At 33.3% G+C, this 288358-nt stretch overlaps 22 protein-coding genes and 2 long non-coding RNA genes across 65 annotated transcripts in view; 10 read left to right on the top strand and 14 right to left on the bottom strand.

The window, feature by feature from the left end:
• LOC105334937 (uncharacterized) overlaps nt 1–1600 on the bottom strand; it is an 11469-nt gene extending 9869 nt beyond the window's left edge. Inside the window, exon 1 of the mRNA XM_011438567.4 lies at nt 1096–1600. The gene's annotated coding sequence lies outside the window, so the exon portion shown is untranslated. The remainder of the gene's footprint in view (nt 1–1095) is intronic.
• Nucleotides 1601–36379: 34779 nt separating this feature from the next.
• LOC105334955 (peptidyl-prolyl cis-trans isomerase FKBP4) lies at nt 36380–44674 on the bottom strand. Of its 2 annotated transcripts, XM_011438599.4 has the most exons (9): nt 44343–44674; nt 42676–42840; nt 42044–42142; nt 41344–41591; nt 41161–41244; nt 40720–40956; nt 39491–39682; nt 39031–39192; nt 36380–36764 (listed from the first exon to the last, which is right to left on the bottom strand). In XM_011438599.4, the coding sequence occupies exons 1-8, from the start codon at nt 44548–44550 to the stop codon at nt 39040–39042; spliced, it is 1386 nt and encodes a 461-aa protein (XP_011436901.3). In that variant the 5' UTR covers nt 44551–44674; the 3' UTR covers nt 36380–36764; nt 39031–39039. The 2 variants fall into 2 exon arrangements, with proteins under 2 accessions (XP_011436901.3, XP_011436909.3); XM_011438607.4 differs by lacking the exon at nt 39031–39192 and having other exon boundaries at nt 44343–44673.
• A 149-nt stretch (nt 44675–44823) lies between these two features.
• On the top strand, nt 44824–47661 carry LOC105334966 (sodium channel modifier 1). Its single transcript, XM_011438621.4, has 6 exons — nt 44824–44954; nt 45048–45118; nt 46298–46386; nt 46492–46592; nt 46691–47361; nt 47506–47661. Exons 1-6 carry the CDS (start codon nt 44904–44906, stop codon nt 47594–47596), a joined length of 1074 nt encoding a protein of 357 aa, XP_011436923.3. The 5' UTR covers nt 44824–44903; the 3' UTR covers nt 47597–47661.
• Nucleotides 47662–48523: 862 nt separating this feature from the next.
• LOC105335377 (uncharacterized) lies at nt 48524–54618 on the bottom strand. Of its 4 annotated transcripts, none has more exons than XM_034450181.2 (15): nt 54435–54618; nt 53817–53905; nt 53408–53676; nt 53219–53272; nt 53026–53103; nt 52432–52483; nt 52084–52204; nt 51814–51945; nt 51321–51369; nt 51050–51122; nt 50840–50891; nt 50632–50723; nt 49800–50485; nt 49572–49673; nt 48524–49171 (listed from the first exon to the last, which is right to left on the bottom strand). In XM_034450181.2, exons 2-15 carry the CDS (start codon nt 53899–53901, stop codon nt 48869–48871), a joined length of 2148 nt encoding a protein of 715 aa, XP_034306072.2. In that variant the 5' UTR covers nt 53902–53905; nt 54435–54618; the 3' UTR covers nt 48524–48868. The 4 variants fall into 4 exon arrangements, with proteins under 4 accessions (XP_034306072.2, XP_034306066.2, XP_034306054.2 ...); XM_034450175.2 differs by having other exon boundaries at nt 48525–49171; nt 51814–51954; nt 52084–52201; nt 54435–54616; XM_034450163.2 differs by having other exon boundaries at nt 48525–49171; nt 51814–51954; nt 54435–54615.
• A 68-nt stretch (nt 54619–54686) lies between these two features.
• Nucleotides 54687–58028, top strand: LOC105334984 (radial spoke head 14 homolog). Its single transcript, XM_011438639.4, has 9 exons — nt 54687–54872; nt 55124–55229; nt 55671–55757; nt 55874–56085; nt 56299–56447; nt 56678–56794; nt 56973–57087; nt 57426–57488; nt 57884–58028. Exons 1-9 carry the CDS (start codon nt 54780–54782, stop codon nt 57965–57967), a joined length of 1026 nt encoding a protein of 341 aa, XP_011436941.2. The 5' UTR covers nt 54687–54779; the 3' UTR covers nt 57968–58028.
• Nucleotides 58029–59591: 1563 nt separating this feature from the next.
• On the bottom strand, nt 59592–74035 carry LOC105334993 (phosphonopyruvate decarboxylase). Of its 4 annotated transcripts, XM_011438652.4 has the most exons (12): nt 73877–74035; nt 71287–71391; nt 70569–70586; nt 68144–68158; nt 64236–64383; nt 63814–63944; nt 63272–63431; nt 63049–63104; nt 62800–62912; nt 62358–62468; nt 61534–61840; nt 59592–61039 (listed from the first exon to the last, which is right to left on the bottom strand). In XM_011438652.4, the coding sequence occupies exons 1-12, from the start codon at nt 73910–73912 to the stop codon at nt 60860–60862; spliced, it is 1380 nt and encodes a 459-aa protein (XP_011436954.3). In that variant the 5' UTR covers nt 73913–74035; the 3' UTR covers nt 59592–60859. The 4 variants fall into 4 exon arrangements, with proteins under 4 accessions (XP_011436954.3, XP_011436970.3, XP_011436961.3 ...); XM_011438668.4 differs by lacking the exon at nt 70569–70586 and having other exon boundaries at nt 73877–74034; XM_011438659.4 differs by lacking the exon at nt 68144–68158 and having other exon boundaries at nt 73877–74034.
• A 3039-nt stretch (nt 74036–77074) lies between these two features.
• Nucleotides 77075–79345, top strand: LOC105335019 (uncharacterized). 2 transcript variants are annotated; one of them, XM_011438692.4, is made up of 3 exons: nt 77075–77233; nt 77819–78067; nt 78607–79345. In XM_011438692.4, exons 2-3 carry the CDS (start codon nt 77842–77844, stop codon nt 78771–78773), a joined length of 393 nt encoding a protein of 130 aa, XP_011436994.1. In that variant the 5' UTR covers nt 77075–77233; nt 77819–77841; the 3' UTR covers nt 78774–79345. The 2 variants fall into 2 exon arrangements, with proteins under 2 accessions (XP_011436994.1, XP_011436987.1); XM_011438685.4 differs by lacking the exon at nt 77075–77233 and adding an exon at nt 77469–77584.
• Nucleotides 78612–111964, bottom strand: LOC105335035 (nck-associated protein 1). Of its 28 annotated transcripts, none has more exons than XM_066084528.1 (38): nt 111761–111964; nt 110199–110222; nt 109035–109145; nt 107816–107902; nt 107662–107718; nt 107378–107520; nt 106096–106186; nt 105815–105952; nt 105536–105584; nt 102360–102513; nt 101983–102045; nt 101366–101462; nt 101059–101224; nt 100772–100863; nt 100517–100534; nt 99602–99683; nt 99189–99393; nt 98898–99030; nt 98617–98736; nt 97657–97799; nt 96620–96751; nt 96270–96385; nt 95987–96092; nt 95560–95708; nt 95324–95421; nt 94996–95089; nt 94006–94026; nt 93204–93224; nt 91560–91642; nt 91115–91195; nt 87314–87334; nt 86259–86343; nt 83843–83860; nt 83429–83470; nt 82366–82476; nt 81967–82079; nt 81643–81738; nt 78612–81488 (listed from the first exon to the last, which is right to left on the bottom strand). In XM_066084528.1, the coding sequence occupies exons 1-38, from the start codon at nt 111863–111865 to the stop codon at nt 81375–81377; spliced, it is 3579 nt and encodes a 1192-aa protein (XP_065940600.1). In that variant the 5' UTR covers nt 111866–111964; the 3' UTR covers nt 78612–81374. The 28 variants fall into 28 exon arrangements, with proteins under 28 accessions (XP_065940600.1, XP_065940601.1, XP_065940608.1 ...); XM_066084529.1 differs by lacking the exon at nt 109035–109145 and adding an exon at nt 109206–109316; XM_066084536.1 differs by lacking the exon at nt 110199–110222.
• A 729-nt stretch (nt 111965–112693) lies between these two features.
• On the bottom strand, nt 112694–120686 carry LOC105335162 (dnaJ homolog subfamily C member 25 homolog). 2 transcript variants are annotated; one of them, XM_011438941.4, is made up of 12 exons: nt 120532–120686; nt 119440–119468; nt 119228–119296; nt 118913–118963; nt 118732–118786; nt 118411–118514; nt 118059–118199; nt 117695–117759; nt 117419–117614; nt 116594–116614; nt 115668–115733; nt 112694–115506 (listed from the first exon to the last, which is right to left on the bottom strand). In XM_011438941.4, the coding sequence occupies exons 1-12, from the start codon at nt 120638–120640 to the stop codon at nt 115384–115386; spliced, it is 1029 nt and encodes a 342-aa protein (XP_011437243.1). In that variant the 5' UTR covers nt 120641–120686; the 3' UTR covers nt 112694–115383. The 2 variants fall into 2 exon arrangements, with proteins under 2 accessions (XP_011437243.1, XP_011437249.1); XM_011438947.4 differs by lacking the exon at nt 116594–116614 and having other exon boundaries at nt 120532–120685.
• A 464-nt stretch (nt 120687–121150) lies between these two features.
• Nucleotides 121151–124821, top strand: LOC105335176 (uncharacterized). Its single transcript, XM_066085820.1, has 7 exons — nt 121151–121430; nt 121548–121610; nt 121704–121745; nt 121879–121917; nt 122025–122084; nt 122438–122515; nt 122639–124821. Exons 1-7 carry the CDS (start codon nt 121395–121397, stop codon nt 122705–122707), a joined length of 387 nt encoding a protein of 128 aa, XP_065941892.1. The 5' UTR covers nt 121151–121394; the 3' UTR covers nt 122708–124821.
• Nucleotides 124822–126403: 1582 nt separating this feature from the next.
• On the top strand, nt 126404–127766 carry LOC136275902 (uncharacterized). Its single transcript, XR_010714412.1, has 3 exons — nt 126404–126597; nt 127053–127417; nt 127728–127766. It is a non-coding gene; the product is annotated as an uncharacterized lncRNA (long non-coding RNA).
• A 364-nt stretch (nt 127767–128130) lies between these two features.
• LOC136275901 (uncharacterized) lies at nt 128131–129081 on the top strand. The gene is made up of 2 exons (XR_010714411.1): nt 128131–128321; nt 128720–129081. It is a non-coding gene; the product is annotated as an uncharacterized lncRNA (long non-coding RNA).
• A 1544-nt stretch (nt 129082–130625) lies between these two features.
• Nucleotides 130626–144463, top strand: LOC105335192 (3'-5' exoribonuclease HELZ2). The gene is made up of 10 exons (XM_011438986.4): nt 130626–130822; nt 134521–138154; nt 138585–138673; nt 138780–138917; nt 139132–139269; nt 139583–140193; nt 140300–140524; nt 142380–142542; nt 142687–142854; nt 143035–144463. Exons 1-10 carry the CDS (start codon nt 130777–130779, stop codon nt 143142–143144), a joined length of 5322 nt encoding a protein of 1773 aa, XP_011437288.3. The 5' UTR covers nt 130626–130776; the 3' UTR covers nt 143145–144463.
• A 1291-nt stretch (nt 144464–145754) lies between these two features.
• LOC105335200 (uncharacterized) lies at nt 145755–181101 on the bottom strand. Its single transcript, XM_066086134.1, has 55 exons — nt 180946–181101; nt 176407–176495; nt 174878–175033; nt 173884–174012; nt 173457–173576; nt 173106–173207; nt 171842–171964; nt 171389–171492; nt 170847–171013; nt 170534–170639; nt 170222–170423; nt 169737–169908; nt 169206–169332; nt 167682–167828; nt 167302–167461; nt 166747–166940; nt 166324–166462; nt 165803–165959; nt 165584–165690; nt 165301–165474; nt 164844–164941; nt 164621–164732; nt 164173–164424; nt 163730–163875; nt 163382–163592; nt 161491–161655; nt 161016–161173; nt 160739–160885; nt 160438–160612; nt 159651–159800; nt 159406–159531; nt 158928–159091; nt 158584–158726; nt 158144–158310; nt 157710–157859; nt 157420–157539; nt 156984–157109; nt 156510–156727; nt 155495–155602; nt 153533–153703; nt 153096–153272; nt 152533–152704; nt 151907–152115; nt 151454–151631; nt 151131–151244; nt 150659–150781; nt 150358–150453; nt 150162–150220; nt 149834–149951; nt 149415–149525; nt 149107–149232; nt 148730–148894; nt 147944–148165; nt 147192–147391; nt 145755–146503 (listed from the first exon to the last, which is right to left on the bottom strand). The coding sequence occupies exons 2-55, from the start codon at nt 176465–176467 to the stop codon at nt 146450–146452; spliced, it is 7878 nt and encodes a 2625-aa protein (XP_065942206.1). The 5' UTR covers nt 176468–176495; nt 180946–181101; the 3' UTR covers nt 145755–146449.
• A 6632-nt stretch (nt 181102–187733) lies between these two features.
• LOC105335206 (uncharacterized) lies at nt 187734–190546 on the bottom strand. Its single transcript, XM_011439008.4, has 3 exons — nt 190417–190546; nt 188687–188805; nt 187734–188568 (listed from the first exon to the last, which is right to left on the bottom strand). The coding sequence occupies exons 1-3, from the start codon at nt 190440–190442 to the stop codon at nt 187781–187783; spliced, it is 933 nt and encodes a 310-aa protein (XP_011437310.3). The 5' UTR covers nt 190443–190546; the 3' UTR covers nt 187734–187780.
• A 5816-nt stretch (nt 190547–196362) lies between these two features.
• LOC117682581 (uncharacterized) lies at nt 196363–201804 on the bottom strand. Its single transcript, XM_034450510.2, has 3 exons — nt 201629–201804; nt 197482–197600; nt 196363–197324 (listed from the first exon to the last, which is right to left on the bottom strand). The coding sequence occupies exons 1-3, from the start codon at nt 201655–201657 to the stop codon at nt 196537–196539; spliced, it is 936 nt and encodes a 311-aa protein (XP_034306401.2). The 5' UTR covers nt 201658–201804; the 3' UTR covers nt 196363–196536.
• Nucleotides 201805–210146: 8342 nt separating this feature from the next.
• On the bottom strand, nt 210147–212800 carry LOC105335219 (uncharacterized). 2 transcript variants are annotated; one of them, XM_034450524.2, is made up of 3 exons: nt 212597–212800; nt 211576–211682; nt 210147–210939 (listed from the first exon to the last, which is right to left on the bottom strand). In XM_034450524.2, exons 1-3 carry the CDS (start codon nt 212617–212619, stop codon nt 210152–210154), a joined length of 918 nt encoding a protein of 305 aa, XP_034306415.1. In that variant the 5' UTR covers nt 212620–212800; the 3' UTR covers nt 210147–210151. The 2 variants fall into 2 exon arrangements, with proteins under 2 accessions (XP_034306415.1, XP_034306408.1); XM_034450517.2 differs by lacking the exon at nt 212597–212800 and adding an exon at nt 212045–212195.
• A 6152-nt stretch (nt 212801–218952) lies between these two features.
• LOC105335229 (uncharacterized) lies at nt 218953–224878 on the bottom strand. The gene is made up of 3 exons (XM_011439027.4): nt 224741–224878; nt 220570–220676; nt 218953–219929 (listed from the first exon to the last, which is right to left on the bottom strand). Exons 1-3 carry the CDS (start codon nt 224761–224763, stop codon nt 219142–219144), a joined length of 918 nt encoding a protein of 305 aa, XP_011437329.3. The 5' UTR covers nt 224764–224878; the 3' UTR covers nt 218953–219141.
• A 4497-nt stretch (nt 224879–229375) lies between these two features.
• On the bottom strand, nt 229376–238746 carry LOC105335382 (pancreatic lipase-related protein 2). Of its 2 annotated transcripts, none has more exons than XM_034450547.2 (6): nt 238584–238746; nt 237806–238110; nt 237424–237646; nt 233583–233699; nt 230642–230764; nt 229376–230102 (listed from the first exon to the last, which is right to left on the bottom strand). In XM_034450547.2, the coding sequence occupies exons 1-6, from the start codon at nt 238597–238599 to the stop codon at nt 229711–229713; spliced, it is 1176 nt and encodes a 391-aa protein (XP_034306438.2). In that variant the 5' UTR covers nt 238600–238746; the 3' UTR covers nt 229376–229710. The 2 variants fall into 2 exon arrangements, with proteins under 2 accessions (XP_034306438.2, XP_034306430.2); XM_034450539.2 differs by having other exon boundaries at nt 238441–238714.
• A 1336-nt stretch (nt 238747–240082) lies between these two features.
• Nucleotides 240083–251987, bottom strand: LOC105335250 (neuropeptide S receptor). Of its 2 annotated transcripts, none has more exons than XM_020070082.3 (2): nt 251801–251987; nt 240083–242022 (listed from the first exon to the last, which is right to left on the bottom strand). In XM_020070082.3, the coding sequence occupies exon 2, from the start codon at nt 241985–241987 to the stop codon at nt 240629–240631; it is 1359 nt and encodes a 452-aa protein (XP_019925641.3). In that variant the 5' UTR covers nt 241988–242022; nt 251801–251987; the 3' UTR covers nt 240083–240628. The 2 variants fall into 2 exon arrangements, with proteins under 2 accessions (XP_019925641.3, XP_065942244.1); XM_066086172.1 differs by lacking the exon at nt 251801–251987 and adding an exon at nt 247570–248018.
• Nucleotides 251988–253927: 1940 nt separating this feature from the next.
• Nucleotides 253928–257956, top strand: LOC105335259 (galactose-3-O-sulfotransferase 2). The gene is made up of 2 exons (XM_011439071.4): nt 253928–254020; nt 254570–257956. The coding sequence occupies exons 1-2, from the start codon at nt 253974–253976 to the stop codon at nt 255750–255752; spliced, it is 1230 nt and encodes a 409-aa protein (XP_011437373.3). The 5' UTR covers nt 253928–253973; the 3' UTR covers nt 255753–257956.
• A 1012-nt stretch (nt 257957–258968) lies between these two features.
• On the bottom strand, nt 258969–283386 carry LOC105335295 (gigasin-2). Of its 3 annotated transcripts, none has more exons than XM_066086175.1 (11): nt 283282–283386; nt 264801–264847; nt 264515–264640; nt 264288–264407; nt 263827–264035; nt 263209–263312; nt 262902–263041; nt 261551–261641; nt 260345–260522; nt 260035–260111; nt 258969–259411 (listed from the first exon to the last, which is right to left on the bottom strand). In XM_066086175.1, exons 1-10 carry the CDS (start codon nt 283287–283289, stop codon nt 260049–260051), a joined length of 1086 nt encoding a protein of 361 aa, XP_065942247.1. In that variant the 5' UTR covers nt 283290–283386; the 3' UTR covers nt 258969–259411; nt 260035–260048. The 3 variants fall into 3 exon arrangements, with proteins under 3 accessions (XP_065942247.1, XP_065942246.1, XP_065942248.1); XM_066086174.1 differs by lacking the exon at nt 283282–283386 and adding an exon at nt 268189–268302; XM_066086176.1 differs by lacking the exons at nt 260035–260111; nt 283282–283386 and adding an exon at nt 268189–268301.
• On the top strand, nt 268362–274183 carry LOC105335286 (EGF-like domain-containing protein 2). Its single transcript, XM_011439112.4, has 10 exons — nt 268362–268431; nt 269892–269940; nt 270481–270600; nt 270764–270883; nt 272300–272505; nt 272737–272840; nt 272993–273138; nt 273377–273467; nt 273549–273720; nt 273903–274183. Exons 2-10 carry the CDS (start codon nt 269895–269897, stop codon nt 273984–273986), a joined length of 1089 nt encoding a protein of 362 aa, XP_011437414.1. The 5' UTR covers nt 268362–268431; nt 269892–269894; the 3' UTR covers nt 273987–274183.
• LOC105335268 (EGF-like domain-containing protein 2) overlaps nt 282254–288358 on the top strand; it is an 11376-nt gene continuing 5271 nt past the window's right edge. The window contains exons 1-2 of the mRNA XM_011439101.4: nt 282254–282277; nt 287542–287590. Of these exons, the coding sequence (XP_011437403.3) occupies nt 287545–287590 (46 nt within the window). The 5' untranslated portion in view covers nt 282254–282277; nt 287542–287544. The remainder of the gene's footprint in view (nt 282278–287541; nt 287591–288358) is intronic.

Genomic DNA, 288358 nt, shown 5'->3' on the forward strand with positions numbered 1-288358 from the left:
AACTTTATTCTCAGTTTTGTGATTATTTCAGTCAATTATTTAGTATCATTCAATAAGCTTCTGATTCATCAAAACATTAAATCAAATCTCGAAATTTTTACGTCTCTTGTAAATACATTAAAACCCCTTTGTTTCTTATAAAGTGTAGGTAATTATAGTAAAACTAGTAGATAATAAAAACTTAGCGCTGAACATATATTAATCTTAGTCTAATCAAAACTGAATGGGAAATTAGAATTTATTGGTAATTTTCTCGACAAACCTACAATATATTCTATTAAATATGAACTATCGTCTACGTTATACGTAGAATTCTTTCAGACTTTTTCCAGGAATTTCCGCTCTACACAGAGACTATCGAAGTGTCTTTCCCATTTGTTTTCCCTTGGGAACACGTCCTGAACTTACGGTTCTACGAAACTCTCAATGAAAGGAGACAACATGCCTTGCACGCGATTAAGAAAGCATTTCACGGACAGTCAAAGACATCGACTGGAATCGTCAATTTGGTGATTCTCCGGGGAAAACAAAAACGTTTTTTTAACGTGAAAACATTTAAACTATATGTTATTAATTAATTCTTTTTTTATAATATCAGTTAACTGTATACATAATTCATATACTGAAAACTGGAAAAATTTCGAAATTCAATCTCGTTAATTGGTGAAATATAGAGCCGGGTTTAATTATGAAAATTGATTTCGATTTCATCCGCTTCCAGGTAGTGTAAAATTAACTTTGTTCATTCATTTCCATTAAAGGTGTAGTTGTCTGTAAAGTTTCAGCAAAGACATTTGATCCTTTCGGTTTTTAACATGATGAAGATAAATTTAATTTGATGCTGTTTAATAAAATTTCAGTAATGACTAATAACCCTATATAGTGTCAATATCAAAACATTTTTTCAAAATTTTCTGAGAGCATCGCTCTACAAATATACGAGTACATTTAATTAATTATTGTATTATGAAGCATATCATAACCATAAGTCATAATTTATCAAAAGTGTTGGGGTGTTATTGACAAAACTATAAAGTATTTGGTTTGAATTACCAACCAAAAGCACATGATGTCGAATACTCAAATTCTACATACCTGAAGACGGACTCACACAGATGAATAAAATTCTCCCTGACACGCCAAACTTGTCCTAAACATAAAACACTTCTCAAATTAAGTCCTCGACTGAAAGTTTCTATTTATTTTCTGTCTTTTATTTTCTGTTCAACTTGACGTCGCCCACTTGACACCCGTTTGTCAATCCTGATTAAATTACATGCGTCAACTTCTCACTACGGTACAGCTCCCATTAGATCTCTTAATACATTTATACTCTGGTAGTCTTATAGCAGGCTCCAAAGTTCCATCTAACAGTCAACCGCAGATATCAAGAAGAACTGGCTTCTCTTGCTCGAAATTCACCTTTTTTGTTACGACCAATATCTATTGTTTCTCTGGAGGACGTTTAGTTTCGGTATACTTGGAGACAGAAGACCGTTTCTGATTGAGTGAGCTCTCGAGGATGTGCGATACTGAAAAGTGAATATCAAAATAATCGGTAATTAAGTCGCTGTTGCTCCCCTCTCGGTAGGGTGTTTCACAAACAGCCACGGCTTTAATTTATCAACAATGTCAGGTTTTATCGAATCAGTTTCCGCAATTATTTATGTCCATCTTGCATAAGATACAGACGAATACGAATTTTGATTAAGGTTGATTTCGTTACACGGTTCTCTCACTTTAAGAATGCCACGAAGATTGGAGGACATGCTTGGCAAAAAGCAAGACGAGTGCCCTTGATTAATTTTGCCTTCTATTTGTATGTCTGGTGTAGATATGAATGCAGAGATGTTCACAATGGTTTAGAAGTTTCGATGTTTCACACGCAAAGCAGTTGAAATGCAGTAGATTATTTGATTCATGGAAAACCCTTATCTAAGCTCTATCAATTGTTAAATTCATGTATCGTATATAATAGAAATAATAGCCCTGGTCATATGTGTCTGCACTGTGACCAAACCGGTCAAATATTCTCAATAATAAGTTGGTGAATTACAGTATATATTTATTCTAATGTCGATATCGTTGTGCCATTATCCCCGGTTCATTTTGAACCTCGCAAAAAGTTATGCAAATTTCTCTTCTCAATACATATATAGGCTATGGATTATTGCAAACACATCGTGTGCAGTTTATGTGCATATGCGTAGATTAAGTCTTATCCACATTCTATACATATTTATTGTCAAATACAAATGTTAATCCCATGATTTTACTATAAAGACCGTAGCACCAACATGTCAGCAACATATCGAGGTCATAATGATATGGACAGTATTGTAAATTCCTAATTAAACGCGAGAAATTTTAAAATTTCGCTTTTTATTTTCGGCCATATGTAAACTACGTGAAACTGTGATAAAATTTCGGCATTCGCGATTTTATGTTCTCGCGATTTGTTGGAAAACCGTTGAAACGCGGAATTCTCGCGTAAAATAAGGAATCTACAGTCCCCTTCATTATCAGAGGTTCTAAGTTTTGCTATCGATGATTGAAATTTTGTTTTTTTTAAATTGGTCAGTTAACGTCTGAACGGGACGTAAAGCAACAACTAAAACGATCTGTGATTGATTGATTGATTGATTGATTGATTGATTGATTGATTGATTGATTGGTCGTGTCAGTATTGATTGAACTTTATAATGATATGGAAACACTAAATGACTAAATCGAAGTTTTCACATATTTAATTAAACATGTAAAATGTCCATTGAATCAAAGACCTTCACTTGATAACTAATCAAAAATGTTGTCATTCGCAACTATAACAAAATGTAATCTTATTAAATTATGAAGTTTATATATATATATATATATATATATATATATATATATATATATATATATAGTTAAATCCAAAAAATATCGCAGTGTCCGGTTTTATATATAGAAAATTTGAAAAACGAAAGACAACACAGAGTAAAACGTTAGCGCTTTCATTCAATCTTCAGACGTTTTTAAAATAACAATTACGTTACTTGGTGACGTCTACAATACAATGACGTCATAGTTAAAGTTAACGTAGTAGAGGGATATTGCCGCGTAATCTATAAGGTAATTCAATGAAAATATATACACAATACATAAAAAAGTTAAGTTATAGCAGTCTGTTGAGGCAAGGTTTTAAAGTTTGAATAAAATGTTTTTCTTTTTCTCTTCTTTCCGTTGCACTCTCTGTAAAAAGTTTATAAAATGGAAACACTTTAAATTGCCCGCCTCCGCATACATCGATGTGCTCGCTTAGTTTTATTTTCCGGTACTCTGGGTCTTTAATTTGCTGTTTATGCACCCGGATTCTTGTTCTTAATGTTGTCCCTGTTTCGCCGATATAAAATTTGTTGCAACCATCACATATAATGGTATATATTAAATTTTTGGAATGACATGACATGTCCGAGTTTATGCGGAATTGTTTTCCTCTGAAGTCAACCGAGCTGCCTTGTTTTAAAAACGGACACGTGCCGCATCGTATGTCTCCACATTTAGATACCGTTTTTATTGACGTATTAATTGTAGATGGACAGAGTATTCTCTTAAGGTTCTTTGGTTGCCTTTTACTGTTAATAAACTTGAGTTTGGTTAAAACGCGAGCCATATCTTCATCAATTTTTAACTGACCAGCATTACCCTATCAACCTTATAAACGACGGAATAATGAAGGCCAAAGGAATAGATAGACAGGATCTTATTAATCCAATTTTACAGAACAACAAGGAAACCAAAATATTACCGCTTGTTACTACCCATAACCCTAGGAACCCGAATATAGCTCCAGTGGTCAATCATCTCAACGGAGTTCTCAAAACAGATGAAGATATGGCTCGCGTTTTAACCAAACTCAAGTTTATTAACAGTAAAAGGCAACCAAAGAACCTTAAGAGAATACTCTGTCCATCTACAATTAATACGTCAATAAAAACGGTATCTAAATGTGGAGACATACGATGCGGCACGTGTCCGTTTTTAAAACAAGGCAGCTCGGTTGACTTCAGAGGAAAACAATTCCGCATAAACTCGGACATGTCATGTCATTCCAAAAATTTAATATATACCATTATATGTGATGGTTGCAACAAATTTTATATCGGCGAAACAGGGACAACATTAAGAACAAGAATCCGGGTGCATAAACAGCAAATTAAAGACCCAGAGTACCGGAAAATAAAACTAAGCGAGCACATCGATGTATGCGGAGGCGGGCAATTTAAAGTGTTTCCATTTTATAAACTTTTTACAGAGAGTGCAACGGAAAGAAGAGAAAAAGAAAAACATTTTATTCAAACTTTAAAACCTTGCCTCAACAGACTGCTATAACTTAACTTTTTTATGTATTGTGTATATATTTTCATTGAATTACCTTATAGATTACGCGGCAATATCCCTCTACTACGTTAACTTTAACTATGACGTCATTGTATTGTAGACGTCACCAAGTAACGTAATTGTTATTTTAAAAACGTCTGAAGATTGAATGAAAGCGCTAACGTTTTACTCTGTGTTGTCTTTCGTTTTTCAAATTTTCTATATATATATATATATATATATATATATATATATATATATATATATATATATATATATATATTATTTTTAGACTGTCTCAAAGGGGGGGGGGGGCATTTGGCTTAAAAGAATATTTGTTCATTCACAGAAAATGGTCCATCACCAAAAATTTAATAGGTTTCATCAGTTTCCGTCTCCACCCCCTCCCCTTGCTATTTGTGACCTGATGTGACAACTAATAAGTAATTAGACCAGTGTAACTGAGCTATTAATCAAGTATTTCCGGATATCGATTTTGTAATGGCTACATTTAACAAGGAGCGAGTATGTGTATGAAATACATGTATACAAATATACTCAACGACTGAAAATGGAAAAACCCACTCCTTATACTCCCAATACTAGCTGTCAATCGAGTTTATTTCAAACAAGCGAAGTAATTTTGTTCGATGCCGTTAGTCGAGGTCATTTTAACATGACAAAAAAGAAATTACTGTCAGTGATGACGTTGAACGTTGACATGAATCATTTTGATTAATTTGTAAAAATCGACCTCTCCATTGTCGTATCGTGTTCATGGCATATCAAAGTAACGAAACTACATGTACTTAAAGGAGTTGGTTCTTTTTGATTACTGTTTGAACAACGTCTGAGCATTGCTGATTCAGTGTTAATTGATACAGTTAATCTGATAGGAAAGTCTTAGGGGAAAATCTGATAACATTTTACTCTCTACTTTAATCATAGTTCAACACGTAAGAATCTCATAAGAGGTTTTATTAAAATGAATAAAAACTTAAGTTTTCAAAATTGAAGTTAAAAATTATTCGCAAGATTTTTCGTACAAAGGCCTTAAAGGGCTTCTGTAAGCATATATAAAAGCGTAATACAACAAAATTCAAGAAAAAGGAATTGACCGAAAGATTCAATTCTAGAGAAATAATATGACTGAATTGTTGTCATCCACACAGAATAAAGAAAACAATATGATTTTAAAAATATATTTTTAAATCTGTATTTGCAATATACATCGAACATTCAATGCTTATATACGTTGGATTGTGTCTTCTTAGATTGTTTTATCATATGAATGACGTCATTCAGCAAATTCTACAAAAGTGATCTTGAAATGATTTATACTGTATTGACATTTCGAAGGCACTCTCTTTTGCATTTTAGAGTTGTGTTTTATCTGTGAGGATGTAAATGTAACCTGTATGATGATTTGATGAATGGTAGTGTCTCAATCTTGAAACTTTTATATTACAGACTTGGCATCACTGCCTGTCACAGGAAGATGAAGTATTCACTTTGTTACTATATCATCATGGAGTAATTGAATATCGTTTAATCTTGAATCTTGATAAAAATATGTTGTGCACTGTTGTTTAATAAAAGCTACATGTAATACTAGCATTTACATATTGTTTACAAAATGAAAAAAAAAATATAGGTTCGGATGATTTTTAAAAATATATTTTTAGAATATTTCTTGAATCTTCTGTCGAAGTGTTTGACAGCTTTTGCAAGTGTTTATTATTTTTCAAAAGACTCGCGAATACTAGCTATAGTATATCATTTCGCTTCTTAGATAGTAAAATTCTCTTATCGTATTACGAACGATTTCAGCACATATTTGAGATATACAAGGTTTGGTCGTCATTATTTAGAACAGTAATTATGATTGCAGATTGCAATTTATTCCAGTTTGTGGCAGGTTTACTTGAGCATGTATCATTCTCATCTGAAAGCCAACCGTTTACCCATAAAAAATATTGAACACAGTTTGTAAGTTAGGAAATTAAACAATAAATCTTATAATTTTTCAAACAGCGGCCAAAAGCAAGGAAAAGATGTATTTTCCATGTTCTGTAAAATATAGAGACTTGCGTTCAAGGGAAATGACAAAACGATAGATAGTGGATTACATGGAATTATTCAAAAGAATATCTGAATTACATAATCAAGAAATTTTCAAGAATTTAAAAAAAATCCAGTTTCCGCTCTTTTGCTGTCCATTTATGCTAGTGCAGTGGACAATGCACTCGAATCTCACCGTCTGATCCCCGTAATCGATAGCTGTTGCATGTGAAAGGGTATGGGGGTCGCCCGCTTGGGCACGTGGGTGTTCTCCGGGCACTCCGGCTTCCTCCCACATCAATGATTCCCTTGACCTAACATCCGTGCCAACGAAAGATATTAAAATAAGTTGTAGAACTTGTTTATCAATTGTAAAATAGGTAAAGTTCGTTTTTATTTCAATTTTTTTTCCATTTAATATGACATTTCTAAGAATAGTTGCTAATTTCTAGCGGCAGTTTAAATATTTAGAGGGTTTTTTCACACTAACCATGCCAAATCAATTGGAATATTAATTAGACAGTTCGGTTATTAATTCATCGAGTAATCAGTTAAATGAAATGATCCCCGGGGTAATGAACATTAAAAGGGCAGACCTTTCTGTTTGAAAAACAATTCCGTTTGTTTTTTAAGATTAGAAAACTTTCAAATTATACAACAGAAAACCGATTGCTCCTCGTTTTGATATCCACTCGATGATATCAGTTTTTGGTAACAGACTGGTATTAGACTTTAACCTCAACGAACAATTGGTTGTAATTATATCTGGATTCATACCCGAGAGGGGGGAAAGAACGAAATCTTGTTAAATGTTTTTTACCGTTACGGAATTTTCCTTATTCAATAAGGAATATATAAAAACATCAATTTTCTGAAGAAAAGCTAGTGTTTCTGTGTTTCTGCTGAAACGGTTGAGTTCAATAATCCTAAAAATTAAAAGAGGAAATTGCTTTGCAATTCAGGATTTACCTCTTTTTGCAAAACTTGGATGGAAGTCATGCAAAATGCATGTTATGTTATAAGCCAGGCAATAATTGTGTATAACAGTCGGAATATATAATTATCAAAAAACTAAATCTGAACGTATTTATCATTAAAAAGCTTAGCAAGGTCACGATGTAAAGATAACTAAAATGAAATTTAATTTAGTTTAAGCGTTCAACGTTTGAAGAAGTATTTCGCTTTTCAAGTGACTCAAGCTTAAAATTCTATTTGAAAATGATCACGCTTCTTCCAATTGTTTTAAAGAGAAAAATCGGGACTTCATAAATCGTTAACATTTGAATGGCATTAACTTCAACGATCTCTTGAGAAAACCAAAGTGTCAATCTAGCAATGTTTCAAATTAGTGAAGAGATATTCTCTCAATGGGAAAGACAATGAAAATATTATATAATTTTTTACTTAAGAGTGCGAATTATTAAAGCCCCTTTCACAATTGGCGCACGAGCACTTTACAACACTTTGCGACCGGAATTTTTTAGATTCGCACGAGCTCTCTCATACGTTGCACGAGCTCTCGCATTCGTTGCATGCGTTTTAGTGCTCGCATCAAGTATCCTCAAAATAATGGACATGCACACTATTCAGACGCGACCGAATGCGATCCAAAGCATTGCAGTGCAACGCATGAATATTAGTACGAACGTTTTACAACGTTTTGTGTACTCGCAAGAGTGATGCACGATTTTTAAAGGTTGTAAGATGAATCGCAATTGTTAATGCGCGTATTGTGAGACCATGAGACTGTTGCTCAACATGTCTCATGTTATCTTGCAACGTTTTACTATCATTGCACGACTTATCAGTAATATGTCATACTTTGCCACTGTACATGTACAAGCATCTCTGTTTCAGACCACAATTCAACAAGATACATTGATTGCATGATGGTGAGGGAAATATGAAGATTTATTTCTCCAAGAAAACTCATATTCCCCCAGTGCATCGCCCGAGGGAAATTGGTTTTTACTGGGGGAATAAATCTTTATATTCCCTGAACATTAATGCAATAAACGAACAACATATGATTATGATCAAAATACGTTGATTTCTAAAAATTGTTTGATTGTTTGATTTCCTCTATTACTGTCCCTTTTTTCTTTCATTATTTCCAATCATAGATAGTTAAGTTGGTTTTGTGATATATAGAAAATCACAATGATTAAATATTTTTGATTTAATCATAATTGTCTACATCATATGCTCATATCAGCTTTTTCATTCCTATGAAATCGCCCTGTCACGTGACTTTCTTGACTAATCAAATATAATAGAATAATCATATTGAGGTGTAATAATAAATGCTGCTGCATTTCTGTTTCTTCTTGGGCGGCATGTTCTCTCGCTTTCAACTATGTCTACTGAAGAGCGTCGGAAATGGTCGGTATATATACCCCCTCTGACTCGCACGAGCATTCGTACCATGGAACGCATGATCGCACGTCCAATCGCATTGGCGCACATTCAACAGTCCGATCACCTGGTCTCTCGCGCGATCCTATCGCATTATCTTTCAACAGTCGCTTTCATTGTACAACAGTCGCATATAGACGCAAGATAAATCGCAATATTTAATGCGTTTACATCGCACAACGCTCGCTTAGATCGTGCGAATTTCGTACGAATACTTTTTTCAAGTGCGATTATTTTGGCAACAATTAACGATTCATATCGAATTTTTTCGGTCGTACGAATATCCAGTCGCTTCTGCTCGTGCGCCAATTGTGAAAGGGGCTTAAAGAGCTCATATTTTTACCCTTTCTTTTTCGGTTGATCGTTCAAGTTATAGTAATCACCAACAAATATTATAGTTGTTATGGTTGTGAATTTTCATCGCACAAGACATTGATATTTTAAGATACAACGAATTGAATCAATTATATGGTGTAATACGACTAGATGATTAGAATGATACATTTCTTCCGTTTTATTAACTTTGCGTCAAAATTTTACGATAAGATATCGAGATATTTAATCAAGATATCGCTCATAGATAATTCCTTTCATGTTAATGTATATATGAATGGACTGATGGATTCTGACGCGTATAGTTAAATATATCATTCATATAGCTTCTTTTATTTTGTTTCTTAGCTAGTATAATCTTTGAGAAATCGACTTTGACATATATCTTGAAAACTTTTAATTTTTTTTATATCTCCAGTTTACTTATGCATTAAAGGTAGTTGATGATAAATTATTGCAGTGATAAGTACCTACTCGAAAGCTGAATGCAAGAAATTAATGCAAGCATTTAATCTTTCTCTTAATAAATCAGACTCTTATATCTTACAAAACGAAAGACCACCGGTGGATTTATCTTTAATCAATGAAGCTAATTCTATCTTAATATACATCAATTAACAATTTACTATCTATCAGATAGATAGCGTTCCCTTTGAAATCGTTGTTTCATTTCATGTAATCTCTCGACCCATAGACTTCTACTGTCTATCTCATAACCCTAACACCAACCTTATATCAAAGTTGTCGGCGCCTTTTCTCTTTATAATCAAATCGAAGCGTATTCCAAGGGAGGTTTCACTCTTAACGCCGAGTCTTATACGTAATAAAACCTATGTGTTCCTCGAAACTTTATGATTTTTGTGGATATAAACACATTGTGTTCCTCTGACATCGGGACAGTTTTTAAATTAATTATCTTAAAGTCTCTTATTTAAAATCATTTCAACGCTCGCTCCATTACGTTTAATATTTTACTTAGGGGGTTTGAACATTTTTCACTTCTAGAGATGTTTTTTTTTTCTATCAAAAAACGTCGAAAAACTTACACGTTTTGTCCATTACACCGTAAGTTCCTGGTAAAAAATTGTCTCTATGGTCAATATTGAGTTAAAAGAGGTGACATATCTAAGGAGGCTAAGTTGTCAGCAAATTAACCATCAGATCTACCTTCAAAATTTCAGATAGGGTTTATTAAGCTATAAAATATTATTTATCACAGAAAAATTTCATAAACTTTAGCTTTTAATTTCATTATTTTTCAATATCATTATACAGAGCTCTTCTTATAAAGGAGGTTGGTACAGTCTAAAAATGGTCCCAACTATCGAGCCCTCGTAATTTTAAACCTTGAACTTCTTGGACTATTGATGTGAACTGTTCTTTACTGATAAGTACAGTATGCTAAATTTTTTTTGATTTCTTGAAAAATTAACTGAAACAGAACCAGACTAGTCTGATCATTGATGAAGAGTTTGAGAAATGTTCTGTGCATTGAATTAGATATGTGAGATTTCTAAGTTATTTTTTACGGAGCTCTGACGCAGTGTCGAGTTGCCGTTTTTTTAAATGCCTTGAAAAAATGCCTATAATTTTTCTTGGAAAATATTTTAAGGACGAAAATATATCATAATGCATGTAATTAATTTGACAGAAAGGTGGATTTTTTTTTTAGAAAACCTAAAATGCAACCCTGTGGTTTTCAAACTTTAAACTTTAAAAATTCAACATAGAAGTTTTTCTCAATGACATGATTACGTGTTTAATGCATGGTAGGATGATTACGAGGACCAAGTTTCGGCTTTATTAATAATTAATATGACGCAATGTTAAAAGCGTTGCTCCCTCCTCTTTGATTAAACGGATTTTTATACGTGTTTAAAGTGCTTTAGAATTGAAAAGTCCTAGATTTGGCATCAAAGGGTCTACATATTTACTAAACGCAATAAGAATTTCCCTAAGGACAGCAGGTCATTGATAATTCATTTGTTTGTGATGTACGTTGTTACGCTTGTAACAAGAACAGGGATTGACAAAATGGCTTGATTTATATTAATTATCAAGGTTTTGTAAATCAAAGAATTTAAAACTATCTGTGGTTTTGAATTTTTAAAATCCCTAAACTTACAACTAAACAATTCACTTTGTCTCTATAAAGTTTATTTCAAGACGAATAATGCTCTATTTTATGTGTTCTTTTTTAAAATGAACAAAGTGTTAACTGCTTACCTTAAGATTTATATATCCATGTATGAACTTTTCATTTTAAACCAAATGCCCTCGATTTCGAAACATGACATTTGATATACAGTCATATCCCCCATTTTTTTTTTATCTATTTATTTATCGTATAAAACAGGTTATTTTGAGGCGTTTTTCTATCAAAAGACGTTTAATAAAAGCTTGGACAAATGAAATATTTACATGGAAGACAAATAATAGACAAAGTATTTGTGCTCGTTTAAAGATTTTTATGAAACAATTTTAAAAACGTTCAATCATGGAGACCAAGTTTTGACTCTCATTAAATATAGTCCTTTGAATGCAAATGGAAGCAAAGGTATAGATAATCAACATCCAATTTGCTCCTGGTCCGCTGCATTCACTTTCCCAGAATTCAAGAAGCTCAGAAAGCGTATTTCTGGCCAAAACAACTATAGCAAAATAGCAAAAAGCACAATAATCTCTCTCTCTCTCTCTCTCTCTCTCTCTCTCTCTCTCTCTCTCTCTCTCTCTCTCTCTCATGGAAGAAGACTGAAACAAAGCAGTAATCTTCCAAATAAAGTTTCCTCTCTGTAGATGCAGAGAAAACTATCAGGAAATAATTCACCCCTTTTACTCGTAACATACATTAGTTACAATTATCATTTCTTTCATTGTATTTGAATCGCTGTTGTGATTTGACTCCATTACTTTCTGTCCAATCATGTTGTACCTTGTTTGATTCCATTACTTTCTGTCCAATCATGTTGTACCTTGTTTGATTCCATTACTTTCTGTCCAATCATGTTGTACCTTGTTTGATTCCATTACTTTCTGTCCAATCATGTTGTACCTTGTTTGATTCCATTACTTTCTGTCCAATCATGTTGTACCTTGTTTGATTCCATTACTTTCTGTCCAATCATGTTGTACCTTGCAGTTTAGTTTAGACTAACTTAGAATACTTGGTACATGCAATGATACTATTTTTTTTTTATCAGGTCTTGTAAATTGAGAAAAATCTTACCGTTGGCTTGTTGAATTAGACTACTGATGATTTTCATTAAAAGCTTGCAGATTTCAATATTTTTGCCAAGAAGAATAGTTTTTGAATTCCAATTTTGAAAAAAAAAAATCTGTAATAAAAGGTCCAAACGCTAAAAAAATTGAAGAATTTGCAGACAGAACAAAAACATAATGTCATTAATACTCGGGGGCACAATAATTATAAAATTTGAGACGAAATGTAGAAGCCGACCTTTAGAGTAATTTTTTGTCTTGATAACTCCCTCGATAACCGGAACGTGATAATACAGTTGAATTAGTTCCAATATGTAATGAAAATTAGGTTATTACAGGGTTTCCAATGACGTCAGTAAATAATCTCTAAGTCTGCATAAGACACACTCCTAAGACAACCGAAACAAGCCCTGTATGTCACTCGCTTTTCGTGTAGGGTAATTTAAAAAAACTTTCGATTGCGTTCATACATATGTTAACGGCAGATATTGAGCAAAAGTTGCTTTGAAACTCTTTTTTAACATATCATTTGTCTGTGACTGTTCTGTACAATAATAAGATAAGGGATGAAGATGAAAGAATTTTATATAGTTCCATAAAACTGAAGACCGTTGTACAAGTTACAGCCAATGGACGTATTAAAGGGGACACGGATCCAAATTGTTATTTTTTTTCTAGGAAGTGGGGAGTTTTAGTTAACAGAATGGTTTTTTGTAACTTTATTAGAAAAAAAATTAATACCCAGTAAGTCCAAACGGTCTTCCCGGTCATTTCTCGTACGTACCGATTTAATCTACTTCATTTAATAGGAACAGTCATTTTTAACAAGACTCGAAATATTTCTCAAAGTGAAAAATTAAAATTTTTACACAGATTGTGCATCTTTATAAATATTTTTAACCCAATATCATTTTATCATTAAAATATCAAAATTATTAAAAAATGTTCCTTTTTTACAAACTACTGTGCAAAGTAATTAACATTTGAAATGGAGATATACTACGTTTTCCCTATGATTTTCAAGTATTAAGAGATTATGCATGGATTTCTTCTCTTCGTAAGGCAGCTGAAACACTTTAATCACAGTAATATACGCCACTCTTATCTTGCATGCACTTTAACCTGATATGTAAGTTAGGCATCCCGATTTATCATCTGACATTTAACATTTTGTTTTAACAACTCACAGCTATTAACGTGTCTGGTTGCTGTTACAGTTTCGGTGTTGCTCAGTCGCAATGCATCACAAAGATCGACGGCTTTTTAGCGACCACCGTCATTGATAAGGGATTGGGGGGGGGGGGGGGGATAGAGTACCTGTTTTCTCTCTAAGACCAAACATCATATGACTCAGTGTAGAAAAGCTTAAAAAACACTCCAGACATCGCATGAAATTGAGTCTTTAGGAAACCAGATCAATTTATATCCGATATCTAGTTTTGTAAATAGAATAGAACAGAAATTTCTTTTTTAATAAAACAGTTCTCAAAACAGACATATTTGATATTTCTTATATATCAGGGGAAAAACATATAGGATGAAGTTAATAGCAAAACATTTGAAGAGCAATGATCATATTACAAAGTTATTTCAGAAACGTGTACAAAAAACTAGCAATGAAAATTCAGGTTCCTAAGTCATTGTCTCAATTGAATCTGCGTACAAAGTTGGAAAAGTTGAACTTGTTCAGTGTCTAAATCTAACGAACAGCAATATTTTTTATTTTTTTTCAGATATGTAAAAAAAAAAATAGAACTACAATTGGGGTATACAGGATTCCTTTTGTGGATTGTCATGTTGTGAATTTTGAGTTTACTGGTTGGGTGTAAACACAACATTGACAACATGACAAAATATTTTCCACTTAATTTTCACCTGTAAATAAAACTTCTTATACATACAGGTCATATGAGATAAATAAATTGACTTTGAATAGATTTCTCTTTCAATATACATTCATTGACTAAGGATACAGATATCTCTTTCAATATACATTCATTGACTATGGAGATAGTTTTCTCTTAAAATCTGTTTTTGAGTTTTATTCATTCACTTAAAGTTTGCCATCAGTACAGTTTTCCTTTATCATTTTCTAACATTACACATGTATTCATTGAACATTGATTTAAATTTATGTTAATTTCCTGCAACAAACTATTTCGTCTGGAATGTTCAGATTAATATTTACATTTTGACGAAGTCACAAAGTCGAGGATTTAAACATGCAATTTTGGTTATAAATATATGAGTAAATCGTTTCTGCAACTATTTCTTCAAATATCGTACAAGATACAGAAAAGACAGAAATGAGAGAATTTGGGGAGCAATTTAAATTAGAACCATTTTAACAAGACCTTGGACTTTCAGTAGGATGTAACGATCTATTTCTTGTGTCAAAACAAGTTAAAATGACGCTGGTTTCAAGCGAAATATATACAGCGATTGCCATTTTGCCAGTTATTTCAAAGCTAAGGATGTAAAAAAACAGATTTAATTTTTTTATATCTATACCTTTAGTAGTTTTCGTTTGTCTTCAATGTTAAACATTACAAAAATAACCAATTACAATTTGTGTTTATATGTTTTTGTTTTAGAGCCCCGTCCGCATCGTAATCGATTTACAATCTTGAATTTTGAATTGAGAACCCTCAACAAAATATTTGAAAAACTGAATATTATTTAACTACTTGTAGAGCGAAGATTTTGCATATGAAAACAACAAAACACATCATTGACCTGACCGTTTGCGTCAGGAGATGCAAATGTTTTTAACCACATTGCTTAACACTTCAGACTCGGATAATTTCATGGCATTGAATTCATTCAAAGACCTTGTTAAAATGTTTGATTTCACTCGGATGTCAAAGTGCTTTGTTCAAAACAACTGGAGAAAAATCTAAATCTCTGGCGCACTTAAGTACTCTCTATCTGGAATGGATACAGATTGATGTCGTTCAAAACAAGATTATTTTGGCTAAAAGAACAGTTTATCAACGAAAATGCTTAAACTATGCAGAATTGCTCTAATTTTCATTCATTTCCAAGGCCGCTTTTTAGAAGGTCATGTTTACTTATATTTTCATCGAATGTTCCCCTATAAATATGTGTTGTTAAACAGTACACATAAAGTTTGAGAGGGGGGGGGGGGGTGTGAGAAACGGGAAAAGAGGCAAGTTGACCCTTAATTATTGTGTAATTCTTAATGAATATGTATATGGAGACAAATATTGCATAAATAAAGAAAAGTAGATAATGTATAAATTTTCATAATGATACATTGGTTATAATGTACAAAATTTGCATGTTCATAAGGAGAATATCTCATTAATAAAATCTACCAAAAGCCCAATTTTATTAGACTTTACTCTTGTTAAAAGAGAAAAATGGTACGTGGTATCATAGAAAAGCAAGATGGATCACGTGCTCCCCTCAATTATCTGTTGTTAATTGATTAGTCATACTACTGATTTTTACATTTTCTGAATCTTGCCAAAAGCTACAAAATGTGTAATGAACGGCATATGTGATTGCATGCAGCAAAACTTGAGGGAATGGGGGAAAAATGGAGGTCAGGGCACACCTCTAAATATGTGTGTCAAAATTCTGATAATATTGATTAAGCAATTCATTGATACATCCTAATAACTGTGTTTATGAAGTGTGGCTCGACACCGAGATAGAAATACTCTAAGTCACAACCCGTGATGACATTCAGACTACAAACGCCCAGTGCAATCTGAGAGAAGCTGTAATTTAAGCAGGTCAATGGAGATAGACGGAGAAATATATTTTCCCGCCAAGATCTATGTTATAGGTTTTTAATTGCGCACCGGAGATTACTCCGCGCAAATCGGAAGTGATGTCCCATTTAAGTGTTTCGTCTACGTGATGAGTAACAGCACATGAAGGAAAAAAATAACACAAAACATTAGGATGTGCGAGTATGGGTTAAAACTTTGCATCAGAGTTTATGAAAAAAATATTCGACAAAAAAGCCAACGTATGTTTGGTGGACAGTTTACCTACATTTAAAAGTGGTAATTCATTGTTCCTAAATACACTGTTCTAACATATTTCAACTATAATTTTGCAATAATTGTTTTAAAATACGAATAGTTCTATAATCTAACAAGTGAAAAGCATGGAAGATATTGCTAGTAAATATTTAGCTGTGTGTAATTATCAATTTGGTGACTTTATGCATGTTTAGAATATACCTCATTGTTTATTTATTGTTCCATACAAACTGAGGTCGAGCCTCAATCAAAAAAAATAAGAAGACAGTGTGCATTTTTATCTTATTTTTTAATACGAAGATCAAGATCAACACATTTTCATCTTAAAAAAACATTTTATGTTTTCTTTAAAAAACATTTTATAAGAGAAGTTTCAGTGCATTTGGTCGGAAGGTGTACTTGTACGTGTTAATTAAATTTCAAATTTGCATGTGCTATTATCACGGTGCACCCTCATCAACATTGTAACGTCAAAACACAACGTCACTGAAACTTTTTTTCAGGTTTTTTTTTTCAAATGTTCTCATTTTTTTTTATCATATAAAGGAGCTTATGGAGATTTCTGAATTCTAAACCAAGACTTTTGTAATGACATAGAATTTCTTTCTTACCAAATGCGATATGTATGACTTTTCCTTAAATCATTTCGGTTTTTAAGAAATAAAATTCGTCATTCCTAAGCACGCGACTGCCTTAGTAAGTAGGTTTTTGTACTTCAAGTCAACAGTTCAGGCGAGTATCTAGGCCATATACATGACGTTTTGTCTTGTTGTCCGAGCCTTGTTTGTTGTTTTTGTTGTTGTTGTTGCTGCTGATGAGATTTTGTTATTGTGAGTATTTATCTTTTTGTCAGACGAACTGAAACCGGGATTTAAGATTTCAGAAAGCAATCAGATTACAACTATAGCAATTAAAACAGGAGTGGTGGGTTTTTTTTCCAACTACATACATGTTGCTCGACATCAATTTGTTCTAATTTTATCATCTTAAAGTCAAATGAAACTTTAATAATATACATGAACATGTATATGTTTAGAGTTAAATAGCCGTGGTCGTTTTTACACTGTATTATATCACTCTGTAAGAAGATATTTTCAAAAGAAAATATTCGAAGTCTAAGCGTATCCTATTTGATTTTTTACAACTAAAACTAAATTCTAAAATTTCAAGGTATGTCTGAATGATAATTTGTTGAACATCAAGTCTCCTGAAATGACATTTAAGAATGTTTTAATTTCACGTATTAAACAACCTGTTTACGAATTCTGTTATGAATCAAATTTGTAAAATTAAAAAAAAACACCTCTTTTTAAAAAACTCATTTGTTCTAACAAATGATATTGTTGTTGCAGCAATAACAAATAGAATGGGTCTTATCCCCCGTAGACAATGACACATTGATAAAGATATAACAATACCATTTTCAATTCATAGAAAATGAATCATGCTCGTGCATTATTATTAAGGTCTTCCGTTTCCAACGGAAGACCTTATTGTTATTGCTTTGTTTCTTTTTCCCTATTATTATTCTTGGGTTTTTTTTCTTGCGCATTTTTGTGCAGGCGATTTCTCGGAGATGGCTCAATTAATTTTCATGAAACTTTCAGATCCGATAGATATTTATTAGAACTAAATACATATTTTTTTATTTTGATGACGTCACTTCCGTTCTTGAGATAATGACGTTTAAGCGATTTTCAGAGGGTCGGCTTGTCCAGGGATCTCCTCCTAAACGGTAAAAGATATTGAGTTCAAATTTTCAGGGATTGTAGACAAGAGATTGTAGATGTGCTATTTGGCATTCATATGTGTCATGCTCAAACGGCGTTAAAGCTCGCCTGGTCCCGAAAATTGAGACTAAAAAAACGTCGTAATTTTTCATCGTTTTCTTAGTTTATCTCTTTTCTAAAAAATATTTTCTTAACACATGTTATGCAAAAAAAGTTTATATTTACAAGACCTTTCATTTGATATCAAGACAAAGGGGCTGGTCCTTAAAATTAGGGGACGAAAGGGCTCTAAAGTTTTTCATCTGTAGCCCTTTACTGCATGAGGGATATTTTGTGAACAGTTATAGAAACATGTATGTTTATTTTACAGTTATGTATCCAAGCAATGTAATGATTTTATCATGTGTTAAGTAATAAGGGGTTTTTAGGGGCCAAAAGTCCAGAATTTTGATCACATATATCTCAGAATGGAAAAATATTTTGTAATGCATTACAGAAAAAAAGTTGTTCAAATTAATGTTTTTAACAATATGCAACCTTCAAAATTTCGTTAAACGGCCCCTATAAGGAGATAAGGGATCGGCCCCTAAAACCTTCTTTCTCATATATCTCCAGAACGGTAACGATTTTCTAAACTGTTGTTGAACAAAATTTGTTAAGAATTAAATGACCTTTCATTTAATATCAAGACAAAGGGGCTGGTCCTTAAAATTAGGGGACGAAAGGGCTCTAAAGTTTTTCATCTGTAGCCCTTTACTGCATGAGGGATATTTTGTGAACAGTTATAGAAACATATATGTTTATTTTACAGTTATGTATCCAAGCAATGTAATGATTTTATCATGTGTTAAGTAATTAGGGGTTTTTAGGGGCCAAAAGTCCAGAATTTTGATCACATATATCTCAGAATGGAAAAATATTTTGTAATGCAATACAGAAAAAAAGTTGTTCAAATTAATGTTTTTAACAATATGCAACCTTCAAAATTTCGTTAAACGGCCCCTATAAGGAGATAAGGGATCGGCCCCTAAAACCTTCTTTCTCATATATCTCCAGAACGGTAACGATTTTCTAAACTGTTGTTGAACAAAATTTGTTAAGAATTAAATGACCTTTCATTTAATATCAAGACAAAGGGGCTGGCCCCTCAAATAAAGGGACTAATTGGCTCTAAAGTCTTTAATCTGTAGCCGTTTACTAAGAGATATTTTGTGAAAGGTTGTAGAAGCAAATATGTTTATCTTACAGTTATGTATCCAAGCAATGTAATGATTTTATTATGTGTTACGTAATTAAGGGTTTTTAGGGGCCAAAATTCCAAAATTTGGATCACCCATATCTTAGATAGGACAAATATTTTGTAATGCAATGCAGAAGAAAATTTGTTTAAAATGATGTTCTTAACAATGTGCAACCTTCAAAATTACGTTAAACGGCCACTATAAGGAGATAAGGGATCGGCCCCTAAAACCTTCTTTCTCATATATCTCCAGAACGGTAACGAATTTTTAAACACTTGTTGACAAAATGTGTTCAGAAATAAATGTCCTTTCATTTGATTTCAAGAAAAAGGGACTGGCCCCTTAAATTAGGGGATCAAAGGGCTCTAAAAATGTTTATCTATAGCCCTTTAATGAGAGCCATCTTGTGAAAGGTTATTAAAGCTAGATTAGGTATAATACATTTATATATCCTAACAATATAATGATTTGCTCTTGTGTTACCCAATTAGGGTTTTAGGGACCAGATGTAAAGAAGTTTAATCTTTTCAATCTTAATTGGAAGAAATGCAAGTATTATAAAAAGCAATGTAATAGAACTTTCAAAAAAGCGATACATTAAAGCATTAGTACTTCACTCCTTTTTCCATATCATGTTCTGTTGTCGAAAATCAAAGTCGATGATGTCATATTTAGGTCTTTCCACCTTTCAGGTGAAAGACCTTTTGTTTTCTTTATGTTTTTTATTATTCTTATAATTTTTCTTTTCTATTTTCCTTGGGACAGCTTTTTTATTTCAAGAGATATTGAAACATTTTATTCTTTATGTTATTGGCCATTAAAAGTTATGGTACCAAATGACCCTTTGCTCGATAACTCCCAGAACTTACAAAGTTATTGCCCTTGTGTACGAAAAGCTTGTTATCGCTACTCCTCTGAAACCATAAGAGATAGAAACTTGGAACTTTTACCAATGTCTTCAGTACACTTAGAGGGTTCTTCAATCTTTTCATAACGAAAGGATCTGAGCCCCCCTTCTAGTAGTTATTGCCCCTGAAAGTATTTACATTTCTATAAAATCACTTCCAACTTTTTTATTACTTATCATAGAGACTTCGGACCACTTGGGATGGAAACGTCTACCTTGGCCAAACAAAATGATATAAAGGTCAAAGGTCAAGGTCATTTGGAAATCTCTTAATTAATGAGTTTTTGTATCTCCTTTGTTTAGGATGGTAGAGAAAAAGTTTTTCATGGATGCAGTAGGACATCTTAAGACATTTAAAAATATAACCCTTTAACCCTTCCCTTTTAACAATTATAGAGTTATTGCCCCTATTGTACAAAATGCTTGTTATCGCTACTCCTCATTAACCGTTAGAGATAAAGACTTGAAACATTTACTAATGTATTCAGTACACTTAGGCGCTTCTTCAATCTATTCATACCAACAGGGTCCAAAGTCCCTTTCTAGCAGTTATTGCCCCTGAAAGTTTCGAACATTCAATAAAAACACAAATAACTTTTGAATCAATAATCATAGATACATCGGACCACTTGGTATTGAAGCGTCTACCTTGTCAGATGAGAATTACATAAAGGTCAAAGGTCAAGGTCGTCAAGCAATAAAAAATTGCAAACTTAATCGTTTGACACTTTTTTTACTGGAGTAACGCAGAAAAATAGTTTATTCTATTGAAGCAATCTTATTTCAAACATAAAAAACAATGAGGTGGAAAGACCTCTAATTGTTCGAGAACAATTAGTCTACTAGTTTCTTCTAAAAATCGTACGGAAGACCTCCTCGTTGCTCGCAACGAGATCGTGTCTAGTTGTTAATACTATTTAAATTGAAGCATTTCTATTACGCAGGTGGAACAAAATGCTGAGTGGATGAGTAAAAGCACACGAAGGTATTAAACAAAAATCCAATGAAACACTCCTTTAAAATGCAACGCTTATTATAAACATTATATTGCATTGCAAATCCCAAAAGCTCTCTCTATCGAAAACAAAATATTAAATATTGCTCCCGATGTATTACATCAAAGTAAGAACGACAACTTGAAGTAGGTAAAAGTTTTCTGAGTCACGTCACCATGACAGAAATTAAATGGCCTCAAAATCAGCATTGAATCAAATATGCAAATTATTTATTGTTCCATTATCAGTCAGCACGAAAATGGGTTTTAAACAAATTGATCATAATAGCTGGGGGAGTGAACGCTATATATCAATAATTTAGCTACAAAGAAATGGCAAGAAATTCTGTGTTTCATTTGATGAAAAAATGTACGTGTTTTTTATAATGTTGTATGTAATACAAGACAGATAACAACAATGCACATTGTTTGGAATGAGAAGCTTTCCTCAAGAGAGGTAAATTTTCTTGGACTTTACCTTTTACTGTGAACCGATTTATTTTCAAATCTTGTGAGTTATTGACAATCTTTAAGCTGCAAAAAATCCTCCTTGAAAGTTAATATACATTATTTATGTGGTAACTGGAATGCGTTTTACAAAAGAACTTATTACAAAAGTCGTAAATATTTCCAGTCTCATAGAATGGTCTTCAATAAAAATTTATATAAGACCATTTGTTTTCTTTTTTTAATTTCCATGATTATATTTTACAGCCATTAGAATAAAACAATGATTAGTTAGTGATTAATTAGCATTCATTACTTTGTTCGTAAGTCATAAGTTCTTTTGTAAAATGTTTTGCAAGTTATAGTATGACTACCGGTATCTTACGTGTACCTCTAATAAATTCTCACTCATTGTGAACCTACGTTACATACGGCATGTATCATGTAATTGATGCTGTGAGTCTATAAATATCATTTCAACATCTACGGTGATAATTCGGTGATAATTTGCATGTATTCTTTCCTCTTATTAGATTACGGGCCACCCATACTTGTGTACCACATAATCAGCATTCTTTTCTAATGGGATAGAACGTTGGGTAAACTTCTCAATATGTGTGTGGGAAAACGAGCTGGAACAGAATTCGAATTTCTGACTGAAATTTACGTTTCGGCGAATTATGTTTCTTCCGATTTCCCCTTCGCCCAATATTCAGAGAGCTTGCATTTAGGCATCTTCGCTGGCCAAGGGTGACGATTCACGGTGTTGCTGTATTCCCCTTGGATGTTAATTATTATACATATTTACATTTGCAATTTATTAACCTTTTTATTCTGTTTGCACGGAAAACAAGAAAACCATTTCGAAAACACATATGACTCAATACCTTTCAAGACCATTTAAAGATATTGAATGTTCACATAAGTCGACATAATTACAATGCTGCACTTCTAAGGGAGATAAATATAACATTTACGTTCTACTGTGTTTTTCCATGAAATTCTTCGACTTCTTTACATAAGTAGTTCCGAAACAGTGGTTTCTATTGTTAAAAGCAAATTTTGGAGATTTATTTTTCATGGATTACATTTTCGAGGCTCATCATATGTACAGTCCAATGTGATATCCGGTTTTAGAGGGAGCTGTTCTTGCTGTTACTAATTTACTCCCTTCGTGATCTGCAATTTCATCCGATTTATTTAAAGAAAATAATTGATTTCATAAACTTGAGAATGTAGATACATGTATAAGCATTAAAGAATTTATTTTTTGGTGTCATCGTGTCTAACTGCCGTCAGTAGAGCAGACAAATAATCGTAACGCCTTAATAATCGTAGCGCGCTAACGCGCCTTTCTAGTATTCAAGTTTCTACTTATTGAAACGACGCCATTAAAAAAAAATCATTCAACATAAAACTATTTTAAATACTATATTCAAAATGGCCACGAACATCCAACCCTTTTAAAATAATCAGGAACAAGCTGAGAATGACAGAGCCTCCATGTGGTCTTGATGACGTCTGGACGGTTTCTATAACTAACCCCACAAGAAATCTTCCATTCAAACATTCAAAAGTTGTACATCCATTTTAAAAATGGACGATGGAAGAATTTGTGATATTTTGTAATAAAAGACCCACGACCAATTTTGTTAGGTATTGGATCGCCATGTCGAGTTTTAATTGACTATTGGTACTGCTATATGTGTTCTGAGGGGTTGAAGTGAGTAGTACAATGTATAAAAACAATCGGTACCGAATTTATACGAACATAAACTGGTTTGCAACAGTTTATAAAAAGTATGAGCGTTCCAACCGTTAGATTATGTACATGTTGCATAAAGCATAGTTTATTTTAAAAAATGAACTTGAAATTGAACTGATTACCATTTAATTATCTGTGCATAGGAGCTGATAAATAAAGAATAAGAAATATCTCCTGGTTAAAATACTTTAATATCGATAAGAAATCTCTATAACATTGACTGTCCTAAAGACGATCCACAGAGAAAAAAACCTGAAAAAAATTAATAGGAAATATGTATCACACAGTACGGGTATAAAAGAAGAATTTCTTTGTGTAACAAGACTTTAAAGAAGAAATAATGAATCATATATCGTAATGTTGGCTTCTCTATAATTCGTAATACAAGCTTATTACATAATGTACTGGTATAAATCATAGTGTATAGATATTGAACATGAATTCTACTTTTAAAATTGAATACATATTTGACTTGAGGATATAAATTAATACGTCGTATTTAAATTCATCAATTCAGTACGCTTAATAGATTAAGTGTTTTAAATTCGTTAAACAAACAGCGTATGGATATATAATTATCTTAAACTTATGTTTGAAATTTCCATTTTAATTTTATGTTCAGTATGTATACACAAGCACAGAGAAGACTTACACGGACCCCTTAATCTGTCTGGGAGCATGTCTCGCAGCAGTGGACTTTGTAGTAGTCTGAGCTACACATTTCCTGGAGGTTGTCACTAAACAGTTGTTTCAGGTAATCCTCACAGGTGATATCCATTACCCCAAAGTCCGAGTCCTTACAGGTGCCGCCGTGACTATCCCGGCCGTCTCTCTCGAGAAGCTGTCTGACCAAATCGTCCAGCTTTTCATACTCTCGGCGAGTCAGGGCTGTAAAAACAGATAAAAAACACGTAACTTTTAGAATTTTTGTGTTAAATATAATTTTGTATATAGATAGTCTTGGTAATCACAAAATGTAACCGTGTCTACCTGTGATTCTGTTCCATGAATGAGCTTACAGGTGTAAAACAGTACACTCGGACATTGCCGGAAACCTATACGTTGGTCATAGCTGCAGCTAGATATGTAGCTCTCTGGTTGAACAAATTCGGACAGAAAAACTGGTTCAACTACTAGTATCTCTGGTTGAAAAAATTCGGAAAAACAAACTGGTTTGTCTATCCGATTTTTTTTCAACCTGAGAGCTACAGATCTGCAGCTTCGTTGGTCAATGTTTCGTCTCTCGCTGCATATACAACATGTGTATCATTACAAATTATACATGTGTATCATTACAAATTATACAACATGTGTATTATTAAAAAATTAGGCAACATGTATATTCATTTTTCCCCTAAACTTGATAAAGAAGTAAATCCTAGGCCTGACAGTTATTGCTGATTCCTGGACGGGAATACATGTAAAAAGACTGGGATTCTAAAGGCGCCGACAATAACGAAAGTGACAATTAGAAGGTCGCTAAAATCTTGAAACTTTTAACACCCTTTCGCAAGGGAATTGAGCTTATATAACCTCTATTTTCCAGATTACGTTTTCTTTAATGTATATCAATCAGAATTAATTCGTCCAATATATTAAATGTCATTTGGATGATAATAGATGTGCCTGTTATTAAAAAAAAGGATATTAAAATTTTTGTAAATCTGTGAATTAGAATACATCTAGGCTGGCCAGAGAATTTTTGGTGTTAACACATGACAGCGTGTGACTTCAGAAGTGAACATCATCTTTAAAAAATCTTTATTTATATATTCATATCTCATCTACCGCCCCAGCATGCGCTTCGCAGTGGCAAAATCGTTTTCGCACAAGGCAAAAATCGAAGTGACGTCATATTTGTTAGGAAAATGTGGAAACATAGCCGTAAATTCGCATCACCAACAAAAAATGCCTCTTTATTGGAAACGTATGTACATATAATAAAGTACATGTAGGGACTAACATGTTATTGTTAATTTGATTTACAAAAAGCTGCACTTAGTGGTACGGGTCGTTTTCTGATTAAGAGTAAAAATGTAAAGAAATGGTATTCAATTTTTCTTTATCCTACTGTCTTTTACAAGAATTTAGATTATCGGGAATCAAAATTAGTACATGTACAAATTTTGATGCCCGATAATCTAAATTTTTGTAAAGGACTCTGCATTACACAATATTCATGTAACAAAAATGAAACTTTTTAACCGGAAATTGAGGAAAGTTTGAAAAAGATAAATTGGAATTCAAAAGAAAATGCAAAATTGCGCATTCAATTGTATGATCTACAAAACCACATCACTTCATATGTATACATTGAATACTGTTATGAAAGAAAAAGGAATCATTCTTTGAGCATTACGAGGTAATACTTTTGGTCGGGGCGTGATCAATTCCAATTAAATCCCTAAGGGCTTCATGATAGAAATCGCCAGTATTTTACAAGGTATATAAAAAAATAAATAAAATCGCAAAATTTTACATCCGCGAAAATAACATGCTATTATAAATAAGCGATGGAGGTATATTCAGTACATGCTTCCTGAAAGATATCACAGAGGGTGCAATCAAAAGGATTCTCAAAACTTACGTGTTGCAAAGACACCCACAACAAAAACCATCAGTAGAATTGCCGTCTTCATCTCTGTTACCTGTCCGTGTCGTTTCAGGGCTTACACTGGGGTGGCTTACTCACGACACCTGGTTTTCTATCGGTGTCACGCACGGCTTCCACGGAACAGACACGCCTTGTTGGTGTTTATCGTTGTCCAATCTCGATCGTAGAGTCTTCGGGGCTGCGTAGTACTAAATAACTTGGGATAAAGTCATCAATTTTCCCGAGTTTTATTTGATTATAAATCCACATTTTCACCAATTTTTTTTACTAACCATTTATTACCAACTATTTCAATCTATCGAAGTATTTGCCTTTTGAAAAAATTGATATTCTAATTATCAAACTTTACTCGAATTTTGATTTTTTTTTTTAATGGACAGTGTATGTATTGGTGTTTAGTATATCATCAGTATCGTTTGTTCTTGTGAAACACACTCCTGGAGTTGGTTTATCGGTGTTTTTATCAGGCTGGTCTATGTTATACTACAATGAAGCGCATTGAAGTGGTAACATTTTTTCGTTTGAATGGAATGTTCCAAACTTTGTATCGAACGTCAATTGTTATACATAAGTCACTCTCATTTCTATTGAAACGAGGAAAATGGCATTCGTCTCAATGTACATGTATTTTCTTGGACGTACCGTTTCCATATTTTTTAGACGGTTTTAACATGCACGCACTTTGAATTTCCTTGTGGGAAAATACTCCCTATTGCACTTTACCAGTCACTCTGTTTTTGCCATTCTCTATTGGTTATTGAATTAACTAGAATCTTAGAACATTTTGGCATGTGTAACTGGGTTATGTTTGATATTTAAAATGCAAATAAATCTAAGAACATTTTCATTTTGAAAGAAAAAAATGGGTATTAAAATCGACGTAAAACTGATCCGGTGCGTGAACAAATGGAGAGATATCATGTTTTACCCTAGGACCCTGGCAATGTTGACGAAAGCTGCATCCCGATTTTTAATCATATATAATTATGTTTTTTATGTTGTTTATGAAATCATCTTTATAGTTTTTAACGGTGCACACTTCAAAACATTGAATTGTACATTCCTCGTTTCAAAAGAAATGGGCGTGTCTAATGTAAAAATTGACGTTCGATAAAAAGTTTAAAACATTCCATTCAAACGCAAACTTTTACCACTTCAATGCGCTTCATGGTAGTATGATTCTTTTGTCAATTTTCATACAAAATATTGCAAATAAATATTAAACGTTTTGCGATTGAATTTCGCGCTTTAACTGCATGTCACTGCAATTCTTTAAAAGCAATATTGTGCCCCACAAAAATTCCAGCTTTACTGTACATATATTTATTAAGTTTTGAAATTAGCTGGCAGATGCAACAATTCAGACCGTTTTTATCAAATACATGTTAATACCAAACTGTCGAACTTTTCGTTTTGTTGTAGCGTGATTCATGTCTTAAGGCTTCTGAATCACCCTATGATTAACACATCAACCAAAAAGCAAATCTGAGGAAACTATCTTGGGACAGTATCACTTCACAACCGGTTGTTAATAATTTACAAATCAGGTCAGGTTTGACTTTATTATGATATTATATTTACTACATGATACCCCAAGCGCGGGAATTAACATGTTATACATTATAACCCCATAATGTTAATATGTTGAACCATATTTTTGTTCATTTTTTGTATATGCTTTGTCCGATTTTATTCTTTAGAATTGAAAAAAAACCAAACTGCATTGTTGGCTATTTAGAGAAGCGGGCAGGGATGACAAACTAAACTTAAAGCCCAGTGAGAAAAGAAATGGAATTTTGGGGGTAATTCGATGATTGCAATCAAAAGCTTTGCAAACATGCAAGTAAAGATGTCACGTAATCGCAACTGACTTTTTTAAATAAAAGAATCGGGCTAGCCCAGTGAGAAAAGAAATGGAATTTTGGGGGTAATTCGATGACAGCGATCTTATCAAAAGCTTTGCAGACATGCAAACTGTTGGGTTGTAGATGACAACCGGCTTCTATACCGACGGGCCGCTCCTTTGTGTTTTTTAGACGGGGTCACGTCTATCATGTCTATTGGTTTACTGTCAGCCGAAGTCTCAAAACCGGAAGGCACGCGTAGAACACATGAATTGAGTCTATGCGTAAGAAAATAGTGCAGAAAGTTTTCATGCATTTCAGTAGATATGTATAATAAAAACACGCATTGAATCTTTTTAAGTCGTCTTTGTATAAACAAAATTCTATTTAGAAAATAAACAAATAGTTTTATTGATCAAAATATTCTTGCTCGGGTTCAAATGTGGAATGAGTTACGTAACTGAATGCACAGCGCCGTTGACGATTCAGTTGGTGTACGAGCTCATTAATCAATAGAAGAGGTTGATGGCGGATCCCAAACGCAATGTACCATTTTTGAAATGTTGTGAATTTCATTTTGACAATCTTTCACCTGAATACTACCAAACTTCATGCGCAAGCCGAAGTTAAAATCGGGACGGGTGTTTTACAAATTAAATAGGTGTTTCATTGGCTTCCAGTCTACTTGCAGTATGACTGCTGTTCGTCTCTAAAGGAATTTGGTACAAAGAAAATAAAAACAAGTCTGAATTTGCCTTCTCGTTCGTTGGCTCTTTAGTTGATTAAACTAAATCTAAATTTTAAACAATGCATTGTAAGCAAAATCTATAATAGATTATACATTTTGGAAGACTTATACATCATATAATGTATACAATCATATCGATTGAAGAACCAGGTTAAATGTTAATGTTCATGTTTTCCGGCTTAGTTGGAATCAGGCTTGGGGTGAATTACATTGTAAAATAATGCATTACATTACCATTACTTCATGAATTAGGGCATTAAATTACCATTACCATTACTTAATTTTTTTGAAGTAATGCATTACATTACCATTGCATGAGTAAAGTAATGCATTACCATTACTTTGTGAAAAGTCAATTTTAAAAAAGTAATTTAAAAACTAAATAAAGAGTTTTTGTAAATATTTCATAAATAAAACATGCTTAAAATATTTACAGGTTCATGTTCACTATCAGGTTCATATTTAATGTCATATACAAGATTGCTGTTGTTCTTGTAGTTCTCAAAGTAAGGTTGGTCCCGTAACATTTACACGCTAATGGCGGAGTTGACAATCTCTGTAATTTATGTCTCTGATTTTCGGAGTATGATTTTTAATGAAAGGACCGGTTGTATCGTAATTCGTGTAGGTGATGCACGGGTTTACACAAAAAAGGAGTAAGTGGGGAACGGATTTATTTTTACCTATTAATTTTGCATGAATCGCAAATGAAGAGAATGGTGTCAGATAAGTTGGTCTTAAAAATCAAAATGGCGACCTTGACAAATCTTTTTATTGTCAAAGTTCTTGGAATCTTATTGTAAAAAAAATATTTCTAACGTCAGGTGCCTGTGTTTGTTATCGGTATACAAATGTTCACTTTGTTTGTTAATTCAGCAGTTTTAGAGTTTTCGGGGTTTCCATAAAACTTTTATTACGAATACCGTCCGACTTGTGGATTTTCCTTTGGATCACAAAATTAAATAAATCTAATTATTAAAATTATCTACTTTGATATAGTTGTTTGATTTTCCCGGTTAGTAGTAACTTTTTAAAATTTTTCCTTGAGGTCTTATTTTACATAATATACCGTTGTGTCAATTTTCTACAATTATAAAGGTATCAAATGAAAGATCTTGTAGATATAAACAATATGTCATATTTTGTCATTGTATGGATTGAGTAAAATTTAGACAAAGTATCAGACAATTACAAAAAGGCCGAATTAACATAGATTGTAACAACTAATTCAAACTCATAAATTTGGGAAGCATATTCGAGGAAATCCAGGACAATTACAAATTCAAACTTTCAAGACCCCGTCTTTCAGTACTCTCAGTACTTTGATTTTTTCATGTGTTTCGGGCATCTCCGACAGAGCTCTGGAAATCTGTTCTAAAATCCCCAAGAAGTTGCCATTGCTGTGACATGCTAAATTATTTACAGGTTCATGAATCCATTAGAAAGTTATTTTCATCTCAATAATGGAATTAAATATACTAACATGTGGTGAAGATTTTATTTTTTTTAAAAATAAGTGGTTTATGTGTCACCAAAATATTCGGAAATCTTTCTCAAAGAGATTATATGAACAATTTTGTGACATTGAATATAACTACCCTATATATAGAAACAATGAAATACAGATCTGTGTAAATTTTAAAGAAACAGAAAGTTTTTTTTTTCAAACTGGACAACTTGGGTAGTAAGTAATTTGCACCCACTGTTATAAACGGATTTAGGTGATAATAATAGTTAATGATGCCTCGCCACAGGTTGTGCGGAATGTGTTACCCTCGGCTGTATAGGAGCGATAAAGATACATCAAATTTTGTATCAAAAAGATGGTTGTAAATCTTTACCACACAGGTTGAAGGCTTTGTCCATTCTAAGTTTTCATGCCTAGCATTCAGAAATATGTACATGGGTTTGTTTCAAAATCTAAAGAAGAAAAATGCCATTCGTGTGTCTTTTGATTTTTGTTTTTGAAAATGAAAACATATAGAGATGAAACGATAGAAACAATGTCTTAAATGTATGAAATCAATAAATTGTAAATGTAGCGATAATATAAAAAACTTATATCAATGTCATTCAACTTTTGATTTTTTTAAGAGTTATCTGCTCTTTTTTTTTTAAGAATACGCTGTTGTGAAAAAAATCCATTTTCTGTCAAAATACTTGCAGTTTGTCATTTTAGATTAAGAAAAGCCAATGTAAATTTTATCAGAATATTTATTGGAGTTTACAAAATAGATTTTAAGGAAATATGCTTTTCCCCATTAACTTAAATGTAAAGATTAAAATTACTAGTTAATACAAATGAACATGTATCAACAAATCTTTAAAAATTAATACCATTTCAAAAATAATGCCAAGAGTCGATCAACAACTAGTTTTAAATAAAAGAGAAATAAGGTTGAGGTCGTTATACTTTGAATAGTCTATATCAGTACCATCCTCAGCCTGATTAATCTCCACCTGACAAATAATATTTAGATTGAATAGCAGTGACGAGACACGACTGGGCTTCAATTAAACAAACCTGTGTAGAAAAATAATAGTAAGGTGGCATTTCTGTTAACAAAATATTTTTGCCATAAAACTGATTCTGGCAAACGAATTAAGAAGTCATGCATTTATCGTTACATATACATGGTTATGTCCAAAAGGTGAGAATATAATAAAGCACACTGTAATATATGCCATTTCTGACGAATACATGTACATATGCATATCACAAAGGACAATAGCACAAAATTACACAGTTTATAAGTCGCACAGGTATTTATTATATAAATAAGGAACTTAATTAATAGTTTTTCAGTTAGAAAGATTTTTAAACAGTCTCTTATTATTATTTTTTTTACAAACGATTCAAAATAAAGTAACAAGATTTGAACAAGAGAAAATTGTGTTGTATAATTCAAAAAGAGAATACTGGGTACGATATATGAATGACCCTTAGATGCTAAGATCATCATTATCATTCCGAACAATGTTAAAGCATTGAAAATAGTATCACTATAGCTGGACATAATGTGGCAGTTCAATGAGCCTCAGGTCGATGATCGGCCGGTGTCGTATAATTAAAGGTCCGCCCCGTAAAAGGGTCCGAACGGACCTTTAATTTTAACATTTAAGGTCCGCCTTTGCTATAAAAGGGACCGGCCCGTATAAGAAGAGGTCCGCCTAACATAAAAGGTCCGGGGTATACATTTCATTTCTATCTTTTTTAATTTCGAGAGTTTTAATTTTAATTCAATTTTAAGTCCCAAAGTGAAGGATGCCAATTGATTTATCTTTTTAATTATCCATGTATACATGTATTTTTATAATTTCTGTTACTCTGATTAACATATTAACATATTATATAGAATCAGCACCTATAATCAACCCAACCACCCAGCCCAAACCATTACATGATATGCTCTCTCTCTCTCTCTCTCTCTCTCTCTCTCTCTCTCTCTCTCTCTTGAGAGTCTCTCAAAAGAATTGTAAGCTCAGTAAATCGCTGATAACTTAACGAATGGCACTCGAATTTTGGCTGCCTATCAAAATTGCCTTAATGAAGTATTGTATACATTAAAATCGGAAAAATAATTTTTGACCGAAATCGTGACCATTCCCCTTTAAAAAAAATAACATACGGAATTTGACATATGTACAGAAAAAAAATACTAGCAAGTTAATTTTTGTTTAAAATATTTGTACATGTAAATTGTACTAACTGTCTCGAATCACTCAGATATCCCCTAAACATTAGTTTTCATTTTAATATTGTCAAATAAAATTGAGAGAGAAGTTAAGATATACAAGTGGAGATTAAAAAAACCCATAAATAGATCTTATAAATTATTGTTGTTAAAATAAATATCTAAATGCATTTCTATCTCTTACATTAGAGATAAATATATGTAAATATAATACAGTTCGAAATTTTGTCATTACAGCGAGCTTTCATGGTTTTATTGCAACTGTGACACTACTTTTGGAGCAACCCTCGTATCAATCCTACAGTGCTTTGTATTTGGTGATCTGCAAAGTGTACATGTCTCCGAATGCTATTCATGTGAAAGTCTCATTTAACGTCAAGCTCGAATGAAGTAGAGATTATTTGACTGATAAAAATTTTTTTTTTCATTTATCACTAGCTCCGATTAAAGAATTTCATAATTTTTCTCCACTTTTCCCTTTAAACTAAATCATTCTTTAATTTTTTATGTAAAGAAATGCATCTAATTTCGTGAGGTTTTGAAATGTGAAGTAGTAAAACAAATTAGAATGATGCCTTAAAGGCGCTCAGACAGCAATCTGAAGATAATTGCTAGGCAGTTTACAAATATATTTCTGCATCAAAACACTTTGTATCAAAGCAATTTTATCACAAATTATATACCTTCTATCTTTTTTTTGAAACCTTAAGAGAGAGAGAGAGAGAGAGAGAGAGAGAGAGAGAGAGAGAGAGAGAGAGAGATTATAACTTAACAAATTATCAGACTTTTAATCCTTTTTTAAACGCCTTACCTTCAGTCAGTAAAAAGATGCATTTTAATTATAAGTACATTATACATGTATCATCTAATTAATTTCTTTTGTCTTTTCACGCCCTTATAGTTACCACAGTTACGTATACACTACTAAGTATATTATGAATGTATACCCTCTGTCCAGGTAATGCACATGTGCGACCTTTTAGTAATTATCTTAAAATAATGATGGACTCTACCTAAAGACCTATGAATTGTTAGTTTATTATCATACGTTCCTAATCTATTGAAAATTAAACAAAGCACGAGGAAAAAAGACAATATTGGTAGTGCAGAACACTACAGTGGAGCCTTTTATCTCGCTGTATTCTGATTAGGTAAGGTGTCGTGAAATCCTCCGCTAATCCGTATACACCGCAAGAGATTTAAAAACAAAGGGACTAAATAGTGTGTTCAAATTATTGTAAAAAAAACTGATGTTTTTATTTTTTTTTACTCAGATTCGTAAACAATTAGTGAAAATCTAATACGCTATCAATATTTAATATTCTACAAAATAATTCAGTGATACGGCTTTACTGTGATGTACCATACGCTAATGGCCGACTGGTAATATAAACAAATACATATTTTAGATACATGTAAATTCACATGAGCAAAAAGAATAATAACTCTGAGATATATTGCAATAAGTGACTACGGGTAGGACCTTTTCTTATAGGGGAAAGCCGGATCTTAAATGTTAACATTAAAGGTCCGGCCGGACCATTTTACGGACCGGGCCTTAAATTATACGACACCGGTCGCAATGAAAGATTATTACAGGTCAGCCCTTGTGTTTAGGAAAGCAACTTATTTTACTCGAAAAAAGATTTTTTTAACAACTAATGAAAACGAGCCGATGGGCCTTGGAAGGACATCTACAGGAGGTTACAGAGATGAAAATGTATTTTATGTTTATTGCTTAAAATTAAAAATAATCACACAAAGAATTTCATTTCATTGCTCTTAAACGCGGATAGTTTAAGATTTTGTTTGCGGAGAATAAATGTTTCGATAAGGATCTTTAAAGGTTTAAAAATAAACGAAAATAAACAATTGTTGTTTTATGTTTAGACATACACGTACAAGTACATACAATACATGTAATATACATAAGAGTTGCACGTTGTTTGGTAAACATTTTAAAAACGCATATTAAAAATGCCATTTCATCCAAAAATCTAGATTGATCAGTTTGATGCACATTTGAAGATTTTCAGATAAAAGCATGAATGTATCTTCTTAACGGTTGTTTTCTGGAGGGGGAGGGGGGGGGGTAGAGAAAGTTCAAAATTATATGACAATCTTTTTGAGCAGAATAGACACCCCAAGACCCCCAATAGTAGAATCGCATAATTTTCATCTCCGTGGTCGGTTTGTTCAGTTTCAAGCTTCATACCTGGTGAGGTGGTTACGGTATTCACGATACCTGGTATTTATAAAAAAATTATAGTTTAACACGGCGTTTTCACGGAACACAATTGTATCATTGCAGAATCTTATCCGTAAAATTACCTGGAGAAAGTATGCGTTTGTCCCTAAGGTTGCTCTCACTGATTTCATGAGCTGGGCATTCAGTTGAGAGATTGTTATCTATATCATAATATGTATCGATTTCTTGTTTTATATTTTTATAAGATTTGAAATCAGTTGATTATATATATAAACAACTATACAATCACCTTTTGTTAATTGAAAAAAATTAAAAATGTATACAAATTCTATAATTATAACAAAGATCAACCATCATCTTAAGGGGGTTTGACGGCATCGTTAGATCATCGCCAACTTGGGTCGGAATAACTCGTGTTTACAAACTACATGTATATCAAATCCAACAATAAGAGGATAAGGTGATCGATTGTGGCCAATTTTTGATTATAGGGCCAACATGTGAAAAGCTCTTATAAAGAAATATGAAAATGTAAAATTGTATGGATTTTCCCCCATTAAATTATAACATAGGACCGGACATACCATGTTTCAAATTTGGAGGTCGATCTGAGGGGTAAATTGTTGACCACCCAGCCCCCTTTACATTTGTGTCGCGTAACTGCGAAATGCGTTCATATTTAAACAAAGCGAAAACAAGGAAAACAGAATTTAAAATGATTTAAGGAAACATAAACACGAGCACAAAGAAAAAATCGGAATATATTTACAGATCTCTTGACCATTTGATGCCAGCCTGTATCACTAACAATTGTTAGCACACCCCCTCCCCTTTATATTTCCGTGTCAGATAAAATCAAACGGTATTTTGTATCCAAATTATGCGCGAACGTGTGTGATAGAGAACTAATCACTCGACACATTCAGCAGATTTGAGTCATTTCAGTCTAAATTAGGTATTAAAAGACAAAAATATTTGCCAAAAATAAATATATTATTTATGATATATCATATCGGCGACACGGGGCTGTATTTCCTCTCCAAATACTATTAGAACGGAAATAAAATCGTATCATAAATTCTCGGTTATTTTTTCGAAATCCCAAACCAATCATAATACACGAGCGTGACTTTCCATTTTCAAGACTCTAAAATGTATTTCACCTCAACAGAATTGTCGCTCGGCGATTTGAAATTTTATCGTCGGCAGAAGAAATGAAATCTCTTTTTGAAATAAATTTAACCAATCGCAATGCCCCAAGAATCTTTGCTCTTTTTTCTCTGTCTCAAGGGCACCATTGTCGAATACTAATCGACATTCCTTTGATAAATCATTGATCCCAGATAAATAAATTTTGATTTATATCTCCCTCTCTCTATTTAAAAGTTGCAGCGATAAAAGGTTTGATTAGTAATAAAATAATAGAACTATGGAGGTTAAAATTTCGTGCACATTTTCAATTTCAATTTCTTCAGTAGCATTCATAACATCTGCTCTAGACACACTTGATTTTTAAAATCACATGTAACACTTTTTCAATAATTTTACTTTTTATGCTGTTTCTTGGCATTTGAGGCAAGCAATTCAAAAGATTATCGTAGAAAAATAAAAGTGATGTCGTATTTACACAATCGTTATTGTTACATTTTATTTAGTTCATATTTTTTAAGAAGAGAGTAAATAATAATCGACAATTCCCGATTTACCATTGTGAGTAAAAGTATATATTTTCTTTATTCAATATCGAGTCGCCCTCAAACTAAGAAGACGACCAAAAAAATCACGTAAAACATTTTATTTATCAATTAAAAAATGATTTGTCTTACAGAAGCATTCTTAGGTGTAAGTAACATTGTAAATGAATAATTTTGTGTGCACATGAACACTATTTTGCTTTTAAAGTAAAACCAGTTCATTTGTATGTTCTGTAACAGTGGCACGATAATGATGTATCTACGTTATTCCTGAAAATATCTCTTGTTTACGATAGCATACATATAGTACAAATTGATGGCACTAACAAAGAAATAAGAAAAACAACAGATAAACCATCAGTCCCGCTTCTTATTGCTGTAGTCCTGTTCTCACATGGCACCCTCTAATAATTCTCACAGACTTGGCTCTTCTCCTTTTACTTGGAGTCATCTCCCTTCTCACCATCAGACTGAAAAGTAAAGAATTTGCTCATGATATTAAATGAGTTCCTTTGTTTTAGGCACACACCTAAACACCATTGTGGGGAGGAGAAGGGGAAATACACAAACCTGTGGAGTTGGATATGTCTAAATTGTACACTGTATTAGAGAAAAGGGTTCTTATTTGGCCCTTAAATTCAAATTATTTAGAAAGTGCAATTTTTACTGATATAAAAGTACATGCAGCTTCAAGATGGATTTCCTGATTTTCCTTTAATATCTATATGGAGCATTTTAACATATTACTGGTACGAGAAAAAATATTAACAACCACATGAATAATGATCATTTTGAGAAGTTACAACATTGGCCAACAAAGAACAAAGGTCAAACTTGCCTCCCACCAGATTGACCTCCCTCCTCTTTTATTAGCAAAAACTGAAGAAAAAAATTCTACACAGAGATTTTTATTTCCTTACCAATTTTTAATATGCTAAACTTCAAGTTGGAAAAATAGGGTCAAGAAACCTCCAGGCGGCAATTCCAAACAAACAATTTTTTTAAGGATGGCCTGATCTTTTTAGTGAAGTCACGGACTAAATTTGGCTTTCACAAAAATAAATAGTGAATGTCTTTTTTCTATGTAAGATTAATGTTCTAAAATAACAAAACATGTAATTATTTGTATGAAATTTTCAATAAAATTGAGGCCATTGTTCAATGATTCTTTAGCACAAAGCTAATGAATACATGAAATCAATATGGCTTAATTTGCTTAGTCTTGAAAAAAAACCCTACAATGTATATGGTAGTGGCAATATATAAAAATACGCTTTCCATTAATACTTGTTCATGAACAGTTCATTGAATGCATTGTAATGCTACACAAGTATCTCTTTTACCTTCTCCTGCATGTCATATTTTGGGGTTTAGATAAATCTTTTTGGCCAATGATAAAAGAAGGTGAATATACAAAACAAGTGCTGCAAATTTTATTTGACACTGCAATAGACAGAGGGTATCACGCACAAAAATGAAAATAAGTTGGTTATTTCTGAAGGTTGTTCTTGTCTTTATATTATGTTTAACAACAAAAGACTATATATTTATACATAATAAGAACCTAAAATGGCCCCCTAAAATGAATATCATTTTACTGAAATTCTTTGTTTTATTTGTACAGATAGAGTTGTAAAGTTTTTACACAATTTTCATTTTAATCCAAATGCTCTCAATTTTTAAAGTATGACATCATAAAGTTATCCCTTTTCCTCCATTTTCATAATGCTAGCATATTTCAAGCAGATCTCTTTCAGAAAACATGGAGCTCAGGCTTGAACAATCATAATATTTTTGTCAAAGATATTCATGTGTCTATCCAAGACTTATTACTGACAAAAAATGTATCTTATATATACATGTATATAAACAATAAAATATGCTAAAATCAAAAAATGTTTTGAAAGTTCAAAGCTGCGCTCTACCTATTCCACTCAATATGACAGATTTTTTTGACTGATTTTAATTAAATTACAAACGTAGCGTCACTTTTGACATCATATACTACAAGTGAGAGCAAATAGATCCAATAAATAGATATATATAGGATCTCTCATGATTTGCGATGGTATATGATTTTTATCCAACGAGTTGTGTGTTTTCTATCCCCGAGCCTTGGCGAGGGGATAGAAAACACACAACGAGTTGGATAAAAATCATATACCATTGCAAATCATGAGAGATTCTTTTTATCACATGTTTTACCAAGTATTTTGTTAATCCAAACTTTTCCTGTAAAAATTGTGATTGTGAGCCGCACAACACATTATTTACAACACGTCAACAACGTTACGCATTGAAAAAAAGTTCCTTGAAGTTTAACAAACAGACATTCATTTTCGAACATTTTTTTTATGAATTCCTGACAAATAACTGAAACAGCATAAAATGTTTCAAATTTATATCTCAACACCCCTCAACTGAATTAATTATTTACTTTTATCCCATGAGTGATATCCACCGTATATTGGGATAAACATGTGATAAAAAAAGATATCTTACATCAACCCTTCTACAAAAGAAAAAAATTGCCTAATAATTTCATGTACTTTAAAAATGGTGAATTAGGGGGGCCAAATTTGTTCCAGTTCCAGGTCCAATAATCACCCAACTGGAAATCCTCCCTCCCACCAACCTTTAGGCATGTACCGGTATAAATCACACCAGTTCATGAGGATCTATATAGCCTCCATTGAGGGCCAGGTTTGTGCAATTCTATAATAGAAACAGATTTACCATGGAGCCTCAGTCATCCCCAGGGGGTTGGGACACATTACATCGCTCGGGCATCTTTTCTCCGAAAGCCTCACATTCTTGATCAAGGGGCAGCATGCCATGAGCCATTTTATTATCCCATTCTCCAATTTCCTCAAAACCATCAACAAAGCGATTTTGAGGCTGAAAAATGGTTGGATTTGTGCATGTACAAAGGTCAATAAAAACTACTGAAATGGTCCACGTAACTTATATTTCTCTTGATAGGTGCTATTTGAAGTCCCCCAAGTAAGGTCTTGTGCTGAACTCCACAAGGAATATTCTGCTTAAATATGACCATAGCACAAAGGATACGCATTGAAATGATACAAAATAGTGTCAGATGAAGCAAAAAAAAAACATCTATACATTAAAGCTAAGGCTGAATGTTATAATTTCTGTATTAAAAGCTGAATGATCCTAACATTTGTTTTAGTTATACCTTTTTAGAATCTTCAGCAGCAAACTTTTCAAACATTCCCTGGTACTTGGCTTTTTCCTTCTTGTCAAACTGTTTTATCTTCTGTTCACAAATTTTGACTTGATTTTTAGCGGCTTTATTGTCCGGCTCTAACTCACACGCTTTTTCAAAGTCTTTTCTGGCAAGGTCAAAATCATTTCCAGCATAGTAGGCCTTAAAAATATATGCAAAAGAATTAATAATTAAGAATACATGTTTAAAAGTTACAATCATGTTTAACATAAAGTTGGGAATCAATGCAAAGATAATAAGGCAACTGTAAACTTGTTCATATGTATTTCTTCCAGAAAAGAATGAACTTCCAACTATCTCATTTCAAATGGCTTAGATACCGTATCACATACAATGCAATGTTAAAAAATCTCAATGTTAACTTTTCCACTACCTCATTTACTGTTTCATCATCTCAATAACTCACTATCCCACGAATGTTTTACTTCATGTTTCTCATTTAATTATTCATCATCTCATTAACATCTCATTTACTGTTTAAAAACATTTCATTCTGTTTATGCATTAATTTTTTTTCTTTATGTGACTGTCATAAAATGTTACACAATCTTGAAAACTGTTTGACTATCTTTTTTTTGACTGTTTCACTACTGCACTGACTGTTTCCCCATCTCATTCACTTACTGTCTCATGACTTGTTTTCTCATATCATTACCTATTCCACTATCCCATAAAATCTTTTGCAATCTCATTTTAAACTGTTTCACCATCTTATCAACTGTTTCACTACCTCATAACTTGTTTCTATATCTATCTTCCTACCAGTCTTACTGCGGTATTCATTCTTTAATAAGTTACATCAAGCAATAAGCTAAACTGCTTTAAATTGCACTTAATACCTCTATGCTCTTTGCTACTGTATTTATTTCTTTTAAAAGCTGACATGATAGTTGTCTTGCAATCATCTCATTATTAGTTATCTTCGCTTGTTTTCTATCTCATTAGATGCCTTGATGTGATATCTCTCTAGAACTATCCCACTTAGCAATCTTATATATCTTGAACAGCTTGTGTTTCTGCTAAATATTTTGAATTCATAATCTTGCTATAAACCTCTCTAAATTTCCTGCTATTATTCTAAGTCATGACTACTGCTATCGTTAATCAGTGTGCCTGTAGCTGTTTACATTTTCAATAGCTGGTATTATATATATATATAGTCCTATCTTTTGCCTTACCTGTCCCCTCCTGAAGTAAGCTTTAACACACTTGTCGTCCAGGTCCAGGGCTTTGTTACAGTGGTCGCGAACTTTGACATACTGCTCCATCTTCAGGTGACACATGGCCATGTTGAGGTGAGCTTGAACGATAACTTCCTTCCGCTTCTCTTCATCCTCACCCTTAAGGGTCGTCTCAAACTCCAAATTCTTCTGACATTTATCGTAGTACTTCAGGGCTACTTTGTAGTTACCCTCCTGTTTAACAATAAACAATATGAGAATTAACAGATTTTCTTTCGAATTTGGAAAAAATGATCCAATCTAATTAAATTAAACTTATAAATCCGTTCCTTTATGATATGCTATACAAGTAGCGATCATACATGAGTGAATCTAAGATATAATTTTAATAAGATTATGGATGATCAAATAAATATTTTTATTCATTATGTATGATACCTTGAAAAATTTTGTTCCCTTTGTTTTGGCTATAATGGATTGCTCCAGTTTTTCATGGGGCTCCATTTCCCAGCTTTCTTTTGCCTAGATAAAAAAGAATTAAACTTGAAAACTCCATTTAAAAAACTGAGAAAGTAATACATGTACTAATTTTGTAAGTTGTGAATTATCATGATTACTCACATTTTCAAAGCTGAGTAGTTCTACATCATAAACAAGTTCAGCATCCGGAGGCACCCCTAGATCTGGATTTCCTTTTGATCCGTATGCCATACTGGGCTTGATGTCCAGCCGACATTTCTCTCCTTCCTTCATTCTCTTAACCGCAATGTCTAAACCCTCAATGACATTTGAAATGACTGCATCTCCAACTGTAAACTCCACCTCCCGATCCTCAAAAACATTTTCTCCATGTCTCCCAACATAGTGCACTGTAAAAAGTTTTAAAAATTTTCAGGCCATCCTTAAAAAAATGTTTGTTTGGAATTGCCGCCTCAAGGATCTAGACCCAAGAGGGAGGGAGAGAATTTTTTTTTTTTTCAAACTTAAAGTTTAATTACTTAAAAATTGGTAAAAAAAAACACCAAAAAAATCTCCATAATTAACCAAAAAAAGTTCTTCATTTTTTGCTAATAAAATGTTATCAGCAGGGGTATTTCAATGAGGAGGAGGCAATTCCAAACAAACAATAATTTTATTTTGGCCTTAAAGGTTTATCAAATCTGTGTATCCTTAAAAATGCAAATCTCATCTCTTTCATTGAATATAAACTCTTTCACTTTCACAAAGAGTATTTTAACATCTGGAACAAGGCTTATATCGTGATTCTCAGATACATTAATCACACAACACTGAGATTGATCTGTACAGATCTGATATTTACCTTTGACCAAAGCGCCTTCGTTTGGATTTTTCCATCCTTTTCCTTTTGTTGTGATATGTCTGATGATGGATCCATCATTTTTCAATGACAAATCTTCACCTAAAATCCAAGGAATACATCTAAGTGAGTGTGTTAAGATTTTTTATGGTTTCAAATTTTCTGCACTTGTGGGATTAGCTAGGGAAACTAAGACTAAACTCTTTGATTTATGTTTATCATTTCAAAAAATCACATCAAAGTAATAAAATTTTTACAGTGAATTTTGGCCTTCAAACAAGTGCATTTCCTTTATCATGTTTATAGCAACATGCATTCCTAGAGAACAAAATGAGTGCACGAATACACCAAATGTAATTTTTAAAAATTCTTTTTGTTGAATAGCTATTATTATTGCTTCAATATAACTTGATATCATATTTCTCAATTTTCAAGGTTTCAGTAAGATATATTCATTCACATAACAAAATAAAACACCTTTGGCAACCAAGAGTGGTGATTTGCTGCTCATCTCTTTTTTAGATGAAGGGAGCAAGAAATCTTCACTGTTGTCTAGTAAAGATAAAAACAACCATGTACCAGTACATTTATTTATATAAACAAGAGTAGTCCTATCTATGAACCCTGTGCTATACCTTTCCAACTAACAAGCTCCACTTCAAAGATAAGGGTGGCATTGGATGGTATCTTGGGTGGTGACCCCACTTCTCCATAAGCATACTTAGGTTTGCAGGTGAACTTGGCCAGTTCTCCTTTCTTCATGGTCGCAATTCCCAAATCCCATGCTTTAATAACTGATCCTAAAAACACACATATATATTTATTTATCAAAAAATAATAATAATTCACAGTCTTCTGTCTGATTGTTGATAAAAATTAGTCTATAAAAAATCAATACAGACATATTAAAACAATAAAAATAATATTTAAGGATTCTATTAATCTTTCCAAACATATCTAAAGATGATTGTCTTTATACCAAAACTAATACTATTAAAGGTCCTTGACTTCTGGTATCTCTAAAGTGTTATTGGTATAGTTTTGGTCTACTAACCCTTATGTACCAAGTTCAAATATAGGAAGGACAATTGTTTTTATGAACAGCAATACATTTTTATAGCTTATTTCCCCAAAATTCACCTTTTTTTCTGACATTTTCAAGTCAAATGCATGCTTTAATTTCATATCTTGAAGATAAAAACTTAGAGAAGTTGGGCTTGTATGCAAAACATTTCCCAAAGGTGTAGAGGACCCTTATAAAGAGATTATCAAATCTCTACCAATATGTTTATTGACTTATACACCGCATAGACGTATTATCCCCAAAATACAGCAATTAAAAGAGGCAATAAAACTTTTTTGATTGTAATGCATTGATAATAATGAGAAAGGTCAACTTTTGTATTGTAATGTAAAGGTCAAATGTTTCGATGTTTTAGTTTATACTACCAATTTTGAGTCACAGAAAAGAAACCAATAATACGATACAAATATCAAATACACACAAATTTTTATATTCACAATGAATATTTTCCCCCTTTTGCTTTATTAAGAAACTTGATTGTGCTCTCATAAACCCGTGAGATGAGCGAATTTTAATCCTTCATTTTAATGCTACAAGTATAAATGCATATACCTCTTAGACATGGTACATGCTTTCAAATTTTTCTTTTTTAAGTGAAACAAATCCCAAATGTAAATGTTAAAAACTATGAATGTAAAGCAGATGTGTGCAAGAAGTTACATTTGAATATATTCTATAGAAAAATATGTATCATTCAAATCAACTGTAAGATGAAAAATACTAGATTCAACATGTTTTAACTTTACTACATATATTGAAATTCTAATGACAAATTGTATTATCAAGAGGAGAAAAGATAGTGTATGAATGTGTCTGATTTTCATTAACAATTACATATTTTGACTGATCTTGGTTGCAGCTACATTTGAAATATATAGCCAATATTATAATGTTACATGGGGGTGTTAAACAACGGATATTCAATCAAGTAAAGCAGGAAATTTTCTCTAGCGTTGAAAACTGTAGGAAATGTTCAATATAGAAACACTATTTTAAGACATAGAATTCAGTGTCTCTTGTGAACAGAAATACAGGGCGTTCACCTCCCATTTAGTGAGCAAAATAATGGTCCAATTTAGGCAACTGACCATCAAATTTTAATTTATCTACAAAAATGTAGCCTGTGTCTACCTGATATTAATTCAAACCACTTCAAAAACTGAAAACGAAACTAACTGAATAAAATGATTCACAGGTCGCAACCCGCATGTTTCTCACCTTTCCCAAGATCAAACTTGAAATGTTCGCCTTTATCACGACTCGAGTCGAACTGTGTTCCATCGTCCAGTGTCCCAACGTAGTGGACGGAGACATTGTCTCCAGGCACGGGGCTCTCGTTTCCTTCCCCGGCACGTAAAATCTGCTTTATCACACCTCCATCCTTGTCAGGGGTGATGTCGGTTGGTTCATGCACTTCTTGTGTCATTATTCACCACTGATTCACGCGTACAACTAGTAAATAACAGTAAATATCCTCTTTTTTGGACACGTGCACAACAATTTATTGTTCTACTTTCTTTTTTGTCGATTTCGCGAAAAGTCCATAATTTGTGGTTGTCGATCCCGATTTCAAGAAATAAGGATATAAATAAATGCTGTTTAAACAATATAAATGAATATATAATCTCAATGTTTATAAAAAAAAATACTATTTAGAAAAGTTTTAGTCAAAAATACTCACATTCTTAATTATTTTAAAAAGATTTATTTTAAATCGGGATAGGAATTCAAAATTCATGTCGAACTGTGAACCACTGTTTGGAATAAAAAAAATAAACAATGTCCTTTAAGAGGGATGGTGATGATGTTGACCAGCTTGGGGTCTTGAGGGTATATATTGTGTATTGTTTTAAATTTCAGTATATCGAATGACTGGTTTTAAGTGTCTGAAAATCAATTACGAATGATCATTGCACATTGTAGAGAAGGAGGGTTAAAGAATTATTCACAGAAGACATTCCAGAGGATGAGGCTTTGCTGACAAGCAATGGAAGGTAGGCAATATAGATACTGATAGTCTGATATTATAAGCAAAATATTTTACAATTATGGACTTCATTATAGGTCGATATATGGTAATATGGATATTGACTGAAGACACAGAAAGTGATATCAACTGAGCTTAATTGTTATCGCTTCTTGGGTGTATTCGTTTGGTCGATTTTAGAGATGCAAGAGTAATCCTAATTTGCTCGTTTGCATTATGGAGATCCCAGGTAGGTCTCCATTGTCTAGTTTTCAAAGGTGTATCGACGTTTGCTACCTCCAGAAATGGACCTGAATATCTCCATTGTCTACCTGCTTTTAGAAAGTAGACAATGGAGATCTACCGGAGATCTCCATACTGCAAACGAGCAAATCAGGATTACTCTAGCAGCTCTCCAATCGACCAACGAATACACCCCAATTTTAGGTAGAAGCCGGAGATATCCTGGACAATTAAGTTCTGCATGTTCAAGCTAGCAAACAAATACTTGTGTCTGAGGTTGATATAGACCCTTTCACGGTAACTGCAGTACTGCTCTTTTGCAGGGCAAATGACATAGTTTGGTGAAATATGATGTAACATCAATCGTTTCAATTAGGTCATTTAATTATCTACCTACTAAAACTTCGGCAAAGTATATCATTTTGTCCTGCAAGAGAGCAGTTCTTTAATTATTGTGAAAGGGTCTATTACTTGGGTTTCTAGACCCAGAAGGAAGAGAGGAATTCTTTTTTTCAAACTCCAAGTTTAACTGATTAAAAATTGAAAAAATATAAAAAAAAATCTCCATATGAAAAAAGTTTTATTTTTTGCTAATAAAATTTTTTATTAGAGAAGGGTATTTCAATGAGGCGGGAGGCAATTCCAAACAAACAATAATTTTATTATGGCCTTATTGTCATATATAATATTACTGCTTACATCATCTTAGTTAATGTATTTGTGTACTACCACACACAATAAATGTTATCAGCATCACAAGTCAGGAAATATGACAATATATTGACAAACATCGTCTCAAGCCACAGGTTTTGTGTCCATTCCATTTCCTTATTTTGTGGAAAAAAATGGACACAAAACCCATGGCTTGAGAAGATGAAATACCAAACTACATGTACAAATAAAAAATGTTTTCTCAATTACAGTCTGGCGCTAAGTTTTCTTAAACCCAACCCCTCTATTTCAGGTATGCATGCCTAGTGTGTGCCAACAGACCTGTGTTTGATACAGTCATTGTGTTGTCACAACACAGACAAGGAAAGAAACATCAGGCTTGTATGATTTTTTTATTTCTTGATTTTACTTAAAAGTGTGTCACATTTAACGACTTAAAAATTCATGATGTAATCTAGAGCTTTTCCAGATCTTATTTTCATCTAGACTTTGTGCAATTTCAAGAGAAGAAAGATGAGCTAGATATGCTGATAAAGCAAAGAAAACAAGACCAGTATTTGAAGGATGGAACTACTGATATAAAGCAGGTACAGAACTTTTACACAGATCAGTTGGTGAGAAATGATTACCGGTACTAAATATTTTCCCCATGAATAAAATATGCACATCTTTGTTGACATTTTAGGCCACAACATCACATAAAGGCCTGGGATGCGGACACAGGTATGACCCAAGGGTAAAGAAAAAGTTCCATTCTCAGAAAACACGTGTAAGCCTGTCTGGTCCCTCTGATGGCGAGACACCATGTCAGAGCGAGGCTCCAACTGCTACTGATATTGCATCACTTCCTGGAAACTCCCATGTCATAATACCATCACCAAAAGTTGCTGGGATTTTGAAAAAGGAATTCCCAATAAATGAGTCCAAAACTGAAAAATCTAAAGTTCCATCCTGTTCCTCTGGTGAATTCAATACCAATGAAAAATTCAGGCAACACATTATGGGCCAGAAGGGCCCTTTTCTTCATGATAAACAATTGAAAAATATTTTCTCAGGTCCAACATCAAATAGTTTTACTCCTATGCCATACAAGAGAAAAGCAGCATATGGGGATGGGGATGATATTCAGTGTAAATCTAAACAAACAAAGGAGAGTCATCATAATGCGATAGACAATAATTCTAAACCTGGTTGTGCTTCTAAAACCTATGAACAAAGTCACCATGTGAATGAAATCAATCCTACCTCAGTGTTCAAGTCAAAAATAAAAAAGCCAACCACCCAAAAAAGCCAGGAGGACAAGAAAAGACTTCAAGAAAAACAAGAACTGGCTGACAAATACCTGTACTACAGGGGGTATGTACTAGTTTGTTGTTCAAGAAATAAGGCTGGAAGTTATGGTGAATAGATATTATAGACAATGCTTTCATTGTGAGAGAATTTGCACTGAACTGAATTTTCTATTTAAATATAACTACACTCTTCTTTTTTCTTTGACAGTGGGGGATGGAAGAAAAACTGGAAGGGAGAGTGGATCAAGGATGAAGATGTGGAGTTTGACTCTGATGAAGAACCTCCAGATCTTCCATAGGCTTACATTTTGTATAGATGTTTTACTGGATCAAACCCAAAATAAAATGTTTTACAAAATTATAACCTTTATTTTTAGCAGATCTGACATTGTATTTATAGGTCTATGGAGTTCATATATAATCAACATTTAAGGGCACTGGTAAAGCAGTTATTCCGAGAAACTAATGCAGCAGCCAAGTTGAGTAATGAGTACCCCACCCGAGTTGAGCTTTAAAGGAGACATAGAGAATGTGGCATATTAAGCACTAACAGAGCACTAAAAGACATCCACTGGTGAACAAAATCTACAGAAATCAAAAATTCTATACGATGCAAATATTTGATTGGCAACTTTGCTTTCTAGATTTAGAAAGAGTTAAACTAATATGAACAGATTTTAAGGGAAGTAACTCTACCACATATTACAATGTATGTATATAAGGCTGGCTGTGTCATCTATCTTTAGTTGCATTTTCACCAATTTAAACATTTTAATGCCATATGCAGTGATATAAATACAATTACCGGGTATACATATATTAATTTATAAACTAAATGAAATATATGGAATTTTAGAAATTGTACGGCAAATCTATATATCATACAAAATGAAACGAGAATAGAAGTCAAAATATTTAAAGTAAAGGTTGCTTCGTGGTTTAAAAGTCCCTAGTATGTATGCAGTATTAAGGGAGCATAGTATTTTTCACATGACTATTGAATCTTTGGAAATAATAGCTTTTCCAAGGAAGATTAAGCAGCCATCCATGTAACTAAAAATTTTCCACCAGTATACATGCATTCCTTAATTGCTCTTGCATATTTTTTTCCTCATTATTTTGTGACATTCCTGAAAAGCAAATAAATAGACATCAGATAAAACAACATACCGGTATGCCTATAGTAACCACCAAAAAGTCAAAGACAAGGACTTTGATGAATGTTTTGAAATTTTTATTCACTAACAATCTTAATAACATTTTAAGTGCTGAGATGACTCATTTCATTGTGACAATAACTTCAAGCTAAAAAACAGACAACAAAAGAAATCAAAATTAAGGATATAGTTGATCTGTAAAAACATTGTTGTCTACATGTACATGTATTCAGCTCTGAGAATATACATGCATATAACAAGAGCAGGTGTTTGTGGGAAAGTTTCAGATTTTGTTACCCAGAAGGTTTACAGTCACAATCATATATGTGTAGTTAAACACTTGGTTACTCAACAAAGTAATTATGTTAGGGTGGACAAAACATTACAGAGAACTCTTTACGTGACATTACATCCCTAAGGAATGAGGCTGTGCTTTTTAAAAAGTTCATCAGGAGGACTGGGCGTGTCCAGGCTGGGTTTCTTCAGACAGAAGTGGTACTCCTCCTGTGAGGCCCTCTGAGGGGACCTTCTCTTCTGACTAGTGCCCTCTCCACACTGCATATTACTGATGTCGGGGTCTACTGTCAGGTTGTCAACAATGTCTCGGTGCGGTAATCTTTCTGAATAGGACGCCAAGTAATTTTCCTGCCTTAAAGAACCGTGTGAATGAGGTGCTTCTATGTCGTCTAGGATTTCTAGGATATCCAAGGATCTTATCTGAAAAGACCAACCTTTAATGTATTATATACATGTACATATATAATATATACCAGTAACTGCAGTATTTTTCAATGTTCAACACAGATAGTATATTCTATCCAAGTTCACCTAAAATGATTTCCTGCATAGTCACATTTTGTGTTTATCATACTCTTCTTAACGTTTATCAGTATTTTCAAATAAATAGTCTAAGTAAATATAACTAATATTCAATCATCCATTATGATATCCTTAGACCTGAAAGTTCACCACTAATTCATACCTCTTTAACTATTTTTTACAATCCATACTGATAGTATATACCTAGTAATAGTCAAGAGGAATTATAAGGTTAAATTTGAGTCAGGAATATAGACAATAAAGCCCCCAGCCCAGCTATTTAAATCTGAAATCTTACTTTACTAGACATTCCACTTGTGTGGTTTCCATTGTAATAGTCTTGATCATGGAACTGAGGCATGAATCCAGAGAACTGTGCTGGTCCAGAGTAAGTTGGTATCTTAAAGAATATTTATCATTTTAAAATACAAACTGCACATGAAGTAGTATGTAAACTGTTGAACAACAACAATATAAGTTTCAGCACAAAGAAGCAAGTCTCAAACTATATGTCTCATTGAATTACCATTTCAGTTTTGCAGTTTTTTGTGTCCCTCAGGATCTGACTGCCTTGGTATCCCGAGGACACTGAAGAACCCTGTGATGAAAACCTTGCCTCTGGCATCTCAGAGAATAAGTTTCCCCAGGAATTTTCCCCCTTGTCTCTTCTCCCATTGTTCCCGTCCCTGTCTCTACAATTGTTTCCCTCCTCACACCTCCAAAAATTCCCTTCCTTGCCTCTTTTCCAATCTTTACCTTCCTCTCTCCAACTGATCCTCTCCTCTCTCCTCCAATATCTCCCCTCAATATTTTCCTTATCCCCCCTCCAGCCCGGGTTCAGCAGCTTCTTTGTTTGTTCATCGTGTTTCTTAAGGATGTCAAGACCATCAGCATTATACAGGTCCTCTAGTGAGATTTCCTCCCTAGTTATGGTCGCTTGCTCCGTGTGACGCTTAGCCTGAGCAATTACCTGGTCATGGCACTGCAGCAGAGTCTGTGCATCGCTTTGAATATCTGTTAGGTCGTGAAAACAGGGCTGAAATTGCCTCTTTCCCAGATCAAAAGGACTACTTCTGAACACCATGGACTCACTGTTGCTAGGCTCCTTCTGTAATATAGCTTTCTGATCATTTACTTCCTCCCTAGGGTTGGAATTGCCAGCATTTGATAATGATAAGTGCTTTGGAACAGGCCTTTGTTCTGTGCTTTTATCTGTAATATAAATTTGTAGTAGCTTTAGTGAGTTGTTTGCCATGCTCAAAAAGTTCTTCCATAGCTTTAAAAATTAGTAGTTATTTTTATATCAAAAGTAAACAAGAAGAGAGAAAACTTTAAAATATCATATACATGTACTGTACCTTTTCTAGGGGTGGGATATCCGGTCAGTAGAGATCTTTTCACAGATGAGCATGTCCTTAGTAAAGGAGTTGGGGTGTAGGACCTTGGTGCACTTTTAACATAGTAAAAATCACAGTTCTAACTTTACTGAATAATAATTAGTTACACAGAGATATGAATGACAAGTATTGTTGATCACGTTTCCAAAGCAATGTGTAGTAAACTTACTTTATTCTCATTATTCTCCTCAACTCATCTGTAGTTTCTTGGACAAAATCTACTGTAAATTCATTAAAACAAGTAGCACAGTGATCAAGCTGTAATACACCTGACACTAATAGAATTGTTTGGAATGAAGAAAAGCTACTTCATGTTTTGAAATTTACATTTATTGTGAAATTGTGAAGAATCTTATTCAAAATCCTAAATCCAAAATACCTCTGTCAGGAAATATAATCTCTGGCTTTATTCGAGACAAAACTTTATCCACAGTTTCTTCCAATGAAGGCAGCTGTTAAACAAGATATTTTTCATTCAAGTATCATGTAAGCATCGTTTTATATTTGTGATTCATAAGCCATTGTTGAGAAATATTTCAGGATAATAATTATTTTTTAGGAAGAAGTCTTTATTTATTTCCTTTAACCAATAAAATTAAACAAAATTACAAAACATGAAATCAAAGTTGGAGAAATAAGAATTGGCTTACATGCTCTTCTTTCCCTCCTGAACTACAGCTGCTGACAAGGCTCCTAATGCTGAAGAAATACACATCATGATTACACTTCTTTCTTATAAATGAACTTAACCCCACCCAAATTTCTCATTAATTAAATGATTCGGAAAGTGTTTAATAAATCGCTGCTTATTTTGTGACTGAAATTTAGAATTACATGTATCTGATCTTCATTACCTATATATACAGTCAAACCTTGTAATCTCAAACTCAAGAGGACTGACCCAAAAAAAATATCTTAAGATATCTAAGAGTTAGTAATTGGTATCTGTTGATTACTTCAAATTATCAATATGATTCACAATCATATCAGAGTTTGAGATATGGAAGATCAAATGTATGTGGGTATAAAGATTTCTAAAAAATACATGTACCATCATCTAACTTATCAAATAGTCTATATTGTAAATATAAAGCATGAGTACAGCATCAAGTGCTGGTATCTATATGACAGAATGAGTGGTACCTTTGTGGAGCAGACACCCTTTGTATAGAGGCCGGGGTGATGGAGTGTACAGTACTAGGGGCACTCCTGTATCCCGTCTCTGGTCCACTCACATCTGCAGATCTCACTCTGACCACCTCATTTTCCTTTGACCTACCATTGCTAAAAAGAATTCGGTCATATAGTAAATCAAAATTTTGTGTGCTGTATATATCACTCTAAACTCTGTCAACATGAGTCCTTTGAATATAAGTCACGTGTATAGAAGTAATATCACTCTGCAGAAACCACCTTAACAGATGAGAGCTGAGTCTGTCTGCTTCATTGGATCGTGAGGCTGTTGGACTATTATTTAGAAATTCTTGTAGATCTTCCTCTGCTGTTCTCTGCCTTCCATTAGATGTATAAGCTGCTGTAAAACCAACACAATTTATAAATCAATTTTTCATTTTGTCAAAACATTTCAAAAAATAATTTGGAAAGTGATCATCCATTTCGGTTCTTTCTGCATGTATTATTATTAAACAATATGAATAATGCATGCATAGTAAATAACAATAGATTCATATTTAAATCATGATCTCCCTTATTTTGGAGATTTTAGTAACTTATGATATCTATAAACTTAAAAGTAAATACCTCTCAATATTGTTTCTGATTTTTTTCCTTGATTAAATAGTCCAAGTCGTTTCTTGAAAAGAAAGAAGGCAATCGATTACAATTGAATTTCAACCATACACACTGTATATTCCTAATTAAATGCAAGGAACTGATAATATAATTCAAGAAGCAGTAATATTACAAGAAGCACACTGTCACAGATTATAAAACCTTGGTTTTTTCGGACAATTGTAAAGTATATGGATTTACAACAAAATTAAGTTTGACACTTGCATTTCTATATTCTTGCTACATGATAGAAACTATTGGAATTGTAAAAAAAAAAAAAAAAAGGAAATCTACAGTATATACCCTTAGTGAAATTCCACACCTAAAAGCACTAGTTAGATTCATAAAATGAATAAGTAAGTTCATGGAATATTTAGAATACTAGTTCGTTAAAATTGGATATGCCAGCAATTATCAGGTTGAAAAGACATTTGCTTTATCATATAACATGCATGCAATCATGTTCTGTACTGCTGATCTAAATTTACATTTTTTAGTTCAAAAAATGATCATCTTCACAACTTCCAAAAACAAATTCATGAAAATAAGATAAATAATACTGACTGTCATTCGATTACTAGCAATTCTGGAAATTGCATTTCTTGCATGCTGTTCTTTTTGTTGTTGTGCTGATCTAAGAGCCTGTATAAAAATATATTCATTTCATTTATGTTTCAGTTTTAGAAAAATATAATGAAGAGATACAATATTTATATGTAAATGAACTCAATTATTCAAAAAATGGTCAAAAACTTACATATCTCAAATTTGAAGCTGAGTGGGCTTGTACTTGGCCAATTGTTTCCTCTGTCTGAAAAGATAATGCAAATTCACAAAGTGAGCAACTCAATTAGTCAGGGGTTTTCTTATAATAGCTCTGTATTTATTTGTTTATTTTTAATCACATGTTTCAGTAATGATGATCATGTTATTCAAAAGAAAGCACCTTATGAAGTTTTATCCTGGCTCCTTTGGTTTTGCTCATTTTACGTTTTCTGCTCCTTGTGTTTCGTTCAGCTGGACTCATGTTATCCTCCAAGTCTTTTCTATCAGCTGCAGAATACAATTCTCTTAAATGTTTCTGCCCAAATCCTGCACAGGCAGAATTTTTGTCAGGAGAAGCTGTATGTGTCTTTTTCCTGTCAGTTTCACTATGTGTTCCTGCAACAAGAAAGGCACCATTCCCTCCTGGAGATTTTGAGCGTGTCCTGAAAACTTAAACCATGCACATATTGTAAATATTAAATTTTAGAATTCAAGTAGGTCATCTTCAAATTTCAAAATTATTATTTTGCAATTGTCCAATACATGTACATATGCATCATAACTCAATATGTTGTGTATAATGTAAATACCTTCTAAAACAGATTCTTTTATTTTCTGTTTTTCTTTTGCTGCAGTTTGCCTTATATATTCTTCAATGTTTCTGTGTTTTCCCATTAGACTGAAATGAAGCATTTTTTCATAACCATTAATGTTACAAACAATCAATGAAAATTAAAGCATATCAACAAATATCATTCCCCTTTCATGCTGGTTAACATATGAAAGTCCAATGATTCAAGAAATGACAAACTATCAGCTAGATTTAACCTTAGAATAGTTGGTGATGGAGAAGTTTATACATTTTATACCACTAGGCAGTACCAGTACAATACCAGTAGTTAGGCCTATACATTAAAGCCAATACCAGCAAATGAAACCTATCTGAAAGTGTTATGTTAATTTTTTTCAATATGCATAGTCTCAATATAAGACTTATAAAGAAAAGAACCAACTTTTCATATGAAAAGTGCATTAAATTTAACATACTATTGATATAATTATATCCAGACGAGTTACAAATAAGGTATTTCGACAAAGGGGAATAACTTTGTAAGAAATGTTATTGTTCATGTTATGTAGAATTATAGATGCTGAATAAAACTTCAAGGCAACATAAATAAATAATGCATACGACTGTCTTCACATACATTCTTGCCTTGGGCCTTGTTGTATCATCGTATACCCTTCTCGATGATTGTCATGATTTTGACACTTGAAATCGCCGCCATTGAAGACTGCAACTGTTTCCGAAACTAATGACCATTTTTAGTGGTTTTGAATTTCAATCAATAGAAAACACGTAAAAACATACACTTATCATCAAATTTCAATCAAAAGAAACATAATTCTACTTTCTCCCTAGCAACTTCGAAAAAATACGAAACCATAGGCATAGCTTTGTTTCATTAACATCGTCACTGGTAACCAGCGTAAATCTTGTCGAGAAGTTTGTGTTTGTTGTCAGTGTTGGATATATAGCTATTAAGAACAAAATGGCTCAAACAGTAATATCCGCGAATTACCCACCTCATATCGATCCAACAAGGACGCCTTTGGCCTATGGAGATCGGGCTCTTCCACGTTTGGTAAGATTTTCAACAAATTCTCCTTATATGATGATAGAGGAAACGCGGGAGGCAACGTAGCGCACCTGCAAAGTTGTATTTTTCAGTTAATCTTTTCGTCTTAATAATATTATAGATGACACCAATAAAGCTTACACTAATTAACATAATGCAATAAGCAAAAGAGAGAATTGTGACAATTATATTTATACATAATTGCACTGTATTGATCAACTTAATTGATAATTAAACCATATTTTTATTAAAATTAGAACAGGGAATTGAAAGATTCAACACTATTAGTTCGTCAAAGAGCTGTTATGTCATTGTGTGACCATCTGCATGATCCTGAACACATAGCAGAGGCATTAAGAGTGGGTAAGTGAGCATAGAATTATTATATATGTGTTATCAATTCGATATAAATGATTCAGTGTGAAAATGTGGCTATAAAGTCAAATCATTTTTTTTAATGTCAATTCAAGTTATTTTCATAAACAATATAAAGTCTCCTTTTTCCTAAAGAGAGAATGTAATGATTGCCAATGCATTTGCAATTCTCTTTGCTTAGAGAAGTGGATACTGGACAGGTAGCCTTCATCCTCTGTGCCTGTTCAGTGTGTCCTCTCAAAAGAGTTTAATAAATAAGTAAAGTATATAGTGATCTGCATGAATATATGCATATCATGTTAGTTAAATAGATTTCAAATTAACTTTCATAAAGGAAACAAGTTCTATAAATTGTATTGCATGTGTTATGATTAAGGCATCACATAATTATATATATGAAAATAAAGATACCTTGATTTTGATTTAAAGGAATAGCAGAGAGTCTGAAGTCTTTACTCACTGATGGAGATCTGACTGTTAGACAAAAAGCTACGGAGTGCTTGTTTGTCATTGGAGGTAATAAATATTATAAACATTATTGCAAGTTATACATTGTCTTTTAATATGTTTAATACAGAACTATGTTTTCTGTTCAGTAGTTTACATCTATTTCATATTTTTAATTTTAACAGGTCATGCAATTGGGAGAGATGCCTTTTTAGACAATGGCATCATTCCGCCAGTGGCAAAATTGTTTGATGACAAAGAAGACATTGCTAGGAAAAATTCCCACCAAGCAATAGAAATGATTTCTGAAACACCCCCTGGAGCTGAGGGCATTGTGAATGCAAATTTAGTTCCCATTCTTGTTCAAAAATTATCAACAGAAAAAGATGAAATCAAGGTAGAGCACTTATTTACTTAGGAATATGAGCATCATGTACAACATAGTAGAATGTCTGAATGACTAAGGAATCCATTGATAAACTAAGTACTCATTATTTGGGTACACGCAAAATGCATCAGCTAACAATAACAAAAAGATGTTACCGTACATAAAAATTTCACCATTCTGAATAAATATTTATGATTGTGATATGATTTCTCTTTCATCTAGATACTGATCTTGGACACCCTTCACTATTGCATGAGAGTGAACACTCAGCAGGCATTGGCAGCTGGAGCTATGGAGACTTTTACTAAGCTCCTGGACCATGCTTCTGATGTGATCCGAGCGAAAGCTGCCAGGGACATTATGGATCTCAGGTATCCTGTTCACTTATACATGTATAATCAACACAGACTAATTTTGTTAATGACAAATAACTATAAACAAATTCTCATTTGTTGTATATGATAATTTTTACAAATATTTCATTTTTACAAGTTCAAATTAACAGAAAACTTTTGGAAAAAAGTGGTATCAATTGCAATATACTAGTACATATACCTGTGTGATAAGTTATCTTTATTAATGCATATATTTTCTACTTTAGTGTCCCATTAGATGGTAAGAACAAAGCTGTGGATGTGAAGTCTGTACCACCTTTGGTCCGACTTCTCAAGGACAAAGAGCCCGATGTACGTGCCAATGCAGCAGGTGCCCTTATGATGTGAGTTTTCACAATTTGTATTATATGTCATAAAATCTTGTTGGGTTTTTCTTGAGCTTGAATTGTAAATAATTGTAAATAGTCTCTACAATATCTAAATTTAAATTGCTATCATTTCTTTTCATTGAAATTGACCATTAATATGATTTTTTTTCATTATTTCTAATTCTACCATCAGGATAACCATAACAACAAAAGGCAAATACACAGCAATAAATGAAGGCAAAGCCATTCAGCCTCTGGTAGACTTAGTGGATGATCCCGTTAGTGAAGTCAGACTTAATGCCATCAAGGTAAAACTTAATCAGTGTTCTTATGGCAGAGAAAATGCAAATAAAATGTAATTCATAAACTGGAAACCAATTTAATAAGACTGCAAGAAAAAACAGCAAGGTTTTGGAGATGGTGGCATTTATTTCTTGCTGTAATCCAGTCTCCATTAATACAACATGTATTATCCAAATGATAAGGCATTCCAGACCATTTCGTTATTACTGACAAATCATAATCATAAAGTTACTGCCAATATAAGTTTAAATGCAATATACACTTGAGATTTAATTTGCTGATTTTGGCTCATAAAAACTGTAATCCACTGCAAATTTTGAATTTTTAAGCATTAACATTTTAGGCTCTTACCTGTCTGTCTGAGGCACCTGAGGGAAGAACAGTGTTACTGAAGCACGTTGAAAAGGTAAATATAGAATTCTTTTTTCCAGTGCTATGATCAAATAAATTACCAGGGTATGTTTACATGTAATCACCAGAAATTGATAATGCACAGTACACGAATAAAACGGTTATTAGAGAAGTTGAGGTATATATCTTTCATGAATAGGACAAAAAGTCGCCAGACAATTTTCTGGATTACTTTTGGATACCTTTTGTTAATTATATATTACATTGTACTTTCATTAAGAAAATTTTGTATTTGTATATTTTATACTGGTGTATTTACTATTGGCATTAATTAGGAGTCCTTCTTAAGCACAAAAAGTTAAAAAAGAATTCACTTTTAGTTTAACTATACTAGTCTCCAAATGTACATTATTTATAGAAAATTATACAAATTTATGTGAATTTTTACAGATTCGAGCTCATGAAACAGATTCAATCCCAGCTGTTGTAAAAGCTGCTGCCATAGCAGTTAAAGTGATAACCTGGAAGCCTTGAGCTCTGACTGTATATATGAACCAAGTGTGAATGTGTCTGAGGAAGTCGTATGGGGAGTAAATGTTCATCCAAAAACTGTGATATGTAAATAGACATCTCATCTTGTGTGTATAATCATGAATGAATAGAGCTCTTAAATTTATCTATCAATCCTTAATGATGAAGTAAAGAAATAAAATATTTGAAATTGCTTTCAGAAAGAAATTGTGTATTTTTACCTATTGGTTCATTATTTTCATTTCTTTATACTGAACTTTATACCTTCTTGTATAGTATGTACATGTACCTGAACCATGTGATGTTTATAAATACACAATTATTTACGGTATATATGACTTGTTTCTTTTTGTCAGTTTTTCATTTAATTTCCTTTATTGTACAATAAATGCAAATACAGTATTGTTTCATATATAACACAATAGTGTATCATATCATTCAGTACTATATCATCGAAATTATATATACCCCGGTATATGTTACATCTAACAACAAACAGGTCTATCAAGCAAGTTTGAGTGACGTAGGAGTTTTTTTTTAGGACAGCTTTTTTTCCTCCAACAGTCAAACTACTTAAAAAACTTACACCTGCTCCAGCATCAAGATTGTCATGGTCAAGCTATCTACATATTTACACATCCAGTAATATTAGCGTTTAATGCTGACTATGTATAAGGAGAATTTACTTCATTTTATCACTAGCTCCAAGAGCCTAACACAATTTGAGTTGTTCCAAAATCAAACACTTAAGCATCTAGATAATTAAGATCAATCTCTATATCTCAAGCTACCACTATGATTCAATTATATAAATTAAACAACCAGGCAACTTTATAACAGTACTTTTATCTTTATCATAAACATGTGACCTGTTTCAAAAAACTAAACCTCCTCCAGCATACAAAACGTATGGCTCAGATTCAGCATCCATGTCTGTGGACTGCATCAGAGTCACAAGATGCATCATCTATTCAAATTTGATTAAGATCGAACCAATAATAATTAAGATTTGTCTATCAAAGGGCACCTGCTCTTATAACGTTAACAAGCTCAAAAACCTCATCCAGCATCTTAAACCTATATATAATGGCTCAGATTCAGCATTCAAGCCTTTGATGTACATATTAAGATGCCATAGGACACGCCACCCGTGCAAGTTTGATGAAGACAGGACAAGTTATAAACTAAGACATAATCATCAGAGGGCACCTGCTCCAAAAACTTTAACCAGTTCCAAAAACCTTATTGTCAGTCAGCATCGGAAACCTCTGGCTCAGATTCAGTATTCAAGCCTCTCAAGTGAATACCGTAAGTATCATAAGACGCACTATCCATGCAAGTTTGGTGAAGATAGGACAAGCAATATACCGGTATAAGCAAGATACAGGACCTGCTTCAGAAATTTTACCCAGGTCTGGACACATAAGCTTCCTCGAATTCATTTCGGTGAGCTAAAGCTCACCCAGAGAATGCACTTTAGATTATTTCAAGTCTTTCAACTGTGATGTTCAATCATGTTTTCTGATTGTAAACAAAACTTGGGGTATGTTCCCTCTGATAATTTAATCTCTCCTCCTTCTTTCTCTCCTTTCCCCCTCTCTCAATCTTTATATATGATGAAAACAAATACAGATATTTGAGTCTTTATTTTCTTGTAAGCTAATTCAAAGATAGTAAAAACCTTACAAAGAAAAATGGTTTAAATGAAATACCGGGGTAAAATGAGCCCTCATAAAAAATCACATACTGTTATTCAACCTAATATCTAAACCCATGTGCAATGTACATGAATAATTAACTATCACTTGGATAGTTTATTTGGTACACAGATGAAAGTCAATTGATTGTAAAATGTCCACAGCCTTTGAAACCATGTTTAGCTGCCTTTTACCTGTATCTCTTCACACAAATTCACATCATTCATTTCAAATCAATTTTAACCTGATTTTACAGTTCATTAAAAACCCCACAACATACCACATTCTAAAGGGCCACATAAAAATCAAAACCTTAACAAATACTTCATTCCATTCCCCTAACCTCTAATACCAATAAGTCATGAAATAATTCTACATATTAAGTACCGGGTATTTACCTGGTAATGTGAAATGGGAGGTTCCCATTTCCATTTAAGAGACAAATTCCATACAGTCAATTTTTAATAGGTACACCTTGTATTTGTAATACATAGATATCTACCAGTACATGCAACTGAACAAAAAATAAATAAAAGAAAAATGATCTTTCACAAAAACATCAGACTCCCAGACATATTAAATAAAACATATTCATGTAAGAACTTACAAATGTCCATCTCTTGTGTACAATTATAAAATGATTCATTCACAGAAAGTTATAACTTTTCAAGTAGTACATGATGTATAAATACCAATACACAACTATATGATAGTGTAAATAAATAAAACAGCATCATCTGAAACCCAAAGCTAGTATTGCACGTTTACTGGCTGCAGGCCAACTCGCCCTACATCGTCAATAAGCACTGCCCTACACGGTCAATAAGCACAAGATCAAAAAAGTGTATTCATGCAATGTTAGCCTTGGGTTTAGGACAATGATAAAAATAGGTTCTAAAGGACAGTAACAAAGGAAAATGTATCTAACACAACAATGGATTCAACAAGTAAATGGTGCAAGGTAACAGATCTACTGGTAAACTTTATATTATACATGTATATACATACACAATTACACTACTTAAAGAATGAACTGGATTAGAAAACAAACATTTCTATGTCAGAAATACGGTAATACTTCAAATTTTTTGAAAGACTGATAAGGAGATTCCAGCAGTAAATCTAAATAATGTTTTAATAAAAACCCTGTAAGAGTTTATGCAATCATTAAAAATTTTCATGCTAGTAGTTGATGAAATTAATTGATGGCCAAGAAATGCATGAAGTCCTCCTTGTTTTCTACTGGGGTTCGTGTGGGCCTGCCCAGATTTTTGCGACTGCCCATTAGTGTTTTGATTTCTAGAAGAACTGGTCCTTCCATTCCCCGCATGTCTAGCACGCACTGGGCAACCTCCTCTGGCGTAACAGCTACCATTGTCTGCAAACAAGAGTACCCTGTTTATTCTAAAGTACATAAGCATTCATTGATGGATACCCATATCTTTCAGTCATTGCAGATGAATGAAAGGCATTACTGTAGATTCTTAATTAAACGTGAGGAATTAATATCTGCGTAAAATTGTGTGAAGTACCCCGCCATGGATTTTAAAATCTCACTTATATTTTCTGAGAATTGAGAACTATACGAGAATAGGATAAAAATTCTGCATTTGCGATTTAATATCCTCACGTTTAAAACAAAACAGCGGGATCGCAGAATTAAGTACTTGTGTAAAATAAGGAATCTACAGTATCACTCCTGGGAATCTAACATGACTTCAAATTTTCAACAACATACGATAGAATTGCAAACAAATATTATCATCCTCAACACACTTTTAATGTGATATACAGATCAGATGATCAGATTCAAAGTGGTGCTTGATGAAGTATACTATATGTACATATGTATTATGCTAAAATAATGCTTACCGTTTTGTATCCACAACCTTGAGCAATTTTGGAGAAAGAGAAATCTTCATGGTTTCCAGCATCTGTTGGCTGGCCTCCAACTGAATCATGGGCTCCGTTGTTGATGACTATATGTTTGAAATTGTCCAGATTGGACTGGCCCACAGTTGCCATGGCACCCATGTGCATAATAACCGAACCATCCCCATCCAGACAAAAGATCTGTCTCTTGGGCTTCTGCATGGCCACCCCAAGGGCTATTGAGGATGTGTGTCCCATTGAGCCCACGGTTAAAAAGTCCTTCTCATGGCCCATGTCTTTGGAAACTCTGTATGAATAATAATATGGTATCAGAGGGAAGAACTGCACAAGGACTGTTTGCCAACTTTTATTTTCATATGAGTAATTTTTGCAAGGTTCGTGAGCACCCTTGCTGCAAATATTTCTTTCCGCGATACTTCAAATGTCTCTAGTTATACAGTTTTCCAGATAATTTACATCATAATCACAAAAACTAATTGCCATTAACTACTAGTATTTCATCTCCCTTAAGTTGTGAAAGAAAGTTGTTGCAATAATTATTAAATATTGGTTTACACAATGTATATATATGTGTGATTGTTGTATTTAATGCAAAATGTTTCAGACTTTTTACTTTAGGAAAATCACACAAATTAGTATTGAAAATTCGTATGAATCATGTTTGTTATAAGTTGAAAGATTTTTCTGTGGATTTGCAATGCTGAATCACTGGATCATTGAATAACAGGCAGATTTTCAACATTTATTATCACAGTCAGAGAGGATACAACATTGGAGAAATGGAATTGATGTTGTTCATTTACCTATACTCAAACAGCTCTCTAGACAACATCCCAGTAGCACTGACCACAACATCTTTCTGGCTCAAATTGTCAATCACAACTTTCATGGCATCTTCTCTTGTCATTACAAATCTGAATAAAATAAAAATATCGATCAAGAAAATTTTCTTTTTTTTTCTTACATCAAAATGAACATTACTTATAATTTTTATTTAAATGACCCTTATTTCACTTCCATGCATTTAAAAAATATTATACTTTGTTTTGATGTATTTCGTAGTGACCTGCACTTCATTGTCTAAGAACATTTTACTTGAGTGAAATGTGGACTAGATTGACTTAAAGTGAACAACTTTATGCAGTGTATGATTTTCCGATTGGTCCTGATGTGGCCACTGGAAATTCTTTTGGTTTTAATTTGCACATAATTTTTCAAGAACACGGCTAAAATAAATAAACATACTCCTCTGGTGCGGGACCCTTCTTTAATTTGTATGGAGCAAATGTCTGTCTTTTTACAAGGAAAGCATAGGGAGCATTTGACTTTTCCATGTAATGTTTCGCAGTCAACAAAGCCTGAAATATAAAACAGGTATAAAAATAAAAAAGAAACATTGTGGATTGTTGTCCCAATATCTACATGTAAAGATCCTTCATATATTTGACACTAAAACTTTTCGGCCAAAATGAACATAAAAAATATAATACATACCTGATCAGCACCTTCTTCATAGTCAGGAAGTGGCTGAAAGGGAATTCCTAGGGCAGCTAAATATAAACAATGAACCAGTTTAATACCTAGTTGGAAAACTACCAGTAGTTTAAATAAATTACTCTTAAGTAAATTTTCAAGACTTGCATTGTTCTATTGATCAAAACTGCAGCAAAATACTTCAATTCCAAAAATAATTGATTGTTTTATTTCAACCTCTCACCAAGCAGTCCAGGAGTTGCCTGCCCTTGAACAAGATGCTGCGGTTCATCGCGCTTGCCTGGTTCCCCTCTCCAACCGATCAGCAGTATCATGGGTACACTGTACACAGATGGCGAGGTCAACGACATTATAGGGTTGATAATGTTGCCCAAGCCAGAGTTCTAAAATACAAAATCAATCAATTCAGAAAATTCAGCAATCTCCGATTTCATTACAAACCAGAAGAAACGTTCAGGTAGTCTTTCTTCATGAGCGATTGTTAAATAATCTAATTTTAATAACTAATAACTACAATTTAAACAAATTTGATAAGGCCTAAGTTATAATGTTATGGTTTACATATACGGTACATGACTGTACTTAATTGTAATTCTGTACTTATTACTTAGCCTATCATCATGTTATGATACATGTATAGTCACAAATATATATCTACTTCAGAAATCACACACAGTAAATGTTATTTGAAAATACTCCTAGATTAAAAATTACTAATTTAAAACTCAAAGTGCATGGACTGTAGATGATTTATGTTTAAAATACCTGCAGGTACACCATTGGATGTTTACCAGTTGCTAGGTGATAACCTGTTGCTATGGCTACTGCATTACCCTCGCTTGCAGCAATAACATGTTTTTCTTTGGGTGCATTTTGTGTTACATATGCACAAAAATCTTAAAACAAATAATTGTCACCAAATAATAAGTACTGCTGAATATAGGTATTAAAACAAGTCATAATTTTCATAGTTCATCTGGATTTCTCTTATCTTTCCCTTACACCAATAAAATCTTTCGTACAGAATATAAAATGACTATGAAATTTGTTATTTTAAAAAACAAAATATTTCTCACAAAAGGGAAAGGATTAAAAAATTCTAAACAGATTGAATATTTTACAATTGCTTTCAGATCATCAAAGTGCTTTTAATTATAGTATCAGTGGTCACTATGGGGATACATTACCTTTCAGGAGTGAGTCTGGCACACCACAGAAAAAGTCAACGCCAATGTTGAGGCATGACTTGTAGAACTCGTCAGGTTGTAAAAAGTCTCTCACCAATTCCGTCAATTCTCCAGCATCTGCATTCCTTTTCTGTTGTTCTTCATATTGCTGAGGGGAAAAAAGGAAGGAAAAAATATATATAAAGCCAATTTTATACATACATCTATCATAGTATCAAAAAGAAATTTGAGACATTTAAATTCAATAAATATGAATAAATTGGAATTTGTTCACTGTAAACCAAGTACATGTATTATATGCATGCTATTCATATCCACAATATTTGCAAGCATCCAATTTAAAATAGAAAGTCGAAGGGGATTTTGCATTGCAGAAGACATAAAAACACAGATGATAACTTTGAAAAATTGTGGGAGGTGTTACGAGTAATTCCGAATGGAAAAAAGTTGTAAATTTTTCCCATTCTACATCTCCATAAGAAAATTGTTTTTGATATGTTAATTTGGTAAAGATAAATGATTCAGAAATGTCAATGAAGTAATTTTGGATTTTTCCCTTTATATCAATTTCAATTGAACTTCCTTACCAGGTATGTGTTTTTTTGTTAAAATTCGTTAAAAGGTGGGGGAAGCAGTAACCTTGGACAGGCTATAGGTTTTAGCTGTATCAAATGAATAAAATGACTTCATGCTTATCAAAATTGATCAGTTCTTTGAACTTTTTACACATGCCATTTTTAAATAAGAATTAAATAACACATATAATGCTTGGTTTTCAGTATTTGATTAACCAGTTTTAATACATAAAGACAGAATTGCTAAATGTTAATTGAATCACCATGCTCCTTTACCTTTATTACTTGTGGGGTTTTTTTTTTTATTAATTAAGCTCTTCATTTCATAACATTTATTTTAAAGCTTGCTTGCATTCACATGTAATAATGCAATCATAAATTGAATTGGCTGTATTCATGCAATTTAAAGTAAAATTTAGCTGACCCTTGAATATGCTGAATATTTAGTAAAATCTTTCAATACAATGCTGGGAATGCTGCAAGCTTGCATATTATACTGTGTATGCAATGCTTCAGGGGGGACCACAACTATGAGGTACCAACTCATATACCAGTAGGCATTTACCAATAACAAAGATAGTTACATATTTCAGCCTAACTGACTAGGGAAAAGTACCATAGTACATGTTAATACATGTACTGTTCCCTTTTAATCATTATGTATAAAGGTACATGTACATGTAGTTTTGTAACATGCAGTGGGGTCACTGCCTGTGTTCCCCCGCTTACCCGAGATAGAATCAAATAACCCTGATTGCTGCCAATATTTACAAGTGCAGACTTCAATCACCACGCCTGCACATAAATTAGGACTCAAACGTTAAGCAGGCAGGGATGACCACACACCTACGCAACTCAACAGGTATCACTGTTAACACAAGCAGGGATGACTGCACACTTGCACTAACAATCAATTCATAATCACAGGACCTAGATTCAGACCTAATGTGACACCTGGCTAACCAAATTGTAAACCCTATTGAGCAGTCCAGCAAGCTATTGAAAACTCTAGCAGTATTCTGTAATTCGCTGTAATTACATATTCAATAAAAATCAATAAATCAAAGGGCAATAACTCTAACAAAAAAATAAAGTAATAATCTGCCCTCTTCAGTTCTTTATCATTCCATAAAATATTGTCATTATTACGGTACACTATTCAAGTGTTTAATAAGCCAGAATAAAACCAATAGAATTTTTAGTCTAAGAGCATAACACTTCATATCTGTTCATGTACCGTAATACTCTGAATGAGCAGTAGTGCTGTAATGAGAGTAATGCAAAGAAAAATCTAGAATATAATCCTCTCTATTTATGTTTGCTTGAAAAATGCCTGCTATAATTTATCTACCCATACTAAGCAATACATCATGTGTCATGTAATTCTGGCATACTGCAAAAGCTTGGTGCATTAATGATGATAAAAAAATTAACATTGGTTCACATTTTTGCGAGTTATCTAACTTGCATTTTAAGTCTGCCAAAGTAAAAGACATCAAATGTACCTGAATTTTCCACTCATTTTTATCTTAAAATTATAACATAACCTGATACACAGTATGATGATAAACAGGAAATATTTTCTGATAAATTCCTCAAAATATAGGTATACTGTGTTTGACCCAGTATTAATGTTCTTCTCAGGGACAATCTTAAGCACTTGTATAAAGAGGATGAACTTAACTCTATTAAAGTAAAATAAGTTGGCAAAAAATCAATGCTCACATTATTTGGACAGTTTTTAATTTTTGGTGTTAACATACATTAATTTTATAAAAGCTTATATAAATTACCAGGTATACTCTTTTTCCCCTCCAATTTATATGCAGATTATAATACATGTACCCAACATTTTTTCATAAATCAAAGCTGAACAAAAAATTTAATTTTTGCACTCAAACTTGGACAATTAATGCTTGAACAGTTTGTAAGGGTGTGATACAATTTCCTCTTTACATAAAAATAGCATATGATATAATTAAGAAATCGGGAAAGGAAGATAGTAACACAAAACAACAACACAAACTCTGATTGAACTAAATCACTCAAGGTCAAGTATCCATGAGATCCTGCTTAGATCTGCTACATCTGTAATAAAGACTTTCCTTACAATTTTGAGGACAAGACATGTCCTTGAAACTTTATTAGTGGTTAGAGCAGCGGGGAAAGCTAATGTAATTATTAGTAGAAGGATCTCTGCAGGGAGATCTATATGAGGGTTGTTAGAAAAGTTCACGGACACAGTGATTTACGGAAAAAATTACTGTGTACTTTAAAGAATGAAGTATGTTTTATTAAATGACTATCCAGTGAAAATAAGTTTGCAAAAAAAATCGCATGATTTTAATATTTTTTTCAAAATATACAGGGATTTTTACTTTGCATGACATAGATTTACGGAGCACTAATTCATGTTTCCACGAAGTCAGGTAACGTCAAACAACTGGAAGGCAAACCTGTCACTTTTTTCCCTAGTAAACACCTTTCAGTTCCATGCACTTTTCATGTCTTTTAACTTATTCATAAAATGTATCTTCATACCAAGGTTTGTCAAGTTTTTGTATGATGTCTTGTGGCATATCGTAGATCATATAGATCCAAAAATCTCTATCCATGCAGTTTCGACTTAGATAAGGAAATTACGCAAAATCTATAGGTGCAAGACCCAGGATGTAGTGAAGAAGGGGGGTTTGTTCATCATCAAATATATCAGTCCTTCCATCTTAAACCTTGATGCCATTTGTAAACCATTGTCCTTGGCACCTTTGGGCCATCTCCAACAACTAGCCTCTAAGAACCTTCTGGTCTCTATCAGAGATTATCCTGCATGTGCACAAAATTTCATAATAACCCAGTGCTCAAAGACATACATTGCCGTATTTTTGACACAATTTCAAAATGTTGATCGTCCATGTTCCACCGTGATAAAATGGCCAGAAATGCTTCAATTATTTGAATTGAAACTTTCACAAAATGACATTTTTTAGTTTTTGTAATGTGATAGAAATACTGTACATTTTTCTGCAATAAAACGGTACGTTTACTTAAGAAGGAAAAATGCGTACAAATAAACCAATAAAAATGTTACATGCTCTGTGAGACATAACTAATGTACATTTTTTTACTGAGCCTTAAAAAAAACCAAATTGTTACATATTTATTAGAAAATATGTCAAGTTTAAATCTGAGGAGTTTTGCTGGTATCATGCGAAAAAAAGAACGATCACAATCGAACTTTTCCACAAACTTTTCTAACAACCCTCGTAAATTAACAAAAGCCTTGGTTTTGAAAACATAGAAAGTACAACAAAATCTGAAGACAGCAGGTCTTACCTTTTCTTGCTTGCTCTATAGGGGATTATTAAAAAGCAGCACATGAAAAGAAATGATCATGATGTCATAAAAATAAACAAAACATAAAATACATGTACTCCATACACCGGTAACTTGGCTGCACAATCTGAAACGTAATTCTTATTATTTCAAGTAACTTCAAAATAGATTAATTAAGAGGGTTGGAGGGTGGGCCATCATTAGACTATAACGATCTCCTTTTGAAGAAAAGTTCTGTATAAAGATGGAGAAAATTAAAACTTGAAGCTAAAACCCACGGAAATTCAATTTTCTTTACTAAATAGTGGCTCATAGCTTTTGAAAAATCATACCTAAAAATTTAAAATAGATCTAATGGTTAATCTGTAGAACACCCAGCCTCCTTAAATTTCTAAGGTTAATAATTTTTGTCAAAACAACCAATAAAGCTGTTGTTTTAGAGCACTGTTAGCAATAGACAACAGTTTGTGTGTTCGTCCAATTAGCTAGGTGATACCTACAACTCCTGGCTATACAATTTACTGTTGTTGTACCTTTTACAAAAGAGAAAGTTTTCTTCACGTCAAGACCATCAATATCATTTTAACTTTTTATTTAATACAATACCATAAAAAGGTTTGAAGAGAAGGTTGAATAAATTGGAGATGACTGTCAAAATCTAACATGTTTACCATATAAAGTGAATACCAAATCAAATTTAAATTAGACCACTGGGTTGATATAACAAGGCTAAAAAAAGGGTGTGTTTCAATTTCAGAACAAAATTCAATGCAATCAGTAAATAACATACATGTCCACCTGTACTTTTTTTGAACAAAGGAATGTTTTAGTTGACCATACAAAGTGCAAGTCCAGCGTAATTTAAAATCAAAGAAAGTTTTTGACTGGCAAGCAACATCATAGAGGGGCAAATGTATGCATGAATACTGAAATTTTGGCAGACATGAATTAAAATTCACCCTCCCCATTTAACAATTCAGTGGTCCCATTTTACACATACCAATAAATATGGTAATTCATAAAATTTTTATACCCTCTCTATTCTGTCAAAAGAAAAAGCTCATCTAAAATTGAAATACACTGAAATAGGAAAATTACCGGTAATATCTACTGAAGTGTATGGATCCCTGATCCATGGTTTATTACATTTCTACGCTTAATAAATTTCTATGACATATAAAAATCAACCAGTTAAAAACTCACAAAACTTCACACTACCAGCCGTATAAAAATAGTTGGTCTAATGTAAAAGATGTTGGCAATTCATTCAGATGTATTGTCTTCTGTCGTGTCAGCAGTCTCCTTGTCAACTTGAATATCAACGATTATTTCAGCTAGGAAACATCCACCTCACAGCCACACAAAACAGGGGGAAGTCTGATCTTATTCATATTATATACAACTTTGAATACTTGGACATAAACAACTTTTGCTTCAATTTAATATCAAAGATTTTGTCTTGATTCTAGAATGTTGAAGACTCAATGTAAAGCAGTGAATGATTTATGATTTTGAAAAGATATTTGCAAAGAACATGTACATAGAAATATATATATATTTATTATAGATAATGATATGAATAAGGAGTAAAGAAGTATGATATCTTTTAATCAAATTCAACCCTCAAAATAATCTTCTAAATGAACATTTCAGCAAATCAAAATAGAATTCTTGGAGACTAAAAGCAGGAATTGTGTAATAAGATTATATACTGACATACCTATAATAATTTCAATGCATTTTTTTTTTTAATTTATCATTTTTAAAGAAGTAACATACTAATTAGTTACATTTGTATACACTTAATCTGAATTGATAGTTTTCATATTTTCAAATCAGTTATATCTTGGAGGTCAAGCGGGTAAATTTTCCTTTCTTAGCAACCAATTTTAGATGTATGACTTTAGCAGAAATATATACAGAAACATTAAGTCACAATTACAAATTGATTAAAGGAGGCTTGAAGTTAAGTGTATTTGACATATAAACAGTATTACATTAGCGATAATCAAAAAACCACGTCCAAACATGACAGCTCAAATTAGTTGATTAATAAAGGAATCGTAATATTTTGGTCTCCAAAATTGCAACTGACAGAAAATAACTCCTGCTAAAATCCCATCAATAACTATCAATTGGTAACTTATTACACATCAAATTAAAAAAAACAATAATTAAATCATTAAATTATGCGAACATCAGGTTGAATTTATAATAAAAATGTGCAAATATTATAAAAGCAAGACAATTAAGTTGCAATTTTATATGAATGATTCTTAGTTTCTGATATGAATATAATTATCAAATAAAATAAATACCCGGTATAAAGGTATTCAATAATATAAAGGTATCTAATTTTGAGGGCTACCATGGAGTCCATCACACCTTGTGTTTGGGGTTTTAGAGAGAGAGAATGATGACTTACATTGTTCTGACTGCCAAGCTTCAAATGAGAGAAACATATACACATATGAAGACAACTATTTATAATAAAACAAATACATTGTATACACATGGCTGTAACATTAACACAATCAGTACATTGTCCAAACAATACTGTACAGAAACAATGGAATCCTCGACAAAACAAAAACTCAGTGCAACCTTATCAACTGCCTTGTAAAATAAGGTTAATCCGCAACTCTGTTCAATTTCTTTTTGTGTTAATTAATTACAAAATCATTTACTGGGTATTACTAGTATCTTAAATATCAGTATATGGACTAACATATAAGGTCTTTAAGTTATAATTCTACGAGTGAATTTTGAAGATAAACAACGAACATGAAGATAATTAACTTTGAACTGAGATTTGTAATGTCTTATTTTTTAATCAGCTCTGGCACAAAAAATACAGCTGTAGAGAGATATGGCCGGGTGACAGCTGCAAAAAACGCAGGACTCCCTGATAATCAGCCTGGTATCTATTGTCCACATACAGTTGCATTATAATTCATATTTGTCGATAATTGATTTCTTTCAAAGGATCTTAATATTAATTTAATATTTTTTCAGCAATAGATGTCTTACTAGTTTTATCAAAACAACCTTTGTTTGTTAAGCAACAAGAGAGAGAATATTATATTTTTGGTTTATAATGTTACCATTGTTTAACTGTACGAGTGGGATGATCATTACGATACCTTTTGAATGGTCTGGCTCTTATGAAGAGCTGGTCCTGTATGAAAGTCTTGTGTCATCTTCACTGAGCTCAACCGTCCAAATGAAAGAAAGACATTTCTATTTCCCTATCAATATAAAAGAGAGAGTCAACAATGATGGTAGCAGTCATTATACATACAGTGATTATAACTTTGAATTATGGACAAATAAGCACTGAGAGTTGCATCTCTAGCTTATAAACTAAAATATTACCAGGAGTGGGGTGGGGGTCTTTCTAATGATTTAAAAAAAAAAACACTAATAAATTAAATGAAAAATTTGCCGTGTTAACAGAAAATGACATATGTTTTAGAGAATCCTTAATTCTGAACATTGCTATAATGATCATGCCTTTTCTGCTTTTTGATGAAAAAGTTTTATTAAAATTAATTTGTGTTTACAAACAATTTGTCTGAGTGGTCCCCTTTTAAGTATGTTACATTCAGTAAAAATCTGATTTTCCAACACCTATCGTTGTCTATGAACATGCCAATTTAATAGTGATTGGTTACTTATAAAATGATCTAGTTTAAAGCTGCTTGGTCTGATTTTATATTAAGTAATATTACATATGTATAGTATTATATACACTGTGCCAGTATCAACTTGAATATATAGAAACTCAGATGCCTGAAAACCAACTTTGTGAATATTTTTTCTTTGTTATTTCTGCATCAATTTCATTTCAAGAATAATTCTTACAATTAATTAATCAACAACCAAAAAAAAAATCAATGCTTCTATGATTGAACTTCAAAACAATTTTCCATAAACCCATATCTGAGATGTAATTATATCCAATCCAACAATTTTTTTTCCACAATTTCATCAATCTTACAATGAATACAGTAAAATCCTAGGATTGTTATACTTCATTTATGCCAGATTCATAAATTCCTGATGGGTTTATTTTATAAATTTAAAAATTGTGTCCACTTATATAAAAAAAGGTTAACGCAAGTTTATCAGAGTAAATTTATCAAAGCCCTTTAAAACTCAGACTTAAAACTACCGGTAATTTTTAGAGGGTCGTTTCCACAGAATCAACACAATGACTCGGGGAAATTACGTGAAAATTCTTATTAGTTTATCATATGTTTGACACCTCTGACCATAGCTGCAGATCTGTAGCTCTCTGGTTGAAAAAATTCGGATAGACAAACCAGAGAGCTACAGTTCCAAGCGTTGTAAAAACCTCCGATTTACGCCGACGTTTTTGTGTCGCTCGCTTCGAGAATTATATCCGACTTTAAAAGCATTCAACCGCCTAAAAAATTGGATTTATTAATCAAACATATAGTTTACCCTAACTCTGCTAACTTTGTTTTCCTTTCAATGGTTCACAACGGCCAGCCTTCGCCTTGGAATGTCATCGTTTTAAAAAACTCGCCTTATGACAACCATGTTTACCTAGTAGCGAGATCTCGGGTGCGTCGATTTACCCAAATGGACTCAAATGAACCCAAAGGGCGATAAAAGTGGAAAACAATTATAATAAAATCCTCATAATTTAGGGAAATTTGGAAAAATAAAAGCCGAAGGTCCAAAACAATAATTAAAATTATTTCAGTATATCTTTAAAAATTGTTTTTGAAAAATAAAGATGAGCATTTTATCTCAATTTGTAAAAGTATATAATGTATGTAATTATATTCAAATACCGTAATATAAATATATATATTATATAAAAATAAAACAACTTTTTAAAATAATTTTAATTATTGTTATGGACCTTCGGCTTTTATTTTTCCAAATTTCCCTAAATTATGAGGATTTTATTATAATTGTTTTCCACTTTAATCGCCATTTGGGTTCATTTGGGTCCATTTGGGTAAATCGACGCACCCGAGATCTCGCTACTAGGTAAACATGGTTGTCATAAGGCGAGTTTTTTAAAACGATGACATTCCAAGGCGAAGGATGGCCGTTGTGAACCATTGAAAGGAAAACAAAGTTAGCAGAGTTAGGGTAAACTATATGTTTAATTAATAAATCCAATTTTTTAGGCGGTTGAATGCTTTTAAAGTCGGATATAATTCCCGAAGCGAGCGACACAAAAACGGCGGCGTAAATCGGAGGTTTTTACAACGCTTGGAACTGTAGCTCTCTGGTTTGTCTATCCGAATTTTTTCAACCAGAGAGCTACAGATCTGCAGCTACTCTGACCAGTGATCAAAAGTATATTCAACTGTGATAATCATTCATTTATACTGTATACTACTGCAGTCTGAAAACTATGCATTACTTCAGCAGCTTTAGCGTGCATATATCAAGATTGGGGTTGGAGTCCAAAACCCATTCCCCTGAAAAATTTTCAATTAGTTTAAATTCACATATATATAGTAAAGCTACAGTTTGTAGTACAGAGAGCCACCCCCCACCCCCACCCACCTCCACCTAAAAAAAAAAAATCTGGAACCGCGCATGTTCACGCAGCTGGCGAACAAGACATGTCCTATTCATTGTAATCCTTATCATTGTGTCCCTAATCGACCGGTGGAACGTGTCAACAGATACACCAGGGAAACGCCTTTGTCTCGAAAACCTAATAATAAAAAAAATATATAGTACCAGCAAACGGAATAACATTGGCCCAGCTCTTGCCATTGTCAAAGTTAGGTCCTTCCTCCTCCGTTAAGTAGAGAAAAATGTCGTGAACGTCCCAGAAGAAGTTTACCTGTTTTGTCAATCACCAACCGTGACAACGTGAACTGAACCGGAAATGCCTTTCGCACGGTTAAATACGGAAACTTTTTGGTTGTCATGATATGCAAATTAAAATCCGGGGAAAATGTTTTAACTTTAATTCTTTAATTAATTACATTTTTCATCGACATTCATCAACAGTTTTTTTTTTAAAAAAAACAGAGTTTCAATTCACTTAAATAAATGAAGTTTCAAATTAGAGTCATCAGGCCCTCTGATTAATGCATCGATCCTTTGCATAATATACGTATACAATGTCGCATTTTTGTAAATACTTCTTTTTAATTCAATATTTTGGTCAGTCATTTAAAATGCACCAGAAAACTATTTTATACAGAAAAAATAAAAATAAATTGAAAAGACGCCAGTTGAAATAAGAAGTTATACGAGTCTCTTTTTTATCACAAAATTCTCAATTTTTTGTTAATTCCTCTTTACAATATTTTGAGACTTACTTTTATGGGTTTTTTTTTCTTTTTTATAAACACGCTTTCTATACTAGTATATTAATTAATTAAACTTTAACCCAATTGAGATAATATCAATTATTTATTGTCGAAGAAGTCCGATATCTAGAAAGCAATATGACCTTGTCTCTCTTGTAAACCGACGCAGTTACATAGAACTTGTATATTATATACAGAAAATAATGGTTTATTATCCAATGAAAGTTGGCTTGGTCAAACAATGGCAGAACATTGAACATACGTATGATGAAAGACAGTATATATCGTGAAGTGTAGTAATTCGGACCATAAAATACAGTTGGCTACGAAAACCAAACGCTCTAAATAAGGAGTACTGCCTTTTCCAATATATTTTATTTTATCAAATAAAATATGTAACATGACTACTTTGTTTAATCACTCTGGTAGTCACCAGCGTTAGTCAGGCTAGGGCACCCACATTTGCAATGCTTAATGCAGATAGTTTATAATTTTTATTGTGCCTGGTGACAAACATTGTGTTCATTCTGATCGTAGACCCACAACAATAAACTTATGATAATTTTTTGAAGGCTTTCCTGCTTCTACTTTCAGTACGATAGTCCTGGGCAAACCTTTTTCGGCCGGATATTTCTAAACGGGTTCACCAACTGCACGCAAGCGAGTAAATAATTCCCCGATTTAATCATGTTAATAGTCAACGACATGCATAGCCCGTCACGTTAGTAACCGTAAACAAACCCCCACCCCCTTGCACCCCAGCCCCCTAAAGAAACCCACAAAATATAAATAAAAATTCTATAAAGTTGCAAATTGCTTTAAAATAACAAATAATGAAAATTCCCTATAGACGTCCCCACTTGTATTTTGAATAAATGCATGTTGTGTCGGCGAAAAGAATTAATACATATTTTGGTAGAACAAATATGTAATTATAAAAATATATTGTCATCCGTTCACGTTTTCCGGAGCATGCCGACCCTTTCGCACATAAAACTTCTATTTCAATGTAATTACTTTACATGGGGGGGGGGGGGGAGACTCCTTCAGAATTTAATTTTTTTAATATTAGGTACATAATATATTTATGAAATTGCTTCGATCAGTAGTGTTGGGAAGGTGTGGCGGCAGCCCCTCTACCCCTCCATATGCCCCGTGCCTGTAACAAAAAATATATATATTTCTAAAATTAAACATTTGTGGAAAGATAATAAATTAAACATAAACCAAACATTTGTTTTTTTGTATCTTTTGAAATAGCTTATCGTATATTATTTTATCAGTTGCACAGCATGTTAAAATCAAATAAGAAATCTTCGATTTTCATGGAATCTACGAATATTTTTAAAAACGTTTGTAATGGATGTAATATTGTTGAAACAATTACAAACTACATTTTGCACACGACATTGCTCTTACGAATTAACTGTACATAGCGCATGATCAGAATTAATTAACTAATATCATGTACGATGCATCATTTCTGTAAGTGTAAAGAATTTTTCTTTCATTCATTTATATATATATATACATGTAGCTCTATTATATTATTTTCTCATTAATCATTTCAACTATCATTGGAAATTTAATTCTCTCCTAATTCACTGGCGTCGGAAGCAAATTGAAAGGGGGGGGGTAGACTAATCATCAGAAATCTTGACAAGAATTCCAAAAATCATGAAAAACCTAATCGGGGGGGGGGGGGGGGGGGGGGGGGGGAGTATACACATAACTCCAATCTTACCTGCCAAATTTTTTTTCTCAAAATCACGAATTTCCTAATCCGTGTGTGTGTGTGGGGGGGGGGGGGGGGGGGGGGGCTAGTTTACCTATTACTATAACTCCACTCTTACTCGCGAAAGAAGATTTCTCAAATCCAATACCTATGACCTCAATTTCAATATCACTATTAATATTTAGATCTTTTTCAGGTAAATTTTACAACTTCACTTGCAGCGAAAAAAAGTGTGTGTGGGGGGGGGGGGGGGGGGGGGGGGTTGCTGAACCCTCCAACTTTGCAACGCCCCCTCCCCCCCCCCCCCCCCCCCCCCCGTTCCGACACCTATGCTAATTCTAATTCATTACATGTCGTTTGGTAAGTACACTGATCTCGAATTATAAAAATAAACTAAACACATTCATTAAAATTATTTTAAACAGTTTTATCGTTATAGACTGACTTTTTCATCTTTTGTTAAACTACAATACGTGTAAACGAGGATACAAGACCCATGATGTAAAATTCAAGGGAAAGATGGGTCTCGTCTGTTGGGTCATGTAAACAGACCGCGGCGTCTTTGATCTTGCAATGTTAGGAAGTCTGCGGGTGTGTTAATTATGTAGCGGACATCATCTTTTTGTAGAGATTTTACAAGACATGAAACCATCATTGATAATGCGTGGATTGATAAAGAAACCAACGATATTTTTTTTTATTGAAGTCTCTGACTGTGAAAATCGTACATTAATTCATATGTTTAAATATCTTTATCAATTTTTTAAGCTATCAATTATTCACGTTGTATATGTAAAATTGTATGTTTATCCATGTTTCAATTAAAGAAATTGTAGTTTAATCTAGACTGAAAATATCCCTGTCGTTACACAGAAAAATTCTTGTCGTGTTTTAAAAATTGTTTATTTACACATTTGAGTTCCAGCGCATGCGCGAACACACCTGAGACAGGTAAAGCGGAAGCTTGTGACTCATATTTTTTTAACTGAGAGTGAGGAAATAGACGCAGATACTTTTTGAGAGAAATTCAGTGATGTAAAGGTAAATATTCTTATTGTATTATCATTTGGAGTAAGTATATGAGTTCATAAACCATAAGAGTCCAAAAGAGATAGCAAGGTGTGCGTTTTTTATCGATAGAAGCGGAGATCAAAACGTATACAGGTGATGAGATGATTGACAACCGAAAGGACAATATACATGTATATTGACAATAAACAGCATACACATTATTGCCTAGTAATAAAATAATTGCTTAATTAGCGGTGTTTCAAAGTCCCCCGTTCCATGTTGTCTGTGCTAGCTCCAGATACCTGCCTATAATTATCCCTCATTTCATTATCACACACCATACCATCACAATGTCTGTGTTACTGGAGCTAGACGCTTATGGTAAGCTGGATCAAAATGAATTCTTTTGGTGCTCTTCATTGAAAATTTTGATAGATCGATGCCTGGTAAATGATAAAATAATAAATGGTTATTCAATTAATATTTGAAATCCAAAATTGATTCCTGGTTTTTTTCCTAGAAAAGAACATTAATTGTTATTTTGTTTTAGATTTCAGTTGTTATAACATACATTAGCTAACGGAATCTTTATATGTCTGGCTTTATTTGTTCCAGGGCTGAGATTGCACAAAGAAAACATGAGTGCATTTCCTGGAGCCACCACCCCCAATGTTGGGCCGGATTACTACGAGAGCTCATCCACATGGTCCAAAGAAATCCTTGTGACTAAAGATCCAGTATTTGTGAACCGTACTGTCATAAATGGACACTACATTGGAAGGAAACCCCACAATTACCTCCCCTTGGCCATCGTAGCCACCATCTTAAACCCCCTCATTGGTCCCATTGCTATTGTTTTTGCCAGTAAGTATAATTAAGCACTATCATCTATTACATTTCCTGATTTGATTAACTCAAATTCTGTGAAAGCAATGCATGATGCTTGATCTTAAATGTCATTTGAATAGGAGCACCTTAGAAATGGGGAAAGTTTGACGCAACAGTGACCTTTCTTAATGCCAATTCATTTCTTGTTTACCATATATGACGTCAATCCCATAGTTCGCACTTTTGGAGCTATAACTCAAGAGAAAATTTAAAAAATCTTGATTAATTATAGTTCATTTGCATAAATAAACAAGATTTTAAAAGCTCATTCAAAATGCAAGATTTTTTTTTTATCTTTATCAAATATTAAAATTAAGTGTTGCCAGTAGATGATTTACATGTAATATAAATAACTTTGAATTAAAGAAAATATTATGCATAAATGACAATATTTAATCTTCTTTCCATGTAATATATCCAGATAATGATAATGAACAGCATTCTCAACCACCCAAATAAGATTTCTGTTTTTGTTGTTGTGGTTTACCTCTAACTCTTTTCTATGTCTTTTGCAGTAATGTCGACACGTTCCTACTACGACGGAGACATGAAATACGCTGAGAAATGGGCAGATCACGCGTTTATGATCGCAATGGCTACACTGGGCATTACAATTATTCTTGCCGTGGCTATCGGATTTACGCTCAGTAACGTGGGAACCAAGGGAGGTCATGCACCATAGCAACACAGTAGATCTGAAAAAGAGACAGCTTATGTATCCATGGACACCGTTTTTTAGTCAGGAATTCTTGTGATTATCAGTCTTTTAACTCTTCATGGATATATTAAAATTATATAATTAAAACAGTTTTATTGACTACTTCAGACAATTCATTTCTAGTGACACAATTTCTGACATTTTTTTAATCCATCAATCATCGATTATCACGGAATAGCATATATATCTGTATATAGTGTTTCAGACTTCTTTGAATTTAAGTTTTATGTGCAAGGCTTCATTTTCCATTTTTAAACATACTTGAAGCAGGGATATTCAAGGAACCAGTGCAAAGTGATTTCATCGTCATACAACATTGACCCCTTTAATTTTAAATTGAGAAAATATTTTAAGGGCCCAAATTACTTCGGGTTTATATTGAACATAAAATTCAGTACTTGTTTTTACCCCAAAACTTTTATAAATTCTTACACAAGTATAAATAATTATTGTATAATATCATGTATTTTGTATATCAACATGTTTTTATTACATATGATATATCATGGTTATAAATAAACCAATGTAAACACCTCTACTGATTCCTTCCTTGTTACAAGTCAATAAACAGTTTATTTAACTGGCAGTTTCTTTGTCAGCACATTTTGAAGTTTCCAGATTTTATACAAAGCAGTTAATTGCCATCAAAAACGTTAAACTCTATGTTATTACATCTACACAGTCATGTAGATGTATTGATTAACCGTACTTGTTAAAATAGCCATTATGATAATAATTTTTCCAAAGAATTTGATCAAGACTCTCTCCCTTAAAATTTCACCTTATTTGATAAAATCAACTGTTTGTTCATGTACATGTGTTGTGATGTACATTGTCATAATAATTTTTTCTGACCAGCTGATACTTAGTGAAAAGTCATGTTTATAATACAGTAGAGGGATTTTTAAATAGTTTATAAGCAGAATGTATTGTTATTCTCCTAGTGTCTCATTGAACAGTTGCCATACAAAACCAAAACAAACTTCCTACACAAGTACATGTTTAGAGTAAAAGTTCCCTTGGGCCATTATGACTACCCTGGATTTCAGTTGGACATTTCATGGCTCACTGAATTTGCACCCACTCCCAGCTGTTAGCTGGACAGGTACAGGACAGATTGATAAAAATAAGACGTGACTACCCAGGCATATGGTCAGACATTTCATGGTTCATTAATGCTGTACCCACTGTTATCAACAGACATGACTCATTGAACACTACTGTGTAGATTTCTTTCGTAATTCACAATCAAATAACCAGAGGCAGCATTGCAACCTGAACCATAGCCTTCATAGTGAAGTAAAAGGAAGTGTTATTGGCTATAAAATTTCTCATCAAACATTGATTATTTGTTTGCAGAGGAATGGGATACTTCGTGTAACAAGTACATGATTTCTTTGAAAGAAATTATAAAAGTAACCAGAACATTCCAAATCAACCTTAAACTAACAATTTTTTTGTTTACATTTCATAAAATGGTATATACAAAAAAATAACAAAGGACTGACAACTGCTATTTATGCCAATTAAGGTAAACAGCTAAAGACCATTATTGGCAAGTAGAAATTAGATTGCTTCATAAGGCCAGATTTAGTACCACTAATAACTCTAAATACACAATTCGCTTGAAATAGTGTGTATTGTTATGCAAATACCATTCAACATCATTTATGGGGGTTTCACTCTCAGCAGATGGAAATTAAAAGTACATGTATACAGTGAAATAACCTTAAAAATGATTTTAAAAAGCAGCTCTGAATACATTTGTATAACTTCATTTATTCAAGTTTACGTTAATTAATATTTCATGTAGAAAAACATTAAGTACATGCACATACTTTACTTAGACATAGTAAAAATTTACGCATTCAGATCTATATCACAAATACTGTAGCTTAAATGTTCTACGCATACATGTTACTTTATCCAGTACAACTTTACATCATGTCAATTACATATTATCTACATGTATATATTATGGGGAAATTTATATGAATCTATATACAATAATATGCAATGCCAAAACACATCATACATGTATATACATTATACATTTAGCTAGCATGTAATGGTAAAATTCAACTTACAATATATTGCACTTGTCTTGGGAACAAAATGATACACAAAGATTATGCACAGGTACATTTTCTGTGTCAAATGATACATTAATAAAAATACCCAGTGTTTACCTTGTTAGATCTGAATTACACAATGACGATTAACAACTTGCCTATTTGTTCGTTACAAATCATAATCATTCTATGTAAAATTAGCCATAACTAAAAAAATAACACTATTATTTCTGTGAAAAAGGAAAGAACCTTATAAAAGTGGCACAGTTGCTTTGGTTTCTATTGTTTCTGACAGAGAGTAACATTCTATACAAAACTGAGGACCTATACATATCGGTTTACACTTTGATCCATATGTTTGTCATTATTCACAAAGCTGGTAAAGACGAGAGTTAATGCTGTCCATCACTGAATCCCTGACCCCTTGGTTGGGCCTCCTGTTTTAGTGAGTCTGATTTCTACTTCCTGCCCCCTCCTGATCCCATGACGAGAGTTAGTTGTCCACTGCGGATGCTTTATACACCGTGTGGTAGGCATTTCTTAGAAGAGCGTACGGAAAACAGGACTCGAGGAGGTCCATGGTTAAATATGGTGATTCCTGCACAATCTGTGGAAAGAGGAAAACTCAAGTCTGAGTGCTGTAATACACTGGGATAATTCAATAAATAACAAGAGGTTCCATGATTTACATCAGTTATAATAAGGGGGGCTCCAGCAGCTCCTCAGTTCAATGAGTTAACATATTGTTCTGTGCTACTCACCAGATCCAAAAGTATGTACACTGATTCCCTGTTCTTGAAGGTTTCTTTTTCTTGTTCTTGGGACTGACCAAGTCGCAGCAGACTTGAAGAGGCAAGCTGCAATCAAACATAAATAAATGTCAATGTGAATACCAATATGTTTTATAAATTGATAATTGATTCCTTGCTCCTTGCTGCTACTAATTGTGTACAGCATACTTGTTTGAGTCATTATTTTTATTCATTTGGTTAAAAATTCAGCATTTTCTTTTTAATTAACCATTTATACGGAAGTTTAAGGCCACCTGTTATGTTTTATTTTTTTTTGCGGGGGGGTAGACTTACAGCCAGGAACTCTTGTAATCTGTCTGACACGTCGCCTGGTCCATGGATAGTAAACAGGGCACCTGCTATCTGGTTGACCGCTTTGGCCAAACAGTGACAATTACTCAGATTCCCTGTAATGCATGCATATATTAACATATATATTTTTACTGTACATATGTATGGCTGAATCAGTGAATCAGTTGAGGAATACTTGTGGTATGATGAATTGGAGTTTTTCATGAATTCAGTTTGTAATCGACTGTATATAAAGAAAATGAAAAAAAAAATCTATCATCTTTGACAAATGAGAAAGTAAAAAGAAATGATAGATCTGAAATTTATAGAACAATATACCAAACAGACGTGAACATTCAATCACTTTCCTGTAAATGATTTTAAAATTATAATTGTACTTACCCTCCAGTGAGGCCTTGAACACGGAGACATCTTTTTTGGCCAGTGTGGGTATGGATACAGCCACAAAGACCATCAGTAGACAGGCCAACTCATAGTCACTCTCATTGGCCACTGGTTAAAGAAACACAACTTATTATAACTACAGTACAAGTATCCTCTAATTTGGCTTAAGCTAGAGCTCATAATATTATTAGTCATTTTTAAAGCAGCAAAGCTAAAGAAATTAAAGCATTGGTTTTAAAAATGTACAAAAAAACACAAGAAGCTGACTTTGTGGAAATTTTGAAGACTGTAGGTAAACATGTACTTTAAAAGCTGATGACAATAGAAAATTTAATGGTATTCAAAAGATCAATTACTTACCAGTAGACATTACATTTATAATATAAGTTTAAATTTTCAGAATTTACAATGATATGAGTTACATGTTCTACTAAAAATCTGACGAATTTGTACCAATTTTGATGGAGATTTTGATTAACAAATACCAAACTCCAACAATTTGACATGTACTGGGTATGTCTATTTTGAGACCATTAATGCATATACAAGGCATAAAATGTCAAGGATATATCTGTGAAGTTAAGATATCATACAAATCTATTCTATATAGGGATGGATATTCTCAGTCAAGTCTTAAAGAGTTTACTGCTATATGCATTCCTTCATGCAAATTCTTGTCAAAGAGGAAAGATGTATAAAAATCTGTAAACATATAAAGGTCATCAGGACATACTTCCGAGGAGTATGGTGGAACAAACATGACCAGACTGTATATCAGTGTAATATAAAGGAACTAAACATATCTGCATACTAAATGATGCATTGGTGTGATATTACATTCATCCTAGAACATGTGCATCGTAACTAAGAAACTTTGCAGGATTCAATTCAGTTCATAGTCTAGAAAAACCTACCTTTCCTTAAAGAATACAATGTACAAAATGGTGGAATCGTATACAAAGCTAAAGTTGTAAAAGCTATAAAAGCTATGAGGAGAGTCATTTATCTATAAACCAAAAATAATATCGCAGCTAAAGCCTGCATGATCAGACTGGGATACCTTCCGTGTCACTAGAAGTGGACGCTTTCCTTTCGCCGTCCTCTAAAACAAGAGATAAATATACATAAAGAAATGGGGTACTCGGCCTCGCACAGCCCCAAACCTAATGTCTTCCAGGTCAAAATAAAACATCCTCTAGGGAAATATTTTTCATACCATTAGTCTAAATAAGATTAAATTTTGTTATAGTGTGAGTTTATTGAAATGTAAAACAAGCAGAATTCAATGCTTTTATTTGTGTTAAACTTGTTAGATTTTTTTTCTGATCATGCGTTATGAAGGACATGCTCCATACAGGCCTACCATTTCCAGCATCACAGTCGGTAGGTTTTTATATCTGTGTAGAATGCACCAGTTTTCACTACCTTTGTTTAACTTTATTGGACAGACATGAAACAGTGTGTGGGTACTTACTATACTCGGGTTCTCCGGCTATGTAAAGTTGTGAGATTGTTTCATAAACATTATTATAACATTTTGTAAGAAAATTGGGAGTGATTTTAATAACTTAAAGGCAAGTTATTTTTTTATTGATAAAACTACAAAATACCTGGTAATGCTTTGATTTATTAAAATTCTGAAATTATTCCATCTCTTGGCTATCACAGTCGTACATAGTTTACATTTACACTTAAAACGTTCACGATGAATCTGCTGCCTCAATTACATGTACTTTTGTTATATAGTTAAACCTCATTAAGGTCAGACGACACGTTCCTCAATTTTATATAACTTTTTCCAGGAATTTGTTGATGGTTTACTACTATTTTGACAAGCTTTCTTGCCAAAAATTAGGGTACCTTACCAGGTATTTCTGCAAAATACTAGAGTATGCAATTTCCTATATGATCTTCTTGAAAATACACTTGAATTGCTGATGTAAAAATAAATACATATACAGCACAGTAAAATTCACTATTTTGGAACTCTATCTCGGCCGGGGCGGGGCTTTGAACTGACGACCTCTAGAACCTATACGCTTCTAGCAGTGAGCGGCCACGGTCCTAACCACTCGGCCATCTAGACACATAACCACATCCAATTAAATTTTAATCATTTTTAAAATAATTATAAAATTAATATTTTTTATTGGAACTCTTTATTACAAGGAGATACAAAAAAGATTCTCGAGGAACGTGTCGTCTGACCTTAACTTAAACTAGATGAGACTGGTTATTATCTTGAGATATCTGGGTATTCAACATATCAGTGTTCGAGATATTGAAGTTCAAATGTATTTTATTTTGTACATTTGAACTCCCTATCCAAACCCCTGAACTATAGCTCACACTAACTATTTCCAAAACCAATTCTAATCAATAAAAGGCTACAACAAACACTGCAGCATCATATCAACATTCATGTACAGTAAAACTAGATAAAAGGATATTCCTAAAGATTTATATATTTACTTTACACTATATCTGTATTCCTTAAAGTTCGGTAAAAAGGATTTGTAATTAAAAATTAAGCTTATTTTTGAACTCCCTATAAATATCAGATGTGCTCATTGATGAATCATATACAAATCTTTCTATTAGATAGATTGTAAATTGAAGGATATAAGTTAATAGAAAACTTACAAAAATAATGTAACCAGTGTAAACTTTTGGATAATGTAACCAGTGTAAACTTTTGGATAATGTAACCAGTGTAATCTTTTGGATAATGTAACCAGTGTAAACTTTTGGATAATGTAACCAGTGTAATCTTTTGGAACTTTAACACAGTTTGTTACAAGGGATTCATTGTCTATATCAAATTCAAATGCTGTAAATTCTTAAAATCTGCAGCTGAGATTGTTTTAAGTGTGAAATTGTACAAAAAATCATTAAGTATTTTCTGAGACCCTTGGTTATAAAACTTCGCTACATGTATAATGATAGTGACTTCATTAATCTGTGTTTATACCAGTATTAAATGACTAAATTGTACATTTTTTTTAATTTGGGGTTGGGTAATTGCAAATCAATCCTATAATGAATAAATAAAAGCAGTGACAATGCCACTAATGTATTACACAGCACAACACTTTTACGTTCAAAGCTCATTTCCAGTCATTACCTAGCACAAATTAAGATGACATCATTCATTTTAGTCAAGATTGGCATAATCTTATGGTATTGACATTAATTCTTAAATTCAAGCCAAATGATGAAGCACAAATACTTTTAAGCACATGATTTCTGTACCACTGTTCCGTGAAGCACTATAAAAAACATCGTGCCATTATTTCTTCTCTTTTCCAAAAAAATTGAACTGAAGAATACGGATGACTAATACCGGTACATGTAATTTTGAATCAGTCTATTATTTGAGCAAACTCGCTGCAAAAAAATCATCCTAACTAAAGCTGTCTTTTTGAATTGAAATTTTTCTGACTATATGCATAAAGCTTGAGTTGATTTGCAGTGAAACATGCATCTGTTTAGTGACATCAAACACAGTTCCGCCTACAACCGTAACAAACATTCGAACCAGCCACCTCCAAATACAGGTCATCTGTAACATATTTACCTTTACCCTTCCCTTTATTATCTTTAGTTTGTGAAACTTTAAAATCAACACATCAAAAAAAAAGTTACTAGCAATGATGAAGCATTAAATTAGCAAATCAGTAAAATCACTCTTTGTCTTTTTACAGAATCAATGTAAAACTTATAAATAAAAATCCCACACAAACTAAAATCAAAGCAATGAAATTAAAACAGTGCTAGCAAGAATTTGAAAGTTTGCTGTGGGGTTTATACATATACTAGCCACTGCTAATTATATCAAATTGAGTGAGCCCTACTAAAGAAGCAATGGAGCAAGTGCGCCCTCTACCCACCATTTTTCTGGGATCTCAGTGCACTGATCAGCAGGGGGTCTATGTCACATGACAGTCCGGCTGCTGACGCCATCTCATTGACCACCTGAAAATTGGAACAAAAAACATACCAGTTACCATGGTTACATTTTTTCCCATTATTCTTTGAATCAAAATTAAAAGTAATGGAATTGAATTGTAAAAGAAACAATATGTTAAAAAGAGATAAAACTTTGATTATACAAGTAATGGTATAATGTGAGGTACATGTATGTAAATATCTTCAAAATCTTTGACAAGACATGTTAAAAGCAATCTATGTTACATCTACAGGACAGTCACTACTAGTGTCCAGAGGTTTAAACTACACAATACTACAGGTACTATGTACCTCCATATTCTACAATCTGTGTTACCAACACAACACACTCCTAAATCAAAGCTAGACAAACATACAATCTACAGGCACACAAAGCATCTTTCTGTGACAAATTCAAAAAAAAAGAACAAGCTTTAATCTTATATCTATTGGATAAAATTACAGATACAAAAGGTAGGGCACAAAAGGTATTGGAATACAGGGATAAGTCTTTAAATCTACAATTTATACACAATCATGAACAGAAGGTAAGTTAAGTTTTACTGAACACTATTGTCAATAAATGTATAAAAGTCACTGAATCAACATCATTCAAATCAGACTCAATATTGGGATTAGACTTGTGGCAATCTCTACAAACTATACACAACAGCACAGTGTGTATTAAACATCAAAAACAGAGTTTTTTCAAACAAAATAAAATAATATTTAAAAATCCAGAGAAAAATTACAAATATGAACATTCTAATTTTGAGATGTCAAAGAAGATTCAGTAATTTTGGACCATTTGAATTTCGTTTTGGAAAACCGAAGACATATCATCACTCTGAAAAGAATATTGAACAGAAAAAATTGGCTCTATTCCCCCCTCCCCATGCATTAACCACACTTTACTTTACTACATGATGCTCCTAGACACAGTTCATATTTGTAAACAGCTCACAGAACACAAAAGCCAAACAAGACATAGACAAACCTGCTGCTTCATGTGGGAGTACTGTCAGGTGAAAAATACGCTGCGTCAATCAGAGGCTAACGAGGATAACCAATTAACATCGATAGGGGATTTAATATGCGTACTGTATTTTATAGAATTTGTACTGAGATATGTATGGTACCAGATGGAACTTGGGTTACTAGTACAGATGTGCAAATAATCATTATTGGTATTTTGTAAAATTCAATTGGGTTTGAATTTTATGTTTTACAAATTTTTGTTCTTCGCAAATTCAATCTACTGCGATATGCTGCAAAATTTAAACATAGGTAATCATAGATTACTAAGCTCACCGAGACGGAGCATCACCCTTATGAGACATCACCTTCATAAGACCACCTTTATCATTTTATATGAAAATCATACTTTATGATCTTGGATATTCATGGATTCTGTTTTGACAAAATATCGTATATCATCTGATAAAATTTTTTATGATAATCATATGTTCATATGTTAATCAATACAATGATATAAAATTAAATATTGTATCATGTCATATTTATAATATATATCATATAATACAATAAAATACCGTAATAAACAATAATGAGATATGATATTGTAACGAATGATATGACATTGTATTGTGTTATACCTTATTGTATTTGATCACATAATACAATATCATAAAATATAATACAATAATAGTATTATAGTATTATATTACAATATCATATTACATAATACAACATAATACAACATAACATTGAAACATGATATTATATTGTATAATATAGTATGATATTGTATTGAATGACACTGAAACATATTTGATACATTATATGATATTATATCATATAATACAATATAATTTGATTCCAACATTGTATCTTATCAAATGATACAATATTATGTGATAAAGTAAAATATTATAAAATACATATTGTATCATATGACACAATAATATATATTACAATATCATATAATACAATTTCATGTGATATGATAATATATCATATAAACCAATATCATATCATACAATATCGTATGATACAATATTATATAATATTACAATATCATATTATACAATTTCATGTGAAATAATTCTATATTACTGAAACCAATATCATATTATACAATATTGTATGATACAATATTATAGAATATACAATATTGTATCATAGGATACAATATAATATTTTGCAATATCTTATGTAATTGTATCATGTGATAAAATAATAAATTAAAAATACAATATAATATTATACAATATTGTATCATAATATACAATACTATACATAACAATATCATGATACAATATCATATAAAATATCAAAAAAATTGATACAATATCATATCTTATCGTATAACTTTTTATAATATAACATAAGATGTCATATTGTATCATATAAAACAATATTGTTTCATATCAAACAATACTATATCATAGGAATCATGTTATATCATTTATCAACAAACACATCTATCTATCGAGCTGGTTTGAGTGAGGTAGGAGATTTCTTTAGCATCCTTGATAATGGAGATCAGGCTCTGCATCTGAAGCAACCTGTGCATTTAATTTATAATAAAGTTAAATCAACTATGCAAGCTATCATCTATAAAACATGTGACCTGTTCCAAAAAACTAAACCTCATCCAGCATCCGAAACCTATGGCTCAGATTCAGCATTCAAGCCCATCAGGTGCATTGGTATCATAAGACGCATCATCCATACAAGTTTGGTGAAGTTAGGACCAGTAGTAACTATTGAAGATATCATCATCAGAGGGCACTAGCAATTAAAACCTTAACTTCCTCCAGCATCCGCAACCTATGGCTCAGATTCAGCATCCATGCCTGTCAGGTGCATCTGTATCATAAGACACACCATCCATTAAAGTTTGGTGAAGTTAGGACCTGTAATAACTAAGATTTATTTTTTAGCATCCTTGATAATGGAGATCAAGCTCTGCATCTGAAGCTACCTCTGCGATTCATTCATATTACAGTTAAATCAACTATGCAAGTTTGAAATAGTACTATCATCTATTAAACATGTGACCTGTTCCTAAAAACTTAACTTTATCCAGCATCCGAAACCAGACTCAGCATTCAAGCCTGTCAGGTGCATCAGTATCATAAGACACACCATCCATGGAAGTCTGGTGAAGTAGGGACAAGTAATAACTAAGATATCATCATCAGAGGGCACCTGTTTCAAAAACTTTATTTAACCAGCTCTTAAAACCTTAACCTCCTCCAGCATCCGAAACCTATTGCTCAGATTCAGCATTCAAGCTTGTCAGGTGCATCAGTATCATAAGACGCACCATCCATACAAGTTTGGTGAAGTTAGGACCAGTAGTAACTAAGATATAATCATCAGAGGGCACCTGCAACAAAAACTTTAACCAGCTCTAAAAACCTTAACCTCTTCCAGCATCCGAAACCTATTGCTCAGATTCAGCATTCAAGCTTGTCAGGTGCATCAGTATCATAAGACGCATCATCCATACAAGTTTGGTGAAGTTAGGACCAGTAGTAACTTAGATATTGCTATCAATGGGCACCCGCAACAAAAACTTTAACCTGCTCCAAAAACCTTAACCTCCTCCAGCATCCGAAACCTATAGCTCAGATTCAGCACTCAAGCCTGTCTGGTGCATCAGTATCATAAGGCACACCATCCATGCAAGTTTGGTGAAGTACGGACCAGCAGTAACTAAGATATTGCTATCAAAGGGCACCTGCAACAAAAACTTTAACCTGGTCCAACAACCTTAACCTCCTCCAGCATCTGAAATTTAGGACCCAGATTCAGCATCCAAGTCTTTCAAGTCCATAAGTAGGTCCAGATGCATCATCCATGCAAGTTTGGTGAAGATAGGACAAATAATAGCTTAGATACAGGACCTGCAACAAAAACTTTAACCAGGTCCGGACGCCGACGCCACCGCCGACGCCGACGCCGAGGGTATAGCATAAGCTCTCCTTGACTTCGTCTCGGTGAGCTAAAAATTGCTATCTATTTCGCCCGTGATTTTAACCTGCTATACAGTATGATGTTCTGTAGACCAAGTATTTGCTGTGTGCCATAAATATCCACAAGATTCATGAGGCACTCTAAGCTCACAGATCTTTATCATGAGTGGATACAAAAACACCCTTCTGCATGGAATAAAGAACTTAAAAAATGCTTGCAGAAATTAAACATTGCTGAGTTGTTATCAAATAATTAATCATTTGCAAAGAAAAATTGACACATGTAATACTTGGTTTACAGTGCCCTGAATATACATGTAGATTCATAGAATTATTCTACTTTAACCTTAATTTGTTCCTAATTGGTTCGCATTTAATACCATCAGCCCCACATCCCTTCCTCCCCTTTACTGGGTAATAGAATATATATATACATGTATACCATACATGTATATCTGATTTGGAAAGTTAATATAAATCTATTATATATATATACATCAAGTGAGCCCATCAAAAGCATGAGAGAACCGATATAAATACATGAAATCAATAAAATAGAAGAACTACATCTAAGCAAAATGATAATGTTATAGAGAGCTGCATGTTTCCATTCAAACAAATGTGTGCCAATCGTCTTATCCGCTCAATTCATTGGAGCAATTCTGCAATATTGACCATTATGAAATTATTGTTACAAAATGCCTGTGGTTACACTAATTCTATTAATTTTCATGGGATAAAGCCTAGCTGTGTTCCCTCTACGTCTACGAGTGAAACATGGAGTACGTTACTTGTAAATGTTTGTGTAAGTACCGGTATACATCAGTAAGACAGAAGCGACAGCGGTCACTGACCTTGGTGTCCTTCATGTTAGGGACAAAATGCTGTAGATCCTGGACAGAGGCCATCAGGAACGGAATCCTGTCCTCCAGCACCTAAACACACACAACACAGCTCACTTAATTTTACAATCAACTTTTAAAATAAGCTATATAAAAGTTTTTATTTTTGATCTGGCCTAAGGCTAAAAAATCAATAATACTTGCTATGGCCAAAGACAACATTTAGTACTCTCATCGTCTCAAAATTTCCAACCAAAATTGTTTAATGACGTTGATCAACAGTTATACAGTCATGTACATGTAATTCATTTTTTTTTAATGGACCAAAAGAAAATGGAGTGTTTCCAACTATGCTCAAAATGTGTTCGAAATAGTTAACCAGTATGCCAAATAACATGGCCAGTTCTTTGAAAGTCTCCCTAACCTATTTCCTTTAATAAGTGAAGCATGTACTTACATCCAGCAGGGCATCCTGGGCCAGGGATCGGAAGGACAGAAGGATGCCTATGATGGTCATCCTCATCAGAACACTGTCCACATCTGTCACAGAAACAAGGGAGACCATCAGTTACAGCAATCAAAATTAATTCCCTTACATCCAACATTGATCTTACCTCATACTGATCAACTATAGCAACACAACTGTCTGCTTACACAGAAATTCAACACAAAAATATAGTATGAAGAAAATAAAACAATAAACAAAATAGTAGAGAAATCTGAGTTAATATGATACATAATTCTAAAGCTGAATTACACTATCTTGGTGAGGTACATTATAAACAATGATATACACTGATCACATTCTCTCTGGACCCTGAAATTTACATACAGAAGTGGGAGGTAAAAATTGAAATAATTCATAATCCATAAAATAACAATGAAACTCAACAAAAAATACCATTTTGATTAATATTAATTTTTATATCTGATTAATCATTATTAGTTTCCCTCACACTTTAATGATACTATAACATTCCGTATCTTTGATTCTAAATTAATGTTGGTATTTCTAAATGTACATATTAGTACAAATGATTATTACTCTATATCTTTTTTTTAAAAGTAGGATACAAATAATCAATCTCTATAAGCTAACACCTGCTGACAACTTGCAACACTGTCAGTGTGCTCAAGCAATATTTAAGCCAAACTTTTAGTGATTAAGCCATTCTATGCAAGCCATTTTGGTGTGCTAATCAACCACTCTTTACTGACATGCAACAGCAACATGTGAACTGCTGTACCCCTCTCATACATGATACAAACAGACCCATGTCTCCCAGAATGCAATGCAGCATGCAAACTATGTCTGAAGAATTTCAAGTCACATACAGTGACATAACATGGTAAGAAGTGTAAACCTTAGCTCCACATTCCAGGAGAGCTGAGGTGTTTAGGAAGTGTACTACAACAGTCAAGATCTTTAAAAAGGGGGAAGGGGTCAAAGATCTTTCTTGGTTCCATACAGTAATCATGGAATGCGGTTGAAGCTTAGCACTGAAATGTTGATCCTTATGCCGCTTGAATCCCATGTATTTCTTACACGTACATAATTCTTCCCATTGATAATGAATGCGTTATGTATTTGGGCCCTGCCGCTGTTAGTTAAAGTCATCTCAAATCAAACTCACTTGGCACATAAACTGTAACTCTTGTACATTGTAGAAAAAAATGAATCTATTGATATTCAGACGAAATATAATTAATGTGTATGGTTGCGTGGTCAAGTCACTAAAATTTACTGTAGAATTAATGCAGAATTTACTAGCATTTCTAATGCAAGCAGAGTTCAGTCAAAGCTCTTAAGAAGTGTTTTGATTGTTTGACTTTCTCTATCATAGACATATAAGCTGTTTGTAATGTTAGATTGGTGTCAACTTCTTTTTTAGCTAAATTTTTTTCTCTTTGATAGCATTGTTAAAAGGCAACTTCAAATTCAACCCCAATTAAACTGGAATTTCATTCAAACTAGCAATTCACTCCAGTTCTTTATTATTCAGTTAGAGAAATAGACACTTCTAGAAGAGTATAAAGATATACAATAGAGATACAAGGGGAATAACTGTATTACAAGGGAAGTTACTGTGTGAAGGCTTACCTGACACCTGGTTTTTTGTATCTAAAGATATACATGGTCACATTACAAATCTTATTATGTAATTGTCCTTACATACTGTGCTTTCATTTGTAACAACTTTATTAACAGTTTTATACCTCTGCCATGTTATTTTTCTATTTTACTGTTGTGCACTTTTTATTTTTTTTCCAATTAGATTTTCTTCCTTAAAAATTGTATAAGTTTTTTTCCCCAAAAAGCTAAACATAATTAAATAATAAATCTCGCATGAAATTTCTATCAAAAGTAAAAGATGATATAATAAATCTTAGAAGTAAAATTGAAAATAAAATACATTTAAAAAGATGTGAGAAAAAGAACATGCTTAAAATAATAACAAGACTAAGGTAAATAAAGAATACAAAAATAAAAATGAAATCATGCAAAATATGTCACCTATTATTTGAAATTAAATTGTACACCATGATCATATTAAAACAAAACTCAGGTAACCTGGTCCCTTTAGCCCTCAAAATTTCATTTCAGTTTTTACCTTTCTTCAACTCAACATAAGCTCCTGATTATGATGATTAAGAAAACAACAAAATCAAAACAACATAAATATTCTAATAATAATAAGCTCAGAGTAATGAAACAGATAAGACAGAAAAATCAATGACGAAATTAATTCTCCCCATTTTACGACAGGAAATGGCATGATTGTGAATCGATGAAGTCTGGTATAAAAGCTTTCCGGTGACCATAAATACTGCTATACACAAAGGATGATGTACAAATAAAATGCAGACAGAACATAAATACACAGACAGTCTGAGGATCTTACTTCCTTGCTGTTTAACAGGTCCTATATAACAGCAATAAGATTGAAAGCATTAAAGGATTATCTCTCTCACTCAATAATAAAATCTCTCTCTCTCTCTCTCTCTCTCTCTCTCTCTCTCTCTCTCTCTCATACACAATACTCTGAACTTCAGCTTTGCAATACAACAACTTCCTAGCTCTTATATACTGATGAATCTGTTAGTAAAAGAAGCGCAGACTTAGAATCGCAAGATTTTTTAGTTCACAAATCATATACTCCCAGTGAATGCACTGTAGACGTAAGCCTAAGTTTTGGAAAATAATCAAATCAATAACTCCACAGTATATCTAAACTTGAAATCAGCTCCTAAAAAATTGTCATGCTTTTACATGTTTCCATGATTTAACATGTACAGTATTCAAATAACAAAACCATTGCATAAAAACAATAACGAGAACTAGTTAAAGCTAGACTAAGTTTCTTGATATATAAATGAAAATGAGAAACTAGACTAGAGCAGCATGCAGCACCATTCAAGAACTGAACAGCACCCACCATGTGCATGACATTCTAAACCTTTACATTATGAATGCAAATATCCATATATTCTAAGTTTGGTTTTAAAAATTTATCTTCACAGGGAAATATTTTTTACCATTTACACATACCTACACCTACATGTACATCTTAGCTTGATATCAAGTTATCAGAACCTTGGAAAAGTCACAAATTCTATTGTGGTGTACTTTAATCTGAGATGAGTTTTCATTCCACAAACTTGTTTAAAAATAAATGAAAATTAAAAATTAAGTTATTGGAATCACTGAAATGTAGGACTAACTCACCTGCTTCATGGAAGTTACAAATAATACATGTACATTATAGTTACTTAAATATATATCATGAATCGGACTTTTTCTCTACATGTATTTCTATAATGTTAAAACTTTTCCTAGTCATTTATTTCCGGTACATGTATATGAGAAACGAGACTTTACTGGACTGACTTACTTCCTAATCGTCGGAAAAGGTCCCTCATGACCTCGGGTTTATCAAAACTGGTCCTCATGTTGAATAGCACCTCCTTGTTTTGGATGACCAGTTTCTGTAAAATTAAGTGTAATGTACTTAAGAATTGTACGAACACCTACATGTACAATGGACATTTTCTCCTAATGAAATATCACTTTTTCTTTATATCAATAATATTACCAATAGTAGATGACATCTAAGCATGCACAGATAGGTAATAAGCATGTCCCTATTGATTTGTAACTGCATTGACCTCTTACAATTGTAAACACAAGATTCAGTTCAACAGAGCATAATGTTGACTTACCTTTAGTTCATCCACTTGACTGGCCACATGACCCATAAGTCTTTCTCCTAGATATCTCATTCCATAGGGTCCAATCAATTCAGCCAAAGCTCTCAGTTCTTCAAAATATATATTTATGATAATGTCTATGTCATATTCTCAACTTGACACACCTAATATTTTTTCAACTTCAATTCTACAAAAATGATCACCCTGATCTGTTAGAGATTACAAAGTGACCTTGACATGACCCTGACCTGTGAGATCAGCATACTCCTCCGCCGCCAGATAGAGGTTCTCCTTGCTGTTGTTGTCTGTTGCCACGGTAACAAATGCTTTATGGTTGGGAGAGTACACAATCTGTCCAATATTCACAGTCACTCTTCTCAACAACACTTCTAAGTACCTGTGAGGAATTAGTGGTATGGTTCTAATGCTTCATCTTTTAAGGCAGATGCACAATACAATAATGCAGATAAAAATAAATCAGCAAGCAAACTCATTTTAGAGTCTTTAAGAAATATACTAATAAAATAAGGTGCAAATACATGAAGACTGAACAGTTATTTGCATACTGTATCTTTTTAATACAATTGCATCTGATTCAATGAGAATTGAGCAAAAGTGATAACCCTAACAATTCTCTGAAAAAAAAGTGTTTGTACAATCAGAGCAGAGTCCTACCAGTTGGTGTAGTTGGCCGTGATGGTCTTCTCTCCATTGAAGCTGTCAGTGGCCTGAGTCTGCTGGGGCAGTACACTGTTAAACACCCGGGCTATGTCAATCTGAACTGTAAGCAGAACAAAAGAAAATCCAAAATTGGGGCAGTTTCCTTACAAAAGACACTCATCTTAATACACACAACCTCATTGTTTTCCAAAACAAAACCATTCTGGATGCAATTGAATGAGAAAATTGGGCACTGATTCATAAGTTGATAATAATTTTTATGAATGTAGGGGCTTACCATAATTCTCCAGTCCTTGTAGCACACTCATGATGGCCTTGACACTGCTGAGGAGTTCTGAGGGTTTGGCGATCTCACTGGTGTCAGGGTTATACATCATCATCCCAACTAGGGCCCTGCAGCATCAAACAAACAATGTTACTGTCCAAAGATAATAATTAGTACATATTATCATATACATATTCAACATCATTCCAAAAATGTACCTCTCTATTAACAGAGGGGTTAACCAACATGTACTGTACATTGTTTTTTAATGTACATTGTTTTCAAATTTCTATGTACCCTGGTTATGAAAGTACAAAGGGATGTTTTCATAAATTTTATTGCATAAATAATCATAAACATACTTGTTAAATCTGGTTTCTAGATGCTGGATGAAAAATTCCCTTGGAACAAAGCCGTGCTCCCAAACTTGAATCACATTGCAGTGGTTGATGGCATAGCACAGCTCTGTCAGTGCCATGTGTAGCTTGTCCATTCTAAAAACAGACAAAAACAGTGATGTCTCCCTCAATTTCCACATTTTCCTTCTTTTCAATGACTTAAGCAATGAAGAATAATTTAAAACAATGTTTCTAAGAAAACTGTGGATTTTCATGAACTTACATGTAAGTCTAAAGCATTTTAATCTTTATTTTCTCTTATTCAATATATGGTATTAAAATTGTGGTGTAATTTAATTGAATGATATAAAATAGCTGTTATTAACAATTTAAAAAAAAGCTGCATAAATTATTGGTTGATCAGAAGCATTTTTTCTTCATTAGTCAATTGTAAAAAAAAAATTAACAAATAAAAAATGTCAAAAAAGGGGAAGGAAAGGATGTGAATCCAGTACTGCATATAGTACTGTATTATGACACCTCTTACATACGTTGTAACCCTACAATAAACATGCATAAATTGAAAATCAACAAATGAAAACAAAAATACATAATATAGAAGGAGGTCCGTGTACAGTAATACTTGCGTACAAGGAATTCAGATGTACGGAAGTATCCATTTTAAGGATGTTATTATCTTTCCTACATCCTCATACCTGGTCATATGTCACAAACACTTCCTAATATGCAAGTTTTCTTGTATACTTTTGTGACAGTCACAAAATTGTATGGTAAAAAACTTATCAATCAGACTCTCAATCTGTGACATTCACATAGATATTCATAATTCGACAGCCACAGTAAAAAGGCTAAAGAGATTTAAGTGCAATTTGTCAAATACCATATAAATGTTCTGCAGATCTTTAATTTTCATTTAATTTAAATTCTATCCGTTAAATTAACTATACAAAAAAATACAAAGGATTTTTAATCACCAACTCCTCCCTGGTATTATTGCTCACATACATGTAGTTAAATTCCAAGTCCCTACAAATGAATACCTTGTGAAGTTTTCCCGGTTTTTCCGAACGCTCTCAGTTCCAGGTTTCTCCTCCTCTGGGCCGACCTGCTTCTTTTTGTCCTTGTTTTTCTTGTGTTTGTTGGAACTCTGCAGAATACTGGCAGCACTGTGTTTTGGCAAAAGCTGTAAGAAAAAGAATAATGTAACAGTCAAATTTGGACATAAGTCTGTTGTTTAATTTTACTGAAACTCTGCCCTTCTAGAATTTCTTTAAAAAAATTGTTAAGTATTTTAATGCCTTGGTCATGTACATTTATTTATTGTAGAAAACTTCTTCAAATCAAACTTTTCACTACTATATGAACTATAAAGAACTATATATAATATGAGTTAAATTTGGCCCCCATAATTCACCATTTTTTAAGTGTTTCGGGTACAACAAAATGTTACGTTATATTTTAGAAGAGATGGTGTAAAATATATTTTTCACCTATTTATTTGATTTATTTGCACTCACTGGTAGTATATGACGTCAGAAGTGATGCTATTTCTATGATTCAATCAAAATCAGTCAAAAATTGACATTTTTCTTATCTTTTTATGAATGGGAAATATAGAGCGCATGCTTGAACAAGGAAAAATTTTTTGTCACTTATTAGCTTTGGCTGGATACATCTCTAAATAAAATTTATTTTGTTTGTTCAAGCATGCGCTCTATGTTTCCTGAAAGAAAAACTGCTTGAGAACAAGCTGTTTTATGCTAAAAATGCAAAAATGGCGGGAAAAGATTGTCTTTACGATGTCATATTTCTAAATTGTGGGCAGTTGAATCAAAATGAACAATATGTTAAAACATCACATATACATCTGTACAAGAAAACAAAGAATTACAGTAAAATTATGATGTTCATTTTAGGGGGCCAATTTAGGCCCATATCATATATAGTCCTTTACCAATTTATTTCCTGAATGATGGCTGAATCCCAAAGGGAAAAAATACCTTGTAGTTGAGCATGCACTGCTCCTCACATATAGCTGTGATGACCTGATTGACCTCGTCCGACATCTCCTTCAGGAACCAGTGAGCATACTGAACACTGGTGGTGCCAATCGAGTGGCGCTGTCAACAGAATGTCAATGCATCGATTATTCACCATGGTAAGTAGCCATTAATATTGACATGCTTGTAATCAACATGTAAATGTATGTGATGAAAGAATGTGCAGAAATTGATTCATTTTGGATGAATTTGTAGATGTGCATACTCAGTGCAATACTTACCTCTTCAGGACAGAGTTCATGTGTAGCATTCATGAAATGTCCACAAATAATTGGAAACACTATGCTAAATCTGTGCTGGGCCGGGAACTCCATGCACTGCTTAAACTGGTGCTCAAATATCTGGTGGTAGAAGCTACAATGCAAAAGACATATAAAAAAACTGACATCATTTTGGTTAATTACTTTGTTTATCTTTATTTTGTTTATTAATAACTCATCTGGTGGGTGTTTTTGTCCCCTCCCCCTATAAAAAAGAAAGAAACCATCAAAATTATTGATCTACACAATCACCAGTAGATGGACAGGTCTCCCGTTTCGTTTATGAGTTCGTCCAGGTAGTCCACCAGTTTAGTGTGGAAGACGATCATGTTGAGATGTTTGCCCAGGTCCTGATGGTCCCTCAGTACCAGGCCAGCTCGAGACACACTGGTGTAAGCCTGTAGTCTGAACCAATCCAGCCTGACCCCACGGAAATCAAACACCTCATTAGCCTCAACTGAAATAATACAACATATATAACATTAAATTCAATGATAAAGCATGAAGTTCATGACAGTATATTACACAAGAAATGCGACAAACACAAAATATCAGCAAAAGGAATTTATGTAAAGGCCTTAATACTGCATACATGCATTGCCCAAAAAGAGTTACTAAATTCATTGCTTAATTGGCATAAAGATGACTTTTTGTGCTTTACATACCTTGTTTGACAGACAATCCAGCAATGGTATTGTAAAGAGATGACAAAATCACAGACTCGTCTTCTGGACAGTGGGCCAGGTTCTGAAATAGGTTAAGTGTATACATGTATGTAGTCCTGAACTAAAAAATATTCAATTGACACACAGTTAACTGTAGTGTATGCTGGTAAAAGTTACTCTGAAATTCAACACACAAACTCTTCCAAATATCGGTAATCACCAAAGATACTCTGGTAAATGTATACAGTAAATGTAGAGAAAATACCTAACCAAAAGATTGATAAACCATGCAAGATAAACAAAAATAGTGGTCTATAAAATATGTCAAATCAAGAATATCATTTTGCAAGTCAAATATATAAATATTAAAAGTATGTACAAGAGTGTATGACTGTATTTGTAGTAAACGAAATAACAATCTCAGAAAACAAAACAAAGAGTCTGGATTACACCAGATTTGAGTTATGTATAAAATTGAAAATGGGAATACAAATGTACTGAGAAAATATCTTATAAATATAAATTTGTTTATTAACTTGATGGAAAACAGATCTCATTTTCAAAGAATTTATAATACAGCAGCAAAAGTAAATGTTTAAATATGTGTACATCGTACATAACATTTACACAGGTAATATATGTACAGACTAATGTACAGTTAAATAGCTGCATTTTGTCAATAAAAACAAAAAGATGTTAACTCAAGTCAAGATCTAGTGAATGATCATACACACACATGTACATGTATACGTATATGTAGTTTGAAGACTAAAAGGATATTTTCTGTGGATATCTGTGCTGTAAAAATCCTTAATTTCAACTTGTAACAACTTTCACTAGATCTTGTCTTATCTTATAGTAGTAGTGGTTAGTTAAAGAAACAATTTTTAATAAATACAGTGTTCAGAATCTTACTGAGTCGTTTGTTATTTCCTGTTTATAGAAATGCAGAGAATTAAAGAGTGAAAACAAAACCATGTCATAATACAACATTCTGTTAAACATGTGATCAACTTATTACTCATTGTTTAATTTGCTTTCACTCACAGTCATGTTAATACTAGTATAACATGTATTTGTATTCATAACACATTGATTTTTAAGCACTACCACGGTAGTTACAATTTGGTATATAGAGTTACAAAGTACAGTACATTCTGCAGATAGTACCTGTATAAGTTGGTTGAGCAGCACTGCATCATACCCCGCCAAATACTGGACAAAATAGCGCTGCACCACTTGGTTGTATTTCCGCAGCAGAGCTGTTAAAACAAAGAGAATCAACATAAAGTGTGATCTGTGTTTACTGAATCATTGTCATATGATAATTTAAATAAGTAGTTATCATGTTTCATGTTATCTTCCTTTCATAAATGTATATAGAATGTAGAGTACATGTATAAAGAAATCAATATTTAACATGAACATTTTATATCAACATAGAACACTGTACTAACACTTGAGTTCCTCCATGTTGAACAGTAGCTCGGGCAGCTGTCTGTCTACAAAGTCCTCCTGGGACAGTTTAACGGTGTGCTTCTTGGAGGGAGGGTTATCAAAGTGTCGCAGGAGCCAATGGATTTCATCTCGGGCCACTGCCAAAGCTTGGAAGACATACAGACCCTAGGAAACCCAAGATAAAAATCATAAAACTATGAAAAACATGAAATATTTAAAGAAATATAAATAATGGAAATAAGAGAAAGGCTCTGAAATCAAGATTTTCAGTGTTTTAGTATTAGTTTGGTTTTAACTTTCCCTTACCTTTGGTCCAAGAAGCCCTGGCTGGTCAGTGAAAATCAAGGCTAATTCTTTCAGGGCTGATCTCAGAAACTTTCTCCTCTCTCTGTGTATTGCTGGGCTGTAAACAAGATATCAGATCAATATTTTTTTCAAGTAATTAATTAATGGTCACAATTACAAGATTAGCTGGTTCCTTGTCAAGAAATAGCATTTACTCATTAACAAATGACTAACTGAACTTGTAAGACAGGTGTTCCAAGTGTCATGTAAGAAAGTATGCTTATGTAATTGTGAAGACAAAGAAACAAATAAATTGTACAATCTGTATCTTGTCTGTGGTGTAGGATATGATCCTGTATTTTGTCTGTGGTGTAGGATATGATCCTGTATTTGTCTGTGGTGTAGGATATGATCCTGTATTTTGTCTGTGGTGTAGGATATGATCCTGTATGTTGTATGTGGTGTAGGATATGATCCTGTATTTTGTATGTGGTGTAGGATATGATCCTGTATCTTGTCTGTGGTGTAGGGTATGATCCTGTATTTTGTCTGTGGTGTAGGATATGACCCTGTATTTTATATAAGGTGTATGATATGATCCTGTATTTAGCCTGTGGTGTAGGATATGATCTACTTACGAAGACTGTAGAGCTTGGTGCTGGAGATCCTTGACCTCTGTGATCCTTTTATGCAGGTTGTGTCTGAAAAAGTCCCATTATATAACCACTACAAGCAAGCCTAATTTACTTTATATATGTAAATATCAGAATTATACAAAAGATTTTAATATTTTGAGAAAAATTTAGCAGTAGTCAATAATTTCAGATTATCAGACATAAGTGAAGCAATAATAATTATGTAGTTTTCAGACATACCGGTAAATGTATGTGTATTAATGTATTTTATAATGATTGTGAAACATACACGAAACTGCTTGATGAAATGAACCCCAATCCTCTAAAAAAAACAAAACCCAATTCAACTGAAATTTAAGACAGTTATTGGTAATATTTACCCCTTCAGACTTTCAAAGAAGGTGTTGATGTAGCTGTGAATGTGTAGTACTTCATCACGACAAAGCTGTACGATGTAGCCAGACTGTAACGCCGTCTTCCAGAGGTCCCATAGCTGAGCCTCCTGGAGGTATGTGTGACACAGCATCATAGAGACTGAAGACAGACAGCAGTGATTAGATTGTAAACATTATGAATACAGCATCATAGAGACTGAAGACAGACAGCAGTGAGGAGATTGTAAACATTAGGAATACAGCATCATAGAGACTGAAGGCAGACAGCAGTGATTAGATTGTAAACATTATGAATACAGCATCATAGAGACTGAAGACAGACAGCAGTGAGGAGATTGTAAATATTAGGAATACAGCATCATAGAGACTGAAGACAGACAGCGGTGAGGAGATTGTAAACATTATGAATACAGCATCATAGAGACTGAAGACAGACAGCAGGGAGGAGATTGTTAACATTAGGAATACAGCATCATAGAGACTGAAGACAGACAGCAGTGAGGAGATTGTAAACATTATGAATACAGCATCATAGAGACTGAAGACAGACAGCAGTGAGGAGATTGTAAACATTATGAATACAGCATCATAGAGACTGAAGGCAGACAGCAGTGATTAGATTGTAAACATTATGAATACAGCATCATAGAGACTGAAGACAGACAGCAGTGAGGAGATTGTAAATATTAGGAATACAGCATCATAGAGACTGAAGACAGACAGCAGTCAGGAGATTGTAAACATTATGAAATACAGCATCATAGAGACTGAAGACAGACAGCAGTCAGGAGATTGTAAACATTATGAACACAGCATCATAGAGACTGAAGGCAGACAGCAGTGAGGAGATTGTAAACATTATGAATACAGCATCATAGAGACTGAAGGCAGACAGCAGGGAGGAGATTGTTAACATTAGGAATACAGCATCATAGAGACTGAAGACAGACAGCGGTGAGGAGATTGTTAACATTAGGAATACAGCATCATAGAGACTGAAGGCAGACAGCAGGGAGGAGATTGTTAACATTAGGAATACAGCATCATAGAGACTGAAGACAGACAGCGGTGAGGAGATTGTAAACATTAGGAATACAGCATCATAGAGACTGAAGACAGACAGCAGTCAGGAGATTGTTAACATTATGAATACAGCATCATAGAGACTGACTGACAGACAGCAGTCAGGAGATTGTAAACATTATGAATACAGCATCATAGAGACTGAAGACAGACAGCGGTGAGGAGATTGTTAACATTAGGAATACAGCATCATAGAGACTGAAGACAGACAGCGGTGAGGAGATTGTTAACATTAGGAATACAGCATCATAGAGACTGAAGACAGACAGCGGTGAGGAGATTGTAAACATTAGGAATACAGCATCATAGAGACTGAAGACAGACAGCAGTCAGGAGATTGTTAACATTATGAATACAGCATCATAGAGACTGACTGACAGACAGCAGTCAGGAGATTGTAAACATTATGAATACAGCATCATAGAGACTGAAGACAGACAGCGGTGAGGAGATTGTTAACATTAGGAATACAGCATCATAGAGACTGAAGACAGACAGCGGTGAGGAGATTGTTAACATTAGGAATACAGCATCATAGAGACTGACTGACAGACAGCAGTCAGGAGATTGTTAACATTAGGAATACAGCATCATAGAGACTGAAGACAGACAGCGGTGAGGAGATTGTTAACATTAGGAATACAGCATCATAGAGACTGAAGGCAGACAGCAGGGAGGAGATTGTTAACATTAGGAATACAGCATCATAGAGACTGAAGACAGACAGCGGTGAGGAGATTGTAAACATTAGGAATACAGCATCATAGAGACTGAAGACAGACAGCAGTCAGGAGATTGTAAACATTAGGAATACAGCATCATAGAGACTGAAGACAGACAGCAGGGAGGAGATTGTAAACATTAGGAATACAGCATCATAGAGACTGAAGACAGACAGCGGTGAGGAGATTGTAAATATTAGGAATACAGCATCATAGAGACTGAAGACAGACAGCAGTGATTAGATTGTAAACATTATGAATACAGCATCATAGAGACTGAAGACAGACAGCAATCAGGAGATTGTAAACATTAGGAATACAGCATCATAGAGACTGAAGACAGACAGCAGGGAGGAGATTGTTAACATTAGGAATACAGCATCATAGAGACTGAAGACAGACAGCAGTGAGGAGATTGTAAACATTAGGAATACAGCATCATAGAGACTGAAGACAGACAGCAGTCAGGAGATTGTAAACATTAGGAATACAGCATCATAGAGACTGAAGACAGACAGCAGTGAGGAGATTGTAAACATTAGGAATACAGCATCATAGAGATGGAAGACAGACAGCAGTGAGGAGATTGTAAACATTAGGAATACAGCATCATAGAGACTGAAGACAGACAGCAGTGAGGAGATTGTAAACATTAGGAATACAGCATCATAGAGACTGAAGACAGACAGCGGTGAGGAGATTGTAAACATTAGGAATACAGCATCATAGAGACTGAAGACAGACAGCAGTGATTAGATTGTAAACATTATGAATACAGCATCATAGAGACTGAAGACAGACAGCAGTCAGGAGATTGTAAACATTAGGAATACAGCATCATAGAGACTGAAGACAGACAGCAGGGAGGAGATTGTTAACATTAGGAATACAGCATCATAGAGACTGAAGACAGACAGCAGGGAGGAGATTGTTAACATTAGGAATACAGCATCATAGAGACTGAAGACAGACAGCGGTGAGGAGATTGTAAACATTTTGAATACAGCATCATAGAGACTGACTGACAGACAGCAGTCAGGAGATTGTTAACATTATGAATACAGCATCATAGAGACTGACTGACAGACAGCAGTCAGGAGATTGTAAACATTATGAATACAGCATCATAGAGACTGAAGACAGACAGCAGTCAGGAGATTGTAAACATTATGAAATACATGTACTCGAAACTGTATACATAAAATTAAAGATATAAGGAAGTTGTTGTAAACATAAGCTAAAAGAGACAGTAGACATAGAATGAAGAAACTGTTAACAGATGAAATATCTTAACTCACTGCAAGAAAATTTCTCATTTTCAATAGATCAGGAATTATGAATGATCATTGTACTTACAAATGATCCACTTTTCCATAGAATCGAGGGAAAGATATTCACATTGCACCTGAAATGACAAACCAATATTTCTAGTTTTAATGCATAGTCTACATGTAACTGTATAACTTGTATACACATTTACTAAACACAAAACTTTAACTGAAGAACTGTAAGCAACATGCTTTAGGTAGCAGTTTACAAGATTTCCAATAAGATTATACAAAACCAGTTTTCTGACATTCACAAATCATTATAATATCCTTATATAAAGCTTGCATTTGCCAGTGATAGACCTACCATATCTGTATTTGGAACATTCATAATTTTGAGGGGTTCTGCCAACAGACTCAGCATGCCCGTGGCCCTCATCTGGTCAGCGGGCAGGTTTCTCTTGGGGTAAATCTTGTGTAGAGACAACAAAGCGGGAACTACCACCTACGAAAATACAGAAAAATCAGTTTATAGATGTTTTCATTTAATTTGAGGCTTTATCTATTTTTTTTGGTTGAGATAATGTACATGCAATCTGTAGTGACTTCGAAGCATATAATGTTAAACTTTCAGTAAACTTTGCGTACCCTGGAATGAGGGACAAACTCCTCCGAGAGCTTCCTGAGAGGAATGTCATAATCAATCACCATCTGCCCGAGGCGAGGAAAGGAGGGGTCGCTAAAAAATAATGTCCAAAAGATTCATTAAAATGTCATTGCATTTTACATGATAAAAATTCAGAATCTGCACTGCATGCAAATTTAAGCATGATTCATAATCATGATGAACTAGTGTTTTTGTACAATTTTCTAATACTAATATAAAAAAATCTACATGTAGATATGCTTTTATATAATCTTCAGACAAAAATGCTTTTACCCCAAAATATAAATGTCCCTAAAAAGCCCTATAATGTATATCTCAGTGAATACCAACAAACTGTGATATCTCAATAACTACCACAAATTATACAGTAAGGCCTAAAAAAAAAAATAGGTTTGTTTCCGCTTTCCCGACCGACCCTAACTTAAACCCGCCGACCCAAAATTTTTTTTCGAGTTTTTTCGTAAATTTCCGTTTTTATCCGTTTTTTGTTAAAATTTCGTTTTTATCCGATTAAAAAATTTATTGTGTCCTCCAAATTTAAGTCGTTAAAACGCTTATAGAACTTATTGAGATGTCATCAGTGTTGTGTAGATGTTTGTTATTTACAAATGGCAGCACATGTCGTGCCAGTTGAGCTCGAGAAATGTTCCCACCAGCCGGGGAAAAAGTTCATCACATCATTTAAATAATGACAACAAATACTTGTTTTTTTTTATCTTACCCAGTTTAATAGATAAATGGTTTAATATGCACAATTCAACAGATGGAGAGGGGAAAAAAAAAGATTGAAAAAAAAAAAAAGCCGACCGACCGACCCTAATTTTTTTCAGCCTGAAAGCGGAAACAAACCTATTTTTTTTTAGGCCTAAAACAAAGTTATAGTGAACACCCTTATCATGAATTGATGCTTTCTGCGAGGTGATCTTCATTCCCTGTGACATTATTACCTGCTGTAAACTTGACTGGTACTGTGGAATCATTTTTATTCGTTGGGGTCAATGTTCGCGGGAAGCCAAAATTTTCTTCGTTTGAGGGGACATAATTTTGTAGGTAGTGTAATCAAAATAATTTTAATAAATATTAAACAAATGATAGTGTATTGGTTCAGGGGAATGTAATATTGTGGGCAAGGGTTACCTCCAAAGCCACGAAAAATGATGATTCCACAGTATAACGAATTGCACTTATAACAAATGAAAATCATCCATCCCTGGTGCTTCGTTATAAGAGTGTTTTATTGTATCCACAGTTACCCTTCCTTACCTAGAGGCATTAAGATACTCGTAGGCGACATTGTAGAGAGAGAGCACCACTCTGCGATCCTCTACCCTTGACATCAGAATCATCAGCGACACGTAGGTCGAAATCAAGTTCAGATAGTTCACGGTCAGGTCATAGTTCAAGGTCTACAGAACAAGTTATTATCAAACACATTTACCGGTACTGGTATAAATTACAATTTGTTTATAAATCTTTTGAGCAACAAATTTCTAAAAATAGAGCAGGATGTAAGAAATAACACAGTAAATTGGTTTGTCTGGACTTACAACATCCATGTGAACTTGACAAGCATCAATTGTAGTTAGCAGGTCCACAACATGGTCCTAAAATATAAATCAAACAATATGTATTGACTTCAAAATCTCATCTCTTCTCAAAGAAATATTCCATGTGAGTTTATCAAAACCCCCCAAATCTGACCTTGAAGTCCATGATGTCCACGAAGGTGAAGTAGTAGAGGGAGAGGGACTTGACCACGTCCTGTTTGATATTGTTGATTACTTGGAGCTGAAATCACAGAGTCACATCAGAATCACATGGCAAAGATGGTTGAGGCTTTATTCTTCATCAACTTAAAACACTTTAAACTGCTAAATTTTGACCAGGACAATTTCTTTACTTTATCATGGTTCTACTTGTACCTACCAGATTGCATTTTCAAGATACCAAATATATAGAAGTTTTTTTAAGACAGAAGTATAAAATTCAAAACCAATATTAAAAGTAAATACATTTTACATTGCATGCTGCCATTTTCTATTATAAGATGCAATAGTTTAAACTGTTACAGTTTTTTTCCAAAAAAAGAGAATGAAACATGCACATTTTAAAGCAATACACCAAAGTTAAATCATTACTGAAATACAATGTGTTCAAAAACAGCATAAATTAATAAATGTGCATATAAATATATGTTCATATACAATATTACATATATTTGATATAATTTATTGCATAGTACATGTACACATAAAAAAAAAACCCATCAATAAACTCTACTAATTCTGATCAAATAAATAAGTGCTTTGTATCAAAAACTTAATCATTCTACTTTCTAACACAGAGCAAATGGGGACATACAGGACTTGGACCTTCCCTTCCCGTATCTTGATTTTTCTAAATTGTGCAATTTGAACATCCGGAATAACAATTTAATCAATCTGAGTAACAGCTAAGCCATGAAATTACTTATGAAATAAACCACAATGTAATCAATCCAAAACTTGCGCAAGTTATTGAGTGTAAATTTGCAAGTTTATTTGTATGCATACAACTGTAGCTCTTCTGCATGGCAACCCGATATATTTTTCAAAGAGTTACTGATCTGCAGCTTGTTTTTTCTTAGTTTGAAAAAATATAAACATTTGACATGCAGATTTACAGATATATTTTTTAATTGTAGCATTTATATACCATAAACAAGCCAGTTAATTGTCTCTATTGCATAGTGTATTAATATCAACAGGATTCAAGGAGAATTAAACAGTGAATTTGAATATTAAAGAATTGTATTAAAATGTGAGGAGACAGAGGGAGTCTGCAGATTTAGAGAAGTCCTTTTTTATGAACATTTGCTGTGAAGGAGTGAGAGGAAGCTATAGATAGAGGGACATGCGGTGGCAGGCAACAAGCCACTTACTGCCCCCGCGTGGTTGTCAATGTTCGGGAATTTCTTGTGGAGGTACTTGAAGACCGAATCCAGACTTTTATCCGACAGAAACGCTGGTTTGCTGTCAGTTTTTGTGAGCATCTTAAAATGAAAAGACATAAGATGACATTAGACTACGTGTGGAGAGTCTTGATCACTTACTGTGCTCGACTTGCTATCCACATGTGGAAAACGCCGCAACAAGTATCTATAAACTGGTTCATAAGCTTTATCAGTTAGAAAACCAGGCTTGTTCTGTGGATTTCCAAGCATCTTGAAAAGATATAAAATATAGAGGATCATTTAAATGATCATATCTAGAAATATACCCTAAAGATTTTGATGAATACAGTATTTCTACTTCTTTGCAACAGTTGACATAACATCACATGATAATAATACATGTAACAATAATGAATTGAAAAGGAGACATATAACTTTTGTAACATGATAACTTATAAAGCAAATTTTTCAAGAAATGTGTTGACAAAATTTGATGAAAAGCTAGAATAAAATAATAAAGGCTAAACCAGCACTTCAGCATGACCCAATTTAAATAAATTATTCCATTTCCCAATTAAATATCCCATTCAAATATAAAATAAAATTTAGTTTTTAAAAGAAGCAACAGGAACTGCAAAACTTGATAACAAAAAAATTGATTTAGAATTGTATAAGCACCCCTCAAATACAAAAAAACCTTTGAGTGGAAAATAAAGCAAAATCTATGTACATGAAGCTAGATAGACTTTCCATGGTTTTCTACAAAAGCACTTAAACCTGGGAGAATTCAATAAATCACAAAATTTTACTGGAATTTCAAGCAAATAATGCATGTATACTACAAAATGATAGTACATGTATTAAATTTTATAATATAATTTCAGTGGAAGAATACTTTGGTTTGCAAATAGAATGCATATGTACAAGTTGTATTATTATTCAAAGGATTTTGTTAATCTTAAAACAGCTTAATGTGATAGCAAAAAAAATTAATCAACCATGCTCCGGTGGCTGGTAAGGTTAGGTCTGCAAATTAATTTGACGGAGTGAAAAAAATAATTCACAAATCTGCAATTTGAATTTTAGAAGTTGAAACAAAATAAGAAAAAAAAAATCAATTAATTCATGCAATTAAATCAAATTCATTAGAACCTTCTTTTTGTTGGGAGAGTAGATCTGAAATCAAAACACAGTGAAGATGGTCAGTTTTACAGTAGAGTTACAACATTCCACAGTTTGTTGTCACAAATATGTATACAGGGAAATATTCGCCCCAATTCTATTTTTGCCCTTTTCACCTTCGTTGTCAGCGGTCAAATTTAAGATTAAGCAAATCCCAACGTCTCAAATTATTGCTCTTTTTAACAAAGCTGTCTCTGGGCGAATATTACCCGGGGCGAAAATAACCCTGTGTACAGTACACATATACACGTATACCAGTGATGTTTGCATGAATCAAGACAGTTTCATTAACATTTGATTGTTCTTGTAAAAAAGAATGAAATCAAATAGTATTTGGGCGAAAAGATCTGAAATAATGAGTATAAAGGGAGATAAATTAACTGAAACAAAATGGCTTAACATAAGTCTTTACAGTTCATGGGAAAGCAAATCTTTCTCAAACAAATTTTAAACAATATTAAACAACATAAATGAAATAAAAATAAACAAATGAAAGTTAAACAATGTGAAAAGCATCAAATCCAACTGAATGAACTAATCACTGATGAACACAAGAGGGACATTGATGCTAATAAACATTATGGTCCCCAGGGAAAGAAAGGGCAGTCATACTTACTGACATCTGTAAGAGCAGGGGAGACAAGTCAGCATTAATCTAATGGTTCCATATAAAACTGCATAGACTAGTAGTCCTTTGACTAAGACATGATCTCTTGATTATTCAAGAAATATTTTCTAAAACAAAGGTGTTTCTTTCACAAAATTAAATACTTTGACAGTAACTGACAATACTGCATTCAATCAACTGACATAAGTCTGGTGGACAACTTATCAATTTGTGATCTGTCTCTTATAGTCTTATTCATCTATTTTTTTTTTAAATTGGTACATCATTTCCTGAAGAGTTTAGTCTATGTTACCCTTGCATTAATCATAATTTTCAAAATCATTTGCATAGTTTTCTGTGAAGTTTAATAATATTAATTATAATTTAATAAACATTTGATTAAATGTGAAAAACAACCTACAATAAAATTCTGAATGACTGATAATACTGCAAAATTTGGATAATGTTGTTTTGTTTCTACATTAAAGTTTTCAGTTTAAAATTATATAAGAATTGAAATTTGAGATTGACGCATTAATGTTGAATATATGGCTAGGTGATTTTAAGTATGATATATCGATGGTAGTTCCATATTTCATAATGTCTTCATATCAACTAATCTATCTATTACTTTTTTATAGAATTGTGTATGTAAGGTAACAGCTTTTATTATGACACAAGGATCCTTATTACTTTATACAGAGATATAAATAACATGTTATTTATATAGTAAATGCATGTAATTTCCATAATTCTGGGGAATATTTTGTAATTGAAAGATTATAATAATTCAGGTTCTTAAATTTAGTAATGTTATAATTTTACAACGCGCAAACCCTATAACTAAACATGACAAAATCACAAGGGCAATAATGAATACATATAGACACTATACTGTCAAGGAAATTCGAATAAACGACCACACCTTCTTGATGTTGTATATTCTTGTAAGCATGCCCCTTCCTCTGTCATTCAGGATAGTTAACTTCTCCGCCAACTTTTGTTGGCTTGGCACCATCGCTCGAGACATCTTGATTTTCTTCTAAAGAAATCAAAAACTAATTTCTATTTTCACTGTTTTCATCCTTCTTATTTCCTCCAAGCTATCTACTTCCGGATTCCCTAATTTCAGGCATAAAGAATTGGGGTCAATAAAGTAAAAATTTCCACATGTAATTAAAAAACATCAACAAAAAAACTTAAGATTATATTCTGCAAAATCACGAATTAACTAATCAGATAAGTGTGTGAAAAAATTTTTCATCTGTATTATATTTTAATTACAAAGTATTTTAAAGTTGATCGCAAGTAGAATCCCGAACCCGAATTTGATCAATAGGCCCGTAGGCCTTTATGGTCGCCTGAGTGTAAAAGCTAAATAAACTGAGTTTGGAAGATGAATTTTTTTAAAAAGAAAGATTCAAAGTGTTTCAAGAAATAGTAGGACCGAAGAGTTTTGATAATATTGGTGCCATTTGACTTGCATTGTTGAAAGGGTGGGCTTAAAAAATGGAATATTTTTCTTATGGCATTAGTATATGCTCAGTTTGACTATAAGAGTTGGTTGGGGACTTGGAGACCATTTTAATTTTTGAGGAATTAAGAATCTTCAATATATATACAATTCTATGATCAGCAGAGACTGTTAACCAGTGCAGTTCATAGCCCTAATATGTATATAGGTGCCATGGATTTCCTAAATTTAGTAGAGGCACATTTGCAGATTATAAATATATGTTTATTAATGTGAATGTACTTATTTTGTCTGCTATATGTACAGGAGAAAACTATTAACATTTTTATAGATTTCACCACAACAAATTCTTCACAGTCTCACACAATTGATTGACAACAAGAAGATTTTTTCAATCTTTTAATAACATTATCTGACAATCTTATCACCACATAATTAATATTAATATAAAACAATTTTGTAATTTGGACTTAAATTCTTTTCTACAAAAAATCTAATCATTTACAAAGACTTTTCACAAATGTAGTTTATATGAATTCCTGCATTGTAACACCCAATGGAATATGTTTCTCCATAACACTGCGTACATAAATGCTTGCATGCAGTGCAATGGAGAGACACTTTGAAGGTTCCGCAAGGGGGATCATAGTTTGATATCAAACTACTGTGTCAGAATATTGTACACAGGGATTTATCCCCCTTTTCCTAATTGTTCTTGTGAAAGGCTAATAAAAAAAAAATTATAGATATATCTCTTTAACAAAAATGACTGGGATTGAGTGAGTAAATCTTTTATGACTGACATGATTGTAATGGGCAAAAATAACCCATATAAAGTGTCTCTCTCTCTCTCTCTCTCTCTCTCTCTCTCTCTCTCTCTCTGAAAAAACTATTTAGTACCTGTTACAATAGAGCATTTTAAGGGATATCACTGTTTTATTCTAAAATACCAAAATATAACAATGAATGAAAAGACTTCCCTGTTAATATATGGGATAGGTAAAATGAAAACAGATACACACCCATCACACTAAATAAAAATCATAAACAATCTAGCCCAAAACCTTGCTCTCTTCCTTATTTCACCATAATAATTATTGCAAGTGCATAAAAAATATACTTTTTAATTCCAATCTGAATACTAAGAAAAACACAACATCTACTTGAAATGTAATTCACTCTTACTATCATTCTTCTCCTTAAAAAAATGCCTTTTCAATATAATGTACAATTTGAGGACTTTCAATACCTAACAACATTCCAGCTGCAGTATACACCTCCCTGGGAAATTTTTTTTGGAGAACTTCACTTTTGCAGCTTACAACATTACATAAAAATAGTCGCAGAAGAATACTATCGCTAATATATTTTTTAATCTCTAAATTGCAAAATTTCTATAAGTGTCAGTTACTACGTATATCCAAATGCCCTTCTTGATCCTATTTTTTTTTTTTTTCAATTCATTTTCTTTTATGGAGAGACTTCGAATCACAGAGAAAAGTAAAAAAAGAATAATAAAAGTTTGGTATTCATGAAACTTATTTCAATGTAAAATAAAGAACATTTATCACCATAAAAACTAAAATAATTATCAAAGAAAATGAAACTTTTTACCTATGATTTAAAAAACTATTCAATATACACCATATTAATCCATCCAGAACCCAATCAAAATAACAAGTTTTATACAAAGAAAAGAAAACTCTAATGTATATCTCTGGGTTAAAACTAGTATTTCAACTTGAACATCTTTCAGAAAGTTGTTTATAACTCCAAAAGTATTGCACTTTACTCCTGCATTGTAGGAAAAACCTAACATCTGAAAAAATAATTCATTACATTAAATTCCATTTAAAGCCAATTCTTAATTAGTTGTACATATGAGTTTTACATATGTACACAACAGAAATAAGCACCAAAAATAAGCACAAACATTAGTCAAAATCCAAAAAAATCTCAACCTTTGGCCAAATATCATAATCATACATTTATCAAATTTTACTGAGAGAAAATTAAGGTTACAGTCTTGCTACTACATGAAGTAGCATGGTTTTAAATCAAAATATGTACATAATGTATTTTATAAAATAAAAAAAATATAGGACATAATTTATCAACAACAGACAACTCCTCATTGGCACAACTTTTTATCCACAGAATACTTTATTAACATACCTTTGTTCAAATATTATCATGGTGTATGAAATGAACTGGTATCAATGGGGCACATTACTCACCAAGAGCATATTAAGTATGTATTCTGATATACATGATTAAAATGCAATACTGTTACTAAATTTATTTTCCATCAAAAAGCGTACGACTTAAAGCTAACATGGAGACAAGAAAAATTTGTATCACTAAACCCATTGAACTCTCATTTATTGCTTTGTTCAGAAGATTTGGAGTTGTGATGTCAATTCCAATCAATAATGTTATTAGAATCAACACAATTTGTAATTATCTTAGTCTCTTCATCCATATATCACACAGTGTTGTGCATACTAAATTATGTACTGCATAACACAAATTTTAACTGCATGAGCATGTAAATGTAAATGCATGTTAAGTTGAGTTTCAAATGATGAAATAAATTATCTATGCATTTGAAATCTGTAAAAAACCCAATTGAAATTATCGATACGTTGTTGTTTCTAATTAGTTGAAAATATCTTTGACTTTTTGGAATGACAGATTGAAGAGAAAATATACCAGAAAACCCAACCTTTCCATTGCTTTGATAATAAATTGACCAATTAGGCAATATTGCCTATGTGATATGTTAAACATGTATCTGAAATGAGATCAAAATTTCAGATAGCTTTAAAAATGGCTCATAAATGCACTTCACTTCAAAAGAGATTCATAACATTTTACACATTGGTACCTTAATTAACAAACCATTCTCATTTCTGTTACCAGCTAAGATCTTAATACATGATAAGTTGCTTCACACACATTCAGTAGACATCAATAAATAAATCTCTGTAAATGTACACGTTGATGGTACCACACACCCAATAGTTATTGTCTTAGCAATTTCCCAGACTCCTCTAGCTAATACATGGTCTCTCTTATTCTGGTCCGAATGACATTTGACCTGGTCCACCTTTCTTCATGTAGCGTCTAAAACTTTTATACCTGGCACTTTCTGCTAATTTAGCTTTCATCTCCTCCTCTTTTTCTCTCTTCCATTCCTAGAGAAATAAATGTACAATACTGTTTATGTACATATACTACAGAAGAATCTATAATCTATATTTAGTTTCTATGGAATCATTTGAATTTTTTTTAAGTTTTCATTTGTTCCTCAGATTTGATCATACTTTATGTACATATACCAGTAATGACTTCTTACATTAAAGTTTTCTTTTATCCATAGCTCTTTCCTCATGTATTCATCAAAATTTTCCTCTTTTGCTAGCTGTAAAAAATACAAAAAAATGTCAGACAGAGCACACTCTATTTTGATATCAAAGAATCTTTGTCTATTAAGAACAAAGAACATTTACCTTTTTTGTGTGGACACAGAAATAAGAACTACTGACAGTGTAGTAAGAAATGAAATATTTTTGCTAGTAAAAGTGTGTATAAAATCATTGTAAAAGGGTAATGATCAAGCCGTCCCTCAAAATTATGTCGTTTTTCCTACTACCTGGTATCTCCAAGGTATATAACTGCATATACATGCATATTTTTTATATCATGGACTTTGCAATGTGTTTGAAAAGATATTATATACATAGCAAAGTTTTAATTGATTCATAAGGCTTATTCAAAGAGTTAGAAATAAATGTACTGTATACAAGTATATAGCCAATCCATTGTTTCATGCAAAATCAAAATGTGCATTAAAGTGCATAAAAAGGCAGTTTGCCAAGTTAAATGAAAACTGGGAATGAAAATTGCAAGCATTTTATGAATTTGGTGACAATATATCTTTTATACCTTTGGTGCATGACAAAAGAAAAGATTTCAGAATATCAAAACAACTGGAAGTTTTAGGGGGAAATCATGCAGAATTAAGCATACAAAAAAACACTTTTTTTTAAAAATCATGCTTTGTTAGTAGATAAACCCTTTGCGACCAGTCAAAGTATACTGCAGAGCATAAATACAAAATCTACTGGAGTAACAAGCTTATACAAGTATCTAACTCATCAAATGAGCTACCAGCTACCGGAGGCCGATAAACCAAACAGATGTTAGAACGGACGGACTCTTTGTCCCGTTTATCTGCGGGACCGTTGACACTGACTGGCATGCTGGTACAAATATACTTACAGGGAACAGAACGGGGCTGGCCTACATTGTTATAAGTACAAAAGTTGGAATTATATTAAGTCATCACACAGCAAGAAATTGGTTATAGAAGCTGATAGTTATGTTATTACAATTGTATGCCTTGCATTTTAAGGCCTCCAATTCAAGATGTTAGCATGTTACTGAAGAATTTTTTGAGAATACCGGTATTTTCTTTGAAGAATCTAGTGTGTGTGTGTGGTTCATTTCCATGCATGCTCTTGATCAGAAAATGTCTATTGTATACATATCTAATGATTAATATAAATGAACATACTTTTCATAAATCATTATTAAATTTGAAGCTCCATGCAATAAATATATTATCATACAAGTCTGAGGATGCATAATTTGAGAAGCCTTGAGGAGTAAATAGATAGTCATTGCTGCTAAGCATGCCTATACATGTAGTAATTACATGTCATATTGCTGACTTGCTTTCCTCTTAAGCTCTTGATGATAATTTTGAACTACAATGTATGTATGTGCTCAAGAAATTCAACACTTTTGTTTTGGTGCATCATATTGTTTGATTGCCCCTCTTATAAGGTGAAACAAAGTTACTACATGATGTAAAATGCTCATGCATGTTGACTTACAATTATCTAAAAAATTAGATTTATTTTAATAACAGACAATCAACATTTTGAAAAAAAAAAAGTATGAACAAAATTCAAAGGTTTTTAAACTGTAAAACAAACAAATATTTTAATTGACAATATAACTGAAGTTGAATTCAATAGTCTACCAACTGCTATCTATTCTTAAATGTTTAAAAAAAGAGTTCTATTTCCCTGCAACACCTACCTCCCATTGTGAGCGACTGGCTTTGAGATATTTCTTGATGAGATATAATTTTTCCTCCTCCCCGTACTCCTCCCGGCAGATCCAGAACTTCCAGACCCAGCGTCCAAACCAAATGATGTACTGGACGAGGTAGTAAGGACTCAGAATCAACTGAATCCACAGAATGTCCTTAATGTTAGGCTTGCTATAGCCACCTCTGAAAATTAAGTTATCAACAATTAATTGGTCTCATTCTATTTTTTGGACATCATTTATCGCTGCATTTACAATTCCTACCTAATGTCCATTTTTTCTTCAATTACTTTCTTAATTATTTCCTCTTCTTCATTTCTGATTTCCTCCTGCAATAAAAGGAATACTTTAGTCAACAATCAGAAACACATTTGATATAAACATGTTACTATGTAGTATGAACTTGTCCATAAAATAGAGAATTTGTCGAAAGATGATGGGTTGTTGGTTTGTACGCTACAGGGTAAAAAATCAAGGAATTTATAGATTCTGAATCTCAAATTACATTAGGAATGGCATATGCAACAGAAACATACATACTTGCTTCTGCAGGTCTACATATGTATATATCAATATAACTATATAACACTAGGACTTAATAAATCTTCACAGTGTTAAAGTACAGTACCTTAGTTCTCTTGTCTTTGCGGTCCCGTTTCTGACCAATGAGCCCCTCCGCCTTGGCTATCCCAACAGCCTGGATCCTGTACTTAGGTTCCTTACACAGGTAGTTAATAGCTGCATTGTAGTTGTTCCATGCACCCCAGTACTGAAACACAAACAAAAATTAAATATTCACTTATGTCCTCTCAAAGCCACGGAGGACCCAAGACCAAAATTAAAGACAATGATGGCACATGAATTAGTGGCAATGGCTGGGCTTAGCGCAATCTGTATTCAACTGAGGTATGAGTAAAGTAATAGGACACCATTTTATCCCACAACAGGTAACTCTTGCAATGAGGCAGCACAAAGTGTACCTGTATTACGGATATGATGGTCAGGGTAACTGCTATCACAATCCTGATGTCCACTTTAGGAGCGTATCTTCTGTAATATCTGTAGTAGTTGGCTAAATGCTCATCTACAAAATCAAATTGAAAATCATAGAAATGTCTCAATTTAAGTCCAGCTGAAAACATTTCTGTAAAATCTGTTGTAAGGTCTAATGTTTATAATATCAAATTTGTCAGTATCAAATTATAAAGTTTTACAGATAATAAGTTCAAAGCATTCCATGTACTTTTCCAAGAAAGCAATGTTTCATTTGCGAGGCAATAATTCAGAATACCGTAATATACCTGGATTATCCAACATGTAGTTGTAGTTTTCTCTCTGTTCATCATCCCTCAATATCTGAAAGGAGAAGAAAAGAAGGTTTTAGGTCTGATACAACTCTAAACAAAAGCTGATACAATACTGTGGAAATAGCAATAGAAATAATAGTGTTTTATATACAATGTACAGTCCTTCTCAACATACCTCATATGCATTGGCTATTTTCTGAAACATCTTTGTAAACTCCTCATTCTCCTGCAATTACATGCACATATATTAGAAAACGCATCAAATTAACAAAATAATCTATGAAAAATTTGCATTCAATTCAGAGAACTTCTGAATTCTTTCATATCATTTTAAAATATCTCTGATATTTGTATGTACACACAAATTGACAAAACACTGCATCAATGTTTATCATGTACATGTACTAAGCATTGGTCTTAATCATTCTCCTTGTTTTGATTCAGCGTTTAATGTGTAAAACACAAGGGAGAAAATAAAAAACCAACCAACCTCTGCCTTTGATGCCATGTCTGGATGCCATTTCCTTGCCAGCTTCCTGTACCCTTTAGTAATCTCTCCCTGTCAATATAAACATTTGATACATGTACTTACGGTAGTGAAAAAAGACCATATATTGTTATTGTATGCACAAAACAAGAAATTATAGAACAAAGTTTCAGAAGGCTTCAATTTTCAAAAAGTTTTTAAAAGGAATAACTCACCCTAGATGCATCTCTTGTAACACCCAAAACTATAAGAAAAAATGTATGGTAATTAATTCTCAAGCATACTATCTTTTCAATACCTATATTAAATGAAAATTTAATCTCGCAATTCCCATACCAGCTAGCTTTCTACAATTGGTAAAAAAATAAACTGTATTGCATGTAAACAGGTGTTACTCAAATGTATGAAATATCAATGTTATTCAGTAAAGTTGATATAAAGTATAATGCGATGGAAACCTTTATCACAACCTTTTCATATCATTCATTATAAATGCAACTAATTATATTTAATTTATGCATTTTAATATATCTAATAGCTAATTCTAAATGTTCTAATAAATTTATGTTGATCAAATAAATTATAATGCATTATTAAGTTATACACACATATATATATATATATATATATGTACTGACAATCTTAAAAATGCTTGAGCCCTCTCTTTTATGAAAATTGTTATGTTGATAATGCAATTTGTACCATTTCAGACATTAATTTTATCATGGTACTTTGTGTAATAGTGTAATAGCCTATTCATTTCAAATTGTATTCCTCTAACTAGATGAAATGCTTTCTTTGCAATCAATTTATTTCCCTTGTGGAACAGTCAACCCTGAAAACTCAAAAAATTTAAGCAAAAAATATTATTCAAAATATTTAAAAATTGCCACTTGAGAACATTCTTATCATCATTCCTGCAATCTAGTACAGTACAACAAAAGTGACAGTCAGCCAGTTGCAGTTTGATATTAATCTGAATAATCATCGGGAAGAAGTGTTGTGGAATAGTTCTTGTCTTAACTAAAAGTACAGTACCAAATAATTAAAAAAAATAACAAATGGAAATTATAAAAAGATTGAAGTCTTATAAAATATATGCATGCTGAATGAAATTGTGTGAAATAAATTCATTTTAACCATATAATATGTAGCAAAATAAAAAAGGGGAAATTTAATTTATCCGATGACCACGTCAACATTAAGAAAAGTCAGTGACATTTACAGGTGCGTGCTGCAATGAAATCACCGGTATGACTTGAAATCAAGATATCTTTCAATGGATCATTTGTTTCACATTTACTTACTTTCATAACAGTTTTCCAGACCACAGTATAAACCATCTAGGAATCCATATGACGGCGAAACCAGCAAAAATAGAAAAATTAACATTTTGGTTTCACATATGTGTGCCATGTTGTCGTTTTATTTACATTCGATAGAGATGATCAGACAAAACGAAAAATTGAGACACGCGAACCCGATGTGAAAATTATTAACGTGAATGGCTTATGGCCAAAACTCAAAATAATAATTTAAAGCGTTTGTACTTCGATATGATTTTATTTTCTTACATGTAACCTATTCCATGCACGGGTCTGGGGAAAAAAGGGAGGTGTCTGAATTTAAAAAAAAAAAAATTAAGTTAACGCTAAACAGTATTTTTGAAATTTTATTTATAAACTTACATATAAATTAAATCTACTTTTTTCGCCATAAACTCGGAATTAAACTCTATTATTTTTAGAGTTAAACGATCTTAGCTATATGTATGATACTTTTCATTGGTGAAAAAAGCAATTTTTGAACAAATGACATATGGTCCTAATTAATTAAGTTTTTTTGCCTGTTGTTGCGTGACTGTGAAATGGCAGGCTCATATAGATGCATAATATTTAGACACTAAATATTAAACATGTTTTTTTTTAGGTGTGTTGTATGTGCAAAGCATATCGACAATCATGAATGTTTCTGAAAAGAAACACATAGTATTTCGATCGGAATACACAAAATTTCTGTACTTGGTTCTAAGCGTTATATAAGTTACTCTGACACGTGACATAGCCTTCTTCCTCATTGGTGGAACTGCCATAGTGACGTCAGACTTTGAGTGTATTGTGACGTCATAAACATTTTATCTGTTTTGGAATCAACAGGAATACTATTCACGATGGCTATTGTAAGACATACTACCCAATATTCCGATGTAAGTATTTTAAAATCAAAGTACTTTATGTACATGCATTTCTATCGTGCTAGAACTTAATATCCTAAAGTATCCTAACTTGATGTGCAAGTACATGAAGATTTTATACTTTTGTAGGCCTACTTGGACATAAGCTATTATGTGCCACCACATCAATACACACCTGCGGATATTGAGATGGTAAAGACATTGACTTTAGTTTACTATCATATTAACTTTAATTCTATGTGGTGAATATGAATTGTGTCAATTTCTGTACTTTTCTTTTATTAGTACTTGATAAGTCCAAGACCGCAGTTTCCTCCACACGAGCCAGTAAGTAAACTAATTCAGAACAAGTTATTTATATCAAAATCCTCAACCAGACATATACTATTGAATTTTATCAAATTTTATCTATAATTTCAATCGATTGATAATATGATGTAAAATGCACGTTATTTTGTAGGCAGTACCAGTTAGAGAGTTTCTAATTGTGTCTGATTTGGTAAGCTATTTGTTTCTATCAGTTTTTTGTTTCTAGCGTTGAATTCTTCATGAATTGAATTAGTTGATGGTATATGTAATGTTTTCATGAATTATCATCCTTTTTAGAATGATTGGTTCGAGGATATATTAGATGAGGCAGAAGAGGAGATCGAAATAGAGGCAATTGTAATAAGATAAATATGTTTTATTCTGTTTTGAATATGAAGCGTAATTTTGTTGATTTAAATCAAAGCATGCATGAAGTATTCTGTAAATTCTGAATTATTTCCAGATTTACAATCGGTAAACTAAAGTTATCTATTGTAAATTAATTAATTAATAATAATAATAATAATAATAATACATGCATACTTCAATCATAGTATGTTTTTCATTTTCCTTAAATTAGATTAAATATTAATCGAAGATGTCTATATATTCTGTGACTTTGATTTTCGTATATGTGGCTATTTTTCAATCTTAGTATTGAATTGTAATAATCATGAAAGCCATGTGAGTGTACTCACTTTTTTTTTCAGGCTGACCCCATTGCTCGCCGGGACATTGTTACAGCATTTTTTAATGCAACAAATATCGATTACCCAAAAAAGAAAAAGGTTGATTTTTTTATTAGTTTAAATAAATTTTTATGTTTCAACCAATGTTGCTGAGACAAAATGTATCTTATCCATCCATCCATCCATCCATCCATCCATCCATGCGTTCGTTATTTTGTATAGACCTCGTGGTTTAGAAGAGGCGTTCGATTCTTAAGGAGAGCAATAGCCCCCTTAAGAAGACGACAGTAAACAGTAAAACAAAGAGGCTCCGATCAAGCGCAAAATGGGGCTCGAGACGTAAGTATATAACTGTTCCATGTAACTGCTAGGTCGCATAGCGGTCCGACAAGTGTTGTTTGAATACTATTTTTTATAATTGAATACTACTGATTTTCGTTTTAATATTTTTATTCAAAGTGCAAGTTTTTTTAAAGGATTTATCATAACCAATGTATCTTATATTATGTGTCATATTGAGATGCTATGATAATCTTTTGACTTTCTGATTTTGTACGCATATTGCTATTATATATCTTTTAAACAGTGTATGATATCATCTGGATATCTATTTAAACATATACAGGTGACTTTTTATTCACCCCTAGTCCAGGAAAAACTTGATTGAGGGCTACAGACTAACATTCATCCTATAACATAGTCCTGTGTCTGACTAGTACTGCTGTTGCAAATTTATACACATATATATATGCCTTTTTGGTCCTATAAGCTACTGTATGATAGACGCCCCCCCCTCTCTCTCTCTCTCTCTCTCTCTCTCTCTCTCTCTCTCTGTATATAATACGTAGTGAATTCACTGATATATGGTATTGGTGTAAGTGTCAGAAATACATATCTGTTTACTGTTTGGATTTTACTGTATGTTGGAAGATCCGTGTTAAACCTCTCTCTCTCTCTCTCTCTCTCTCTCTCTCTCTCTCTCTCTCTCTCTCTCTCTCTCTCTCTGTCTTTCTCTCTCTCCATTGCACACGTATATACACTATTAAGTATTAAGTGAGTTCTGATATTGGTTTAAGTGATCAAACTACTTGAAGAGACGTTAAACGTCACACTCATTTCTTGTAGTCTATAGAATGAGACAGCCGGTGAAGCAAAAAAGTGAGATGATTATTCTTGAAATATAAAGTCTTCAGATCACGTTATATATAAAAACAATATCAGAAAGGAGAAGTAGGTCAGCTATGTGCACATGCACTTGTTTCTGCACGTATTTAACCCACTTTTTTGGGAGTATGTAAAAAGATGATATGAAAAGAAGGAAATTAGGATTGAATTGAAGTTATATACCACACCAGCCCCCATTAACGCCAAGTAACATGTTGGGTTTTTTTTAATTTAATATATCAAGATGTTAGGGTAGGTCTGTCCCATTTAATAAAAACGTATGTATAATTCAGTGACATGCATGGTCAACATGTTGTAGACTACACGTATGTTTCTGTGTTCTGCTGACATTATGTTATGATCGAATAATACGGAAAGATTGCAATAAAAACGATCAAATAGGCCCTTTAACAGTTTAAGGGCAAATTTCATTTACAGGCTTCTCGAATATGTAAGTTTTTTCCTTTTTTTTTGTTTATCAATAATACAACTTCATGCAGTATGTATGTATTTGGTTTCTTTAAACATGTTAACTTAATGATAATCTCTTCCAAGCGATGGCAGAAGATTGTTTGTTATTATAAAAAGACCTTTGTCAGAGTTAATCATTTTTTAAAAGAAACTTTAACATTGGCATCTGATACTAGTATGTAAACAAGAAAACCTATTTTAAAAACAAAAATGTATTTGTCCATGTGCTAAATCCTGCTATGAACTCTTGTTATAGTCACGTGGTTTGTTTTTAATCTAGAGAGGAGACATGCACGTTGCGAGTAAATCCGATGCACATTTTGGGATGTGAAGAGGAATCACGTCTATACATCAGAATAATAGAATCATTCATTAATATTACGAGTGTAGGATGGCGAAAATCTACGGTGTAGGACGAGGCTCTGTCTTGCTTGGGAATGACAATTTAAAATTGCAAGCTTATCAGGCGAAAGTATCCGCCACAACCACCGACCCTGCTGAGTAAGATGCAAGCCGTGGCAGAATCATAACCACGAGGAACTGTCAATGATGCTAGACTGTAATTTCCAAAAATGATCAATGTACCAGTTTTGATCTGTCATCATTTGAAACATTATTGTTTTTCAAATGTTCTTACTTAGCGTCACCGAAATACTAGCAGTTTTTAAGGTGGTGATTTAAAAATATCTGTAGCTGTATTTTGTTAACAAAATATACATGTATTCCTCATTGCTGAAAGCTTCAGTTTATTAAATGTTGTGAAAATTGTACCTTACTTTTTATTTACTTTACAGTTTTGAATTTAAAAGCGATGTCTTGGAATTGATATAAGTAACACAAATAATTACAATAGATACAAATTTGTAACCGGCAAATCAGAGAATATTAAACACTAAAAACTTCTAAACTTTCTGCAACCCTTTTGCATACGTTAAGTTGGATATCCAAAACCTTTCAGAAATAAGTTACAGGAATTTTACCTTCATTAATTTAAATACAATGTGTTAATATATCTATAAAGTTAATTCTATGACAGCTTACCATAGATGTTTACTTGCAGTGTGCCATATCTATTAAAGCCATCAATGATGTTTAACAATACTGACCCCAGTTGGCATGTTGGTTAGTCATTTTGAATATTTGTCCTTTCCGATATATTTCATAGGCGTCGGAACCGGGGGCGTGGGGGTGGGGGTCCCCCCCCCCACTTTGTTTGCAAAGATAGACTTAACCATTAGACACATAGCGTCAGGGAGGGTCCAGCCCCCGCACTTTTTCTCGCAGCAAATATAATTGCTTCTAGATTAACCTTAAAAGATTGAAATATTAATAGCGATATTGAAAATTGGAGTCATTGGTATATACTAGCCCCCCACCGCCCCCCCCCCCCCCCCCTCTCCCTCAGTTCCACGTATTAGGAATTTCAATAACAATGCTATAAATTAAGACAACATAAACAAGAAAAAATATATGTCGCCTCGTAAACAGCCAGATAAAATATCTCCTGTAAATGAATTTAATCCAATGGAAAAAGGGGGGGGGGGGTGATAAATAGATTAGAAGACTGCCGCCCAAATATTATTTAGAATCCAAATAAAATGATCCCTGAACAGAGTACATGTGGTAGCTAGCTCCGATACCTTTTATTATTGCTAAAGACACTATATATGAATCTCACCATTTAGAAGGTAGTGCGAGCGCTGATGATGCTATGGCCTCAGGATCATGATGGAATTTCAGACTTAAGTCAAAATTTTTTGCAGTCATAATTATTGTTCATCATAAAATGACGGTTAAAATTTGTAATTAACAAATCAATATCAAGACAATTTTAGTAGCATTTCAATTTTGTCAGTGTTTTCAATCTAGAGACGTTAAGACGGTGTACAATTTTTGACTTGAGTCTAAGATTGCTTCGTGATCATGAAGTCTGGTGCCCGAGTCCCAAAAGGGAGTGTATATATATAGGCTATGCAATCTGAATCAGGTGCCAAAGGTATATCAGGTGTTTTTCTTTTCACTATATATTTCATTGAAAACCAGCATATTTCAAAAAATCGTTAAAAAGTAACCAATGGACCGATTTTTAAAAGACTTGATAAATTCAGAATTTCTCTAGCTTGTTTTGCATCATATTCAAATATTTTTCCAACCTCCTTCTACTTTAAGCAGTATAAATTTCTTCAAAATCTGACAAAAATAACAATAGAAAGCAGTTTTAAAATAAGTCTTGTTTTCAATGAAATATATAGGGAAGAAGAAAAAAATTGACATACTTTTGGCATGAGAGTGTAGGTTTTCTACTAGTCTCGTTCAACCAGACGCTCGGCTGTCTCCGTAAAACTCCGACGGAGTTTTACGGAGACAGCCGAGCGTCTGGTTGAACGAGACTAGTTTTCTACCGGAAATACCAAGTTACCAACTGATGACGTTGTGTACTACTGACGTCACGATTGGTAACATTCAAAAACAGGAAATGCTGCAGCCCCAAGAAATAAATACGTTTTAAAGGAAATATTTCAGGCGCCCGTGCTAGAAAAAAATAGGTAAGATGTTATTAAAAATACACGTGGCTAGGTGATATCTATAATTACATGTAATACGTATTTCTGCTAGACCTATATAGTTCATCAACTGATGCAGTCACATGTGCATTCAAAATAAAAACCAACATGGCGGAATACGCATGGATCCCGATCGCATGTATTAAATGACATGTACAGTGCCTTGTGCTCATATTTATATATGGGCTTTGTAAAGGTTATTATGCGTTGTATTTCCGGAAATCATTGTGATATGTAAGCAAAGCGTAATAGTCCACATTCTATAAAATCATTCTATAAAATACTGTAAATAGATATTTTGTTCAGGTCACAATCGATCTCGTAGCAGAACTTTCACAATGACTGTTGATGTACAAGTATTTATATCCCATATAGAACTTAATATCCCACCGTACCCTAACTCGGTGTGCAAGTACAAGAATATCGTACTTTTGTAGGCCTACTTGGACATAAACTATTATGTGTCCCCGCATCAGAACACGCCTGCGGAGATTGAGAAGGTAAAGACAGTGACTTAAGTTTACTTTTAAATTACCTGTAATTTTATGTGGTGAATTTGAATGATGTGTCAATTTCTGTACTTTTCTTGAGTATTTGATCAGTCCAAGGCCTCAGATTCATCCCCACGAGCCAGTAAGTAAACTTACTCTGGGCAAGTTATTTATCAAAAATCCTCAACCAGACATATTGATGAGTGTTATCTATTTTCATCTATTATTTCAACCGATTGATAATATGGAGTACAATTCACGTTATTTTGTAGCCAGTGCCAGTTAGAGAATTCCTCATTGTGTCGGATTTGGTAAGTTATTGAATGAATGGTTTGAGGACACACTAGGCAGAAGAAGAGATTGAGATAGAAGCGATTGTTTCCAGATTTACAATCGATAAACTAAAATTATCCATTTTTTATTAATCAATTATTATAATACTACCGGTATTATACTTCACTCTTAGTACGCCCACTTTACATTAAATTAGATTAAATATTAATTGAAATTGTCCTATATATTCTGTGACTTTCGTACGTGGCTATTTTTCCATCCTTGCATTGAAGCAGTCTGATTAGTAATAGCATTGAAAGCCATTTTAGTGTACTCACTTTTTTCCAGGCTGACCCCATTGCTCACCGCGACATACCTACAGCGTGTTTTCACATGAAAAAACGTCATTTATGCAAAATCTCCCCCTTGGCCAAGTTGGTAAGGGGAAGATTCTCCCACATAGCAGCTTTGAAAGGTTAACAGGTATGTGGACACCGGGGACAACAAAGAGTACCGCGTAAAGAAAAGTTGATGTAGAAGAAGTAGAGAAATTGCGTGTGCGGTTGATGTTGACGGCAAACAGTTACGTTTACAACTTGACAAGGAGGGCCAGAATTCTTTTTATTTTAGTTTGCATATTTTTGCAATAGTTTTAATGTCCTGTAAATTTTACAAATGTCCGGTAATTTTTTAATATTTACAGGACAATTGTCCGACAGATTTTGGACTGGTTTCGGGAACTCTGGTGTTTTAATGCCACCAATATTGAATACCCAAAAAAGAAAAAGGTTGATTTTTTCATCAATATAAATTCTTATGTTTCCATCAAAGTTGCTGAGACAAAATGTAAAATACATAAGGAGGGCAATAGCCCCCTTAAGAAGACATTAAAACGATTGAAACGAAGAGGCGCGGATCAAGCGCAAAATGGGGGCTTGAGACGTAAGTAACTGTTTCATGAAACTTCTAGGTCGCAAAGCGGTCCGACAAGTGTTTATATATATAATATATTTCTATATATAAACAAAAATAATAAAAATATTGATAAATTATATGATTAATATCCACCCAATAATGAAATCAGTTATTTGTTCCATGTCTTTAAATCTAATAACTGTGCTAAATAAGTACCCTCATTTTTCTGCAAAAATATCGTCTACACGGAAATTTAAACATGTACAGAGTATTTTTTAAAAGGAAAAGTTACAAATAGTTTCAGTGGACCTATTTCAATTTAATGTACATTTTAATTAATTACCCAAATTTAGAAGAATACACGTGACTGATGTGTGGGGTACTAGTATGTGATCACTTAAAAGTTAATCTGAAATGTTTGACAGATTAAAGACGCAGTTGCTGTGTTGCAAGCTCTCCAGGCGAAAGTATCCTCCACAACCACCAACCATCCTGAGTAAGGTGCTAGCCGTGGCAGAATCCTAACCACGAAGATCTGTGTCAATGATGCTATACTGTAATTTACAACAACGATCAATGTACCAGTTTTGATCTGTCAACATTTGAAATATTATTGTTTTTCAAATGCCACCACTAAGCATCACCGAAAAATTGTTTTTAGGGTGGCGGTTCGAAAATATATGTAGCTGTATTTTTGTATCAAAATATACATGTATTCCTCAATGATGAAAAATTCAGTCTTTATTAAATATTGTGAAAATTCAATTCAATTAAAATTGTACCTTACTTTAAGTTTTATTTACTTTACATTTTTTGATTTAAAAGTGATGTCTTCCAATTGATACAAGTAAACAAAGAATTACAATAAATACAAATTAATCATAGAATATAGTTCACTACAAACTTCTAAACTTTCTGCACTTTTGCATACGTTATGTTGGATATCTAAACCCCGTAAAATATATAGGTCAGGATGATAGATAGTTTTATTAAATGATTAATTTAATTACTAACTCATTGTCTGGTTGATATAAAAGTTGCATTAATTTTAACTTCATTAATTCTATTAAAATCGGCTAAATGCTTTAATGTTTAATTCCCGCTACCTAATCCATGAGCATACATTCAGGATTTCTAGGAAATGATTAATGTGTTATTATATCAATGAAGTTAATTTTATGACAGCTTAATTTTTAAAGACCTCGGATTCTAGCCACGTCTCATGATCACAAAACAGCAGGATGTTTGGAAGTCGAGGAAACATTAAATAAAATAAGATAGCAATAACAAGAAAAACCTTGGTGAAAACTTTAGGTGTTGGTATTCCAAAGAACATAATCGCTATAGATATATGACATATAGTAAGAAAGTTACGAACAACCAAAAACACAATACATGTACATGTAAGTTATTGGCGATTTCTTCACTTAGTGAATAGAAACATTTTCTATGCATCAAATGGAATCGAACCAGGGCACAAAAAACATCAGGTTTAATATAGCCAGCGGTTCAACCTACTGAGCAACTTACATATTTCGATGTAAATATAGACAACTATAATAGAAGTCAGTTTCCAGAATTTTTTTGTTTCTTTGTTCTTCTTTTTTTTTTTTGCAAAATTCTACACCAGGGCAGGGTTGCCCCTAAAAAGTTCTTTCTTAATTTATTCCTTTGAACAAAACCTATCAAAATATTTAAGATTTCTTAAGGATGGGGTTGGTCCTGAAGGATATCAAGGCCAAGAGCCATTCAGAAATATACCTTTTTACTGAGAAAATGTTGTTTTAGTCAAGTTTGAAGATTAATAATAAGATTGCAAGAAGCCCTGAATATGATAAGTTCAAAATGCAAATATAATTTAGAAATATGTACGATAGAACGTAACAAAAAGATTTGATTTTCAAAAGTGATTTTTTCCCTGGGAAATCCATCTCCCCAAAAAGTAAATTCTTTTGTTATTCGCAAAAGATCCTTTATTTGACCTTCAATATCTTTGTTTAACACACAATGAACCATAAGATTGCATCAAGGTCTTTCCATCCGCTTCTATTACTTAAAACTCTGGTTATGTGGTTCCAGTCACACCCTGTTCCATTTATTTATGTTTCGATGGTTCTCCTTCATTAGTCTTTAGATCTTCCATGCTTCATTTCTATCTAAGTTCAGAAAGAATTGTAATCTTTACTGCACATGAGTCTAAAGTGATTCTATTTCACGTCTGTTAATGTTACATAATCTATATATCTGTCTAGCACAAGGCTAAAATATCAAGAATTTTTTTCTTGATTTCGACATTTAAATTTGTTTAAAACATGGACAGAGCTCAATAACTACAGACAATGATTCTTTAAAATTTCTTTGTATAGAATTGCATGCATTTAAAAAAAAAAGATCACTTGTCAGGAAGCCATTGAGCTGATATCGACAAATTCGCCGTACCGGAAAAGTGAAACTATAATACGTAAGCAGTATACGTGACAAGATGCCGGGTAAAAGAAAGAAAGGCTTCAAGAGCAACTACAGGAAAGGTACTGTACCTATAGAGTTTTGTATTAATGGACAGTTACTAGTATATGTATCAGCTATTGATTTGGGGTAAAATCAAACATGTAAACGAAAAGGTGTCAATAGAAGTACCTCTGTATAGCATTATGGTAATATGTATAATATTATGGAAATCTTGGGAGGGGGTGGGGTGAGAGTTTCATTGTTGAAGTACACTCACTGACCTGATGTATTTATTTCTGTAATTGATTGTTGTATTACTTCAGTAAAAAAAATACTACTGTCAGGTAATTGATTTGCAAACGCGATATATGATCAAGATTACGTTATCTCTTTATAAAGCGTATCGAAGTTGATCGGATTAACGGGTCTCATTTTGATTAGATTGTAGGTAAATTTTATAACGGAGATGAGTGTCTATGCAAATTACGGAATATATAACATTTCAATTGAAATATACCAAATACGTTCTTATACACTGGGTAAAAGTGGCATGTCTCTTATAGCAAAACCAGAACAGGAACTTTGATTATCTCAGTTGTTCTCGAAATTGGAAAAAAAAAATGTAAAATAACATGTACTTGCAATGTATGCCAACAATTTTTTTGTTGTTCATATATGATGTTTTTAAAGCTTAAAAACATTTGTGAGAACTGATTATCCACGCCCTATCAGATTCAAGAAATGCAAATATTTACATTTGCAAATATAGTTCCTTCTATGAACCAACAAAATAGCAAAAATGTTCATTTCTGTAATAAAAAAGAAAACTTTGATCCATCAAATGCCCCCCCCCCCCAAAAAAAATGAAACCGAATCTTTCCGTCTAATACAGGAATTTAGGAATAATACATTCTTGGTATTTATTAAGTACAAAAGGTAAGAAATCACTTGTACACTTGCATCACAAACACAACAAGAATGAAGACTTAGCCCGCTAAAATAAAACCGTAAATACGTCCCCTATTTTTTTTCTTTCCAAACGAGAAAAGCCAAATCAACATCACATGACAATTAACACACATAAAGATAACATGGACTTAGGTATTGTGATATACTCAGTATCACTGCATTGATATATCCATACCTGTGTTACCTTCTTGAAAGAAATGAACGAAAATGACCGACCATAAAACATTTGTGAACAGCAGTTTCCCGATAACGTAACCTCTTTATGCAATATTTAAACAATAAAATGCTTTCTTTGGTGATTCATTCGGGATATGAAGGTAGCGACATTGCAGAAAAAATACATAACCCGCGTTAGCGGGTTATGTAAAATTTTTCTGCAATGATCGCTACCTTCATAACTGGCATGAATCACCAAAGAAAGCATTTTGTTATTTAAATTAACATCTTTCTTTTAACTAATCAATAAATTGATTACGAAAAGTAAGTAAAATTCACTAAATTGCTATTAATGTATATGACGTTAGCTGAAAGAAACAGCAAAATCGTCCCCTGTGAGACTTTGAGTCTGGCATCATCATGATTATTTCGTGGAGTCCGTGATATTTCTTAGGTCGCTGTAGGTTTTGACCAATCGATAAACAGGGCGTGTCAATTTCAGTCCTAACTGTCACTGTCTCGTCAGTTTCAGCCGCTGTAAATTTCGACCAATCGATAAACGGGGCGTGTAGATTTCAGTATGGCTGTTTCTATAGAGCTATGAATTAACTATAAGTTTCCGTAAGAAATAGAGGAAATTATACTTGATAGATGTAAATATAAAACGATAAGCGCGACTAACAATTGCACATAGATTTTACCTTACAAAGAGGATCGAAAAATAAGTGGGTAGTAGTAATGGTTGTTGAATCTGAGATTTTTTTTCTGGCGACGCAGTATTAAAGTAAATGTTGAAATGTGGTTCCTTATCATTTTCGACTGATCATGATTTATCATATGCACGAAATACTTTTAAAAACACACTTAATCAATACACTTGTTTGTTTGTTAGAAGCTAGCTATCCAAGTATAATTATATAATGAACGAATTCATGAAGTGAAATCCTATTTTGGACCATCGAACCATCGAAGTAAATATTTAATAGCTATTGATATTTTTCTATAACCTAAGAGAGGGTTGTACATTATTATACTTTCATGTTAAATACTGAAATCTGATTGATTTAGACGCAGTTGATAATCCGTTCTATTACCCTCAGCGTTAGCAACACACTTGGCAACGGGTAACACAACGAATTGTTACATGCGTGTAGATTATGCGCGTACGGTTCGCCGTAAAATTCACGTCATTTCTATACAAAAGCAGTAAAATTTCTCTAAAATAAGACATTCAGTATAATAAAATAGATAGTGCCTGTTTGGGAGGATAACAGTTGAAATTGACACCCCGAGAAAACCATTGTCAACCGACGCGAAGCGGAGGTTGACAATGGTTTTAGAGGGGTGTCAATTTCAACTGTTACCCTCCCAAACAGGTACTATTTATATAAAATATATGGTTACCTCATATTAATGATTAAATGCGTCCTATAAAATTTTCATATAATTTTTATAGCTTTTCACAATATCAATCTCAATAAAACTATAACCACCCTTGGAGAAACTTACTTTTGAACGCATTTTGCAGACTGCTCTGTTCTTAATTGTTTACCCGAAAAAAAAAATAAAAGTTTAATGAATGAATAATATAAATAACAACAGTTAAATTAAAACAAATAGAAAGCTCTAGTCCGGATGATTTTTCCAAATTCGGGAAAAATATGCCCGTACAATGTAAACTATTACATTATACAATGTATATATTAATATTTACATCTACCAAGCATAATTTCCTCTATGTCTTACGGAAAGTTATAGTTAATTCATAACTCTATAGATACAGCCATACTGAAATCTACACGCCCTATTTATGATTGGTCGAAATCTACAGCAGCTGAAAGTGACAGGACTGAAATTGACACGGCCTGTTTATCGATTGGTCTGTACCTACAGCGACCTTAGTAAAATCCCGGACTGCACGAAATAAACATGATGATGCCAGACTCAAAGTCTCACAGGAGACGATTTGGCTGTTTCTTTTAGCTAACTTACTTATGTACATTAACAGTAATTTAGTGAATTTTACTTACTTTTCATAATCAGTTTATTAAATAGTTAAAGAAAAATGTTAATATAAACAATAAAATGCTTTCTTTGACGATTCATGCGGGTTATGAAGGTAGCGATTATTGCAGGAAAAATTTACATAACCCGCTAATGCAGGTTATGCATTTTTCCTGCAATGTCTCTACCTTCATATCCCGAATGAATCACCAAAGAAAGCATTTTATTGTTTAAATAACCTCCCTGATGTGTTATATCTTAGAAGACATGTTGATTTAAAATCTTAACCCACATAATAACGTTGGTGTTTACACAAAGATAAGTTACGATTTAACTACGTTATGACACGTTGTTATTTTCATATATAGGCAAAAGCGTTCATAAATTGAGAAATTCGATTTTATAAAATGTAAACAAAATATGACCATTATAAACCTTCATGTGTATTCTTTCTTTCTTTTCATATGTCAGTTGTCTGGTATGTCTATGAGCTGCATAGCTGTTGACTAAAAAAAATCAATAAATAAATACAATATCATTAGTCAAAATAAAGACATTTTATAGCAATTTTAAATCTATTCATTTGTAATATTGTGTATTTTCATTGACCATATTAATTGAAGAATCTTTCTTTTGAAACATTTTGTAGGCAGCAGCTCAATACTTACCTCTATATATAGACAAAGAATACCCGGGCAAACCCGGCCACAACCCCTATCCCAGTGTGGCACTCGGTCGGGGTCGATATTTTCTAACACAGCGTACGCTTTCGATGATTCGAATAGCGATGCAACCGATACAGATGCTGAATCTGAAACTGATTTTGTAAATCGTAAACCACTTGAAATTGAATTGTCTGAACAGGCAAAGGAAAACTTTGAAGAATTGGATGGAAAATTTTCGTCAACAAGATATGAACAAAGTCGTGTCTTCTATGACAATGACGAAAATGAATACTCTAGAGTTTTGCAGGAAGACAACATGCAGTATGGTTTGGAGCTTTCAAATGAAGACGAATTTCAAGACAGAAAAGAAAAGGAAACGTTTTATGAGAGAATGCTTTCAAAGGAAATATTGAATGACACATTGAAAAAGGATCCACATCGTTTTAAAAGATGTAAATTCACTGTCCAAAATGCTCATGAGTCCACCTGTAAAGTTTTGGATGTACCAGACATCGATGGGCTTGATGAAATCAAGATATCGGGAAGATCGAAAGCAGGGAGAACGTTTGATGGGGACATAGTATTGGTCGAAATTTACAATCAGAAAAAATACACTACACAGTTTATTGGTCGTAACAAAAGAGAAGTTAACAGAAACAACAAATTACACAAAGTGTATGGCAAAGTAGTTGGTATATTTGAAAGAAATATGGCCGAAAACATCAAACATCCAGTATTTATGTGTGTGCTTGATGACACTTCCAACTTTCTAATGCGACCCGTGTGTAAAACTGTTCCAAAGCTTAACATCATCCACAATTTCAAATATCCATACCACATTCTCGTACACAAGTACGATCCAAACTCTGCCCGTCTCAGTTTTCATGATCGATTTCGGATTGACCCAAAAGTCATTAAAAGCTTCACGTTTCAAGTTGTGTTCATCAGATGGACCGAGTTTTACCCTTATCCTTTAGCAGCGGTCATTAAGGTTATCAAAACTGAGGAGACTCCTTCGTCGGCGTTACAAAACCTTCGCCTTCAACATCATGTGCCAAAATATTATCGTAATAACACCGTCATTGAAACTGAAAGAACTGTAAACAGATTAAACCTAGCTGAAGTAGAAAATGGAAAGGACAGGGAAGACCTAACTGGTTTAAAAGTTTTTACAATTGATTCAGTAGCTTCTAAAGATCTTGACGATGCACTTAGCATCGAGAAAGCTGATAATGAAAATTATCGAATTGGGGTCCACATTGCTGACGTTGGAGCTGTCATTCTAAAGAATGATGCGATTGATTTGGAGGCCCAGGAAAGGACCTGTACTTATTATCCGGGACAAGGAATAAAACCTTACCATATGTTACCGGAACCATTTAGCACAGACATATGTAGTCTGATCCCTGACGTAGCTAGACCAGCAATTACAGTTCTATTTACAATAGACGACGAATTTAAGATAGATGATATAAAAGTAAAGAAAACTACCATCAAATCGGTTAAACGGTTTACCTATGAAGAAGTTCAGAACATTATCGACGATGATTCCTCAGTCGGGGAGCTTGGTGAACGCATTTTGCTTTTGTTTAAATTTGCAAAATCTTTGCGAAGAAAGCGCTTGAAAGATGCTATGTTTGCTTTTCCCGTAGAAACAAAGCTAAACGATCCAACTAATTCTGTACTGAGTTCAAGAGAAGCCCATTATCTTGTTGAAGAATTTATGATCATAGCAAACAGATGTGTTGCACAGTATTTGAGTAGAGTCTTTCCGGACGTTATACCTTTATGTTGCCAGGAAGCTCCATCAGAAGAAATGGTGAATGGGTGGATTGAACAAAATAGTCCAATTCTCAACATGGTGCTTAAACTGCAAGATGTCAAGCTGACGAACGAGTACAAAATAGGACTTAACCAAATTCAAAACCAAATCAAATTTGAAGACGTCTTGCCTTTCCAAAAATGGGTTTGGGAAAGTCTTTCGGAAAGTACAAAAGAAAATGACATGAAATTAGCAGCCAGAATGATTGGTACTGACGAACTTCATCCATTGCAGTGCTTGGCATTAGAAGAATGGACATCCTTTCAGGAAACAACTGTTTACAAATGTTCTGGCAAATGCAAAAGAGAGGAGATGATTCACTTTTCCTTGGATATGGACTTGTATGTTCATTTTACATCACCAATCAGAAGATATCCTGATTTAATTATAAATCGATTAATTCATGCAGCTTTGGAAAGCAAACAATGTCCATATCTACCAGAAGAAGTTCATGATCTTTGTGAAAGATTTAATAGTACTATCCTTAGGGCAAACAATTTTAAAAAGCAATGTCAATTAATGACATGGGGATTTCAGCTGAAAAAGACCCCACACATAGTGCATGGCTTTGTGAAAGAATTTACAGAGAAATCAGTTTCAATCATCATTCCTGGATTACGGAATTTACCAATGTACTGCAAAGATATTCCGCTCAACCTTCTCCATTTATCAGAAAAACCAACGATTTCTAACGTATTGGAAGATAAAGAGGAAGTAATGATGTTAAAATGGTCTCAAAGGCTGTACGATGTTACTAGAAAACCAGTCACAAGTGTTGTGCTGTCAGAACCGATCGCCAGAGAAGCAGTTTGCAAACAAATTAATCCTCATACCAAAGCAAGATTTGTTATGCAAGAAACGTGGAAAACAATTCTGAAAATGATTGTTGAGGAAAATATAAGTGGTCTAAAACAATTTTTTACTGAGACACATATTGATGATAATTTTGGATTAGATGAAGACAAACATGATTTTGTTGATGCTTGTAAAAACACTGTCCTTGATCACTCATCCGAAGTAGATAATGGAAATATCATCAAACAAGGATGCGAATACAGTTTGTCGTTTTCTCGCGGTCAAATCGTAACCGTTCAACTATCAGCAGAACCTGAAAAGGCGATTTTATCCCCTTCCATGCAACTGTTTGATATGACTAGAAGTATAAAGCACTGTCTTCAGCATACGCGTGACCTAATCAAATTTCTTTCAGATTATTCTTTTTTGAAACCATGGAAGATATATTATTCGCCATCAATTTATTTGTCTATATGGTTGCCATTGTATGAAATGGAAGCTGTTACTTCTGCAGTGGATGAGGATTCGATTACAATCAACAATGTATCGGTTGAATTCGAGGACAAACGCCATGGACACTTTTACTTATCCCGGAGGTTCTGTGACCAAAGGGATATAGACTTTAGTACCATGACGGATGAATTTATAATAGTTGGTGAAGACTTGGATCAACCAGAATTCTTGAACAGTAGTTTTATTTGCCTAAAATCTGAACACGTGTACAAAAAAACAAGTAAAGCAAGGGAAAAAGTACCTTTAGATCCTGACGATAGATCAAACTGGATTCTTCATGGGCAGGTAACTGTTGTTGAAAAAATCAAACAAAGAGCGAAATATGAGACAATGGAACAAAATCCCGGTCAAAGAAAATCAACTAAGATTCGATTTAAAATAAAATTTAAACTTCATGACGGAAGCAGCGATCCATGTAGTGGTATGCTGAGCAAAGAAAATCCATCAACTTGTTCAGTGGAAATCATCCCAAAATCAGAAACAGACGTGTACGTATCATTATTAGAATGCAAACGATTTCATGGATATGTATGTACTATGTAGAAAATGTCTTGATCGCTTAAGGTGGTATGGGATATCTGTCGATATTAATGTGGATTGAAGTACATTATAATTGACAAACTTTCACCGATTTAGAATTTTCAAATTTTAACAATACTTAACCAACAAAATAGCTTTTTTAAATACTTGGAGAGGTAAAAATTGTAAAACCTCGATCGGGATTCGAACTCGTGACTTACAGATTCGTAGTAAACCCACTAACACACTACGCTACGCTGTTAGGTGACAACAATGGGAAAGAAATACTTAAATAATGACACTTCATTTTATTGTTCATTTTGATAAACAATACGTCATAACATGGAAGTGTCCCATACCACCTCAAGCATATAGAGACGCCTTAAACTTACTTTTCAGACGAATAGAAGCTATACTTAAGTGTTTAGACCAGTCAACTGAACTTGCTCGGAAAATAGCGCTGAACAAAGGAAAGTGGAATCATTTAGGTAAGTTTATTTCGCTGAATAATTCAAAACGACGCTTGTGATTTTTGCTACATACTTATTCATAGTTTAACTTTGTATTCATGAAGTATGCTTTGGATCCATGTAGATTCCCGGTACAGTAAAATAGCAAAAGAAATGCGCGTTGAAGTTAACACCTCAAACATTGTCCTAAACAACGAATACCAAAGAAACGCCATCAAAAAAGCCCTGAAATCAACTTTTACTCTTATTCATGGACCTCCAGGTATGTATGCTAATGAAACATACAAATACCAATTTAAAACCGGAATTCATTTAGAATGCTTAAAATGAAGAGTATGTTTTGCCTAAGCACACAGCATGCTTAGGCAATCTTTAGGCAGTCACTTTATCCGATACCTTGATTTTTTCTCTTTGTTGCTGTACCGACACTTCACTTATACTTTGAATCATAATTCCGTTTATCAATACTCTTCAAGGTACTGGTAAGACATATACAGGTACCAAGCTCGTCTACATATTCAATGAAATAAACAACAGAATGCAAACAGAAGGACATGCTAAGAAGCAATTGGTGTTTTGTGGACCAAACAATAAATCAGTTGACCTTGTTGCCAGTAAGTGTTTTCCCCACATAAGATATCAGGTAAGAGTCATTTATTGATTAATCTGTGGCCGCTTGTATATGTTAAGCATGGATCAAGATGATCTGGGCTTAAGTAAAGTCCAGCTATATCATTTCTCTCGCATACCTTTCTGATCTATGTGAGTATCTCTCAGAACCAGATATTGGGTAAGTTTAAATGGGGATAAAAAAAAATTGTGGATTACTATTTTGATGATGGTGAGATTATATCTTGTTATTTATAATTAAAAAAAAGATTACTCGTAAATGAATTGATGCACCAAGTTTCATTGAATTGTATTCAGGGTGGATGTACCAGAAATACGGAAACGACTGTCCCGATATTGTTCGCATTTATGGAAACTCCTTGGAAAACAAGGACTTTCCTACTCTTGGAAAGTATTTTTCCAAAAGAGCATCGGCAAGAGAAGCAAAACCAGATCCACAGCTGAAGGACATTTCCGTTCACAGATTGATACGATTAGAGAATAAACCGTTTGCAGAAGAAATCCGAAAATTCGATGAAAAGTTTAGAAAGTACAATGAAGGACAATACGAACCAACGTTGGAAGACTTGAAAAAATACAGAAAAATAACTAGCCAAGCATCACAGGAGGAATTGAAACAACATAGCGTCATCTTCTGCACCACTGCTGTTGCTACCAGTCCAAGGTTTATAAAGGCTCTTACTGAACGCGTCCAGCAGTTAGTTATAGACGAAGCTGGGATGTGCACTGAACCAGAGAGCATCGCAGCTATAATTGCTTCAAAAGCTGAACAAGTAGTTTTGATTGGAGACCATAAACAACTCCAACCAGTATTGAAGTCCACTTTTGCAGCAAAGCTGGGTCTTCGAAAATCCCTTTTTGAACGATACTGTGATCGAGCCATGATGTTACAGATTCAATACCGTATGGTAAGTATGATGTTCGGTAAGAATTTGAACGGATTTATATCTGACTATTTATTTAAATTACATATTTAAGAGAAGATTTTCAAAATATATTCTTGATGTTTTACAGCATCCAGCGATATGTGAATTTCCCTCCAAAGAATTCTACGATGGTAAACTGCTGACAAAATCTTCACCGAAGTGGGACATCTCTAATCCTTTGAAGATATGGATTAATCGAGACAAAAAACCCATTGTGTTTTGCCACGTCGAAGGAGAAGAGGAATATCTTACTGTGTCAGCAGAGGAAGGAAATGAACAATCTTGCAGCAATAAACAGGAGGTCGACAAAGTGGTAAATCATACTAAGTCATAAACAAGAGGTAGAAAAGTGGTAAATCATACATAGTCGTAAACAGGAGGTCGACAAAAAGGTAAATCATACATAGTCGTACACAGGAGGTCGACAAAAAGGTAAATCATACATAGTCTTAAAGAGGAGGTCACAAAAGTGGTAAATCATACGTAGTCGTACACAGGAGGTCGACAAAGTGGTAAATTATACGAAGTCATAAACAGGAGGTAGAAAAAGTGGTAAATCATACATAGGCGTAAACAGGAGGTCGACAGAGTGGTAAATCATACATAGTCGTACACAGGAGGTCGACCGAGTGGTAAATCATACATAGTCGTAAACAGGAGGTCGACAAAGTGGTAAATCATACGTAGTTATCAACAGGAGGTCGACAAAGTGGTAAATCATACGTAGTCGTAAAAAGGAGGTCGACAAAGTGGTATATCATGCATAGTGATTAAAAATGAGGTCGACAGAGTGGTAAATCATACATAGGCGTAAACAGGAGATCGACAAAGTGGTAAATCATACGTAGTCGTAAAAAGGAGGTCGACAAAGTGGTTTATCATACATAGTGATTAAAAATGAGGTCGACAGAGTGGTAAATCATACATAGTCGTCAACAGGAAGTCGACAAAGTGGTAAATCATACTTAGTCATAAACATGAGGTCGATAAAATGGGAAATCATTCATAGTCGTACACAGGAGGTCGTCAGAGTGGTAAAACAAACATAGTCGTAAACAGGAGGTCGCAAAAGTGGTAAATCATACGTAGTCGTAAACAGGAGGTGGACAAAGTGGTAAATCATACGTAGTCGTAAACAGGAGGTCGACAAAGTGGTAAATCATACATAGTAGTAAACAGGAGGTCGACAGAGTGGTAAATCATACATAGTCGTAAACTGGAGGTCGACAAAGTGGTAAATCATACGTAGTCGTAAACAGGAGGTCGACAAAGTGGTAAATCATACGTAGTAGTATACAGGAGGTCAACAGAGTGGTAAATCATACATAGTCGTAAACTGGAGGTCGACAAAGTGGTAAATCATACGTAGTCGTAAACTGGAGGTCGACAAAGTGGTAAATCATACATAGTCGTAAACAGGAGGTCGACAAAGTGGTATATCATACGTAGTCGTAAACAGAACGTCGACAAAGTGGTAAATCGTATATAGTGATTTATTCTATCTTTTGGTGCCAACTACGATAATATCATTTTCTGCCTCTACTTTGAGCTTTAACCAATGCTTACTTCCCGATACTAGAGTTAATACATTGAAACTACAGCATGTCAGTTTAAGTATTTATTCTAAAGATTAGAAGTAAATAAATAATAGAAAGAAATGAAAATGAAAAGTAATTAACCAATGAATAGATCTACATGTATGTTGATTTCGTTTTTAATTAGAATGAGCAAAACTGAGCAACATTGAAGAGCGTTGTATTGTTTTCTTTGAAAATTGGCACAAACATTATGTTGAAAATGAAAGAAATAATTAAAATATGTTTAAATGTCTAAGATCAGAAAAAAAATTGGTGTATAAGCGTTATGAATCTATTTTACAATTTATTAACTTCCTAAACTGATTATCTGTAATTGTGTAACTACATGTATATCAAATGATACCCAATTTGAAATGAACTTCGTATTTAACAACAAGCAGAGATATGTACAATGTATGCATCAAACATGCAGCGAAAACAGTCGAAGAAATAGAAATACGAAAAAGTTGATAAAGAACGTGAAAAAACTGACAACGCTCTTTCCGTGAACCTTTCCAAAGAAACATGAACCAAATCATAAATGACAAGCGTTTTCATAATATTTCAGACATTTACCCACTCTTGTTACAGGTTAAGATATTAAAGCATCTGGTAGAGCATGAAAGACTCGACCTGTCGGACGAAGAGAACCTAAATATAATGTCCCAGTACAATGCCCAGTGTCACCAGATCAGACTCGCTGTCTCCAACATCGCAGAGAAAGTAAATGTTAACACAGTCGTGGCCAGCCAAGGTAGGTTCGAACACCTCCAACGTCAACGGGGTAGTCGGACACCTACGATTAGACCCCTGCATTTGAGACTGTCATTGTTTACCGAAAATGGATCGTACTTAAAAAAAAGAAGGTTTGTTTACCCTGGGAAGTTGTATTTTGTAGGAGGAGAATGGAACTATGTCATCTTCAGCACAGTTCGATCTTTGCCACGATACCGTATAGAGAAGAGACCTACTCTGGGTTGGTGCGCAAAAAGTCTTGGCTTCATTTCTGATGCGCATCAAATTAACGTCGCACTGACAAGAGCCAGAAGAGGTCTCATTATAATCGGTTGGTTCTTCAAATAAACATTACATTCATTTTTCCATTGAGGATTTAGAACATTATTTGAACATGGTTATAGTCATAAATGATTTTTTGTGCTTTTTATCTAAAATTTTTTCTCCATTTTTTCAGTTTGACTTTGTCTTTAAACATGTTAAGAATATTTCCTTTTCTGTTCTAAATCAGGAAACAAGTATCTTCTTGCAAGCAACCCAGTATGGAAAAGACTTATCGAACATTACGCTTCACTTGGCTGCGTTGTGGATGAAGACGAAGAATTTCCTAGAAGTCCATAAAATTATTACACTGCACTTTCTTATAAAATCGATTATCACAGAAAGTTACCCAATATTAAGCACCCAATGAAAGAAAATGAACAGAGGCACATAGCGAATTACGAGTTCGACTGAACTTATATTATTGCACTTATCAGGAAGGAAAAATGCACCGGGGACAAGCAAAGCAACTTTTAAAACAAGGAGAATGTAGCATAGTTTGGTTAGAATTCATCTTTTCAGATTTTATTGATAGGTACGTGTAGTTTAACTCAAAAATTGTGCGCCGTAGTTTGAAACTTTTTAGTACGAAAGGAACTGTGGCCCTCAGGTCGTCCATATGAATTTTTTCAGACTGAGCTCTATAGACGGCATGACAGAGACTTCTGAAATTTGAAAAAAGCAATCGTTAGTTAATTGACTAAAACATCCAAACACTGCAAATTTATATTTTAATCAGTTTACTAAGATAAAGGTATAGCGTGTTCAAACATGAAATGCTAAGATTAAAGAACTATTTTGACAATTATTCATAACCTGCGATACATATCAATCCGATGAGTAAATTGTATGTACATTTATTAATTTTAACTAGCAGATTTAAGAAAAGCCCATGAACGATTGCTAGAAATGCATTTAAACATAACAATATGGAGTATAGTGGTTAATATAAAATTTGTATTAAATAGGTAATACATGTACATGTAAAGGGCATGTATTTTGAATCAAATGTGACAATTAGCTAAGTGACTTGAACATCATTCAAAGACAGTTGTTCAATATCTTGTTGGAAATCAGATTTAACGGTATAAATTAATATAATATTTTAAGTCGTTTTATTGTAAAAACAATTTGTCTAACAATACAATTTTTAAAATATATTGATGATTTAAGATGTATAAAAACAAATGGAATGGATTGCAAGTTGTAAAAGAAAGACAACTCTTGTAGATTTAATTTGAAAGAGTTATTTCCCTTACACTCGTAACTGTGTTTTTGACAAACTATAAACTTTTACATGTATCTTCTATTTATTGTGAAATGCATTTTTAAAATTGTGATAATGATTTCATGATAACCTAATACTATGTCTCATGACTTGATATTTATAATTATCTAATTCTTAATTTTACATCAGTATTAAATAGGTTGTGATCAACCAGATTGTTGCATTTACTTTTCAATTTGCTTTACAAGTCCAATGTTAAATCAATATCGGAATTCTCGACCGACATTCAGAATACATATTAATTATCACTGTACACTGAGCATTTTTAGAAATACCATTTGTAATAAGCTTAAGCCAAGGACCCTTTTCCCATACATTGTCAAAGCAGCTTTTAAACTGATTTGTTGGACCATATTTTCTCATTAGTTTGATATATTTATACCAAGCTTGCCGACAAAAGTTTTAGTAAAATTTTAGTACAAAAAGTTAATTACCGAAATATTCTTCATTCGTCAATTAATGAAAATGATTGTGTTTTTTATTTCATTCTTGACAAATTTTAATGATTAATAAAACGACAGAATTTTGGAAAGACCAAAAATATTTTAAGCCAGCTAATAAAGACACAAACTATTATTTCCAAAACTTCGCTAATGGTACACTGGTCCTTCAGAAGACCGCAATTTTTTTATTTGTTGGAGCTCACTCCTCCCCGCTGTTGTGGAAGGGAGAAAGGTGAGAATGCAATTCCTTGCTGGCATTTCCAGCAAATCGACCACTGCTAAACATCCAGTTTGAGGTGGACCACCACACCTTGACAGAGAATGCACTGACTCGATTACGACACTGGGATACTTAACTCTCGCGCTGACGGGTTCACTAGAAGCAGCTGGACATGCAATGTTGGTAGAAGGTGACGAGGAAGCCAATCACTATTTCATCGTGGGTCTGGGTTGCGAAGTCGTACTTTTCTTTGATTTCTTGTCTTCATATTTCAGGATGTATAATGGTGTAGTCGCCGTTTGATGGGTTACGGAAACTGATGCGGTCTGCCATTGTTAAAAACGGACATTACTTTAAATAAACACCCCCAAAGCAGGCAGGGCAACTCAGAAAGATTGCCTGGACAGAGTTGGGACCTAAAGATTCGAAAAAAGGAATTTTCTTTTCATCTCAATACCACGTGTATTGTTCATATAATGTAGCTGCATATTGTTCATATCATATTCATACATGTAGTTTCAACAGGCGCGTTAATTAATTAAATCCAAGACAAGTTGATCGTTTGCGAAGGACAAGCATAACAATCATACACACAAGGTCAATTAAGAATTAGGTAGAGCCAAATAAATAATGTATTGGTTTTCAAGCCGAAAAATTCAAAATATAACGCGACTGGTAGGTATTCAAGTTTTATTGCAAGATTTTCAAGGGGGATAAATTGAATTTTTATATTTTAAGTAAAAATTGAGTTATTCCCCTTCCAATATATATTGCAGTTTTTGCCTAATGCAGCGGTGCCCGAGAACATATGCATTTTCTTTTGCCTAGTTTGACAATTAACGCCAACTCATGGCATACATGAACTAAGTCTTTTCAGCCCTAACCCAATATACTTTTATATAGAGGAAAGGTCTTAATTTTCAAACGACCACCTAACAAAAAGAAAACAATGCTGCAAAGATATTGACCTATGAACTTTATTATTCAAAATAGAAGTTATACGAGATGAAAACAGATAAGTTGTCATTAAAAGACACACTGATTAGTTAATAGTTCACTTGGAAGCATGGGTGCAATAGATGATCATAACAGGTGCTTTCCTATAACATAATAAAATCCAAGAAAGATCCAACACAAAGATAATAGTAGAAAAAAATGTGTGACACCAGCCATTTGTTAATTGTTTTAATTCATCACAAACATGTAACAACATTAAGTGTTTGATCTATAAAGACCATTCAAGAATAAATCAATGGACAACTGATATCAAGTTTAAGTACATTAAGTACATTAAGTACAGTTTAAATTAAAATTTAATTCCTCTATGGCCCTCATCTATTGTCAAAGATTTAAAACTGACAAGTTTAATACAAAAGAATGATTTCCGTTAAAAGCATGCTGGATTTCAATTATAATGGTCTATCTTAGAAAACTTGTTGTATGAACTGACACCTCAAATATAGAAGAAGAAAAACCAGCTGAATGAAAAAACTTGAATAGCTGCCAATTAAGCTCAAAATAAATAAGTACAGTATCACCAGAGAAATGGCTAGTTTTCAATTTGACTGTGCTTAGTGTCCTACTGTTAGCATGATATTTCTATGAAATTATTGCAGAATATGAGAGTGGGCGCCCCGCCCCTGCAGGGAGGTTTTTACTTTGTGGGCTTTGGAGCGGGTTTACATTTACATTCTTCTATGACATCCACCTGAAAAAAACAAGTATTTGTGTAAACATGCAGTCAAATTAAGATAAGATGTCAAGCTATTGATTTACAAGCACATGCACAATAGCAGCTACAATTCCATATATATCCCTCGTTTGTTTCTCCTTCAAATACGAGTCACAAACTATTAAGATAGGAAAATTACGAATGAGCAAATATTCTCAATGATTAATCTTGCAACACATTTAAATAGATGACTAGTGTGCATTAAAATAAGACAAAAAGAAAAGCTGTCAATGTGACAGCAAACCGGGTTTTCTTTTATGTGAACTGTATCCATAATTCATGTCAACCCTGAATTGAAAAACACTACCAACCGTATCCAGTGAAATGGGGTACCCTATATGCAATATTTTGCCAAAAAATGACTAAGTTCAAAAGCTGGTATTTTTTTCAAAAATTATCAGAAATCAAAATCCTAGCAATATGCACACCTCTAATATATGTACAATTGATCTGCAAAAGAACAACTTCCTATCTTGAAAACTGTAGGAGGAGTTATCCGTACAATGAGGGTACCCTTTTGGCAGCCGCCCGCCCGCCATTTTCACCATTTTAATAACCGATTTTTCCGTTGGAAAACCCGGTTAATAAAAATGTTTTCAGTCCAACTATGTAAGAATACGATAAAATTTCAAGAACAGACAACTAGCAGTGGTACTTGGCTCACCAGTTGGTGTTTGACAGAGTTGTCTGGACAGATGAGTGCCACGTCCTCCTTGCGGGTGACCGCTTTGTCACAACACAGAGTGGAGAACTTTCCACAGCCACCATCACACTTAGCTACATTGATCTTTGTATGGGAAACACACCCATCATCACTTGTGATGGAAATTAGATGGGGCATTCGTGTACAGTTCAGTGGGGCCACTGCAATTTAAACACAATAAAACCATTAAATATTAAGATATACATATTTGCAATAGAATAAGACATTGAAAGACATATAACATTTTAGTTCATGTATTTATTCTTTACTCAGGAAATGATCTTAGTTGTAGTTTTAAACTTGATCTTTGCCATATTATCTATGAATACTTTGAAAAAGAGCATCTTAAATAAAAGAAAACATCAACAAATTATCTTATTTTCAATGTAATTTTTGTCCTACTGGCTATGAAACTAAAAGTAAATGAAATAAGTCACTGCATGCAAAAATCAATAAAGTTGCATTTCAAATGTTTCCTGAATTAAGGCAGTTTTATCTATTAATTCTGACTCGATCAGTATTTCCTGATTTGCCATATACTGTAAATAGCTCATAGAACTTAACTACAAAAGCTTCCTAAAAGGAGAAAATTTACTTAGTTTCTTTACTTTCTGATCTGCCCAACTGAACAGTTCAAAGAACTCTACAACATAAACATGACTAGTTACTGGGGTGGTGGTGGTGGTGGGTGTGTCCAAGTATGGTAGCCTTACCTCCACACTCTCCCTCATTCAGAATCTCCATGGGCAGACTATTGTTACAGGCCTCCCTGCGGGCCTCACACGGGTTCTTGTACGTGTCCCTGTCCGGTCCGACCATCGCACACACACTGTCCTCCTCCAGTCCACTACACTCAGGACACTCGCACTTGGCCTTGTTAGCAATCACCAGACAGACCTCAGAGGACACTGTGCAGTTAAACTCATAACAGGGACCTACAAAGATAATAGGAAATCGCAGTTAATCTCACAATAGGGCCCTACAAAGATAATGGGAAATCACAGTTAAACTCAAATAGGGACCTACAAAGAATAGGGATAATTACAGTTACACCATAACAGGGACTCACTAATGGGAAATCACAGTTAAACTCATAACAGGGACCTACAATGAGTGGGGAAAATCAAAGTAACACTGATAACAGGGACCTAAAAAGATATGGGGAAAATCATAGTGACACTGATAACAGGAACCTACAAAGATATGGGGAAAATCATAGTGACACTGATAACAGGGACCTACAAAGATATGTGAAAAATCAAAGTGACACTGATAACAAGGACCTATAAAGATGTGGGGAGAATCATAGTCAACTAGACCTACAAAATAAGGGGACATCATAATTAAAACAGAGAGCAGAAAAGATAGTTTAGAGTCAAGGTTTATCTTGTAACATGGACTTGCAGAGATAGCGGATTGTCAAGCTCAACAAGATCAGAAGTTGATTTCCAACAAAAACATGAAAACACAACAAATCTCATTTTTAAGTGTCATCTTACCATCTGGGCAGGGATCCATGTAGCATTTCTTGACATCCTCTAGAGGGTATTTACCAGCCAAGAAGGCATCAAAGTCGCGGGTTGGTTTACGGGTCCTTGTCTGGGTCCCCCGCCCACAGGTAACACTGCAGGTGGTCCACGGGGACCAGTCAGAGGTCACCGGCTCTGTCAAAGCAAAGCAGATCTTATCAATAAAACTCTGCAATACAGCCAATAAAAGTACTGTAGATTCCTTATTTTATGCAAGTGCTAGAATCTGTGAGGTACGTTTCTCATGATTTTATGTAAATATTTATTTCTCATGTTTAATTAGGACTTTACAGAAGGTTTTTTTCCCCTTTGAATGTCACTTGTATTATGGTCAAGAAAGAGTTTACCTCCTGATTTGTCAAAGCATGGTGTTGTTGTGTTGAGGGGAACATGTTCCAAATCCAGCATACACATGACTTTCTTGAACACACACATGTTGGGGTAAAGGTCCAGCATGTTACTGCACACTTTTGCTAAGAATATAACAGAATTTACATATCTGTCAATACAATTTAATCATAAAATCACATTCAAACCTAATCCTGTAAAAAAAAAAAATCCAAATTGTAAAAATATATCATTACACCTTTGAATACATGATTCTGAGAATTTAAATATACATAGCTAGAACTGTTCAATCTATTATCTGACTTACGACTATCTGGCTGCGATTCCTCCGCGGTGCATTCCTCGCACTCGCAGGTTGGCTTTCCTTTGTCATCAATTCGACATTTCTGCCACGTTGGACACTGGTCTTGACAAACATCTGAATGAAAGAACAAATGGCAAATACAAGTACAAGTATTCATAATTTCAAGCAAGAATTGAAAAAGGAAGCATTACTTTAATAATACCTATGTTAATATATACCTTAAAATTCATAAATTGTTATAAAATGCCCATAAATAGTTAAGATTTTTCTGTTATTCACCAAACGTGATCACAATAAAACATACTGTTAGGTAGATACATAGATTTATTTGGTATTATGTCATCATACATAGAGACATACATATTGTACATACTATGTATCACACTAAGTACCAGAGTATGCCGATCACATTCATTATTTACCTATACATGGCCCTTTGTAGTCGACCCTCAGTCCAAAGTAACCACTCTTCCCTGTCTCACACGCCTCTATAATCAGGTCTTTCTCAGAATTGTAAGTTTTGCCATCTGTTCCACAAACCTGTCATTTATAATTCATACAATTGGTAAAATGTTAACTAAACTGAATGAAAAAGTAAGATTTTCAAGATCTGAAGATCATATACAAATGTAATACACTTGTGAGGTAGTATTTTTTTTTAGCCAATTCAGGAATGAGATATATGCATTAGAATAAAGAGAGAATATTACTTGTTATAAAGGGAGACAAAAAGACTTAAGTATGCTGTACCTGTCCTGGAATTTTACATCGATAGCCAAAGCAGGCACAGCACTTGACTGCTGATGCATCTAAAAGTATAAAATTTTTATTTTTCATGTGACACAATATATTTTTGTCAATCACAATCTATCTGTACAACCTGAGAAAATAAGTTGGGTTACCTCGATATCAGTTAACAGACAAACACAGAGAACAGACACATTACCATCACAGGGTTCACAGTGGTACCCTCCCGGTCGATTGAAGCACCTTGTGGAGGAGTTACATTTGTTCAGGCTGGTAATCTCACATTCATCAATATCTGTTGAGAATCAAAAATAGATACTGCAATAAAACTTGTGGAAAAAACTATTAAACCATTTTCATTTCAGTTGTACTCATCCTGCTTTCTTTTACTTCTTAACTTAAGTTTCCATTAATTAAAACTAATTCCTTATCAACAAATTTGCTCTGATGCCTTTAATTATTAGTTAATATCATTGTCAAATAATTCATCCATATCTTACCCTCACAAATTTCCCCAATCTTTGTAAACCCAGACCAGCATTCACAGCGGTATGAGCCTGGAGTGTTGATACACCGGGAATTATCTGGACATTCATCTGTTTGAGTGGCACACTCATCAATATCTACAAAAATATAAGATGTTATAATAAGTAAAATGCATCAGTTACAGTTAATTAAACTGTATTGAGCTATTTTATCAATATGAAAACTTCTGAAACTCTTGGAAAGGTGACAAAAATAACAAATCTTAAATACGTTGTATCCTGGCATCCTTAAGCTCAGCAGTAACTTTACTTCTTTTAGATGTTAAGCAAATGAAATATCACATGACATAACAAAAACACAAATATTCAACAGATGAAATAACAACCAAATGGTTAGGAATAACATGGTCCCTCTATTATGGAGCACTGCAGAGAGACAAACATTGCAAGTCAATGATTTTAGATCCTGTGTGTCATCAACATTTACCTTCACATTTGTTACAATCTCCTTGGTATCCCATCATGCACTCACACACAAAGCCTGTATCCGTCACCACACAGGTCTGATTCTTCCCACAAGGTTTGTTTCCACAAGGGTCATCTGCAAAAATTAAAACTTTGTATACATGACCACAGTGTTTATCTCAACATTATATACATTCATATTCTTCCTATAAATAAATCGAAAATATACTTTTTTGAGATCTAGATCTCCCCTTTTCTATCAATATTTGGAGAATTAACTTTTGAGATCTCCCCTTTTGTTGTGTTGTTATCTCCTTGACCTCTTGAACTATTGACCCTACTCACAAGTACAGTTTTGTCCATCTCCTCGATACATGTAGTTACAGTGGCAGCCATAGATACCATCCTCGAATTTACATGAGGCATCAGTGTGACATTTTAGTGGAGTAGAGTCAAACTTTTTGGTGGTCTCACTACACACCATGCTGACATCACAGCCCTCAGGAACAAGCACCTGCCCTGCCTTTGTAAAATAATGTAAGAAAGTCATACCACAAGGTCAGATTCTAAATATGTGTAAACCTCAATTCAGAACAGTCTTACAAAAACTATAATATCAACGTCTATATCACTAAATTCTAAATATCTTGGACCATTTGACTCTACTGTGTAATACAATGCAGTATATTAAATATTAGTATATTCATAAAATCTTGGATCCCCCTATTTTGTAGCACAATAACACTTTAACATCAATGTATACATCACTATTTATTATAAGATCTTGGATCCACCCACTGTGTAGTATTCCCCTTTGTAGTTACAGCCACAGTCTCCAGGGTTTACACATTTGTCCCCGTCCAGCACCATGCCCTCCTTACAGTAGCACCCCTCCTGACACAGGTCCTGGGTGGGCAGGGCCGCTGCTCCCATCACGTCCGCGCAGGTCTTCATACGGTCCGAGGTAGCACATGTCAGATACTCCATGTTCTCTCCACACGTTATCTCTGTAATGTCAAGGTGACTGAATTAAAAAGTATAATTAAATGTTGTTGGAGACAATATAAAATTACATCTTTTAATTTAAATTCATATCAACATTGACCAGCCTACGAATACTTGAATTCTTTTCCCCTCATATTGCTGGAGAATCATTTTAAAAGTACATTCACAGACCAAATTATCTGTGTCTTATTATAATTATTACTCTTCATCAACTTGGTATCAGAAATCTTTGAATTCACAATTCTAGCTTCTTCAATAATTTTGCAGCACAGATCACATTTCCTTTTGGTGTCAATAATATAGAACTAGGTGTTTCACTACTTACCACGTAGCTTGGGAGAGCTATATATCTAAGTGACAAGAACTATATGTACAGTTGGGGGTGGGTGGTGTTGTGTGTGTAATGCACCACGACTTACCACAGAGTTTGGGAGAGCGCCAGTCGGTAAGGTTCATGCCATAGTTGTTCTGACAGTCCTTGACCAGCTGACTAGCGATCTTACAGATTTCGTCGTTGACCCAGCACACGTCGTACACACAGGAAGTCTTATACTGCTCCAGGTCCGACGGCTCCATCCTCGTCAGGCAGGACTGTCAACAGAAAACACAGACACTTACTCATCAATCACATCATAGAAATACTGTACAAATCAATGCTAAAAACAGTTCACAATTGACCTTTCACTTTTATTACTAAAAATTGGATTTGCTCCCTGTTCAAATTATATATAAATGACTCTTTTTTATGCTTTTAAAGTACTTATGTAAAAAATATACCAAAATAATAATCTTATCATGTTTCTTTCATATCTGACATAGATATTAAGTACCCTTGCTATACTTTGCATGAAGGACCAAATTATTGTGTTTCACTTTCACATTTTTTTCGGCATAGTTGTAAAATTACATTTAATGGTTTGTTTACAGAGCGAAATACCAAATGTTGAGCGACTTTCAAGAATTATTCCTACTGCAGACTAACCTTCAATTTGCTGTTGAGGTCAAACACCTGGTTACAGTAGTACTCGGCGATCTGTTTCTCCGTCTCTTTACACTCTGGCTCCTCCGGTGGGGCGAAACAGTTGTGGGAACACGTAGGATTGTTGTCGGCATAACTCTTCACCACATAGGAGTTACCAAACTTGTTGAAGTTTTCAGTCTAGATAAAAATAAAATTATACTCAACGCTAGATATCACTCAAAGCAATAAATCATAACATGGTTCAATGAAATAGCCAAAATTTCTGCAGTAATACAACACTATATTCTACATGCCTCCACTGTCGAGCCCAGTAAAATCTCAAATTCCACTGCTCTTAAATTGAGCAAAGTGCAAATTACTTGATGTGTATGTCTCAACTAACAAAGAACTCCGAACACAATCAGATTTTCTCATGCAATCATGTATAATATACTCACGATTTCCCCGGTGACATCACACTCCGGCCCCAGCCTCCAGTCATCGTCCGGATTCTGGTTGTAGTCTCCACACAGTCCACACGTCTGGTTCTGGAAGCTCTTGGTCAGCTGGATCTCCACCGCCTGGAACCCGTCCCAGTTCACCTGTACTCCCAGCTCACTGTACACTTCCTGTCAATGATGCAGTACCATCACAATCCCTTTCTTATATCGTATAATGTTGTTTTTTTCCCAAAGGATTGAAATGAACAGACTTTAACGATCCTTTTTTTTTTTGCATTTTGAGATGAAACTTCAAAATATAGCAAAAATGACTGCCCCCCCCCCCCCCATTAATAACCTGTCAAATTTCTGTCATAAACTAGAACTGTCCTAATGGGACTAATAACCCCCGCAAGGCTAATTTCAAATAGGACAAATAATTAAATTGAATAATAAAGGTTTGGAACACATACAAAAAAAAAAAATTCTAGAACTGTAAAAAAAAAATTAGTTAACAAAGAAAAATTAAAATCAAAATTGTCAGAATTTCACGGTAAATACATATCTATAACAGTAATACATTTACAAATTTATGGTATCTGATGATATTTTTTTTTTAATTTAATTGATTTAAAGAAATACCAACAAAATGACAATAACCCCTCCCTTTGTAGTAAATGGAAATACCAGTAGCCAAGCAATGCTGTTCTGTTGATAAAACTTTCAATATCTTTCTAATAACAGTCTTGACAGATGCAATTAGTTGTTTCAAATTTTCCTCACTTTCTCTTATGGCACAATGGAACTCCATATCAGAAAATTGATCCTTAGGACTATGATTTTCTTTGATGAGCTTGTTAAATTTAATAAACTCCCAAAACATTACCATAATTACCATACTATGTAAAAATATGTAAAAAAGAAAATTTAATATTACAAACAATTTTAAAATTGCCAAAAACACTACAATCATATCTGTAATTTTGAATTTCATTTAAATTAATGCTCACTAGGGTCACTTCATCAATTTACTTGACTAATAAATTTAAACAACTTCTTAAAATAGTTTAACTTCTTTATTAATAATGATATTATTTATTTCCTTATAATAATAGAAACTTTTGGTTTACATGAAACAGTTTTTAAAAAGTCCCAAAACCATCACCCATTTTACAGATTATCAATTTCCCCTAAACACATGCTCCATCTGAACCATGGCTCAGATAATGGCTCCCTTGGGACAAATGAATTCAGCCACACTTGTCTTTGATGTTCTCATTAGCTCCCAAGAATTTATCATTGACAAACAAAAACTTTGCAATATCAGTTGATAGAATACTTATAAAAAATAAAAAAAATTATCAATTAAGACATAAAGACAAAGAAACCTCAATCTGGGTGTTTTTATATCAACATATTTTAGAGTGTTTTAATACTATTAATTAATTAATAAAATCTGTAAGGATTACCTCCCTTACTTTTCAACATTAGTGTACAATATATAGAATAAGGAAAATGAAAATTGTCATAAAATCATTAAATCTTGTCTGATCTTTAAAAAAATTGCAGGTGCACATCTTCAGATGGTGTTCAACATATGTACAAATTTTCAAACTGTTCCATGCAGTAATAAAAAATTCTATAGGGGGGACAAAGTTGCGTCTACAGACAGACAGACTGACAGACGGACGGACAGACGGACGGACAGACGGACAAGGTGAAACCAATATACCCCCCTAAACTTCGTTTGCGGGGGTATAAAAATGTGTGCATGAATTATATCTTATTTTAAGAGCTGAAACAGACTCTCACTCTCTCTCTCTCTCAAACTCAGCCTTTTGCATTACTGTAGTTTTAAGAGATTAAATTTAGTTCAAGATGTACACATTTCAGATACATGTGTAATTGCCTTTAATAGGACAACAATGACTGAGCCTTAATAAAGGAGGACCATCAGTATAGAACAAGAATATCACTGACCACCCAATTTCCATATCTTCTGATGAGTAGTCTCCCCTCTGGTTTGTATGGCAAGGTTCTCTTCAGCTGGTTTACTCTCACTTCATAGTTTTGCAACAACTCTACAGTCTGAAAGAGTTTTCATAAATTTCATGTAAATTTCACAACAGTTTTTACCATGAATATTAACAAAATATCAATTTAAAGTCAAGACTTGTACTTTTACATCATCATCATTCAACAAAATAACCCATGTGGAGTGGATTAAAGAGTCTCGGGATATTTTTAAGGGATATAGATCTCTAAAGAAGAAGGATAATGTGGCTCAGTATACTGCCACACTCCTACTAATACAAACTAGTAGTTTAATCCTTTAGCTCAGATGGAAGAGCCTTGGTTTTCAAACTTAGGGTCTTGAGTTTGAGCCTATAGTCGTGGACATCTCCCCTATTTTATTCACAACAAAAATTTACTCCAATTACATAAGCTGCAAACAGTAGCTCCAAAGGAAATTCGGGTTGACGGACCATGAAATAACAGTTCCATCCATATACATAAAACAGTATATTTACAGCTAACAAAAGTTGCCCAAAGGGCATGGTTTTGACTTGTTCAACCTATTTAAGAATTTCAACTTATTTAATGAATATTTTTGTCTGATTCACCAATTTACTTGCCTCAAACACTTTCTTAAAACCTCAGACAGTAAGAATGTTAATTTCATGTTGCTTTTTTTGTAACTGTAAACAAACCACACTATTAACTTAATGGGGCTGGTTAGGGTATTTAAAAGATAATCAGAGGCAAATAAAGTAATGACATTAAAAAATGTGTCAGGACTTTGTTGGTATTAAAATTTTCACAAAATATGTTCCTAAATTAGGTTAATAAATCTTAAAACATGCGCAATAAATATATAGATTTTTGTATGGAAGGAACTGAAGCTCCATAGTCCATCTACCCGAATTTCCCATTGAGCTACAGTTCTGCTGCTAACATTTTATGTAAAATATGATATGAATCTAAGCAATCATACATATCCAGGTAGGATGACGGTGACAGATTTGACCCAGGAGACTCCGGTGGCCTCTGGGCGGTCCTGGTTCCAGTGAGTGGTCAGGACTTGGTAGGTGGGGGTGGTACCGTGACAACCGTCCTTGGACATGACGTACTGACAGTCTCCCTGGAAGTGCAGCCATCGCTGATCAAACGAGATACAGTGGGGGTCACCAAAACAGGAACACAGACCAACAGCTGTAAACGGAGATGTACACTTTTTGTAAAAAACGCGAAGACTAACTGAAACCATTTTAATAGAAATGAACCAAAAAAACAAACTGCTATTCATACTTGTAATCCAATCTTTTTAATACCGGTACAAGGATTCTTATAATTATATAGTAAATAATTATACATGTGTTTTTAATTTTTATTTTTTTTTTTTGGGGGGGGGGGGGGGGTGGGGGGGTGTTAATTCCATATACTTTATGATAGATTTGGTAGCACTCACATTCACAGATCTTGCCATCTCCCCGATATCCACGCTTACACCGACACTCAAAGGTTCCCTCCAGATTGTAACACTTGGCATTGGGGTCACAGTCATTCAGACTCGGGTCCGCACACTCATTGATGTCTGAAAGAGAATATAATAATGGTAACTCCTTTGAATCTAATCTCTTTGTGTAAATCATCTTTATGTGTATTCAACTTTACTGTAAATTCTGCTAGAATGAGGATTTTCTGCAAAGAATACATTTGTATCCGAGTAATAGTCTATCGTCAACACAGATGTCTTGAATACCATGGCTATGTAGAAGTGAGTTAGAACCCCAAACCACAATTTCCTTAAAATATCTTAACCTCCATATCTCAATTCCTCTAATAAATTCAAAGTTTTTTTCTGGTGCCAATGAGTTGGAGATGAGGAATTCGGGAGTACGTACCCTGACAGGTGGTGGGGGAGGTTTGTATATAGCCAGCCTTACAGGTACACTTGAAGGAACCAATGGTGTTGGTACACACTGCAGAGTGGGGGCATCTCAACAGAGCACACTCATCGTCATCTGGAAACACAATCATCTTATTTCTGATATAGCTTTAGATACACAGGAATTGAGAAAGAAATCATGTTTCAGTACAGATATAAAATGATTGGCAATCTCTGTTATGCATTGTGAAAAATTAAATCCGATCACTACAAGTACATGATCATCTTAGCAATTGCCTAGCTTACCAAAACAGTTTCGTCCATTTGCCCACCGTCCGGGCTGCTCTGGGTATCCGTTGTATCCGGCCTTACATTTACAGCCGAATGATCCGTACTTGTTGATGCAGACTGCATTCGAATCACAGTCATCAAAGTCCATCTTACACTCATCCAGATCTTACCAATGAAAAAATCATGTTGACTTCATCAACAGTCACATTATGGAAATCCCAAATGAAACTATCTCTTTTTTTTAAAGAAATTCCCATACTGCATCAAAATCAATCTTTTTTCTAAATCCTAAAAATATAAACTGTCAAAAATTGAAATTTAAATTAAAATGCTTATGGGAAGTGCATATGAATAGAAATACTAGTGATACTTAAACCAAATTTTCCTTCACTTAAAAATTAAAGTACATACATGTATATTCATGGTTGAAAAAGTTCTTCAAATCATACCAAAGTCAACCTGTGCGCAGTATAGTTTTCCTAGAGTGATGATTCCCTGTGCCTCCTCCCGCTGGCTGTCCATGAAGTTGAGGGTCTTCACAGGGAGCTTACTGGTGCTGTTGATGACCCCTCCGTCACGACGCCACTGTAGCTCCGCCGCATCACAATTACATTTCCTGTAGGCAAACAACAGGAATGTGATTGCATGGCAAAGGGAGAAAAAGGTGAAAATAAAATAAAACAAGGGTCTGCACTGATCTAGGATGACCATTTTAACTCTCAACTGCACAATAAAGGGTAAAGTAAGAAGGATGGTTGAGGAATATGATTTTTCCTCAGAAATATGGATTTCCATGAAAAAATCATATCCCTAAAACAACGTTATTGTTATTATTGTGTGGTGACATTATAAATTTGACATAAACATAGTTATCAGGTAGACCACTGACCTAGTTCTGAGGATGGCCTCACTGACGTTACCCCCACACTGCTGAGACTTGGCACAGGTACACTCTCCCTCCCCACCGATCCCCAGGAATCTATTATCCTGTACATTGCCTCCTACCCAGTTAAACAGGTTGCTCCCAATAAACTGGAAAAGTGAAATCAAAGCACTTTACAATTCTATAGGTTACCCTTTAATACACATTAATATCAACAGATGTCCCATACCATCTTAAGAAAAATTATTACCTAACATATAACATAAATGTTTATTATGAAGAATTTACAGTAGTGAAATCTAAATGTTTTACTACAAAGTTTTAGCCATAAAGAAGAACACAAGACATACCAGAGTGTTGTAGCAGTCATACTTGACCGGCTGGAAGCAGAAGGAGGAGATATGGGTCAGCGATTCCACCTGCTCCTCCGTCACGTTGTTGTAGGTGACCGTCACCACCTTGGTTCCATCCACGGGAGTTTTTTCCTCCCTGTCGTTACCAATGATTGTTACCCCTGCACAGAAATAATTCTTATTAATTAGTGCTCCAAACTATATTATTTTTAGTCTCCCTCCAACTTCATTTCAAATATACAACTCATGTAATTACCACATTTATCTCTCTTGCATGCAAGATATCAAACAGACTGAAATACAGCGAGTCCTGGCTTATTATAACACAAAGTTCTAGCAAGGTATTTGTTCATTAACATAGCAAGCCTTCTGCATCAACATCTAACACTGGTACTGCAATTTTTCTTCTTTGTAGAATTTTGAAATGAATTTATCAAGTAAAGAGGAGAACCAGAAAAGACTGCAATGCACATACCATGGTTGGGCACCAGTTCCATATCACAGTACACAAAGAAAGGTTTGATGGTGGCTGTTGGCCAGATCATCACTTCTCCAGTCTTATATCCATTCTTGTAAGCTTCCTCACAATCCTTGGGCAAATCTGTAAATTTCATCGCATAAGATAATCAAAATCAAACATAAACTGTTTGAGAACCCCTATAATGCTAAAAGAATTTTGCACAGCAAGGGAATTTAGCAGGAGACTGTATGATTATTTACCGAACACCTCTCCAGGGGGCCCACACCTGACGTTGGTGAGGGTAGCGGTGGCCTTGGCACCACTAGTGGTCTGACCACCAAAGCTGAGTTCAGTCACTGGCAGGATGCTTCCATCGGTTACCTCCCCTACATCATAGGCCACCATACTGCCTGTAGAAATACAATGCCAACATTGAATTGGTCAATATTACAAATCCAAAAAAAAAAAATCTCTCTCTTTGTGACATAGTCTAACATTTGCAATCCAATCAGGGTCAATAACAACAGGTGTATAAGTCAGTTTTAATTTTGAACCCAGTATAAAACAAAATGCAATTCCCATTCAACAGCATTCAAATTTTGAGAGATACAGGTAACATCTTTACAAATAGGCTTGTGGGTTTAAAGGGTTCCATCTGAAAATGATTTGATTTAATGATGGACATATCACTGCAAATAGACAGTCTACCTTGAGCATTACAGTGACAGAGGTTCCTGACAGAACAGGTGTTGGACAGTGTACAATGATGGCCTACCTTTAGACAGGTGTTGGACAGTGTACAATGATAGCCTACCTTTAGACAGGTGTTGGACAGTGTACAATGATAGCCTACCTCTAGATAGGTGTTGGACAGTGTACAATGATAGCCTACCTTTAGACAGGTGTTCGACAGTGTACAATGATAGCTATCTTTAGACAGGTGTTGGACTGTGTACAATGAGAGCCTACCTTTAGACAGGTGTTGGACAGTGTACAATGATAGCCTACCTTTAGTTAGGTGTTGGACAGTGTACAATGATAGCCTACCTTTAGCATCACAATGACAGAGTCTCCCAGCTGGACAAGTGTTAGTCAAGGTACATGCACAGCCCTCGGTAGAGGAAGCATACCCAGTACCAAAACTGGACACACTGGAGCCATTGTATATATCATAGTAACCAGCGTCTGTTATAGGACTCTCCACACATTCATATTGGATACCCTGTCAAAAGAGCAAGTTTTTTATTCAGTCATTGCAATTAGGCCACAATAAAAATCGTTTTTCCAGCTGCATAACCAAGTTATTCATGACAAGTGTTATATCAGTAGGATCAAGAAGATAAATCACCTGGTGACAGAAGGATGACCTTGATGTCAGTTCGTGGATTTGTTCTGGTGTAGCATCGGGGTACAGGATGGAGTGCTTGTTCTTCTCCGGGTCTGGCTGTCCAGTCACTGTCAGCTTGAAGGGCACACCTGGCTCTTCAACAGGAATCTATCAAAACAATTCAAACATGGGTTTTCTTACTTGGTATTAAAACCATTTAGTTAAACACATGTATATGCATTATCAAAATTGATTTGGATGACCTCTTAAATGTAACAAAAAACAAAGGAACTCCAACCTCAGTGATGCCAATTCTTTCATTGGTTTTGAAGTCACAGTAGGCAGGGAATAGTGGCACTCCACCTGCACCGTCGGGGTCTATAGCGTATAGGTTGTTCCTTAGTGGATTCTTGTCCATCTTGGCCAGTTTGATTTCATTACAATCAGGATACACATCTGCAGCAATATGGCCAGATATATATATATAGGGTATACAGGGAGATAACTCTGTCTTGTTACAATTCACCCAGTCTTAAATTCACCTTCTAACAATAAGGGCAAAAGGGGTGAAAATAAAATTGGGGGGGGGGGGATATTTCTCTGCACACAGTTTTTGAAACATGATTTTTCTGACACTTTTGAACTACTAATATTATAATAAATGTAAAGCATTTAAAATTATACGTTCTTGCAATTTGAGAAAACATAAATTACAATCATAAAGGAACTACTCGGAATCTACGAATCTAAGGAATCTACAGTATCTCTCTTACCATAACACTTCATGGCGCCTGTGACGAGTTTCCTCTGCTGTGTGGACTGAGGGAGGTTGATCCAGGAGACCGGGAGGAGGTCCTTGACTGTGATGAAGCCTCCGTACACCTCCGTTCCCTGGTGAGTACAGATACAGCTGCCCGCCTTACACTGGATGCCTCCTCCTACAAATAGAGAAATAAACATCTTACTGACCCCAGGTGTCTAAAAATAACTCACAGATACAGCTACCGGCCCTACACTAGATGCCTCCTCCTATGGATATAGAATAAAAGTCTTACTGATCCCAGTAACCCCACAAATAACTTACAGATACTACCTTATACTGGATTCCACTTCCTATAGATATAGAGAAAGAAACATCTTACTGACCCCATGTCCCTACAATAACTATCAGTTTAGCTAGTGGCTCATTCATATACAATATATTTGAGTATGGTAAGATTGTCAAGTTTTCTCCTCACAGCCAACTGTGCTTTATGTGGATTTCAGGTGAAAACAGCACTTGCATGAATTTAACACATAAATTCACTTCATATAAATATTTTTCAAATGCATTTCAATTTTATTTAAATACAAGATAAGACAAAAATATTCCATAAGGACAATTAACATAAAATCCAATTTATGTGAATTTAACAAAAGTGCTTTTTTCACTTAAATTTTTTTTTATTTGAAATTCATGTCAACAAGATGATCATTCCCTGAGCTGCAAAGTACATACTGTAAACGTATTACATTTTGCTGTGTATTCTATTTAGCGTTTTTGGCAGAAAACGGCGTCCGCTAAATCAAGTACATCGCCAAATGTAAAATATGTAAGTAGATAAAAAGTTACATATAGAAATGCGTTAAATCAAATCTACGCTAACTTGTTCAAAAATCATATTCCGCCAAATATCCTACATGGTAAATACAGCTTACTCCACTTATATTGAACTCGCTTATTTTGAAATTCCGCTTATTTTGAAATAGAAATAAATCCCCAGTTTTTGCCTCTCATATTCTTTGCATTGATTTCACGGATATAATGAAATCGGTTATTTTGAAATATTGCTTATATTGAAGCCACTGATCGGTCCCCAAAAGTGATAATTAGTTGTTTTTAAAACGGTTATATTGAAGTTCTCCCTGGCGGCTGTCGTCACGGTTGGTGACAGTAATTATGCCAGACTGACCGGTTGATATACAAAGGTGTGAATTGATAAGTTCTCTTCATGTGTGTTTTTATACTTTTATTAAAAAGTAAAATTTATTCACTGTTTAATTTTTTGTTTTTTCGAATACGGATGTATTGGGGCTAGACGTAATATGGAAACCCCACGGAAAAGAAATACCTTATCTCCGGACGCTAAATACAAAGTAGTTATGGCTATTAAAGCCTTAATTCGAAATAGCTAAGGATTTTGAGATTATCGCGTGTACACTTACGATGATATACAAGCAGCGTTCAGCAATATTTGAAGTGTTTGGGTGTGGTGATTTTTCTCTAACATTTTTCTAAAACGTAAAAGAATGCGATCCGAGATTATGATGAGGTTTAAGAGAGCAACAAAACGAAACTTACAAAACTTTCGGATATAATTTTAATCAAACTTTCAAGGCCTAATGTTCTATGAAATCCGTTTATTGTAATAGATAAATGATGATCTAATAATTTGTTCGGGTTTGGTTTTTTATGCTTACATCGGGATTGAGCTTTAAAAAATGGCGGCTTCACGTCAGTCAATTTCGCTTATATTGAAATACGGATATATTGAAATAATTTGCATGGTCCCCTGAATTTCAATACATCCGGAGTAAGCTGTATAATACGTTTACAGTATCCACAGGAATACCAATTCCTTACAGTACCTATCCACAGGATTACCGATTCCTAACAGTACCTACCCTCGGCCTGTGGTTCCCAGTCGTTCATCTTGCGCCCTGTTTGTTCACTGGGCTGGGGTGCTCCGTTACACAGGACATAGATTTCCTGTTCACAGTACTGAGACTTCTCCACCAGACTGTGAACCATGGTAATGTTAAAGAGGTAGTACAAAATTTCTATCTCTCCTGGAATATACTCCACGATAATCTCTGGTTCCTTTGGTCGAATTTCCTATTTGCCAAAAAGAAACAATCCAAATCAGATTCTTAGAGAGAGTAAAGCACATAACACAAAATAATGGATTTATCAATTAGAAACAAAGCTTTGCAGTTAAAGTTAGTGAAATGAATACATTTAAAATATCTTACTGTGAATCCAACTGGAGGATGTGGAATGTAAGAGCAGTATACTGGGAATCCAGGCTCTCCGGACCACAGTCCATCCGGATCCACATAAGTTGTTACATTCTTCAGTTCTCCAGTGTTCCTTCTGGCCTGACACGAACCATACATTCCTGTGAATGTCAGATCATGGCTTATCTATACATCTTTTACCTTCCTTAAACATTAGTAACAATGTGCAATAGTCTCTATTTTCATCACATTTAATAAAGTTTTGGTATCTTTTAATATCTTTTCTGATCAATTAAAGTCAGCCTTATTTATAGATTTAACGAGTATACAGTATGAAATAGTTCCATAGAAGTTACAATAAATTACTATGATAATCAATAATGAAAGAATATCATACAGTCTCATTCTACTTTTTCAACAAAGAACAAAAGAGCAGTATACCAATGCCAGTATCTCACCAATAGGTCCACTGTTGCAGTGAAGGTTAGACACCACATAGGCCGCTGTACGACTGGTCATCACCGGAGTGGTGGGGTCCAGGGTGATACACACCTCACACACAGGGAGGCGGGTCTTGTCGTAGATCCATCCGTCGTCGCTGCGACTCTGACCGTCCTCGAGGTCACAGTTACACTTGGCCCCTGCCGGTCCCTCACAGGTACCACTGGTTCCGCAGGCACATGCATCTATCCCACCCGATCCTCCCCAACCTGATGACAAACAAACCAAGGAACAGTCAGGAACAGTCACTTAAGTATATCTCCAACACTCAAGAATACTTCAATGTTGGCTTTGATATAAAAATCTGCATGCATATATGGTCATTTAAAATTTTTTGTAAACACTGACGTTTTTTTATTTTATGGAAAATGTTGACTTGAATTTTTTTAAAACCCACACACTAACCTTTCTTGAGAGTTCCATCACATGTACTGTAAGAAACTTTGCCAGTTTTGGGGGCGTTTTTACAGGTATACCTCAGGTGTTGTGTACAATGACTACTTTTCTCAACCAAAGCCTATAAAAAGTTAACAAGATTTAAGCACAAAAATTGAGCACATTGCACTGACATGTTAAACAGATAAAAGGGTGAATCTTCTGCTTGCATAAAGCTATACCAACAACCAACCTGTATCTGTTCTTTGGAAATGTCTGGCTCGTAATCGATTTGAAAACATTTGGTTACTGGAGAATCCCCTGGCTGACCATATGTGTAGTTAAAGTAGCCTGAGACAAGGAAAACACATATTTCAAAACAAGTACAAGTACTACTGTATACAGGGAAATACTAGTCCCGTGTTGTTTTCATCCCTTTTCGCATGCAAACGGTTTCACCCTGTCTTGAATTCATCAAGACAAACTTTTGTTTAAAGAGAAATTATATAAGACATTAAAATTCGCCCAGTCTAAAATTTCCCTGCTCACAACGAAAGCAAAAGAGGCAAAAATAAAACAAATGTGAATATATTTCTGTATACAGTAATACAGTATATAAGCATGGAATTTTTTTTTTTGAAAATCAAAAAATTTTGCACATCTCTAATGCAAGCAAAATATATCTAGGACTTATTCAGAGAGACACTGACCTGGACCAATTTTGATGACAGTCATTGGGAACTGACAGCTGACCACAAAAGGATCCACTCCCTCTGCTCCGTCCGGATCTACCGTGTAGTCACGGTTACTGTCCAACATCTTCTCGCTCTCAAACCTCTTGCCAATCATAAAGTTGTAAAGATCTGCACAGGTAGGGAACACCTCTGCAAAGACAAAAAACACATGTGAGTCCTTTACAAGTCAATTTTAGCTGTGAAAGGAATTTTATGAGAATAAAATGCTTCTAATGGACAAATAATTTCAGAAGCTGACCTAAACATCTGAGTGGACCAATGTCGACAGTAGACGTTCCAGTGACACTGAAAACCATTTTCTTGACTGGTAACACCTCTTTGTCCACCAAAGTCCCTGTGTCATTTCTAAAAGGATATAATAAGACTATTTTAGCACTAACAGATATATTCCAGGTATAAAACTCTGAAGCACAATGAATCGAATATGAAGATCATCAGGCCATTCCAGCCCACTGACCTGAATGTGCTGTCATTGATGTCGCAGTTACATTTGGTGGTGGATCCCCCCGCACAGCTCTGGGTCAGACTACAAGCACACCCCTCTCCCTCCTTACCAGTGTAATAGTAGTGCTTGGTACCACTAAGGTCCTCCCAGTAACCAATCGAGGTCCCATCTACAAAACCAACATGATAAATTAAATTAAAAATACAAGACACATAAAATAACTGTAGGAAAAAAAATTTGGAATCATTGAAATGGATTCTTTCCACTTTTTGATTTTTATAATTGATTTGTGATGGAACAGTAAGAATTTGATAAATCATTACTTAATTAGTGCTAAGTTGAAATATGTTTTCTATGTGGAATAAATTTTTACGGGGATTGTACAGGCCAGTATTCATTGATGTTTAATAATTAGTATACCCCTTATCTGAGAATTTATATTTCTGAAATAACAACAGTCAGTTGGTTGGCTCTTGTTTTTACACTGAAAATTCAAACTACATTTTAAATTTCTGAAAGAAATGTAGACCTACCTTGTGCAAACACTGGAGACTTGACACAGGAATGGACCACAGACTGAGAACAGTACACTGATCGGACGCGTAGTTTGGCGAGCTGCTCATCTGTGACATAGCGGTACTTAAATGATAGGCTTCCTCCTATAATTGTTTGCTGGAAAAGAGCATAGAATATTCTGCATTTGTTATATGTAACAGTTCTTATGTTGATTGAACTACCTGTTTCTACAAAAAATGATTTAAAAATCTGGTATGATTTTTTAAATCATTCTAAAACAAATTTCACAGGAAACTTTAATAGAACAAGGAAGGCATTGAAATCTTTGAAACAAAATGTTGCAGGGATTTGGACAAGAATTTAGGGGTTTGCACAAGAATTTCATGTCCAGACACAATGCTAAAAAGTTCAACACTTGTGGTTTGAGATAGTATAATCACCTGTGATTCTTGCTCGTGATGTACAATGGTAATACCAAGTGGGGGCTCCACCTGCATCTGACATTCAACAGGGAAGGGCTCCACATTGGTGGGGTCAGACTTGTCTCTTGGGGCGGGGCCATCAACATCTACCATGTATGTGTAGCTGTAGTTCTGACCTCTGTTGAGATAGCCTTGACAGTTTACCTCAAACCCTGGAAATAATGAACAACTATTCCGTCAGGACATTGTAAGTGAGGTAGAATCAAGCAAGCATAATACTGTAAACAAATATATTTGCACACTCAAAATTTAGGGGAATCTTGAATTCCACTTCAACTGAAAAAGGTAATCATAAAAAACATTTATGGATCCAAGTGTCAAAATGTGTTTGCTGAGCAATTCTAATCCATGCTGTTAAATTAGCTGACAAAAAGGTCAATCAAAAGGCCTTAAGATGCGGTTTTGCAAAATAAATCAAATCAGATTAAAGAAACTGTTGCCTTTTAAAATAGAAGGGATATAAATGGTTCTAGTGGATACAAGCTTGACAATGGTAATGTCAGAATGGTTTACCAAATTCTTGTCTGCTACATTTGAGGGGGGCCACAAAATACTGTCCACTGCTACTGTCCCCAATCTCATTGAAGGTCACAGACCCAACGGGGAGGTCCTCTGGTTTTGTGACAACACCTATGTCTTTCCTGGGTCGGCCATCCATTGTGTCACAATTACACTACATCAAAAAAATTTTTTCTATATGTTCTATTATTTTTTCTTTACAACAATATTTAAATATCACAAAACCTCTTGCATTTGACAGTAATCTATCAGAAAATCTCATTTAATTTAGTCAAATGTAATTTAGTTTTCCTCTTATTAAAAGCATTTATAAACCCTTTCAAAAAATCCTTCAAATTTTTTGACATATTTTTCTGACTATTGTAATGTCTTACGTTTTTGTCTGGTTCGGCACAAGTCTTGGTCAGACCACATCCACACATTCCTGCCACCCCATTACCGCCGGGCCAGTAGTCCTTGACCACCCCATTCAGGTCGCTGAAGAATCCCTTCTTGTCCCCTCCATTCATCAGCCTTGAATCCTGATAACACCATTAGCATTTTGTAAAGCAAACGTTATAAAATCAGTTTTCTCACATGAAAATAAGTATTTCATTCATAAATACAAGAGAAAAGCTGTCAATGTGACAGCAAACCGGGTTTTCTTTTATGTGAACTGTATCCATAATCCTATCACCACGTATCCAGTGAAATGGAGTACCCTATATGCAACATTTTGCCAAAAAATGACTAAGTTCAAAAGCTAGTATTTTTTTCATAAATTATCGGAAATCAAAATCCTAGCAATATGCACACCTCTGATATATGAACAATTGATCTGCAAAAGAACAACTTCCTATCTTGAAAACTGTAGGAGGAGTTATCCGTACAATGAGGGTACCCTATATGCAATATTTTGCCAAAAAATGACTAAGTTCAAAAGCTGGTATTTTTTTCATAAATTATCAGAAATCAAAATCCTAGCAATATGCACACCTCTGATATATGTACAATTGATCTGCAAAAGAACAACTTCCTATCTTGAGAACTGTAGGAGGAGTTATCCGTACAATGAGGGTACCCATATATGCAATATTTTGCCAAAAAATGACTAAGTTCAAAAGCTGGTATTTTTTTCATAAATTATCAGAAATCAAAATCCTAGCAATATGCACACCTCTGATATATGTACAATTGATCTGCAAAAGAACAACTTCCTATCTTGAGAACTGTAGGAGGAGTTATCCGTACAATGAGGGTACCCTATATGCAATATTTTGCCAAAAAATGACTAAGTTCAAAAGCTGGTATTTTTTTCATAAATTATCAGAAATCAAAATCCTAGCAATATGCACACCTCTGATATATGTACAATTGATCTGCAAAAGAACAACTTCCTATCTTAAAAACTGTAGGAGGAGTTATCCGTACAATGAGGGTACCCTATATGCAAAATTTTGCCAAAAAATGACTAAGTTCAAAACCTGGTATTTTTTCGATAAATTATCGGAAATCAAAATCCTTGCAATATGCACACCTCTGATATATGTACAATTGATCTGCAAAAGAACAACTTTCTATCTTGAGAACTGTAGGAGGAGTTCTCTGTACAATGAGGGTACCCTTTTGGCAGCTGCCCGCCCGCCATTTTCACCATTTTAATAACCGGATTTTTCCGTTGGAAAACCCGGTTAATAAATTTTAATATGATGTTAAGACCTGTCATTATACAGATCTTAATACTGTAAATTTGGAAATATCTTTTAATTGTCTTATGTTTCTATAGAATTTCCAAACAAACACTCAGGAAAGTTTGGTAATAGTGATCGAATTATTAAGAATTACCTCAACAAAAATGAAAACCCCAAAATTTGCCAAACCTATACCCACAAAATTATAGTTTTCAGTGATTGACATACAGTGCAGCTGTACTCCACTTCCTGCCGACAGAAGGCCGACTCCTCAATGATCTTCAGTATGGACGGCTTGTCAATGACATAGGTCAAACTGTGTTGTTCTGGGGCTGTGGGGCTGACTGGGTCATAGCTAAAAGGCAATCATTAAACTACTGAAACCAATCTGTTTACTGTGGAATCATTAATATAAATTTATGGAACCTTAATTCTATTAACACAATTACTAAACAATTAAAACTATTGATTCTTGCTCAAATATTCCACTTGGATTATATTTTCTTGTGTCCTTTATTTAAATTGTTATGAAAATGAGGAACTCGCAAAAGTTTTATTTAAATTACCAATTAACATTTATCAATATGATTTTTAACCAATACTTATGACCATCTTTAATACATATTTTCAATTATAGATATTTCAACTGATGCATCTTAAAAATCATCCATTTTCAATAGATATTTCAATTGATGCATCTTAAAAATCATCCATTAAATAATACTACAGAGTACTTTACAAGGAATTGCTATCACTGACTTGTCGTGGGGGATGACGGTTATCCCTACGTGAGGGTAGGACTCCATGTCACAGTGGACTAGGACCGGGTTGGCGGGGCCATCAGGGCCGTCTATATCAATGATCTGAGGGCCATCCTCCTTAACCTTGTAAAGAGTGTTAAACTTGGCATCATCACAGTCAATGGGGAAATCTGTTCAAATACACAACACATCAAAATCAAACTGTTTAACAATATGCTCTGGTAACAAACATTAGCATGAGAAAAGACTTAAGTATAAAAAAAGAGTTTTACTCAATGTAATAATTATATGATGAACCCAATAACTTTGCTATTTATAGTATCTATCTCTAAATATAACTAATGATATCCACAACATATAAAATATCTTTTTTAAACAGAGTGCTTAAGTCATAATTTAATTCACACATTGAAATATGCATGTCATAAGATTAAGTAATGATAATAAATGTGCATGTTCCATAATACTAGTCAATATAATTACCAAATGGTTTAGGTCCACACACTACATTTCCAATCTCAACATCCATCAACTGAGATGAGCTGTCAAGACCAAAGTGAACCTTCTGTATCGGCAGTAGAGCCTTGTCCAGTATCTTCCCTTCGTCCTTGACCCCTGACCTTGTGCCGTCACAGTTACAGTTGGCCTGTCTGGTCTCACAGTATCTCATTTGACCACATGAACACTGTTTTCATAGAATGTAATCAGTTTATTTGTGAAGACATGGTTTACAACAATAGAAATTGAATTTATTGTTGTAATATTCAAGTTTTTTTTTTAATCAGATGTTCAGACCTTGCCCTGGAATGTAGCCCCTCCCCACGTCTTGTGTTGAGTTCCTTTGCCATCGACCCAGTAGTCATTGCCATCCAGAGTTTTAGCATTGTTTCTGCATGTTGTTCTGAATTTAAAAAATAATTGCAGTACTGTATCTATTGAATATACCAAAAAGTATTAGTTTACCATGTATTTAAACTATTATTATAAATAGTAATTTGTTTTTGCTAGAAAACATCTTTTTCAATAAATAAAAGCAGCTCAAATATGCTACTCAAATATCTATCAATGTAACATCGGGACGGGATCAACATTCATCAACAAGTCTCACCCCATGTACTGATAGCAGAAGTTTGAGGTCTCTATGACCTTGGTGATCTGAGGGTGGGTGGCATTGTAGGTGACCGTGACCTCTGGACGACCTTGAGTGATCTGTGTTGTGGGGGCAGTGGTGTTCATGATGGTGATTCCTAGGTTCGGGCGCATATCACAGTAAACCTAAAAAGACACCATAATACAAACACTCCTTCACTTCAGATATTTAGCCACAGTGACTATAATTCATATGCTGCTCAGTTTTACTCAGTTGAGACTTATTGCACATGTACAGGAGCCTGTTTATTCACATATATGTATGATTCTAATGCAAGACTGGGTAAAACTTAAAAAGCAAATAGTTATTGTTGAAGATTATTGAGACTATATTGTGTAATAGGACAGTATAAGTTGCAGGAATCCATTCCAGAATCTTATATTTGACACATTGCAAAAAGAGAATCTTATCTAGAGGAAAATACATATCATTTAATAGATAATTGCTTATCATAAATTGTCTTTGTTATGAAGGACAAATAATTTGGCTGGAAAGGTGACCTGGAACTCAGGAATGGGTCCTGTGCCATCAGCATCAATTGTGTACACTCCATCTTTGGACATCTTGTTCTTTTGGAAAATTTCATCACAATTTTTGGGCATTACTGTAAAGTGAAGATAATGACTGTGTTGTACATATGTCATAACAAATTGTTGTCTATCAAGTTGTACAAGAAGTATTTTTTATGTCACAAAAAAATCTATTTCAATATACTTATAGTATTAATGCAAAATGCAGAGTATAAAGTATTAATATTATGATTGAAAGTGTTTCTGGGGGTGAAATGCAGCTTATGGGATTTAATATTTTCAATACTGGAGTTATATCTATTTTCATTATTCATATTTCATAAGTAGACGACAATACAAAAACAGAAATTGATAAAACATTAGTGTGTACATATAGATAACTGATATGAGCTAGATGGTATGTAATCAGTTTCTGATACTGACGCGTGCAGGATTTTCCACTCCCAGTATAGCCAGCATTACAGATGCAGTAATAGCTTCCCACGATGTTCTCGCACTCCGCATTAGGGTCACATGTGTAGGTCTTCAGATCACACTCATTGACATCTACAAAGTTAAGGTAAGTCATTTTAAATACGAATTAAAGAACCAGGTGTCACATCTACATGTTGTACTATCAGTTGTCTTGGTTAAGATCTGATGCGGGTTTTTTTTTTTTTAATCTTACCAGCATCTAAATATTTAATATATGCATCCTATCAACATCTGATTATAAAAAAAATATACGCATATTTTTTTCATCAAATGTTTTATTTGCATATCTTATGGAAATCTGATGTGTGTTTTGCATTTACATAACTCAAACAATTTATCAATGTAAAGCATCTTTGACAAAAACAACTTTTATTCCTATATAAATATACATTATCATCCTTGTGTAAAAAACTTTAAGTAAGGACAAAAGAGTATGCATGTACCAGTAGAGTTTGTTCTGTAAACTATGGTTAAGGTCAAATAATAAAATATGTGTGGTTAGATCCAGTCACTAGACTGTCAGGGTTTTATCTGGCCTAATTTCTTACTACTGCAATTCCTGTTCTACCTACTGTGGAATCATTTAAATTCATGGGGGCCAATTTTCGTGGATTGTTGGTTTTTTGCTTATTTGTGGAGATGTAATTTCGTGGATGTGTTGGTTTTCAGTTTTAATAAATTGACATTCTCCAATGTTATCATCACTGTATTACATATTTATTGCTATTACCATTTGTTAGAAAATCCATGCAATGTGCTGCACATATTATTTATAAAAATTTCATATGCAATAAGATGTATGTCTTACGCAATAAAGAAAGTTGAAGTTGAAGTTGAGGTTTTCAGTTTTAATAACTCTTTCAAAACTTGTTTTCGTGGAGGACGTAAATTCGTGGGGGAAGGCTACCCACGAAAATTGAGCCACCACGAATTCTAATGATTCCACAGTATACAAAAGGTTCTATACATAAAAGCTACACATATATAGTTATCTACATAGTCAAATCCTTCCTATGGTGGGTTCCTTACACACAAAGCTAAATTTACCTACACATCCTTCTTGTACATATATATACCATTCAGTGGGTTCTTTACATTTAGATATATATATATATATATATTTACATATACCACTCCTCGTTATACTGAGGGTTCTGGTATAGGTCCTGTTACATCAATCAACAAGTAGTTTCACCTACCAGATCTGTCATACCTGTACAATGTGTTCCATTTCCAGTGAAGCCACCATTACACACACATTCTGAGTTCACACAAACAGCATCACTGTGGCATTGTTCGTTATGTGTACAGTAATCTGCAACAGTAATGCAAACATGAAGTTCATAATGAGCAAATATGTTCAACAATGATTTACCGAGTACATGGATACGAAATATTATGGGCAAATGCCTATTTTATAATAACAATGGTACAATGATTTACATGTATATAAAACAATATGGGTGAATATCTTCAACAGTGGTTTACATGGAGTCATATAAATATCAGTCAAATAATCATTTTCATAGTGTGTAGAATATAAATTGGGTATAGGTATCCTTACAAGTGCAGTTATAGCCATCTCCTTTGTATCCGGCTTTACATATACACTCAAAGGTTCCCAGCTGATTCTGACAGTTAGCATTGACATGGCATGGATTTAACGTAGCACATTCATCAATGTCTACAAAAATATATATCAAAGTATAACAATGATTTCAAACACATATATACTAGAGGGTACATCTTACCAAAAAATATTTTTTAATCATCAAGTTATGAATATCAAATTAATTAACATAATAATGACTTCTATGGACATATTGGTTAATAAAAATTATTACATAATGTTGAAATAACATAAGCAAGTTTTAAAACAGATATGTGTGCATTTTTGCTGTCTTAACCATTATATAATTTTGTATTAAAAGACAAATTTAAATTAAAAATTTAATACAACAAGTATATACTCGCACAAACCCTGATATTACCTTTGCAGTCATTTTTGCCATCACCCTTGTATCCAGAATTACATTCGCAATATCCGCCTGCTGAACAGAACGCGTAGGAGTGGCACTCCTCCGCTGCTGTTTCATTGTTGCACGGATGGTGGTCTCCCGCTAAAGTTAATTCAAGAATCAATAAACTTTAAAAATGGTACCTTCTAATTATGTCCATTAAAATAGAATTCTTCATGCAAAATTGGCATATAAAGCACATTTATTAACCATTTCACTATTACCTGTGTTACTCTTTAGCAGGGTAATTGGATTAAAGTTTCTCCAAGTTAGTTGGTATATTCGATCCCAATTTAAGGGGACTTCGATTTCCATTTGGCTTAATTACTCTATATTATACAATTATGGACCTCATTGTAGGTTGATATGTAGTAATATGGACCCACGTCATGTGATTTCGACCAAAGACACAGAAAAGTGTTATCAACCGAGCTTGCAAGGTCGATATCACTTTTTGTATCTGAAATGCCCCTCTAGCTTATTTGGTAGTTGCAATACAAGCTAAAAAATATGTCCACAGGGATTTTGCATTGCAAAGTAACCAGATGATAATATTGAAAAATTGGGTATTCTGGATGACTTCCAAATGGAGAAAAGATGTCAAAATTTCCAATAATAAATATCCATTAAAAAAATATTTTTTCAATCCTGTTTATTTGTCTGAGTGAAAAATTATAATGTTGTCAATGAAAATATCTTGGATATTTTCCCTTTCATTAATTTCAACTGTACTTTTTTCACAGGTATGGGTTTTGTTATCAAAATTCGTTGAAATGTGACAATACAATAACTTGGGACAGCCAGACTATAGATTATAATAAAATGACAATGATACAAAAAATATTGCCATTGCATCATATTCAACAAAAGAGATGTCAGTTTTTGCTGCAACAATGCAATTCCACAGGTACATTATAGGGTCATATATATGCAGCATATGTACAAATTACAGGAGTACATGTGTTACCCAGTCTGCAGCCAGTGTGGTTGTCCCCCTTCAGTCCGTCGCCTTGGTAATCTGGTTTACAGGTACAAGTAAACGACCCGTCCACATTGTCCGTACAATCGGCATTGTCATCACAGAGAATATACTTATCTATTGAGCACCGGTTTTCTGTCTGGGCTAAGAATTCAAATAAAAAGAAATGATCAAGCACCGGTTTTCTGTCTGGGCTAAGAATTCAAATAAAAAGAAATGATCAGATGATAAGCATGCTGATCTTAACAGACAAATATAATCATGAATGATAACAGTAGTCTAGGCTAATATACATAACCACGTTATGTACAGACGTCTGTACGTGTATCAAAGTACCTTAATATGGGGCTCGTGTATGGTCAGATTTAAATAACAGTTATTTATGTCTCTGGTACGGTGTAGAAACGTCATACAAATATTTAAAAACGGATTTTTCCTCCGTTGCATTGACTTTTCCCTCTCAACTTTTTTCTCTATGCAAATTCATAAGTAAAAAACACGAGGTGTCGACCATTTCACAATTATAATTGCGTTACCTTAAGCCGATTTTCAATGATTATGAATGATTGTACCTACCGTTTTTGCTTAAACATTTTACATCTCTATAACCAGTGGGAGGCTAGGCTACTTCACAGTAAAAAATGTTAAAGGCTTTGCTATTTGTTTGTGTAGTATGACAGCTTTGATTTTCGCGCCCAAAAGCGAGTTAACTCGTACAATAGTTTATTCGCAATTAAGACTTCAGACAGATTCGCGTTGAAGTGACATGACTGACACCCCCTGGTCTTACTATATATATATATATATATATATATATATATATATATATATATATATATATATATATATATATATATATATATATATATATATACGTCTTTTATATGAATATGTGGTGTTTAAAGTTTGATATACATTGAAAAACTCGAAACTAAAATTGCTTTGTTGCAGGATCTGTATCTGGTATCTACAGTATGCTAGCATTTAGCTTCGGGATGGGGGAGTAGCGGACTTGCTCCGTCCCCTTTCTCTCGAAAAAGAATTCTTACTTAAATCTACATATGGAAATTGGAATTTGAAGGAACTGCACCTCCCCCACTTATTCTGACCATGTTATGAATTAAAGGGGAAATCAACTTTGTCATTTTGGGATTTTGAAGATTGGGGATGTTTTTATTTTCGCTTTTTCTCAAGATTTGTGGAAAGTTTGTACCCCTCTACTTAAAAAACGATGTTATGTGCCTCGTATGCCATTGAGTGTTTTTCCAAACATATATTTTCCAATTAATTCATGTTTGTAATTTATCATATCAATAACATATATATTGCTCGTATCAGTTGTCACCGACATCTAGGCCTATAATAGTGTATAGATATGATCTCACTTTTCAATATAATAGGTATGTTGACAAATCATTCCTTACCAATACTGACAATATTGTAGGAGTGATGCATGTTTTACCGATTTTAACACGTTCAGTGAAACAGATATAGAGATACATGTATGTGGGACGTACCGTGGACAGATATTAAGGCAGATATCCACACTGTGGCAGTGACGATGTGGATACTGTTCATGGCAGCTCTGATGTCGACCTCTCACTCTCTACAATATATCGTTAAAAAAGAGAAGAAACCAAAATTCAGTATAAAACACAAATCTTTATAAAATCATGAGCTCAACATGATGCTTTAACTTGATGATTAATTGGAATGCTTGTAAATGTTCAGCCCCAAATTTTTATTTCAAATTTTCTGGGGAAAAACGAGAAAATGTATTGTTTTATGAAGCGGATTTTCCCTTAAAAAAAAGCTTGCTATGAAAGGGGAACCCAATGACATGATCAGTTTCCTCGGGGTTGCTGGCTATTAAGCCAAATTCCTAAGTAGCATATATAGCCATTAGCCCAATTTTCCAGAGCTTATGGATTGGAGGAAAACTCCTGCACGACTTCGTTTTTCCTACATGCATTTTAAGTTTTAAAAAAGGTTTGCCACAAAGTGTCAAGGTTGTTACGTACACAATGCCGTTAATACGTATTGTGAGGCATTAGTAGCGTATTAGGCGTAATGTATACACATATTCTTACTTCAGGGGTCATTTTCCTTTGTCCTTTGTGTATGAAATATAAACCTCCCCCAATCGATGGAAGAAAGAATGTTACAGTGCCTTAATTGAAAGCCAGGCAATATGTTTCCTCAGTTGAAGGTTATATGATTATACGGTGACTTGAAAAAATTGGTCCTGGATGGTTACTCTAATTACAGTTTAATGACGCTAAATCTACGGAAACTGCGGAATTTGAACGTATATCAGTATTATAATCGATAAAAGAAGTTATCTTTTGGAAGTTTTTACGTGAAAACCTTTTCTTTTTACAAGTTTTTACATGAACAGACGATCAACCTAACATATAATTATGTTAATATATATACGTCCTTGCTAAGAAATGCAATAACATGGTCTGAAAAAAAATCGGTACACATCCTGCCTGGCTACTATATAGTATAAAAAATGGCAAATGTTACGTGGACAGTTTTAATTGTGAGGCCTTTCCCCCCTTCATTTTGTACGAGCCGAACTTTTTTTTTTAACCCTATAGAAACTATGTTTTTGTGATTGCAACCAATAAAATGACACATAAAAAAGGAAATGTTGCGTGAAAAGGGCAATAAAGGGGACCCAGTCTGCGTGATTTTATTTGGTTACATCGGTGTAGAGCGGCGACTAGATTAATTTTTATGCACACAGGTCGATGGGATATCTGGACAACAAACAAAAAAAAAGAATGCCCAGATGTCGCTCTGTAATTACCGCACACAAAGACACGCTTTAGAACTGTTTATCTTTTCTATCACATTATTGGCCGTCGATGCTATTTATGAACGCAATAAAAGGCCACAATGATTATGACAAGTCACATTTCGAAGAACCCCCCCCCCCCCCCCTTTCTTCAACCCATCCCAAACGTTCAGTGAGCATTAATTGTTTTTTTTGTAGATATTCATAAATTTGAAGACAGATTTGGAATGTTTCTGTGTTGCATACACATATATAGATTTAACTTCAAATTTAAGTTGACATATGAAAACTATTTAACAAAATGTATTTAATTGTTCGTTTATAAGTATGCCTTCACACGTGCACTGAATATAAAATGGAATTCAAAGTAAACAAATACTATTTTAAATAGACTCCTATGTTATTGCAAACACACGGGAAAAATCACCGGTTTGCAAAAAGCATTATGTAATTATCGATTCTAACGCGGGTTGATAAGAACTCTCTAAGCCTCTTCCAGAAAGAAGAAAACGAAGAACAAAGCTAGGATTTTTGAGCAATTCTGTGACAGTAACATGTATATTAAACTATTTAAAAATATTCTTGAATCCAATGTTAAAACAAACAATGCTAAGTGTTGACACAGTCATATAGAACTATACACACAAGAACGTGTGCAGCGTTGACGAAATGATGGATTGTTTCTTCAGTGGGCTTTCTTCGGTTTCTGAAGGCGAGAGTCTGATAGACTAAGTCCACGAAAAAGGACTATGTGATATAGGACTAAAATGGCCTCCTAATGTGAACATCATCATTTGACTGTATGTAATTCTTTGTTTTCTTTGTAGAGATATACATATCAAGTTATTTCATAATTTTGATTTTTATAAAAATGCCCACAAATGACATCACAAAGTTAACCTTCCCCCGCAATTTTCATCTTTTTTTTTCAGCATATCTGTCGAGAAACAATGTAATTCAAACAAATCAGTGGAAAATATACCTCATTTCAGCTCTTCTAAAAAATAACATACCAAATTAATGTACCTGAAAAACTTTAAATATGTCGAATCAATGGGGTTAAAGACTCGAATCATATACACATGTATAATTGAAAAAAAAAACTATCAATGCACTATACTGATGCTATACTATGCTACAGGATTCAGACACCTTCAAGAAGCAATGAAGTCAAAAGGCACATGATGTGCGTGTCTCAGGATATCTCGCCTGATAACTCTGCTCAGGTCTCGGTAACTAAAGTAGACAACTGTGACTTCTCTGTGCAACATCGTGCATCATCTTCACTCAAAAATTTGCTTCACTGAACGTCATATTTCCTAAATTAAAATTCCATCAAATGGTCGCCGATTTAATAAATATGATTGTGTCAGACACGCTTTGGGGAGTTCGTGGCGGACCTGGCCCATGCAGGTTATGATGGGTTTAGGGTGATAGAGCACTAAGTTCATTTACACCAAATTGGCCATATACACTCAAAGATAATGATAGATTGGACTGTCACGTCATATTTCTTCTATTCCTTTTGGATGAGGTAATGCCCATTTATACCGATTATATAATAAAAAAAAATACTATCGAGCGAAAAAATAAGAACAACCAGCCCTAATAGATATTAAAAGCTGAGAAGAAATTCTTATTGACCAAAGCTGAAAGAATAAAAATAATTTCAATTTTTTAGTTTGCCTAAAAAACCATAAAATGCTATTGAGAGAAAACATAATACCCCCTTCTTCCCTATCTTTCCAAGAAATAACCCTTACACTCAGTGAATTATCATGATGAAAGACTTCAAACAAGTGCCAAGTTGTAAATTTTGAATTTACTGGGTGGGTGTAAATATAACATTTATGTCATGAAATAAATTTTGTATTTACACCCGCCCAGTTATTTGAAAATTTACAATATGACACAAGATTATCACATTGTCACGTGAAAACCGCACAACATTACATTGTTTCAATTACTCAATTTAAAACCCATAATATTTTAGGAAATGCTTTGTGGCAAAACTAAAAACAAATACAAAAAGAACATGGTTTGATTAATGGGATTGAACATCATACTATCAATATCTAGTTTAATCAACCCGCGGCTTATGCATTATAATAGATAGCCATGCATTTAGTTCACAAAAATATTCGATTTTGAATAATTAAAAAAGTAACCAAAAGACCGACTTTCATAAAAATCATGAAATAAACGTCTTTTCTCTTGTTTCATTTATTTATAATTTCAGACTGTAAGAACGTCACCTCATATTTGATAATTTTTACCCTTTAAATTTTGATAAAATTGATGAAGTGTAATAGCATCACAAAATTAATATTAAAAAAAATATCAATCAATGATTAATAGCGTTGATATCCGTGGTAGCCAGATAAAAGAATACCGTTATTACTGGGCATACAAACTGCAAGTTATATGAGTTTAAATTAAAACCATTAGAGTTATTTTTTAAGATCACATCATAAACAGTCTTATTTATCTATAAGTCCTCCCCACCATCCCTCCCGTCCCCCAAGAAATTTCGTTCGAAATGGCAAGTGATTTCATTTTTAAAAATTACATACGTATTTCAGAGAAAACTGACTATAGGTTTTTGTGATTTGAATAAAATCAGTTACATGTATCATCAATCCTAATTGGGGTTTCATTATATGTCCGTTGTATTGTTAATGCGTTTTCTAAAACTTGTGGTATTGAAGTAACTACGAAACAATTCACATTTTGTTCACAAAATGTGATATACAAATATAGTTTATGATCAAGCTACCGTGGAACTGACAAAAAATTCAACCGTTTTCTTTCCGTAATTTTTAAATTACCTACATTTTTAAACGTTAACGAACACGTACAAATTTCTCCGTATTCGTTTCGAAATTAAAAGAAACAAGACTTATTGAAAATTTCACAACGTTAAGTTGTGGTTAATAATTTCCCCCAATGGTGGACAATGGAAAACTAGCTCAATAGAACGTGTGTCCAAACATAAAGCAACATTTTGATATTGATCACATGACAAAGTTACAAGTTTTATCCACGTTGAATGCAGTCCAGTTTAAATCTTGTTTTCTGTGGTCATGTATTTTTATGTTAAAATTACTTAAATTTGTCAAAAATGTTGCTTTTGAAAAGAAAATTCGCTTAAAGGCATTTTTTGATATAATGTGAAAACTTAATGAAGTTAAGGGATTATGATAAACTATTCATTTGATTGTTGGTAATAATAACTGGAATATTAATTTAATACCTGGAGGTCCCGTGCTCCTTTGGAATTTGCTCGGTTTATCCGGTGAGATTTTAGAAGAACTGCAATATTTATCCCTGTCTTCAGCGCCGGTCAGTAAAAGGTATGATTATTATCTATTATGTTATATATACATACCGACACTGGCTAGAATGCTAGATCAATGAGAGGAATAAAAAGATAAACTACACACAGCTGTTGGGACTCTGTAGCCATGCAAAGCAGAGCTAGTGGTCGATGCCTTAAAATCATTACTGGATATTACCTAATGTACTATCCCACAAATAATTCTACATTATCCATGTACTTAATCTAGAACTTTTAAGATTTATGGGATATCTTTAAGACTCAATCTGATAATCCTCCTTTTGTCCCCCTCCTCATCATTATTATCTTTGATTCATTACCCTTCGCAAATAATCAGCAACGATGACAACAACATTCAATTTAAACAACAACGACTTTATCAATTTTAAAACAACGACGATGTCACCTTCAGCAACAATGACATTATCAACTTTAGCAACAAAGAAATAATCAACTTTTGCAACACTGATATTATCAAATTCAGCAATGACGACATACTCAACTTCATCAACAGCGACAGTTTTAACTTTCACAACAACGACATTATCAACTTAATTAAGTAGAAAAACAACAGCATTATTTCTGCAACAATGACATAATCAACTCCAAAACAACGATATAATAACTTCAAAAATAATAACATTATCAATTTTTTCAGAATCAGAAACATCATCAATATATCAGCAACAACGACATTATAAACTTCAGTGCCAACAATATCATCAACTTTAGAAACACCAACTTTGTCAACTTTAGCAAAACGACATCATCTTTTACAGCAACAATGACACTATTAACTTAAGCGTAATGACATTGTCAACTTCAGCAAAATGACATTATAAACTGTAGCAACAACGGCATTATCAACTTCAAAAACAACGATATTAACAACTTCAGCAATAACGACATTATCAAAATTGGCAACACCGATATACATGTACTATCAACTTAAGCAATAATGACATTATCAACTTCAGAAATTAGGACATTATCGAAGTTATACTCAGCAATCACCACAACTACGACATAATCAATTTTAGCAACAGTAATTCTATTAACTTCCACAACAGAGACATTATCAACTGCAGCAAGAACAACGTTATAAACTGCAGCAGCAACGACGTTATAAACCTAAAAAAAATTGCAAAATCAACCTCAGCATCTATAACATTATCAACTTAAGCAACAACATCATCACATTTAGCAACACTGCAGTATCAACTTTAGCTATAACGATATTTATCAACCTCAAATCAACGTCAATATCAATTTCAGCAACAACGACATTATCAGCTTTTGCAACAACGTGATTATCAACTAAAGGAACACCGACAAAATCAACTTTAAAACAACAACATTATTTATACATCTTCCACAAAGACATTATCAACCATGAAAACAACATCATCAAATTTTCAAACTCAGCAACAGAGAGATTATCAATTTTAACAACAACGATATAATCAACTTTAGCAACAATCAAATACAAGACGAGTTTCAGCAATAGCATAGTCATCAACCTTTTTAAAACCATAAATAGCCCTACAAAATCCCAGCAACAACCATATTACCCGTTCAATTGATAAAAACAACAATTTCATCCTCTTTTTTGACTTTACATTATTTTGAACAAAAATCTTTTTTACCATATCATCGACAACCTCAGCAAAAGCATTGTTATGGATTACAGAAAGGATGACGTTCCATTACTTTCAACATAAACGCGAATTAAAATGGTGATTTATTGACGAAATAAGTGATATAAAAGAATTAAACACAAAGGTCATTTAGGTAACAAAACAGATTATTATACTTTCATGTTAAATACTGAAATCTGATTGGTTTAGACGCAGTTGATAATCCGTTGTATTACTCTCAGCGTTAGCAACACACATAGCAACGGGTAACACAACGAATTGTTACATGCGCGTAAATTATGTGGAATTCAGTCTTTTCTATATAAAAGCAGTAAAAAATCTCTAAAATTAAGACATTCAGTTTAATAAAATAAATAGTGCCTGTTTAGGAGGATAACAGTTGAACTTGACATCCCTCGAAAAACATTGTCAACCTCCGCTTCGCGTCGGTTGACAATGGTTACCCTCCCAAACAGGCACTATTTATATAATGTCATCGACCAAATAGAAAATAAAACAAGTACATTTGCATGTGTACACCTAACCAAGTACGAAGTGTTCATCCAATATATGTATAGGTATACCTTGGTTGGAATAACTTACGCTATGTCTTTTAAAGGGACATGGTCACAATTTGAGCTTTTTTCTTTTAATTACATGTTTTCCATTTATAATACTTACTTATGGTCAGCAAAGATTTTAATGTATGTGATAGAAATATATTATACTCCAACATTATTTTTGGTCAATATGCGTATATGAATGCAAGATTCGAGCTGTACAACCATCGACTAGTTTAAATTATATGAAAGTCATTGTTAAAACCTAAAACCACAATATTTATCATCTAACAAAACAAAAACAACAACATCTTTTCGATTCATAAAATTAATTCCACAGTATCAGATTATTTGTCCTTTTAAACCTTTAACAGGAAAACAACGTCATAGGTTGATAAGTACAGAACATTTCTTTAAATCCATATTTGCCAGGGGCTGAAGTATACGGCTATTTCATGGTGTGTGACGTCATGTAATAATCCTGAAATCAAAGTTATTGATTATAAATAGGATTTGGAAGGGAGAATAAAAGAAGGAAGAGTAAAACGTCATGGTAACAAATGTGCCAGAGACTTGAGTATCATTTGAATTTTTATTTTTTTTTAAATTTTTTTTTTTTTGGGGGGGGGGGGTGGTCGGGTTTCCAAATTGTATCTGTTTTCAAAGGTTTATCCCACAATAAACGATTGATTAGAAATTGACTATTGTGTAAATTATACTAGTAAATATACTAGTATGTATTTTTTGTAAATTGTTACCTGTATAAGTGGATAACAAATCAATGTCAGCACAAATTGCACGGAACACGCCAATCAATGAGTATTATGAATCCGATTTAGTATCATGCACCTTAAAAATGTTTGCCAAACCAAAAGACATTTGGCAAACCAACATATAACTATTTATGTTTATTAGGTATTTTTATTCAAAGTTAATTTTTAACTGGGTTTCCGTTGCTAGGGAAAATAAGGTTATTGAAATGGTGGAAATAGCGGACGGGCGGCTGCCAAAAGGGTACCCCGTTCGTATGGATAACTCCCCCTACAGTTTTAAAGAAAGGAAATGTTTGTTTTGCATGCTGATGAGTTGTACATATATCAGAGATGAGCATTTTACTTGGATTTTGATAATTCATGCAAAAATACCAACAAGAAACTTAATCACCTTTTTTGCATAATAATGCAAATAGGGTATCGCTATTGTACGGATAACTTCTCCTACAGTATTCAAGATAGGAAAGTTTTCTTTTGCAGATCAATTGTTCTTATGTCGGAGATGTCAATATTACTTGGATTTTTATTTCTGATAAACATGAGAAAATAAATAGCTGTTAAACTTTTCAATAAAACGTACATACACGGTACCCCATTGTCCGGATAATTTTTTCTACAGTTTTTAAGACAGGAAAACTCTTTTGTTTTGTAGTTCAATTGTACTTACTTGTATGTGCAAGATGTGTGTATTACTTGTATTTCATTCTTGTGAATTTATTAGAAAATGCTAGCTATTGAACTCAACGCATTTTCCATAATTTTGCACACATGTTGCATTATTTGTGTAGATAACTCCTCCTACAGTTTCAGGAAGTCATTTGCATTTCAATCTTACAAATATGCATCATGGAGATAAGCATCGTACTTTGATTTATTTGATTGACAAATGGGTTACGGATATTGCTCACACTAAAGAAAGCCCGGTTTGCTGTCTAATTGCTGTCACATTGACAGCTTTGTTTTGTTTCCTACGGTGTGTTTGTTTGTACGATGAACTGATAAACCATTTCTTTTTATACTCTTGCATATACATGTACTCTTATAAAAATTAATTAAAAAATTGAGAAAGACGTAAAAAGAGTTTCCAAAGAGATATTTACATAATCAAACATACAACAGGAAATGTTTGCAATCTTCGCTGGCCTTATTATTCCAGCAAAGACTTTGCCAATCCATCAATATAATGCAGTATTTGGATGTCCATTTCTTTAGGTTAACTTTTGATGACTTGTTTAAAACATGGGCTTATGTATCAATATAAATTCTTATTTAGAAATTTCCAAATTAAAAAAAAACCCAGCACATCTTAAACAATACAACTTGATCACCAGTACACAAAACTTTTAAAGCTAATTTGTAAATAAGTAAATTACTAATAGCTAGACAATAAAAGCAGAAAAACTAGACAGTGTCCGTTATCTTGTCTTTATCACGTAGGCAATTGTTCTTTAAAGCCCTCTTTTCTCGATAAATGTTGTTAAATAGTTTCCCCACCTACATCCTATTTCGGACAGGAAATCATTAAGGCCCCCTATAGATACATGTAACACGATAGTCCTGTGTTGAACATCGTCTTGAGATGACAAGGGGCAGAAGGCGATACTTTGTCTATCTCTTTATCTCTTGACTCAAACTACATCTGTGACATCCCTAAGATCAATGTATCATGCATACGCAAAAAAAAAAAATAACTTTACATAGTAAATTCTTAAAGGTTAAAACTCCTCTATAAACTAAAAACATATATTAGAAATAAAATAAATAAAAAAAAACCACTTTTGGTATTTTGTAAACAAACAGAAAATTTTATTATGTTTTTAGTATATATCGAGGCATCAACATATCAATGATATTGATTGCAGGGTTGTCCCTGTATGCATACTTACAGGCGAATGTTGCTAATACTTTTTCAATTTACTTTACAGGCACCTCCAATCCAACAACGACTGCGGTACCAACCAGGTCTTTAGTTAGTACAAGTATACGCCTAATCTGTTAAAAAATAACTATCTAGACTTTGCAGTCTGTAATCGGGTAATTTGCATATTAATTACCATGTGTTACATCGATTTGTAATCGAAATAAATCATAAATACCCAACTAATGACCTTGTTTTTAACACGTTAATTGAATGGTTAATTTTATATTATATGAATATTTATTTCTCATTTACGTCACAATGACTGTACACTTAAACAAATCAATCCGCTTGATTGTCATTTTCACATTGTAGAATCGTTGTTTTTTTATGATCTCGTTCACAATTTTTCAATATAACTTAATTAATAGACTTGGTTGGAACTCTTTAACACTTCTTTTTAGATATAAAGTTCATGAAAATCATTTCTTATACATCAATTCTAAAAAAAACCCCAGTTTTTGACGTCGAATGCATGTGCCCATTCACTCGTCTTATGCACATCACACTGGCATACAATATTAAGTATGCTATGACTGATTGTTTCATCAATTTGCTTTCAGAAAAAAGCCATCAATCTTTTGAATTATGTAAGGATATCTGTTCATTCTGACACCACAAACCAGCTGTGCAAGATCTTCTGAGAACATCACTATTGACAGCTCCAGCCTCTTTGTGCGAACAAACACTGCGCTATATTGGTTACCGTAATGGAAACCAAGTGCTTATGACCGCTCTGGAAGGGTAACAGTTTGGGGTCCTGGTCGGCTGTCAAGCAACTAAAGTACAGTTATGCATGTAGCGAGGAGCGGACACGGATGCAACCGCAGGACAAAGGTCGTTTTAACCATTTCTCTTCTACAAAGATGACAAAGGTCAAAACTGGTTAAGCTTATATAGTTGCAACTGATATAATTTAAACGTCATATCCATTAGAACATATACGTTGTCTTATAGACAATCATAGCCTTATACACTAGGTAATTAATGAATTGATTGCTTGTTAACGCTACCTTAAGCAGCAAATACTAATATCTTACGAATTTGTACAATGTATAAAGTCTGACATATAGGACACAAGTATAAGGTTAATTGATCAGATCTGTTGTCCCTCCATGCGTTACAGTCAGTAATGGGAGAGAAAAGCTGAAATTTGGATTGCCAAAATTGTTGAAAGGAGGACAGGGTGTTTTGATTTTTTCCTTTAAAAAACCTTAGTTAAAATGTAATTTGTAAGCTACTTCTTAACAATCAAGACAGTACTTCTTAGCAAATTTAAATCATTTGTCAATCATATCGAACATCAATGTCTTTTGAGTTGAAAATTGATTTTTCTACATATTTTCCGTCACTTCAAATAGATTGTCTAATGTATTTATTATGACAAAATAATCGACATTCTTCTATTTAATATTTTACAACACTAGCTCCAGATTAGAATACAGTAAACTAGAAGTGCATGGACCCAATAACCCCTCGACTGTGCATGGAGTACAAGACCGTTGCTACTGAGCAATGAAGATGTCGTGACAATTAAAGGTATGTCAGGCTGAATTATGGAAGACGACTAGTAAAGTACGTGCCGCCAATTACGTTCAGAGATTAAATACTGGGCAGTAAATCTTACTTAAAGTCTGCTCATAGCAAAAGCCATAAAACAATGTCAGACGTTATGCAATATCAAAATAAAAATCGATGTGTTTCTTCATTGCTTCTGTTAATAAAACGACGCTCTGTCTTCATGAAAGCGCATCAAATAGTGTTTCAGTCATAATTCTTCAAACATTAACATGTCTAAAATAACAAGTGACAGAGAAAGATATCAAAATAATTTTAGTATTTTAATTCATATATATAACTGAATTATATCTTTGCTTTTTGTGAATAAAAGTGACAATTATTAATTAAACTTCGATGAAAAGTCATGGTTGCTTGGATACACACATCGCATCCCCTAGTTAGCTCAAAACATAGTTGATCACATCTACCCGAAGTCTCCCAAGCGTGAACTACGACCTCTTCATCCACCAAAGCCTCGTTTTCGTACCTTATCTGGAACTCCTTCAACCCATTTTCAACGTTCTTAATTAAAAGTCTGCTAAATAGGTTCTGGTCTAGACCTTGTTTGCAGACATTCATACAAATCTGAACATAAGCAAGCCAGTTGGTGTGGTTTTGGCTGTCAATGTCCGATGTTTGAATCTTGTAGTGGTCTATTGCCGCGCATATATCGGGTCGGCGTAATTTTTCCATAACAAACGAAGAACCAGTACACATAGGGCCATACTTTTCTCGCCAAGAAGGGTCGAGTTCTAGAGGTTTTCTGGTGACCGGATCGATTCTGATGTTTTGCTGAAACAGTCTTGCAAACCATTGCATATTGAATTTATTTTTGATTTCAAGCATTTTGCAATGCGAACTTTTCCCAACGTACTGCAATGTAGTGTAGCAGTCAAATGGTAGATGCAAACAAGATGACGTGTAAAAGCTTTGGTGAATTTCCAGTTTACTTGAGGCAACGTATATAAATTTGTCAGCAAAGGCCGTTTTATTTTCGAGATAGATATTGGGATCTCCTGGCAAAGATGCATCATTGATTTGCATTGATAAGTCAAACAGTCGAAGAAACCGTAGTACTGGAATGTGCTTTCCTGAAAAAAAAAAAGAAAATTGAGAGAGAGAGAGAGAGAGAGAGAGAGAGAGAGAGAGAGAATACGTCGAGGTATCAGTCAATTTGTCAATGAAATGTTACATTCCTGAGATACATACTGCTTGAATCCGGTGAGCGATCATCAAACAGGTCTGAGACACCTTTTGGAAAATGAACGATACATGTGGATCCGTTGATGGTGCGGCTTAATTTCAGTTGTGTTCTGATTTTATGTACACTGAAAAAATGAATAAAATAGAACACATAAAATAGAAAGTAACAGGTGTTCAGGTAAAATACCAGTATTCGGAGGATCGACGGCGGTATTTCTGTATCAATTACAGAGATATGTATATATTTCTAAACATCTAAACATCTACACATACATTTTTAAAAATAAAAAAAGTTGGAAAACCATTTTCCTATCAAGGCATTAAATGTTATTTGACAGAAAAGATGATGTGAAATTCGGCTCCTCTGTAAAATTTCGAAATTTTTGTTTCATTTTGTATATACGTACCCTCAAATCACTTTTCTAACCAAATAAACAACCACATGGGAAAATGCATCACTACCAATGGAAGATGTACATGTGTACATTCAATTCCCATAGACTGATTGCTCCCCCCACACTTGGGTACATCTTTCTCTTTCAGTTGGTCAGTTTATTTATATCAAAACTATCTACATGGGAAAGGAGAAAAAAATATCTCACAGCGCCCATATTCAAAAGATGCAAAAATGATCTACCCCATTATAAACTGATGTTATTAGCCTGGCGTGGACTCCCTAAACTTTTCATAATGCAACTCGTCTGCACCACGCGTGTCACGTGACATACATTTCGGTAAACGTGTTCGACATGACTATACATGCCATTAAGGAGGCTGAATGGTTAACAATTTAACCATCAGATCTACCTAAAATAATACATGGGTTTTCTTTTTAGCTAGAGACTATTATTTAGTAAAGAAAAAAATATGTTTAACTTTCTCTTCTTTATATTTTAAAAGAAGATCATTATATTCTAAAAATGTCCACGACTATCGAGTCCCCTTAACTTCATTTATGCAAACATATTATTTGTCGGCTGTGTTTTAAACGACTGTTATTTTACTGATCGCAATTTTTTCCCTCAATTGCAGGGACTTTGGTGATATGATAGATTTAATCACGCCATCCCGTGTTTAATCATCTCATAATATTCAAAAGATTGATTCCTTTTAATTATATAAACGTAGTTTTCAGCAAATGTCCAAGGAGTAAATATTAATTTTTAATTGTTATTGATGAAAAATAATATATTGGACTATAAATTACAAAATTTGCTGTTTCATGGTCTAGAATATAATTGACAATACGTAGATCAAGACGACACAAAGCAATGCAAGCTATATATTAACATTAATCAGAATGTGTCATTTTTCTTAACTCTTATTTGAGAAATTATCAAAACCGCGATAAATCATTGTATAAAAGGGACAGGTGACACATGTTTAAGGACAGCATTCTTTGAGAGTTTATCGAAAATGATGCATAAAAGAATTTTGAATTAAAATGTTGCATGTTCAAAACAGTCAGGAAAATTCGTTAAAGAAAAACACGTTGGAATATACCAGAGCACCTGTTTAAAAGCACTTTGCTGCTGCACTAGTACAGTCGTTTTAATTGCATGTGGGAGCACTGTGCTTCCATACCATTACAAACAAACCTTTATATTAACCCCGCTTCCTCTTTAGACACCTAGATCACGATTTTTAAAGAAATTATCAATTTCAAAAGAATACCACACTCATATGACTTTTTGACTCAATTAATTAAGTTTAATTTCTTCATAGGATAATGATACCTTGCTGTTGATAACTCCCATTCCATTTTGACCCCGGAAAAGTTATTTATAACTAGCTGTATGGCTGACCGAGGCAGTTTGAATTTTTGAACACCCTTTTCCGTGAAAATTCCTTAATACTCGCTATATTTTATTTTTTAACACAATCCAGTCATACTATTCTGCAATGCATACCAATAATAAAATATTAGAAACAGTGATCAGCTGTTCAGTGCTAGCTAAAAGTACTGCAATCTTGACTATCAGCTACTTTTTAATGCAACCATGACATATTTTTGGTGCACTCGAGTCGTAACATTACATGTGACCAAGATAAATAACTAAATACTTAATTTGGATGCATTTTACCTACTTAGATAAGTAAAGGTTATAGTAAACTCCGTTTTCTTTATTGAAAAGGACACGTATACCCTATGTGGAAAACATGCAAACATGTAAACTCAAAACGTATAGAAGAAATCTCGTAGGTGAAGTGGTTTTCTATAAATTAAAAAAAAATATTCGATTTATACAATATATAGCAACGACGTTTAAGCACACAGAGACTGTCGATTATCCTATTCTAGAAAGTGGCTATAAACAATTAACTGACAATAAAGGATTATTAATGTCGATAATGTCTAAGTAAATCTCCTTTCATCTTTTTGTTCTACAATTCAAAGCAGACAAATTGCTGCCCGCCTACATCATGTTTTATATAGAAAATCATTAGGACCAACCTCAGACCATGCATCTCGATAGTCTTGTATTGAACATAGACTTGAGACGACAGGGTACGGAAAGCGATACTTTGTTTATCAGTTTATCTAAACTACATCTGTGACATTCCGCAAAATCAATTATTATCCACGTAAAGACGAAAAAATAACTAAAATTCAAATCTTTACAACATTGCCGAAAAAAGATATTTCTAAACTATGTTGTATAGATATATTAATGAAAAATGACTAACTTTAAATCATCCAGTACCAGAGGTCAGGGTTGATAATAAAACAAATCTTACTGATTGATGTACTTGTGTACTTGTATGAACTAACTATCAACCATATGATGATGTGAAATCATTTGGTGCAGTCAGTAATTTTTCTCAGGTCGATGAAGGTTTTGACCAATCGATAAACGTTTAAATATCAGTTTTAACATTTTCTACAGAGCTATGAATTACAATGTTAAGATTTGAAAGAAATAGAGGGAATCATACTCGGTGGATGTAAAAATATCAAAATTGAAACAATAAAACGAAAAGATAATAATTAAACTTATGTTTTTTGTTATCTATACACAAGGATTATATTAAGAAGTACACTTCCCATAAAAGTATTTATTAACTCCATGGTGTTTCAAAAAGATTCAAATCTTTTATAAAAATAAACTATTATTCGCAAAAAATATTACAATGAATCTTTCACAATTGACATAATCGTTACTTCTAATACCAAAACATTTTTTTTCATCACATCTTTTTTTCTGTCTTGTTCACACTAAATCCACACATTACATAACCAATTGTTTCATTAATGGCAGTCTTCTTCTAGAAAAGCCATCAATCTTTTGAATTATGTTTTTGTGCATCTTTACACCACAAACCATCTGTGCATGATCATTTTATAACATCACCATCGACAATCTTAACCTCATTGTGTTAACTACACCCAAAGTGCAAATTAATATTGATTGAAAATCCATTTTATTATTATAAGGTGAATGACTGGAAAAAAAGTCCAAGTGCTCGTGTTCTCTCTGAAATAGCGACCGTAGTACAATTTTGGTGTGGTTTAGAATAAAGATACATCATGTTTTGCTATTTTTTTTCTAATGCTGGCAACCCTCATACCCGTATGAAGCATAAAAGAAAGCATTTAATTGTTTGAACACTAGCATACGATATATGTATTTGTATCAAAAATGTTTTTACATAGCACATCGTCCGTTCAGAGAAAGTGTCCTACTACTGCACCTCATAGTATAAACAAAATACTCTGTAGACCAATGATATTTTTAATCTGTTCTGATATATTAAAGAAATGCTATTAAGAGCTTTTTTCTCTTGTAAAAAAACCCGTCATTTTTTAATCCTTCTCATTGACAATGATTGATTTACAGATCAGGGGCGTAAAATGATCAACGTCTTGCAAGAAAGGTGCAACTCTAAAGACTAAAACAGAAATGCTTGTTGCATTTCACAAAGCATTAAGCTCACCCACAACACAGTCAGGAATAAGCATGTAGTTTGGCATTTTGTTATATATAGTTCGAGAAATCAAGAGTAAATTAATCTTGATCTTGAGCAACACAACAACTGCGCATTATGGGAAAAGGGGTCTCAACATATGACACAAGCGCCAAAGCTAGTGGTGGTACGATCGAACTTAATATTGCGAGATCATTGTACCCGGTGGTAGTCAACATTGTCCCAAACATTTTGAAAATGGCGATTTTAAAATTTATGTATTCCTAAATTATGTGCAAAGTTGTTGTCTCAATTTTTTTTCTTGATTTTTAACAAAATTTTACACAATAAAATAAAATTAAATCCAAGATTTCTTCATTGACACATGATCTGTTTTACCCGGGTACGTCCCAGGATTGAAAATAAGCTTTAGGAAAATCTGACACTCTTTGTCATTTAGGAGTCATTTGAATACCTCGCACAACTTATTTCTAACGTTATCATCCAAGTACCTTCAAGTCGCTTGCAATGCAAAATCCCAGTAGACGACTAACACTTATTGAAATTTGACAAGCTAAAGGGGCGTTTAAAAGGAGAAATTTTGGGATTTTTTCATAAAACTGAATAAACATAGTTTGAACCCTGAATATAGAATAAGACAATGTTCTCCAAAAATATATTATAAAAGCAGTCGATAGTTAATTCATTAGCAGGTTTGCTATAATTACACTCTTCGAACAGCTGCACAGCTAAACGAAAATCACCGAATTCATTTCCAGTATCATCCAAGCTGACAAATTTTTTTTTATATTAATGTAACATGGATATGGAAAAACGCTTTTGCTGAAATGTTTATCAGCTTTGGCATTTATTAGAGAAACACTTGCTTAGACTAACAATAATATATCTTTGGGAATTTAATTCAAACTGAAATTTTGACTCTTCAATAAAGTGTTACCAGCTATCTTCAACACTTCTAATCCAGTTAATGCCGAGTTATAGCCTCTGACAAAAATCTTCCTTTGCATCATATCTTCCACAGAACCATATAGCTAGGGCCTACAGCTTATATCACACAAAGAAGTCTCTGGCAATTTACAAGTAATTCTTGTGTTATCTGGTATCTACAACTTTATTTTAAAAAAGTAACAATTTCAACTTCCCGAGGCTTTCATAATATTCACCGAGGAAGTTAAGCCGGTTATCAAAAGCAATTGTATTCACCACGAAAACAGGCCATTTTGTAACATCAGTTAGATCCTTCCTCAAAGACAATAAGAATACACGAAATATGATGCAAAAGCTTTACCTATGTATTGAAGTTAAACCTTGAAAGATACCAAACACTGGGAGGAAGAAAAAAGCTTAAATTTGTTTTCGTGAGCAGAGTTTTTCGAAAAGATGCTTTAAGTCTATTGGAGGATATGGTAATACAAACAAAAATACCATGCTTCATGAAACAAAGGGATAAGCAATTGTCAACAGAGGGTGCTAGTTCTAGCCGATTGGATTTGATTCTAGAGTTTTGATGTTCAAAATTGTTCTTATACAACTTTACCACGTAAACTACAGCTTATCACATATTTTTGGCCAATGGCTTTCATATTCCTTATATGTAACAAATCAAACTGTCTCAAAATCCACTCTTCAATATTAGTCCATAATTCTTTTACTACAATACTCTCTTTATCTCTTTTACAAAAAGTGCATACAGAAGACCGCTTTTTTAATGTTGAAAAGATATTTATCTGACGGAATAATTCTATGAAGAAATTGGAACTATAACCAATTTAGTTTTGTTTCTTCTGAGATTTAAAAGGGAGTTCAAAAATATTGTTCCAGGTTTCTTGTGCATAATTTTGACCTTTTTCTCTTTATTTTGATATAGATGTACATGTTTCTCTCTTTTTATATAATACACCCCTGCGAATGTAATTGTCATTTAAATTTTAGACCACATGTTTTTATTTGACCCTTTCAGTTTCGCAGTAAAATTCGTGCCTCGTGTTTATAGCCCATTTCATATAAAATCTAGGTACTTGTAGTCAAATATAAAATCTAGAGATTTATTGATTTTAGAATATATTTTCATTAATTGATGGATAAAATGTGTTCTAGAAATAAATGTGACAATACAAAAAATAGTTTTTGTCTGCTGTTGCAACAATTAACAAGCTTGTAGAGATCCCCCTGCAGACTAGTTTTCGATCCGCGCCTGACATAGTAATAGCATTAATAGTGAAACAGAATATACTTTTTTATGCAGAATGTCTCGACATACTAAGTTTTTATGCAAAACAGACACCCATTATTTTTTTTTTTAAAAACATGGTATTGCACACAACAAGCATCAAATAGGGCTATGATTTTTTTTAAGCAACCAAATGTTTATATTTTCAACCACTCTACACGTGGTTGAACACGAACGATAACAATGCTCTGGATATCATAGTTTAATTTAAATAACCCCTAGATGATGAAAAAAAAAACCCAAACATTTTTTAAAAAATTCATGTCAACGTTTTTACTTAAATCAAAGTATGATATGATATGAAAAACGACCAGAACTTACGTATTTTGAGAATATTATCCGAACACATATACTTTCGCTCGGAATTTCACAGGAACTGAACAAATCTCGGTGAAGTCTCGTGAACTTTCATTGAGCACCTCTGGATTTATTATATAGTTAGTAACGATAAAGAAAACATTCCGAACACATTTGCAGGGGTGTAATAATAAGTTTGCAACTTTACAATTGTATGTAAACAGCAGGAAATGTTAGGGATAACAGGTCCATATTCTTTTATCATTTGTAAGTTTGGTACGTATAAATATTGTGTATGCAATCTGGCCCTTACAGCAGTTCTTATACTTGCATTTTCTAAAAGGTTTATCATTGAAATAAATTGTTTCAATTTCTAAATCTTAATAATGTTTTAACCAAAATAAATCAAGTACTAGGAAAGCTTTTAAAAAATATGGATTTATTTTGTCTACTGTGATTTGGGGATTGTACCATATATATTAATTAATAACCTCGGGTTTACTTAACAAATGTTGCTGCTCTGTTTTTAACCATCTGAGAAATACCTCTCTCCAGAAAAAAGTTTCCAAAGTTTTACATAAACTAAATGAGTAATATGTGCCATTCCTCAATTTTTCTGGGATTTTTATTTTCCAAATGGATTCCAGAAGCCTTACCCATTTTGTCTCAGACCTAGTAAGTCTCTTTATCCAAGTATATATGATCAAATTTATTAAAACAATAAAAGATATATTTTTATGTTTTCCTTAAAAGAAATCAATGTGAGTGGAGTCGGAGAAAGGCAGAATAGAGTTAGAAGTATTTGTACATAGATAGAATTCTCCCATCAAAGTTCCATACATCAGAGGCTACACTTGTATATAAAGATACTATATAACTAATACATACCTCCACTTTCATTAGGTATATTCGAAATCCATAAAATGTTATGTGCATTGCGGACTTAGTATGGACTTTGGAAATTCAGACTTATCAAATTCATATCGAAAAATACGAAAAATAAGCTTAGTCTGAACCCCTTCCCCCACCCCTGGCAAAATTTCTCCAACACCCCTCTAGAACAGTTTCTGGATTTGCGTTTATGCATAAAGCTTTAAAAGGACCTGCAAAAATAAAGACCCACGAATATGTTAGTTTGCCAGTGCTCAGTTTGCAGTAGCTGCAATAAAAGCTATGTCAACACATAATTAAATATTTTATTCTGAAATAAAATATGCTTGATTTTTTTTAACATATATAAATAATTTATGTTTTATAAAGAAACAAGTACCAAAGATAAAGGTGTTGTGTTATACCAGTTATATATAATAACGGTATGTAGCGTATAGTGTAGATCATTCAGTTGGCGGGGTAGATTAAAATAAGTGTCATACGTGCATTTGATTAAAAACTCGAAACTATGTCAAATCTTTGATTTAATTAACTCAATATTTGTGCTTTTAACACAACGCTGATGAAATGCAATGGTTGCTTGAATACACACATCGGATCCCCTAGTCAGCTCAAAACATAGTTGATCATCTCTACCCGAAGTCTCCCAAGCATGAACTACGACCTCTTCATCCACCAAAGCCTCGTTTTCGTACCTTATCTGGAACTCCTTCAACCCATTTTTACTGTTCTGAATTAAAAGTCTGCTAAAAAGTTCTTGGTCCAAACCTTTTCTGCAGACATTCATACAAATCTGAACATAAGCCAGCCAGTTGGTGTGGTTTTGGCTGTCAATATCCGATGTCTGAATCTTGTAGTGGTCTCCAGCCCTACATACATCGGGTCTGCTTAGTTTTTCCATTACAAAGGGGGAACCTGTACACATTTGGCGATACTTTTCTCGCCATGGAGCAGGAAATTCGGAGGGTTTTCTGGTGACCGGGTCAATTCTGATATCTTGCTGAAACAGTCTTGCAAACCATTGCGAATTGTTTCTATTTTTCATTTCAAGCATTTTGGAATGCGAACTTTTCCCAACGTAATGTAATGTAGAGTAGCAGTCAAATGGTAGATGCAAACAAGATGACGTATAAAAACTTTTGTGAATTTCTAGTTTACTCGAGGCAACGTATATAAGTTTGTCAGCAAAGACCGTTTTATTTTCTAGATAGGTATTGAGATCTCCTGGCAAAGATGCATAGCAGATATCCAATATTAGGTCAACCAGTCGAAGAAACCGTACAACTGGAATCTGTTTACCTGATAAAAAAAGGAGAAATTAATTTAAGAGAGAGAGATAGAGAGAGAGAGAGAAACACAGAGAGACAGTGTCTGTAAGGGACAGAAAGAGAAAGAGAGAATACTTCCATGTATCAATCAATTTGTCCTTGAAATGTTAGAGTCCTGAGATACATACTGCTTGAATGTGGTGAGGGTTCATCAAACAGGTCTGATACACCTTCTGGAAAATGAACGATACATGTGGGCCCGTTGATGGTGCGGCTTACTTTCAGTTGAGTCATAATTTTATATACACTGGAAAAAAATAAATATAATGTAACTAAATAGGAAGTAACTTTAATACAGTTAAGATATTAAGAGGATATTAGATGATTCAAAATATTTTGGTAGTTCTTCGTCAATTACAGAGATATGCGCAGGATATACATTTCTAACCATAGCGGATTGCGGAATTTAAGTGGGGCGCGCCCCTCCCCTAAAATTGCCAAAATGAAGCTGAATCATAATCTCTCTGGCAATTATTTATCAACTTTGTGGAGACCCATAGGATTTCTCTACATTAGACCAATTTCAACGATGTTGTATAAAGAAACCCAGTGAGTTCAATGGTATAATGTTTAGAAAACTCATTTTAGTCACGCTCAACAACCTTTTAGTTACACCTCGTGTAGCTAGTGTTTTTGACGACTCATTCCTCATACAAAGATAAAATGATATATTTCTTATATCTCCGCAAGGCAGGAGCTTTTGATGGGTTTAACTTTAATTCAGGTCTTAAATCAAACCTTTTAAAGTTTTTAATTTTATCATTTTTACATTATAATCACGAGAAAAATGTCGCAAAAGTGTGACTTTGGAGACAAATCTATTGAATCCAGGAGCTTCCGGTGGCTTCGCAACCTAGGCCCCCATTAAGGCTTTCCCCTGGATGACCCACTTGGGGTCTCAAGGCGGCCTCCATACTTTCTGCCTTCCATTGGCGCCCCCTCTAACATATTTTTCATATCCTGGATCCGCCCCTGTCTTAACACCTAAAGCATACCTCGCCAAAAGTATAAATGTGTAGGAAGTTAGAAAATCGTTTAAAAAATTGATTACCTAAACTTTCTACCCAAACATTAAACGGTTAGAAATATACTGACAGAAAGAATTATGTGAAATACGGGCCTTCTGTAAATGAACAAGAAATAAATTTCGGAATTTTTTATTCATTTGGTGTGGATTTAATATTTGATATATTTACCCTCAAAAATCCAGTTTTTTTTATTTAAAACAACCACATGGAACAAAATGCATCATTATTTACGGAAAGGTATTCACAGTTTACATTCAATTCTCACAGACCTCTAGCTAACCTTTGAAATGCATATGTGCAATAAGGAACATTTTCTATTTAAGCTGATCAGTGTATTTCATAATCCAGCTTGGAAATGATAAAAATTCATCCCACTTTGTCAATATGTTACATTTCTTGAAACGGCTTGTTTCTGCCCACAACTGACCAAAACTGTTATCAATAGATAAAAAAGCAGTAAATATAGTATACGGTTTTACATGTTTTGTATGCAAATTATGCAGACAAGAACATGAAAAGTCTTTTTTAATCACTTAGTAATGCGCACTTACTGACTTAAATTGACTTAAATTAAAGATTTAAAAATATGAATAAAATTAAAGGCGGTCCACTCTACAGTCGTGTTAGTTTTTGTGTAAAAAAAAAAAAAAAGAATACCCTACTCTTAAAATGAGTCTCGGAAACGATCAGTAGGCATAAGATATATTTGTCTGTGGAAGTTCTTTGAAATAATACTTATAATATGTATAGCTTTCAAATTTATTTCAAACAATTTTTTTTTGGATCCCTACCCCGCTTTCTTAAAGAATTTACTTTGATTAATACATATAGAACTTTAAAAAACAACAATAAAAACTTGACTGATATAGAGATGCCTGTCATATTCAACACAAATTGTTTTTTCCAATGAAAGTATAATGTCAATGTGCATCCATAGACATAGGAGTTGGATTTTTCTTCTTCCAAATATAGACATCAGTGCAGACTAATAAAAATAGAGTACCCCATGTTAAGACAAAGTAACATCATTAATGTGAAAGATTCATCAATTTTCTAAAAAAAAAAATGGTTGTAGAGTGGACATTAATGACCTCCCCTTATATGATTTCAGATTTTCAAGAAAAGTCTGCAGCTGCGCAGTTCTAATGGTGTTCCAAGTGATTAAAATACCACTTACGTGCGCAATTTGAAAGCAAAACATCGTGTAAACCTCATAATCCGTGCTTTTTATCGTATGGAAACAAGTTTGGTCACTTTTTGGTATAAATAAGACAGGTTGAAAAAATGTTTACATCCTGGTCCACCAGATCGAAATTCGCCGTTTTTTATATAAAAATATCATCAATAAGGCATCTGTCATGACAATAAAATACAATTGAACCTTTTAGCACAAAGTTATTTTTCTTCAATCTCATTTGATAATTATCACACTAAATGGTAAATTTTCCTCATTCCTCGAACTGTTAAGTATGTTCAGTTGAGAAATATATTATAGCGCGAACAGGCCTCCATATCAAATTTACGTTCTAACGTACCTAGATATTATATTTCTATGGTGGCATATCTCTGCCCCTTGTGTGCAAGTTATTTTTCTATTAATTAAGTGGACATGCAAGATAAATATGCTGACATGCAAGATAGTTATGTCAACATGCAACATAACTATGTTGACATGCAAGAAAACTGCAATCAAATAAGAGTTATAAAAAATCTCAAATATCGCCAACAGGTGACATTCAAGATCCTAGATACGCTACCTATTGATGTCAACATGCAACTTATTTATGTCGACATGCAACTTAATTATGTCGACATGCAACTTATTTATGTCGACATGCAACTTAGTTATGTTAACATGCAAGATAAATATGTTGACATGCAACATATTTATGTCGACATGCGACTAAGTTATGTTGACAACTTATAAGTTGCATGTCAACATATTTATCTCGCATGTTAACATAACTAAGTTGCATGTCAACATAGTCATCTCGCATGTCAACATAAGTAAGTTGCATGTTGACATAAATAAGTTGCATGGACATTAATAAGTTGCCTGTTGACATAAGTAAGTTGCATGTCAGCATATTTATCTTGCATGTTAACATAAATTAGTTGCATGTCGACATAAAAAGGTAGCATTTAGCATCTTGGATGTCACAAGTGGGCGTTATTTGAGAATTTTTGAGATTTTGTATAATTCTTATCTGATTGCAATTTTCTTGCATGTCAACATAGTTATGTTGCATGTTGACATAATTATCTTGCATGTCAAAATATTTATCTTGCATGTCGACATATTTGATGGAAAAATAACTTGCACACAAGGGGCAGAGATATGCCACCATATATTTCACTTGCCCTGCCCGAATAATATGAATCAAAAGAAGTGAGTTCGAGAAATGAGGCAATGTCGTTCATTGAATAAAATCGACGCTTTCGGTGACAGAAACCTTTGTTTACAAGCAACTTACGGTATGCCGATCATTTCGATTAAAAAAAACAATTCGTACGGAAAAGTATGCACATAATTTTTTTTCTCAAACGGATGTATCATTATGAAGAAAAACCGTTGGTTTACACGATGCGCTTCAGAATCTTCAGAAACACGTACGTCATCCGAGATGAACGAAAAATGGGTCCCATTTGGTAGGTAAAATAAGCATTTACCACCAAATGGGACACAAACCACCATACAGGGGTTGTGTCCAATCTGTTCATTGTAAAAAAAATGGGCCGATGAAATACATGTACACATGATTTACAAATACCATTCCTTTGAGCGTTTATCGAAAATAATGTATAGGAAATGGAAGTAGAAAGTTGCATGTTCATAACAATTCAGGAAAAGACTTAAAGGAAAACTACGTTTCCATTTGCAATATGCATATGCATGGTAATAACATAAGCGCATCTGTTGTAATTCATGTTAGAAAAGATGAAAGAATAGTGTATCAGAGAAAAATTGATTCTAGTACAAGTGGAGTTTTGTCCAGCATGTACTTGTGGCATTTCCTATTGATCAACTGTAACAAGCACAACAAATTCCATAAATTCCACAACCGCTTTCCAGTGAACATGTATCAACTAATTGTTTTAAACCCCACCCACTATTTAGGCACCGAAATATCGACTTATGATTAATATCTAATTATATATTATTAAGTTTGCAATTGTAAAAAAGAATATCACACTCATATTGCTCCGTGGCTTAATTGAAATTGATTTCTTCATAAAATAATGATACCTTGATGTTGATAATTCCCATTCCATCATGAACCCGAAATAGTTAGATCTATCTGGTAGTAGATATAACTAGGTATAAGTATAGTCACGTTCAACCAAATCTCTCTATATCAACCAAACGCTTGGCTTTCTCTGTAAATCCCCAACGAGCGTTCGGTTTGCAGCGTTCGGTTTCCTTTATAGTGTATGGCTGACCTAGCGAGTTTTAACTTTGGAACAACTTTTTCAATTGAACATACTTCATTTGAGGTGGTATGGCACCCTTCCATATTGTAATATGTATCGAAATAAAAATTAAAATCAAGTTTAATTTTTTTGAATAGTAGTTTCTTTCCAAAAATTGTCATCCAACAGCTTAGCGCCGTCGGTAAGAGAGTTTAAAACGGATCTGTAAGTTATGAGTTTAAATCGCGCTTTGGTATTCAAATGTTTATCTTTCGAAAAATTTTAAAACGCATTTTTTGATTAGAAAATGTATAATTTGAAAATTCCAAACCGGTAAAAGTTTTCTAAATATAATTTACTATAATCCACATTAATATTGACAGAGGTCCCATACCACCTTAACACCATCTAGTCGTACTATTGTACACTATTTACTAATAATAAACCACTAAAACCAGTGATCCGCTGTTTGATGCAACCTTAACTATCACCTACTTTTTCATGCACTCATAACATATATTTTGATACAAGTAAGTCATTACGTTTGATCAAGATAAAGTAGCAAGAAACTTAATTTGCATGCATTTTTTTGCGGTGTGGTTGAATTCTGCTTATAGCATTTGGGTTGTTTTAAGTTGCCAATCAAAATGATATAACGCTTACGAAATAGAAAAAAATATATTCAAATAACTTTTTCTTCGGATTGATTGATATTTAAAACAAAGTCGAGGTCAAAACAAATAGCAAATTTTTAGTGAATACGATCTGTTGTAGAAACAATGCATGCACCAATATTCCAACGGCACTGGAAGTGTTTGTAGTGATCGTTTTGGTCATATTAAGTGGTGGTTTTTTTTTTAAATATTACCAAAGACTAAAATAAATAAAAAAAATTATAATGATATTAGGCATGCGCACAAAAAAACCAAGCAATTTTTATATTTTAACGTTTGGTCTCGGGTAAAAGATTTCAATCTGTGTTGTTTTTAATCTGTGCTATTGGTGAGAAGACATTTCAGTTCTGAAATGTTGAAATTTTCAAATCATTTTCTTTTGTAATTTTCGAATCATTTTGTATATTAGTATAAACACTAATAGGTTTGTTGAGTGTAGACTTAAGATGGTAAGGGGCAGAAAGCGATATTTTGTTTAATATTTATTTAAACTACATATGTGAAATCCACAAAATCAATTAGTATCCCGGTTAAGATGAATAAGTAACGAAAACTCTAATCTTACAATATGAGAAAAAGAAGTATTTGTCAACTATGTTGTATAGATACATTAATAAAAAATGATTAACTTTCATTTATCCAGTGCCAGAGGTCCAGATTCATAATAATTCAACCTTACCGATTCATCTTGTGTACATTGTGTACTTTGTTCCTACTATGAACAGAACACCAAACATCTGTAATGTGGAATTGAAATTTTACCTCTTATTAACTGTAGATATATTTAGAGTGTAATAGTAATTTAGAATCGGCAGAGTAGATGGATTATAGTTTTGAGGCTTCTCAACAGTCTATTTGAAAACCAGTATAATTCGGGCTTCACAGGATTTGATCACGTGACCAACCAAGTTCATATCTCGGTGAACTTTTTAACTCGCTGTTTAGTACATTTCCCCTTAAAGTATCTATTAACTCCTTGGTGTTTCAGAAAGATTCAAATCTTTTTTAAAATGAAACTTTTTTCAATATGGTGCAATTGCTCGCAAAACCCATTACAATATATTTTTAGAAATTGACGTAATCATTTTTAATAATACCAAATTATTATAATTTTTTTTTACATCATTTCATTTTCCGTTTTGTTCACGTTAAATCCGCATATTATTTAACCAATTGTTTCATAAATGCCAATTTTCTTTAAGAATAGCCATCAATCTTTTGAATCATGTAAGGATTTCTGTGTCTTGACACCACAAACCATCTGTGTAAGATCTTTATCAAACATCTCCATCGACAATCTTAGCCTTATTGTGTTAAATACACACAGAGTGCAAATTAATTTGATTGATTGGGAAAATCCATATTATTTTTATAAATGAAAAAAGACAATAACAGTCAACCATCTCAAAAATCCGTAAAACGAAATACAAAATCAAGACAGAGCAACACGGACCTCTAAAATGATAGAGGTATGATCAGGTGCCTAGGAGTAGTGAGCATTCTGACCGGTCACACCCGCCGTGTGCTCTTAACTTTGTTAAGTGAATAAATAAACATAAATTCCAAGTGCTAGTGTCTTTTCTGACAGAAAACTACCTGTGCCATGGGAAATTTTTTACTGAATTTAATGAAGTGTATGTCTCTATAATTGGTGCATTTATTATAACTGATAATGAAGGACTTGATTATTTACAAATTCTTAACATATCCAAACCTTCAGGTTCCGATTTTCTTTCGCAATGTGTTTCAAAAAATATTGCATATGTACTAGTAATTCACAAGTTTTTGCTAAATTTTACAATATATTACAACGTAGTAGCACACTTCCTAGCAAGTAGACAGGAGGAATCGCAAAAAGGTACATTTTCTGCAATGCCGGCTACCTTCATACCCCTATGAAGCATAACAGAAGGCATTTTTGTTTAAATTTGCAATATATTTATTTGTATCATACATGTTTTTATAGAGAACATAACCCCTTTCAGAAAAAGTGTCCTACTTCTACATTTCATAGTATGAATAAAATATTTTGTAGAGCAATGATAAGTTTAACATACGTGTATTTGAATATATTCAAGAAATGCTAGCAAGAGCTTTTTTCTCTTGAAAAACCTCGTTTTTTTGCACCCTTCATATTAATAATGATTGATTCACAAATCAAGGGTTTAAAAAATATTTACCTCTTGCAAAAAGTCTGACACTTAAGACAAAAGTAGTAAAAAGAAATGCTTGTTGTATCCCACAAAGCCTTATCCCCACCGAAACACAGTTTTTTGAAGTTATGTTATACATTTCAAAAAATCGAGAGTGAATTACTCGCAGTATCTTGATTATATGATGAAAGAAAAGGGACGTAATTTCACTTCGAAAGATAGAGAACTTCGAGAGCTCAAAATTCGAATCAATGAGTGTCGCCTGTATTTGTTGACACTTCATATTTCGTGTAAATTTTACTTTAATAACGAGTTATTCATAAAATAAAATCAATGCTCGCAAAACTGTATGAAATATCTGTATGTCCGAATATTTCTTCAATTTGTATGATAATAGTTTTTAATACTGTCAACAACTTTTATTAAAACATTTTCTAATACACTTATACATCGCCGAGTTAAATGAACACAAACCGAATCCATAAAACCTCATTAGGCCGGTAAGGGAGGAAGACTAACTATCTGGTATATTGTTTCCTCTAAGGGAGAAGACTCACTTTATTACCGGTCTTCCATAGGCAAAGTCTCACTGCGGGGAATGGGGTCTCAATATATGACACCAGCATCAAAGCTAGTGGGGGTACCATCGAATTAATATTGCGAAATCATTATACCAGCTGGTAGTCAATATTGTCCCGAACATTTTGAAAATGCCGATTTTAAAGTTGATGCATTTTTAACCTATGTCCCAAGTTATTATTTCAATTTTTTCAATTTTTAACAAAAATTACACATACCTGTAAAAAGTCCCATTTGTAACGATAAAAAGGAATAAAATCCAAGTTTTCTTTATTGACACATGATCTTTTCTTAGCCCGGGTAAGTCCATATGATCGAACTTCAGTTTTTAGGAAAATCTGACATCTTATATCATTTAGAATTAATTTGGAATACATCGCACAATTTTTTTTAACTTATCAACCGTGTACTTTCGTGTCGCTAGCAAAGCAACATCCCAGTAGACCAGTAGATGTGTATCTACATTTGAAAAGCTAAAAGGGCGTTTAAAACGAGATTTTTTGTGGATATTTTCATAGTATTGAAAAAAATAAGGATGAACTCTGAATATAGAATAAGAAAATATATTCCATAAATAACTTTGGACAAAATACATTATCAAAGCAGCCAATAGCTCATTCATTAGCAGGTTTGCTATTATTTTACTCTACGAACAGCTACACAGCTAAACGAAAATCACCGAATTCATTTCCAGCTTCATCCAAGCTGACAAATAAAGCGTTTTATTGAATGTAACATGAATATGGAAGCGTTTTATTGAATGTAACATGAATATGGAAAAGCGCGCTGAAATGTGTATGCTTTGACATTTATTAAAATAACACTTGCTCGGACCACTGCCAATATATCTTTGAAAATTTCATTCAGACTGAAATTAGGACTCTCCAAGAAGTGTAATCAGCTGTCTTCACATTTGAAAACCTCACTTGCAGAAATTGAAAATTCAATTATTCTTGTGTTTTCTTGTATCTACAACTTTATTTTTAAAAAAGCTTAACAACATTTCAATTTCATGAGACGTTCATAATGTTAAATGAGGAAATTAAGGCGACTAGTGAAAGGAATGGTGGTCATCACGGAGACGGGTCATTTTGTATCAGCAGTTAGACGCTTCCTCGCAGACAATTAGAATACATGAAATATTCAAGTCAAACCTTGAAGATACCAAACACCGGGTGCAAGAAAATAGCTTAAGTTTGTTTTCGTGAGCAGGTTTTTTTCCGAAGAGATGCTCTAAGTCTACTGGAGGATGAGGTAATGCAAACGGAAATGCCATGTTTCATGAACCAAAGGAATAAACAATTGTCAACAGAGGATGCTAGTTCTAGCCGATTGGATAACAAAGTGATTACTAGAGCTTTGATGCTTAAAAACTGTTCTTATAATTCAATCCTATTCGTTTTTGGGTTTTGTTAAATTTTGATACTTAGATCCATCGAAAAAATGGTTTATTTAGCGAATAAAACTTCCACTGGTTAAAAATTTAACCGTTTAAATATATGATCAAATTTATTAAACAACAAGTGGTATTTTTTTTAAAGACAATCAATTAGAGTGGAGTCGGCAAAAGCAAGAATAGAGTTGGAAGTATATGTACTTAGATAGAATTCTCTTGTCAAAGTTCCATACATCAGAGGCTACGATTGTATGTACAGACTCTATATAACAAATACATACCTCCACTTTCATTAGGTATATTCATAAAATGTGTTTGTGCATTGTGCGCGGACTAAGAGGGGACTTCTTCAATTCACATCATAAGGTACTGAAAATTAGCTTAGTCTTGAGCCCGCCCCCCCCCCCCCATCCCTGGCAAAATTTCTCCATCTCCCCTCTAGAACAGTTTCTGGGTATGCGTTATACGTAAAGCTTTAAAAAGGACCCTCTGCTAAAGTAAAGGCTCGCAAATATGGTAGTTTGCCAGCTATTTTCAAGATAGTTCAACACATAATTAATTTTTTCGTTCTTAAAGAAATATGCTTCATTTTTTATTTGAAACATTGTAAATAATTAACGTTTTGAATATAAACAAGAACCAAAGGAAACATAGGTAATCACAGATTACAAAGCTCACCGAGACGAGACATCACCCTTATGAGACTTCACCTTTATGAGACCACCTTTATCATATTAAATGAAAATCATACTTTATGATCTTGGATATTCATGAATTCTGTTTTGACACAATATCGTATATCATCTGTGAAAAAATACAATATCATAATATATAAAACAATATAGTTTGATATTGTATGATACTGTATCATTTTTTATACATTATATGATATTGTATCATATGATACAATATAATTTGATACAACATTGTATCATATCAAATGATACAATATTATGTGATAAAGTAAAATATTATATTAAACAATATTATATTATACATATTGTATCATAATACAATATTATATTTTACAATATCATACAATACAATTTCATGTGATGTGATAATATATCATATTATAAATCAATATCATATTATAAAATATCGTATGATACGATATAATATATTATTACAGTATCATATTATACAATTTCATGTGATATAATTCTATATTACAGAAACTAATATCATATCATACAATATCGTATGATACAATATTAAAGAATATACAATATTGTATCATAGGATACAATATTATATTTTGCAATATCTTATGTAATAGTATCATGTGATAAAATAATAAATTAATAATACAATATAATATTATACAATATTGTATCATAGTATACAATACTATACATAACGATATCATGATACAATATCATAACATAAAATATCAAAAAAACTGATACAATATCATATAGTATCATATAACATTTTATAATATTAAATATGATATCATATTGTTTTATATTAAACAATATTGTTTCATACCATACAATACTATCAAAGGAATCATGTTATATCATTTATCAACAAACACATCTATCTATCGAGCAGGTTTGAGTGAGATTTCTTTAGGAGATTTCTTTAGCATCCTTGATAATGGAGATCAGGCTCTCTATCTGAAAAACCTCTGCGTTTCATCTATAATATAGTTAAATCAACTATGCAAGCTATTATCTATAAAACATGTGACCTGTTAAAAAAAACTAAACCTCATCCAGCATCCGAAACCTATGGCTCAGATTCAGCATTCAAGCCTGTCAGGTGCATCAGTATACATAAGACGCATCTCCATGCAAGTTTGGTGAAGTTCAGACCAGTAATAACTAAGATATCATCATCAGAGGGCACTAGCAATTAAAACCTTAACCTGCTCCAGCATCCGCAACCTTTGGCTCAGATTCAACATCCATGCCTGTCAGGTGCATCTGTATCATAAGACACACCATCCATTCAAGTTTGGTGAAGTTAGGACCTGTAATAACTCAGATATATTTTTTAGCATCCTTGATAATGGAGATCAAGCTCTGCATCTGAAGCTTCCTCTGTGATTCATTCATATTACAGTTTAATCAACTATGCAAGTTTGAAAGAGTACTATTATCTATTAAACATGTGACCTGTTCCAAAAAACTTAACCATATCCAGCATCTGAAACCTATGGCTCAGATTCAGCATTCAAGCCTGTCAGGTGCATCAGTATCATAAGACGCACCATCCATGGAAGTCTGGTGAAGTTAGGACAAGTAATAACTAAGATATAATCATCAGAGGGCACCTGCAACAAAAACTTTAACCAGCTCTAAAAACCTTAACCTCCTCCAGCATCCGAAACCTTTAGCTCAGATTCAGCGATCAAGCTTGTCAGGTGCATCAGTATCATAAGACGCACCATCCATGCAAGTCTGGTGAAGGACGGACCAGCAGTAACTTAGATATTGCTATCAAAGGGCACCTGCAACAAAAACTTTAACCAGCTCCAAAAACCTTAACCTCCTCCAGCATCCGAAACCTTTAGCTCAGATTCAGCACTCAAGCCTGTCTGGTGCATCAGTATCATAAGACACACCATCCATGGAAGTCTGGTGAAGTTAGGACAAGTAGTAACTAAGATATAATCATCAGAGGGCACCTGCAACAAAAACTTTAACCAGCTCCAAAAACCTTAACCTCCTCCAGCATCGGAAACCTTTAGCTCAGATTCAGCACTCAAGCCTGTCTGGTGCATCAGTATCATAAGACACTATCCATGGAAGTCTGGTGAAGTTAGGACAAGTAGTAACTAAGATATAATCATCAGAGGGCACCTGCAACAAAAACTTTAACCAGCTCTAAAAACCTTAACCTCCTCCAGCATCCGAAACCTTTAGCTCAGATTCAGCGATCAAGCTTGTCAGGTGCATCAGTATCATAAGACGCACCATCCATGCAGGTCTGGTGAAGTGCGGACCAGCAGTAACTTAGATATTGCTATCAAAGGGCACCTGCAACAAAAACTTTAACCTGCTCCAAAAACCTTTACCTCCTCCAGCATCCGAAACCTTTAGCTGAGATTCAGCACTCAAGCCTGTCTGGTGCATCAGTATCATAAGACACACCATCCATGCAAGTTTGGTGAAGTACGGACCTGCAGTAACTTAGATATTGCTATCAAAGGGCACGTGCAACAAAAACTTTAACCTGGTCCAACAACCTTAACCTCCTCCAGCATCTGAAATTTAGGAATCAGATTCAGCATACAAGTCTTTCAAGTCCATAAGTAGGTCCAGATGCATCATCCATGCAAGTTTGGTGAAGATAGGACAAGTAATAGCTTAGATACAGGACCTGCAACAAAACCTTTAACCAGGTCCGGACGCCGACGCCGACGCCGACACCGACGCCGACGCCGAGGGTATAGCATAAGCTCCCCCTGACTTCGTCTCGGTGAGCTAAAAAGGTTTTGTGCTACACCAGTATATGAACTATATAGCGTATGGTGTAGACTCATTTATTTGGCGGGGTAGAATGAAGTAAGTTTCATACGTGCATTTCATTAAATACTCGAAACTGTGTCAAATCTTTGATTTAATTGATTCAGTGTTTGCGCTTTTAACAGAAAACTGATGAAATGCAATGGTTGCTTGAATACACACATCGGATCCCCTAGTCAGCTCAAAACATAGTTGATCATCTCTACTCGAAGTCTCCCAAGCGTGAACTACGACCTCTTCATCCACCAAAGCCTCGTTTACGTATCTTATCTGGAACTCCTTCAACCCATTTTTACTGTTCTGAATTAAAGGTTTGCTAAATAGTTCTTGGTCCAAACCTTTTCTGCAAGCATTCATACAAATTTGAACATAAACGACCCAGTTGGTGTGGTTTTGGATGTCAATATCCGATGCCTGAATCTTGTAGTGGTCTACAGCCATGCACGCGTCTGGGCGGTTTAGTTTTTCCATAACAAACGGTGAACCAGTACACATTGATCCATACTTTTTTCGCCAAGAAGCAGGGAGCTCTAGAGGTTTTCTGGTAACCGGATCGACCATAATGTTCTGCAGACTCAGTCTAGCAAACCACTGCGAATTGTCTCTTTGACATATTTCTTGTACTTTACAATACGAACTTTTCCCAACGTAATCCAATGTGGAAAAGAAATCAAATGGAAGATGGAAGTAAGCCGAAACGTAAAGACTTTGATGAATTTCTAGTTTGCATGAACCAGCGAATACAAATTTATCAGCAAAAATAGGTTTGTGATCAAGGAAGGTATTCGGGTCGTCTTGTAAGGCGCTGATGCTGATGCCTTCCGCTAGATCAAACAACCGAAAAAGCCCGGGAATTGATATTTGCTTATCTGAAGAGTAATAACAAGACATTATCATGACACACGATTAACAAATCAAGTAATGCAGATATTTATTTCTGTTAAAAAGAAATAAAAATAGTAGTTACATGTAGATGACTGGTTAACATGAATTCGAAAATTAATTAACAATCTAAGAACATGGCTTGATTTATATCTGATATTACATCATTTGACGACTTTAAGTAAAATTGACCACGTGTAATATCAAATGCTAAAGCAAATCATCCGCTCACAAAAAATCCTTTCCCAGTTTTCCCTATAGATGAAGGATTTCCAACCCAATCGCTTAATTTTAGATCATCCAATCGATCTCTAATATTTGTCGATAATTTCTTTATACCAGATTACGAAAGATTAATTTGATACAATATGCCAATTGGTAATGAATGGAACCTATACAGGGGATATTGACAATACCGTGTCTACTTAACTTTAAAGGGCATGATCACGATTTGAGCTTAGATATTGTTTGGGTGTGCGGTGTTCTGGCTAGGAAGCTAAAACATTTTAAAAAGGAACTTTCTTCTGATTTCCGTCTCATTTTCTCATTATTAATATATTGCGGAAAGATCGGCAATCACACAGTATGCATGTACACAACATGCACTGTCTAAGTAAACGTACCTAAGTGTGTTGAGAATGCATCAAACAGGCTTGAAACACCCTCAGGAAAGCGAACAATACAGCGCACCCCCTTGATTGTTCGGCTTATATTCAGTTCAGTGATGGCTCTGTGAATAAATAGAGACATTTTGACACTTTCATTTTTGATAGCTTCTTAATTATTATTTAATTAGACCTTATGGCTCTTAGTTACGGAATTTTCTTGATGCTGCTGGATTTTTTTTTTCAACTGGAGATTAGTGAGGGTGTTATAATTGTTTGAAAGATACGATATTGTTTAAGTTATTTAAAACTGAGTAAACAAGAAAGTTAAGATACACGTCTTTTTCATACCCTAAACAGGATAACAGAGTTAGGTCGAAGATAGATTAATAAAACGTTAAATTTACCGTTGTTTGTAATATTTCCTAAATAACCAAAAAATAAAAAGAACAAATACATGATAGAAATAGATCTAGAATCTACCTACAGGCCCTGATATGCTACTACATCTCTACGACGAACCGTACCGTTCCATGAAAGAAACGATCCGCGAACCTCACCGTTCATAAAACGAACTGTATCGTTCACTAAGATAACAGAATTAGGTCGAATATAGCTTTAAATAACGTTTAATTTGCCGTACTTTGAAATTTTTTCTGAATAAAACCAAATAATAAAAAAATGAATTACAAAAATAGAGCTAGAATGATCTTACACGTACCTCAAATCCTAGCAATATAAACATTTTGCAACCACCGAGCTTCTATATAAATCGCGATGGCCTTTGTGGCTTTAAAATGGATAGTATTACACCGTGAATGATAAAGAGTTTCGAAATCTGTACACAAAAAGAATTTCCGAATAATTTCAAACCTTGAGAGTCGAGATACTAAACATATTTCCACTATTTATCTGTAATGCAATAAATATATTATGTGCATCACACTATATTAAATCGAATACATGTATGGAACGGCACTTTATTCCCTTTAAATCGTATTTGCTTCCCCAAAACATATATGATTTAAAATACATATACCTCAATATTGACATCTCTTCCATCCTCAAATTACTTTAAAACGCTAATCTCTTGAAAAGCAAGTCACCTGTTCCTTAATGGCAAGCCGTAAGTGTCAAAACTACATTATATATAATCATAGAGAAAGTCGACTTCCGGGAAAACGTCACAATATACAATAGGTAAAAGTTTGCGTGCGCGATAGGTATTCACTATTATACAATTATTTAATGCTTGAGCAGTCAATAGACCAGAATATTTTTCCCTTTGTGCAGGGAACAGCTCAGTATGATCTATTGCCCGAGGCCGTTGGCCTCGGGCAATAGATCATACTGAGCTGTTCCCTGCACAAAGGGAAAAATATTCTGGTCTATTGACTGCTCAAGCATTAAATAATTGTTTTATTACCTAATTTCTTTTTAGTTTTCCGGGTTTACAATTTGTATATTGCAGATGGATTTCCTGCCATTATGCAATACACTAAGATTTTTTTTCATCTTTTACATGCACCAAACTTGTTGCATGCATTACAACATCTCAATTTAACATTAGTTTACACAAAGACGGAGGAGTCTTCAACCCATTAGATTTTAAATAGTCTATTACCTTATATGAGGCTTTAAAACTGTTGATTATTTGATACTCCATTTTGATAACATTGAATTTGGTTTCACCAAGTATTAAAAACAGCGTCTATGTAAAGGAATATACATTCCCTTAGTAAGGATGTAACATTATAATATACACGCGTTCTGATATACGTTGCCTGTCCAATAGATCACAGTCTATTGACCGGCGGTCCAATAGATCGCACTCTATTGACTGGCGGTCCAATAGATCGCAGTCTATTGAACGGCGGTCTAATAGATCGCAGTCTATTGACCGGCAGTTCAAAATAGACGCAAATATTTAATTTGTAATAAAACAACAAAATCCCTTTGATTAGGTAATAAATATACAATAAACACTGTTTTCAAACAGTATTTTGCTTATGTTCATATTCATAGTCCATATTCATTAAAGTTGATTAAGAAGCAATATTAAATTTAAAACTTTAAAGTTTAATTTGATATTCTACAGATTTCATAACATATGATGTTTAGCCATTACAAAAAATTATTACCTGTTCACATTTTTTAGATATGCGTGCACAATAACATTAATTTATTTATACAGGTTTCAATACTTAAGATGTTGCGCGTATGAAAATTGTATTACTTGTTTATATTTTTTTATAGATAAAACAAATTAACCATATTATTCAATAAGGTTCTTGGTTTCTAAGTACCCTTGAATTGTTCTACGAACGATGTCAATTAGATTTAAAGGCATGTTCCAGATTTTTAAACACGGAAATCGTTCATGCCACTGCATGTTTTCTTTTTATCAGGTAACCCATTTAAACATGACCCATGGAAAGGTAAGTTTGATATAGAGGACATCCGCATGTTTGGTACATCGTACAGGTAGCACGACACGGATTTATGTTAGTGCATACAAGGTTCATAATATTAAAAATAACTTGTATTGATACATGTAAATGTATTACCATTATAAAGATTACTCTTTTGGGTAAAGTGTTGTGTGTTCGACTAGTATATTGTGTATTTCCTATTATAATTCTGTTTTTAAATCCTCGATTGAGACCTGAAGTTACTGCCAGTTGAAAATAAGCGTTAACAGCTATAAAATTAACCCGTTTTCAACACACCATACTCACAAATATCGTAATTTTGTTCGTAATATAGCAATGATCAATATTTTTTTTGGTTGATAAAGTTGGCGATAATTCAAAAATCTAAAGTTTTTCTATTTAGAAATCTCTCAATTATTGAGACAGAATTACAGTTTATTATATACTTCTTCAGATTACTTTTTATGTCACTGTTTCTGAAGTTCCCAGAGGGAATTTGAATGGAATAAAAGGTTGATTATTTCGATCTACTTCTTCAAGATTCTGTTGGAGCCAGTTTGGCGGTATGAAGCTTCACTTGTAATATGGCACACTAAGGAACCTACAGTCCACTTGTTTGATTCCACAATTCTATATGATAGGCGTATTTATTTTAAAGAAATTTGCAAAATCACGAAAACAGTGAAGATACATCATACAAAATATTAATGTTGCATCCTTGCTCCAAGGCAATCGTAATTCATTTTGAAATCAATATATCTCATAAAACAAGTACCCAAGCATAAGAAAAATGATATAAGTTTCTTCAGCTGCAAACAAATTCAGATTATTTTGTTGAACACAATATCTGCCTTGCTTCTCAAATGGAAGCTAATACGTTCCTTTCCTTTAAGTGTGCATTTACAATAATGTAGATGTACATGTATACATTGTATTCAGACGAGGTTACTTTAACGGGTATGGTCATGATTTTTCGGTTTTTAGTTTTAACAATGCTTCAATAAGTCATTTCTGATAGTTAACCAAATTTAGAGTGTCAGTTAATGAGTTTTAAGCGAGATACAGGGCTCCCGATTTTTTGTTATGTAAACAAAGCTGAGGAAATGTTTTTGTTTACAATTTGAATGTTTAAAACAAAACTCAAGGTTTATACCAAAATTAACGTGACAAACGCTAGAAACTGTTTAGTAATGTTCATAAACGAATAAGCAAATAAAAAATCCACTTTTAAAAGAACTTTTACCCGTCTATTGAACCAATGACGTTAACAAAAATATGACACGAGCTTTGTTAACACAACAAAGAGATTTGTAGAAATGCATTACTAAAGCATTATAAAAAATAAAATTTGACCAAAATCTTGATCATGTCACTTTAATCTTCAATAAAAAAAGAAATCATTATTTATTTAGTGAAATTATTTCATACACAAAATTATTGTAAACCCCATCGCTCACCTGACTTAATTAGCGCTTTTCTAGTCATTTCCAGTGTAAATAACATGAAGAGGTAAAAAACAAGATTGGCCGTTTATTACTGAAAAGAATATTTCACAATGCAATTGTTCTTAAATTGCTCAAGCCATATTTTCTTTACCCTCCCCAATAGAAAATCAGTGTATTAATGTAATTTTCCACTATCTTTTATAAACCTATACTCAGAGTAAAGGTAATGTTTAATATGTGATTATTATTATTATCAAATATCAACTTATCAATATTTTAAATAACAAGTTATTCCTGCCATCCTCTTTGGTATTTATTTCATTTAACCTAACTCCCCTTTAATATTTCATTGGATTTATAGTTTTAACAAATATCAAACTTCTTTTTTTTAAGCTTGCTATGCAATCAAAGCCATAAACAAACCTTCCTTCTCCCATAACGAATTCATCTATACCTTCCACTTAATACCTCCATCTAATATTAAAAAATATGACCTCTGACCTCATGGTATACGATATAAATGAACAAAATTGAAATTTATCCAAACAAATTTAGGCCAATATAGAATTTATAAATTAGTACATAGGGCCTATAAGAATAATGAGAATGAGAATTAAGAATAAATATACGAAAAACTAAGTTGATAATTCTGGTTTAAAGTCCCTATCCTTTCATTTCTTTGCATCATTTGAATCTTGCACCCAAATACAATCTTAATTATTTTTTACTTGATAAAAATTTTACAGTTTGAATAATTTAGATATAACCGTCAAGTTAAACTCTAAAAACAAATCATTTTTAATAGTACGAAATTATTATATATATATTTTTAAACATCATTTCTTTTTTTCTTTTTGTTCACATTAATTCCACATATAATATAACCAATTGTTTCATAAATATGGCAATCTTCTTTTAGAATAGCCGTCACTCTTTTGAATTATGTAAGGATTTTTGTGCGTCTTGACACCACAAACCATCTATGCAAGATCTTTTTATAACATCTCCATCTACAATCTTAGCCTCATTGTGTTAAATACCCCCAGAGTGCAAATTAATGTTGATTTATTGGGAGTGCTAGTGTCCTCTCTGAAATCCGTAGCACAATTTTCGTTTAGTTGAGAATAAGGTTACAACATGTTTTGTACTGGTGGACCACTCCTATCATTTGTGACAGAAAACTACAGGGGGAATTCTTGCTGGATTTAATGAAGTGTATGTCTCTGAAAACTACAGGGGAAATTCTTGCTGGATTTAATGAAGTGTATGTCTCTATAATTGGTGCATTTATTATAACTGATGATAAAAGACTTGATCATTTACAAACTCTTAACATATCCAAACCTTCAGGTCCCGATTTTGTTTCGCCAAGTGTTTAAACAAATATTGCATGTACTAGTATGTACTAGTAATTCATACGTTTTCGCCAAATTTTACAATATATTACGAGGTAATGGCACACTTCCTAAATAGTAGAAAGGAAGAATCGCAAAAAAGGTACATTTTTCTGCAATGTTGGCTACCTTCATACCCTTATGAAAAACAACAGAAGACATTATTAACAAAAAATTACAATATATTTATTTGTATCATACAATCATTTTTAGAGAACAATAACCCCTTTCAGAGATAGTGCCCTACTCGTACATATCATAGTATAAATAAAATACTTTGTAGAGCGATGAAAAGTTTGACTTATTTAAATATAGTTAAGAAAAGCTAACAAGAGCTTTTTTCTCATGAAAAACCTCGTTTTTTGCATCCTTCATATTAATAATGATTGATTCACAAATCAAGGGTTTAAAAATATTTACCTCTTGCAAGAGAGGTGCGACTCTTAAGACTAAAGTTGAAAAAAGAAATGCTTGTTGTATTCCACAAAGCATTATCCTCACCGAAACACAGTCTGTTAACATTCTGATTGAAGTTTTAGAATTTGGAATACCTCGCACAACTTTTTCAACTGATCATCCGTGTACTTTCATGTCGCTTGCAATGCTAATTCCCAGTAGACTTAATTTTTAGCCGTTTATCGAAATTTGACAAGCTAAAGGGAGGTTTAAAAAGAGATATTTTGGGATTTTTTTATAATATTAAACAAATATAGTTGAACCCTGAATAAAGAATAAGAAATTGAGTTCCATTAATAACTTTGGACAAAATGCATTATAAAAGCAGCCAATAGCTCATTCATTAGCAGGTTTGCTATTATTGTACTCGATCTACGAACAGCTGCACAGCTAAACGAAAATCGCTTAATTTATTTCCAGCATCATCCAAGCTTTTTTTAATGTAACAGGAATATGGAAAAGCGCGCTGAAATGTGTATGCTTTGACATTTATTAAAGAAACACTTGCTCCGACCACTACCTATATATCTTTGAAAATTTCATTCAAACTGAAATTTGGACACTCCAGTAAGTGTTATCAGCTATCTTTACATTTCTAGACCTCACTTGCAGAAATTCTCAATTCATTCCTGTGTTTTCTGGTATCTACAAATTTATTTTAAAAAAAGGGTACCAATTTCAATTTCCTGAGACGTTCATAATGTTAACTGAGGAAGTTAAGGCGACTAGTGAAAGGAATGGTGGTCATCACGGAGACGGGTAATTTTGTATCAGCAGTTAGACCCTTCCTCGTAGACAATAAGAATACATGAAATATTTAAGTCAAAACTTGAAGATACCAAACACTGGGTGCAAGAAAATAGCTTAAATTTGTTTTCGTAAGCAGGTTTTTTCCCGAAGAGATGCTCTAAGTCTACTGGAGGATGAGGTAATACAAACAGAAATGTCATGCTTCATGAACCATAGGAATAAACAATTGTCAACAGAGGGTGCTAGTTCTAGCCGATTGGATAAAAAAGTAATTACTTAGTCAGAGCTTTGAGGTTAAAAACTGTTCTTATAATTCAATCCTATTCGTATTCGGGTTTTGTTAAATTTTGATACTTAAATCCATCGTAAAATGGTTTATTTAGTGAATAAAACTTCCACTGGTTAAAAATCTAACCGTTTAAATATATGATCAAATTTATTAAACAACAAGTGGTATTTTTTTTTAAAGATAATCAATTAGAGTGGAGTCGGCAAAAGCAAGAATAGAGTTGGAAGTAAATGTACCTAGATAGAATCCACCTGTCAAAGTTCCATACATCAGAGGCTATAATTGTATGTACAGAATCTATATAACTAATACATACCTCCACTTTCATTAGGTATATTCATAAAATGTGTTTGTGCATTGTGCGCGGACTAAGAGGGGACTTGGGAAAAATCAGACTTCTTCAATTCACATCATAAGGTACTGAAAATTAGCTTAGTCTTGAGCCCCCTCCCCCCCCCCCCCCATCCCTGCCCAAATTTCTCCATCTCCCCTCTAGAACAGTTTCTGGATATGCGTTATACGTAAAGCTTTAAAAAGGACCCTCTGCTAAAGTAAAGGCTCGCGAATATGGTAGTTTGCCAGCTATTTGCAAGATAATTCAACACATAATTAATTTTTTCGTTCTTAAAAAAATATGCTTCATTTTTTATTTGAAACGTAAATAATTAACGTCTTGAATATAAACAAGAACCAAAGGAAAACGGTTTTGTGCTACACCAGTATATGTACTATACAGCGTATGGTGTAGACTCATTTATTTGGCGGGGTAGAATGAAGTAAGTTTCATACGTGCATTTCATTAGATACTCGAAACTGTGTCAAATCTTTGATTTAATTGACTCAATATTTGTGCTTTTAACACAAAACTGATGAAATGCAATGGTTGCTTGAATACACACATCGGATCCCCTAGTCAGCTCAAAACATAGTTGATCATCTCTACCCAAATTCTCCCAAGCGTGAACTACGACCTCTTCATCCACCAAAGCCTCGTTTATGTATCTTATCTGGATCTCCTTCAACCCATTTTTACTGTTCTTAATTAAAGGTTTGCTAAATAGTTCTTTGTCCAAACCTTTTCTGCAGGCATTCATACAAATTTCAACATAAACGACCCAGTTGGTGTGGTTTTGGCTGTCAATATCCGATGTCTGAATCTTGTAGTGGTCTACAGCCATGCACGCGTCTGGACGGTTTAGTTTTTCCATAACAAACGGTGAACCAGTACACATTGGGCCATACTTTTTTCGCCAAGAAGCAGGGAGCTCTAGAGGTTTTCTGGTAACCGGATGGACCATTATGTTCTGCTGACTCAGTCTAGCAAACCACTGCGAATTGTCTCTTTGACACATTTCTTGTACTTTACAATACGAACTTTTCCCAACGTAATCCAATGTGGAAAAGACATCAAATGGAAGATGGAAGTAAGCTGAAGCGTTAAAACTTTGATGAATTTCTAGTTTGCATGAACCAACGTATACAAATTTATCAGCAAAAATAGGTTTGTGATCAAGGAAGGTGTTCGGGTCGTCTGGTAAAGCCCTGTTGCTGATGCCTATCGCTAGCTCAAACAACCGAAAAAGCCCGGGAATTGATATTTGTTTATCTGAAGAGTAATAACAAGACATTATCATGACCCACGATTAACAAATCAAGTAATGCAGATATTAATTTCTGTTAAAAAGAAATAAAAATAGTAGTTACATGTAGATGACTGGTTTACATGAATTCCAAAATTAATTGACTATCTAAGATCATGGCTTGATTTATATCTGATATTCCATCATTTGACGACTTTAAGTAAAATTGACCACGTGTAATATCAAATGCTAAAGCAAATCACCCACTCACAAAAAATCCTTCCTCAGTTTTCCTTATGAGTGAAGGATTTCCAACCCAATCGTTTAATTTTAGATCCTCCAATCGATCTCTAATATTTGTCGATAACTTACTTATACCAGATTACGAAAGATTAATTTGATACAATATGCCAATTGGTAATATATGCAACCTATACAGGGGGATATTGACAATACCATTGCTACTTAACTTTAAAGGGCATGATAACGATTTGGGCTTAGATATTCAATGTTTGGGTGTGCGGTGTTCTGGCTAGGAAGCTAAAGCACTAAAAAAGGAACTTTCTTCTGATTTCCGTCTCATTTTCTCATTATAAATATATTGCGGAAAGATCGGCAATCACACAGTATGCATGTACAGAACATGTACTGTCTAAGTAAACATACCTAACAGTGTTGAGAAAGCATCAAACAGGCTTGAAACACCCTCAGGAAAGCGAACGATACAGCGCACCCCCTTGATTGTTCGGCTTATATTCAGGTCAGTGATGGCTCTGTGAAGAAATAGAGACATTTTGACACTTTCATTTTTGATAGCTTCTTAATTATTATTTAATTAGACCTTATGGCTCTTAGTTACTGAATTTTTTTGATGTTGCTCGATTTTTTTAGCAGCTGGAGATTAGTGAGGGTGTTATAATTGTTTGAAAGATACGATATTTTTTAAGTTATTTAAAACTGAGTAAACAAGAAAGTGAAGATACACGTCTTTTTCATACCCTAAACAGGATAACAGAGTTAGGTCGAAGATAGATTAATAAAACGTTAAAGTTGCCATTGTTTGTAATATATCCGAAATAACCAAAAAATAAAAAGAATAAATACATGATAGAAATAGATCTAGAATCTACAGACCCTGATATGCTACTACACCTCTAAGACGAACCGTACCGTTCCATTCAAGAAACGATCCGCGAACCGTACCGTTCATAAAACGAACTGTATCGTTCACTTATATAACATAATAAAGACCATGTTCTCATGAATGAACCTTTATACACAAACTCTGATAATTTATGGAATGAGTTTAAACAAAAAATCTTAGAGGGTGTATCAACCTTTGTACCATCAATAAGGACCAGAGGAAAAAACAAGCTACCCTGGATTGATATTCACATCAAACGTTTAATTAGAAAACGTGATAAACTCTTTTATAGACAGAGAAGAACAAAGACACCAGAGGATAAACAGCATTATAAAAACATCACACATCTTGTACAGCGGCAAACAAGACTCTCATATGATAGGTATGTAAACAACATCCTAGGTATACTGGAGGACCAGGTCTCTGACTCAGAAACAGGCCCAAAACAAACCTATGCTCCTAAAAAACTCTTCACCTTCTTAAAGCATGCTAAGAGGGACTCGTGTGGCGTGTCACCGCTCAAGGAGGGCGGAACCCTCAAATCAACACCAGTAGAGAAGGCTAACATTTTAAACCGCCAATTTCAGTCGGTTTTTAGCCCTAAATCTCCTCTATCCCTCTCCCAACTATGTGACATGAAGGTGAGTGACCATAACAGTACCCCTCCCCCAGCTAAGTATGCAAGTACCCCCGTTACTTATGAATCCTCTCAATCAAGAATAATGATGCCTGACATACAGGTATGTACAAAGGGTATAGAGAAATTGTTAAAAAATCTGAAAACAGACAAAGCAGCTGGCCCTGACCAAATCTCTCCCATCTTACTGAAGGAACTGCACAATGAGGTAAGCCCAATAGTTCAAATCCTCTTTCAGCTCTCATATGACACGGGTGTACTACCCAGAGAGTGGTGTACAGCAAGTGTAAGTCCTTTATTTAAGAAGGGGGACAGATCAAAACCGGCCAATTACAGACCAATATCCCTTACCTGTATATTGTGCAAAACTATGGAGCATATCATCGCATCCAACTTAGTAAGGCACTTTACACAGAACAACATCCTGTATGATCTCCAACATGGTTTTAGGGAGCGACGCAGTTGTGAAACTCAACTGGTGATGCTGGTAGATGAACTTGCTCGGAACATCCAAAACGGTAAACAAACCGACCTGATCCTGCTGGACTTCAGCAAAGCTTTTGATAAGGTCTCACACAATAAATTACTTTTTAAACTACATCAGTTTGGTGTTCGAGGCCGAAACCTAGCATGGATCAGGGGGTTCCTCAGCAATCGTTCCCAGAGGGTATTGGTAGACGGTGAGTTCTTCTCTACATCCATCCCTGTTACATCTGGGGTCCCCCAGGGTTCAGTTCTTGGTCCCATTCTCTTCCTTGCATATATAAATGACTTACCAGAGCAAGTGAAATCACAAGTCAGACTCTTCGCCGATGACACTGTCATCTATATTACTCTAGATGGCAAGGGACGTCAGTCAATGCTTCAAGAGGACCTAAAGAAACTTGAGCACTGGGAGACCCTGTGGGATATGGAATTCAACCCAAGTAAGTGCCAGGTTATCCATATAACAACATCCAGAAAACCCATCCGTACCAAATATATACTACATAGACAGGTGTTAGAATTTACCTCATCAGCTCGGTATCTGGGTGTTGATATATCGGATGACCTAAATTGGAGTACGCACATCAGCCGGGTAACAAATAAAGCCAATAGCACTCTTGGCTTTCTACGTAGAAATATTCCAACCAAGAACCAGCAGCTTCGGTCAGCAGCATACAAGGCTGTGGTACGCCCACAGCTTGAGTATGCTGTCAGCGTTTGGGACCCTCACTTGGCTACACATACTAACCAAATTGAGGCAGTACAGCGCAGAGCAGCGAGGTGGGTGATGTCTGACTATAGCAGGACATCCAGTGTAACAAGTATGCTACATACCCTAGGTTGGAGAAGCCTACAGCTAAGGAGGGCCGATGCCAGACTTGTACTTATGTACAAGATCATTCATGGCCTGGTAGCCATCCCCTCGGTTCAACTTGTCCCAGCTGGTAGGATTACTCGCTCAACTCACTCCTTTACTTTTCGGCAGATTCAAACAACAAAAAATGTTTACAAATATTCTTTCTTCCCTCTTACCATAGTCCAATGGAACAGACTGCCGGACAGTGTTGTCGCACTTCCAGATGTTGATCATTTCAAACTGGAGGTGGGCAAATTGAACCACCTCAGGCCTTAATTTTGCAAAAGTGCTTTTATGTCTTTTAATTGTAGATACTATTTATCTTATCTTTTATCTTCACTAAAATGTAATAATATTACTATCCCCTTTTCATCCTGTTGAAATCTTACTTTACTCACTTCTCTTATTCTTTTAACAAGCATTCTGAGAGTATTGCATAAGCAATACATGTCCCCTACCGGTTTGTATTATTCTATGAAAGCTTCCAAGCACACAACTATTTCAGAGCTATTGTAAACGAGATGTCATCAGAGATAAAAGAACAGAGGAAATTAAAACTATATAGTTGATATAGAAATTAATACAAAATAGGTAAAATAATACTCTTTATTTCATCCCCTGTAATTTCGCCAAGTCTATTCTGTATTCGTTGGTAAAAATTTGTGAAAACAATGCACTGTTATGCACAATATCATTTCTTACTGTCCTCTGTACCCCGAATCAAACCAAACAGTTAAACAGCCCAACCCGACAACGAACCCGATTGCAATAATACAAAAAAAAACCCTGCCGATTAAATTTACAACACAATGCTTGACACTATTTTATCGAATTTATTTGTTTGTTAGAAATGATAAAAGGAATGGTACAAGTAACCCACGATATTATTACTGACTACATACTTTCCTCGTTTATTCAATACACACCGAACCCGATAACGAACCCGAACATTAAAAAATTGGAATATAAAAAATGAATTTTCTCGAAAATTTGTCAATCAGACGCTACAAAATGTAAACTTGATCTGTAGTTTGACATTTTGAAGCTGTTCAGCAAGTTTCATATTATTCCTCAAATGCATAAAGAAAAAAAGTGTGGAAAACTGAAGTGGGACAGACAGACGGACGGACAGACGGACGGACGGACGGACGGACAGACGGACGCAGAGGAAAGCTATAGTCCCCTCCGGTGAAACCGGTAGGGGACTAACAAGCAGCGCACCCTACTCAGAGTACTCAGAATTGAGGGCGAGTAGTATCGAGAGATAGACAGAATTAGGTCGAATATAGATTTAAATAACGTTTAATCTGCCTTACTTTGTAATATTTTCTGAATATAACCAAAAAATAAATGATTGACAAAAATAGAGCTAGAAAGATCTTACACGTACTTCAAATCCTAGTAATATTAAAATTTTGCAACCACCGAGCTTCCATATAAATCGCGATGGCCTTTGTGGCTTTAAAATTGATAGTATTACATCGTGAATGATAAAGAGTTTCAAAATCTGTAAACAAAAAGAATTTCCGAATAATTTCAAACCTTGAGAGTCGAGATACTAATCATATTTCCACTATTTATCTGTAATGCAATAACGATATCTAAATTATGTGCATCACACTATATTGAATCGAATACATATATGGAACGTCACTTTATTCCCTTTACATCGTATTTGCTTCCCCAAAACATATATGATTTAAAATACATGTACCTCGATATTGACATCTCTTCCATCCTCAAATTACTTTAAAACGCAAATCTCTTGAAAAGCAAGTCACCTGTTCCTTAATGGCAAGCCGTAAGTGTCAAAACTACATTATATATAATCATAGAGAAAGTCGACTTCCGGGAAAACTTCACAATATTCATTAGGTAAAAGTTTGCGTGCGCGATAGCTATTCACAATATGAATATACAATAAACACTGTTTCCAAACAGTATTTTGCTTATGTTCATATTTATAATCCATATTCATTAAAGTTGATTAAGAAGCAATATTAAATTTAAAACTTTATAAAGTTTAATTTGATATTGTACAGATTTCATAACATATGATGTTTAGCCATTACAAAAAATTATTACCTGTTTACATTTTTTAGATATATGTGCACAATAACATTAATTCATTTATACAGGTTTCAATACTTAAGATGTTGCGCATATGAAAATTGTATTACTTGTTTATATTTTTTTTTAGATAAAACAAATTAACCATATTATGCAGTACGTTTCTTGGTTTCTAAGTACCCTTGAATTGTTTTACGAACGATGTCAATTAGATTTAAAGGCATGTTCCAGATTTTTAAATACGGAAATCGTTCATGCCAATGCATGTTTTCTTTTTATCAGGTAACCCATTTAAACATGACCCATGGAAAGGTAAGTTTGATATAGAGGACATCCGCATGTTTGGTACATCGTACAGGTAGCACGACACGGATTTATGTTAGTGCATACAAGGTTCATAATATTAAAAATAACTTGTATTGATACATGTAAATGTATTACCATTATGAAGATTACTCTTTCGGGTAAAGTGTTGGACTAGTATATTGTGTATTTCCTATTATAATTCTATTTTTAAATCCTCGATTGAGACCTGAAGTTACTGCCAGTTGAAAATGCGTTAACAGCTATAAAATTAACCCGTTTTCAACACACCATACTGACAAATATCGTAATTTTGTTCGTAATATAGCAATGATCAATATTTTTTTTGGTTGATAAAGTTGGCGATAATTCAAAAATCTAAAGTTTTTCTATTCAAAAATCTCTCAATTATAGAGACAGAATTACAGTTTATTATATACATCTTCGGATTACTTTTTATGTCACTGTTTCTGAAGTTCCCATAGGGAATTTGAATAGAATAAAAGGTTGATTATTTCGATCTACTTCTTCAAGATTCTGTTGGAGCCAGTTTGGCGGTATGAAGCTTCACTTGTAAAATGGCACACTAAGGAACCGACAGTCCACTTGTTTGATTCCACAATTCTATATGATAGGCGTATTTATTTTAAAGAAATTTGCGAAATCACGAAAACAGTGAAGATACACCATACAAAATATTAATGTCGCATCCTTGCTCCAAGGCAATCGTAATTCATTTTGAAATCAATATATTTCATTAAACAAGTACCCAAGCATAAAAAAAATGATACAGGTTTCTTCAGCTGCAAACAAATTCAGATTATTTTGTTGAACACAATATTTGCATTGCTTCTCAAATGGAGGCTAATACGTTCCTTTCCTTTAAGTGTGCGTTTAGATGTACAGGTATACATTGTATTCAGATGAGGTAACTTTAAGAAGCATGGTCATGATTTTTCTGTTTTTAGTTTTTACAATGCTTCAATAAGTCATTTCTGATAGTTAACCACATTTACAGTGTCAGTTAATGAGTTTTAAGCGAGATACAGGGCTCTCTATTTTTTGGAGTTGATTTTAATCAACTCTCCTATGCAGTTACTCAGACAAACCGAAAGTGAAACAGTGTTTTGGACCTCAGCACAAATCATTGCTGCTGACAAGACTTAGTTCTTGAAAATAATTGATAAATTCGATTTAATGTATGCTAAAGCATTGTTTTTCAAGGAAACTTATTTATGAATACTTTGAAAATAATTAAATTTTAAATGGTACGAACAATTAAATATGTTTTTGTAGTCGTTTGTATTCCTACGGTAGAGTTCAATATAGTCTCGTTCAACTCGACGCTCGGTTGTCTCCGTAAATCCTTGTCGGAGATTTACGGTGTCAGCCAAGCGTTTGGTTGAACGAGACTAGAGTTCAAAATTGCTTGGATCCATACAATGTTCGAGAAATATTTCTATTACCGATTCATAGTTTGATTGAATTAATTTTATCTTTAAATATTATTTAACATGATTCATATGGGGGTTTCTCGACATTCTTGTCGAAGAAGTCCAAAAATTCATATTATAAAAATGTGCGTAGGTCCTAATTCAAATTAGAAACTACATATACCCTTCATGCAAAATAACATATCACTGATTTTAAAATAAATAAACATCAACAAAATCAACTCCCGTCAGTTCTTCAGTACTTTGATTTTGTTATGTAAACAAAGCTGAGGTAATGTTTTTGTTTACATTTTGAATGTTGAAAAGAAAACTCAATGTTAAAATTTAACGTGACAAACGCTAGAAGCTGTTTAGTAATGTTCATAAAGGAATAAGCATATAAAAAATACGCTTTTAAAGAACTTTTACCCGTCTATTGAACCAATGATGTTAACAAAAAATATGACACGAGTTTTGTTTACACAGCAAAGAGATTTGTATCTTGCTTAAAAATCTAGAAATTTTGTTGATCATTAGAAATGCATTACTAAAGCATTATAAAAAATAAAATTTGACCAAAATCGTGAACGTGTCACTTTAATCTTAAATAAGAAAGAAATCATCATTTATTTAGTGAAATTATTTCATATACAAAATTCTTGTGAACCCTATCGCTCACCTGACCCAATTAGCGCTTTTCTAGTCATTTCCAGTGTAAATAACATGAAGAGGTATAAAACAAGATTGGCCGTTTATTACTGAAAAGAACATTTCACAATGCAATTGTTCTTAAATTGCTTAAGCCATATTTTCTTTACCCCCTCCCAATAGAAAATCAGTGTATTAATGTAATTTTCCACTATCTTTTATAAATCTATACCCCGAGTAAAGGTAATGTTTAATCTGTGATTATTATTATTATTCAATTATCAATATTTTATCAAACAAGTTATTGCTGCCATCCTCTTCGGTTTTTATTTCATTTAACCTAACTCCCGTTTAATATTTCATGGGATTTATAGTTTTAACAAATATTAAACTTCTTTTTTTTTTTTAGCTTGCTATGATATCAAAACCATTAAAAAATCCTCCTTTTCTTATAACGAATTTATCTATACCTTCCACTTAATACCTCCATCTAATATTATATAAATAGTGCCTGTTTGGGAGGGTTACAGTAGAAATTGACACCCCGAGGAAACCATTGTCAACCGACGCGAGGGGTGTCAATTTCAACTGTTATCCTCCCAAACAGGCACTATTTATTTTATTATACTGAATGTCTTAATATTAGAGAATTTTTCACTGCTTTTAAATAGAAATGACGTGAGTTCTACGCCAAACAGTACGCGCATAATTTACGCGCATGTAACAATTCGTTGTGTTACCCGTTGCTAGGTGTGTTGCTAACGCTGAGGGCGATAGAACGGATTATCAACTGTGTCTTAACCAATCAGATTTCAGTACTTAACATGAAAGTATAATAATAAAAAATATGATCTCTGACCTCATGGTATACGATATAAATGAACAAAATTGAAATTTATCCAAACAAATTTAGGCCAATATAGAGTTTATGAATTAGTACATAAGGCCTATAAGAATAATGAGAATGAGAATTAAAGAGGCATGGTCACGATTTTGGTCAAAAATTATTTTTTCGATTTTAATGTTTAAAATGCTTCAGTAAGGCATTTTTAATAGGCAACTAAAATTTGAGTGTCATTTGGTGAGTTATAAGCGAGTTACAGAGCGAACAATTCTTTGCAATGTAAACAAAGCTTTTGTTAACATTATGAATGTTGAAGTGAAAATTTCCAGTTTTATACCTAAAACGAATGTATTTATCGTTAGGAACTGTTTAATTATGCTTTAAATGAATAATCAGATAGACAAACCAGCTTGAAAAAGATTTTTACTGGTATATTGAGCCTATGTAAATAAAACAGGGCACGAGCCTTGTTTACATGACGAAGAATTGTGAGCCCTGTATCTTGCTTAAAACTCAAAGACTGGGGCCCAAATTTCATTTTATAATTAGAAATGCATTCCAAAACCAGAAAAATAAAATTTGACCAAAATCGTGACCATGCCCCTTTAAGAATAATTATACGAAAAACTAAGTTGATAATTCTGGTTTAAAGTGCCTATCCTTTCATTTCTTTGCATCATTTGAATCTTGCACCCAAATACAATCTTAATTATTTTTTACTTACTACTGGTATTAAATGAATAATAATCAAATTTAGAATTGTGAGACCTTACCAAAGATTGTAGAACATAACTTTAAAATCAATGTGAAAGAGGGTTTGGATATTGCAAAACATACCACACCCTGCTAAAAGGAACAGATAGTCTTAAAGCAGTAATCCAAATATACAATATACTAGGAATTTCGATAGAACCTGTAAATAATGCATCACGTTTGGTATTAAAATAACATGGATTGAGTATTATAAAATAAAAATATTTCATTCAGTAATGAAAACAATATGCAATATCCAATTTTTCATTCATGATTTATTATCAATCACATACCATACCTTGATATAATAAGTCAGTAAATCTTTAGTCAAAAGTTTGATATCATAGTGTGGAACCAAATAATACATGGCTTATACATTTTGAAAATTCTAACTAAGATACATTTTGCATCCATTTTATCTTTCATCTAATTTTGAACTTTCAAAAGACAAAAAATGACAAATGTAATATATAACATATTAATTCATGAATGCACTTCGCATGACTGAAATGAAGAAAACTGAATAATTTTATGATTTAATACTGGAAAAGTTTTGTTACATTAACCTGCATGTTTACTATACCAGAAACCCCAATTTCACCAGACTGGTTTTCCCCTTTCAAGGTTAACCATCTAGTTACTTCCATGAGACGTATTAAGGGGCACCGCTGTGCTGTTATGTTCAATAGAAACATCTACAGTTATATTAAATTGTGCTCCCTGATATCCCCCTTCTTCAGACATCGGATTTGTCGCATTGAAGACATCCGGTTCTGTTGAAGACAATGTGGTTGGTGTGTCTTTAATACAATACGGAGATTGCGCACGCGTGTATCCGAAGAAAGTCCCCCTGATATTCACATCGACGTCATAACCCATTTGAGTGCAGTTGTAATCGGGGCAAACGTTCTTGAGGAAATCTTCTTTTGTACAAGGACAAAACAGAAACTTGCAGTCGGATAAAATGGATTCTGTATATAATCGGATGGAACGTTCATGGCTGCATGGAAAAAGTCTGTGTAGTTCTGAGAATTATAATAAATAAACATAATAATAATAGGGAAAAAGAAACCGAACGAAAACAACAATGTCTTCCGTTTGAAACGACAGACCTTAAAAAATCAGTTTCCTGAACCCAAACCTTAATTATGTTTCAACACTACCACTTACTAGTGCAATCTTTTTACAAAGTTATACTTTTAAAGGGGAGTAATACGGTAAAAATTGGCAACCGTTTAAACCTATTGAGAATCACATTGGAAGCGTAAAATTGGAAAGGATTTTCAAAATTCGTACAGAAATATGATGTTATCATAATTTTTTGATGGAAGCAATACCCCCTTTTTATAAATAAAGACATATGCGCTGTTCGGAACTAATAGGTATTCAGGGATTAAAAATCATTGCAGTGGTTTTAATTTTGCAGAGCACTTAATTGAAAAATCGATGCCATTGGAAATCAACGCTACGTAGATATTGCATTCTCCTGTGTTCTATTTTTGCCTTCTCTCTTAATCATGAAACAACTGTCCCAAAATATCTAGCATCAATTACACTAGCATACCTTCTACTTTCAGTTTGACAATGTTGTCAGCAATTGTCAGGGCGGACTGGTTACACCCCGGCTGTACTTCTCCGCCATTAGGAAAGAAATCCACATCTCCGCACAGATTACTCATCCCAAGACCTTATAATACACAACCAACGGCTAATTTTAAATGTCTTTTATTACTATATAAATATATATATATATATATATATATATATATATATATATATATATATATATATATATATATATATATATATATATATATATATATATTGAAACACAATAAAATCCACAGTGATCGGCGAGTTATAGATAAAAATTAAATAAGAAAACACGAAAAACGTTCAATATAGCTTAAGCGCTTTCATTTTAAAATCTTCAGAAGCTATATAATGGTAACATAGTAACGTGACGTCAAAAAACTTGAACGTTGAACGGCAATGTCTATTATGACGTCATAGTTAGATTTAGCGGAAAAAATATAATTTGCAACATAGTATATAACATACAATTCAATACATTGTTATTACAGACAGTTCAATTTGGGTTTAAAAATACGGATGAACTGTTTTTCTTTTTTCTCTTCTTTGCACATTACTGTCACTCAACAGTTTGTAAAATGGAAAGATTTTAAACTGTTTATTGCCGCAAGTGTCCAAATGCTCACTTAACGGTATCTGTCGATATCCCGGGGTGTTTATGTGTTGTTTGTGTACACGCACACGGGCCCGAAGTGGATTGCTTGTTTCCCCAATATAGTACTCGTTGCAGCCTGGACATGTTATAACATATAATACATTCTTAGTGTCACATGACATGTCCGTCTTTACGATGAATTCTTTTCCGTTGAAGTCGTACTTAGATCCCTCTGTAATATGGTCACAGGTCCCGCATCGTAGGTTTCTACACTTAGTAACTGTGTGTTTAGTATCAAAATGGGAAGTGCACAATATTCGTTTTAGATTTTTAGGCTGACGTCTGCTGTTAATGAAGTTCACATCTTTGTAAATTTCTTTCGTGGATTGGTCGTTGATGAGGATATTATTAAACTGATGAATTATTGGCGTAATGTTCATATTTCTTGGATTAAAAGTATGTACAAATGGAATAATATCAATGGTTTTTTCCGGATGTTTACTGGCTAATAATTCCGATCTATCATACGTCCTGGCTTTACGAATTCCGTCGTCAATGAGACCTTCGGGATAACCTTGGTTAGTGAGGTAATGTTTGAGTTCCCCGAGGCGTATGTCTTGGGTGTTTTCATCGCTCACAATGGTACAAATACGTCGAGCTAAATTATATGGAATAGCAGTTTTTGTATGATGAGGGTGACACGAATTAAAATGAAGATATTGATGTGTGTCAGTTGTTTTGTAGTATATATCAGTAAAAAGTTTTGAATTCTTCTTTATAACCAGAACGTCCAAAAATGGTAATTTGGCGTCACTACTTTCTAAAGTAAATTTGATGTTGGGATCAAGGTTGTTCACAAGTTGATGAAATATCTTTAAATTTATATATATATATAATTTTTTAAAATTTAGATTGAGACGTCATCAAAACGCAAAATAATTATCGACAAGCGCTTACGGCCACCGCAGTCTCATTTCGATACTCTTACTGTATCAATGTTTCTCAGTGGAATCACTATCTCGGCCTCATAATAAACATTCCTAAAGGCCACAAGAAAGATCCGTAAAATACAAAGCAATACAACCAAGAGCCTTTAATTGATTCTAGAATTACAGCTTTCTATATACGTCAAACTAGAAGCGGTGTTCACTAAATAGATTATATCTCTAATAGAACCATTTTAACAAGAGCTTGAACTTTAGGTAGTTGTTTCAAACGGCAATGTGGCGTAGGCCTTTCTGTTTCATTGTAGGCCACTCAGGCATGTCTCTTTGAAATCAACAGAATTGTCTGGCTTTTGAGCGAAGACTACGCAATCGGTGTATATTTCGCTTGAAACCAGCGTCATTTTAACTTGTTTTGACGCAAGACATAGATCGTTACATCCTACTGAAAGTCCAAGGGTCTTGTTAAAATGGCTCCAATATTTTACTAGGAGAAAGACGGGAAACGACCTAGTATATGTACGTCTCTTGTATATGTTCTTGTCAAACTAATATAAAAAGGGCATGGTCATGACTTTGATTAAATTCTATATTTCTGTTTTAATTATTTACAATGCTTTAGGAATGCATTTCTAGCGATCAAATGAAATTTGAGAGCCAGTCGTAGAGTTGTAAGCAAGATACATGCAGGGCTCACAAGTCTTTGTCATGTAAACAAGGCTTGTGTCCTGGTTTTTTTTTGTCTACATAGGTTCAATACACCAGTAAAAGATTCAAGCTGATTTGTCTATCTCCTTATTTATATTAAGCATGATAAACAGTTCTTAAAGTTTAACACGTTAATTTTAGATCCAAATCTGAAATTTTTAGTTCTACAATGAGATGTAAACAAAAGCCTTGTTTACATTGCAAACAATTTTAAGCTCTGTAACCCGCTTATAGCTCAACGAATGACACTCAAATTTTGGTTGCCTATTAAAAATGTCTTAGCAAAGCATTGTAAACATTTAGATCGGAAAAATATTTTTTGACCAAAATCGTTGCCATGCCCCTTTAAAACCAATAACTGGCGTTGTCCGACTTTAGAGGTTAAAGACACTGTCGAGTAATTTTTCAAGTGAATGAATAACTCGATTTAACAAACCAGATAGTACTGACAGCTCTCTTATTGGAGGAGTCACGACGGAAGAATCTTTCTTGTTTATGTTGACAGCTTTATTTTACTTTGTTAATGAATCATCAAATCAATGAGTATCTCCATGTTCTGTGAATATCCGACTCTGATTTTTTCAAGGCCCTCTAATAAGAATTGATTTCGCATAAATAAAAAAAGTTATTACCAACATCCAGTCGCAGGAGAATCAACCTCTTACCTAAATTAAAATCACCGTCCGTGTCTGTGTGTATGACGTCAACGAACACTGCGTCACTAGGGTCAAGTCGTGCCCGAGGATGGTACTTATCAAACAGTGGCCCCGCGGGGTCTAACCCTTTAATTTCAATCAAACAATGTTATTTGACTTCATTTTCATGTATGTACAAATGCATTTGCACAAATTGAGAAACATTCTTAGTAAACACAACTGTTCACAAACTTCATGAAATTGTAGCTATAAGTAAGATACTCAATTAAATGATAAGGTAGTTAAATACTAAATCGATTTTATCTTACCTTTTACAAAACCCGATGCTTTACCATAAAATAATCAAACAATCGTGATTACTTTTTTCTGTTATGATGTTTGCTTTCGATTTTTGACTTAATAACAAGATGAAACTTTCGCGCTACTCTAAGAATGATTTATTAAATAGTTAATAGTCATACAAATTGATTTTCCTTATTTTTTTTGTTGAGAATCGTTGATTTATATCTGTCTAGAAGCCTATGACATCGAAGACGTACATACTTCAAACTGTTGCAATATAATCATAATTTTTTGAAAATCAATGAAAAAAAATGTATTAAGTTTCATGCATGTTAATTAGGACAAAAACTGACTCGGTTTTCAGGAGCGTATTGACCAAAACGCGCATCTTTGAACTTTTTTCGTAAGATTGATATGAAAAGGCTGTCACTAATAACATGGAACTTTTTGCATTTTTATCAAGAAAAGGCTTTGAAATCAGTATACTTGAACTATATATTAAAAGGAGTGTTTCCGATTCATCAAAAGTAAATAGAATCTAATTTATAACAACACGTGGAGTTAACACCTGCTGTTCAAATGTTGCCGTTGAGATGTCTGTTTAACCAAGTTCAGCCAACAATGTTTTCCTTTTGCCATGTTTCAATTAAAAATGTGAAATTCTTCAACAGTATTGTCATTTTAAGTTGAAGTTGTTCTATCTGTACATCTGTTTTTAGCTTACCTGAACCGAAGGTTCAAGTGAACTTTTCTGATCACCTGTTGCCCGTCATCCGTCCTTCCGTCTGTCCGTCCGTCTGTAAACTTTTCACATTTTTGACGTCTTCTCTAGAACTACTGGGCCAAATTTAACCAAACTTGGTACAAAGCATCCTTATGGGAAGGGAATTCTAAATTGTTAGTATAACGGGCACAACCTTTTTTAAAAGGGAGATAATTGCAAAACTGTGGAAATTGGGTGGGTGTCTTAAAACATCTTCTTCTCAAGAACCACTGCACCAGATATGCCAATATTTACATCAAAGCTTTAATATATAGTGAAAATTCTTATTTGTAAAAATCGTGATCCCCGGGTCAAAACTGGGGTCCCAAGAGGGGTTCAAAGTTTATTAATAAAGACGAAATTAACATAGAAATATATGGGGGGAAAAGTTTTTAAACATATATTCTCAGGGACTACAATGCTACAATTAGTGAGATTACTATACAAGTACCCTAAGATAATGTAGATTCTAAATTGTGAAATCCATGCTCCTCGGACTAATACTACGCACGGCCCCAAAAGATGTTCAAAGTTCAACATATACTTATATAATAGGAAAATATTTTTAAACTCTTCTTTTTAAGAATAACAATGATGCAGTTTGTGAGATAACTAATACGCAATTATTCTAAGATAGTGTAGATTCTGAATTGTTAAAATCATTTTTTATTAAAAAAAAATATTCAAAAATAGAAAAAGAAATTTTCATGATAAGTTTATCATAGTTTAATTATCTGGAAATATGTTTATCGACACATTGTTTGGTTTTTTGGAATTTTGATCCCGACATCAATTACTCACATATAGGGATCCAAGTGATCGGGATCAAAGATCATAAATTCAAACAACTTTAAAAAGGTGTGGATCTTAGTTCTTACGAAGTTTTGATTCACAATCACACAGTATGAAAAGATAAAAGAACAAAAGATGATAAAGTTATGGAAAGAAAAGTAGGAACCATTGATAGACTTTATCAACTATATATAGGCTTTCCATGTTTTTTTTTTTAGTTTAGTCTATAAGACAGATGAGAATGCAAAATCTAACATGTCTAATGTCCTCATCACACCTGCAATTTTTATTCGATGAATCGATAAAGAATCTTTTAATGACTGAAATACAAAACAGATGCCAATATCATCTTTCAATTATTTAATGAATATTTTTTGAATTTTTTCAGTGAAATTTGATTTTTTTTTTTGACTGCAAATGGGTACAGTCGTTTTACCGGTAACGGATCAGTATGCGGTTTCGTCGTGCATGCAACTAATATTATCGGAATTCCAAATGTTTTTTTTTTAATCACGTTTCTTTGTACTTCTAAACTGTAGAATCAAATTTCCGAAAAATATAAAGGATGAATTATGGAGATAGTAATTTCAACACCCCTCCATTTTCCTAGTTTCGAATTCATTTTCCAGTATCGAATCAAGCGCCCTCTATTACTTTTGGCCGAATATTTTGAGGCGAATTAATTTCAAAAATATACTTGAGGTACATGTTAATAGACTTATAAATAAAGAAGAAAAATAATTGTGTGAATATGTCATTTAAACAAATAATATGATCGTTATTTTTGTCATACTGTTTTCCCGTCAAATTGAAACTGGACTTTAACAGTTTTCACTTGCGGTACATTATGAAAATGAATTTTTATGAAAACACGCTATACATGTATTAGTAATTGATGAGTAGTAATTGTCATTTGCCTTTGTTTTGCCTGTATATCTATCAATATGTTCAGCCAAATAATGCTTCTATCGCAATGAAACGAAACTAGGAAAACTACACGTGGTTCTATTTGAAGTCGTAATTTCATTCAAAACTCCATTATTATTTTATACGATGCCTAATCTTATAAAATGGATTATAATAACTAATTATCCACTAAATAGGGGTCAATAACAAACTTTTATTTTTATAGTTAGGCATAATTGTTTTCACGCTTTCGTTTTTTCTGCCTTGCACTTCCGGTAACTCATATCTAGGTCACCTTTTTAATCTGTAATCAATACGGTAAATAATCGTACAAATGTCAAACAACTTCACGCACTGATAAAATATTTATTTCTGAATTATAATTACCTAGCTAGGATTTTTTGAAACCTTAACTTCCTCTTTCACCAATAATTTTTCTAAAAATTATTCGATACTGGCAAATATTCGTTACCGGTAAAACGACTGTATTTTGGAGCTTAAAATTCAGTCTCATTTGATGTGTAAAATATTCATGAATACAAACACGCCCAAGACATAATTTGTTTCTCCTTTTTATGTATTGTTTAATATATGGCAAAATCTTGAAACATATAAGAGTTTTACAATATTTTCTCAGAGTTCACTTCATTATAAACGATACAAGAACTATTGCTCAAGTGAGCAATATGTGGCCCATGGGCCTCTTGTTTTTATGTAAATGTCTTTTTTGAATCAAACAGAATTGAGATGTACATGAGCTTATATTTCTTGTGAAATTTCTGAAGTAGCGTAGATATATGAATTGATAATAAGCATATCACAACGTAGATATTCTTTTTCTAAATTCCTCTAAACATTCTAAATAATCTCTTTTAACCGACCTTGCACTCAATCATTGATATTACCCAATTTTAGAAAATGTTAAAGGAGTTATAACAATGGAATTAACTGCATTGACACGATTTATGAATACATATTCTGTAATTATTAATTCAAAATATTGAGAAATATTTGAAGAAATCACGATTTCTTGCGCCGTGATATGCATTTATATCCAAATATTAAGCACTATGCCTAATTTAATGGAAATAAAAAGGGAATGTTTACCTGTTATCCGACCGATTTTTCCTTCAGTCCACGCCCCAACAAAGCCGGCTATTTGAGCGCCTAAGCTGTGTCCTATGACGTGAACCGATGAGAGGTCGGGTACCATTGCTGTAATAAGGCGACCCGTGTAAGCCCCCACTGTTCGTGTGTTGGAGGCGGCAATCATATAGTTCATGTGTTTGGCTCCGACACCCCAATCGACAATTACTACATTGGCATTTTCCTGAGGAGAAAAGATAATGATATCAATACTTTTCGCAACTCAAACTAATAGAAAAGTCCTATATATTTTTTTCTAAAAAAGAAATATTCATAACTTTTTAAAATTATAAATTATGTCTATGTATTTCAGTATTTTGATTAATTGCAAAGTTGATGTTACCTTTTCCAATATGCTATCTTTTATTTTCAGTATCCATTGCATTTCTCCATTATCATTAAAACCATGGATCAAAAGGGTTGTTTTGACAGTCTTATCGAAGTGCGAAGGAACCCAGTCCACCTTTAGCAGAACGTTATTCAACAATTCTGGCTTCTTTTTGTTCTGTCTGGTGTACAGTTTAAACTTAACATCCATTCCGAAAGGACCCGGCGAATTGGGAAGAATATCAAAATGATCGAACGGTTCCTCTTTGTCGTAGCATCCTATTTGGTCGTTTTCGTAGCATACATCTGGGAAAACGAGACCTAACGAACGGATACATCAGGTAACTAAAAACCCTTACAAGACTTTTGAACAATGCGTCCCCATTTTTTACAATTTTCAGTAAAAGATCATTCTACGTAAATCGCTGTCTCGGATAACTAATTCATTTACATGGATATTTTTTAAACCCATCCAAGTCATAGTTTTGAAACAAAATGGTTATGGACTCTTTAAGCAAGTGACGATCATTTCGTATACATGAATATGGAAACTTTACGTCAGACGGGCGCAAAAAAGGCCATATTGACACTGAAATAATTATCTGCCACCTAGGGATTTTTTTTTAAATATGAAACACTGAGATTACTTACGCAAAGCACTGTAAGCCCACCAAAATTTCCCATACCACATTTTCAAGAGCCTTAGACGACGGTCAAGTCAAGAGTGAATACGCTTTATGAAAGGGTTAACGCTATTCACGGTGTATAGCTTGTTTCATCGAAAAACATTATACCTGTTTGACACAACATGCTCTCGCCTCTAGGTTTTCTTCCTTATTTCATCTCCAAATCACGCCGAACTCAAACCGATTTCCCCCTCTAACAAGAAATGTGTATATGAGATACTATCATCGTTATCTCTTACGAGTCCACCACAATAAAACAGACGGTGCACAATTAATCTTCAGGCCATTAAAAACCAAGAAAAGTTTGATATTTTGATATGTAAATAGGCGAAATATCTGTATTCAAAACAGTGTTCTGTTTTTCAATTTTTCTTATCTACGCTGTCGAGTAAAAATAAATTCATTTTTACAAACACGCAAAGAACTAGTAAACTATTTAATAGGCTTTTTGTTGTAATACTCCAGTGCAACGAAAAAAAAGTCTTCTTTTTTGTAACAGCAGAAAAATCCATGGTCGAATTTGGTTTGATAAACATTTTGTAAATTTACACTGTCAAGAAAAAAGAACTCTATAGTTTCCCAAACATGCAGAGTACAAGTTTATCATTTGATTTGCTATCTATCGAAATAATAATATCTTGCAGCGAATTTTTTTTTCTCGAACAGCAGAAGATACATTTTCTCGACTTTGATTGAGGTAAACGAGGGCCGTAATAACTAGATTACACAGGAGACTCGAGTTAAAGCTCTTTAAGGATGGCTCTTTCCTCTGTCTAGGCAGTTCCCTGCAGTGTATGCTACAGAGTTCATCTCTAATCATTAATTAAAAATGCATCATTAAATCTTCGCCATTGCTTAGAAAGCACTATTCAAAACTGATTGTTATTGTACATTATATGATCTGAAGATATCGTAAAACGAAGGAGAGTGTTTCTGGCAAGAATTATGATAAAGGATTAGCATGTAAGTTACTCGATAAAAACATGGTATTGAATGTTCTCGTTAATGTGATGTAGCTTACACGTAAATACAGAAGAATTCATATAATGGTGCATATGGTTCACGCTGATAAGTCAAATACATATGAAACATTTATTTTTTTAAACTTTGAAGCGATTCTATTTTTGAGTACACAGTTTCACCCATTCAACCAACTCAGGTAATGTTAGTACCTCGATTTTCCATGGTTATTTATCTACTTGAATGAAAACAAGTTCTAGTTATTGCTTGTTTAATGGAACATGCAGGTTTTATTGTTTGATTTCGTTTTTTTTGTTTTTTTCTGCTGTGCGTATGGGAAAAAAAACCATATATATATTTTTCTGAAGTCCATTAGTATACGCGCATGCTATGAAGCAAAGCCATAATTCATATTCATTCGATAATTTTGTCGCAGCTGGTTCATTAGATTTTTGCCTGGATATTTCTCATTTATTAACTTATAGATGACCATGCATCACGATTTCTATGCAACCAAATGAATTTTTCTTACGGGCGTAAATTGCATATTATTTTGCAAAGGATATTTTCACAAATATCATTCATTTCTGTATGGCTTACGGTATCAGTCACTATATAAATTGGATTATCATCTCTTTTATTTATCGTAAAGTTGTAATTAGTAATGAGTGGCTTAAAAAATTAAAATGTTTATTAAGAATAACTCTAATAACTTAATTCCTCAGAATGGTGATTTTTCATCCTTCAAATCGCTATTCGTGAAAATAGCAAAAAAGTGCTCTGTATAATAATGTTCAACGCTACGCAAGAAGATAAAGGAATTGAAACACCGTATTGATTCGTAAAACAACTAAATTGTGTATATTGAATGACAATCATTGAATAAAACCCATAAAGTACTAGTATTGAAACTATCATACTATCGTGTAATAATCAATATGTGGTGCACGTGTTGTCTTGATATCTTGTTGAAGCTCTTCATTTTCTTCTAAGAAATTCGTTTCGGCAAAGATATATATGTAACAAATCAATAAGTACATTTAAACATTATAGTTTTACAGGCGTGAGCGCTCATTCATCATTAAATTATTAGTTCTAGATCCGTTTTGATAATCATTATGGATTGTACGAATATCAAAGTGTGACAGGTATACTTTTCTATTAAATAGTACTTGTTAATGACTTCAGTGACTTTATAAAGATGTATCCTTGTCACAATCATGTTCCGGTACACTTGAACTTAAAGACTCGCATCCGTCACTAGAGAGTCGCGAAAATCTATTACCAACTTTCTGCTCGTCGGGCAGCGAAAGGCTATACTTAATAAACCGGTTCGTAGCTCGAGTTCGCAATTCATTTTCCTCTAGGATACCGTGATTTGCTATAATAAAATTAGTGTCATGAAACAGACTTCGCCTCTTAAAGATCTTCAGTCCACATTGAAGCTTGTAGAACCGCCTCTTATCCACTGTCCGTTGTCTAGCTATTTCATTTCGAATTGATTTGCGGTACTTGATTCTGGAACGAAGTCGTTTAACATGTTCCCATCGTAGTGCAAAAATACCATACAAAACAGGGTTTAAAGCACTATGCACCATGAAAATTATTTCCGAAACAGACAGCGCGTCGTTGAGTTTCAATTTGTAATCACTGTAAATCCGTAAAAATGATATAATGAAGTACGGAGTCAAACAGACCAAGAAACCAACGATCACCGTAAGGGTCATCTTAATTACTTTCTGTTTGGAAGCAGACACCAAACTCACTCGAACAGAAACTCTCGGAGAGGATTTCGCGTGACAGTTTCCATCGAAATCGTCGTGAGACCGCTGATGGGAGCTTGCTCTAGCCCAGACCACTTGAGCAATTTTATAATAACAATACAGCATAACTATTGACGGAACAATCAAAACGTAAGTCATGAGAAAGAAGAAATACACTTTACGCTGCCATTGTGCGGTATAGCCGTGACTCCAGCACATTTTCACTGACTTTCCATTCTTAATATGTATTTCTTCAACGAATATGGCGAGTTGTGGTAAAGCGAACAGGAAGGCAAGGACCCACGCACTTACAACTTTGGTCCAGATTTTGGGTCGTTTGGCCAGTGACTGCATTGGTTTAACAATGACTTGATAGCGATCGACACTCATTCCAGTCAACAGAAATGTTGCACTTGACAGCGTAACACACTGAAGATACACGGCGAACTTACACAAGAAAGGACCGAGGACCCACTCGTTAAATGCTATGAATACAATTTCCGTTGACATCGTTATAAAAGCCACGGCTAAATCTCCAACGGCCAAATTGATGATAAAGATGTTTACCCGTTTTTTTCGACGAGATGGTTTGTATGTCAACAGAGCAATTAAAAGAAAATTTCCAATTAGAGTGAAAATCATCACCGCCATTACCGAGGCCACGCGTACGATGACCTCTGCAGTCCATTTCTCAGCGGTTTCGTTTTCATTCTGAGCACATTCGTAGGTCTGGTTAAGGCTAACTAACACTATAGACAGAGAGTCATTCCAGGTCTTCGGGCACTCCATCTTATTAATCCATACGATTTGTTGGTTTTATTCACCTAAAAAGAAAAATATTTGTAAAAAAAAAATTAAAAAAAATACTTGAATCATTTGTTTTCATAGAATCTTTCTATCGTAAAGACCTTTTCAAAACAGTTTACAAAAAATGCATAAAGGATAGGCAACATAAAACAATACGCACCGAGCCTAAAGTATTCTAAAATACAAATTAAAAAAACCCTACGCACACACACACACACACAGGAGAGGGCTGGATACAATATACGAAATATAACCCACTATCAACGTTTTACTTTTTAAATTTAGTATTACTTAGGAACAAAGTGAGTCGTGACAAAGAATATTCGAAGAATTGATTAGATTGTCTAGTACTGAATAGTAAGAACACTTAGGAACAATATTGGACGAAGAATGAGCTGCTGTAATCAACTGCATTGTATACATTGAACGTCTGTCTTACGTATGGGCTTAAAAAGACATTAGTTAGGGGATTTAATATTAACGGTCCCCGATTTTTATTTATTTTTTTAACAAAAAAAAAACTTGTTCCGATTTTTGTTTACTTCAAGACATAAAAGATGTAATCGTGGACTAATCAATAAGATTTTAGGTAAATCTTACATATATTGTTATTTCATTTCAGAATTTGCCTATTTTTCAAATAATAACAATTTCTGTATCATTAAGCACATGTAAATGAATATATGGATCCGCAATCTGTTCGTTTGAATATTTTGCATCTATTTCGTATATTTAAATGGCAAGAGAAGTAAAAGCGATTGCAGAAAACAAAACGAAGACCAAAAAATAAAACTGATGAAGTTTTTCTAAGCAGATGGAGTTTATGTGACTCTAGCTATTGAGAGCATGTGAGCAAATGCGTTTATTCCAGAATATATCAGCAACAGAGAAGGATGCATGAACAAGTCATATTGTGAAAAAGTTTAGATTGGTAGGTACCTTATGAATAGTAAAAATTGTTGTGAATTAAATTAACACTATAAGGACGGCTACACTTGTGGATAAATAATAAGTGTGTTTGTATAGTCAACAGGCGCTCGAATCAGGATTTTTATGAACAAAGCCATTTAAAATATGTTTTAAAGTTTTGAACTCTTATTTGAATTAAGATTATTATGTTTGGAAACAAAAAACAATTGCTTATTTTTGCATATAGGAAACCTAAGTTGACAATAAATTATTTTCTTTTAATTCCTGAATGAAATAATCACACATATTTAGCATTTGATATAAAAAAAAATTGAGTTTATCAGAAACTCCTCATATGCATTATGAAAAATGATATTTTTTAGGTATATTTTTTTCAATTTACATGGAAGGAAATTTGTACATGTATTACCTATGCAAATTGTGATGATATATATGATCTTAACTGAAACTTCCATATCTTAGGAGGATGCAAAAGTATCACTTTGATACTTGAATGAGACAGTATCCGATATTGTGTTCCTAGTTCCTACTAGATTAAACATGTCACTGATGATACTTAAAGGCCCTTTCACAATTGACGCATGAGCACTTTGCAACATTTTGCGATCGGAATGTTTTAGCTTCGCACGAGCTCTCGCATACGTTGCATGAGTTTAAGTGGTCGCATATAGTCTCCTCATAATAGTCGACATGCACACTATTCAGACGCGACCGAGGGCAATCCAAATCTAAATTTGTCGGATATTGCACGAATATTTTGTCGTGTCTGCTCGTTCGCCAATTGTGAAATAGCTTTTAGGATTAAACATTACCGATCCGAATAAATATAAACAGAATTATTTTTCTTTAAAGAAGTATCTGCATGTAATGCTTCCTGAAACTTTTGTTTGTAATAAAAGGATATTAAAAAAATTTCTGTTGTGTTCATGATTTTTTCCCAATGAATCCAATAAAAAAGGGACATTTAGAGAGAACATGCCGAGAATGTATCGATTTAACATGGTCTTAAAATTTGCAAAAAACCGTATTGTAAAACAATTAACAACCCACGACCAAAGTTGTAAATGCTAAATAAATGTTTTATTGCAACGTTTATATTTCAACTTGCATTTAGCATCAAAATGGTGGCTATTTCAGAATTAAGGTAAATTTTAATGCAGTGAGAAAAATTTTTAAAGTGTAAATTGATTACATTTAGAGCGATTCTACTGTCGACAAGATATCAATTTCTACCGTCAAACCAGGCAAGAAACAAAAGAACAATTTCTGTGAAGTAGAATAATTTCCAAACTCAATCCAAAAGATTAAGGAGATATAATCCTTTAAGTAACAACTTCAATCAATACATGAATCCTTACTGTTAAACTAGTTGATGGAAAATAATAGGATCTTGCTCATAAAAATAGATATGACTTGTACCATTCTCAGAGCATATTTTTTGTCTTGTAAAAATGCCTAGTTAACCATGATGTAGATATAATGACATGGTACTAAAGATAACTACATTTTGTCTGACCTTTATATAAAAAAATTATTATTATTTATTTCAACTTTGAGCAATAAGCTCATCAGCATTGAACAAAAGTACATGTATAAACATATGCGAGGCACGCAAAAGGCGAAGCCAGTTGGCTTCGGAGTCTCTGCAGAGCGTGCACTCTCGCTATGGAGAACAACATACAACTTTTATATATGTTTACATCATATAAAATATTGTGAGATACAATATAAAAAATGTCGTCAACACTCTGGAGGAGTGACAGTCAAAATTGACGCAAGCAAATGAGAGGATAGAATGATTCCACATTATGTTACATGTATGCAAACTGAATACAGAATTAATATTTTTTAATTGAAAGTTCTAAATAAAACATTATACTGTTCACAAATGAATGCAACTTTAAATAACATACAAAATGAATATGTTTCTTCTGTCAGCAATGAATTTGAAATGATATGCGTAATACAAAAGAAATATTTTGAAGTTTTCTCAGATAAAAAACAAAACCAAGTCAAAAACGTATTTAAAAAAAACAACCACTCAACCGATCCAAAACAAACAACAAAACAAAAACAGGAAAACTGTGTTAAATTTAACTTGATTTCAACATATCCCATTATGTTTACTAGATGCACTGAGAAAATGGGAAACGAATTTCATGTTGGTTGTATTTTATGAAAGCAATTTATTTAACTTAACTAAATAAGGCAGAGAAGCAACACAAAACACAACTAATCACAATTTGAAAAATGATTCTGGGAATACAAAACTCAATAGCATAAGCCGATCCCATGGATTAAGAAGAAGACGATGATTTTAGTCATACACAGCTAGTACCAATAACTTGGCTTAAATGTCACTGCGAAAATACAATGATAATCTATTATTGGTAGTAACTAGTTATCGTATTTGGCTTTCGATGAGGCAAAGTTAATGAATATCTTATAATATATACGAAAAAAGCAATACAGGAAATTGAGAAAATACCGGTGGCTATTATTCGAAATAAAAAAGAGAGGCCAGACACGTGTTCGATAACCGTTTGGTAAATATTAATTGGAGAGAGAGGAAAAATGAGAATAAAAGAGAAATATGAATCTATTTAATTAATATCAACAACTACCTTTGCAGCTTCATCATCTAGAAGTCGTAAATCAGACATAGTTTTAATCAATGTAGACTATGTACATGTGGTTAATGAAAAAAAGGTAATTACAATGTACTAAATATATAGCCGATATCATCAAACTTTTTCTTTATGTCACTTATTATAGAATCATTACTGTTCAAATGGCACAGAAGTAAAGCTTACTTTTTTAATTGATATCATATTAGCCTTCTTTTCAGGTATTTTTAAAAGAATATCAATATTTTGTTTTTATTTGTTTGATAATCAAGAATTCGTTGTGTATGCATCATACTCTAATATTTACATCTCCCGAGTATTTTTCCTCTATTTCTAACGAAAACCGATTGTGATTCATAGCTCTATAGAAACTGACAGGGATGAAATCTACACGATCCAGTTCTCACAAGTTTATCAATCATCGAAACCGTCAGAAACCTAAGGAAAAATACGGACTGCACGAAATAATCATAATAATGCCAGACTCAAATTCCAAATATAAGACGACAAGGCTTTTTCTTTTATCTAATGTACTGATGCACGTAAACAATAATTGAGTTTTGACTTTGACTTATTCTTTAATACCAATTCATAAATTTTGTTAAAAGAAAGATGTAAACAACAGAATGTTTTCTTTAATGATTCATTTGGGCTATGAAGTAACAATTTTTGCAGGAAAAAATTACATATATTTGTTTTTTGTAAAGTTGTTACTTTCATATCCCGCATGAATCACAAAAAACATTTTATTGTTTGATTAAATTGAAGGTGTACTGAATGATTTTCAAAAGAAGGCATCAATGATGAGTTGAAGGATGTTTTAGAATTCATGGAATAGGTTACAGTGTATGTAAGTGGACAAATTGATTTCTATTGACAGTTTAGGGGCAACTTTTTTCTTTAGAAAAGAACTCTGTGAATGTATATACTAAATTATTAATATTCGTACACAAACAAGGTTACAAGATAAAGGGATTGCATCTTACCTCCAATAATTGTGTACTTGTTTAAAACGAACAAGAATAACTAAAGAGAAAAAAAAAACAGAAAAAAATTCAATTACAGAGAAAACCACAAGGGGCTGGTAGTTTTTACTCTCTCATTAAACGTCAGAGGTTTGAACAAAGGTTATAATAACACAACTGACGCACAGTGAAAAAATAATAAAAGTGCCTTTGAAAAAAATCATGTATCATTGACTAACTGTAATGTAATCTCTTTTATAATGATAGATCATTTGTAGGAACTAAATTATATTCTATCAACTGGAAATAATATGTAGGCACATAACGATCGATTTATCACGCCGGTTGGTAAAGGATACCAAGCTTAAAAATACCAAAAACCAAATACCAAAAAGACTTATTTACGTAGGCAAAGAGAATCATTTTTTGTAATTAAATCAACAGAAAGGTTAGTAACACTTGATTTAATGGAGTTTGATGAATGAAACATTATCATATGCATGAAATAAGTAGTTATGGCCATTTGCGAGTGATTTCTTTCCAAACATCATTAAATGTTAAATAACATCCAATTCAACATCTAGCGGTGTTTTTCATAATACTGTTTTATGATATGAATATAATAATATGACAAATTGTACATTCACCATTGTTTACAGAAAGCACAAAATCTTACAAGTCATGTTTAAGCTTCATTTGCACATTTTCATAATTGATATAAAAAACAAACAAAATTAATGGAATTGACAAAGAATAGCATGGAAAATAATAATATAATGATAAAGAAGCATTTGTTTTAGTTGAATACTGATACAAAACAAAGGTTAGTTTGTGATACAGAACGGTATGAGTATGCTTTCTCTTAATCAACAACATATAAATTTTAACAATTAAGAAATCCGATTTCTAGGAAAATCAGTTTAGCAATAACACAAAAAAAATTGACGGTAAAAATTCAACAAATTATCGTACATGTTAAAATTTTGTAAATTTAAGAATGCTCGTATCGTTTACAGAAAATGAAATTAGACTGACAACTAACCTGTAATTTAGAGGAATCAAAATCTTAACCGCCTGGTTCTTTCCTCATGTCTCATTGCTAAACTACTGAAACACGTTGAGAGCTGTCGACTGATCAATACACGATCCAGAGAACCAACAAATTATAGGACAGTATACGCCTAAGACAGAGATCATTTCTTATCGTTAGAATATAAAACTACATTCTTATTTCGAATAACATGATTTGACCATCGGATATGGATGCCCAGGTGTAGCGACAATAAACCAATTATTTGCGTGATAACACCATTACTGTACATTACAGATTTGTCAAGTAGATTCAGATTTCAGGAATCGGTTGATTAAGAAATCTCTCATAAAAAGTTTATACTATTGACAGTGGTTCAAATCATTCCGTCATGAATGATGTTATTCCGATTTCCAATTTTTCAGCAAATTGGAGTAGAATTTTCTCTGACATAGGGTGAAGCCATTACTTCAATAATTTCATTTGTCACTCACACAGACAAATCACTGGACTGCAGATATATGGATGATACATTTTGTGGGCTTTGAAATCGCTTGATAACAGATCGCAGTGGCGAGATCATACAGAGGGTATAATTAATGACTAGGGTGTCAGAAACAACCTCTGTCACCAAGCGCTATATATGTCTTTGGTTCTCGTATATCATTCTGAAGAAAGCTTTTACATCAGATACTCAATAACTAATCCAAATACTACACGTTTTTTTTTCATTCTAGCAAGCGCTTGTAAATGCGCTGGTCTGCTTTTTTCACAGCACAGCAATGCTGCATCTTCTAGACTTTAAATTAAAAGATGAGTACATGCACTGGTATTGATTAAAATCAAATTTTATCCAATTTTCCTTTTCTGTTTTCCTCCGACGATGTATCACAGTTTACAGTTTTCAAAACGATCAGTTTGGTATCATAAGTGCATGTATAATTATACCAGCCAACAGTAAGGTTCTGTATGTCTAATTTTAATCAGTATGTACATATTAATACAAATAACTAAAGTTTTTATCTTTATATGTATCATGAGTAAAACAGTTGTACCAGAATGTTCTTAATGACGGGTATATCCACCTTTAATTGTACCTTTTTAAAAATTTATCTTTAATCATTTGAATAGATCTTTTCTTTTGCAAATCGTATTTTACCATTTCATTTGTTAGGTATTTTCTAAGTGCTTGAGAGCCTGTTTGTAAGTTAATAACAAATATGATGTATGGAATTTGGTCTTACTTCCAGAATACTGTTGTAAATCAATATTGTTAGCACGTGAGAACTACGAGTCTTGGACAAATTAAGGGACATCGTATGGAACTAATGATATTGAAAGAACATATATGATGAATTAAACATACGCTATAGATTTTGGGGACAAAATATATATTTATCCCTTTATAAAAGTTTTTAACAAAGGATCATGATTATTCGGTATGGTTATTAGTGAATGATAAAATAATATCGTTAATTTACAAATAATTCTGATAATAATAATAGTCTGAGATAAATACCAATATGCTGGTTTACACGCAATGGGCACCAGTTTCACGGTGTATATAGAGGATCTAGAGACAGTCTAACACATGTCAGACTACTAAGTATGCTTACGAGATACACTAAAGCTTCTGTTCTTGTCATATTGATGGGATATACCTCGGGGTAGGCCCACAGACTTAAGTACGATGCAAAAGACAATCAGGTCAGCATCATCTTTATCTTTCTGACACAAAGTCGTTTCCAGAAAATTTGGAATTATCGAAACAGTCTGATTGGTGTTTATTGATTAATTCATCATATAACACTAGTATTTTTTCCTTAGTGCTTATCTTCATTATGTTGACAATAATCTTTGTAATACCTAAAAAGTCTGATACATAATTCAAATTAACAGGAAATCAGTCATATGTTTGAAAAGTCTACCACAACCGAGCTACTGCACCACATCCCCGAATTTTCCAGGGGGTCAAATATCCTGTCAGATTTGTCAGTGCTTTTGGATAGGAAAACCACGAAAAGCGTCATAAAGTGTAATAAACATTATTGTGATGGTATTCATATTTTAAAGCAATGTTATTAGTAAAAAAATGTTTTGCTAACATATCAATGCTACCAGATTATCGGTTCTGTGCGTTACTGATGACAAATCTACTTGTTTATTCTATTCGAACATTTAAACTGTTGACATCAGCCACTGGTTTACGATCATCAATGGCTACATATACCAACCGATATTATGATATTATGGTTTTTTATTTTGTTTTGAGAGAGAGAGAGAGAGAGAGAGAGAGAGAGAGAGAGAGAGAGAGGTGTTCAATTACACTATCGCTATCCTAATTTTAGACCACTCATTAGAATATTAGTTCCACTTCCATGCATACCAGTATTTATGAATTTTATCTTCAACTACGGGCTGGCAAGTCTAAATTCAAGATATTTGAAGAGTAGTTAGGGTATTTAGAAAACAACGAAATATTTTATTGCAACACAGTTTATGCCATTAAATCTCTGTTGGAAATTGGCCAAACTACATGTACATATGTATATAATTAACAAATGACTTGAAGTAAAATAAGGCGAGGAATAAAAGTTAATAGTGACCGAAAAAGAACCGAAAATAAAGCGTTTAGTGCAGTCATGCTTTCCTCACTCAAATGATTAAGTTGGAGGCAAAAGCTGGTGTAGTGACTTCACATTAGCCGACAAGCAAACTTGTTAAAATAAATCGGATCAAATGAAACTCATTAGAACCGATCATTCATTGTAGTGTCCTTCATAAACCAACAGCGGACACGGAGCCACGAAGCAGCTGTGTGAGAGGAAGGGAATTTCAAAGAACCGAAAATTAAAAAATATATCAATAACAAACACGCAGAGAGAGAGAGAGAGAGAGAGAGAGAGAGAGAGAGAGAGAGAGAGAGAGAGAGAGAGAGAGAGATACAGCGTCTGATGAAATTCAGAATGAACTAATAAATTTTGCTGGATTATTTCGCTTTTATTTTGTATATCTAAGATACGAATTGTACATTCATAATTTAAAAATCTTCACGGGAAATATCAAAGATGTCGAAATCTTGTATCTTCCAGTCTCTTAAGATGCATGAATAAATTGTTTGGATGAAAAGATGGTTTCTTTTGATTGTTCACAATAACTTTCTTTTCTTTATTCTGATCAAAGGCATAAATGTAGATACTAGTTATCAGAGGAGCGGAAAAATAATATTGATGTATGATAATATGCGAAATCTGTCGAGAAAAAATATGTAAATAAGCTGTACAATGGTAATGATGTTTAATACAATCATGCACTGATATACAGATATTACATGTGTTTAAAAAGAACTGGTTAATAACTATATCGGTATTTTGCTGACTGTAAGAAATATAATTTGAAAAAAAATTGTTAAAGAAACGGTTACAATAGAATAAGGATTTATTAAACTGAAACAGTTTAAATAAAAAGTGCATATACCTGATAAATAAAGTATCAAGAAAATCAAGGGTCGTATAAGCCATCCATATTTCATTTGTAATCAATAGTTAGTTGAAAGTTAAGTCATAATAGATTTAGAAGGAATTAGAAAATAATGATGATTCACTTTTGTAAGTTTCAAAATTGCAACTTATTTTATCTCCTATCTAAGTTAAAGGTATATATCCCGTTTTTAACAGCATTTCTGCAATGTTGAAAACCAGACCAACATTTTGTCAGCATGACTAAATGTATGAAAAAGAGGCATATTTTCCCTATGCATATTCATAAACGATTTACGTTTGAGGTGGACTCGCATGTGCGCGGGAATAGTAATTTAGAAAAGCAGCATGTAGAACGAGGTAATACGCCAGGTTTGTTTACATTTGTTTGAATTCAAATAAACATGTTTCTGTGCTATAAATAGAAAATAATCAGATATTGTCATCTGCATTTCATGAGGATGGCTGTGTATCGGTGTCGAGGACAATCGATGAGAGCACTTTAAAAAATTTGCAATTTATCAGTATTTTCATACATCGACAACATGTATTTTCATAATAGAACTCAAAAATATCCCGTCTGGAGCCCCTCCACTCAAAACATAATTATACAATTTATAGATTTTAAGTATTCGAGTGTTAGCTATACAAGTTTTATGATATCCAGACAAGGAATATCGTACCATACACACAAGCTTCTTTTCCTTTATGAATAAATACATGTATCTTTATAAACAAAGAAAACACACCACTGTGTGACTTACCTGTCTATAGCAAGAAACCGGCAAGCCCATAGTTAAACACGAAGTTTTTAACTCGTGTCCACCGCTCAAAGTGGTCCTCAATATAGATTCTCATTTACAACGTTTTCTGTCAAACTGTTTCTTTCTTTCTTTTCTCTTCGAACGCGTTATTCAACTGTCAACGGACCCACCACGTTTCCGCGTCGACCTCTTGTGTACGTTCTAAAATTAGCTTGTCACATCACGTGCTAATAAATATTTTAAAGTTGGGCGTTTATTGACTGGCCCGATCAAAAAAAAAATCAAATTTATAATAAATACTTTTAAATGCGTTTGATTAAAACTGTATAATTCAGTTGCAGAAAGTTAATAACTTTGTAGCTTAATGGAAAAATGAAAACATTTCTTTCTTTTAAAATTTTCATTTAAAACGGCATATATACCTTTAACATTTAGGAAAATGGGAAAACTTCTGCAAATATTTTCTTAGTATGTTGATTTTTTGACAAGTCTGGATAAATACACGCATTAGCTTTTATTTTTAGATGTCCCACAAATTCAGAACCAGATGTTCATGTTTGTAGAAAATGGCTTTTTTAATTTTTTTATAATAAAGGACAGAGAACTTTTTTAAAAATGTTCAAGTACAAACAGTTTCCTGAGTTTGGTTTATATCTTCTCACAATGGTTTGATAATCTTTAAACATAAAAAAATGCTTGGTTAAAACACAAATCTAGTGTTTTAAAAACACAAATGCCTCGAAAAAGTACAAAAGATAATCTAATAGAAAACAAAATAAATTAAAGAGATGTAAGCGGTTTTAGCACCATGTAAGATCTTTTTGATAGTATCTGCATTTCATCATACTAAGACAAAAAGTATCTCTTGTATGGATTTCTTATCTTTTCAGAGGACAATTGTACCTTGAACTGTTGCAGCAGTTTGTTGCTTAAAGTCCTCATGTGTTGTTCGGAAATTATTGATACAACACAAATATGTTTCTTTCTAAGTGACCAATTTTAGTGAAATTTTGCATAGACATAAACCTAAACAAATAATTGAGCAAAGTACTATTACAAAAATAATTCATAGTTTGTTTACGATGGTACTTACATGTAAACAAGTCGGTGGCCGGGGTACCCGGCACAGGCACAAACTCGGAGTTTTAAAAACTTTAACATCTTCATTTTAATTGTTGGTAGAAAATTCTTGATGAAAAAATCAAATTATATTTAATCTTTGTTCTATTGACAAGATCTACGCATTTAAAGTAAACAATTGACATGACATTGGTATTTTGAACAAACATTCTGGGAGTATTGCATAAGCAATACAAGTCACCTAATGGCACCCATAATTTGTAACAATTGTCGTTTGGTTTATGTGCTAAATAGGTCTGAAGAAATTCCGGTTAAGATTTTTTAAAAGGACATTCCGTAAAACCCAATTTCTTCATCATCTTTAGATCCATCTAGATCCATCCAGGTAAATAGATATACTGGATTCAAGAAAAATCAACTTAATGTTTTAAAGAGACATGGTCACGATTTTGGTCAAAAATTATTTTTCCGATTTTAATATTTACAATGCTTCAGTAAGGCATTTTTAATAGGCAACCAAAATTTGAGTGTCATTCGTTGCGATATAAGCGAGTTGCAGAGCTTACAATTCATTGCTATATAAACAAAGCTTTTGTTTACATTTTGAATGTTGAAGTGAAAATTCTAGTTTTAGACCTAAAAAGAATGTGTTAAACGTTAGGAACTGTTTATTTATGCTTAAAATGAATTAGAAAATAGACTTGTCAGCTTGAAAAAGATTTTTACTGGTATATTGAACCTATGAAAACAATAACAGGGCACGAGCCTTGTTTACACGACAAAAAATTGTGAGCGCTGTATCTTGCTTATAACTCTACGACTCACTCTCAAATTTTATTTTATCATTAGAAATGCATACCTAAATCATTGTAAATAATAAAGACAGAAAAATAAATTTGACCCAAATCGTGACCATGCCCCTTTAAAGAAAGAAAACCAGGTACCCAGTCAAATATCCCAATTTACACATACCTGGTACGATTATGTTACTATATCGTTTATTTACTTAATCAACTAACAGATAAGATACAAGATATGGTCCATAATGTTAGACCAACATAAACGATATGAATGCAGTTTATGAGGTGTAGCGATGGCGTTCTACTATCGTCTATTTATTTCAGGACCCAGGTTTCGACGGTAAGTACCCGGAATTATAATTTAACTATTCAAAGCATTCAACAACGTTATCTGCCGTTCATACACTCCTTCTCACTTCTTTTTTTCATTCCCCTAGATGCTGGATATTCTTGTTTGTTATCGCTAAAGTACTCAGAATTCTATTTTAACTTTTCAAATCATTTAAGGTGGTATGGGACATATGTCGATATTAATGTGGATTAAAGTAGGCTACATTATAATTGAAATACTTTCACCGGTTCAGAATTTTCAAATTTTACAATATCTAACCAAAAAATAGCTTTTAGAAATATTTTGAAAGGTATAAATTGTAAAACCCACAGTGGGATTCGAACTCATGACTTACAGATTCGTAGTAAACCCTCTAACTCACTGCGCCACGCTGTCAGATGACAATATTGGGAAAGAAACTACTTATATAAATGCACTTAATTTCATTGTTTACTTCGATAAACAACACGTCACAACATGGAAGTGTCCTATAGCATCTAACATTACAAGTATTTGCTGTTTAACAACTTCTTTCGACTGTTTTTCTCATTCCCCTAGATGCTGGATATTCCTGATTATAGTCACTACCGTAGTCTTGCTTTTATTTATCGTTGTTCCCTGGACTAATAAATGTCAGAACACGCAAACCATAATCAGAGATTGGAGTATCTTTTCGATAGACAATTCCACAGAATATCAACAGGCTCACAGCGTACTTTCGGACTCATCTTTCAGACGTCAGTTTAGAGGCGATGAAATTCGGCACTTGGCATTTCTTAAAGTTCATAAGGCTGCAAGTTCTACTGTCACCAGTATAATTCAAAGGTTTGGATGGGAAAGGAACTTGAATTTTTTACTTCCAGCGCGAAGTCCAAATCTTATCAGCCAAAACGAAACCATTAATGTCAACAACATTATAAGTGACAAAGATGCGACATTTGATCTCCTTTGTAACCATGTTATCTATGACAAAGAACAGTTTACAAAATATCTACCCAAAGATACAGTATTTATTGGAATTGTTCGAGAACCATTCGATCAATTTGTGTCGTCCGTTTATTACTACAAATATAGGTGGAGCGTGCCTTACCTTGCTCGCCTGCCTTCTATCAACCCAGTGAAATACCTACTAGAAAGCCCAAATCAATACGAACCGAAAAAAAGACATGATTCCTACACAAGAAACAGAATGTCTGTTGACTTCGGTTTGCCTGAAGAACTCTTACATACTACAGATAAACGAAAGATTTTGCTATATCTTCAGGAACTGAATTCTGAGTTTAAACTCGTATTAATTAAAGAATATTTCGACGAATCTATAATACTTCTCCGAAGAATGTTGAATTGGAATCTGCGAGACGTGCTCTATGTAAGCAAGAACTCCTTGAAATACGTTCCAAAGATAAACGTTCGTGACAGACATCGGCATAAGCAGCATTCTTTCCTGGACTACTGTTTGTACAACTTCTTCCTGAGAGTTTTCTGGAGGAAGGTGAGGCAACAGGGAGAGGACTTTCACATGGAGGTTGCGTATTTTCGACAGTTGAGATCAGCTGTAGAAGACTTTTGTAACGAGGAGAAAAGAAATCCTGCCTTTAAAATGAGAGTATTTGAGGCAGAGGCGAACGAATTTCATCCAGATATTGCCATCAATAAAGACTTGTGTGAACTCATGACTCTTAACGAAGTTGATTTTACAAATAAGCTAAAATGGCGACAGTTTCCGAATCTTCGACCGTAGTACTTGAAACATGTCACTTTTTAATGGGATATTAAAGGAGTGTACAAGTTAACTAACAACTTTATATAAATATAATTTTATTGAAAAATATAATGATATTATTAACAAATAATGATTTTGCGCTTACTGCTAATTTGTTGACATTAGTATTTTGCTTGGGTAATTTGATTTTTATAACATAATCCAAAACGCTGCATTTTTACAGTAGAAAAAGTGAAAGGTAGCAAGTGGTTTGTTTATTAATATTAAGGGTAAATGGAAGCTCCAGTAAGAAATATGAACAGTTACTTTATTTTCGCGTGGGCACCATTGAGGAACAGAATATACTTGGAAATACTGATTTAAAACATAATATTGACAAGTTCACACATTTCTTTTCAAATATCAATCAGACTCGCGGTTGCTTGTAGCATAATGTTTTCTCAGTGATAAAGCCTACATAAAAAATCATTTACCCCCTACTAAAATGAAATTGCTAGTCTGACAAAGGCAACGAGTTTTTAAATATTTATGCCTGATCGGTTTATTATTAATTGAAATGCCTAGATTATTTAATCAATAAGGAATTCTCGAGGTATGTGAATATTACTGTTTTCAGCAATTTTTTCACCACGATAGAAAAATAATCGGAAAGCGTCAAAATTAACTGGACAAGCAAATAGATTAATGAAAATAATAAATAGATAAAAATAGATTATGAACCGTTATCGCCGAGTTTTAAATGTCACTAAAGCGTACCTTTGGAAGTAGATAATAAAGCTAGCGCACTTTGGTTATTATAATGATAGAAAAACAAGACATCATTTTCTTTTTTTTCCTAAGTCAGACATTGTAACGATACACATCGCAAAAAATAGTACGCAAACCATATTCTTAAATACTGGGAAAGCTTTTACAGTATTTCGTCATTTCTGTCATTCATTTATCAAATAGAATAGAATTCTAAGATATTTTAAGATTGGTTTTGGTAATCCAATTTACCTTATTTGTTTATATGATGTCCAAAAATAACTAGTGTATTGATTTGAAACAATATAAAGAAATTGTTGTCAAAGTAATGAAAAAATTGTTGTCAAAGAGCAAGATAAAGAATCATAGCAATGCGGATACGCTGTCAAACGGTTAAATGGATAAAAATAATCATTAAAATGTTTCATTTTATGATGCTTTATTAAGAATTTACGTTTTAAAAAAGTATGTGTGTAAAGGACTATATATGATATGGGCCTAAAATGCCCCCCTAAAATGAGCATCATCATTCTACTGTTATTCTTTGTTTTCTTTATACAGATATTTATGTGATGTTTTTACATTATGTTCATTTTGAATCAAGTGCCCACACTTTAGAAATATGATATCATAAAGACAACCTTTTCCCGCCATTTTTGCAATTTTAGCATAAAACGGCTTGTTTTCAAGCCGTTTTTCTTTCAGAAAACATAGAGCGCATGCTCGAACAAACAAACTATTTTAATCAGAGATGTAACTAGCCAAGACTTATAACTGACACAAAAATTGTTCAAGCATGCGCTCTATATTTCCCATTCGTTAAAAGATGGGAAAAATGTCTATTTTTGACTGATTTTGATTAAATTATAGAAATAGCGTCACTTCTGACGTTACATACTGCAAGTGAGTGCAAATAAATCAAACAAATCGGCGAACAATATATTTTATGTCAACTCTTCTAAAAAATAGCATAACATTTTATAGTTCCCCAAACACTTTAAATAATGGCGAATTATGGGGCCAAACTCAACTCATATCATCTATAGTTCTTTGGTTTCTTTCCTAATTGAAATCGGAGTTTTCCTGTAAGCCACGTACTTTCTGTTCTTGGTAATACTAACTTTGTAAACACAAACCCCCAATACAATGTATTATCTTGTCACAATTTTGTCAAAACATGTTCTAAATCAAGCGGAAAAAAAAATATAATATCTTGTTTAAGCCAAAACTATCTTCTTAATTAACCCATTTTCTAATCCCTTCCTATTTTCTTGTTGAAAAAAATAGAGGAAATAGGAATAAATTTTGTAGAAACCTGCTAGACAGTATTACCCAGACCAATGAAGACGCTGGGCTTAGAATGAGTACCTTGTTATATTTATTACATGTTTAAAATTTGATACGCTTCGCAGATTTTCCCTTCACTATAATAACTCCCCTGTAGTCGCTAATTCGACTTCGGGTCCAAGGAACTACCAAATGAAATGATTTATAAGATTTCACTGTGATAAAACAATCACTATTCTGTGTTTAGAATAATTTTCAGATGCAGTATTAATCAAGAAAAAGGCGTTACGCATTTATGTCTGTAAATGTTCTAGCTGCAGCACTGTAGCTCTAATAGAAATTCGGGTTGACAGACCGCAGAAGTACAGTTTCACACACACAAAAAAATGTATACTAATTGCGCTGAAAAAATGTTCTGCAACATATTTGCGCAATTAATATACAAGTTTTTCATGAATAGTAGTGTAGCTCTACTGTCAGTCAACCCGAATTTCCTGTAGAGCTACAGCTCTGTGGCTAGATATGTTCGAATTTTATCATTATTGCTTGTATTATGAAGTATATCACTAGAATTTATCTTATGGAAATAAGACGTTTTGCGTCTGAATATATTTGAAATCTGTCAAGACATTAATATCGTTTTTAACAACTTTTTATGGCATCAACTTAGGTAAAAAAAAACTATGGAATTAATAAAATTTGCAAATACAATATGTATTTGGAAAAGGTTACATGTTTGAATCATCAAAGAAGATACATAAATGACACCAATCAATGTGTTGATTTTAATCACCTGGAACATTAAAAGTTTACCAAATTTACGCTGGTAATTGTTTTATACATCACGACCTACTAGATTTTATCTATTAACCTTATAGATCTTGCAACCTCCGATTGCAAAATGTTTTTAAAAATGCAAAGGTAAAACAAGTTTCCAACAACGTTAACATCATTTAGAGAACGTTGTATCAGAAACTGTAATTGCTCTCTGGAAGTGAATCAAGATACCACGATACGTTGACGCTAACGTGCATCACGTGAAACGTCAGCAGTCGCAGTTCAAAACCCCGTGATCACTGAAAACGTTGGTTTTTGCTCTGATAAATATTTTTTTCATTGATAAGCGTCTAATGGCATTAGCATGTCTTAAATGAGACTCTAATTTTTTGCTAGTTATTTGTAGAAGCATGGATACTAAAAAACAAAATATCATTTTTATTCAATGGGATGAAAATTAAATACAGATACGCAGATCTATGCTTTTTTATTATTAAACATGTATATTTTATTTATTCCTGACAATTAAGCTGAACATAATTGTTCATTTTTTTTCAAATTATTGAATACCTTCCAAAAGGGTTACAAGAAATCACAATGATTGACTGGCTAATGTAGCTGCCAGTAGACAAAAGTAGCAAATTTTAGCAATAAGCAAAATTATGAAATAAAATAGACTTCGTATGATCATATAATTTTGTCGTTTGATAATAATCATTTTCTTCGAGATCGAAACAAATGAAGCGTGTGTTTAAATAAATATGAGTATACTGAACGACAATATCGCAACGACTGTTTATAGAGGAAGTTTCCTTTTTCTGTCTGTCCTTGCCAAATACTGTTCTTGATTACATGGCGCATGTCACCTATAAAACATAAACAAAGAACCCGTCCAGAGAAGAGAAGCCAGGAAAATATATTTTTTTATTCATTCACCGCCAGAATAAAACAGATTTCATAGAGTTATCAACAACACCGGTCGTTAAGATAAAGAATGAGATGACATTCTTGTAAAAGGTCGTCCATCAAGAGGACTTTATCGCAAAATGCAAATGTAGTATAGCGTAATATTATGCAAGAATTATTATGCAGGTATCTGGATTTCAGAAAATATATATGAAGAATGGCGCTCCATGCAACGTGCCAAACAGCATTTTAGTATAAATTACGATGAAATTTGGCAATTTTTTCTTTAAATGAATACTAGTATGTCCTGAATACAGGTAAAGCATAACACCATCTTATTCATCTTACAGAACATGTATTTTGTCTGTTAGGGTGAAAGCTAAAATTCAAGCTGTGTGTTTCGCAACTTCGGGTTAGTCGATAAATATACAAGAAAATAATTTCTGGATAAAAATATAATTACTGTAAACACTAACACCAAATTTTAATACTGATAAGCACTGTATGGTAAGTTAAGATAATGAGTGTTTTTGTTAAGAGGGGGTTAATATGAGGTTACATAAAGTTTCCTCATTAAATCTACATTTTGTCCTGTTGTTAAAATGGCCCGTTCACTCTCCATTTGATCAGGGCCGAGTGCTTGTCTGAGCATACAAACACCTGGAAAAAGAAGAGAAGATCCAACTATACCCGAGGTGCTCCACAACCTGAATTTCACCGCTCGAGATCGATTTCGTCATTCATTTGACACTTTCCCAAATTCAGACCAACTTTGCTAAACATGGAGCGCCATTTTTTATCACGTGACAAATCTAACGTTCTCTGTATCTCTTAGGAAAACTGTTACGCTAGAAAAGGTGTGCAATTTCTGTTGATTAAAAACTACAGCTTACCCCGTGGCACTTTCCGGGACAGAAGCGTAATCTAGACTTGAATAACAGTGGTTCTCCCGGAAGCAAAATAAAAGCTCTCATTGCAACTCTCGCCACCCAGGAGGTTCCCTGTCTGTTCATCTCTGAGTAATTTCGGATCGGAATTTCCAAATGCTGCTGTGCTGTTCTCAGTACACATCTGGAAAGCATGGTTGAAATATAGATACTGTTATTACCTTAGGTTTGAGGAAATGCTTAACAATTTCTTGATATCATTCAAAAAGTATTTAATGACTACATTTGTTCTAGAAAATGAATCGCAATTCTTGTCTTTTGAATCTATAGTTGCAAAACTGACCCAGTCTTGTTAAATACCATTTTCTTTATCAAACTGTTAAGCTTTTTCTCTACCTCTTACAGACTTTAAAACTTTTAACATTTTTAACCACTACTTTTTGTTCTCTTGTAGTTTTGAATAAGCCCCTTTTCATGTGCCAAATTGTGTGACTTTTTTTTAAAGCACACATTGACTGAAAACAGAACATGTCATTCAGAAATTATTAAATCAGTGTAGCTGTGTGTATTTACTTGACAGACAGTAGATTTAACATTTATTTCTAAGGTGACACGGGTTTTTATTTAACTTTTTAACTTTAAAACATATAAATAAGTACTTTTTTTTATCTTCCATCAAATGTAATGTTATAAAGATGAATTACTCTTGCCTAAGGACCAACACTTGAATGATTATTTGGGACTCTATCCAATCTGATGTATTTGACTAAAACATTATTATGACAAGACATATTTTAGTCTAGTCATAACAAAGTACCCAAAAATTGTGGAATCTGTTATACATTTTGCTGTCAGTATCTGATTTACACACGATTGTCTTTCAAACATAATTTTAGAATATTAAGTTTAACAAAGTTTCGTTAAAATCTTTTGAAAAGCTTTATTTGGAATTGAGATATTCCATAACATTGATCAATACTTTTATGATTGAACACACTCGACTCCTAAATTGAATTTTGTAATAAAGAAAACTTTGAATATGGTCTTTATCTTTACTAGTTATACATCTTGGAAATTGCTTATAAGACTTTGGTTAAGGCAATAATTTTACAAGTAAATTATTAAATCATTTTTGTCTTTAAGTTGAGTAGCATTGAGCAATAGTTGTAATGTTAGGTGGTTTGGATTGCTTTTGGTAACTTGAAAACTCACCCGTTTTCTATGATAGTTTTGCTGACAACCTCGTTGGAATTAGCGTTGATGCTATAGACTTCCAAATACTCAACCATAACGCCACGAACATCTGGAGAAAGGGAAAAATTACTCTATATATATATATATATATATACTGAGATCGACATTTACATATACCATAAAGTGAACTAACAGATAAAACTAGCTCTTGAGAAAACTGAAACTTCAAAAGAAAATAATACGAAATCTTTAACACGACATACTATCTAGGTCAAGGTATAACAAAATTAAATCTTACTGATGTATTAATATGTTTTACGTTGCTACCGTTGTGGCGAGCGCAGCAAGAATTACACATACCTTGCATCAATGCCAACTTAGTGTTATTTAGGTATCAACGAACGTCAAAGAATTTTTGAAAGAGTATTTCTCTACAATAAGTATGCCAAAGGTACTAATTTTAATGGTTATGATACATACAGCGCAACCCGATACCCCTCCCACGAGAGAGAGAGAGAGAGAGAGAGAGAGAGAGAGAGAGAGAGAGAGAGAGAGAGAGAGAGAGAGAGAGAGAGACCTGCCCCTGTTTGTAGATGTATAATTTCCCATTTTCGAATTTAATGGTTTGACTATATGCGATATCTGCATACATTTTTTAACTGTTTATTTTTTCTCTTTATTCCTTTTTATTTAGTTCAAAATGTCCTATCGTTTATTTCTTCCCTACTCATATACGTACCTGTCTACTGTACATACATGCACAATTAGCTTAAAAATGGATCGATATGACAGAAAAGTATGTATCTTTCTAGTATATCTTTATATAGTCTCTATATAACAAAAATAAAAACAAATCATGTCAATGAGGCAGGTATCGCAGTCTATACTGAAATAGCTAGTACACGCATTACAGATGTTTGATCCACCTCTAAATTTATCGCAGGAAATGTAGCGCGAGAGCACTGTGACGCCATCCATGACCTTTTTTATCTTTGTTTACGTATATCGACTCAATACGAAGGTATGGGAGTATGTAACAAATCTCTTGGGTCTCGCCAAAGCTTGTGCAGTACTCAAAACGTGTCGTAAATTACGAGTAAAATGTCGGCCATTTTTGGTATAGCACCACGGGTGAAAACATTAGAGAGCATTATGGGACGTAGACAAAAAAACTTGTTTGATGAATCTGTCGGATTAGCTCGTTCTTTTACCCACGCACACTGGTTCTTAGAGCTCGCTTCGCTCGCTATTATAAGTCAGTAACAAGTTAATTCCGTGCATTCAGTTTGGTTTTCTGGTTTTTTTTAAATTTGCTCATTTGAAACGTGTTTCATGCAAACGATTTATCTCTGATATATCGAATAGTTACCAGGAATTCCAACTGGTTCGAATTGCAGTATAATGCTCTCATTGGCAGCGAGTGCTTGAACGGGTTCGCCATTCATATCCAAAGCAACCATACGGAACGGGAAAGCTGTTTCTGTAATTTCCTTTGTTGATCCTTGGAAACTGTTTTAATAGAAAAAAACATATTGAAGCTAAGATGCTAAGATAATTACAAACCTGTAAAAACTTTTTTAGAAACTGTTTTAATAGAAAAAAACATATTGAAGCTAAGATGCTAAGATAATTACAAACCTGTAAAAACTTTTTTATTCAGGACAGTTGTTTCTTACCTATTAGTGTGTACACAAGAGACGTCCATGATACTATCACGTGGTCCAAATTGATTGTAGTTGTGTGTACTAACAACAGTTGTCTTCATAGTAACATCCCCCAACTAGTAAAACATTAAGTTACATGTATTTCGCAATGTTAACATTCCTTTTTAAGGTTAATGTAAGGATTTTTCAATGAAGTACAAGTCCTAAGAGTAACATATTGCAAGATGGTCTATTCATCATAATTTATTTTTTCTATAACATTATACGGCAGAATATAACAAAACCGATTTCTAAAATATGGCTTTTAGTAGTTATGTCATAAAAGAGTGACCTTAGCAACTCCGGAAGTACAGTCTTGTGTGAGCAATTATTTATTTCAATATGAATAATACATGACTGGCAAGGATTTTAGGTTTTTAGATGTAACCACTTTTACTTATAAAACTTCCAAGAAATTTGATATCGAACAACTGTTTCAGTGTATCGATAACAAACTGCGTTATAAATTACATGTAGAAGTTACACATAAGTCAAAAGAACCTAAAACGTTGCTATTGCTTTTAGTTTTGATAATTTCATGTTTGCCTGCAAATATAAATGAGGACATAAATGTAGCTTTGAGCAGTCTACCTTGGGTGTATCGGGGGTACGTGTAAGGGCACACTCCGTCTTGTCGCTGTGTAGGACCACTCTCTCTAGTTTCATCATGTCCCTGATATCTGAAGGAACCTGTTTCAGGGCGCAAGATTTTCTGTTCTTGAACATGTAAACCTCTCCCACGAATCCAAGGGGTCTGTAGGCCTCAATGATCATCCTGTCGGGGGCGCACCTAGCCACAGCTTTAAGAATGTGAAAAAGAACTTTGTAATAACATTTAAATTGTGTATATTCCAGTTTGTTCTCCAAATGTTTGTAAAAATGTCTGCTTTGAAATCCGGCTCTTGACGTTAATTTTCATATTTAAAAGAAATATACCTCCTACCGATAAGGTAAGGATCTTATTCTTATCAAGAGAAAAAATGATAACGTCAGATGCCTTTGGCTTTGATTTTCATAGTAGGTGGAAAAATAAAGTATAATGGTGTTATTACTGTCTGGGATTTCGCACAGATCTCCGATGAAACCATGAGGGCAATAACACCTGTCGCTTTCGTAGCATGTGCCTCCATTTTTGCACTCTGCTGTACAGTTGGCGGCTGTTGAAATGAGCTCTAAAAGCAAACCAATAATTGATTGAGAAAAATGAATTGCTATTCAAACCTAACATTTCTATTTGAACCAAGTTTTTTGGAACTGTATTTATTCTGTTTAATTTTACCAGTCTTTAATCCGCAGTCTTCGCCTTGGAATCCTTTTGGGCAAATACAGAAGCCATAGAAGTGGCACGTTCCGCCATATTTACAACCATATCCGCCATTGTTTGTACAGTCATACTTCGCGAAAACTAATAAAAGGAGTAAAGTTATAAAACATTTATTATTCATAAATCAAAAAGGGCAACGTTTGAATGATGAATGCAAGGGCTAGCGTACTTGAAGATGGATATGAGCTACAAAACCTTGACAACTGTTATACTGATATTAATGCTAACATAATATACGAACCTGTGGTTGCCAGGCAACAGAGAGCAAGGACGTACAGTGGGGACATTCTGGAAGAAACCAAAATATGGATATGACACTATTCATCACGTGAATGAGTATACTTGTATCAGAATACGTATTGATCAACATCATGTGAATAAGAATACAGGTTTGATACTCTAGATCATGTGAATAAAAATATATCACGAGAACTGGCGTCAAGATCCCATGATTTTTGAAGGTCGCTATACCTAATTTCAGAACATTTAACATAACAGGGTTTTTTTAAATGTGGCATTAAAATGCAACTCTTTTGACATCAAATCTCCTCTTCAAAAGACAGCAGGGGATTAAATTATTAACTTTTTTTCAGGGGACGACATTAATTCTACTGTTAGAATAGTTTTAGGAAACAATTTCGAAGATATCCTGTTGAAGAAAGAGATTAGACCTTTTATATTGGAATTTCACAAAATTTGGTCTAGTCTTAAAGAACTTCCAGAATAAGCTGGATCATACTGGAAATCCTTCAATGAAGAAGAAATTCTCTCAGTAATATTATAGGATCTAAACATACCTGAAGACTATTTTTATTTAAGATATGATATTGTTTTGAGTTTTGACAAAATCAAATACATATTTGTACATACCTTACGTATATTTCAATTTTTGAATACAAAAAATAACACCTGTAACATTGGTTTCTTTAAAGGATAAAAATAACGAAAGGATTCATGTGTTATTAATAATTCATACTGTATGTAGACATATAGTCGAATCAAAGAGTTCATGGACCAAATTAGAATTTTCCAATTAGAATTCTGATTAATATTTTTTTTCGTTCTAAAGAAGAGTTTAAAAATTAAGTACTTTATTATTCATAAGTATATGAAATCGTGATATAAAAAAAGATGGAATGTGTACCTATAGCACTGAATTCAAGAAGTTTTCTATCTATGTTGCAGATACAATGTAAATGCGATTATTCCTAATTCTTTAATAAAGCTTGTACTAGTGGTCTTGTTTATGCAAAAGTATTATTTTATGAAAAATTATTCAATCTCCTAAAATTCTTCAGTGACCATAGTTTTAAATGGCTTGAACCTCACCATGATTTATTCATGTTGTAAATAACAACAAAAGACTTTGAGCAAGTGAACAAATCATTTACATTCTGATCCGCTTCAATTCTTGCATTGAAAATAAAGTAAAACCGTCCCTGTGCCTAGGTTTTAAGTATTTTATCATAAAAATGTTTTACCCACTCTTTTAGTTGTTTTGTTTCATATATTAACTTCGAAATAATGTGCATAAACTTTTTGGAGTTTCGCAGTAGGTTTCATGAAAAAAGATTAAGAAAACTAAACGACACACCGCACTTTGGCATCTGCCCTCGAAAACAGGAAGTCGATGACATTGTAAATTTTTTTCAAGATATTAATAAAAATTCATCTTAAAAGTATAATTTCAGTTTACCCCATCCCACCGTTTCCTACCCTAAAAATGTTGGCCATCACTGCTTGTCACCATACATAAGGAATAAAAATCTTATTCAAGCAACAACATGCAAAGTGCCTACACGCGTTTACTTTATTATTGCAATGGTTAATGTCAATGAGTATAGAAACATCTAAAATGTTCTCTCATTCTGATAATTCTGTGTAATAACTTAAGTATGCATTTATCCTTTGACCAATAGTCTTCTTGATTACAAGTAACGACTGTTATATAAATAACGGACATATAACCCATGTGGTGAAAAGTTTAATGAATTGCACGTATAATTGACGCATTTTGCTTCTAAAAAGGATGTGAATATAATTCATGTGCGTTTTAATTAGATAAAATCTAAAGAACAACCAAAAAGACCAGTTCTGTACAGTACTGCGTCCATTTATTTTTAATTTCTTTAATGACTACAACTAGATAAAGATTGTCATTCACTCGAAAGAAGTGGGTTCTAAATATAGATTTATAGTTTATACAGGACATTTCTTTTTTTTTTTACCCATAATATGACGTTCAAAGCATTTTAAGTACTGTTGACGAACACCTGACGTAATTTGTGTATGTACACATCTATTAATACATGTAATAAGCTTGATATTGTATGTGTTTATTACGCAAACGCCTTCATATTATAACAAATATCCCTCTTTTTAGGTCATTGTTAGCATATATGACGTCATCACTGTTATATTACTCTATGGTCATTTAGGCCAAAATTTATTTTCTTTGCAGATAGCCATGCAAAGTGAATCCTGTTCATGATCATTATAATAAGCGAATACATATTTAAAAAAGAAACAAATGAAACCAATACAAAGAAAGTTAAACAGCCCTACGAAACTAACAGGAAAAATAATATTGTAGGGATGATATTAAAATCTGTAGGTTTTTAAAACAGTTGTTGAGTAGCTGGTATTTTGTTGTGCGGGGTAAAAAGAATTTAGAATTTTACAGATATAGTGAATTCCGAATTAAGTAACTTCTTTTATCAAAAATACATGTATGTGTCTTGGATGAGATATCGATATTTAATAAGTATCATTAATTGTTTTCATTATTTTAAAATTTGTAAACCAGACTTAAATTACTGTATTTTAAGTAGCATGAAATTAGATACGATGAAAGCTTTTTTCATTTTCATAGGGCATGACCTAAACGTCATTAAAGTAATGTTATATGATCTGTCAAGGAAACAAAAATTGTACACAACCCTTAAAAAATGATGTCCTAAAACGAACGTTTATATCAGTCGAACAATTACGAGAAGCACGTACGCTGTCGTCGATGCCCTACAAACTCATCGAAGCTTGCAAGCCAATGCTTAACTTGACCCGCTTAACAATAAGTGAATGGCACTCAGTGTGCATGACAGAACAAGATTCGGTTTCATATATCAATTATTATCATGAAAACCACACCCTTTATAAAAGAGATACGCTCAGCTCTTACGAATAAAAAAAACACAAGTGAAAATGCCCCAAGAGCTCGAAGAATAAACAAATAACTGAGACGTGTTGTAGATCTTTTTGTCTTTGACAAATAAATGGCTTAAATTATTAGTCAAGTGACAACATACAACTGTAGTCCTGCTGAAAACTCGAAAAAGATATTGCAAAACAAAAATAAAAATGTGTTTACAGCAGCGTATAAAAAACAAGATCATCTTAAGTTTATAGAAAAGAGATTAGTATGGCGATATACACCAAATCAAATCATCGGTTAAAAGTCGCAATATTGTTCATTTTTGTGATACATATAGAATCGATTCAAGGGTTCAAATACCTTTAGACCTTAACAAAAATAAGGGGCAACCTAAACTATTATACCAAAACAAGTGTAATTTTTTTTCTAAAACGGATAAACATATCAAATTGATATCGATTCACACATATCAACTTACTTGTTCATTCTCTGGCAACAGCAAGAATCCAAAATCTTTCCCCTTAATGAATTACAAGACTTCTCATCAAAATTATGCGCACGGCTATATTCCCATATGTAATGTTTTAAAAATAATTAATACAATTTCCTCACAAACCTTCAACCACAAGATACTTGTTAATTCTAAATATGCAAATGAGCCTTCAAGAAATTCATAAGCCATTTTGGTTGCTCTAACAACAATAGAGGAGCCCTAAGAATTGTAAGTACCGTTTCTATATGTTGTAATGACTTTTTATTTAAAACAAACAATAGTATGTACCGCATGTTATCTACTATTTTCTTAACTTGACCATGTCTTAGTATTGCAAAAGTAATTATTTATTATTAATACTAATCAAGGTATCGCAAGTTTTACACTGATTAAGGTATCGGGACTTGTATTGTCCAAAACATGCATGTTTTCATTTTATTTCCGAACTGAAATAACACAAAAATATCAACATGTTTATAAGAAAAAAACCCTAATCCGTTCACATTGAATGGTTGAAGGCAAGATATAAAGGAGAACTGCTAATTGCAAAACTTTGAGGAGTATGCCTTCAAACTGTGATCTTATTATCGTGAAATCGAGAGACTTGGTAGCAGTAGTTTTATACAAAAGACGTTTATGGTGAAATGGCGTACATTCCTTGATTGGAGAGATGGAACCATGGAGATGTCCATTGCAATACGCTGTGTATAGTTGTCACTCATAATTATTGATTATTGATTTTAATAAGCAATCTTTCCTTTTTTAATATATCTTTTAAAGGATTATATATCAGCCAGATTAAGTTTTTCTTTTGATTTTTGGATTAACCTAAAAAAAGAAATAATAATAAAAACGCACGATATAAACAGCATTGTCAAAGACTATTCAATCTCAATAAGTGGCGTATGTCTGAAGAAAAAAACATTCATTCCCGATCTTAGAACAATATAGATATTCTGGTTCATCTACAACGAGGTGTTGTTCTCTCTCTGAACAGATTTATGACTTGTCAGGGAGATAGGTTGCAGTGACAGTCAGATAGCTTAAACTAATTAAATTGCAGCTGCGGTGAATTAATCGAGCAAGTTTATCATTGCAAACCCAAATCTGCTTTTAATTCACATTTACTTTAGTATAAACACATTAAAGAAGTTCCCTCAGACGACAAACTTATTTTTAATGTTTTAAATGAGTTTTATTTTGAGTTGCACTTCATCGGACATTGTTTTTAGTTTAGAAGACGATCTAGTCTCGCATGTAGATAATTGAAATGACAAGTATTAAGCCAATTATCGAAATTAAATTCTTTTGGTGAACTTAATGTCATTCCATGCAAGCAGAGTTTAATGAAACTTCATTAATTATTTACAATACTTAACATTTAAGTAACTGTCCTTTTTCATGATTTTTTGTGGCATAAACTACCAAGATTTTGACACCTGGAATTATTTTTGTTCTCTTTTTAAGAATTGTCTCACGATTTTTTCTGGTCATATAATTTTTTACCAGTTATGTAAATTAAGAGCGTGTTAATTAATTTAAAAACGGCATAAAAAACACAGCTATTCTATATGACTACAGCAGTTACGTAACCTTTTTGAGATTTCATGACATTGTATCATGATTTTATCCAAAATAAGTTGGATATGAAAGCGTTAAAATCCTACATATATTTTTGATTGTTTTAGACAATGTCGCCCCTATTTCCACTGTTGCTCCTGTCTTATGTCAGTTATGGTAAGTAATAAAGCTATACATTAATAATGTATGATGCACCATAATCAAGAATAGTGCACGTCAAACCGCAAGGAATTAGCACCAGTTGTTTTACATATACAGATAAAAGGATTCATATTGCATTACTGCAAAAGGTACATTCGATCACAAAAATCTCATAATAATTGATGTCTAATAACTAGATGGTAATTTTTGTATGATTAGTGAGCATTTGAGGTGATAAGTTTAAAAATAAAACCTTAAAAAATAAATTAAGAAAATGATTTAAAGAAAGGAGTTACCATTAAAGTACCGAACTCATTTAAACTCCCACTGAAAATATTGTTTATTGATTGAAAACACAAGATATTTTGTTAAAATTTTGATAATAATCCATGACAATATTGCGTGCGAAAGTGACAGTATTTAATTTTTTAAACACATTTTGACTGAGTTATTCCAATCTCAGAGGACTCGTCAAATGTCATAAAACAAAAATAAGTATAGAAAGCCCCGTTAAAGCATCAAAGACAAATCTATGATTTCAATTTGATTTTACAGGGTTGAGTTACAACTGTTTGAACACAGGGTATGACTGTAAAAACGGGGGAGCTTGTGACTACTTTGGCAGGTGTAAATGTCCCCCAGGTTACACCGAGGTAGACTGCGGCTTAGACACAGGTAAGATGCATGGAGGCCAGCAAAAAAGCAAAAAGACATAATAATCACAAATGTGCGTTTTAATTCAGTTAGAAAATTGCAAAAACTTAATATTGATTTACGTTTTTTAATTAAAACGCAAAAATACCATCTCCAAAAATAAAACTTGAATTCTGAATCACAGCTAGCATCACCGCAGCTGGAGCCTGTCGAGCAGCCTGTCTGAACAAAGGGATATGTTTCAATGGCATCAGTTGTTACTGTCCGGAAGACTACATAGGAACAAAGTGTGAAGTTCCAGTCTGTAAGTGTCCAATAAATAACATGATAACATGTAGTCACTTAAAGACTCAAGACTACAATGACTACATGTAGTCATTAAGAGCATAAGCATAACTACAAGTAGTCACTTAGAGCAGTATTAGCGTGACTACATGTAGTCACATAGAGCTGGAGCATGACTATATGTAGTCACTTAGAGCTGGAGCATGACTATATGTAGTCACTTAGAGCATGATCATTGCTACATTTAGTCACTTAGAGCTGGAGCATGACTTCATGTAGTCACTTGGAGCAGAATCATTACCACATGTTGTGACTTAAAGGGGCATGGTCACGATTTTGGTCAAAAATTATTTTTCCGATTTGAATAATTACAATGCTTCAGAGAGGCATTCTTAATAAGCAGACAAAATTTGAGTGTTATTTGTTGAGTTATGAGCGAGTTACAGAGCTTACAATTCTTTGACATGTAAACAAAGCTTTTGTTTACATTTTGAATTTTGAAGTGAAAATTTCAAATTTAGACCAAAAATGAATGTGTTAAACGTTAGGAACTGTTAATCTATGCTTAAAATGAATAAGAAGATAGAAAAACCAGCTTGTAAAAGGTTTTTAATTGGTATACTGAACCTATGTAAACAAAAAACAGGGCACGAGCCTTATTTACATGACACAGATTTGTGAGCTCTGTATCTTGCTTAAAACTTAAAGACTTACTCTCAAATTTCATTTGATCATTAGAAATGCATTTCTAAAGCATTGTAAATAATAAAAATAGAAAATTTGAATTTGATGAAAATCGTGATTATGCCCGTTTAAATCATGAATACATAGGGTAAAAAAAGCCCCTGAAACATGAATACATGTAGTTACTATAAAGATGCCTATACATTCATTGATTTAGAACATGACTAGATGTAGTAACTAATAGCATGAATACATTCAGTCATGAATATGACTATACATGCAGACGTGTAGAACATAATAACAAGGACATAAACATAAATATATAAAGTCTTTTATCACATTACAATGAATATATATGTAATCACTTAGAACATGAAACATGTAGTCATTAGGAACATGAACATAGATGCACATAGTCTCGTAGATAATTGAAATGAATATAATTTTAGTCACTTAGAACTTACGTGTTGGGCATGAGAATTGATACACATAGAATCCAACAACTTGAGCATTCATACATGTAATCATTTTAAAAGTGACTTATTTGAAATGTTTTGAATGAATAAAATAAATAAGTCTTTCTTTTTTCTAAAAACAATGTTAAACAATTGTTGTTGTTTGTTTTGTTAACTGAATTATTCTTAGATGAATATAACATTACAATCAGTTTATAAATCGATCAATCAATCCATCATCTATCAGATCAGTAATAAGAATAAATCATTTACCACCCTTTGAAATGTTCGTTTAGTGAGTGCAGAGTGCGGGATGTCGTCAATGAAAATCCGGGCCTACAGACCTCTTAACTTTAATGGAGAAATGTTTTTGAAGCAGAGCATGTTCGGATGTAAGCTCACAGAGATGTTTACTAACGTTCCTGGGTACAAGATGTACGAGCTAGATATTCCTCTGGAAGCCATTGCACCATGCTCATTGAAGAGAACGGAAAACCCAGAGGTAAACCTTTAGTATCTTATAGAAAATATTCAGAGAAATTGATAATTTTTCACAATACATAATGACATTGGCCGCAATATTAAAAAAGGAATTTTAAAGTAACTCTTCCGATATCACAATATTTAAAAAAAAATTATAATACATTTATTAGCTTATTCTAAAACTACTCGTAACGCTAATGAGTCAAAGCTATTTAAATAATGTAATGTATGAATTGCCATTCGGTTACAGACAGGGGACACAACCTATGAAGTGGAGGTGGCCACCGCCCACACAAAAGGACTATTCAGCATGTCAGACACAGTTCACAATGTCCAGTGTGTTTATGAGGCCAGGTACGAAACCATTGGGGAAAAAAACCATATACATACTTACACGTTCTAAAATTTTATCATTCACTTAATAAATATGATCATGGGTAAACAATCTTGATTCCCAAGATATAAGGCATATATTTCTTAGGGAAAATCGCTTATCTATTTTACAGACGTATGGGCGAAAATCCCGTTGACGTCACAGCTGCAATGAACCCCTTAACCGTTAAAGTTGTTGATTCGAATGAACGACCACTACAACAAGTGCAAAGAAATGACGCTTTCTACATTTTAGCCGAATCCAACGGAAAATTCCCAGGTAAAATTTTATGAATATAAACTCATAGATATCTTTAACTTACGTGTAATCTAATAACAAATTAAAAATTCAAAAATATGATCGCGGTATAAACTCCTTTGTTTGTATTTCAATATCAAACAGGAACTCGAACTTTGAGATTTCTTTTCCGTTAAAAAAGCTCATGTTTGATGTATATTTGTTGTACAAAAAAACATATTCAATGGTTTTAATTAATAATCTTAATACTATGTTGCAGATACCACAGGTGCACGTATCCGATACTTGGAGGCCTACAGCCTGGACAGACAGACAAACGAAGTGAAAACTATCAAGTTGATTGAAGACGAGTAAGAAATTTTAATGCAGATTGACTTATGTGATGATTCTTTGTTAAGGTTTGCTTTTTACATTGTTTGATGGGTTTTCAGATGTCCAATTGAAGCAGCAGTTAGCCTACTAGGCTTTACTCCTTCAAATGTGCCTTTTGAATTGAATGGAAAATGGTTGGGACGTGTAGAAATGAAGGGCTTCTTTTTGGTTGACGGAGAACCTTTGCTCATAGACTATCGAGCAAAACTTTGCAGGAGTAAATGTTACGAAGTTAGTATCATTTAATATCAGAATTAATCTCTTAAAAGTTCTTTTGACGATGCACACAAACTCAAATTTGATGATATCATACTGCCACAAAAAGACTTTATGAATTAATTTTAATACTTCAATTTCTTACTTTAAAAATCATTTATTTGCTTAAAATATTATGTTTTTTATTTTGTTTTTAGAAATCATGCAACTCCCCGCCACCGCTTACTATTCCTAAAACAGCACCATTCAAAGACCTCATAACCCCAATAGAAGTCGTGTAAAGAAAATGAAGTTTCGGACGAACAATTGTCAATACAGTGAAAATTTTATTAGTACTTAATCATGATAGTCAAAATGGAAATCGACGCATGATTGTACTGTCAGTAATACCAATGTCTTAAAATCTGTAGAAATAATTTACAACTTTTCGTGAAACATACATGTATATCATATAAATTTTGCTTTAAAGATAAGCTGGGGTTTTCCTAAAAAAAGAAAAGAGAAGTGTGTACTATATATTTTTGTATATCTTATATACTATTAAAGTTTATTTTTTAAAAAACACAGAACTTTCCATCATGGCAATAATAATTCGACTTTTTTTCAAGTTGATTTGTTTGCAATAAATTACATTCTTTAATTTAATCATTTTAGTAAACTGTCTGCTGAATTGTGCTCACAATAAAATCAAACCAGATTATAAACTTGACTAAAACATCATTATTTACAAAAAACACAAATAATAAAAACGTTTATACATGTGCAAAGAACTATATTCGGTGTTTTGCATTTTTCGCACTAAAGTACACCATATAATCTCAGTCATTGGCCGATCAAGCGTAATGTGTTCCGCTTGAAAAAGAAACAGTTTTTACTAAAAAGGGGTTCTACCTTTTGCCACGCAAGAGACTCAAACAAGGAAACTCGTTCATTCTGACAAATGTCATATTCATTAAAGTTACTCTATCTTATGCCTTATTAAGCTAGGCCTCATTATCCTAGCATACAGCGAACTCAGTTTTTGTAAAAGAATGTGAATATCCAACAAATGATTAATTAGCTTTTTTATGTTAAAGTTCACGGCCACTCTCTGGAACCTTCGTATAATCTGGCTAATATCATAGTGTTAATTTTGAGTTTACTGAGTTGTTGTAAAATTTACAACATAAAGAATTCTTGCTCTCGGGCTGTAATCGTAATCTCTAACTAGCAATGGTGCCAAAATGCTGTCTTCGATCATGCAAGTTTGGTAGCATTACAGAAAGAGTACATAACCACAGTAAAAGTGCATAAGCAAAACAGATTTCCAATTTAATACAAGATTCTGGTGAATGTTTTGTCTTTTGTATTTTTTGGTGGAATTTTACGATGCTATTATGGGATGTTACTGTTGCAGAGCGACCTTGCGAGGCAACATCTTTGACCTGTTTGAAATAGCTATCCACATACAAAAAGACCTATGGGACATTTAATAATTCCATAGATAGCACAGACGTTACGTAAACATCTACGGGTTTGATTCCAAGAAAGGACCTGCCTTTTATTTAGGCCCTAATAAGTAGTGCATATTTAGATCTTTTTCCAGTCATTTTCAAATACTGTAATAAATATGCTATAGAACAAGGTACATAGTAGCTAAGTCATTGAATTTTTCAAAATTTCCTTTCGCTACGATTATGTGATCAATTTAACGTGTCAAAGTAGTTTCAGTTAAATGCATGTATTAAAACGATTTCCACGAGGAAGGTGAGATTGTTGGAACACTCCTCGTACTTAACAGTTGAGTTTATGAGAATAATTCTTAAAAATAATTGCTATGGAAAATTCGTCCCTCAAATGTAATCCTACCCGACCCCAAAGATCATGACTGTGTGAATTTGAAACTATACTATCTGAGGTTGTTCACACTAAAGTTACAGCTTTTCTGACCAACTGGTTTTTGAGAAGAATATTTTAAAGTTGTTTCTATATTCATGTGTATTCCTCTGTAAAATATTCGACAAATTCAAATTTGCGCAACTACTTTAAATCAATGTGGATTGACATATATATGGTATCAACACACAATAAACATACCCTGGTTAAAATCTAAAGTATACAATATTTCGTTAGACCAATTTAAGCATTCATGGTATAGCGAGGTACAAAATTCTCCAAAAGATTTAAATTATAGGATTTTTAAATTGCTAAATTTTTTAATCGACTATTGCTCGACAAAAGTCTCAGATTAATCGACTAAGCTAATCGAGTAATATTGACATCCCTAGTTTTGAGAAGAAGATTTTTAAAGATTTCTCGCTTACGTTTATATATTCCTATTAAAAACTGGACCGCCTTTAAGGCCCCCGACCCCTGTGGATAATGAATTGAACAAACCTAAATCTTCAATACCTGGGGATGCTTTTACACAAGTTTCAGCTTTTCGGGTCAAATGTTCTTTAAGAAACAAATTTTTGAAAGATACCAAAAAGTTTTTCGACTTCCCATGTAACTCAAAGAATGCGTGGCCCTTCATTTTACCATACCTGAATTCTCTTCTTCTGAGGATGCTTGTGTCAAGTTTAGTGAAATCGACCTAGTTAAAAGGTGTTCAGAACAGCCACCAGGAGCTTAGATGAACTGAAATAGTGATGTTCAAAGTGCAAGGCTTCGTGTGAATCAGGAAATGGGTTGCGATTGGTGAAAAATTTATATAATTTTCCCCCAATTTTATATTATGAGACTAAAAATATTTACGACTTTGTCAAAAGTAAAACACAATGCTGAATTGCTTTGTTTTTAATAATTTGGCAAATTTGTTTATTTCTTTTATGTGTAATCTTGCTTACAATTTACATGACATATATGCACTGAAATTGCAACTTACTGATAAATAGCCTTTTCCTATTATTTGTTATTGGTTTGAAACCTTAAACCAAATACAATTTTATCCTATTAAAAAGTCTAATTCAGTTCAAAATAGATACAAAAAAGTTTCAAATTACATCACCGTATTAGTTTGTTGACCTTTTTGTACGAATAGAATGCGAATGCTACTTTCTGGTATTAAATAGTCAACAAGCAATAAAAACTGTGTAAATGTTTCAAGGTTTTACTAAAATTAAAAGAGGCTGACTGGAAAATAAATTCATTGAAAAATGTATAATTAAACGCATAGATCAATGATATCAATTTTTAGACGTGACAATAATTAATCTATTTTAGGCCAACATTTAAAGGGGTATCGTCATGAATTGAGCTAAAATTAATTGTTTCTTTTGTAAAAATTCATGACATTCTTTATTAAGATATTTCTAATATGTTTATAAAATTTAAATGTCGCCTGTCGCGAAACACAGAAGTTGCGATTTTTAAAAAAACAAAACAAAAAAACAAAACCAAACAAAAACAAAGCTTGTGTCATAGTTTTGTTTACATGGGTTGCAAAATATTAAAATCTAATGTATATCAGATTTTATCTAATTGATTCAAGATTTTCAAGCTTTATTAACTGTTTTCAACCACTCATTTATTTAAAATGTGATATCATTTTCTCTCAAACAACTAAATGGAAAAAAAAGATAAAATGAGCCTTGTTTAAATAACAAATATTTGGAAGTGTAGCTTGCATTGAAATTAGGAGGCCAATTTTACTTTATTTTAAAATGATTGAAATCCGAAAGTGTTGATTTTCTTTTTAAAAACCTTCCGACACAAATGTAAGCCCTTTCTGAACTCCTTTTATTTGTTTTTCTTTAATCGAAAAACATGTACGTTATTAGTTCAGAACTCAAATTAATATATGATGCAGACTGTACAAATAAAATGTTAAGCAAATATTTTTTCAAGCACACAGTAACAAACCTCTTTAGATATGCTTCAGTCGGAAAAATAGATAAAATGAGAGAAAGAAACAAAAAATGTCTTTTGAATTATAAGCTGTACCCATATTCTAGATTTCATCATACTTTCAATAAACAATCATGTACAGATGATATAAATGTAAAGAAAAAAGTATACCTCTTTCTTTCTATGTGTCAAGCAAACTTTTAAGAATAGCCTTAAACATTATCAATCAAAAATCTCTTTTTTTTCAAAATAGCCTAAAACATTATTAATCGAATTGTATGCTTGTTAGAATGAATTATCGAAAAAAGGAGAAATTGTTTGTCAGAAAAGTTTTTTTAAACACTATTATTGAAAAATGTTTAAAAGGGAGTGCCCATGTCCAATTTCAACTTTTTTCACTCTAATCATAGAGTGATACAGGAGAAACGTAAAAAGTATATGTGTTGATATTTACATGGTATGTGAAAAACATTGATTATTTTAGTGCCTGGGTAGCATCTTGTATGACTTTTTCAGTTAAGTGCAAAGAAAGACAATCCAACGAAACCATTCGAAGAACCCGCCATTTGTTTAAGAGTTAATCCAATTATAAAATATCTAATTAATAAATAACCATGTCATGACACATCATGAATAAGAAACTGACAAGTTTCAAGACGGTTTATAGCCCTTTTTCAGGCACATATGATGTTAGCTCTTGACAATATAGAATAAAGCAAGTTACCTATCATGTCTTTTAGTAAAGCAAAAAGCGAACTCAAAATTGGGAGAAAAGATACCCATAATCCCCTTGCCATGAGTACCGTACCAGCCCTTGGTCCTAAGTAACTGTTATCATGTTGAAATATGAAGATAGTCACCAGTAAAGAGAAGGGGCAATACTTATAACTTAATTATCAGTTGGCAACAGTTTTGGTTTGTTTCGAACAAAATCAAACCAGTTCAAGAAAAGTTTACATTCTTATCCTCAAATATACAAAATGGCCGCACACCCCCTTAACACAACTGCCAACTTAACTTGATTTTTTTTTAGATTATCCACTTCATTCAACATCAAACACAGGTAAGCTTTATAAAAATCTTCTTTTTTTTTTATCTGAACTCAAAATAGAGTGTAATACAACGTCGTGTTGTAAATGTTGAATTAACTGGGTTGCAATGTATACAAAATTTACATCATGACATGGCTGACCACGAAAAATTGTTTAGAATTCATGATATGTTATGTAAATTGAAAAGACACGAACGGTCTTCTCTTTTTAAATTCTGATACGTGATCTGTATATTCTTTCAGAGAATGTAACATTTTGAATTTCGTGTTTCCTATTTTGTATATGTCATTAGCTAAATACCATCTATATTAACATGTCCTATTTAATCATTCTAATGGGGCAAAGTACATATATATTAAATTTGTTTTCATTGGTCTATTTGGCTTGCATCATTTGTCAGACTACGTGAGGTAACATATGGTTTCCCGTTTCACGAATAGAATATTGACCTATGTAAATAGTCTGGAGTCTGACCCTAAACAATGATCAACTAGCATAGTAGGTCAATAAATGGATAATTTAGACGATTCATTGCTTACGCTTAATTCTTTTCTTTATCATATATTGAATAAATCACTGAAATGCTTTCTTTGTGGTTATTGAGGGTGTAAACATTTGTGATGATCAGGACCTTTTTTATATTTCTAATTTATGACATTTACGTGCAAAATACCTGTAAGCTGTTATTTAACAATGCGTTAGTTTGCTCTCTTTTTACGACGTTTGATCTTTGGAAACGCGTGTCACCTATTGTCTTTATATATACATTTAAGGTCAAGATATGTAAGTAAATGTAATTCTTGATGCTTTCGTTGACCAATTCTTGGATGTTATTCAGAATATATGAAAGTTAATCCTTGGTTATACTTCCATCATATAAAGATACCTTACTCTAAGTTTCATTCTCTCATCCAGTCTTAGAATTCGAATGATACATTTACTTTTAGAGTGTGTTATATAGATGACTGTTGCTGAGACTCTTTGCTTAGATGAAGCGCAGGGACTATGTCAGTTTATTCCTTTTAACCAATTGCAAGATGTATAGTTAAGTCTTGAGCTATATATATCAAAATCTATTTTTACTCTGCAGTCAAAAATAAATATTTTGGTGGCAATATAATTATATAATCTTATTTACGAAGTTAAAAAAAATTAAATTAAAGTTTCATAGTATTTATTCCTATATACGAGGTCATTTGTTGTATAATTTGTCTGGCAGTATAAAAAGAACTTCTCATGCTGAAAGGCATGTGTGCATGACATTTTTTTAAAGGCTTTTTCGCCATAAATGATGTTTCTTTGTAAATATGAGTTTCCCTGATGCAAAGCAACGATGACAGGAAATATTGACCTACCCTCATCGTCCTTTCGAATCAAGAACCTTTTCCATCAAAATTAAGATTTTGCATACTTGCGATCGCAACAATAAAATACACGAAACACGGGATGCACATTTTCGGGTCAGATTTCCAAATAAGTTGATAAAACTTCTAAAAATAAATATTTGCCTTTAAAATGCTTTCTAAGAAGATTTAATGCATGTACACTAGAGATATAATTGGACAACCTAGCAATCATTCATTTCAAACATACAAGAGGAAACCACTGAAAAAAAGATGAGAAAGAAAACAAAAACAAAATCCAAGAGATATTCTTAAAAAAAACTATTACAACATTATTCGTAAGTTTATGTTCATCAATCAAAACTACATAGTATTTCCTGACGCATACATAAAATATATGTGGTCACTTACATTTAATATTTACGGCAATACGTCATTAATGAATTAATTTTTATGATACCTTGCCCTCTTTTAGTGAAGTCAGTTTAAACTAAGTTTTTAATTATTTATTAAATTGTCTTGAATTTTTATCTAAATTTAGTCAAATATGGACCCAGTAGAAATAGGCAGAATTTTTGGATGACATTGCATCAAGTATAATCAAATTTCAGATTCGCTTTTGGAATATGCATTAGACGCTTCGCCATATCTTTTTGACACGTACGTTTTCCATCAGTCTTGCTGTCTCTTTAACACAAATAAGTGATTACATGGTAAAAAATGTGCCTTGAAATCAGAGGTGCTTCCCACTGCGGTATAATTACAAATAACGCTTTTATTATATCATTAAGGCATATACATCTCGTGAGCAATTTTTCACTGCTATTATTAAAAGTTTGTGTGCATCTTCGTGCATGTACCTTGTGGCCTTTTTAGTTAAAACCTACTGCTAATATACGTGATAATATTTACTACCAGTAGCTTTTAGAGTAAAAATCACATTTGTTAACGAAGTCATAGTTATAGGGAGAAATGCAACTCTCAAATGATATCAACCTTATAAAATTCAGAGGCTCAAGCCACCTGTTGAGACATACTAATAACAATTTTATTTGAGATAAAAAATTCGGTTAATTTAAGGTTTCTTTTCATACGATTTTCGAAATTCAATATTTTTAAGGACGATTTTTAGAAAATTTGTTCGATGGAAAAAGATTAATTCCCACATCTTTCTCTCACTGACATACAGTATAAAATTGCTGACATATATTGATATCACTATCCGTTGTTATCAAAATTTTTGGACAATTTTTGGCAACCATTTTAAGTTAATATTGGCAGATTTAAAATAGCATCACCTTCGAAAAGCTTAACAATGTGAAGTGAAAGCATTGACTGCGGTGAACCTAGGGGGAAATTAAACTCAAATTTAAGATAGTGAATTAAATTTCATGATGAGAGTGTCAATTTGCGACAAAGGTATTTGATTTGAAGTTTACTACTTAAGTTTGTAAATCTCACAGGCATTCTATTTTTTTTTCCAAAATAATGCTTGAAAAATTCATAACGAACAATTTCTACGAATATAACACAAAAATAGAATTGATACATCTCAGGAGTTGACAAATAGTGACAATGACCACACACCTATCAAGTGTTTGATATCTCAACTCTTTTTTTCATAAGTAATATAATTTTCAAGGGGATTTTTTCTTCAACAGTTGATAACTCAAAGTCGTTTTCATTCGAAAATACTTCAAATATCCGTGGTAAAAATGTCACGAAGAGACCCTAAATATGACAAGAAATTAATTAAACTCTTTAGTTGTAGAAAATTAACATTTTAGCAATAAAAGATTCATATCTAAATCTAGATTGCACAGAAATGTACGATTTCATATAAATTTATAATAAATAACTTTATTTAGTCACCAAATAAGGAGTGGGCGACAGTTAAATTAGAATAGAATTATTTTTGGTACTAATCTCTAATTGAAATTCATACCTTTTTAGGTCTAAAAACAATCAACTTTCATAAATATTTTAATTCAAAATATATGCTTTTGAGAATTGTTCTACAGATATTGCATAACTTAAAATCATTCTGAGAATAAATTGCTCGAGAAAATTTCTGGCATCATAGCAAGATTCAAACTTTTGTACGAAACGAAAAAATGACCTTTACATACAATACACTATGTATTTTTGTAAAACTATTTGTCTTGCAAAAATCCAATGTCACCAGAAGAAAATATTGTCTTCTGTTAGAAACAAGACTAAGATATATTGAAAGAAATGTGAAAAGTCGTAAATTTTACAATGTATAACATTTGTTAACACCTTCACCAATCTGGTTTCAGTAAAAAAAAAGCAACTGCATCTGTTGCAAAGGCTACTCACATTCATAAGGTAAGATACCACAATGAAATAGTTTTTAGGGAATATGATATTGATTCTAGTTTTTAAAAGTTTTATTACCAGCAAATAAACAAAAAGCTTTGTTTTTGTTCACATAAGTCAAATTTTTATTTTACCATTTACATGATATCACTAAAAATTTCTTAAAAAAAAAAAAGATTTCCATATAGATCTACTGTCATCTAGGAAAACAAGTTATTTTTTTCTCTTCATTTTTTTCCTTTCGACTCAGTTTACCAAAATGCAAGAAATGTATAAGATTTTCTTATCTTGTTAGTTTGTATAGTTTCTCTCCTCGCTTTAAGGCGCATTTATTTCAAAAGTTTTGTTCTTGCAGTTGGAAATGATATATTAGAAAAGCGTGTATCCTCACTAAAAAAACCCCTTACATTTTAGATTAATTACCTTTAATCTCGCAGTTCATTATTTATGTTTATACCTGTTTGGTCATACGAAGAGTTAGAAACAAATTGAAAAAACGAAGTAATGCCGTAATAACAAAGGAATGTATACATATTTTTTTCAAAAGATCGCTCTTTAATAATTATTTTTTTCTGAATATGTACTTTGCGTTTCGCATGTCTTTAAAATGCAGTTTACTATGTCTTAACTGCACCTGAGTATTGTATAAAATAATAAAATTGTCTGTAAGTCACTTTAATACAATACTAAGCAACAAAATGTATATTTAGAGTCGCTATCCTGTAAACCATTTAGCATAAATTTCTTTGAACATTACGTGCGTCACTTAACACTCCACCTTTCTATTATTGTCAGGAAGGTAAAGGCTAATGCGACAATCTTCATAGTGCATATCATTTTAAACCGAAAATCAAACGACATTTTGACAGTTTGTACACAAACATAATATACTATAACTTACCTTAACTTCCGCTGGGGATGAAATGTAATCTCAAAGAAATAAATTGATACTAGTTTTGGACGCAAATAAAAACTAAATTAAAAAATTCAATGAAAAATAAAAAGTTACTTACGCGGTCATCTGTTGACATATGCGATGATTCGTTGTTATAATAAGGTGCAGCCGTGGGTCAAATTATGCACAGCGTTCTTTCAACTGTATATTATTGTAATCGCATTTTATTCAATCCAATTTCCATTCTCAAGCTTTAACCGCAACTGAAAATGTTAATGGCGTATATGTAAATGATTCATAAATGAAATTCATTATCCAATTTGGATGCTCCGACACCTTTGCTTTAGCTCTGGACATAGTAGGTATGTTTTTCTTGTTCTTTTTGAAATAGAAGATGAAACATTTACGGTCAAGATGGTGTTTACAACTTTAAAAAAAATATATAACAGATGTCATAGCGTTTTTTCAAAGATGTTAAATATTTGCTTTGTTGTTTTAGTATTGTTTTATAATCGTTTTATTTACAGGAAATATTTTGGTCGATGTAATTGATCCCCATTAACATCTATTGATGTAAATTCTTATAACAGAAGAATTTAAATGAGAATCATTTCTTTAGAATTGAAAATAGTAACTTTGATAACTTTTATTTATGAATATTAAAACATAATGTTTGTTAGATCTGATTTTGAATAGACAACAAAGGTGTGGGCCTAAAAGGAAATATTAGTTTGATTTTTTAATTAACTGGCATTCCATGTAACGATATGAACTTGATCATGATATGTTAATTTATGACCGAGGCGTGACTTTTTTAACAGACTTTCAATTTTAAGCTTTTTCCGATGGTTCTCTATTAATAACTTTTGGTCACGATTTGTCTCTCATTATATTGATTAGAGTATTTGTATTCGATTCCAGTTTTAAATTAGAAGATAACAGTTAGGATTTACATGTATTTTTGTTAATATAAAAAATCATCTCAAGATTTTTCGCTATTTTTATGTATGTTAATTATCAGATATAATATCCATAATTTTCATATAACAATAAATGTTGACTGGATCATTTTTCTGTCAACCAAAGTTGACTAGCTATTTATGATAGCGGTTACATATTTGCCCCCACGAAAAGCTAGCAAATATGGAAATAAAGTCGATTGAAGACAATTATTTATCCCAAAAATATACGCAAAGAATGTTTTTATGAAGCAAGACAAAATAATTATATAAGGACGTGACTCTGTGTATTCACACGAATGACTGCCCAGTGCAGCTCTCCAGTTATGTAATATTAAATCTTTTTGTACACTTCAATGTCAAACATTAAATCTGTTATTCCTAGTCGGGAAAATAAATGCCACAGGAGAGTAGGGTTTTTCTAGGACATTTCAAACTTTTGTTTGCATTTATTTGAATCACATTAGTGGTAAATATTTTCATATGAATTGTAACCGCTCATATTTTCTACAGAGGTGTATCATGCAACGAGCCGCAAAATATAACACGTCGACATATTATATATTCTCCGATTTCCGGGTTTTTCTTTCTTTTCTTTTACCGATTGATATTCAATATTCTCATTTTTAAATGGTCATCTTTATTTATGCATATTTTTGTAGCCTTGGTTATGAAGAATTTTAATAGACATTGTCTAAACAGTGGTAATTTTTTATGGAAACGCAGACGTGTTATAATTAAGTAAAAGTTTGTCCATGATAATATAGTCATAATATGTCACAAAACGAAGAAATTTTATCCGTGAAAAGTGTCTCCTCCATTCAGCAGTATCAAACATTTCATGTGAGACTTTGTGGTGAGGCCAAAATGTACTTTGTCTAAATGAACAAATTGTAATTTGCAAACTAAAATGAATAAAAATGGGATCATGAATTTTTATTGCTTTTTAATTGCTGCAAAACGATGCAGGTTACGATTTGGAATTATTTAAGTGAAAGTGGTTTCACCAACATAGATATTTATACCAATAGGTTGATGTGGCATCTGGCATTTTATGAGCAGCATTGTGAAATAAATAACTCACACAGGATATTTGATTACATCTTTCAGGATTTTTCCTCATTCATTGAGATGGATATTTTTTGTGACGTTTGGTGCGAGTATTTATCCAAATTTCATTGGGTCGACCACTGATTGTTCCCTTAAGTTATTTTATCCCCATTACAAACTACTATATTTTTGTTTATCACTTTTTTTCTTTTGCATAGTTTTTTGTAAATGCATTATTTTTATTTCATCCTTGTTAATTAGATTAATTTGTTTGAAGATATAATCGACTTCAATCAGATAGTGAAAAACTCAAAGAAACACGACATTTTCCAGGACCCTTTTGCAAAAGAGTACAGTAAAAAAAAAAAAAGCCCAGACATATCTTTTAACATACGCATAACATTTCCTTTGTTTGGGAGCAAAGGTACTTTTTTTAATTCTTAAACATGTAAACGAGCTCATCACGTAAACGACCTCAAGAACTTTGACAGAACCCCTCCTTTTTTCACGCTGTAAAACTCAACCTTTTATAGAAAGAATTTTGCACAACGTGCTTTATGAAACAGGCAATTCTGTTATAATTCTAATTTATAAAGCTTTTAAAAGCCCTCTTACTCAGAATAAAGAGAAACGGACCTTCAACTTTCTATGAAGACCTAATTGGTCAATGTAAAGCGCTGTTCACTGAAACACAAACCAGCTGTTGAAACTGAAATCGGTTTTGGGACGTTCCTTCGCCATCGTCATAAATGTCATGGCGGTTGTTGAACAAATACAAAGGAGTCGGTGTTTACAAGAATAAACCGTGGAGGCGTCCACATAATACAAACCACCTCTCTAGATATCTCTATTTTTGCTTACATCATAGCACGTTTCACCTAATTTGGTTTTTGGGCTGGTTCTTTTTATAAATTGCGTACATTCATACTTAATATGGGCGTTCGTAGTTTTTAACACTTCATGTGTCTTGAATTTGTAAAGCAACAAAATATACAATTTATACAGATGGTCAATTTTAATTTTGTTTTTTCCGGTATAATAATTCACGCATATGTCTTTTTTCCCAAAAGATTTGAATTCTCATATTTTTATCATTTTCAAAAACCTTCTGTATTACTCGTATTGCGTGTCACGAATGCTTTTAAATTTTTAATCTTAAATCAATGAGTGTAATAGCATTCATAATTTAATAAAAGAATTTAAGAGGATAAATACTTGTCTATTCAAATATTACATATAAATTCAGTATTTGTTCTCCGTGACAAATGTTTTCTAAATAAGAAAGCTAACGTATCTTTCTCGGGTTCCCGTTTCCACATCTCATTCTTGCTATTCGTAAATATATGTACATGTACGTTTTTACCAAAACAACATGCATTCGTTTGAAAGAAAAAGACCAAAGAATTCTTTTACGCTAGGCTCACGTCTACTTTGCCTCTGCTTGAAGGACACGACTGAAAATTAAAAAAAAAAATCTTCCGGGTTTTGCATTACAAACGACATGAAAATACATGGATGTTGAAAAAAAAATTGGCAAAGTCTCCTGATGTTTTCCGCATTATTAAGATATAATGTGCACTTACATCAAATTTTCCTGGTTAAAAAGGAGTGTCACAGCAAAAACTGTTTTTTTTTCCTTATTAATTTCAACATTTAAAAATTTAATTACAACTTTTCTTAATTAATTAATGGGTCCCTATATTTATTAACAGAAATTCGAGATTAATTGACGGGAAACAGGATCTTGACACAGACTATAGATGCATTATTTATTTCTGTTGCGACCAGAGTTCCGTAGATTTTGCTTGATTATCATTCATCATATCCATTTGTTTTTTATGCTTAAGAAATCTATCAAATTATATACGAGATCATTAAAAAGTCAAATAATGAGTGTCAAGATGTCACACATAAATAGAACGTAAAAAGTACTAAAAAAAAATAAAGGTGTGACGAAATGATATATGAATCAATCAATTAAATAGCTGCTACACTAATGGTACATCAATCGCATACTAAACAATACCAATTGACTTTGATATCGAAATCATTGCAATGTTTTGTATATTGTTCATTATGTGAGGATGCATACAAAAAATGCATATAACACCTGAATACACAGTAAAAAAGACTTTTTTCAGGAATCATTTTAAGACATGCAGCTGTAAATTATTACTTAGCTGTCTTCTTTTGTCAAGTTGTACAGTTTTTAATGGAAACAACCATTCATGATCATAAATGACATGTTTTTTGAGTGAGATTCTAGATGCGTTTGTGACAAATGAAAGCAATTAAAAACTTTCTTCCTAATTTCTAATTCTTACATATTTACCCCCCAAAAATTAAGCCGATATTCTTGTCTTTGATAGAAAATGTCACCACTGCGTCCGTTTGTATTGCTGTCCCTTTTTGGAGTTGGTAAGTACAAAACAATTCACCATACTAAACTAACAAGACCATCAGTATCCTATGACATCAAATGTTATCATCCAATTGAAATAAAGACTTCCATCTGTTTGTGGTCAAACACACCTTTTCATCTCTATATCATATCATACCATACTAAACCAACTTACCCTCTTCGCCAAATTGTTTCATCAGTTTTATATACATGTACATATATTTGCATTTGTCAGTGTTTTTGTCTGTGATAACAATTGATTTTGTAATTATAGTCCATTGAATTTAAATGACGTATTGTTGAGGCGCAAGCAAAGTTTGCATAGTAAACAAAATATAGTTTTTAATCGTGCAACTGCTGAAAACTATTTAAGAAATAAGGAATCATTCTTTAAGTATTATGAGGTGATAATTTTGGTCGGGTCGTGATCAAATCCAATAAAGCCCGAAGGGCTTTATGATAGATTTGATCACGCCCCGACCGAAATTATCACCTCATAATATTTTTAAAATGATTCCTTATTACTTATATTCATATAATTTTAAGCCATCGCACGATTAAATATTTACATATAAATAAGCAAACCCCGCTGGCGCCTCAATTTGGCGTCATTTGAAGTTATGGGTTATATATAGTACAAAATCGATACGTAGTGTTATCACAGGCAAAGACACTGGAAAATGTAAATATATAAATATAAGCAATAAGGAACAATTCTTTGAATATCATGAGGTAATAATTTCTGTAGGGCGTGATCAGATCTATTATAAAGCCCAATTTGATCA

The sequence above is a fragment of the Magallana gigas genome, chromosome 5 (assembly GCF_963853765.1).
Source record: "Magallana gigas chromosome 5, xbMagGiga1.1, whole genome shotgun sequence".
NCBI lineage: Eukaryota > Metazoa > Mollusca > Bivalvia > Ostreida > Ostreidae > Magallana > Magallana gigas.

Excerpts from the sequence above, each read along its gene's own strand:
- LOC105334955 (XM_011438599.4), bottom strand. The coding sequence starts at position 44,550 with ATGACACAAGAAGTGCATGAACCAACCGACATCACCCCTGACAAGGAT. Across the intron at positions 42,143-42,675 it reads GGAGCTTGTTAGTTGGAAAG|GTGAAGATTTGTCATTGAAA; the intron begins GTATAGCACAGG and ends CTTGGATTTTAG. Across the intron at positions 41,592-42,043 it reads CGAAGGCGCTTTGGTCAAAG|TGCACTATGTTGGGAGACAT; the intron begins GTAAATATCAGA and ends AACTTTTTACAG.
- LOC105334966 (XM_011438621.4), top strand. The coding sequence starts at position 44,904 with ATGTCCTTTAAGAGGGATGGTGATGATGTTGACCAGCTTGGGGTCTTG. Across the intron at positions 45,119-46,297 it reads TTGCTGACAAGCAATGGAAG|GTATGCATGCCTAGTGTGTG; the intron begins GTAGGCAATATA and ends CCTCTATTTCAG. Across the intron at positions 47,362-47,505 it reads AAATACCTGTACTACAGGGG|TGGGGGATGGAAGAAAAACT; the intron begins GTATGTACTAGT and ends TTTCTTTGACAG.
- LOC105335377 (XM_034450163.2), bottom strand. The coding sequence starts at position 53,901 with ATGGGAAAACACAGAAACATTGAAGAATATATAAGGCAAACTGCAGCA. Across the intron at positions 52,484-53,025 it reads TTGCTAGTAATCGAATGACA|AAACGACTTGGACTATTTAA; the intron begins GTCAGTATTATT and ends TTTCTTTTCAAG. Across the intron at positions 51,370-51,813 it reads AGGGTGTCTGCTCCACAAAG|CATTAGGAGCCTTGTCAGCA; the intron begins GTACCACTCATT and ends GTATTTCTTCAG.
- LOC105334984 (XM_011438639.4), top strand. The coding sequence starts at position 54,780 with ATGGCTCAAACAGTAATATCCGCGAATTACCCACCTCATATCGATCCA. Across the intron at positions 54,873-55,123 it reads ATCGGGCTCTTCCACGTTTG|AACAGGGAATTGAAAGATTC; the intron begins GTAAGATTTTCA and ends TATTAAAATTAG. Across the intron at positions 55,758-55,873 it reads GTGCTTGTTTGTCATTGGAG|GTCATGCAATTGGGAGAGAT; the intron begins GTAATAAATATT and ends TAATTTTAACAG.
- LOC105334993 (XM_011438652.4), bottom strand. The coding sequence starts at position 73,912 with ATGGCAAGAGCTGGGCCAATGTTATTCCGTTTGCTG. Across the intron at positions 63,432-63,813 it reads ATCCAATGGTGTACCTGCAG|AACTCTGGCTTGGGCAACAT; the intron begins GTATTTTAAACA and ends TTTGTATTTTAG. Across the intron at positions 63,105-63,271 it reads GGCAACTCCTGGACTGCTTG|CTGCCCTAGGAATTCCCTTT; the intron begins GTGAGAGGTTGA and ends GTTTATATTTAG.
- LOC105335019 (XM_011438685.4), top strand. The coding sequence starts at position 77,554 with ATGTCTGTGTTACTGGAGCTAGACGCTTATG. Across the intron at positions 77,585-77,818 it reads ACTGGAGCTAGACGCTTATG|GGCTGAGATTGCACAAAGAA; the intron begins GTAAGCTGGATC and ends TATTTGTTCCAG. Across the intron at positions 78,068-78,606 it reads CATTGCTATTGTTTTTGCCA|TAATGTCGACACGTTCCTAC; the intron begins GTAAGTATAATT and ends TGTCTTTTGCAG.
- LOC105335035 (XM_066084528.1), bottom strand. The coding sequence starts at position 111,865 with ATGTCTCGAGCGATGGTGCCAAGCCAACAAAAGTTGGCGGAGAAGTTA. Across the intron at positions 101,225-101,365 it reads CAGGGCTTCTTGGACCAAAG|GGTCTGTATGTCTTCCAAGC; the intron begins GTAAGGGAAAGT and ends TGGGTTTCCTAG. Across the intron at positions 96,752-97,656 it reads AACCGGGAAAACTTCACAAG|AATGGACAAGCTACACATGG; the intron begins GTATTCATTTGT and ends GTCTGTTTTTAG.
- LOC105335162 (XM_011438941.4), bottom strand. The coding sequence starts at position 120,640 with ATGGCACACATATGTGAAACCAAAATGTTAATTTTTCTATTTTTGCTG. Across the intron at positions 118,787-118,912 it reads AAATAGCCAATGCATATGAG|ATATTGAGGGATGATGAACA; the intron begins GTATGTTGAGAA and ends TTCTCCTTTCAG. Across the intron at positions 115,507-115,667 it reads GGATAAAAGAAAACTTTAAT|GAATGGAAGAGAGAAAAAGA; the intron begins GTAAGAAGTCAT and ends TTATTTCTCTAG.
- LOC105335176 (XM_066085820.1), top strand. The coding sequence starts at position 121,395 with ATGGCTATTGTAAGACATACTACCCAATATTCCGAT. Across the intron at positions 121,431-121,547 it reads ATACTACCCAATATTCCGAT|GCCTACTTGGACATAAGCTA; the intron begins GTAAGTATTTTA and ends ATACTTTTGTAG. Across the intron at positions 122,516-122,638 it reads ATTACCCAAAAAAGAAAAAG|ACCTCGTGGTTTAGAAGAGG; the intron begins GTTGATTTTTTT and ends TATTTTGTATAG.
- LOC105335192 (XM_011438986.4), top strand. The coding sequence starts at position 130,777 with ATGCCGGGTAAAAGAAAGAAAGGCTTCAAGAGCAACTACAGGAAAG. Across the intron at positions 138,674-138,779 it reads AGGAAAGTGGAATCATTTAG|ATTCCCGGTACAGTAAAATA; the intron begins GTAAGTTTATTT and ends GGATCCATGTAG. Across the intron at positions 138,918-139,131 it reads TCTTATTCATGGACCTCCAG|GTACTGGTAAGACATATACA; the intron begins GTATGTATGCTA and ends ATACTCTTCAAG.
- LOC105335200 (XM_066086134.1), bottom strand. The coding sequence starts at position 176,467 with ATGAACAGTATCCACATCGTCACTGCCACAGTGTGGATATCTGCCTTA. Across the intron at positions 157,110-157,419 it reads CTCCCCCACCACCTGTCAGG|ACATCAATGAGTGTGCGGAC; the intron begins GTACGTACTCCC and ends ATTCTCTTTCAG. Across the intron at positions 151,245-151,453 it reads AGATGGACAAAACTGTACTT|ATGACCCTTGTGGAAACAAA; the intron begins GTGAGTAGGGTC and ends TAATTTTTGCAG.
- LOC105335206 (XM_011439008.4), bottom strand. The coding sequence starts at position 190,442 with ATGGAATGGGAGTTATCAACAGCAAG. Across the intron at positions 188,806-190,416 it reads TGGGAGTTATCAACAGCAAG|TGTACATAAAATCAGAACAC; the intron begins GTATCATTATCC and ends TCATTTTTTCAG. Across the intron at positions 188,569-188,686 it reads TCGCTCACCGGATTCAAGCA|GAAAGCACATTCCAGTACTA; the intron begins GTATGTATCTCA and ends TTTTTTTTTCAG.
- LOC117682581 (XM_034450510.2), bottom strand. The coding sequence starts at position 201,657 with ATGATGGAATGGGAATTATCAACATCAAG. Across the intron at positions 197,601-201,628 it reads TGGGAATTATCAACATCAAG|TGTATATAAAATTATGACTC; the intron begins GTATCATTATTT and ends ATTTTTTTCCAG. Across the intron at positions 197,325-197,481 it reads ACCCTCACCACATTCAAGCA|GTAAACAGATTCCAGTTGTA; the intron begins GTATGTATCTCA and ends TTTTTTTATCAG.
- LOC105335219 (XM_034450517.2), bottom strand. The coding sequence starts at position 212,124 with ATGAACGGTGAGGTTCGCGGATCGTTTCTTTCATGGAACGGTACGGTT. Across the intron at positions 211,683-212,044 it reads GTAGTAGCATATCAGGGCCT|AGCCATCACTGAACTGAATA; the intron begins GTAGGTAGATTC and ends ATTTATTCACAG. Across the intron at positions 210,940-211,575 it reads TGCATTCTCAACACACTTAG|ATAAGCAAATATCAATTCCC; the intron begins GTACGTTTACTT and ends ATTACTCTTCAG.
- LOC105335229 (XM_011439027.4), bottom strand. The coding sequence starts at position 224,763 with ATGGAAGAGATGTCAATATCGAG. Across the intron at positions 220,677-224,740 it reads GAAGAGATGTCAATATCGAG|AGCCATCACTGACCTGAATA; the intron begins GTACATGTATTT and ends ATTTCTTCACAG. Across the intron at positions 219,930-220,569 it reads TGCTTTCTCAACACTGTTAG|ATAAACAAATATCAATTCCC; the intron begins GTATGTTTACTT and ends ATTACTCTTCAG.
- LOC105335382 (XM_034450539.2), bottom strand. The coding sequence starts at position 238,480 with ATGTGGTATGGGAAATTTTGGTGGGCTTACAGTGCTTTGC. Across the intron at positions 233,700-237,423 it reads AAAAATCGGTCGGATAACAG|GGTTAGACCCCGCGGGGCCA; the intron begins GTAAACATTCCC and ends TTGAAATTAAAG. Across the intron at positions 230,765-233,582 it reads GGACGGTGATTTTAATTTAG|GTCTTGGGATGAGTAATCTG; the intron begins GTAAGAGGTTGA and ends GTGTATTATAAG.
- LOC105335250 (XM_020070082.3), bottom strand. The coding sequence starts at position 241,987 with ATGGAGTGCCCGAAGACCTGGAATGACTCTCTGTCTATAGTGTTAGTT.
- LOC105335259 (XM_011439071.4), top strand. The coding sequence starts at position 253,974 with ATGGCGTTCTACTATCGTCTATTTATTTCAGGACCCAGGTTTCGACG. Across the intron at positions 254,021-254,569 it reads TCAGGACCCAGGTTTCGACG|ATGCTGGATATTCCTGATTA; the intron begins GTAAGTACCCGG and ends TCATTCCCCTAG.
- LOC105335286 (XM_011439112.4), top strand. The coding sequence starts at position 269,895 with ATGTCGCCCCTATTTCCACTGTTGCTCCTGTCTTATGTCAGTTATG. Across the intron at positions 269,941-270,480 it reads CCTGTCTTATGTCAGTTATG|GGTTGAGTTACAACTGTTTG; the intron begins GTAAGTAATAAA and ends TTGATTTTACAG. Across the intron at positions 272,841-272,992 it reads CAGTGTGTTTATGAGGCCAG|ACGTATGGGCGAAAATCCCG; the intron begins GTACGAAACCAT and ends TCTATTTTACAG.
- LOC105335295 (XM_066086175.1), bottom strand. Across the intron at positions 264,408-264,514 it reads AGACTGCGGATTAAAGACTG|AGCTCATTTCAACAGCCGCC; the intron begins GTAAAATTAAAC and ends GTTTGCTTTTAG. Across the intron at positions 260,112-260,344 it reads GTCCCGGAAAGTGCCACGGG|GTGTTTGTATGCTCAGACAA; the intron begins GTAAGCTGTAGT and ends TTCTTTTTCCAG.